This window comes from Lampris incognitus, chromosome 8 (genome assembly GCF_029633865.1).
Source record: "Lampris incognitus isolate fLamInc1 chromosome 8, fLamInc1.hap2, whole genome shotgun sequence".
Taxonomy (NCBI): domain Eukaryota; kingdom Metazoa; phylum Chordata; class Actinopteri; order Lampriformes; family Lampridae; genus Lampris; species Lampris incognitus.
The window spans coordinates 43,693,191-43,966,112 of record NC_079218.1 but is presented as its reverse complement, the minus strand read 5'-3'; the positions used below and the strand labels follow the sequence as shown (position 1 = coordinate 43,966,112).

The 272,922-nt window shown below is 44.6% G+C and overlaps 9 protein-coding genes, 1 long non-coding RNA gene and 5 other non-coding genes across 19 annotated transcripts in view; 4 read left to right on the top strand and 11 right to left on the bottom strand.

The window, feature by feature from the left end:
* Nucleotides 1-713, bottom strand: part of zgc:136872 (uncharacterized protein LOC678524 homolog) — a 14,241-nt gene extending 13,528 nt beyond the window's left edge. The window contains exon 1 of the mRNA XM_056285361.1: nt 474-713. Coding sequence (XP_056141336.1) covers nt 474-713 — 240 coding nt within the window. The remainder of the gene's footprint in view (nt 1-473) is intronic.
* A 40,844-nt stretch (nt 714-41,557) lies between these two features.
* Nucleotides 41,558-45,548, top strand: nsrp1 (nuclear speckle splicing regulatory protein 1). Its single transcript, XM_056285096.1, has 7 exons — nt 41,558-41,589; nt 42,544-42,631; nt 42,833-42,889; nt 43,001-43,129; nt 43,828-44,035; nt 44,123-44,225; nt 44,349-45,548. Exons 1-7 carry the CDS (start codon nt 41,570-41,572, stop codon nt 45,100-45,102), a joined length of 1,359 nt encoding a protein of 452 aa, XP_056141071.1. The 5' UTR covers nt 41,558-41,569; the 3' UTR covers nt 45,103-45,548.
* Nucleotides 45,549-46,768: 1,220 nt separating this feature from the next.
* On the bottom strand, nt 46,769-51,325 carry LOC130117103 (uncharacterized). Of its 2 annotated transcripts, none has more exons than XR_008810620.1 (9): nt 51,271-51,325; nt 50,701-50,850; nt 50,453-50,488; nt 50,177-50,236; nt 49,937-49,982; nt 49,649-49,739; nt 47,369-47,422; nt 47,121-47,182; nt 46,769-46,941 (listed from the first exon to the last, which is right to left on the bottom strand). It is a non-coding gene; the product is annotated as an uncharacterized LOC130117103 (long non-coding RNA). The 2 variants fall into 2 exon arrangements; XR_008810619.1 differs by having other exon boundaries at nt 51,245-51,316.
* On the bottom strand, nt 47,252-47,322 carry LOC130117388 (small nucleolar RNA SNORD65). Its single transcript, XR_008810669.1, has one exon. It is a non-coding gene; the product is annotated as a small nucleolar RNA SNORD65 (small nucleolar RNA).
* Nucleotides 49,826-49,899, bottom strand: LOC130117386 (small nucleolar RNA SNORD65). Its single transcript, XR_008810667.1, has one exon. It is a non-coding gene; the product is annotated as a small nucleolar RNA SNORD65 (small nucleolar RNA).
* On the bottom strand, nt 50,058-50,134 carry LOC130117382 (small nucleolar RNA SNORD49). Its single transcript, XR_008810663.1, has one exon. It is a non-coding gene; the product is annotated as a small nucleolar RNA SNORD49 (small nucleolar RNA).
* Nucleotides 50,319-50,392, bottom strand: LOC130117387 (small nucleolar RNA SNORD65). The gene has a single exon (XR_008810668.1). It is a non-coding gene; the product is annotated as a small nucleolar RNA SNORD65 (small nucleolar RNA).
* LOC130117381 (small nucleolar RNA SNORD49) lies at nt 50,569-50,642 on the bottom strand. The gene has a single exon (XR_008810662.1). It is a non-coding gene; the product is annotated as a small nucleolar RNA SNORD49 (small nucleolar RNA).
* A 1,222-nt stretch (nt 51,326-52,547) lies between the features above and the next one.
* On the top strand, nt 52,548-59,655 carry rab34b (RAB34, member RAS oncogene family b). Its single transcript, XM_056285059.1, has 10 exons — nt 52,548-52,675; nt 54,117-54,208; nt 54,360-54,425; nt 57,262-57,363; nt 58,190-58,254; nt 58,405-58,456; nt 58,558-58,639; nt 58,771-58,861; nt 59,068-59,175; nt 59,416-59,655. Exons 1-10 carry the CDS (start codon nt 52,628-52,630, stop codon nt 59,475-59,477), a joined length of 768 nt encoding a protein of 255 aa, XP_056141034.1. The 5' UTR covers nt 52,548-52,627; the 3' UTR covers nt 59,478-59,655.
* A 4,727-nt stretch (nt 59,656-64,382) lies between these two features.
* Nucleotides 64,383-108,906, bottom strand: supt6h (SPT6 homolog, histone chaperone and transcription elongation factor). Of its 2 annotated transcripts, none has more exons than XM_056284620.1 (38): nt 108,841-108,906; nt 107,749-107,859; nt 107,499-107,663; nt 100,547-100,620; nt 100,211-100,394; nt 99,965-100,046; nt 98,191-98,446; nt 95,866-95,967; nt 95,168-95,281; nt 94,847-94,936; nt 94,515-94,657; nt 93,461-93,606; nt 93,190-93,303; nt 92,851-92,980; nt 92,546-92,696; nt 92,213-92,367; nt 91,186-91,381; nt 90,647-90,786; nt 85,798-85,915; nt 85,517-85,593; nt 85,243-85,378; nt 83,889-84,026; nt 81,379-81,546; nt 81,143-81,270; nt 80,233-80,440; nt 77,691-77,838; nt 76,854-76,996; nt 76,559-76,699; nt 75,940-76,135; nt 75,401-75,546; nt 74,024-74,116; nt 73,793-73,906; nt 73,266-73,390; nt 72,579-72,691; nt 72,388-72,465; nt 72,057-72,235; nt 70,496-70,749; nt 64,383-65,447 (listed from the first exon to the last, which is right to left on the bottom strand). In XM_056284620.1, exons 2-38 carry the CDS (start codon nt 107,846-107,848, stop codon nt 65,258-65,260), a joined length of 5,235 nt encoding a protein of 1,744 aa, XP_056140595.1. In that variant the 5' UTR covers nt 107,849-107,859; nt 108,841-108,906; the 3' UTR covers nt 64,383-65,257. The 2 variants fall into 2 exon arrangements, with proteins under 2 accessions (XP_056140595.1, XP_056140596.1); XM_056284621.1 differs by lacking the exon at nt 108,841-108,906 and adding an exon at nt 108,531-108,554.
* Nucleotides 108,907-109,277: 371 nt separating this feature from the next.
* Nucleotides 109,278-113,942, top strand: sdf2 (stromal cell-derived factor 2). Its single transcript, XM_056284623.1, has 3 exons — nt 109,278-109,488; nt 113,314-113,510; nt 113,623-113,942. The coding sequence occupies exons 1-3, from the start codon at nt 109,314-109,316 to the stop codon at nt 113,920-113,922; spliced, it is 672 nt and encodes a 223-aa protein (XP_056140598.1). The 5' UTR covers nt 109,278-109,313; the 3' UTR covers nt 113,923-113,942.
* A 2,109-nt stretch (nt 113,943-116,051) lies between these two features.
* On the bottom strand, nt 116,052-117,915 carry LOC130116647 (legumain-like). The gene is made up of 4 exons (XM_056284624.1): nt 117,867-117,915; nt 116,509-116,682; nt 116,347-116,414; nt 116,052-116,134 (listed from the first exon to the last, which is right to left on the bottom strand). Exons 1-4 carry the CDS (start codon nt 117,903-117,905, stop codon nt 116,113-116,115), a joined length of 303 nt encoding a protein of 100 aa, XP_056140599.1. The 5' UTR covers nt 117,906-117,915; the 3' UTR covers nt 116,052-116,112.
* Nucleotides 117,916-121,194: 3,279 nt separating this feature from the next.
* On the bottom strand, nt 121,195-163,968 carry caln2 (calneuron 2). The gene is made up of 5 exons (XM_056285274.1): nt 163,851-163,968; nt 158,462-158,605; nt 151,644-151,756; nt 122,649-122,802; nt 121,195-121,322 (listed from the first exon to the last, which is right to left on the bottom strand). Exons 1-5 carry the CDS (start codon nt 163,966-163,968, stop codon nt 121,195-121,197), a joined length of 657 nt encoding a protein of 218 aa, XP_056141249.1.
* Nucleotides 163,969-239,209: 75,241 nt separating this feature from the next.
* nf2b (NF2, moesin-ezrin-radixin like (MERLIN) tumor suppressor b) lies at nt 239,210-254,678 on the bottom strand. The gene is made up of 17 exons (XM_056284196.1): nt 254,557-254,678; nt 254,122-254,237; nt 253,617-253,742; nt 252,829-252,951; nt 252,479-252,562; nt 252,217-252,285; nt 252,012-252,094; nt 251,706-251,781; nt 251,412-251,549; nt 251,061-251,135; nt 250,852-250,965; nt 250,555-250,677; nt 249,561-249,778; nt 248,470-248,572; nt 243,821-243,951; nt 243,419-243,587; nt 239,210-242,155 (listed from the first exon to the last, which is right to left on the bottom strand). Exons 2-17 carry the CDS (start codon nt 254,209-254,211, stop codon nt 242,108-242,110), a joined length of 1,770 nt encoding a protein of 589 aa, XP_056140171.1. The 5' UTR covers nt 254,212-254,237; nt 254,557-254,678; the 3' UTR covers nt 239,210-242,107.
* Nucleotides 254,477-269,777, top strand: mettl27 (methyltransferase like 27). 3 transcript variants are annotated; one of them, XM_056284194.1, is made up of 7 exons: nt 254,477-254,653; nt 257,050-257,129; nt 257,231-257,366; nt 258,802-258,930; nt 262,404-262,539; nt 268,929-269,021; nt 269,208-269,777. In XM_056284194.1, the coding sequence occupies exons 3-7, from the start codon at nt 257,247-257,249 to the stop codon at nt 269,417-269,419; spliced, it is 690 nt and encodes a 229-aa protein (XP_056140169.1). In that variant the 5' UTR covers nt 254,477-254,653; nt 257,050-257,129; nt 257,231-257,246; the 3' UTR covers nt 269,420-269,777. The 3 variants fall into 3 exon arrangements, with proteins under 3 accessions (XP_056140169.1, XP_056140168.1, XP_056140170.1); XM_056284193.1 differs by having other exon boundaries at nt 254,477-255,133; XM_056284195.1 differs by lacking the exon at nt 257,050-257,129 and having other exon boundaries at nt 254,477-255,133.
* The last annotated feature ends 3,145 nt before the right edge of the window (nt 269,778-272,922 follow it).

The following is a 272,922-nucleotide window of genomic DNA, read 5'->3' as shown; positions in this document are numbered from 1 at the left end:
TAATTGTCTTTGGAGAGCAACAATTAACATAAGAAGGTACCACTAGATAAAGGGTTTAATAATACAGGGGGGAAAAAAAGTAATCTAGTATTCATAAAAATGATAAAAGACGTTACCTCAGAACAAGTTTGTGCAAATCACATCTAAATCTAACTGGTAACAACTGACAGTGCCTGAATTGTACTGATGTGATTTTTTTTCTTTTTCTTTTTTAGCACCAGGTAACATCACGGCTGCTGCTTGCCTATATGATTTATTAATTTTAGAAAACCAACGTTTAGTCTAATCAATCTATGGGGCATTAGACAAAAACAAAAGCCTGTTACATATTAATGTAACAGACACAATTTGATATTTACTTACAATTGTATATCTGTCATTTCCCTCTTATACTGTATAGATGGTACTCTATCCCTGGTAACATAAAAACTTATTTGACAATAAAAGCAATTCAGATTCAGATTATATTTTACCACAGGTCTGAGCCATTCCACCTCTTCTTCCTGCCATTGGGTCAGATCAGGCAGGTCACCCAGGGAGCTCCTGTTTGGTGGGAAAGTGTTGTCCACAAAAAGCCTCCTCCTTCTCTGGTTGTAATATTTCAGCTGGTCATAATCTTGGTTGTTGAACTTTGCGGGATTGGAGGGGCTTCCCACGCTGCCATCTTGGTAGCGCAAGTTGATGATGCCGGTGCAAGTGCCAGATTCGGTCATGCTGGAATGTTTCCCTAAGACTGAGGGAAGACACTCAATGACAAGGACAGATTTAAACTGAGCTCCATTTAGATTTGAAAAGCGAGCAAAACACGTTATGTGAGCATGAGGTGTGTGTGCATAAGTTAAACTGAGGTAATTACCTGTGAGAAGGTAGCAATCAACTGCTGCTCTTTAAGAGAAGCCTTGGAAGTGCTGGATGCTTGTGTGGCAGTCTTCCCCTTATTTATACCCCTGATCTGTTATACAAGCACAACAGAATTAGACCCTCCTCCCATCAGAGAAAAAAACAACTAACTTAGCTAGGGTGTGGGGGTGTGTGTGTGGGGGGGAGGGGGTTGATAGCAGTTTGGTGGAGTAAATCATACTGAAATTTCAAAGGTTAATTTGATGTGGCATTAGCAGAAATATATTTCATTTGTTGCTTTCCCTTCATTATGTATTATGCAAGGCTTATTTTTGTGCATGGTGGTTATATTTGACCCATGAAAGCAACAACAAACAAAAAAACCCCCAAAAAGTTCGCTCTCTCCCTTTCTCTCTCTCTTGTGTGTGTGTGTGTGTGTGTGTGTGTGTGTGTGTGTGTGTGTGTATATGGGGGAAAAAAATCTCACCCTTTCTCAAGTTTCTTTTTCTAAGATCTTATCTGCATACTGTGAAGGGAAAAGTCAAGTCAAGTCTAGTCAAGTAAATTTTATTTATATAGCCCAATATCACAAATTACAAATTCACAGCAACACTACATCCTGTCCTTAGACCCTCTCATCAGATAAGAAACAACTCCCTAAAAAAAAAAACCTTATCAGGGAGAAAAAATAGGAAGCAACCTCAGGGAGAGCAACAGAGGAGGGATCTCTCTCCCAAGACAGACAACATGCAATGGATGTTGTGTTTACACAATTTACACAATACAACACTGAACGAGGATAACAGAATTACAACGGAATTATAGAAATAGTCATTGTATTTCTAGAAATACTCATCGTAAAACGAAAAGAAAGGTATCTTTGGAATCAGCACTTTCCAAGGATTGCACAGTTTGGAAAATATTTCAAAAAACAAGTTAAAAAATTTGGTTTATTTGCGAAAGAGGCATTCCAAAGATGCTTTGTGGAGACTTCCGGCAAATCCTTCCAGTGGTCAAGGGAAGCATGATACCTAACATTGTCAATGCTAGCTCTTATTACCACTGGGACAACTGTGGATTTCACCTTCCACATCCGATCTAGTTCTTCCCTTGGCACTTGGTATTTCTCTAGCTTCTCGTGCTCTTTCTTCCTGATGTTGCCGTCGCTCGGGATTGCTACATCAATCACTTCTGCTCTTCTTCTGTTCCTTATCAACCACCACAATGTCTGGTTGGTTAGCCAGCACCTGCTTGTCAGTCTGGAACTTGAAGTCCCACAGGATCTCAGCTTTGCCACTCTCAACTACCTTTGGTGGTGTCTCCCATTTGGGCTTGGGGACTTTTGCATTGTGAGGAGTTTCCGTGTCCTGATATCTGTGGCCTTTACCTCCTCCTTTGGCCAGCTTATTATTCCAGCTGGGTATCTGATCAGAACCAGAATCAGAATCATGTTTATTGTGCATGTAAGTTTGCACATATATGGAATTTGACTCTGGTTTCATGGCTCTCTCATTGTACTTAACATAGAATAACAACACTACTACAATCTTCAGATACATCCACAAGGATTGTCTTTAAACAGGTGAAATAAGAGGCAAAAACATGCAATGGTGCAGAGAATATATCAGTGATGACTGGTAGGTCATATGTGTTGATGGCTTGGTTCTTATTCTTCCCACTGAGCTGGCTCCTCAGAACTTGCCTCACTCTCTAGAGGAATTTGGCTGGAGCTGACATGTTTGCTGGCTCTTCATTGTTTCGATTAGCCTCCGAAATACACAGTGACTTGTAACAGTCCTGTAAGTCTGTTATCCTGCCATCTGGTAATTCAACCCCTTCATTCCTCACCATCTTTCCTCTTTTTGTCACCATTCGACCACACTTGAGTCCAAACAACGTCCCAATGTCATCGCTGTAGATCCTGCTGAGGTGGATCAGTGAGTCAACATTTCGCTCATCCCTGGCATACAGCTTGATGTCATCCATGTATAGGAGGTGGCTGATGGTAACTCCACTTCTGAACCTGTATCCATTTCCATTCTTTGTGATGATCTGACTGAAGAGGTTCAGGCCTATGCAGAACAGCAGCAGGGATAGTGCATCACCTTTGTTATGCAACATTTGATGGTTACCTGTGTTATTGTCTTTGAGTTGGCTTCTAGTGTCGTTTTTCAACTGCCACATTGAGTTCTTGATGAAGACTATTAGAGTCCTGTTTGCTTTGTGTAGTGTCAACAACTCCAGTAACCATATGAGGGCAATGAATCATAAACTTTCTTGTAGTTAATCCAGGCTGTGCTCAGGTTGGTCTGTCTGGTCTTAAGAGCCTTGGGTGACTGCTCTATCAACAAGTAGCTGAAGCTTTGACCTTCTGGTGTTATTCCCAATTCCTTTCTGTGTTTTACTCATGTATTGACTCATTTGCCCTTTTAACTTAGCTGCTATGATGTCTGACAGGATCTTCCATGTTGCGGAGAGGCAGGTTATTGGCTGGTAGTTTTAAGGTGTTTGTACCCTTGTGGGGATCCTTCATGATCAGTATTGTTCTCCCCTGTTTTAGCCAGTCAGGGTGAAACCCTGATGTTAACAGCAGGTTCATCTGTGTTTCCAGGCATTTATGGAGTGCCATTAGCTTCTTCAACCAGTAGGCATGAATTATGTCAGGGCCTGGTGCAGTCTAGCTCTTCATGTTTGAGACTCATTGTTGGATGCTGGCCACTGTGATGGTAGGTGGTTCTTGTTCTGGGATATACCCGCGGTCTCCTCTTCAGTCCACCAGCATGTGAGCATTGATGTTGTGTGATGTCTCCTTTTCCCATCTGTCCTTCCAGTATCGCTCAGTCTCTGGTTTGGGTGGATCTAATGTTGTCCCCTTGTTACTATGTGTTGCAACCTGGAATCAGGAACTATCCCAAAGCAACAAAGAAAGAGAATATTTAGATTTATTTACATTTTTGTATATTTATGTTTTTATATTTATGTGTTCTTGTCTTGTGTTGTATTTCTTTGTTGTTGTCTTTAAAATTGACCTACATTTGTATCTGAATAAAGTAAGATTTTTTTATACAAACATATTGACATTCGTTTGTATTAATCTGCTATGGAGACTGCATTGTATTTGTAAAGGGAAAGGATCTTGTTTCTTTAAAACGTTATGACACAGTAGGTCAGAGGAATATGAAAAGGAAGATGTGGTTAGATAGCGAAAAAAGAAACTGTACAGCAAGGTCATGTACTGTGCTGAGTCCTGAATTTTGTCAATGCAAAAACAAGAAAAACGATTTATATCAGGGAAGAAAATAAAGTTGCCAGAACTAGAGTGGAGTGTGTGGTGCATTCATTTGATGGGTGCAACATCTGCAGCTGGGAGTAAACTTTGGATGGTTCTTTGAGGAACAGGCCAGTTACTTTTTTGGCTTCTGCCTCTCTAGTGTTTCTCTCTCTCTCTCTCTCTCTCTCTCTCTCTCTCTCTCTCTCGCCATATGTATCATCTCATCTTCAGCTGCTTTTCCGGGGTTGGGTCGCGGTGGCAGCAAGCTAAGTAGGGCACTCCAGGTGTCCCTCTCCCCAGCAATGCCCTCCAGCTCCTCCTGGGGGATCCCAAGGCATTCCTTCTTTGCCACAACGGTCCGGTACAACGTCCGCATTACTGCTGATGCTGCACCAATCCGCCTGTCAATCTCCCACTCCATCCTACCCTCACTCGTGAACAAGACCCTGAGATACTTGAACTTCTTCACTTGAAGCAACAACTCATCCCCAACCCGGAGGGAACAAACCACCATTTTCCGGTAGAAAACCATGGCCTCAGACTTGGAGGTGCTGACTCTCATCCCCGCCATTTCACACTCAGCTGCAAACCACCCCAGTGCACGCCGGAGGTCGCATTCTGATGAAGCCAACAAAACCACATCATCTGCGAAGAGCAGAGATGCAATTCTGAGGTTCCCAAAACAGACACACTCCTCACTTTGGCTGCGCCTTGAGATCCTGTCCATGAGTATCACAAACAGAATCGGAGACAAGGGACAACCTTGGCAGAGTCCGACACCCACCGAAAATGTGTTTGACTTTGTGCCAAGAATGCGGACACAGCTCTCACTTTGGTTATACACCGGATGGCTTGTAGTAACTGCCCTGGTACCCCATGCTCCCGCAGAACTCCCCACAGAGTGCCCCGGGGTACACGGTCGTAAGCTTTCTCCAAGTCCACAAAACACATGTAGACTGGCTGGCCAAACTCCCATGCCCCATATATATATATAACTTTTTTTAAAAGAAACAATGTTAGGGAAAGTGCTCAGCAAATAAGAAGCAAAATAATTATATATATAAGTAAATTTTGTCAATGTTATAGCCCAATATCACAAATTACAAATTTGCCTCAAGGGGCTTTACTGCAACACAACATCCTGTCCTATGTCCTACTATTATTAATTTTCTATTAGTCAGTTACATATTATTAATTTTCCATTAGTCTTTTTTTTTAGAATATTCCCCACTTGTTGAAAGCACACTCCATGTGTTTGGACAGAGACTGCATGAACGTCCTTGAATTAAGGAATGTATTTCTTTGCTGCCAACAAATTGTGCAACAAACCAAACTGCCCAGTAACAATAGAGTGGTTCAGCATTTGTGGCCTTGACCAGCCACGATGAAATTTGAATCACCAACTATTACTACACACAACCTTATTGGTGATTTACCTATTGCGCACTTACAATTACATGCTACACACTCTTGGCTATGATCCAAGGTTTGTAAAGTATGCAAGCTCTTTCCTTCTTTCCTACATAAATACATATACTATACACACGCACACACACACACACACACACACACACACACACACACACATATATATATATATATATATATATATATATATAATAATGTTATATATGCTTTCCTGTGTAGCTTTATTGACAGCTGATGATTGCTTATGGCATGAAACAGGCTTGTACTCTCTCATAAAGAATTTACTTGACTCGCTGGATTATATACAGATGTAGGAAAAAAACTGAATGCACTGCAGGACAAGCTTGTTTCATGCACCGCGCACTCATCAGCTGCTAATGCATTAATGCTAATGTATTTGCAGCTGATGAGTGCGCAACGCACAAAACAAGCTTGTCCTGCAATGTATCAAAAGTTTTTTCCTACATATATATTGATATTCCGTTCCTCATTTGTTCAGCCCTTTAATCAACACCATTGACGGTTTCTGGAAAAAAACCTGCTATATATATATATATATATATATATATATATATATATATATATATATATATGTGTGTGTGTGTGTGTGTGTGTGTCTAAATATATAACAAAATATGTATATTTCTCATTTAACCAGATATGCATACACAATAATAGAATGTCATTACATTATAACACAGTGGCAGCAAACAAATACAGCCCTTAATTCAAATACTTTCACACAGTCTCTGTCCAAACACTGCAACCACAGAACACACGGCAGTTTGGCTCACGTTATCCCAATACTAGCATTAGCATTATCTAAGACAAAAATAAGGGATAAACCTGATAAAAATATACATCTGAAAGTTACTACATATTCATACACAAAATGTACCATGTGCTATGATCATGACATATCACTTGAACCTCAGTACATCATGTTTAATAGCTTTAGCACATAATATTTACAGGACAGAAAACTTGACTACCCACCCCCGAGCGTGGTACCACCTCTTTTAACAAGTGGGACGAATTGAAAACACGCTGTGTCCCACCTAAAGTAAATACTCCCATCCACCAGGAGAGGATGGTATTTACACTGTGAATGTAGGCAGACAAAAAAAAGTAGAGCCATTTATTACGCTGGTGGAATTCCTTTAACTGCCTGGAAGATCAACAGCAAGTTTTTCAATTTGAGATCGGCAGCAACAGAGAGCCCGTGTAAGGATCCAAAGAAACGTGAAACATATACATGTATTGGTTGGCCTGAAAACCAGACATGCAGCATCATTATGAATGTGCCAAGTCTAGCTGACATGTCTCTGGGGCTTTAGGATTTGGAAGGGAAGACCAGCATAATCAGTTTGAGCAATTCAGTTAAGGTGCCACTCCCTTATGTGGGCAGTTATGTCTGTGAGGCAAGTTCCAACCACTCAGAAACCTCAGTGTTGTCTGACAGAAAAGAAAGGTAGGGTTGCGTGTTGCTGGTGTAACAACGGTGAGAAAAATAATGTGCTCAGATGACTGGGCCAAGAGTTGTTAGAGTGTGAAAAGGAGGGGGCCGAGTTCTAGGCCTTGATGCCCGTTTGACGTGACCTGTTGGGGGCGGCAGACACCTCCCTGATAATTGGTATGACCTTTGAAGGAAAACACACATAAAGATCAATAATGAAAACGTGAACTCTAGCAACAATGTGAAGGTGAAGGTTTAAGTCTGGTGATTTAGTGAAAGTTGGCCTATGGCAGTGAAATATGAAATGAACATCATTTCAATGAGTGAATTTTATAAACCTCAAGATAATTCAAAATGCAGTGTATGTCACAAGGTGTGAAAAATATTCTTACAAATTTTCCGTTCTTAATCAGTAAAAATCATGAAAGATGTTACATGTCCTGTTGTGAGAACAGAGAAAGCAGACACAATGGAGGCTCTTATTTATGCGAGACAATCCATATGTTGTCATCCTTCCTTTTAGCCTTTTTTATTCTTTAGAAAGGGGGTTTTATGAGGATTAATGGGGTGCGTGTCGGTGTACAACTCATGACCTGGAAGTCATGTGGTTTTGTGAGATATCTGAGACACTGCAGGTGGCTAAATTTGTTCGTAAGAACTGCATATCACTTTGGACAACTCAGTTATGGTGCCACTCCCTTATGCAGGCAGCGATGTCTGTGAAGCAAGTTCTACCCTCTCAGAAACCTCAGTGTTGTCTGACAGAAAGGAAAAGCAGTGTTTGGTGTTTCATGCAGATCGGATTTACAGCATAGGAGGAGTTTGAAAAAGCAGGTTTTGCATATTTTGCAATTGTGCAAAAAAAACTTTTTTCGGCAGAAATGGGTGTGGCCTATGTCTCGAGATGCAGCTCAATTCAAGGAATGTGTGCATGCAACATTTTTGAATGTGCAATTTACAATATGGGAGTTACAGGCCAAAACGCACTTACCTTGATTATAGCGCTACCCCGCGGTGGACATGTGTCATATTTGATGTCTGACATTTGTGCACCATTCTAAATCTGCCCTGAATATTTCACCTACATAACTTTTACAGTGTATGCAGTGCCACATTTACCGATGGAATAATAATAATAACTAGACCTGCAGGCAGGTATTAACGGGGTCAATACATAAAGTGCAAGGTTAACTTTAGAAAGAGCAGAGCTGTAATTAAAAAAAAAAAATTCTCGGCTGGCCAAGCACATGTCACCAGAAGTCGAGTGACATCTTCAGAAGACCTTATTATTCAAGATTTTAAAGCCACTGCCATATATTCAATAAATTATATTGCCCTTTATGTACAGAAAATGGAAAATATATATTGAGGTTCCATTAGCAAAATCAAATTTTTCTCTAAAGGTCTGTCTACATAACGTTCACAGTCTAGATGTACACATAACAGACCTAAAACATGATCACAAGATATTGGACGCCAACGTCATTTGTATTACAGAAATGTGGTTGCAATACAATGCACCGAATAATAATATTGCAATGCCAGGATGGATATTTCATTATAAAGTCATGTCTCAATCATACAGCAATACGGCAATTCTCTCTGGTGTACAGAAAGAACAACATGGTGGTGTTGGCTTCTGTCACAAAATCACATCATTTGTATCAGAATCAGAATCAAGTTTATTGGCCATGCAGGTTTGCACATACATGGAATTTGATTCTGGTTTTGTGGCTCCCTCAGTGTACTTAACATAGAATAACAACATGACAACACAACAATAATATTACAATGCCAGGATGGATATTTCATTATAAAGTCAGGTATCACTCTAGATGTGCGATGTAGTGACTTGGAAGCCATAATGTGTAATGTTCAGCCTATGAGCCACAATTTCAAAGTGCTGTATAGACCGCCATCACACAAAATTGGCCTATTCAAAAAAACCTGACTACTGTAGTTTGTCATTTTAATCAACTTTCAGGAGGCAAAACAATAATGGGCGATTTTAATGACAATGTACTTGTTTTGAAATCAGTAGCATACTTCATGCAACAACAAGGTTACCATCAAATTGAAAACAAACCAACAACAGAAAATAGGCCAGTAATTGATCACATTTATATAAAGGTTATTGATCCTAAAATTTTTGAAGTGCAAAAAATGTCCACATGCTACAGCTAAAATTAATGTATTTCTTACTTATAATAATAATAATAATAACAATAATAATAATAAATCAAACTTATATAGCGCTTTTCTAACACTCAAAGTCACTTTACAATAAACGGCAGTGAAACAAGACAACAGATTAACATAACACAGACACACGGGGTGGATGGGAAGGGGAAGGGCTACGTAAGGGAGAAGCGGCAGTCACACACGACGCCAGCCGTACTCTCCGACTTAAACAGATACAAAAGGGCAACAAAAAACAATAGGTATCCACTAGGCAGTGGATACCTGGGGCCTGCAACATTCATCACAAAAGTAGCAACCTATTGGCCGATTGGTGCCAAAATTTTCCCAGAGCTTCAGTGAGATATGGGAAACTACTGAGCTGAGTTTCGTGTTAATTAATAGAACTGATTGCTGCTGAGGTATGTAACAGTCACTGTTTTGATTCCAACCTAGAAGAAATTGTTCCTTTATAACTTTCACCTTTTTTTTGTATTTGTGTATATTTTGTTTTGGCCCCCAGCCCCCTCATTCTGGACCCATCCATCCATCCATCCATTCCATCCATTATCTGAACTGCTTATCCTGCTCTTAGGGTCGCGGGGATGCTGGAGCCTATCCCAGTAGTCATTGGGCGGCAGGCGGGGAGACACCCTGGACAGGCTGCCAGGCCATCACACAGGGCTGACGCACACACACACACACACACACACACACACATACCTAGGGGCAATTAAGTATGGCCGATTCACCTGACCTACATGTCTTTGGACTGTGGGAGGAAACCGGAGCACCCGGAGGAAACCCACGCAGACACAGGGAGAACATGCAAACTCCACACAGAGGACAACCCGGGACGACCCCCAAGGTTGGACTACCCCGGGGGTCAAACCCATATCCTTCTTGTTGTGAGGCGACCGCGCTAACCACTGTGCCACCGTGCCGCCCCGTTCTGGACCCCTGATGATGATAATAATAATAATAATAATAATAATAATAATAATAAAAGTGGGCAGCGCAGTGGTTAGTGTTTCACTGTGAAGTCCTTAGATGGCACGACAAAGGTGAAACTGCCAACTCTGATCGAATGCTAAAATATGCCAGATGACATGGCTGAAATACCAACTTCAGAGGCAGCGCAATGGCATGCTCACCTCAGGTCCATTCATTCTTCCACTGGATCCGGATGCACAGATTCTTCTTCTCCTGGGTTGTGACATACTACAGGGCCACAAAGTGTGGGAGCAATGGAATGGACCTAACAACCCCCCCTATGCACAGAGACTCGACCTGGGGTGGGTCATGGTAGGAGATGTCGGTCTAGGATCAGTAAACAAGCCTGCAGCTGCAAGTACTTAATGCACCCATGTTCTCGACAACGGACATCCTTCCCTTATTTCTCAATGTAAAAACCAATTCTGCATCAGAGTTCAGCTGTAAGCCTCCATCTGAAGTTTCTCTAGCACATGAAACCCTTATCTTCGACAACTGTGCCATAGGAAGCACCATCTTTGAAATTTCAGATTACAACGTTGGACTGTCTATCGAAGACAGACACTTTTTGGAGATTATGGATAGAGAGATGTTCATAGATGACAGCAACAGCTGGGTGGCACCATTACCATTCAGAACACAATGCCAATGGCTCCCCAACAATAGAAACCAGGCATTAACATAACAAACTTCTGTCACAACTGCTCGCAACTGCTGGAGCCATCGACCTGTCAGCACGGACACAGGAGAAGCTCACACCTTGAATCTGAGACTTCACAAGTTTGCCTCTCACAGCAAGGAAGTAATGGACATGTTCCCCATTGAAGATCATGCGAAAGGACTCAAGGACCTTGAGTTGGATGTTGATCCTATTCTAATCCAATGTAGTCTTGGACTTAGCTGGGATCTGAAGAAGGACATATTTACCTTCCATGTAGCTGACACCAAGTAGCCTTTTACACACAGAGGGATACTTGCTACTGTCAACAGTCTCTTTGACCCACTCAGGTTCATCGCACCCATCACCCATCCAGGGAAAGTTCATGCTATGAGAATTACCAAGTGAGGCTCTTGACTGGAATTCTCCCCTTCCTGAAGATAAGGAAGAAGAACTGAGCCCCGGATGAAATCACAGCAAGATTTCAAGCAGCCAGAGATTCCCAGACCCACCACCACCCTCTCTACAGCTCTGACAAAGGAACCTCACATTTTCTCAGATGCTTCTGTCAAAGCGGTTGCAGCAGTAGCATATCTTTGGGTCACTGACAGAGAAGCAGCATGTCACACTGGAGTTTTCCTCGGTAAGGCAACGCTAGCTCCAAAAAATGCTCATACCATTCCCAGGCTGGAACTGAGAACTGCTGTTTTAGCTGCAGAGATAGCGGAGATGGTCACAAGTGAACTAGACTTCAGTCCAGATGCCATGGAGTTCTACATAGACAGCAGAGTCGTCCTGGGATATATCTATAACCAGACAAGACATTTCTATGTGTATGTCAGTAACAGAGTGTAGTGTATCAGAAAGGTCTCAATCCCAGCACAATGGCATTATGTCTCTACAAGGCATAACCCAGCAGACCACACCACTCACTCCATACCAGCAGTTCTGTTGAGCTCTACCAGCTAACTCACATGATCTGCTTTCCTGTAACAAACCGAAAAGGAACATCTCTGGAAGAGGAAAGGTTCGACCTCATCGATCCAAACATAGATGTGGAAGTTCGTTCTCTCGCCACCACTCTACCTAGTGAGAGCTCCTATCTTGGTTCCTAATGCCTCGAGCGATTTTCTTCATGGAGGTCACTAGTGAGAGCCACAGCTTCTCTCATACACATTGCCCAGTCTTATAAGACAACAGGTGGTCAGGACAGAACCTGCAGATCGGGGCACCACTGCACAAGGCCTTGCACAGTGGAGGAACTGTTGCAAGCGGAAGCAATCATAATCAAGAGTGTGCAGAGAACAGCTTACAAAGAAGTGTTTGCCTGCATTGCCAATGGAAAAGCTATTCCAAGGAGCAGGGCTCTGAAAAAACTGAACCCTTATCTGGACAATGGAGGCCTTTTCAGGATAGAAGGCCAGCTAAAGTATGCTGCTCTGGACTTCATAGAGAAATTCCATGCGATTGTTCCAGGCTGCAGCCACGCCACAAAACTGTTTGTGGAACATTACCACGATTAAGACAAGCATCAGGGTCATGTATTCACTGAAGCCATTGTTTGCACTGCAGTGTATTGGATTGTTCGTGTTAGGAAGTGTATCAACAGTATTCTTCGTGTGTGACATGCAACAAGCTTCATGAAAAATTAACTGAGCAGAACATGGCGAACTTACCTGAGCACTGAACCACCATTCATGTATGTTGGGCTGGATGTGCTTGGCCCTTGCACAGTCGTCACAGGACTTAAGCAAGGAGGGCAGGCACAAAACAAGAGATGGTCTGTTCTCTTCACCTGTATGAGCACTCGTGCCATAAATCGAGCTGATTGTCTGCATGGATTCATCCACCTTTATAAATGCCTTGAGAAAGTTTTTTGCTCCGCAAGGGCCTGCCGAGAAGATTCGCTCAGATTGTGGGACCAACTTCATAGAGGCCTGTAAAGAGCTGGAAATCCTGCTGAATGATCCCTGTGAACCCAGAGTAAGGAAGTACCTTAGTGAAGAGGACTGTTTATGGGTCTTCAATCCACCTCATGCTTGGGAAGAGCCTGGGAGCAAATAGGTGTCTCCAGACGCATACTGGATTCCATGATGCAGCAGACCAGCTGCATGTGTCTCACTTGGCACATGATGTGCTGTCTACCCTGATGGCAGAGGTCACAGGAATCATCAATTCAAGGCCTCATACTCCTGTCTCAACAGACCCAGACTCACCTTTCTTGTTGACACCAGCAATGCACCTTACTCAAAAAGTCTGCACCCTCCTTTGCTCTCCAGGCGACTTCAAGGAATCTGACCTCCATGGACAACAATAGAGGCAGGTGCAGCATCTTGCCAACACCTTCTGGAACAGATGGAGTTGTGAATACCTGGCAACACTTCAGAGCTGAAGCAAATGGCAAGAAGACCGACAAAACCTGAAGGAGGTTGATGTGGTCCTTCTTAAAGATGCTCAAGCCAAGTGAAACGAATGGCCTATGGCCCTTGTGACCAAGGCTTGTAATGTCTGCTTGTAATGATGGAAGTGTCAGAAAAGTCAAGCTCAGGGTCGTGAGACATGGGACAATCAAGATGTTCCTTAGACCTGTTTCAGAAACAGTTCTTATGTCAACTAATGACATTCCCTATAATCTCAGTTAGTTACATAGTGGTATCTAATTAATACCGAGGAGGTGAGTGTCATTGCACACATTCTGTGTCCCTAAACCCTATTCTTTAGCACCCCTTGTGGCGATTTGTTGTAAAAAAACGTTGATAGCTTAAGTGTTTTCTCAGTGGTCAGTTCAGATCATGTGAGTCAATAGGTTAAAAGTCAACCAGGAAAGAGGGTGTGATGGTGGCGTGGCGGTCTATTGTGTTGCCTACCAGCATGGGGATTGCTGGTTCGGGTCCCCGTGTTGCCTCCGGCATGGTCGGACGTCTCTACAGACACGATTGGCCGTGTCTGCGGGTGGGAAGCCGGATGTGGGTATGTGTCCCAGTCACTGCACTAGTGCCTCATCTGGTCGGTCAGGGCACCTGTTCGAGGGGACTGGGGGGAATAGCCCAATCCTCCCATACACTATGTCCCTCTGGCGAAACTCTTCACTGTCAGGTGAAAAGAAGCAGCTGGTGACTCCAAATGTATCGGAGGAAGCATGTGGTAGTTACTGCAGCCCTCCCCGGATCAGCAGAGGGGTGGAGCAGCAACTGGGATGACTCGGAAGAGTGGGGTAATTGGCCAAGTACAATTGGGGAGAAAAAGGGGGGAAAATCCCCCCCCCAAAAAAGTCAACCAGGGAGAGGCTGTAGTGTGCAAGAATTTCTCGATGTGGCCAGACAGAAAGCTTCTCTCACTTTTTCCTTTGCATTTGTGCCTTGGAGAGCCTTTGCTCTAAAAAAAAAGAAAAAAAAGGAAAAGAAGAGAAAAGAGGACTCAGTAAAACAGCTTAACTTTACTCCCATGTTTGACTTTCTCTGAATCCTATTTGTTCAGGTTAATTTTCTTTTAGACCAAATGTTTATTCATATTAAAGGAGCCTTTAAATTATCTCTCATTTACGGTTGACCGAGATGTATTTTGTTCGTGCTGTTCGTTTTAATTGAGTGGTGTTATAAATTCTGTTGTGCCAAAGGGCAATTCTCAGTTAAATATTTTGCTTTGATTCTGTGCCTCACCCTGTGCTATGGTGAGAGGTGTGTGTGTGTGTGTGTTAGACGTTTGTCCTTAGGGGCCCATTGTCTCATAAATATGTTTACGTGGTTGGATGCTGGTGATGTTGTTGGCCGCCTTGCCTGTACTTTTTGTTAATCCTTGTTAAACCACAAATGTGATGTCAAATAAAGAAACTGATCCCTTCACTTTATTTCTTTTATTGTCAACCGAATCATTTCAAACGTGCCGACCGTTCTCCCTAGTTCTCTCATATCCATAGCCTCGTGTTATTTTAATGATACTACATTTTCCTCCCTTTGTGGATTTGAAAACATCTCTTCAAAGGTACACTTGTTCCAACCTAGTTCTAACACAGCAGGAATAACATTTTAAGCTTCAGTCTTCAAATTAAATCATTCTTTTCTCTTTTTTTTCCAACCTATATATTCACTTCAATAAAACATAAAAATATTTCTTTTCTAGTCTGAGACAACTTGACATTTTTTTTGTTGACAGAATCATGCACCTGAAGTGTGCGGGTTTCCTAACAACCCTCCCTGATCTGGTGGTTATTTGACCTGGTGGTTGAGGTTGAGGTTTGGTTAATCCTTGAGGCCATGTGACTTGCTAAGGGCTTGCCTCACATTTAGAATGGATAAAAATGTGAAGAAATGTACCTGCAGAAAATGGCCTGTTAAGTATGAGAGGTGAAAAATATGCCTGATAAATCAAATTTGAAAATTTGGAGTTAGATTTCCTATCTATGTAAAACTTATATGAAGACCACTAGGAATTTTGTATAAAATTCCTGAAAACTGGGAAAATAAAAGACCCTCAAGTCTTGGTGGCAGTGAGCCATGGAGAAAGATAGGTACAGTATTACATGATGTGTAACATTGCATGATAGTTCAGATACTGTGTGGGTGAGAAAAGAAATTGTTAGTTTGGTTGGTACACATATTATAAATAATGTTTTTATTGCATGAAAATTCAATGACTGATGAATAAAAGGTTATCAACACTATTTACCCCTGTCAGTCAGGGCCCTTACATTCATCCAACTCATTGCAGTTACTGTTGGATTTAGGAGAACTTTCTAAAGGGATGTTGATAATATACTGTCATCTGTATTTGGGTCCAATTTCCTACTGTGCTTAGATTGTTTAAATAAACTCGCAGTACAGTACATCGTTTATGTCTCTGATTTCTATAATAGCAAAACATTTCTTTGAGAAATACTTTATAACATAATACTTTGAATGTTTTGATATTTATTTGAATATGTTTTAAAAATATCTATCCTTTTTAGCTGCATATTAGTCAATAATTACTTTCAGTAAATCCAGTTTAAATGGGTTAATGTTTAGATCAAAATTTGGAGTTCCATTCAGCCTTTTCCCATTCAAAACATCAACACTGAGATCGCTAACCTGCTGACCTTTTCTGGAGAGGCTGGCCGGGCCGTGGCCAGGACTCATCTTTTCAGGAAATGGGACGGTAATAAGTGATCTCAACTTTTCAAAACCATTTTGTGGGTTATAGGAAGTTAATTGGCACATGATTACTTGTGTGGAAATTGCATTTACTCTTTCAAATTCTAAAAGTGGGTTTAGCTTTAAGACACTGTTTTGTTGTGCGTGTGATGACGTCATATATACTCTAAGTTTAGAGGAGGAATTTCCTACCTCTTGGAGACAAGAGTGGAGGAAATTTGCCTATAGGAAGGGAATTATGTTCTCTTGCCTCTAAGTGCACAAAAACAGGAAAGGGCAGTATTCCCTTTGCCTTAGGGTCCCTTCCAGTAAAGTCTTGATAAAATAAAGACGGGTTGGTATTCCCCGATAGAAGGAAGGGGCAACACTCCCTTGGATAAAAGAACAGGAGCCGTATTCCCCTAGCTAAAAGTAGTTTGGAACTCACTGTTTTCTTTGTCCAAGTCATTTCTTGAAAGAAAAAAATGTTAAAACATTTTCAATAGAGAATGGGATAGAATCTATGTAAGAGCATTAAAATAATCCTATTCTGTGAGAGATCTAAATGTGAACAATACAGTGATCCTATTTATTGACTTTCATCTTGATTACACAAGTTTTAATCTCTGTTTGGTTTGGTATTTTTCCCTCCTCCTATAGGGCCTGTCTCTGTCTGTGTGACTGGGGGGGCAGGCTGTTGCATCTGTGCGTGAAAAGCTTCCCCCTCCTCTTCCTGTTCCCTTGAGTCCTGTTCCCTCTGTGTCTATGTGAGAGAGAACAAGACTAAAACAGAACATTACAGTGATCAAGTCTGGACGAAACAAATGCATGTATTAGAGTCTGCGTCAGCCATGGAATGGAAAGACCGAATTTTAGCTATGTTACCTAAGTGAAAAAAAGCAGTCTTGGTGATTTCTTTTAATGCGCTTATCAAAGGAAAGGCTGGGATCAAACGTAATACCAAGATTTTGGGCTGCCACACTTTGTGAAATCACAGAGTTGTCGATTGTTATTGTCACTTTATCAAATTGGTGTCTGTCTAGCAGTGCCAATGACCATTATCTCAGTTTTATCCAAATTCTAGAGCAGGAAATTTAGTGACATCCAATTTTTCACAGCAGCCAAGGAGGCCTCTAAGTTACTCATTTGAATACAATCATCAGCCCTTGTAGGCACATACAGTTGAGTATCATCCGCATAGCAATGGAAATTTATTCTATGACTGCGTATAGTTTGGCCAAGAGGTGAAATCAGAATCAGAATCAGAAATACTTTATTCAAACCCGAGGGGAAATTGGGTCCTATTACAGACACTCACGCTTTAGTAAAAAAAAAAAAAACAACTAAAAACTAACAAGATACAAGAGAACAAGAAAATAGAAATAGAAGATAAAATAAGAATAAAATATTTAAACATACAGTGAATCCGGAAAGTATTCACACCCCTTCACTTTCCCTACATTTTGTTATGTTACAGTCTTATTCCAAAATGGATTAAATTCCTTTTTTTTCCCTCTCATCAATGTACATACAATACCCCATAATGACAAAGCGAAAAAGGTTTTGTATAAATCTTTGCAAATTTATTAAAAATAAAAAACTGAAATATTGCATGTACATAAATATTCATACCCTTTACTCAGTACTTGGTTGAGGCACCCTTGGCAGTGATTACAGCCTCAAGTCTTCTTGGGTATGAAGCTACAAGCTTGGCACACCTATATTTGGGGTATTTCTCCCATTCTTCTCTGCAGATCCTCTCGAGCTCTGTAAGGTTAGATGGGGAGTGTCGCTGCACAGCTATTTTCAGGTCTTTCCAGAGATGTTCAGTGGGGTTCAAGTCTGGGCTCTGGCTGGGCCACTCAAGGACATTCACAGACTTGTCCCGAAGCCACTCCTTTGTTGTCTTGGCTGTGTGCTTAGGGTCGTTGTCATGTTGAAAGGTAAACCTTCGCCCCAGTCTGAGGTCCTGAGCGCTTTGGAGCAGGTTACATCAAGTATCTCTCTGTACTTTGCTCCATTCATCTTTCCCTCGATCCTGACTAGTCTCCCAGTTCCTGCCGCTCAAAAACATCCCCACAGCATGATGCTGCCACCACCATGCTTCACTGTAGAGATGGTATTAGCAAGGTGATGAGAGGTGCCTGGTTTCCTCCAGACGTGACGTTTGGCATTCAGGCCAAAGAGTTCAATCTTGGTTTCATCAGACCAGAGAATCTTGTTTCTCATGGTCCGAGAGTCCTTTAGGTGCTTTCTGGCAAACTCCAAGCGGGCTGTCATGTGCCTTTTACTGAGCAGAGGCTTCCGTCTGGCCACTCTACCATAAAGGCCTGATTGGTGGAGTGCTGCAGAGATGTTTGTCCTTCTGGAAGGTTCTCCCATCTCCACAGAGGAATGCTGGAGCTCTGTCAGAGTGACCATCGGGTTCTTGGTCACCTCCCTGACCAAGGCCCTTCTCCCCCGATTGCTCAGTTTGGCTGGGCGGCCAGCTCTAGGAGAGTCCTGGTGGATCTAAACTTCTTCCATTTACGAATGATGGAGACCACTGTGCTTTTCGGGACCTTCAAAGCTGTAGAAATTATTTTGTACCCTTCCCCAGGTCTGTGCCTAGGTACAATCCTGTCTCGGAGGTCCACATACAATTCCTTTGACTTCATTGCTTGGTTTCTGCTCTGACATGCACTGTCAACAGTGGGACCTTATATAGACAGGTGTGTGCCTTTCCAAATCATGTCCAATCAATTGAATTTACTACGAGTGGACTCCAATCAAGATGTAGAAACATAACACTAGTTACTTTGCTAAACAGAAAGAACAAAATAGAATATTTATTTAAAAAGAGCAAGAGCAACTGCAACAAGTAGCCATCCTGATAAATATAAAGAGGGAAAAGCAGAGGGCCAAGAACCAAGCCCTGAAGTACAACATATTTGACATCAGAGAATTTCGATGTAATATTATTATAGCAGACACAATGTGTTCTTCCAGATAAGTAGGATTTAAGCCAAGAGAGAGCTAAGCCAGAGACACCGAAATTACAATGTATTTTCTGTCTAAAAGTACACAGTGAGCAATGGTGTCAAAGGCTGCACTGAGATGTAAAAGTAGAGGCACAGAAGTGGAATCAGTGTCCATAGCTAGTAGAAGATCATTCACCACTCTGGTCAGAGGTCTGACCTGTGTTTCTCCGTATGGTATAGTAGGGGAATGCAGGGAGATGTTCTCCGTATACTATTTGTGTTGTCTTGTATTGTACAATACTAAAAGTTTTTTTTATCATCAACCATCATTGCTTTGTGTAATTATTTCTGAGTCCAGAGTATTTGCAGATAAATGTCCATGACACTAAGTCCTGTTAAGAAGGATTCTGCAGAACACCTTGTTAGGAATAGAAAAAAGAGTGATTTCTTCCCAGTTGTCATAGTTCTTAGTGTCATCTTTCTTGGGGATTTTGACAATAAGACCTTGGACCAGTCTTAAGGAAAGATGTCACTGTTCAAGATGTTTTGGAAGAGGTAGGCCAGAACTCTTGTTGCTGTGGGGATGTTGGCCATCAGCATCTCTACATGGATGGTATCAATTCTGGATGCCTTGCCATCTTTTAGGGTCAGGGTGGCTGTTCTAACCTCATGAAAGTCTGGGGGGCTTTTTTTTTTCATTTCCAGGACATCGTCAATTGATATGAAGTTGGCAGGTTGTTCCGGTTCAGGGAGATTGAGTATTTAATGGAAGTGTTGGACCTATCTGGGTGCTTTCTCATGCTCTGATGTACAGATGTTGCCATTTTTTCTTAACAGCGGTAGTTTGGCTTTTACATTTTCCTCTGTTGCTTGTTAATCTTGTACACTGTGCCTAGGTTTCCACTGGCTGCAGCTTTTTCGGCTTCACTAGCCAGGTTTTCGACAAAGACCCTCTTGTCTCTTCCGCTGGTGCTGCTCTTCAACTCTGTCCTTGTAGGATTGTCTTGGCCTTCTCAAGGAGTCAGAGAGACTGGGTGTTAAATAGCTTTGCCTTCAGTTGTTCCCTCTCTTCAATTTTCTGCCAGGTGTTGCCTGATATCCATTCTTTAGCACATTTCTGTTTGAAACCCAGGATTATTTGTGTTGTTTCAGAGTATGTGATCTTGATAGAGTCCCATTTGCTGTTTATGGTAGGTTCTTCTATTTCAGAGGCAGTATCCAGTATGATAAAGTGGTTTCTAAGTTCCACAAAAAACTCCTTGTTTTTCCTTGGATACTGGAATTTCACAATATCCAGTTTCCTCTAATGTTGACCTTGTGGGACTGCCTGTTTCAACTTGAGATTGATGGTGGCAGCAATTAGATAGTGGCCACTAGAGACATCTGCACCCCGGTATTCTCTCACATCTTGTATTGATCTGAGGCATTACCTCAGCGTGATCGCCTCCCCTGGAGAAACTCCTCATTGTCAGGTGAAAAGAAGCAGCTGGCGAGTATCGCAGGAGGCATGTGGAAGTCTGCAGCCCTCCCCAGATCGGCACAGGGGGTGGAGCAGCGACCGGGACGGCTCGGAAGAGTCAAGTAATTGGTCGAATACAAACTAAGGAAAAAGGGGTAGGAGGGGGGCGGGGGTAAAATAAAGTCAGCCAAGAAGAGAGCGTAGTGTGTAAGAATTTCTCCGTGCGGTCAGACAGAAGGCTCCCCTCCGATTTTCCTATGCGTTTGTGCCTTGGGGAGCCTTTGCTTTAAAAAAAAAAAAGAAGGAAAAGAAGAAAAACGAGGACTCAGTGAAAATCTTTAACTTAAATCCCTTGTTCAACTTTAATTGCTTACAACAGAATTAAATGACTCCGGCATTTGTGTAAACAACGGCTTCCTGTAACAGGTTAATTTTCTTTTAGACTAAGTGTTTATTCATATTAAAGGAGCCTTTAAATTACCTCTCATTTATGGTTGACTGGGGTGTATTTTGTTTGTGCTGTTGGTTTTAATTGAGTGAGAGGGTACTATACATTCTATTGTGGTAAAGGGGAATTCTCAGTTAAATATTTTGCTTTAATTCCGTGCCTCAACCTGTGCTAGGGTGAGAGGTGTGCGTGTGTTAGACGTTTGTCCTGAGGGGCCCATTGTCTCATAATATCTATATAATATCTTTATGCGGTTAGATGCTTGTGATGTAGTTGGCTGCCATGCCTGTACTTTTTGTTTATCTTTGTGACTGTCAGTGGCAATCGTCTGTCACTTGCTGAGGGCTTGCCTGTTGTACCTGCAGAAAATGGCATGTTAAGTATGAGAGAAGAAAAATGTGCTGGATAAATCAAATTTGGATTTATATTTCCTATTTATGGAGCCAAGGAGATAGATAAGCACCGTATAATACTGTACAGTATTACATTATGTGTAACATTGCATTATAGTTCAGATGCTGTGTGGGTGTTTACTTTTTAACAAAAGAGAAAATACTGTTAGTTTGGTTGGTACACATATTCTTAGTAATGTTTTTATCATATGCAATTTCAATGACTGATGAATAAAAAGTTATCAACCCTATTTATCACTTGGTATGGAACTTCCAGGTCAGGAAATCCCTATTTGTCAAAAAATGTATGTGAGGGAATGATTCGACTCATGGCAAAAAAAAAGAAAGAGTTAAGGACGCAATTTTGGCTGACGTGCAAAAGGCTTGTTATTTCAGCTTGTAAGTAGATTCCACCCCTGACATTTCACATACTGATTAGTTAACTTTAATTATCAGATATACATCATCTGAAGACGGTTTACCAAGTGAGAGATTTTTAACTTTCCTTGAGCTAAAAGACCACACAGGAGAAAGCACGGCTGACTTAGTGTTTAACTATCTCACTACTGAGCTTGAAATTGACTTTAGAAAATGGCGAGGGCAGTCTTACGACAAAGCTACCAACATGGCTGGCAGGTCCAATGGTATGCAGCAAAAAAATCATCAAAAAAAAACAAACAAAAACAAAACAAATTTGCAAGATTTGACTAGAAATGTAAAGCGCTTTGAGTGGCTGTTGCAGCTAGAAAAGCGCTATATAAAATGCAACTTGATTGATTGATTGATTGATTTAATCCATGCGCTGGTCACTCTTTAAATTTGGTGGGCCATTCGGCGGTTTATTGCTGCCTTGATGCAGTGAACTGTTTTGGCATTATCAATGAAATTTATACCTTCTTTTCATCCTCCACAAAGAGATGGGCAATTCTAAAATCAGTTTTGCAACCTCAGTCAAAAGTGCCTAAATATTTGTCAGACACTAGGTGGGAAGAGCCACAGAAGCTATTTTGGATAGTTACAGTGATGCCCTCAGTCATTTGTACTCTGATGTTAATTGGAAGGGGGATACCAAGCTTCAGCTAACAATCTTTTGCAGAAAATGGAAGAACTGGAATTTGTGTTTATGCTGCATTTTTGGTCATTTCACAAGGTCATTTTAAAAAGATCAGCAAAGCCATTCAGAAATCAGGACTGTTATTGAGTATTTGTGCAAGTTTGTACAGCTCACTTCAAGATTTTTAAGCAAAATTAGAGAAGATTTTGATGCGCTTGAGCAACAAGCAAAAGCCACCGTGCCAAATTTTAACTACAGAACTATCACAAGGAGACAAAGAGTAAGGAAACAGCAAGGAAATAATGGAAGTGCCCCTGGTTCTGATGCCTTATATGAACTCTCTTCAAGAGACAAGTTTAGGATAAAATCCTTTATTCCTATACTAGATGCACTTGAAGCCAAATTAAGAAGAGCTATTGTGTACAGTGATGTTGCACAATTTTTTTCCCTTTCTTGCTAATCTGACAGCGTCTAAGCAAGAAATTCAGCAAGGTGTTGAACTGTTGATGGAAGCATACCCAGAAGATGTTGACCTGAAACTTACTGATGAACTTTTGCACTTTCATTTGTACGTGAGACAAAGCCACAGGCCTACAGAAGAGCACTCTCTGTCTCATACAGACCTTTATCAAATTATATACAAGGAAACAATTCAGATGGCCTTCCCTAATGTGGAAACAATATTGCAGCTATTTCTTAGCTTAATGGTCGCTAACTGCTCAGGAGAGAGGTCTTTTTCAAGACTCAAAAGAATTAAAAATGAATTAAGGGTCACTATGTGTCAAGAGAGGTTGTCTGCACTGAGCATTGTGTGCATTGAAAGTGACAAAATTAGATGAACAAATTTTGCTGAACTTTTGGATGATGTTGCTATGAGGAAGGCTAGAACATTTTTTTTTCAGTCTTAGTGTATTTGATAATTGTAGTTTTTTATTTCTTAATATGTATTTTAAAACCGACTGTTTAATGGCAACATAAAGTAGGATCTAAAAGTGTCACATTGTCACTGTCAGGTAGTCCCAGGCAATAAAAAATTTAAGCTCAAGGGTTTTTTTTAAGAATATAACAGTAAACTTACAATTTCATTTTCCTAAAAATTCCTGTTTATTCCACAAAATTTTTACAAAGTTCAGTTATTGTAAGTTTTTCATGGTGTTAATTTTAACATTTATGCATTTTTTTCAATCACTATGGTATTTAAAAATAAATAACATCTTATGTCCTTTCGAGGAGGAATGGTGAATTGCGGAATTTTAAACAGCCGTCATCATCCTCAGCTTAACTCAATGTTGTTTAAAACACTCTTGCATCTTCCTCTAGTCGTGAGGGTGGGGGATTGGGAGGGGCCTCACAAGTGAAATAGCCTAGGGCCTCCCTTCATCTAAATCCGGCACTGGCTGCAGCTCGCAAATACCCACTTCACACATTACCATTTAGAATAGTTCTGGACAGTTTCATGAACTAACACATTTGAGAACCTTTTCATATATAATTTTACCCCTCTCCTCACTCGAGTACAGCAGGACTTTGAGAGATGGTAATTTTAAGGTACTACAACTATCGTTTAGCCTCAGCCTACAATTTGCCTTTAAGTTCAGTGCTTCACAACCTGTATTGCATGGTGGGTCAGTTTCTGTCTCAATGAATTTATCAAGCATTGTTCTGCTGACGAGATTATAGCGTATAGATTATTGACTATTGCAAACTGTTTTCTTCTCTCACATGTCTTTTCTCTCTCTCTGAATGATGTCTTGTCCTTTCTCTTCTTCTGTGTGACTGGTGGGATGTGAGCAAGGCTGGATTAGTACCCCCAGAGGCCCCTGGGCACTGAAGCTCATACCCCCCCCCACAAACACACAAGCACACACTACGCCCCCCCACGCCCCAGCCATTAATCCTGACCTTGAACTTCCAGTCAAGCTGGCACGTCAAATCCACCAAACCATTATCACACACCTATTGGTCAAAGGCTGAATAACCAGTCAAGCTGAGCAGGTATGCTTATACAGTTCAACAGACCAAGTACTGCCATTTCACTCACAAATCACAAGGCAAGGAAACAATGGATTAAATCACCCCAATGCAGTGTATGGCTAGACTATGGCAATATTGGTGTTCATGGAAAACCACCCAAGCAGACAGCACACCGGTTATCACTGATACATAATAATGTGACTGACTAGGAATAGGCTTACAACAACGCCATTCTAAGGTAATCACACTGCACAGCTGAATGCAGGTTTCAAAATAAGGCTCACGAAGTGAGCTAGGCAACGTCACACAGAACTGCAAAAACCAACAATTAATGAACTTGACAAACTGACTCCAATACGACGATATAGCAGCATCACACCACAGCGATGCAAGACACGTTATGCAAACAGCATATAATAATAATAATGATAATAATAATTTCATTTATATAGCACTTTTCTAAAACAATGTTATCAGATAAACTCATCCACAAAACATACAGCAACACACAATCACAACAGATAACACTGCTCAATGTACAGACAGCATAATCAAATGGTTCTTACCTTTAGAAGCTCTTCTTTCTTGCCCTTTTCTTTGCAAACTCTGTGATCAAGTCCTCAAAATCCAGCTCCCTCAAAAGCTTAGACTCGACAGCCATCAAAGGCAACGCTGAAAGCCTTTTCTGACCCATGGTTGTTCTGAGTTCTTTTATAAAAATCTGTTTCAGTTGTGAAAATGTCCTCTCTCCCTCGCAGTTGGATACAGGCAGTGTGAGGGGGAAAGCCTGAGCGCAACAAAAGCGTTGGGGAAGGTTGTCTGGGGTCCATTCCTCTGCACAACTTGCAAGAGGTTTGCAGCAGTCTTATCTTGCTCGGTGCTAACAAAAGACCTAAACTGGCTCAGCTCATCAGCTAAGGCCTTGTCCAAGTCAGCTGGATATGAAGAAGACAGAACATCAAAGCGACCATTTACACTCACAGGCCACTCTATTAGGCACACCTGTCCAACTGCTCGTTAACACACATTTCTAATCAGCCAATCACATGGCAGCAACTCAATGCATTTAGGCATGTAGACATGGTCAAGACGATCTGCTGCAGTTCAAACCGAGCATCAGAATGGGGAAGAAAGGTGATTTAAGTGACTTTGAACGTGGCATGGTTGTTGGTGCCAGATGGGCTGGTCTGAGTATTTCAGAAACTGCTGATCTACTGGGATTTTCACACACAACCATCTCTAGGGTTTACAGAGAATGGTCCGAAAAAGAGAAAATATCCAGTGAGCGGCAGTTCTGTGGGCGAAAATGCCTTGTTGATGCCAGAGGTCAGAGGAGAATGGCCAGACTGGTTCGAGCTGATAGAAAGGCAACAGTAACTCAAATAACCACTCATTACAACCGAGGTATGCAGAAGAGCATCTCTGAACGCACAACACGTCGAACCTTGAGGCAGATGGGCTACAGCAGCAGAAGACCACACCGGGTGCCACTCCTGTCAGCTAAGAACAGGAAACTGAGGCTACAATTCGCACAGGCTCACCAAAATTGGACAACAGAAGATTGGAAAAACATTGCCTGGTCTGATGAGTCTTGATTTCTGCTGCAACATTCGGATGGTAGGGTCAGAATTTGGCGTCAACAACATGAAAGCATGGATCCATCCTGCCTTTTATCAACGGTTCAGGCTGCTGGTGGTGGTGTAATGGTGTGGGGGATATTTTCTTGGCACACTTTGGGCCCCTTAGTACCAATTGAGCATCGTGTCAACACCACAGCCTACCTGAGTATTGTTGCTGACCATGTCCATCCCTTTATGACCACAGTGTCCCAATCTTCTGATGGCTACTTCCAGCAGGATAACGCACCATGTCATAAAGCTCGAATCATCTCAGACTGGTTTCTTGAACATGACAATGAGTTCACTGTACTCAAATGGCCTCCACAGTCACCAGATCTCAATCCAATAGAGCACCTTTGGGATGTGGTGGACCTGGAGATTCGCATCATGGATGTGCAGCCGACAAATCTGCAGCAACTGCGTGATGCTATCATGTCAATATGGACCAAACTCTCTGAGGAATGTTTCCAGTACCTTGTTGAATCTATGCCACGAAGGATTAAGGCAGTTCTGAAGGCAAAAGGGGGTCCAACCCGGTACTAGCAAGGTGTACCTAATAAAGTGGCCAGTGAGTGTATGTCTCTGTATGCATCCAGCCGTTTGTTCAGTCCTGAGAGCAAACTGTCAACAGTCACACTGAATATATCCCAACTTGGGAACTTCTTACTCCCAGTGAGAACGGCTTCGTTGTCGACTGCCTCGTCCCCGAAGGCTCTTCCTTTACTCACGCGGCGAGTCTCGTGCTGGCGGGTCTGTGTCACACTCGTGACAGCCCGGGCAGAAGTCTCGAAGTCACTGCTAATGAGCATGAAGTAACGTTACTTTCCACTGTTTGGTCACCCCCCCCCCCGTCTTTGTCCGTTTCTTCTCCTGTTTTTCAGTCATTTTCCCCTACCTTGTTGTACCGCTAGCAGAGGCAGTGTGTCGCTGCGGGAGCTAAAGACTTCCCGGCTAACGTTTTCGTTGCTAGCTAGCTGAGGCTGTGCGTTGCTGCGACCGATGGTAGACGCTTCCAGGCTATCGTTACTACTTGCTAGCTCGACATCCTCCACCGGAATGCCCTCTTCTTCACTTGGTTTAGCTTTTTTTGTGGTAGTCTCTAGGTGTGTGAGTCTCCCTTGTGTGCACGTGCCGTCTGTCCTCCTCACAGGTCTTCATGGTGACAGGGCCGGCCGTCTTAACGCATGGGCACGCTGGGCAGTTGCCCAGGGGCCCACGAGCATATGGGCCACATGCTAATCTATGTATGTTGTGACTTGCTGTCAGTAAATAAATAAATACTATACTGTAGCGAATTCGGGGGGGGGGCAACCACAGGAACTGCCGCAGCCGGGACGCGAACCCGCGTCTCCCGCACCACATCGCTGACCGCTATAATAAAGGGTCTGACCAGTTAGCCAAGGGCCAACGTGGCTACTTATCCATGCACGTTGCGTCCCCGCGTTTAAGCATATCAGCACCTTCACGCCTCTGGGCGCCTACGCTTCTGATGGCCTTACGGTCTCACCATCCCACTTCTGACACCAATGTAGCGAATTCGGGGGGCAACCGCAGGAACCGCCGCAGCCGGTTCGCGTCCCGGCTGCGGCGGTTCCCCGAATTGCCCCCCGAATTCGCTTCATCGCGAACCCGAATTTCGGTTCGCGTCCCGGCTGCGGCGGTTGCCCCCCGAATTCGCTACAATACTAAACTATAAATATTGGAAATGCATATTTAGTGTGTTTTTTACTAAAGATAATTGTAATATTCAAAGGGTTGCCTCCTAACGGTCACTCTACAGTCTACAGTGTCTCGAATGAAGCAATGTCCACACATTAAATATTTGGTGTTCCGTGTTTACTGTGGTCTACCATGCATACACAATCCCTTCCGTTTGGTGCATTTCCTGAATCTCCAGGATAGATCAGTGACGTCATCACCTAGCGTCACGCTGGACTAGACCATTACTGGTTCATACCATTATATCCTGACCTAGGGACATTACATCCCCTTTCTTTTAAAAAAAAATACTTGATGGTATGGAAGTTCAGTAAGCTATAATGTCAACATAAATCTATCAATAACAAAATAGATATTTTCAATTGTTGCACCAATGAAATAAATCTGCAAATGAATCTTCAATGGCCCTGAGTAGCTCAATTAACATTCCGGAACATCATGAACAATAATACACATATTTCAGTGCAACATCAATTCACATTTTCAACAACATTTTTTTTTGCAACACAATATCAACCTTTCTGCTTTTTTATAGGTTGATTTCAAACAGTCACAGGTTAAAGATAACTTTTGGCTTAACCACACGTCCTGACCTGGTAGTGACGTGTTCCGGCGACACTCTTGGGGAACCTAATACACTTTGTTGTACAGTCTTAGACTCAGTGGTCTGGGGCTCCACCTGTTGGTCGTGTGTTTTAACTTCCTGACCTGCATCACATTCGTTGGTCTGTAGAAGTGTCGTCGATTGCGTCGAAGCGCTTGACCTTCATCTGTGATGATGTTGTAAGATCTCTGGGTCTCAGCTGGTCCCACAACTGTAGCGGGTTCCCACGTTCCAGTTGGCTGTTGGACTCGGACTGTGGCTCCTGTCGGCAGTGCAGGTAGCATTTTGGCATTTCTGTCATAGTACTGTTTTGTCGTTTTTGGCACAGTTCTCTCCTGCCATGGACTGCGCTGCGACAAGCGAGTTCTGGTTGTAGCTGTTTTGCAGTGGTTGGAAGGACTGAGCGTAAGGCTCTGCTCATTAACAGCTGTGCTGGGGAGTTGAGTCCATCCACTGGTGTGTTCCTGTATTCCAATAAGCTGAGGTACGGGTCTGACCTCTGTGTGTGTGTGCTTTGTCGATGAGGGCTTTGGCTGTTTGCACTGTCTTCTCAGCCAACCCGTTGCTCTGTGGGTACAGGGGCTGCTTGTGACATGCTCAAAGTCCAATGCCTGTGCAAAGCTCTTGAAATCCTGTGAGCTGTAGCAAGGGCCATTATCACTCACTACAGACTGGGGTATTCCAAATCTTGCAAACATGGCCTTCAGCTTCTGGATGACAGTTGGGGAAGTGAGGTTTGCGATTTTCTCTACCTCAAAGTACCTGCTATAATAGTCAATTGCAACTATATAGACAGTGTTGTTCCATTTGAACAGGTTGGTGGCTATGACCTGCCAAGGTCGTTCAGGAATGGGGTGTGGCAGCATTGGCTCTTTGGGGACAGAGTGGTGTCGCTCTAGGCAAATGCTACAAGATCCAACTAGTGTCTCTATTTGTTTACCCATCCCTGGCCAGAATAGAATCTCTCTCGCACGCTGCTTACACTTCTCCATGCCAAGATGGCCTGTGTGTATGTGCGCAAGTATGCTGCTCTGAGTGATTTTGGCACAATGATTTTTTCTCCTTTTAACAGAATGCCATCTGTCTCGGATATTTCATCCCTGTGATTCCAATATTCAGCGACAGCAGAACATTGTCTCACTGCCTCAGGCCACCCTGATTGGATAACCTGTCTCAAGGCTGTGAGTTGCTCATCCTTGGCTGTAGCAGACCTGATTTCTGCCATTTTCTGGTCGCTCACTGGAGCACTGCTGATCACTGTGTATTTGGGAATCCATGCCTTCACTCAGGGACTTGTCACTGTACTCAATCGGCTTCCTAGACAGTGTCCGCGACTGGTATTTGCTTTCTGGGCTTGTGAACAATGTTGATGCTGTATCTTTGTAACTGTAGTATCATGCGCTGGAGCCATGACGGTGCAGATGCCAAGGGCTTTCGCATGATTGACTCAAGCGGCTTGTGATCTGACTCCATGGTCACCTGACGTCCATACAGGTATTGGTGGAATCGTTTGCATCAAAAGAGAACGGCGTACAGCTCCTATTCGATCTGAGCATAGTTGACTTCCGTCTCATTCAGTGCCTTTGATGCATATGCAATTGGTTTCTCATCCTGCAGCCGGACTGCTCCTAAACCATGTTTTGAGGCATCCACCTGCAGCTTCACATCCTTAGTGGGGTCAAAGTAGGCTAGTACGGGACCGGGCTCTTGTGTTAAGAGGCTTTTCAGTTGCTGGAATGCAGCATCCTGGTTCGAGTCCCATACAAACTCACTGCTCTCTTTCAACAGTTCTCGGAGCAGGGCTGTTGCCTCCGAGAGTCTGGGGGCAAACTTAGACAGGTAAGTGATCATGCCCAATATTGTGTCTAGCTCCGCCTTGCTCTGCAGTGGGGGCATGTCTTTGATTGCTTTGACTTTGTTGGGGTCAGGCCGGACGCCCTCTCGTGTCAGTATGTGTCCAAAATAGCTCACCTTGGGCACACAGATGATGCTCTTGTCTTTGTTAAATTTTATTCCTTTCTCTTTGGTTCTCTGCAGCATGGCACGCAGGCTGGCATCATGCTCCTCTCTGGTGCGTCCATATACAATGATGTCGTCGATAATGGCAGCGACATTGTGGAGTCCTTCATAAGCCTCGTCCACCTGTCTCTGGAACTCATCTTGTGCAGATATGATTCCGAATGGGAGTCTCTTGAACCTGTATCTGCCATAGATAGTGTTAAATGTGGTTAGCATGGATGACTCTTTGCTGAGTTTTATGTTCCAGTAACCAGACCTGGCGTCTAATACGCTAAAGTACTGTGCCCCTGCCAGTCTTGCCGTAATGTCATCTAGAGTAGGGAGTGGATAGTGGGGGTCTCTGGATGGCTTTGTTTAGGGGCGGGGATCTAAACAAATCCTGAGCTTTCCTGTTTTGGGCTTTTCCACTACCACCAGTGCGTTAACCCATTCTGTTGGTTCACGCTGGGATTATGTCCATTTTCTCCATTTCATCTAACTCGTCTTTGAGTCGGCTGCGCAAAGCGTATGGGATGCGGCAAGGCCGGCACACTACTGGTGTTACTTCAGGTTTCAGGCGAAGACTACACTCTCCAGGAAACAGTCCAATGACCTGAAAAACATCCGCATACTCATCCATCGGGCTCATGTGTGGCTCTGGCTGCGCATTGACCATATGCACTATTTTGACAATGTTCAGGTCTAGACATGCTCTCACGCCTAGGACGGGGGGAGAGCTTTCTGCACAGACTATGTCAAAATCTAGCATTACTGTTTTCTTTTTGTACCTGCAGGTTAACTTACAGGCACCTTTCACACTGAGTGTGTTCCCACCATATCCTGAAAGCCTGGATGGTTGGCCTAGCACTACATTTACAAACAGTTGGTGGAATGTGTTTGCTGATATGTTGGCCTGGGCACCTGCGTCTATTTTAAACTTTAATTTGTGCCTCTGTTTGCCTATTTCCAATTCTACAAAGGCCTGTTCCTTATTTGTGTTTTCATGCTGTTTAGTTATAGTGTCAATATACAGTTCATCTTCTGATTGCTGTTCAGCACTCTCTGCAACAGCATGCACTTTCTTTGCTTTATATTGTGCTTGACGGCGCTGTGGTGGTGTCCTACACACCCTAGCATAGTGATGAATTTTTTTGCATTTGTTACACTGGTGGCCCTTTGCTGGACATTCCTCAGTGCGGCTGTGCTCTCCTCCGCACGCACCACATCCTTTGTTTTGCATGGCACTGTTAGCGTCAGTTTTGTTTACAGTTTTGCGGTCGTGACGTGCCTGTCCTCTTCTGAACAGCTTCTTGCTAACTGCATCTACAGACTGGTTGATGACGCCTGCTGTGGGGGATCCATTGTTTTTAATCGCTGCTGGGATAGTTCGTGTGATCGTGCTATGTCAACAGCCCTTTCCAGTGTTAGCTCTGGACCCACACAGAGAAGCTTTTCTCTCACTCTTGTTGAGTTTGTGGCGAACACACTTCTGTCCCTGACCATCTCGTCACTGTTAGGATAATCACAGTCCTTCACTAGCAGTCTTAATTCAGTCACAAACTGGTCGAGATTTTCACCTTCGCCTTGCATCTTTTCGTGGAACTTATAACGTGCAAAGATGAGGTTAGCTTTGGGCATTACGTAGGCTTCAAAGCCGTCACAATGGGTTTTCAATACCTTTTTCTGGTCTGCAGTGAGAGTCCATGTATTGAAGACGTCTCTGCCCTTCTATCCAATCCATAACAGCAAGTAGCTGCATTTTTCCTCCTCCTCCTTTTTTGCACTTAGTGGTCCGGCAAACATGAGCTCCACATGCTGGCGAAACTTCCTCCACGCATCTGGAAGGTTGGACGAGTCCCAATCCATCCGCGGCATCGGAACACCGCTAGCCTCCATCTCTCGTCGTCAGGTCGATGTGAGCACGAGCGAGTTGATTCTGACACCATGTAATATTTAAAGGGGTTTTCTCCTAACGGTCACTCGACACGGTCTCGGATGAAGCAATGTCCACACATTAACTAACGTTTGGTGTTCCGTGTTTACTGTGGTCTACCAAGCATACACAATGTAACTTCCGTCCGGCGCATTTCCGGAATCCCCAGGATAGGTCAGTGACGTCATCACCCAGCGTCGCGCTGGACTAGACGATTACTGGATCATACCATTATATCCTGACCTATGGATATTACAATAATGAACAATATTGTAGCCGAGGGTTTGTAGATGTCGCCTATACTGTATGAAACTATAAAAAAACAAATACGGAGGCTCCACTTTCACACGAAGACCACTTTATTTGGACTCCTCCCCAACAGTAAACGCCACCGCCACCACACTGCGTACAGCACTTCCGCTCTCTCTTCAGCCTTCAAAATAAGAGCTCAAGGCATATACTGTGGCGACAGCTTATGACAGGAACTAAAAATCACTAACGGCAAGTCCAGAAAAATAGGTTACAATATTAATTTTAATTTTTAAGATAAGACGTGGACATTGGCATTCGCCTCTGATTTAGTATCACGGTCACCTCTGCAACCACCCGTGCATGTATGTGTACGCTTCTCACGCACTACATAACATAAAAGCGTATATGTTAACGTCACTTCAACTCACTTGACAGTTAATAGCAATGATATTGGTTATATTTATGTGCCATTGGTTATTAGAGATTGAATCTGAGATTCATTAGGAGCACTTGTAGGGTAAGCATGTAGTAGTTATTCAAGATTATGAATTTATGATGCAGTACTAGTAACCAGGTATTGATAGTTTGTGATATGTGAATGGACAAGCTGTTTATATAAGATGTGAAACTTGTAGAATGTAGACCTAGACAGGGCTGAGGCTAGGCCTTGCCTCACCTCACCATGTTGTGAATCAGCACACAGTAGAGATTAAGACTTGGATTAAGAATAAATACTGAAGTATAATGTAAGAAAGAACTTGTTCATTATGGAAGCAGAATGTTTAAATATTTAGGCCTTGCCGCAAGCAGACTGATATTCTGTAACCCTAGGCCCTGACGAGGGACTAAACACAAAATATTTTTAATGTAAAAAATTTTTCCAGGTGAATAACCCTTTGAGCAGAAATGAAACGTAATGTGTTGAGCGGACCATTGACTTCAAGCCAATTATAAAGCAATTCTCTGCAAAGAAATTTAGCAAATTCTTGTGTTGAACACTTCATTGATAATAAATAATTCATAGTAATTTCCTACTGTGCCGTCTCCATCTGTATGGTTGACTATCATTTATATGTTGAAATTTTTGTGTTTTTCAAGGCTCGTGTTATATTGTTCAAACGTTTGTGTTGATTAATCTTTGCTGTACAGCATGCTTTTTAATGTTTAAACACTGAGTTTGTTGGACGTACCAATAAATACATGTTTAATTTCATCGACCATTTACATTTTTATTCCTGTGAGTGGTTATGTAGGTAGGGGCCCCAGTGCACTGCTTTGCCTGGGGGCCTATAATGCTGTTAAGACGGCCCTGCATGGTGATGGTGGTTGCCACCTGGACACTGCTTGGCATCCCCCTCATCATATTTTCTTTTTAAATATCTCATAAATCCACATAATTGTGTTATCCTGTTTTAATGTTATATCTTTCTCTCACTAACATGTGTGACTAATTTTTTTCTTTTTTCTTTTTACATGGTGATGCTGGTCGCGTGGCTCGGGTCCCGGGCTGTTCTGGTGGCATCTGGACATTGCTTGGCATCCTCCTCCTCATCCATCCATCCATTATCCAAACTGCTTATCCTGCTCCTAGGGGCGTGGGGATGCTGGAGCCTATCCCAGCAGTCATTGGACGGCAAGCGAGGAGACACCCTGGACAGGCCGCCAGGCCATCACAGGGCTGACACACACTGGGATTATGTTTATTATGAAATTATTGTAGACACTACTCAATGTAATAAGATAGTAAAGATGACATTCAGTAAGCAACCTGTATTGCCTGAAAAGATCTATCTGATTTGTGATGATCAGGCTTATAGCTGTTTCCTCGTTATGGTATCCATGCAGCTCAGGGAGAGATAAGTCACTATATCAGGCTTATAGCTGTTTCCTCGTATGGTATCCATGCAGCTCAGGGAGAGATCAAGTCACTCTCTACTGTGTTAGAACGTCACATGAACATCCTACTGCTGCCATCATGGCCACGGCGAGACGCTTAGATGATATTGGACACGTAGCAACTGAAAATAGAATGGCGTTGGCTCTTGTTAGACTCACATGGTGGTGTATGTGAGGTGATCTCCACTGAATGCTGTGCTAGCAATGATGCTGAAATATCAGAAACCTCACAGAACATCACCTGGAGCGACCGCCACTATGTGGGGCTCAACAGCCGGGAGGTTTTCAGCTCCACCGGACAGCCCGTCCGGCCCGTCTACATCAGCGCCGACCCCCCCGGACATCAACATCCTCTCGGCCTACGACAAGGACCCACGTGTGGTTGCCAACCTGATAGATGGGATCAACTGCACCCAGAATGACATACACCCATGGCTGGCGCCCTTCACGCCAGGGCGAACCCACATGGTGTACCTGGACTTCGGAGCACCCTGCCAGGTGGCCATGATCCATGTGTGGAACTACAGCCATTCCTCCAGAGGGGTGGAGGATATATCTTATAAGTCCATTATAATTCTGTTTATCCTCTTTCAATGTTGTATTGTGTAAATTGTGTAAACACAGCATCTATTGCACGCTGTCCGTCTTGGGAGAGAGATCTCTCCTCTGTTGCTCTCCCTGAGGTTTCTTCCTGTTTTTTCTAAAGTTTTTTTTTTTTAATTTTAGGGAGCTGTTCCTTATCCGATGCGAGGGTCTAAGGACAGGATGTTGTGTTGCGTAAAGCCCCCTGAGGCAAATTTGTGTTTTGTGATATTGGGCTATACAAATAACATTGACTTGATTTGACTTATGTGTTGAATTTGCTTCACAGATGTGTTGCGTTGGGTAGGTGTGTGTTCGTTTGTGTCGCTCGTGAATACAGAAGAGACCTGTTGATGTCTGGTCTTGATTCTAGACTCTGCAATCGCCTTTGGAGATTGCTGTTGGGGTGTGACAGCATGAGGAAGACAGCGTCGATGCATATTAAACTGACCTCATAAGGTTCAGAGGTTCAGAAATTAAAACCAGTCAGTCAGGAACATTACAAAAACCCTGGGTGTGCCCAGTTTGGCTTATCATTAACGAGAAAAAAAACAACAACTGGTGAACTCAAAAGAGGAAGACCACTGTAGTGGATGACCGGAGAATACTCTCTATGGTGAAGAACCCCCCCCCCCCCGACAACAGCCCAGCAGATCAAAAACACTCTCCTGGATGCAGGTGTAGGTGTGTCAAAGTCTACCATACGTAGAAGACTACACCAGCAGGACTACAGAGGGTACACTACCAGATGCAAACCGCTGATAAGCCTGAAGAACAGGAAGGCCAGAGTGCAGTCTGCTAAAAAGCACCTAAAAGAGCCCCAAGAGTTCTAGAATAAAGTCTTGTGGACAGATGAGACGAAGATTAACATGTACCAGAGTGATGGAAAGAGGAAAGCGTGGAGAAGAAAAAAAAGGAAGTGCCCATGAAATGTGTTTTAGTGGGAAACGGCACTGATTTGCCGATGGTGATGCATTCAGCTAATGGAGAGGTTTTGCATAGAAGGGTGTGACTGACACCACAGAAAACGTTTCAGTATCTTGGCTGTGTTAAGTCGCTGTTGCCCAAATGATACAATGGTATTATTCAAAGGCATGAACAGAAATTTGCCTACTGGACAGAGGAAGCATCCCATCTCCTCCCGGGAACCCTTGAGCCTCTCTTCCGGTTGTCAAAATCCACCTCTGCCAAACTGTCGCTCAGCAGGAAAGTTGCAATTGACAGGGTTGAAGAGGACATCCATCCATCCATTCATCCATCCATCCATCCATCCATCCATCCATCCATCCATCCATCCATCCATTCATCCATCCATCCATTATCCGAACCGCTTATCCTGCTCTCAGGGTGGGTAGGGATGGTGGAGCCTATCCCAGCAGTCATAGGGTGGCAGGCGGGGAGACACCCTGGCCATCACAGGGCACACACACACACACACACACACACACACACACACACACACACACACACACACACACACACACACACATTCATACCTAGGGGCAATTTAGTACAGCCGATTCACCTGACCTACATGTCTTTGGGCTGTGGACGGAGCACCAGGAGCACCAGGAGGGAACCTGTGCAGACACGGGGAGAACATGCAAACTCCACACAGAGGATGACCCGGGACGACCCCCAAGGTTGGACTACCCTGGGGTTCAAACCCAGAACCTTCTTGCTGTGAGGCAACCGCGCTAACCACTGGGCCACCGTGCCGCCAAGAGGGCAACCATGAGGTAAACATTGTTTAGTGGACACATATCATGAAATGTCTTGCATGCTTATGGATAAGTAGCGTTAGTTCGTGTGTTAGAACTGACTCTGTTGTGAGCCGGACTAAAACCAAGTAGGATTAAATTTAAAAAAATGGATCCAGATTTTTGTTGTTGTTAGTTTTGACTTAGTCCAGTTTAGGTTTTTCTCCTTAAAGCAAATAAAGCTATGGTTAGAAGTTATCCTGTGATTGTACAGCTGTAGTTGTGACTGCAGGTAGGATCATTTTTTCCTGATTCAAACTGGGGTCTTTACTGGTGACGTGGTGCAACAGCTGAACATCATGAGGGACCCTCCGACAGCGCTGAGCTGGGTACACAGTCACCCAGCGTTATGCCGTGTGGGGGGGGGGGTGTCAGAGCCTGCTGTTCTGCAAGGGGGACGGCGAGGATCAGCAGAACGCCTTAAGAGACCTCATGGAGGGAGGATCTATCGAAGCAGAGGATGACTTTTTATTCATCTTTCAGTATCGGGAGGACACGGAGACATGCTTTACAAGTTGTGTTGATGAACAAGGCCTTCGAGTTAATGCCATGTTCCTTCATTTCCGATCGGCAGGGTCATAAATGAACTTGTGTATGTTTACTGGTTTCTTGCCAGTCTTGCATTAGCATTACTGTTACCTGACATAATATTTACATCAATAGCTGTGTATACAACTTATGAATACCTCTCTCCATCGCTCTCTTTTTGCTTGTTTCTGTATGTATTCACGGTGCAGCTTAAATGCTGTATTTCTATTCTTGTCAACAGCTTGTGTAAATATCCAGATCCTGGTGATTTCTATTGTTGTCCTGTTTTATTCAAAGGGTCCCTGTATGTTCTTTCATTCTGGACACATGCGCGTAACAGACAAGTCCCCATCGGCCAGGCATCTAGAAATTAGCCAAAAATCTATCCTCGACTGTCGCAAGAGGTCTTTTTTTTACACCAGGTGTATTGACAGTCTTGAGGAAATGTTTCTCTCCAAATATCTACTGTGTCACATTTTTCCTTAAAACCCTTCAAATATGAGTTAGAAGATTCAGAATCCCTAGGTGGCCTGTCCACCGTATTGTCCATAGTTACATTAGAATCCATCCATCCATCCATCCATCCATCCATCCATCCATTATCCAAACCACTATCCTAGGGTACTTTTTTTTTCCTCCACTAAAGGCTTTATCACAAGTCAGTGAAATTATAAACAATACATTTTCCTATTCTTTCCATAGCCATAATACCATAATAACAACAAGGCTTTTCAGTAACCCTGAAACATATTTCCATTCCCAATCCATATAAACAGCTGTTCACATTCAGCTTCAGTTTGGATGAAATAATTGCGACTAAAGCTTTGACTCTTTTTGCATGTTAGCTCTTTTACAAAATATATATTCTTTTTATAAATGCTCGAAACAACACACACACACACAAAAAACCATTGTGCAAACGTTGTGCTGACAACCAATGAATACAGTCTGTGCTGGCAGCGTGGGCGCCATTATGAGTGAGCAACGCCACGTGCACCTCTAGTGCACCTGCGTAGCGTATAACTAGATGACTAGACAGAACCCGTAGCATTTCCCTGTCACCTGTAACAGGCCAAAACTCAGCAAAAGCACTCAAGTTACTCTCCTGATGATGATAACATGTATACACAGAGTCGACAGCTATTCTCGCATCAATAGAAGCGACACATATGTACCTGGAAAGGGGGAGAAATATGACAAGCGACTCAACGTGGTGTTTCTCCACTAAAGAAAGGCCTCATCACAAGGCCCCAGGGTACTTTTTTAACCAAAGATTACATTTCTCTTCCAGATTTTCAGAAAACATGTTATTTTCTATGTTATTTATTTTGTAATCGCTATGTTAACATGTTTATGTTATAAACATGTGATGGCCTGGCGGCCTGTCCAGGGTATCTCCCCACCTGCCGCCCTATGACTGCTGGGATAGACGCCAGCATCCCTGCGACCCTGAGAGCAGGATAGGCGGTTTGGATAATGAATGAATGAATGTTATTTTCTCTAGATGAGTTGTATCCATACATGTTGATTATGAAGACTGTCATCTGGTTTAGAGAGATTACCATTAAGCAAAAGTGATCCAAAGTGTCCTTTTCACAACTTAAAATATCTCCAACATCTACTGCTACTTTCAGCTGCTCCCGTTAGGGGGCGCCACAGCGGATCATCCGTTACCATCTCTTCCTGTCCTCTTCATCTTCCTCTGTCACACCAGCCACCTGCATGTCCTCCCTCACCACATCCATAAACCTCCTCTTTGGCCTTCCTCTTTTCCTCTCCCCTGGCAGCTCCATATTCAGCATCCTTCTCCCAATATACCCAGTATCTCTCCTCCACACATGTCCAAGCCATCTCAATCTTGCCTCTCTTGCTTTGTCTCCAAACCGTCCAACCTGAGCAGTCCCTCTAATATACTCGTTCCTAATCCTGTCCTTCTTCGTCACTCCCAGTGAAAATCTTAGCATCTTCAGCTCTGCCACCTCCAGCTCCTCCTCCTGTCTTTTCATCAGTGCCACTGTCTCCAAACCATATAACATAGCTGGTCTCACTACCATCTTGTAAACCTTCCCTTTAACACTTAACTTAACCTAACCTAGCCTAAAATAACCCTAGCATATCTATTCTTTAATATAGCTACCCCAGCTGAATGCTCTGATCCATGGGCTAACCATACATCATTACAAAAGTTAGTATCTTTATCAGTTGAGTGGCATTCTTGAAAAAAAGCAAAAATCAGATTTGTGAGTTTTTCTTTTTTTTTCTTTTTGGCCAACAGGAACAGAGCTTTGCGTTTTGACATTTTTTAAGACCCCTGGCAATGACGGACAGACGGACACAGAGCAAAACCCTATACTAGACAAAATAGGAAACTAGTTATTCTCTTAACTAGAATAAAACGGTAAACACGGTGCATAACTCAGCAACAAGAATGCAAGTGCAAAAATAGTCTGATTAGGTCAAGCTATATATTTTCAGCAGTTATTTAACAACCATTTAAGTATCACACACAATCTGTTATCTTTCTTACATTATTGACATAACTATACTTTAGACTGTGGAAAAAGGTCAACAATACTTAAGACTGACTAAAGGCGTCAAGAATACAAGTCCAAAAGAACAAACTAAAAAGTTGTAAAAGCGTAACTCACCGCCATCTAGTGGAGGAACAGTGTATCAGCCATTTGATCGTGAAGGCGCAATTTAAATGGACAAAATCTAAGATTCCCAATCCTCCTTCAGCTCTCTCCAATCTGAGTATTTCTTTTTTAGGGTAATGGTGTCTGTTTTTCCATACAAATTATTAACTTCTTTACAGAGCACATCATTAATGCAGAGTGACAAGGTGGGATAAACCAATCTTGATACTCCTTCAGCTCTGTCAAGAACACGCTTCCGAAAATGGAAAGATCCCTCTGAAGCCACATATTAAGAACTGACTTGGTTTTCTTAATTTTAGGAAGAAAATGTAGCTGCTGTCTGAGAGCCGTACCCTTTGAAACGTGAATACCAAGGTATTTTACACATTGTTTAACAGGGACATTAAACACACGTTTCTCTTCAGTCTCATATAAACATACAATTTCACTTTTGTTTATGTAAACTACTAATGAGACACGTTAGCCCCTAGCTAACGGGTCTAACCCTTCAGCCGAACGGTTAGCGATGTCGCCTTGTGGTGCAGTACATCCCATATCGAATCCCGCACCGGGCAAGAAAATAACCGGCTACATTGGTGGCAGCGGTGGGATCCGGAAGTGTGCAGATCCTCAGAAGTCTCTTCGGAGCGCGGAATGAAAAAAGCGCGAGGGCGCGCTTCCGGGAGGGTGACGACTGTAAACTACTAATAAGACACGTTAGCCCCTACCTAACGGGTCTGATCCTTCAGCTAACGGGTCTGACCCTTTAGCCGAGCGGTTAGTGATGTCGCCTTGTGGTGCAGTAGAAGCCATATCGAATCCCGCACCGAGCAAGAAAACGACCAGTTACATTTATATTGAGCTTAAGACCTGAAGCTTCTGAAAATTAACCAGTTACATGTAATGCACTCTGTATTTGCCATTTATCCTTAAGAAATAATACCGTGTCATCAGCTAGCTGTGTAATTTTTATCTCTCTATCAAAAATAGTTAAGCCTTGTATATCTGGACTATGTGAAATGTTTAAAGACAAAAGTTCAGCAACAATCAAAAACAAAAAAACAAGAAATAGGACATCCTTGGCGTACACCTCTTGAAATGGGAAACCTTTTTGAAACGTTGGGATACAAAATGACAGAGCTGTTTATGTCCTTATAGAACATGGCAATATTATTGAGAAAGTTACTTCCAAAACCAAAAATTTGCAGGGCTTGTATAATTAAAGAATTTTCTAATTGAATCAAATGCCTTATAAAAATCAAGGAATACAAATAATGCATTTGTAGTGGTTATGGGGATACATAATTCCCCTTATTGATCTAGTAGGAACGTTAGTTTACAGCTGCTTGAGCTCCTCTACACATTTGGATTTAATTAGTTCGAATAGTCAATTAAGTCTAATACTAATCTGATGTTAGAGCTAATGTGACGCTTGGCCATAAAACCATTTTTGGTTTTCACGTATTATCTCTTCTAGATTATTTTTTAAACGTTTAGCATGAACCTGCGATAACGTTTTATAGTCTACAACACACGTTTCGTTTGAGAAGTCGTCAAGAGAAACTGTACTGAGCTATCTGGCGATTCATGTTAGCCCTTTCACGGCAATGTTGATCGACCTGTCAAATCAAAGAGGATGAGAACATTTCTAAACGTAAAGTCTTCGTAACCAATTATGCATTCAAATCACGATTTAAGTGGAAAGCGATTTAGATTTTTTTTATTTCGGAATTAATTTTTTGAAAATCGATCCCGATACATGCGCTTCTGGGTTAAAATGTCTTATCGAATCTGTCGTGTATGGTATCAGTCAGCCAAACAAGATGGCGGCCCCCGGTAAACAGTAAGTTGTAAATATGCTAACGCTGTGGTAGCGGGGTTGGATGAATCACGTTTGTAGTTGTTTTTCTTTAACCAGTTGCTCTTTCTAACGTTGCAGAAGCTGGGATTAATTACTGATCATTCAGTATTTTTTTTCTACTGTAATAATGGACAACATTCGCTGATTGCTGCTTAGCTAGTTCGAGCTGGCTAACGTTGTAGGACACTGAAGTCATATAAATCTCAAATGACAAAGGAGAAGTCGTTTTAACTTTGGGTTGCCGTCTGGGTCTGGCATCCCTCCCAGATCGCACGTTGTTCCGTCATTTTTTTTTTTGTCTAGCAAGAATTTTATTTTATTTTTTATTCTTCCGCTCTTGCTCCATCAGCAGCCAAAGCTAGGCTAGTGTAGTCTTCCGTAATGCTTTGGGTTGCTATTTTAAGGCGATAAGGTTGGGATAATCAGCAGATTTGTTGTTAGATTTGCTTGATTCGTCATGTCTTGGGAGTATGACCAGTCAGGAAGTCGTGTTCATTTAAAAGGTGATAACTTGGATATGCGTTAGAAATAAGCGATGGTCAATTGGCCGCAGGTGTCACACAGATACTTTCTACTTCCACACACGTTGAACCTTGACAGCGAGGGATGAAAGTCATTTGTAGTGGCTAACCTGATAGTGTTTCTCTAGAGGACTTTTGATGGAGTCTGCCAAGACACATTTGGCCGTTCAGCAGAAGTAAAATCAGGATTCGTATATTATAAATGTTCCTAAATGCTGCAGGCTCGAGTCTTAATATCTTAGCTAAAGAGCTTGCAATCTTTTGCATTTCCTTTGGACATTGCCTTACAGTCCGAATAACCTGGGCTGCATAGAAATTACAAGATGCATTGGTTATGTTAGGATAGGATGGGTTTGTGATTTGCGGAATTCTTTAACTGAGATAGATTTTTCCTGACTTGTTCCTGACATCATAGGTACGGGCTGATCTTGCCCCAGAAGAAAGGAGCAAAGACAACCACCTTGCAGAGACCCTCAGTGTTTGGGGATGACTCTGATGATGAGGTAGTCATAGTTTTTAAGTTCTTGTGACGAAGACAGCAAGCTGTCATTGATTTCAGTGAATGATTACCTCTAAAATGTGTCTGTAATTTCACTGATGTTTTCAAAGATGAAAGAGATCTTCCAGATTGTATGTCAGCAAACTAACACCCAGTAATGCTAAAGTTGTGAGGCAAATTATGATTTGTTATTGTCTGTCCTCAGACCACAGTCGGAGAGAGTCTGCAAAAGGAAGCAGTGAAGAAGAGGATGATGAAGCAGGTGAGGGGAAAAAAAAGGTTCTTGTGGAGATCCTTTTACATTTCAGTTAATATATTTCCAGAAACTCAATCACTTCTCTGTGACAGACATTTTCAATCACTCTATCAAAAGACTCACCTGGAGATGCAGAAGGCACTGGAGCAGGACAGTACTGTGTATGACTATGATGCGGTGTATGATGACATTCAAAAACAGAGGCTGGAGGACAACAAGAAAATTCTTGGAGGAACAGACAGAAAGGTAACCTTATTTAACCTAAGTACCTAGATGTTAGCCACTAACATCCACTAACGTTATATGCTAGATGTTAGCCACTAACACTCAAGTCATTCATAATTCACCTACATTCTCCTACACTGTAGTATACCAAAAAGCATTCTGGCATCAATGACTTGTATTTAAACTTTGTTTGGCTTTCACACAAACTGTACTATTACTATACTAGCCCCTTGAGGCACATTTGTGATATTGGGCTATACAAATAACATTGACTTGACTATTTCCACCATCGCTCCTTGGGTTAAATTTAAGGTTTTATTGATTTACATATTGAGCTTTGCATGGTCAGGCACCCTCCTACATCAGCAGTCTAATTTGCCCGTACACAACATCAAGATCACTGAGGTCCTCTGATAAATTTTTATTGTTTGTACCTCATACCAGTGTCAGAACCAAGGGTGTGCTTTCACAGTAGTTGCCCCTAAAGGGTGGAACACTGTCCCCTTGACTTTGCGGTGTGTTGACTCTGTAGATAGTTTTAAAAAGTAGCTTAAAAACTCACCTGTTTAGCCTGGCTTTCATTTAGTCTTTGTTTAATTTGTGCATTCCTTGTTATTGTTTGTCTTTTAAAACATTATTTGTTTATTCATTGTGAAGCACTTTGTGACTTTCAGTGAAAGGTGCTATATAAATAAACTTTATTTACTTACTCCTTGAAGCCAAAGTATATCAACCAGTTGCTGAAAGCGGTAGAGGAGCGAAAGAAAGAACAAGAACGGAGGGATGAAAGGAAGATCCAGAAAGAAAGGGAAGAAGAGGGCGAGCAATTTGCTGATAAGGAGGCTTACGTCACCTCCGCCTACAGGAAAAAGCTGCAGGAGAGGAAGGAGGAGGAGGAACGAGAGAGGAGGGAGGCCGAGATGGAAGGTTAGACTGATGTTGTTTGGTTGTCATGGAAATCAGATGCTCTGTGTGATACCGTCCAACATTTCCTTTGTATTCTCACTTGGTCAGCTGCCCTGGATGTAAGGAAGCAGAAGGACCTGAGTGGCTTTTACAGGCACCTGCTGAATCAGACTGTAGGAGAGGAGGCGATACCAGACCGCTGTTTAGACAAGTCAGTCGTACTCCTGCTGTTACAATCACCTGCCTGTTAACATATCCACACTTTTTTTTGTTGTTGTTTAGTTCCTTGTGTATTCTACATCTTTTAACAAAATCCCCATCTCTGCTTCCACAGAGATCCAAGCACAAAGCCTGCAAAAGCGCCAGAGAGAATCTCACCCCCTCCCTCACCGGCCTCCCACGACAATGCCCCCAGTTCAAACAGCGAGAATGAGGAAGGGCACGACCAGAAGTCTGGCTTCAACAAGCCAGGGCTTGGCTCCACCCATTCTAAACGCCACTACAGACAAAGGTCGCCTTCATCAGGGAGTGGAGATGACAAGGAGAGGGAGAGGGAGAGGAACAAACAAAAGAAAAGTCACAGAGATAGAGACCGAGGGAGGGAGAGAGACAGAGAGAGGGATGATAGACGCAATGAAAGGAGAGATGACAAGGATAGAAGGAGGGACAGAGAGCGAGACAGAGAGGATGACAGAGGCAGAGGCAGACGGGACACGGACAGGGAGGACAAGCATGCAAAGAGAGAAAGGAGCCTCGAAGAAAAGGAAAGGGACAAGAATGGGGAGAGGGAGAAAAGAGGGAATCATGATGAGGACAAAGGGAAAGAGAAGCATCGGGAAAAAGTGAAGGAGAAAAGAAAGGACTCTGAGAAGGAGAAAGTGGTAAAGACAGAAGAAAAAGATGCTGAGGAGAAGGAGGAGGGAGCAGACGACAGAGCAGAGAACCAAGGCGAAGAGAAAGAGGAGAAAGTGAATAAGTTTGCCAAGCGTAGCAGCGACCACACTGTGACCTCGGCGAGAGATAGGTACCTGGCCAGGCAGATGGCGCGCTCAGCCTGCAAGACCTACATTGAGAAAGAAGAGGACTGAGTACAGAAGCTACTGTCATACTGCTGTGTCTCAGCTCACCACCCCAGAAAAATCTGCATCAGGTATCATGTGCCCGCCATGTCTGCGTGGTGTATCAAACCCCATTTTCTTTAATGCACTGCAGCGGACAGACACAAACAGCAGAGTGTGCTCCTGGTAAATCTCTGGCAAGAGTCGGAAGATGAGGGAGGGGTTTTCTCAGGTGAATACTTGTTTTCTGACAGATGTGAAACGAGAGCGTGAACATGGGAATGTGTTTTGAGAGACTTGTGGCATTTAAATCGATGAGCAAGTGTTTCTTTAACATGTAATACTGCTTCATTGGGACGATGAATGAATGAGAACCTGTCGAGTTATGAACCAAGGGTCTTGTTTGATTTGTGAAAGTTTTCGTATTTTTCAGGAGTGCTGTTGTTGCTGAGTCAATAAAAAAATTCTTGTTCACTGTTCTCTTGAATCCTTGTTACTCATGTTTAATTGCACACCGACTTTTCAGTGTATACACAACAGAGATGTGACAGAATGAAAGCTTTACTTGTGATCTGATTATTTTACAGTAACATATAAATCACATTTGTTCCAGACTGGCTAACTGGTTACACAAATGGAAAACTAAGGCTGAAAAGGTAGTTTTGGATAGGAAGAGAGCTGTTTTAAATCAGGTTCAGTGTTTGATTGCAGGCATTGTTTCTGTCTTCGTTTTTCCTGCGACCTGCATGTCTACATGTGCATTAAAAAGAGACCTCTGCCTCTCAACTCCCTCCACGCCAACTCGCCACAATACGTTACTTAATATGTAATACTTGAAAGAAAATCAAAAATTTCTCCAATGTATAATTTTGGGGGAAATGTTTGCAAATCTCTTTTCTACTGGCACACTAATGCAGATAAATAAACCAACATCTAAAACAAAATTAATATAAAAATGCTTTAAAAATTCACTCGTAAATAGGATTAGATGCACTGAAGTTGAGGTAAATTTAACCTGTATGTAGTATGCCGTTGTGAAGACTGCGTCTGACCTCATCTCCAAGAGCTCCCAGTGAGGCAGGGACCGATCAACAGAAATTATGAAAAAATATGAAGACGCAGATTAAAAAAGTGGAGTTTTCCTTTGAGTTTACGAACGCTTGCCGATTCAATCAAGGCAGGTTTTGAGCCGAGATTCTCAAAAGATCCGTCTCATCGTTCACATGACATTTCTATGTTGTGAGACGGGCTATGCAGAGAGGAACTAGCTCATGGGCAACCCTTCAGCGTAACTCTCATGTTATTTTGTGACATTCATCCCCTTGCGAGAGGGTCAAAATACTGACTGGCTGCAACTCAAGAGAGCACAACCAATAACCAATGGTCACTCAGATGCACGACGCGGAGACAGAAAAAATGCTGGACAGCGTATTTCATCATCACTACCACCAGTGACAGAGGGGTTATATGAAGGAGACTACAGCCAACAGCCCGTTGAATTAGAATCAAAGTTTGAATTTTCAAGAGTCCCAAAAGGTGTGTGGACAGGCCAGTTCTTGTAGTATGCTGACTGGAGAATGCCTATGAAGGGCATTCTCCAGTGTGAAGGGAAATTCTCCTTCACATTCCTTTTCAAATTATACATCTTTTTTTTCCTTCTATATGTGCAAATAAAGAAAGCCAACCAAACGGGGGTCTTCAGGAGTAAACTTTATTTTCATGTTGCCACTCAGTCTAACAATTGTCTTTGTGGGCACAGGCAACTTGACAGTATTTTGGTCAACGTCTTTTAAAAAGCTTGAAAGATGAACGTGTTGACCATCCAAAAAGTCATCCGCCTTCAGATAGGAAAACGTCCCTTTTTGCCATCTGTAGAAATGGAGGGGAAAGCACATTAAGTCGTGAAATATTGCAGGCAAAGAAAAGCAATCCAAACAAATTCCTGAGTATGGCCATGTTCATCTCACAAGTTCAATCTCTGACTTGGGTACAACGCTGCTCTGCTTACAAGTTAGCAATCAATATATGCCAACAAGTGGACTTCTTACCACTCAAGTATAGTGGGAGTACTGGGGTAGGGGGTCGCATTTCTCCATGCCATCTGCACAACCTGTGGGAAAACAGGAAGAGTTCAGGGAAGCTTCTTTAAAGAGGTTAACGGTAGGCGTTACTGGCTTGTGTTCAGAAAACAAAGCATCAGCACTGGACAATCTGACGGTAATTCCAGCATTAGTTTAAGTTTCATCACAACACCAGCGGACAGCCGCCATTAAAACACATCTCAGCTCGAATTTACCTCAGCAGACAGTCCTCTTCAGTAGATGTCAAGCAGGATGAAGATGGAGCACATCTTTAAGGAAAACCAAAATACAAATACGTCAGAAAACGGCTTTTTACCTGAGCCTTATTTCAAGTTTTTACCATTTGCATATCAGTTATATTTTACTCACTGGCTTCATTTTGGAGCCTGAACACTAGAACGACCGGGATTTCACTCCTACCTAAAACGACCATGGGCAGTCAAAATGACGGCCGGTTTTTAAACTCTATATTCTGTCAAGATAAATACCCAACTGAGATATTAATGCACTGCATATGTTAGTATGTCTGTTAGGAAATGACTGACACCAAAATCAACATTCTAACAACTTCAACACTATTTTTCAAACAATTTAAAATGGCCGCTGTCCAACGCCTGTAAATACTGCACGCCTCGGTAGTAGTCATGGTGCGTCTGAAACGGCGTCTGTAACCAGACATGTTGGCAATAATCAAATTTAGACTGTTACTCTGCACTGGAGAACGGTAGTTTTTTTTTTTGAGGACCGAGCAGTGAACTTTGCAAGGGAAATGATGCAACCAACAGACGTAAATATTGACGTGACGCGCACGATCACGCACAAATTACATGTGGTCATTTTGACCGGTCATGGTCGTTTTAGGTAGAACTTATAGCAACCTTTTTTGTGTGCAATTGCTCTAAAACCCATTTTAATGCAAATATATGCAATTTTAAGAGCATTCAGGGAACAGCAGGTCTATATCTTTTTTTTTCTCTCACCAAGTTATTAAACTTTGAAAATCCAAAACGGTCATATGACCGTCTTTGGTCGTTCTAGTGTTAAACCTATCCTTTCAAAAACAATAATGTGTATGTACATACGCACATGCACATTATTGGTCCATCTATCCCTCAGTAACAAAGAGCTTGTTGGCAGGACCTCGCAAATATGTTGTGCTGGTTAAACAAGGCACAGATCGAGCACCAAGAGGGCACTTCATCGCCTTCATTGAACGCAAGTAGGTCTATAAACCCTGGGTCTAAGGTAAGAACAAATTTAAATGAATGTATATTTTATTAGTCATTGGATTGAAATAGTCTAGCTCAGGGGTTTTCAAAATGTGAGGCGCGCCTCCCCTGGGGGCACCAGAGAGCTTCAGGGGAGGCGCAGCGTCAGAAAGAAAAAAAAAACGTGAAGAAAAAGTAACTGTAAACGTCTAGCTAAATTTAGTTAACTTCAGCAATGTTTGGAGCAAAACGGATCGATTTTTTAGTAACATTACCTACAGTGAGGAAGGAGACAGCGTCTGGGGCAAGCAGAAAATGGAGGAAGTATGACCATGATTATTTAAAGTTTGGATTTTCATGGATTGGTCCTGATGACGCCCCACTGCCGCAGTGTACTGCTAGCGAACGACAGTGTGAGACCATGTAAACTCCGGTGTCATATTGATGTGAAACACCTAAGTTTGGTGACCAAGCCACGGGCGTTTTTTGATAGGAAGCTAAAGGAATTGCGGTCACAGGAAAGTCATTGACACATTTAGCATTGTAAATACCAAGGCAACCGAAGCATCATACCGAGTGGTGTTGTGCATAGCTAAGGCAGGTAAACCCCACTTTATAAAGATGTTTAAAAATGTTTAAAACGTTTAAAACAAAGATGTTTAAAAATGTTTGAAGAAGATGTTTAAAAAATAAAAGATCTTCAAAGATATATCATTTATTGTTGAACCCTGTTTTTATACCCGAGTGGAACATACATTATAGCAATAACAATAATAGCAATAATAATTGGGAGGGGGGGGCGCGCAGCTGTTTTTATGTTCTCTGAGGGGAGGCTCACTTTCCTACACTTTGAAAACCCCTGGTCTAGCTAGCTGTTTGCTATTAGCTAGTCAATTTTAGCCAGGCGCCCTGACTAATATTAATAGCGGATGGGTCATGAGTGGTGAAAAAAAAATACATCATTAATGAGGAAAATATTAATTACATTCTCTAAAATGTAAGCATAGCTGCGGCCTGCAGCGGGTTGTCCCCACCCACCACATTTGATACATCTTAAATTTTATAACACTACATTTTAAGAAGAAAACACTTTGGCAAACAAGTCTCAATCCACTTGAGCTGTTTTTGTATTCAGTATTAAAATACATGGTATTAAAGAAAATATAGTTTCAAACTCCTCAAACATAGTGGGCTTTAGTGTTTGCAGTAGCACTGGTTAAAGTCCTGCCAATTTCCCCATTGCGTATAGGTGAGCTTAACTTAAACCTCGTCTCCTCTGCAACTTACCAGGCTGTTAAGCGCCAGCTTTTCAAGTTATGCATTTCCAAACTCATCCTGAATACTGTGCCACCGGAGATATCCCAGTGGGTTACTCGACCTTAAGAAACAACGAAGAAAACAGTGCAAGTTTACCAACTCCATCCATTTCACTGGGGAACACAAGTGTTTGAGGGGATTTCTCATTTTCAGAAAACTAAAAGTCACCACTGAAAAATCTGCCGGTAATTCCAGCTATTTCAGTTTAGATTTCATCATAAAAAAAATTATTGAGATATGAGAAACTACACCGCTCACCTGCACACATCCTGCAGTTTACTTCATAACAGGGGCAAAGGTGACCCTAAAAATAATCAAAAGAGCAGCACGTTAAAAGGTTACAACCAAAGTGACATAAAATCAAAGTACAGCTTTGAAGACTCAGAAAAATGAATCATGAACATCGGCAGTTGTCGCATAAGACGGCACTTCCTATTCAACATTTTCATCACTGACAAAGCTCAATAAAAATGTGGGGTAAATAATGAATGATCTTACATGTCATGAAAGCACTGGGTTGCTTAGACTCATACTGGGTCAGTGGCCATCATAGGTTGCCTTTACCAAGAGAGATGGTCAAGTGAGCACTGTGGCACATTTCACTTCAGAGTACAGAGCATATCACTGTTCAACTAAAGATGTTCAGAAAACCAAAAATCACCACTGAGCAATCTGCCGGTAATTCCAGCTAATTCAGTTTAGGATTCATCATCACTATACTTGATGGATACAACTCTCAAGAACTTTGGGGGTTTAATTGAACATTTGACCCACCTTGATATCAAGTCACCCTCATATGCATGTTCATCCCTACAAGGGGGAAAACAATTCAAAGAATGTCAAGACAAGGTGTTAAAATCTGAGGCACAAAATCAAGTGCAGCACTGATGACTCAGAAAGTATGGGAAAAGTCGTCAGTTGTCGAATCAGACGGCACTTCCTATTCCAGGTTTTCATCTTTGACATAACCGTGTAAGCAACTGGGGCAACAGTATAGCTTCTGTCCCGTTTTCCCAACTCACTTTCTATGGAGACGACTTCCACCTCGTGGTCGAACCGTGCTTCCATTTGAAAGAAGAGTGGGCTTCCTCACAAAACGTTACGAGAGGGAAAGCCGCTCCATCCGATGAAGGATAGAACATTCCCAATAACACGGTCAGCTGACCAGTTAACTGCAAAAAGAAACAGATGTTAACGGAGAGGCTCCAGCATCCCCGCTGCCCCCACTGGGAGAAGCGGCTTGGATAATGGATGGGTGGAGGCAGTCACAGAAATTGGAAGTCGTCGTTGCCGAGAGAAGAAAACTGGGCGTACAGTTACATCTTAGCTGATATCGACCTCAAGCGTTTACTCTAATTAACCTGAATTAAAAGACAAAGAAACAGCTTATTTTAGCACCCCAACGCGTGAACTCCACGTGGTGGCTAACCGCATGCAAGGAGCTGTTAGCTAAGACCATAACTCACTAACAGCATTTGTAATAGCGTCATATCATAAACAAAACACTGTTTTACAGCAAAACTACCACATTAAAAGTAGTTATTGTGGAATATCAATATGTTGTACCTCGCAAAACCTGGGAACAGCCTCACCTAGCGCTTCTCCGCGAAGGAGGAAGTGGAAAGGCCGATATCGCGCGCAGGCCCGTATATAAACCCCAGCGTCGCAAGAATATGACGCAATGACTCGTTTGTATGACGTCGCCGATCTACAACGAATGGCCGCGCTATGATACATCTTTTTAATAAACCCTGAAATATCTGGGCGCAAGCTGAGAGATCTGCAAACATCATAAAAGAATATAACATGTTCAAGCACTTCGCTCACACTTTGGACCATGTTAGGAAACTTGGCGCAAATATGAGAGGAGGCAAACTCCACGCAGGTGGCGCTTTTATTTCGGATTTATGTTTTGATCGAGCGGCCACGGGGAGGCGTTATTCGACGTTTTATCGCCGCTTCGCGCAGTTTGACGAATATGTCACAAATTGGCTGACCAGCTGGCTTGCTCAGCTTGTCGCCATGAGCCATTTGATCTGGATTTGCTTCTGTAGTCTTCCCTCGCCGAGGGAAAGACTCCGTAAGGGCTGGATTATTTCTTGAAAGTTTCCTGTCAAATTTCCACTTCATATTGTTTTTTCCCCCCGAAGTGTCAGGTAAAGTTGTTCCGACTACATTTCGCTATTTTGATGACGTTCATTCAGAGGCTTTGAGTCGACTGCATCTTATCTTTCGTAGTCTGTCTTGTGTTGATCACAGAGAGCCGAATCAGTTCATCTGGACGTAACGTTTAATGGGGGGGGGGACGGTTCCCCACTCATCTAAGTGACCTCTTCAGTCTCAGCTGGATACCTGCAGCCAGCTGAGACTGAAGGAGTCACTTAGATGAGTGATGAAACCTTTCTCCCAATAAACGTTGTGAACTGATTCAGCTCTCTGAGATTTCCTCACCTGGATTGTTGAGCATGCATAGAGACGTTTAGTGTTGATGTTTCTCCTACTTGGACGGGACACTTTTTGCCCACCACACCTCTCTCGGCTGTGGACATTATTAATCCCTGGTCTATTTTATGTCACTTGCTAAGACATGAGAAGTGGCGCCGTCATGTGACTCGGCAAATGTTGTGCGTCAGTTGTCTCACCTATTAGACACATTACGCCTGCGCTTTCCAAGGTCGCTTATCAGAGACTGAATCTGACAGGAGGCTAGTCCCGCTAGATACAACAGTAAAACAAACATTTGAAAGGGGATGTGATTTGGTTTATCGGTTTGTGACATTATGTCCCCCTCTAGTCGGAAATCTTCACCATAACATTTCTTCTCTTTCAGGTCCAGAATTAACATTCGGTTGTCAGACCTGAACCGTTTATTTGGAGGTGTGGCAGTTTGCAGGTGTATAGTAGTGTACCCGTTCCTGTGCAACCTGAAACCCCGTTAAAGCCAGAAATATGCTGCCACCTGTGAAAAAAGATCGAGTCATTACTGAGCTCCCAAAGGTAGAGTGCACGCACGCACGCGCGCGCGGTTTGTGTAAAAATACCCAAAATTAACACTGATGGGAAGGTCGTGATTAGATTGATATATTATCTGCACCACTGCACCTTAGCACCTCTTATTTCGCCTGTATATAGTCAACCCTTGTGTATATATCTGAAGATTGTTGTGTTGTTATTCTATGTTAAGTACACTGAGGTACTCGTTATTTACCTGAGGTACTGAGGTAGTCTATGTTAAGCCACGAAACCGGTGTCAAATTCCATGTGCAAACCTACATGACCAATAAACACGATCCTGATTCTAAGGTTTACTGGTCACGTACAGTACAACTTCAATAAGCAGTGAAATTATTTTTATTAAACTCAAAAACTGCAACAAAAGAGAAATGACACAACAATGATAATAAAGTGAGAATGAAATGAAAAAGAAAATGCAATAAAATTAAAAAATATATATATTGGGGAGTATGCAGAACGTATATCCCAGTAAATCTACTCATATATTTTCGTAATGTGTGTGTGTGTGGTGTTTAGTGTGTGTGTGTGTGTGTGTGTGTGTGTGTGTGTGTGTGTGTGTGTGTGTGTGTGTGTGTTAGTTAGTGTAGACAGCGGGACCGAAAACTAAAGCATTTATGATCCTAATTCTTTTTGGAGGTGGTAGGTATTGTCTCAGAGAGTAAGGGAAAAGTCCCAGAAAATTAAAATTATGCATAAATATGCAAAATATGCATTTTTCTAAAAATGGCTAAAAAACCACTTTTCTCGGCATTTCAGATGATTCTGAGCATCTTTGATTTTTTCACCTATATAAAAAAAATGTTCTGGGACAGAAATATTTTGGCATTATGCAAAATATATGCATTTTTGCAAAAATGCACTTATGATCCTAATTTTTTGGAGGTGGTAGGTATTGTTCCAGAGAGGACCAGAAAAATAGCAGAAAATTAAAATATAATTATGCATAATTATGCAAAATTGCATTTTCTAAAAATTTGCTAAAAACCGCTTTTCTTGGCATTTCAGATGAGTCTGAGCATTTGGGGGGAGGGAGTTGGAGTGGGGGGGGTTTAGGGGCAGGGGGAAGGCGGTTAGCTGTCAGGATGAAGAGGAGGGAGATTTAGACGGGTGGAGAACCAAACCGCTACTTTGTAGCGGGGTTCTTCTAGTATATATATATAATGTGCAGTTACAACACAATACACGCACACGTACAGGTGTGCATGTAGACAGAGTAAAGTGTGAAGTGATCACTGTCCACAAGTCACTTTGTTATAACTAAAATGTTATAACAGTTCAAATACCCGCTGTACATAGGGTGATACAGTCCATACCCCTGGCGAGACTTTTACCCCACCCAAAAGCCCCGTATCATGGTATTTTTCAATTTTGTTGTCGTTTCTTTCCCCTCAGTGCCTGACAGTCCCCCTGTTTCTCTTTCCAGTGTTTCAGCCCGTACGCCGCACTACACACGAATGATGGCTTCCATCCGGAGGTGAAGGCGGTCTGCCAAGCGCACAAAACTGGCACAGTGGAGTAAGAGACCCCCCCCCCCACCAGCACACATCTACAATACTCTGTTCCTCTGTGTCACACACACACACACACACACACACACACACACACACACACACACTATAGCTGTTCAGTCCAGTGTTTATTCAAACGCTAGACTTTTTGTTCCCAGCCTCAACATTGCCAAGGTGATCGTGGTGGGTGATGTTGCAGTTGGGAAGACATGTCTGATCAGTAGGTAAGTAGACCATTGTGATTTATAGATTCTGTTTGTTTTTTAAAAAAAATGTTTTTTTATTGTTTTGTCGTTGGACTTGATCTACAAACTCGGACTCTATTCTATCTACTCTCTATCAAGTCCAAATAGATTTAATCTTTTAATAACTGCCCAGCCATCCATCCTACCATGACCAAATGCCTTGATGGTTAGCTGGACATTGATGGGTTGAGCATTCAGACTTGGACCATGTTATAATGAGTGCAGTACAGCAGGTGCACCTGTCCACTGAACGTATTGCGCAATTAACTGTTGTCTACAAGGCTGGATTACAGACCAGGCATGCTGGGCGAGTGCCCCGGGGCCCCGGACCACAAGGGGCCCCAAAAAGTGAGGGGTATCGTGTTCGCGTATAGTAGGGATCCCTAATTATACCCTACAAGGGACGTTTGTTCCAACCCTGCATCGCGATGCAGGGCCCAAGCTAGTCTCTGTTGATGTGGGGCCCCAAGCCACAGTCTCTACTGATGCAGGGCCCCAAGCTACAAAGTCTCAATTGATGCGGGGGCCCCAAGTTACAGTGACAGTCTCTACTGATGTAGAGCCCAGAGATACAAAGTCTCTATTGATGCAGGGCCCCAAGCTACAGTCTCTACTGATGCAGGGCCCCAAGCTACAAAGTCTCTATTGATGCGGGGCCCCCAAGCTACAGTTCCTATTGATGCGGGGTCCAAGCTACCAAGTCTCTATTGATGTGGAGCACCAAGCTACAGTCTCTACTGATGCAGGACCCCAAGCTACAAAGTCTCTATTGATACGGGGGCACCAAGCTACAGTCTCATACAGACAGTATGTTTACATTGTAGCAATTAAGAGGGCAACATGTGCCTCGTGTTTACATTGTAGCGTTGAGAGTGCAACAAAGTCTGACATAGCGCAAACTCGATGCTTATGATCAAATTCATTGTGTTATAGTATAGTGCTAGCTAGAATGCCCATACTGAAAAATAATAAAACAGATAATTAGACCGCTACGCCACCGCGGACGTGAGTTTTAAACAATTTAAACCTCAGAGACATGGTCAGACTTGAATAGCAAAATTGTAAAAGTGAAAATATTACCTGAAAAACAAAACGGGAAACACATACTGTTAATCTAGTGTAACCGGTTAAATTCTTGCCCGGTGCGGGATTCGATACGGGGTGTATTGCACCACAAGGCGACATCACTAACCGCTCGGCTAAAGGGTCAGACCCGTTAGCTAGGGGCTAATGTGTCTTATTACTAGTTTACACTAGTAAACGTAACAAGGCCTATAAAACGTGAAATGTAAGAACTGAAAATAAAGATTGAAACAGTCCCAAACTTAATGTGGAGACTAAGCCCGCACTTAAAGCCCCTGAGGGGTTGCTAGACAGGCACCTAACTGGCGCGTTTGTAGCCACTTCGCGTTCCGTGTGTCTATGGACTAGTGTTCAGGCTTGTTGAAGTTGAAACAATGTATTCATTATTATTATTCATCACAAACAGTCCAATATTCCAAACTCACACTTGTGTCGTTAGCCAGCCTGGCGTGGCCTGCAGCGGCGAAGCGGTCAAAAAACGGTGTGCTGCCCTCCGTCAAGCAACACCGGTCACCTGACTGAACGTTCCCACCTATATTGCCGCGAGCCCATAGCAATTAGAGTGACACGTGTGGACCGATTAAGTGCTTACGAGATGAGACCAAATGGCTCCTACACTTAACTTAAAAACTAACAGAACGGGTTTAAACTCTATATTCTGTCACGATAAAATACCCAGTTGAGATATTAATGCGTTGCATATGTCTGTTAAGAAACGACTGACACAAAAATTAACGTTTTAACAACTTCTAATACTATTTTTCAAAGAATTTAAAATGGCCGCCGCCCAACGCCTGTAAATACTGCAGCGCGTCGGTGGTAGTCATGGTAACGGCGTCTGTATCCAGACATGTTGGAAATAATCAAAAATCAGGTTTCTGCGCACTGGAGGACGCTCGTGTGTCTCTAGGACAGCGCAGTGAACTTCGCGAAGGAAATGACGCAACCAGCGCGCGTCACAAATAGTGACGGGAGTGCACGATGACGCGGCAAGTTACACGCCGTCCTTTTGACCGCCTGTGGTCGTTTTAGGTAGATCTTATTCTTTTTTGTAGAATTGAATTAAAACACATGTTAATGCAAATATATACACTTTTAGGAGCATTCAGGGAGCGGCAGGTCTGCACCCCCCCCCCCCAAAGTTATCAAACTTTGAAAATCCAAACTGCCAAATTGTAGGCCTTGGTCCCTTTATCCAGCTTCATCAACAACTTTTGCTTCTGTTAAGTGCAACTTTTAGATAAAGTAGTAATATAACAGAAAATAGTAGGCTTAAATGAAAGTGATGGCTTATGCTAATGCCCCAAAACGTATTAATCTTTGAAAACTACTAACAAATTGCATCCACACACACACAGTTAACTGCAGTTAACTAAGTTACCAGTATTAAGTTAGTCACACCTTTTTGAAATGAACGGCCCACCCCTCCTGCGGTTAAACCATCCCTGCTTTACAATTCAGTTCAGTCTGACAATAATGGCTGACCATCTGTGGGTGCCTCATGCAGACCTCCTGGTTGAAACCATGTTGAGACGAGAAAACTGAAGTCCGTTTCTCACACAGTCAGACTCACAATAGGGTCTCTAAAAAGACAGGAACACAACTCTGCACATATATATATATATATATATATATATATATATATATATATATATATATATATTTATGCATGTATATATATTGTCTGTAAATGTATGCCAGTGTTTGTGTGTGTGTCTCGGGTTCCTTCGAGGTTCTGCAAAGATGCATTTGAGAAAAACTACAAGGCAACCATTGGGGTGGATTTTGAGATGGAGCGCTTTGAGGTCCTTGGAGTCCCGTTCAGTTTACAGCTGTGAGTACCCTCAGACCTCACACTCGCTTACTCTCCACACCTACTACCATTCAAAAATTCATTCGCTAACCTTTTCCAGGAGATGGGCTTTACTTGCGTTTCTCAAGGGCTAGAACCCATTATGACAAAATGATCAAATCATTTGATTGGGCATCTGGGTACGTAGCGGTCTATTCCGTTACCCACCAACACAGGTTCGAATCCCCGTGTTACCTCTGGCTTGGTCGGGCATCCCTACAGACACAGCTGGCCGTGTCTGCGGGTGGGAAGCCGGACGTGGGTATGTGTCCTGGTCGCTGTACTAGTGCCTCCTCTGGTGGGTTGGGGTGCCTGTTTGGAGGGGGGGGGGATAGCGTGATCCTCCCATGTGCTACGTCCCCCCGGTGAAACTCCTCACTGTCAGGTGAAAAGAAGCGGCTGGTGACTCCACATGTATCGGGGGAGGCATGTGGTGGTCTGCAGGCCTCCCCGGATCGGCAGAGTGGGTGGAGCAGCGACCGGGACGGCTCGGAAGAGTGGGGTAATTGGCCAGATACAGTTGGGGAGAAAAAAAAAGAAAGGGGGGGGGGGTCCAAAAAAGAAAAAAAATCCCTCATGATTGCATTTTTCACCATAATTAAGATGAAGTACTATTGGAGATTTTCACAATAATTGTTGTCATGCTTGCTTTTTGGATTGCCCTCTGTTCCCTTTCTTTCTTCTGCAGATCAGTTATGGATGACATGACACACCCTAAAGTTTTACTTCTTTCTTCCTTTCATTCTGCACATTCTCCATTAGGATCACGTTTTATTTCATCTCATCTCATCTCACCAATTCGTTTTAGGTGGGACACGGCAGGCCAGGAGCGGTTCAAATGCATCGCCTCTACATATTACAGAGGAGCACAAGGTAGATTTCCTTACATCTCCATTTCAGTACAGAAGACTGGGCTAATGTTATCTCCCTGAAGGCGGGAAAAGTACACGATTGCGCACAAGCACAAAGTCGAGATTTTGAATTTTCATCCATGATTTATAGTTGTGTTCGTCCATTTCCTAGCCATCATCGTGGTGTTTGACCTGAGCAGCGCTGAGTCCCTCACACATGCCAGGTAAGAAATGTAATGTAATCAGACTAGCCACTATATTACAGACTGAAATGCTATGGATGTCAACTTTCTCTCTCTCTCTCTCTCTCTCTCTCTGTTTGAAGGCAGTGGCTGGAGGATGCCATGAAAGAGAATGACCCGTCCAGTGTGTTACTGTTCCTTGTTGGAACCAAGAGGGACCTCAGTGTGGGTGACGATTTAAGTGAAATAATTACAGCAGTAATTATCAGCCAGAGTCATCTCATGAGCTGTGGCTTGTCCCTCATATGTCCGTTCTAACGTCCACACCGTCTCCCATCTCACATCCTCCTCCTCAGTCTCCTGACCAGCTGGCGCACACAGAGTGGGAAGCCATCAGACTGTCTGAGGAGATCAGGGCCGAATACTGGGCTGTTTCTGCCAAGTCAGGTCAGTCTCTCTCTCTCTCTCTCTCTCTCTCTCTCTCTCTCTCTCTCTCTCTCTCTCTCTCTCTCTCTCTCACACACACACACACACACACACACAAGACACATACATTTGCTGAACATTCATGGTCAGTTATCTGCTCCTTTACTCCGCTGCCCTTCTTTTGGCCTCTTTTTCCACTTTTGCGTTTATGTTCGTTCCTTGGCCAGGTCACGGTATCAGGGACTTCTTTTTCCGTGTGGCCTCTCTCACCTTTGAGGCTAACATTCTGGCGGAGCTCGAGAAAACCGGCTCGAAGCAAGTCAGTGACATCATCAGTGAGTCAACACCCCCCCACCCCCCACCCCACCACTGAAAAATGTCCCATTAACCATGTGATGCACGGGTCGCATCAGATTTCCAGTATTTCATTAACTTGTTTGGTCATCCCGTTAAACTCAGTTTCTCTGTGTTTGATGAAAACGGCAACAGTTGCCTTTGTTTATCGCGCTTGTCTGTTTGTTTGATGCCAAAAATGGGAACCTGTGATAATTTTGTCCATATTTGCTCTGACGCAGGGCTCACTGAGAGCATAGAGGAGAAGCAGAAACCGGCGAAGAAGAAAAACAACTGTTGTTGACGGGAGGGGACGGGCTGGGTGGATGTGGGGTTGTCTCGTCGAGCACAGTGAACTGACAGCTTGGCCAGAACACACCGAGAGGAGAACCAAACCGACTCCACAAAGTGCACCCAAACACAGTGACGGGCTGTTAACACTAGGGTTGTTTTTGTGCTTGTTTTATAGGGGGTGCTGCATAACGAAGAGCTAATAATGAAGAAACAAGGAAGAAATGGTCTAATGATGACGTTACACCTAGTCTAATTTTTCATTCCCATTAAAGAAACCCAATGCTGACCCCAAGAACACAACGAAAAGAGCAGTAATAATAAATACACACGCTATTTATCATTGCTGCTCTTTTTTGGGTCATTTTATTGCTGTTGCTGCGGCGGTGCTGAGGAGCCGAGACACGATACTTGCACCCCCCGGTGCTTGTCTAATGACACGTCACAAATGAAGGATCTGGAAATCTGGAAAAAGGACCGATCAGCGCCGCCAAAACCAGAGGCCTTCGTCGGCTCCACCGAGCGACCCCGGGGCCATGGCTCGGCTTAAGCGAGTTAGCCTCCTCTGTGGGAGCGCTTGTTCTGCGGGTCAGGCGGTGCCTTGAGCTATGTTGGTCCACCGACAATGCGTCCGACCGGGATTCTTGCGGGGGGGGGGGCGGGGGGGCGCTCAATATTTCGGTTTTTGGCGCACTGGCAGGAAACCGCTAATAAGCTTCGCCTGATACTGTCCAGCACGTGCCTGTTTCTAATGACTTTTCCCCTCCGTGGATGTCGGCAAACAGCCCTAATAACACCCCCTCCCTCCCTCTCTCGTCCGGTTTATATCTTCCTGCGTCTCCCTGTCATGTGTCTCCGCCGTTAATATGATGCGTACGCCAGCTCCCATGACCGCTCTCCCGCCCCCGCCCCCGCCCCCCCCGCGTCTCTCCGGGGACGACATCGAGATTCTCACCGTCTTCAAAATGGAGGGATTGTTCAGCGGGACCAGACTGAGCCGCATCTGCAATGTATGGCCGATTGATTTACTCCCCCCCCCCCTCCCGAGTGAGGAGGAGGCACATTCTTGTCCGGTGCCCTCTTCTGGTTGTCCATTGTGCGCTTTATAGTTTTAACTTTGTTTTGATAAAACAAAACAAAAAACCCCAGTAAAACAATCAAGGCTTGTCGTAAAGATACTTTTACTGAGCTTGAACGTTATGGTTTACGGTGCAGAGTTCTGTAAAATATGATTAAATTAGTGGAAATCTTTTGTGTGTCGTCATGAACCTTATTAGGATGAATGAGGGAACAGTTCTCCACTTTCTGTGCCAAGCTCATCCTGCTTTAAACACACACACACACACACACACACACACACACACACACACACACCCTAATTTATATGGCACTTGGGTAGAAGCTCTTCGAAAGTCTGCAAGTACGCGTCTTGAAAGACCTATAGCGCCCCCAGAGGGCAGCAGGGTGAAAAGGCGGTTACCCCGGGTGAGACGAGTCCTTGATTACGTAACGAACTATCTAACCTAAACAAACCATCCAACCCAGATGGATCGTCTGAACGGAACTATTTCTAACCGAGGCGAAAGAGCTCAGAAAGGGGGAGAGCGATTTATCCCTCCCTTGTTGTTACCTGCAGGATTATTCGTTGGTTGAATGACTATGGGGGGCGGCACGGTGGCGCAGTGGGTAGCGCGGTCGCCTCACAGCAAGGAGGTCCTGGGTTCGAGCCCCGGGGTAGTCCAACCTTGGGGGTCGTCCTCTGTGTGGAGTTTGCATGTTCTCCCCGTGTCTGCGTGGGTTTCCTCCGGATGCCCCGGTTTCCTCCCACAGTCCAAAGACACGTAGGTCAAGTGAATTTGCCATACCAAATAGTCTGTGTGTGTGTGTGTGGGGTGGTGGTCGTCTAGCGCAACCCGGTATCACGCCAACGAGTGTAATACACCTGCTGGTCCAGCTTGTCAGTGTCACGGTTTGCCTCGCTCAGGCGTGAAAAGTACACGCGTGTATGAAGGTGCAGCGCCAGCAGGGGGCGATGATTAAGAGGTGAAGGCAGGTTAGGGCTACGGTTAGGCTTGGGATTTTGAAAAATGCTGTATGCTTCTTTTCCTCCGTGGGGAGTTGCTGGCAGTTACTCATCGCCCCCTGCTGGCAATACACCGTCATACACGCGTGTACTTTTCACGCCTGAGCGAGGCAAACTGTGACACTGACACGCTGGTCCAGGGTGTCTCCCCGCCTGCCGCCCAATGACTGCTGGCATAGGCTCCAGCATCCCCGCGACCCTGTGAGCAGGATAAGCGGTTGGGATAATGGATGGATGGATGGATGGATGGATGGATGGATGGATGGGTCTCAGGATGCCCATGTCTACGTCCCCGAGGAACACAAACAAGACCGTGGTGTTCAATATGAAGACTTTTATTAAAGGGATCACAGGTAGAAAAGGTCGTCAGCAGTGTAACCCCACCTCTCCTAACGACTGCCGCCAACAACCCATCACAGGATTCACCGTCTACATCCCATAGACGTGAAACATTAAAAGATTCAAAAACTCTTAATTATGAAAAAATATGTAAATTACTAAACCCTGTGGTACTTTGCTCCCTGCTAAATAAGCACACCATTGTATTGCAGTGCCATTGTTCTGAGTCGTGTCAGAGGCAAATCAGAAACGTCACAGCTGAAAACACGACCCGGAATTAACAACAGTCGCAGCGCCGCCATAGACAAACGGTCACAGCGCATACCACACGGCCACGTGGCCGCAACTGCAGCCGGTTCGAGTCCGGCAGGCGACCTTTGTTGCATGTCACCCCCCCCACTCTCTCTCCCACATTTCCTGTCCGACTACACCGTCTCTGTTTGACAAAGGTAAAAACGATCTTAAAAGAAAAGAAAAGAATGCGTGGCGGCCTCGAGGCATGCCGCATGGAGGACAGAGCACAATCAAGACCTTCTCAGCCGCATGACGTCATTCGGATCAACACCGTTTGCCTGCATGAATATTCTGCAAGAGCCACGACTGTAGGCCGGGTGGACTGGGACCTGGTGTTCATAACATGCTGTGTAAATAGTTTACAATATGAAAAACAGCGTCAACGCACTTCACGGAATTTATCGTCTTTTTTCCCATTTCATCTTTTCGAAGGGCGGCTGCAAAAAAAAAAAATACTTTTTTTGAAAAGCACAGCTATCGTCTCCATGTCCAGACTGAAAACCAGTTCCCTAGTTTGAATCTCACAGCCACACAGAGCTTGGTCTTGGGGGGGGGGGGGATTTGGGAGCCAAAATACAGCAAATGGTATGCTTTGGGGCTGATCCGCTGTGGCGACCCCTAACGGGAGTAGCCGGAAGTACTAATAGTCTGCTTTGGGGCTCACACCTGTAGCGTAACATAATTACGATTGGCCCCAGTGCAAACCCCCCCCCCAACCGCACACTCGTGCGTACGCACACATGCACGGACACACAAACACGCCACACAATTGCAACGTCACCCCGGAGAGGCTCATCGTGCGGCTCCCATCCCGCGAACCAGCCTTTGGATCAGCACCACGAGGAGCCGCCGAAGCACCAAATTCACCAAAGCTAAATCGAACAGCCTGCCTCGGACCCAAACCACCACAGCCTGAGTTGTCCAACGATCAAACATCCCGCCACGTCCCGATAACTCGTTAGAACACAGTTGTCTATCACAGGGGACTCGCACACGGCAAGGACCCATCTCTCGTCCCTTTGGTGGGGGGGGGGGCACTCCGCATAGCGTAGGAAAAGAGCTCGAGACAAGTAAAACCAGCTGCGGGGCGGGCGCGTGTGAGACCGGCACGGTTCGGGGTCATGGAGGCCGCGACATGCGCCGCCTGGCGGATAGTCCGCGCCGCCTCGCTCCCCGTCTGAAAGAGAGCAATAGGCCGCAAGAAACCCTCCCCGCCTTCCTCAAGGGGCAGCGCTCCGGTCGCCCCATCCACAGTTCCGCCAGGAGGCCTCTCACGTTAGATACTGGCAAACATGACAAGAACCCCACGTCATCGGTAAAACATTCACAGAATTGCAAACTTGAAAACAAAAAAACAATACATGAAATCAAAACTGGAGTAAAGAGAACGACGCCCTGGCGATCCACCACGGGTATCTGATGCATTATGGTGCTTCTGCCCAGAGAACATGCCCACAAAATACTGCCACTGCAAGCAGTGTTTCCAGATACGTTTACTCCCCAGTATCCCGCCGTTAAACTGTCCCGGCAGCGACTGAGCCGCGGTTCTCCACAGCACCGCAGCTTCTACGGTGCTGATCAGGAACAGCTCATGAAAAGCCAGCTTGTGGAGTCAGTGTAAGAGTTCAGTGAAGACTACGAGCCCCGAAGAGACCGGAGGCCCCTCTAATAAAAACAACACGTTTCTTGGTGGTGACTATTGGTAGCCTTTAGAGTATGCCACACCAAGTTATGGTGACATGAAGATTTCTGCTCACTGCACTTTCTCCTTCATGTTGTTTTGCCTCAGTATTCCAGCCGGTTGCTATTCGGCGTGTGCCAAACGCCAACCTGCACATCACAGATTTGGCACAGGTCTGCGTTTACGATCCAAAACTGATGTTCCTACTTTGACAGATGTGAAGAGTGCAGGCTTAAAGGGTTTTTTTTGGGGGGATGTTTTCCCCTCTTTTTCCATTTGTCAATTGTACCAGTCCAATTACTACACTCTTCCAAGCCGTCCTGGTCGCTGCTCCACCCCCTAAGCCATGCCAGGGAGGGCTGTACACTACCACATGCCTCCTCTGGTACATGTGGAGTCGCCAGCTGCTTCCTTTCACCTGACAGTGGGGCGTTTCGCCACGGGGACGTAGCGCGCAGGAGGATCACACTATTCCCCCAGTTCCCCCTCCCCCCCGAACAGGCACCCCGACCGACCAGAGGAGGCGCTAGTGCAGTGACCAAGACGCATACCCACATCTGGCTTCCCACCCGCAGACACGGCCAGTTGTGTCTGTAGGGACGCCCGACTAAGCCGGAGGTAACACGGGGACTCGAACCGGTGATCCCCGTGTTGGTAGGCGATGGAACGGACCGCTATGCTACCCGGACGCCCAGGCTTGAAGTTTGAACTGGGCGTTGGCTACCAACATAGGAATCGCCCGTGTCTGGCAACATGTTTGGCAACCATTCGGAAGAAAATCCATCAATCATCATTTGGGGGAAAAGTGAGGTCTTAGACACTCTTGAAGAGGCTGCATGAGTCAATCTGCTCTGGCAAAACTGGCCAGCAAACAAAATCCAAAAAAAAAAAAAAAAGATAGGTCATGTCAAGTCAATTTTATTTGTAAGATAACAGGATACAAACTGACAGTCTATAGGTCCATGTCCTATTTGTAATTGTCATCAGCCATTTCAAGTTTTTTGTCATTATGGTGACCTTCTGAGTGACAATACAGTGTTATCATGACTATATAAAACACTTAGTGGCCAGATGAGAAGACCGGAGGTGATGAAGAAAGAAATATGGGGAAAAACTAAAAGCACAGAGGGGGAAACATAACAAGAAGGAAAGGGTTAGGTTGGTCCAGGCAGATACACAGGGCTGAAAGTTGTGAGCACACTCTGACGGCAGGCTGGATGGAATGGGAGTCTCCGGTGACGAAACAGTTGGATGAAAGTGCTGATGAGGTGTGATGGGAGATAACGACGGAGGGGGTTAAAGGGGGTATCCAGATAAAAATGCGAAGGTGGTAAAACAAGTAGATGTGGGTAAGGGGGGGGTGTAGTGAGGCCCTCCCCCCCCTCCCCCCCGTGTCCTATCGGTCCATTTCGTCCAAGAGGGGTGTGGCGTCTCCGGCGATGGACATGGGCGTGCTCTCGATCATGGGGCTAGGCGATGGCCGCGGGGTCATCCTTGGTGTCTTCTTGCGCCCCTCTGCTTCTTTCTCCTTAAGCCACTGCTCTGCCATCTTTCCCCAATCCACTGCAGAGCTGCTGCTGCTGGGCCTGTGGAAGTTGAGGGTGGGCAAATATTTTAGTCAAACAGGCGGCATGAGTATGGTTCACACTCATAAGCGCCATCTAGTGGTATGGAAAGAGTTCTTTCAAAGACGGAAAGATGTTTTTTTTTTTTAACATATATTAGACATGGTGGACTCCAAAATAAATCTTTATTTTAAATAATTCTAAGAAATACATGAGAATGCTGGCCAAAGTTTATTTGAAATTATTCATGTGTTGCCATTTGCCATTTCATTTACAGTAGATATTAAAGTCTACACACCCCTATTAAAATGGCGGGCTTTTGTGATGTAAAAAAATGAAACCAAGACAAATCACGTCAGAACTTTTTTCACCATTATGAATCAATCTTATAGGATGCAAAGTGAAACTGAAACCTATAAAAATAAAGTGAAAAGCAATCGGAAACATTTTAGGAAAAAAAAATACAAAACTTAAAATAACCTGGTTGCATAGGTGTGCACACCCTTTTATAATTGGGAACGTGGCTGTGTTCAGAATTAACCAATCACATTCAAACTCATGTTAAATAGTAGTTAGTACACACCAGCCATCAATTAAAGCAACTGTGATTAAGCCCAAGTTCAGCTGTGCTTGTAGGATTTTCCTGACATCTTGGTTGCATCCAACTTCAAATGTCATGGTCTACAAAAAGCTTACAAAGCATGAACGGATCTCATTGTGAAAGGTAGTGATCAGGAGAGGGGTACCAAAGAATTTCCAAGCATTAGATATGGAACACATCGCCAACAAGTGGAGAATCATCAGAAACGTCCAGCACGGGGCTGGGTCCTTGCCGAAGCGGCCTGGGTTCGAATTCGGCCCGGACCCCTTTGCTGCATGTCATCCCTTCTCTCTCCCCTGCCTTTCCGGTCTCTCTCTACTATCACTATCAAATAAAGGCGGAAAATGTCAACAAAAAAAAAGAAGCCCAGTAGAGAATGTATTTCTCCAACAGCTCAGGAAGTTCAACCTGCCTCAGGAACTGTTGATTCAGTTCTACACTGTAATAATCCAGTCTGTTCTCTGCACGTCCATCCCTGTCTGGTCTGGTTCGGATACCAAACAGGAAAGGGACAGACTACAACGGACAGTTAGGTCTGCAGAGAAAATCACTGGTGCCAACCTGCCCTCCATTCAGGACTTGTACACCTCCAGACTCAGGAAACGGGCAGGCTGCATTACTGCAGACTCATCACACCCTGGTCACAACCTGTTCCAACTCCTCCCCTCTGGTAGGCGCTACAGAGCACTGTGCCCCAAAACAACCAGACATAAAACCAGTTTCTTTCTGCGGGCTGTCATACAAATGAATGCTTAACACTGTCAAATAAATCCAACCATGTTGTATATACTGTATTGTACATGGTACGTATACTGGTACACTCTGTCATGTCCATCTACCTCAGGCATGTATGTAAGTAACCTGCGAACATTGTTTTCAGCATCTGGTATATTCTCTGCACCACTGCACTTTATCACCTCTTATTTCGCCTATATATAGTCAACCCATGTGTATATATCTGAAGACTGCTGTCAAAGAAGGTTGAATCAGTTCATCTGGATGCAGCGTTTATTGACAGAAACATTTCATCCCTCAACTAAGCGACCTCTTCAGTCTAAAGTGGCTGCAGGTGTCCCCACCCTTATAAACAATACAGTGGTATAACAACCGAAACCAACGACCAGTTTCATATGCAAATATGGGCGTGACCATAAACCAGAGTTTCAATGGCCATGTGTATTCTAGTTAATGGTCACACTTGCATATGAAACTGGTCGTTGGTTTCGGTTGTTATACCACTGTATTGTTTATAAGGGTGGGGACACCTGCAGTCACTTTAGACCGAAGAGGTCGCTTAGTTGAGGGATGAAATGTTTCTGTCAATAAACGCTGCATCCAGATGAACTGATTCAACTTTATTTGATTTTCTTATCTGGATTATTGAGCATGGATCAAGACATGAAGCTTGTTGTGTTGTTATTCTTTGTTAAGTACACTGTACCATGAAACTGGAGTCAAATTCCATGTATGTGCAAACCTACATGGCCTATAAACATGACTGTGATTCTGAGAAAACATTGGTACCACAGTGACATTACCAAGAACAGGATGTGCCTCCAACATTTATGAGAAGACGCGGAGAAAACTGGTCAGGGAGGCTGTCAAAAGGCCGACGGCAACATTAAAGGAGCTGCAGGAATTTCTGGCAAGTACTGGTTGTTCCCTACATGTGACAACCATCTCCTGTATTCTTCATATGTTTAGGCTATGGGGTAGAATGGCAAGACGTACGCCTCTTCACAAGAAAAAAATAAAAAAATAAAACATCCAAGCCCGGCTATATTCTGCAAAAAGATGCGTCCAGTCTCCCAAAAGCATGTGGAATAATGTGTTATGGTCTGATGAGACCACGATTGAACTTTTTGGCCATAATTCCAAAAGGTATGTTTGGATAAAAACAACACAGCACATCACCAAAAGAAGACCACATGCACAGTGCAGCATGGTGGTGGTACCATCATGCTTGGGGGCTGCTTTTCTTCAGCCTGAACCGGGGCTTTAGTGTGAGGGAATTGTAAATAGCTCCAAACACCAGTCGGTTTTGGTGCAAAACCTTCAGGCGTCTCCTAGAAAACTGAATGTGAACAGGAATTTCCCCTTTCAGCACAACGACAGCCCAAAGCATACATTCATATCAACACGAAAAGAAGATCAGTGTTTTGGAAAGGCCCAGACCTGAATCCAACTGAAAATCTGTGGGTGACCTGAAGAGGGGTGTGCACAGGGGATGCCCTTGCAATCTGACAGATCTAGAACGTTTTTGCCCTGTGATGGTCTGGCGGCCTGTCCAGGGTGTCTCCCCGCCTGCCGCCCAATGACTGCTGGGATAGGCTCCAGCATCCCCGCGACCCTGAGAGCAGGATAAGCGGTTTGGATATTGGATGGATGAATGAATGGATAGAACGTTTTTGCAAGGAAGAGCGGGAAAATGTTGCCAAGTCAAGACGTATTGATAGGACTCTTATCCACAAAAACTGAGTTCTGTAATAAAATCAACAGGTGCTTCAACAAAGTATTAGTTTAAGAGCATGCACTCTTATGCAGCTTATTCTAAGTTTTTTTTCCCCTAAAAGTTTTGTTTGTTTTTCACTTTACTTTTATAGGTTGCAGTTTCACATTATTGGTGGAAAAAGTTCTGACATGAATCATCTTGGTTTAATTTCTTTACACCACAGAAACCTGCCATTTTATTATGGGTGTGTAGACTTTTTATATCTACGGTATGTTAGTTATTATAGTAGACTGTTGTAACTTGGTGTTTGTCTGTTGCTGCCTACCTTGGCCAGGGTACTCTTGTAAAAGAGATTTTTATTCTCAATGAGTTTATTCCCTGGTTAAAAGAAGGTTGAATAAAAAATGTAAAGTAGCTGTTAAGCCATAAGAGAATTCATGGCTTGTTTTCATCATCATTCACTAGTTCGTGAATTTGTTGGGGATCCTAGGTTGGTATGGTTGTCATTCGATCATACTGTAAAAAACTCTAATGTGCCATGCTCAAACTGAAAATTAAAGTAAAACGATAAGTCTGCACATTGTCATGCTTCCATTTAGTATTTTAATCTTACCTTTGTTACCTTCAACCTACATGCTCTTCGTCAAACATTATGTCAGACATTAGGGCATTTTACATAGCCTTTTCGTTGTGTCATTGATCCACCTTGCCACTCTGTGTAAAAAGTATGAACCCATAATGGGGGGGCATTGTTGTTAAGCCAGCAGTGGAGGTAGTCACAGCGCCGAATCTGTGTAAAAGGGACTGCCGGCAAGATGGGACTGCTGACACTGCTGTGTTACACAGCATGACACCTATGCTTCTGGAATACCGGCATGCTATGTAAAATCACACACTGCAGTGCCTCTGAGCCGCTTTTGCTTGGTTCAGTGTAAAAAACAAAAACAAAAAACAAAGACAGCGTAAAGACAGTTCTTCATAACGGTAGTATTGTGGGATCTTTGTGTAAAAATGCCTATTGTTAATATCTAGGTTCAAACTATATGCTCTTTTTGTCAGACATTAACAATGTCTGACGGAAAGATGTCTTGATGCATGCTCAATAATCCAGGTAAGAAGATCAAAGAAGGTTGAATCAGTTCATCTGGATACAATGTTCACTGACAGATACGTTTCATCACTCACCAGTGATGAAACTGAGAGAGGGCAATTTAACATATGTAGGTCGCTTGCTTGTAATCGTTGACAACAGATCAGCTATACTATGTTTACATTGTCTGAATGGATGCCTGAGGGCTCATGTTTAGCATGTGAAAGCCCTTTGAGTGTCATGGGAGGTGGTCCTGGAGGGTCCTAGCAGAAGACAGGATGAGGGAGAGACTCTTAAGTACGCACCACTGTGGTAGAAGCTACCTCCGCGTCATGACTTAAGAGTCTGAGTACATATTGTAATCGAAACAATGGGCATTGTTCTACTGCATGGTATAAAGAGGGCGCGCTCTGATCGGGGCACACACAAGCGTCTGAACTTGTGTGTCTGTTCACTGAACATATACTAAAATCAGGTGACAATACTGTAAGAGATTTTTGTCTCGCTCCTCATTTAAGTCGAATTAAATAATTGCCACATCAGAAACGTATCTGTCAATAAACGCTGTATCCAGATGAACTGATTCAACCTTCTTTGATTTGACAAAAAGAACATATAACTTGAATGCAACAAAGGTGAGCATAAGATACTAAATTGAAGTATATAACAACGTGGGCACAATTAAAAAAAATTTTTTTTTAAACTTTTGTCGTATTTTCAGTCTTGCACCTGTGATTGAATTTTTTTCCTGGATGTGTGCACCCTTTGACAACTTTCATACTGAAAATTAAGAGATGGTCATAGAGATACAGACAAAATTAATTTCATTCGGCACAATTTGAATGCCTCGATGTATATCACTGTCTTGGGATCGGTTTTTAGACCACACATCAATGAGATGTCGAACATATTCAATGCCTACGTACTTTGGCTGCTGTGGGGTACGTCCTCGGGACGAGATGGAGGAGGGTGTGCCGGACGAGTGAGCGTTGTGTCCGCTGTGGTGGCCGTGGTGTGACGAGGGTGCTCCGTGCGAGTGGGCGTGTCCATGCGAGTGGGAGGACTGCGGAGTGGAGCCAGGGTACTGCGGTGTGCCCAGGGCCTGCTGGCTGGGTGTGGTGTAGGAGTAGCTGGGCGTCATCATTGGTGTCGCTATGGGCTGCTGGGGCGTGGCAAAAACCTGTGTGGAAAGGAAGCAATCTTAGTGAGGAAACTTGGTCCATTCTTTATATCTAAAATAAAATCTGCTGTTACCTCGGAAAGTGATTTCCCAAATTATAGGAGGTGATGTAATCCTGTACCACTTGTGCTATTTCAGGTGAGAAACATGGCTAGGACATTAAAGGATAAAGCAGGCAGGTCCATTGGGATTATGGAGACAGCATATCCCACGATATTTCAACAGTTCTCACAGCTTTATTTTTTTGCCCTAGTGTTGTGGCAGAAAGCAGTATAAAGTATGGATCGATTTGAGAAATACTACACTGGCGTGGTGTGTGCTTTCAATAGCATTATTCTGCAATGATAATGTTACTGACAAACCAGAAGAGTGCACTCAAAGTGCAGATCCCCGCCAGCTGTATCTCCCCTTCTCCAGTGCTCAGACGTGGCGACAAACCAACCCATTTCTTTGCCTCCTGGGAGAAGGGAAAATACGGAGCCACTGCCTGCTTATCTGCCCTTCTCCGGTGCTCAGACTTAGGCAAAAAAACAGCTAAGGAGGCAGTACTCAATATTAGTATAAAACAGGTTTTTCAAAGGTTTTGAATCACTGAAAACACAAGAGGTCCTTGATCATACAGTCATAACTGTGCACAAAGATTATTAGGCCGACAGGCCCAGTAGTATGCGAGATTAGGTGCGGACAAACATGACCAAAGCTACTGCCTGGCGGGGATATCTCCAGCAATTTTTAAGTCTGCAGATTTATTTTCATAATGAACTGACATGAAGAGAAACCAATAGCTGCCTGAAAGGTAGGAAAAACACATTAAAAAGTAAAAACACATTCAAAATCTAAAAAAAACTATGGTATGCTTTGGAAAATTATCGGCGGCAACGTATGATATTCATAATAAACAGGCTTAAAAGACACAAACTACCGGTCTGGTCTCTGAACAGCAATGGCAGAGGAAAGCAAACCCCACTACGATGTTATAAGCCATAACTTTTATTCCTAATTTTCATTCTGAAGCTGTTATTTTCACCAAGTCCACTTCTGAGAAAATTTGTGGTGAGAAATAAACAATGTAGATTTCCAATATTTGCCCTTTTTAGAAAAACAATGCCAATTTAAACATTTGCTCAACCATTTTGGAGCTAGGAAGCCCCGCCAAAGCAAGTCCCTCTCTTCTCAAACTGTAAACTGGGTTTTCTGTGTGCTGGGATCTGTCTAGTTTTAACTCCCAAATTCAACTTACATAGCACAAACTACTCAAGAAGATGTGCTTGTACTACAATCATCACTGTAATGAGACCACCACTCACATGGTAGGCAGAGGAACTGCCTCCTCCTCCCCCAGTGCTGCCACCGTATCCATACTGGCTTGAGCCCCACTGTGCTGGCGTAGTGTTGGGGTTCTGGCCCTGGCCCGTGACTGCCGCAATGGCGTTGAACATCTGTGAGGTCATGGTGCGTGGGAGAGAATTGACTGCACGTGTCAGATCTGGATTGGAGACAGGAAATCAGACAAGGAAATGGGAACAGCGAGACAGAGTGAGACAGAGCATCTTGGAACACAGGGCTCAAAGAATCGAGTGTTGATGATGCAACGGTGGTAGTAGTGTGTGTGAGTGCAACTGTGGGACCATCACTCACCTGCGATGTTGATGTTGGCCGGGGTGGCGTTGAGAGACGCAGGTGTCCTTGTTCTGCTGCTGTTGGTGGGTGTGACACCTTTGACAGAAAATATGAAAGTTAGACAAATCCACATGGGGTTTGCTTGAAGACAACTCACATCATAAAACTGTCACGAGATTGATCAAGAGAGCACAGCACAGTTTATGTACCAGGTACAGGTTCTTGGTAGTGGTCCTTGAACCAACGGAACAGTCCGTTCACCGTAGGAAATATCTGAGAACGGTAGCGGAAACCATCTGGGGTGATGGTCACATATTCGACCCTATGGAAGACAATTTTAGAAATTGCGTTTACATTAATTATTTTTAAGTGAGTCCATTTGTCAATCTGTCAACAAACCTCTTCCAAGAAAACAGTTAGTGTGGCGGTTATGCAGCAGAATGGTGCATTATGCAAATAAGGTTTTGGCATTGATATAAACTTACATAAGCCAATGGTTTACATAATCTGGCTTTGCTATAACTGTCCTTGGACCATACTTCTTATCTATTCATATAGCCAAATAAATTATGATCCCTCAGTATACGATTATTTTTGCATTGAACATAATAAAGTACCTTTGGTTGAAACATGCTCAGAATTAAAGTAAAAATCACAATATTGGTTTTTACATTTTGTTAAATGAACTTCTTCGATTGGGATAGTACAGCATGTTTTAACTTAGACTGAGGGCATACAATGCAGGTTGACTGTAAAATAGCATGTTGGCCTCAGGATGAATGTGAGTGCAGACAGTGGTATTTATATGAAAATGAATAACACTCCATTTTATTGCAAACTCCACTGTAAAAGGTATGGTCAGCGACCCTTATGAAGTTGAAGACATTTCCACTCACCGTGCTTTTCCACGAGGCTGGTAGCCCAGTATGAACTTCCCTGGTAGATCTTTGCAAGCCGAAATAAAGTAAGGAATGAACGTAGGCTTCTCTCTCTTTGTCCTGACTAACAACTCCTCCATTTTCTATGTGAGTGCAAAAGAGAGAAAGAGTGAGCGAGAGCAACAGACTCATCTTATTTGCAAAGAAAAGTATGCATAATGAATATATTAGGGCTGAAATAATGCGTCAACATCGACAACACAATTTGATCGATTTACACATTCTGCATTGTTACATTGCTTTTTTTTTATAGGTCAGGCTTCCCCACATAATGATGATACACTAGATTTTTATGATGGATCATTTGAGAAAAATATTTGAATGGTCAAAAGTAATTGCATAAGTTGTCTGTATGATTATTACCATTTTTTTGATGAATTCAAATTAAAAAAAAAAAACTCAATAGTTGCAGTCCTAAAATAAATGATATCTCAAGGATACTAAAACACTTTTTTACAAAGGCATTAGACAAAATTTGTGTTTACCTTCCTGTCTCCTCCATTACACTCCTGGAAGTACTTATGTCCAAGTAGGTCCCGGGCAAATGATGCCATGGGCTGAATGTACCGAGCAGAGATCTCGTCCAGATCTTCAAACTCCTGCAGAGAATCAACGTGTCTCTTGACAAATGCAATGGCCGACAGGGTTTTCAAACAACGGTTAAGAGCTTGACAGATTTTGAGTAAAAAGCAAGCAAACACGAAGAAAGAGCTTACTTCGTTGTTGATCCAGAGGGTGTGTCCTAAACTGAAGACATTCTCTTTACCCTCCTCTCTCACATCCACATGCTGGTAAATGCCATCAGCCACCTATAAAACAAAACAGGATTAGTCCGGATTAGACTGGAATACCTGGAGTAGATTGATCAATCTACTTTTCAGTGCATGCATTCATAAACAGACTGACTGATATAACTCACTAATAATCCAAATTCATGCCCAAGTATGTAAATATGTCTATTCCATTATGTCAACACAAGCTTTGAGTGTACTGTATTTATGATTGGTCTACTGTCATAGGGCATGACCTGACCAAACTTAACATGAGGAACTGTTACGTTTAGTCTTGCTTTTAATGTGTAAATCCTGTATTGTCTGTGGTGTCATGTGTGACAGCTAACCAAGTCCAAGGCCTTGAACAGCTGACTGTTTTTCACAGTACTTAAACAACCATCACTCAACAGAAATGAGCAATGAGTGACATTTAGTGCTTATGCTGTGGCGAAGGGTTCTGTCATGTCTGTGGAAATGACACTCTATCCAACACAGTGGCAATTTTGACCTTCCTGTCTGGCTATTACTGACGAGAATATTGTGATGGTGTCTGTGACATCACAAAGTCAGGGGAGACTTGGGGTGCAATGGTACGCAAAAGTCACAGTTCGGTATGTACCTTGGTTTTGAAGTCACGGTTCGGTACGTTTTCGGTACAGTGAAAAAAAAAAAAGCCATGAAAAACACGAAATTTCTTTTCATCTATTATGAATTTAACTTGTAAACATAAAAACTTGTACATAACTGTAAACACTGCCAAACTGCCCATCATTTCCTGAACACATAAGGAATGCACATAAAGGCACATACCTTTTGTTCTTAAAAAAAACATATCTACATCTGGGTATTTAAAAAAAATGAGAGGGACCATTGTAACAGGGCTCAATCACTTTCAGAATGTGTTTAAGACCTGTATTATGTACAACTGAGTATGGTCTCAGAGCCGATGAGATAAAAACACCTATGGTGTTGTTATTGCTTTTGCCTGGTCTGAATTAGCAGGGAGAGGTTGCTTAAATGCCATGGGGGGGCAGTGTTTGCACTCCACTTGGTTTTTTTCTTGTACGTGATATTCACATGCACACTGAACCAAATGTCCTGTACCTAACGGTAAGGTACAAATATGTGTACCGTTACACCCCTAGGGGAGACTGAGGAGTGTTGAGCAACAGCTCAGTGCCAACATATAAATGAACAATTACTTTACTGGGTAAACGTACAGGAGAACTTTTTGATCCACGGAGCTATTCCTTTTACCCCACCTCTCAAGTTCAGTCTCAATTATTATTCTACTTCTTCACGCCTCTGTTAGCATCTGACCTTCCAGGTGACGGTGAGGTGGTTCTCTCCTTTGCTGCTTGGCCTAATGACCAGGTCTCCCTGGTCCAGGGACTCCATCATCTTCTCTGCCTGCTTGAAGCTGATGTTGTGGAAGTTGGGGTGGGCGATGACACGCTTTATATAGGCTGAAGGGAGGGAAGGTGGAAAAAAGAGAGGGGGCATCTTTTCAGTTTTACCTTATTGGGCTTAAAATAATTCCGACGATTAACTCTCTCTCTTGGAAAAATAGAAATGACCTCATGTTTATCAATAAACGTCTCAAAACACATAAAGCATGTCTCATTTTTTTGCAAATGTTGGGGGGATAAATAGTTGAATAATGATTCACTGATCCAATTTGTCTGGTCTGTTGTGGTGATTTATTCTTAGTGTTTAAAAGTTAGGTCGTCATCTTTACCTCTGGTTTGTTTATGTTGGGAGTGGCTGAATCTATTGACCAACTGTTTTCTTTGACTGCTTTATTCCTGAAAAGTCAAAACTCAACAGAGCCATTTAAAAAAGAAGACAGTTATACTGACGTGTTCTCTGCTGTTTCTTTTTGAGCTCCTCCTCTTGTTTTTGGTCCTCCGTCTCTGTGTCAAAGTCATAATAGGTGTCTTTGGGCAACTTCCACTCGTTGCCCTTGTCCATCAAGTCTGAGGTGCGGCAGGTCAAGTCCACGCTGAACTTCTCAATGTCAATCTTCATTATACGACAATGCACTGTCATGCCCACCTGCGTGGGGAGAAAAACAAAACAGACAGAGGAAATCATAGTGGGGAGAGAGACAGAGCGAGAGAGAGAGTTAACTTAGACAAATCCTGGATTAGTATAACTTACAAAGATCATTTACTTTTAAATCAACTAAATGTCAGCCATAAGAATGAGATATTAAATTTCGTCTGTATATCTGCATGTTGATACAGTCTTTAGGTGAACTGATGTATCACACTAGAGAAAGGAATGAAATGAAAATACACATTTTCAAATACATGCAAGTGAGACAAAACCATCCAGAGGCTTATTAAAAAAATCCTGTGCTTTGACAGAATCAAAACATAAAAAGCATACCAGAATTTAACTAAGAACAAATCACAGCAATGAAGAAAGTACAGCAGCAGTGGGCGGTGTGTGTGTGTGTGTGTGCACGTGTCTCACCTTTACCCTCTCTTCAGGGTGCTTGACCACCTTGTCACTGAGGAACTTGGTGGGAATGAATCCTTGGACGCCGTTATCTAACCGGGTCCGTACCCCAATGGCCTGACCTGGACATGAGCCGCTGTCAAAGTGGTTCCACACCTGCAGAAAGGGACGCGGCAGAGGTTGGGGGTGTGGATAAACAAGAGGGCAGAATGCAATGGGGGAGACGGTTTGCAAACGTCGTTCTGTCCACTGTAGCCTTGTGATAACATCGGTGGCAAGTTTATAGAAAGAAATGTCGGGCATCTTGTACCTCGCTGAGCTCAGGAAAATTGTCCTGCTGGCAGAAGGGGCACTGCCACAGCCCCGTGGTGTCGTTGCGGATAGCCTGGTCATAGCTCTCACCCTGGGGCCGCCGGTGGGCAATGCCCGTTACTGCGCTGGTGATTAACTTACCTATAGGCAAGTGGTGGGGGGGAAAAAAATAAAGCAAAACAAAACCACAGTGAGCGTTGCTGGAACAGCAGAAAAGGACTGAAACTCTACACGGTCACCTTCTTTCATATGTGGTGTTCATATTAGATGGGGTCTTCGCTGACAACCTGCTGAGGACTGTAGCCTGAAATAACTTCAGGCGCTGCTGCGCTAAACACTATTACTAAAGCAGGGCTTTGCCAAGTGGAAAATCCCTAATAATGGCAGTAATTTTACATCCTGAATCATGATCAAAAATGTCTGTTGCAGGCCAATTTACAGTGGAAATGTAACTAATTTTATGACTATCATGTTGATTTGTGGCACTGTCCAGCTAAAGTATTTTGAATTGTGCACATATGCTACTTACACTTGACATGACATGCACACATGGTATATGATTACTAATCAGGGCTGTAAGACACCTTTAAGTTGATATACACATACATCAGTGAATTGCTGACTCTGTTGTGAGTTGCACTGTATAAAAGCACTTGCTAAACAAGAAAATCCTGTTTCCTTGCATCAGTAGGGAGTCTCAATTTTGCAAAATCAATAAGTACATCACTGTGACAACTGGATTCCCTGGTGGCTGGGTGTCAGAAATTTGATTGCCGCTGTATTATTCCTAACTTAAATTCGCATATTTTAAATGTGTGCATATGGTTGAAAGTACCGATGTAGAAGGTCTCCGGTGTCTCCTTCGTGAGCAGGTTGAAGACCTCCTCAGTGTTGGGGACTCTGTAGGGCACTCTCAGGTCTTTGTACCTGCAGCTCAGCTCAGCACGGATATCATATAAAGTGATACCCTTGTTACCATAACCCTAAAGGGACAGACGTGGATGAAGCATTGGTTAGTGACGAGAAACGATCTTTGGCTTCAAGGCTCTTTTTAAAACTTCAGTGGAAGAAAATGTGAAAACACACTGCAGCAACTCAGATGCCTGGTTGTCGGTGACATAAAGAGAGCCTGTTCCAAACAACAAAAAACAACCACATCCCAAATCTACACTACTTTCGCTGGATGCAGTCACGATCTAAAGCGTATGATGTGTTTTCTGCTGCCAAGGTATACTAACTTAACACCCAAGAAAGTACAGTTAATCAGACCGATTGTAGTGCAGAAGGTGGTTCCCAATTCCGGTACGCAGATGCCACCGGTACTTGCTGGTTTTCTATTTTGTCAAGTAGCTATTTACATGAATCACCTTTTGTCAAGTCTAAAAATGTCCTGGATATATCCAGATGCATTAAAAAATGCAGCCATTGCCCTTTCCTTGACCTCACTTGAAAACTTCACACAGGCCAGAACATCATTTTCTATGCAGTGTCATGAAGACGATGGATGATGCTGTTCAACAGGAAAAACTACAAATTCACAAAGCTCTTCAACACGGAGCACTCACACTCCGTATTACTGCCTATTTAGTCTTGAAGCAATCAAAAGCAGTCTCTCCAGTTTTTTGGCAATCCTGATACTGCTGAACTGAATGAAGTGACTCGAAGATACATCCTAGGATGCACTGGGACACATCATCAGTGATGTTTCCTGAGGTCCTCGGGTGTTTCAGGTCTTTCAACATCATACACCCTCTCTCAGGCGACCCAGCCAGGGGTGTATCAGGCCCTTGCTTGTGTCCCAGCAGCATTGGCTGACAGACCACTCCTTCTGATCCAAAGCCATATGGAGGCCCTCTCTGCAGCCTCCATGGAGGACTAGATGGCTTTCCTTTTAGCAGCCTCAGTGATGCCAAGTAGAGTGTAGACCTTGTACAGTGAGTGGCCAGCAAAGCCTCTACACCCCACTTCAATGGGCTCACAACGCGCCTTCCTGCCTCTCCTCCGGCACTGATCCACCAGCTTCTGGTACTTGGTTTGCTTCTGCTCATTTGCCTCCTCCATCCAGTCCTCCCAGGGAACCGTCAGCTCTACAAGGAGCACCTGTTTTGAAGAGGCTGATGATAGCACAATGTCTGGCCTCAACGAAGTTGTCGTAACGTGGTCTGGGAACCTGAGTTGCCCCCCAAGTTGACTCGCAGCTCCCAGTCTGACGCAGAGGTGAGGAGACCGGCTGCTGATCTGGGCTGTGACTGAGGCTGCTCACCATCAGACACGTCTTAGGGAAATTAGACATCCTTTTCTATGCGGTGTCATGAAGACAATGGATGATGCTGTGACATGATGATACTGTGACAATGAACAATAAATCGGTTTTACCATCTTATATAAAAGACTCAGTGAAGCAATGTCCTCCCATTTCACAATGAAGGAGGAGGTAAATTGTTTTTACCACCATTGTCAGACATAATTACCACATAAACACAACATAGACAGTGGTCTTATGGAAAGGGAGAAGGTCCGTTCTTGTTTGATTAAAATAAAAAAACGTATTCTATGCATGATGTATGTATTCGTTTGTATTTAAAACCCTATTCCAATTGGATCATGAGAGATTGACACTGTTTTAGTGTATTTTGTCCTGATTGGTCGTTTGGACTTATTTGCCTATGAAGCCGCATCTTGAGGTTTAGATGCATAGCCTATTTATTTATCAATGTGAAATACGTTCCAAATGTGTACTACGCCCCCAGGCATATATCTTCATAGATAGCTCAGTTAACCCAACACTTCACTGTCCAATACAACCTTTTTTTTCCCACATTTTGTGACTATGTTAAACAATTAAAGATGGTGACAAATGGGAAGAAAATAGCAAAATCCACTGCACAATTATGTACATTTCTAGTGCATGATTCTCAGATATCCTAAAGTCATCACTATAAAGCCTACGACAGCAGCAAATCAGCCAAAACAGCATATCCTTTCCTTCCTCATTGTGTATCAGCGCCATCAGTTGCCCATTAACAACCAATACTTGTGTCCTTTCTCTGCTACACCAGTGTTTGAACTTTCCTTTCCTGACGATTATCCTTCGCAATTTATCAGAAACCTTAAACAAACGTTGAAATTCCAATGGACTGTGGCCTAGAAATCAAATCTTTCCTTCTGCGAACATTGGTCCCATGTTTCCTTGCGAGAAGGAAGTCGGAAAGGTGCTATGAGACTCTTTCATGGATGGCTGGAATAACTGACACAAGATTTGTTCATAATGAACTACATGACACAGTAGAAAACCAGCAGTACTGGTAGTCCCTGAGGAGCAGAACATGATGTAAGGGGAACCAGTGTTACTGTCGGTGCACGGCAGGCACACTGACCTGTCTCTCCAGCTCTTCGGCAAAAGCATCCAAATCCAGATCTTTGAGGCGCTCCGGGTTTTCCAGGATCTCTTCAAGCGCTCCGGCTGGATTGGCGTCTTCTGCCGACTCGTCATACTCCAGGGCATCCACCGCCATTTTCCGGGCCCATTCGTATGTCTCAGGGTGCACACGGGACCCATCCAGGACCTCGATGTAGGAGTCTGTGCTGTGGAGAGAACGTGTAGAGGAGAGTTAAATGACTGGTGATGATTTGGTATAACCTCATGATGGATCAGAGGAGAAAACACAAACAAATGTTCACACAGGGGAAAAAAATGTTAACATTACAAAGAAGAAAAGCAAAGGAGAGAGAAAAACCCACACCAGGTGGATACACTTTTCCCCTGCTTACTGATTCCAATCAAAACCTTGATGCATTACCAGCCAAAAAAAGTTAATATCCATTCTTTTATCTGAGAAAAAAAGAAAAAGAAAAAAGAAAAAAAGAGTATTTGCGCAATACAAAGACCAGGAATGAGCCTCTAGGTAGAACTTTGAAGTCCCAGACATTCATTCACAGACCAGGGGTGGGCAATAATTCAATATTATCGTTTATTGTCTAATGTGGTAATGTGTTTGGATGAAATTCAGATACTGTCATATCATGAATTTTGTTGTCTAAATTATTGATAATGAGAATCACATAACATTTTTAACAAAAGGAGGTTTGAAATACTTGAAGGGAGTTTTCTTTGATACAGCTTTGGTTTGATATTGTACTTTATATCACGAAACAGTCCAATGTGATTAACTTCAATTGGATTATTAAACATGATATTTTTGCAGATGTAAGCAGATACGATATGATATTGTGAAAAGTCCTGAATATCATGGTTATTGTTCCATATCACCCATATCTATCACAAACCTGTCACCCAGCGAGGTGGTATCAATCTTGATGAAACCAGCACAGTTGATGAAGACCTTGGGCCCCATGTGGCACATGGTGACCAGCTGGGTCCTGTTTTCCAGACGGGTATTGTTCTGCTTCAGGATCTTTAGAAATACAAGAAAAAAAATGCATTTGATTCTAATTGTGAAATTGCTACAATATCAGATTTAAGCAGGTACCACCCACACACCCACAGACACACACACACACACCTTGAGAAGGTGGGAGCCCTTCCTGGGGCCCAGACCGCAGACATATTGGACCAGGCTCTGGGTATATGGGTGGGCGATGGCCCTGTTCACATCCACTCCAACTTCATTGACCCGATTGATGAATTCACAGTACAGAGCATTGAGCAGGTCCTCCTTTACTACTTGCTCCTGAGAAGTCATATGTTTAGATGGTTACAGTAAGTTACAGAAGAAGAAAGAAGAAAGCCACTTTATTTTGTCATTGTACCTTACGATGAAATTTGTTTTCTGCATATAACCCATCCTATTGTATAGGAGCAGTGGGCAGCTGCAGTAACCGGGGACCAACTCCTGTTCTTCTTTCCATTGCCTTGCTCAGGGGCACAGACAGGAGTATTATTAACCCTAACATGCATGTCTTTTTGAGGATGGGAGGAAATCGGAGCACCCGCAGGAAACCCACACAGACACAGGGAGAACATGCAAACGCCACACAGTAAGGAACTGGGACGGCCAGGGGTTCAAACCCAGGACCTTCTTGCTGTGAGGCAACAGTGCTAACCGCTGGGCCACTGTACCGCCCCTAGAAGGCTATTCAGTGACATAACGACCTCTGTCAGGGCCTCCAAAATGAGTGATTGTGACAGCCTCTCTCTACCCTATTTAGAAGAACATCATTTCTCATAAAAAAGAAAAAGAAAATTATCAACATCACATAATACCAATTTTTTAATATGGGCTAATTTGGGAGGAAAAAAAACATAGCGAGTGATCAGGATCACAAACAGTAAGGAAATGATTATATTTCATCAGAATTGAAATAGGTGAACAAAAAAAGAAAAAAATTGATATCTTGCGGGGGAAAAAAAACATAACTATGGGCATTAGAGAAAGTTGAATCAGTTCATCGTATTTTTATTGACAGATATGTTTCATCACTCGTCAAAATTACCTCTTCAGTCTAAACTGACTGCAGGTATCCCCACCCTTATAAACAATACAGCGGCATAATGACCGAAACCAATCATCAGTTTCTTATGCAAATAGGCGTGACCATTAATTAGAGTTACAGTGGCCATGTGCACTATTCACAGAGAATATGGGAATGTTTGCAATCACAGCATTGTAAGATGGTGACAGATGTACTCTTAGCACCCCCCCCACCCCCTGCTTCAGAGATGGTCGTTCCCTCTTCATATAGATGGCCTCTTGGACTCCCCGTTCAAACCAGTGTTCCTCCCTATCAAGGATGTGCACATCCTCATCCTTGAAAGAGTGGCCACTGGCCTGTAGATGGTGTAGACTGTAGAGTCCTGGCCTGACTTGTTAGCTCTCCTGTGTTGTGCCATCCTCTTGGCCAGCGTCTGTTTAGTTTCCCCAATGTACAAGTCACAGCAATTCTTACACATGGCCATTGTAACTCTAGTGAATGGTCATGCCTATTTGCATATGAAACTAACCGTTGGTTTCGGTCATTACGCTTTTTTTTTGTTTTTTTTGATATACTTTAATGATCCCCGTAGGAAAATTACGCTCTGCATTTAACCCATCCTAGCTGTGTAGCTAGGAGCAGTGGGCAGCCACCATGCAGCACCCGGGGACCAACTCCAGTTCATCTTGCCATGTCTCAGTCAAGGGCACAGACAGGAGTATTAACTCTAACATGCATGTCTTTTGGATTGTTTATAAGGGTGGGATACCTGGAGTCAGTTTAGACTGAAGAGGTCACTTAGACGAGTGATGAAACGAATCTGTCAATAAAAGTTGTATCCAGATGAACTGATTCAACTTTCTTTGATTTTCTTACCTGGATGACTGAGCATGCATCAAGACAAAACTATGTGCAGTTATGACACTTTAGAGCAAAATATGTCAAACTGGTTTTAAGTTCTGTCACACAACAAATACTCTCATGTTTTTGTTTTGGATTTCCCGCCCCCTTTTCTCCCCAGTTGTATCCATCCGGCCAATTACCCCACTCTTCCAAGCCGTGTCAGTCGCTGCTCCACTCCGATCCGGGGGGGGGGGGGGCTGCAGACTACCACAAGCCTCCTCCCATACATGTGGAGTCACCAACTGTTTCTTTTCACATGACAGTGAGGAGTTTCGCCAGGGGGATGCAGCGTGTGTGAGGATCACGCTAATCCCCCCACTTCCCCCTTCCCCCTGAAGAGGCGCCCAAACCAACCAGAGGAGGCGCTAGTGCAGCAACCAGGACACATACCCACATCCGGCTTCCCACCCGCAGAAACAGCCAATTGTGTCTGTAGGGACCCCGACCAAGCCGGAGGTAACATGGGGATTCGAAATGGTGAGCTCCGTGTTGGTATGCAATGGAATAGACTGCTATGCTACCTAGACGCCCCATACTCGCATATTTACTTGTTTTGAATAATCTGTACATTTAACAACAGGCACACACATAAACACGCACACGCACACAGACACACACACACACACAAATAAAAAAATACTGTGTGTCAACACCTATATCCACTTACTTTTTTCTTAAAGTTTCTTCCATATCTTACCTGTAGTGGATGCAGTTTGAGGCAGAGGATGTCGTCATCACTGCTGCAGACCTGAGCATACTCCACCAGAGGGTCCTGGATCTTCCTGGCTACTGACACAGCCTGTCGCAGCAGGGGTGGGTAGTCCCTAAAATCAGCCTGAACACAGGGAGAAGAAGACATGGGGTGGGGGTGGGTGTGTTAAAGAGGACAATGGCCAGACAGAAATGCAAACTTTTCAATTATAAATACTATAAATATTATGGGTATACTAATGCAGGGGATACAGGTACAGATCATTTTTCTGGGGCAACGACCACGTGGGCCACCATGGTTTAGGGCTGTCAAAATTGGCCAAAAATTATGTTCGTTTATTCTAAAAAAAAACAAACAAACAAAACAGGATCAAACCTATTCGAATATATTTTTACGCATTATATCCATAAATGGGCAAACCAATACAACGAGAGAGAGAACTATATATAGGTATATTTATTTCAACATAAACATGTCTTTTAAAAGATCTACATACCTACACATCATAAAATAAAATAATGTCCTATACTGTAACATGTGATCTAAAGACCTCGCTCTCTCTCTCTCTGCACCATGATTGGTGCTAGAGGGAGAATTGAGAAGGCGCTGTCTCTCGGAGCGAGATGAATGATTCGTAACTGATGTTACGTGTGCCCTCAGGTTACTAGTGGTGGAATGGTAATCCAACTGCAGCTTACATAGCCTGCATACGACTTTATCTCGAGGTTCCGCAATATTTCTGTTTCCTGACCAAAATCTTAAGTATTTCCAAACTGGACTTTTTAGATTGTTCAGATGGAAAAAAAAATCACTCTCTCTGCTGCCGAGTTGAGTTATGAACTCTCCGCCATCTTTACCACATAGTTGTTGTGGAATTATTCGCTCGTTTCAGCTTGACCTTAATTTCCTTTTCAACCAATGAAAGTGATGTTTTGTGATTCCTGTCCGTCACGCAGCGTATTCAGTGAAGCGGCCGAGGCTCTCGCGAGAATTCGCGAGGCAGACAGCTGTGGTAGTGCTGCCCCCCCCCCAAACGAATATGAATTTTCATACGAATATTAATTTTCATACTCGAATGTTTGTTTTTTTTTGTTTTTTTTTACAACTTGGTTGATATATTCGAATTTGGAATATTCACTGACAGCCCTACCATGGTTAAAGAACAGTGGAAACATTGATGAGGTTATGATATTGATGTGTCGTATATTGCACTGATTGTAAAACCCTTTGGGACTATCTTGTGAATTTGGGGTATACAAATAAACCTGACTTGACTATTTGTGGGTGTGTATATGGACAATACATAGGAGCAGATACCCTGCTGAGAAAGTTATTATACCTCAGACTTCTTGCTGTTCATATAGAGAGTTGCTAATTCGTTGTCAACTAGCTCCACTCCCACTGCTGGCAGAGACGACTCCTGTTCCAGTTCACTGATGGTCCTCTTGATGTCCTCCATTATCATATGGGCATCTCTGCATACACACGAGAGACATTTCACTCACATCAAGCCACAACTTGAAGGTGCTCCAAAGGTGAATAAATTACAGAAACACTTATCTAAGGAGGAGACTGCCACAGACAACCCTAGACAGAAGAATCAAAATATTCACCTATTCTCCCCAGCAACAGCGACCACATGAGGTTTTTTGCTAATCAAAAATTTCTTCAGGTTCTCGATGTCATTTGCCTGAGGATGACATGCACACATGCACATGCGCGCGCGCGCACACACACACACACACACACACACACACACACACACACACAATATTAATATCATGAAATAAAATTTGACGCATCTTCAAAGACTGGAAACATCTCACATCATATCAAATCACACAATCTGACAGGTCACACTTCATCTCATCAGATGGCGTCATGAAGGGCATACCTTCCTCTCCCTCTCCTCCTCCCTGAAGGCGTTCCTCCGCTTCATGAAGTAGGGCAGACGCAAGAAGTCCACCACCTCTCCCTCTCCGTTGATCAGAGCACAGAACACAGGTGTGTCTCTATGTGGAGGAAATCGGGAAGCGTCAAGTTTGCTCTGGCTAAGAGGGCGACTTTTGTGATACACACTTTTCATTTACATATTTCATATGAGCTGCCCTTATGACAGTCTAAATTATAATAATTTAAGGACGAACACATTTCAGCTGGGCACTTTAGGTGTTTATGTATATACATTCTTGGTCCATGCTTGTGTCTTCCGATGATGCCTTCATGTTATCCAACAGCCAGGGAATCTTTTTTTTTTCCCCAGGAGTCCCCCCCCCCCCCACCTGTACCTTGGCCAACTCCGGAAAAGTAATGAGTCCAGAGCCCATGCTATGTGTGGAGGTGAGCCCAACTATATCTAGTTTGTACCGCTCCATCTCCCGCACCAGCTCAGGCTCCTTCTCTGCCAGAGAGGTGACATTCCACGCCCCGAGGACCAATCTGCGATGCCGGAAGTCGGCACATCCCGGTCCCTGCCTTTGCCTGCTGCCTGGCCTGCATTGCAACCTACCCCAATGCTCTTCCCAGCATTTGGCGAGTCCATGGGGTGGGGGCTCCATGTTGTTTTTTCGGGCTGGGCCCAACCGGGCCCCATGGGCCAAGGCCCGGCCACCAGACACTCGCTGGCAAGCTCCCCTCCCAGGTCTGACTCCAGGAGGGGGCCCCAGTTTTCCTTTTCGGGGCGAGGCGCTGTAACTTTGCTGGTGTAAATTCATTGGTTTTTTTGGGAATCGCTCTTAGTCTGGCCCCTGCCCTGGGACCAATTTGCCTTGGGAGACCCTATCAGGGGCTATTGCCCCCGACAACACAGCACCCAGGATCACCGGGACACACAAACCCCTCCACCACGTTAAGGTGACGATTCTCGGGGGAGCCTATAGGAGTCTACAGTCCATTTTCATAAAGGTGAGAATGGCTGATAAATGATTATTTCTGCCAATGCAATCATCAGGATTCCGACTTTTCAAAAATAATTTTTTTGGACTTTTCAAGGACATTTTCCACCACTTTTGCTTGGCATGACAGTCGTTGCTCATGGAAGGTCATATCATTCAATACTAACTATCAATGGAAGCCTCAACAGCCTCTTAATGGACTGTTACTTTTAGTTGGTCACTGAACATCAACGTAAATGTCAAACACTATTATATCTCAGCAGCTAAAAATATGTGATCTCAGCTAAAAATTACATTAGAAATATGCAACCTAAAAAGGTAAAAATACAAATATATAACCAGAGAAGGTTGAATCAGTTCATCGGGATACAACGTTTATTGACAGATACGTTTCATCACTCAACTAAGTGACATCTTCAGTCTAAGGGCCCTGAAACACCAAGCCCACGGTCAGCCGTCGGTCAATATCGAGCCATCGGTGAGCGTCAGTGGCCCTAGTTTTTGCGGAGTGTCCCGCACTGTATGCACTAGTCGGACCCCTGTTGGCAGCTTTTCAGCCTATTGAGCATGTTAAATCGGCGAAGCCCATCGGTGGCAGAGATCACTGTGATTGGCTGTTCAGTTTAGTGAATCAGTGCTAAGCTAGCGAATCAGGGCTGTTGGCTGTAGTCTTTGCCGTGTGTTCAGGTGCTACTTTTTGGCCCAGACGGCAGGCGACGCAATAGTTGGCCTTCGTCACCTCACCACCAGTCGGTCTGGTGTGTCTGGGCCCTAAACTGACTGCAGGTATCTCCATCCCTTATAAACAATATAGATGCATAACGACAGAAACCAATGACCAGTTTCATATGCAAATATGGGTGTGACAAGTAACTAGACTTCCACGGCCATGTGTACGACTCAGAGGATTTGGGAATGTTTACAATTACAGCATTGTAAGATGGCGACAGATGTACTCTTAGCCCCCCCCCCCCCTCGGTTCAGGGGTGGCCATTCCCTCTTAACATAGATGGCCTCTTTGACTCCCCATTCAAACCAGCGTTCCTCCTTATCAAGGACGTGCACATCCTCATCCTTAAAAGAGTGGCCACTGGCCCGTAGATGGGTGAAGACTGCGGCATCCTGGCCTGACGTGTTAGCTCTCCTGTGTTGTGCCATCCTCTTGGCCAGTGTCTATTTACTTTCTCCAATGTATAAGTCATGGCAATCCTCCTGGCACTTAACCGCATACACTATATTGCTCTGTTCATGCAAGGGGACCCGATCCTTGGGGTGGACCAACTTCTGGCGCAGCATGTTTTGGACTTTGAAAGCAACTGAGACGCAGTGTTTGGAAAATATGCATCTCAGCTTTTCCAATACTCCCGCCACATACGGAATCACCTCTCGTTTACAGTTAAGCAGCTGTTGCCCTTCTCTCTTCAATTGGCTGGTGCACTGTTTGGGCATCTTCCTGGCTTTGACAAACGCCCAGTTAGGATAACCACACCTTTTTTTTCCCCTTGGATTCCCCCTCCCCTTTTTTTCTCCCAAATTGTACCTGGCCAATTACTCCACTTTTCTGAGCTGTCCCAGTCGCTGCTCCACCCCCTCTGCCAATCCAGGGAGACTACCACATGCCTCTTCCAATACATGTGGAGTCGCCAGCTGCTTTTTTTCCATCTGACAGTGAGGAGTTTTGCCAGGGGATGTAGCGCGTGGGAGGATCATGTTATTCCCCCTAGTTCCCTCTCCCCCCCTTAACAGGCGCCTCAACTGACCAGAGGGGGTGCTAATAGAGCCACCAGGACACATACCCACATCTGGCTGTCCTCCCACAGACACAGCCAATTGTGTCTGTAGGGACACCCAACCAAGCCGGAGGTAACACGGGGATTCGAACCGGAGATCCCCGTGTTGGTAGGCAACGGAATAGACTGCTACACTACCCAGATGCACCAGGATAACCACACTTAACCAAGGCCATTTTAATGTGGGATTTCTCCCCTTCCTCGGCCGCTGTGTCAGAGGGGACGTTGTCATCTCAGTGGTATAGCATCCTGATGACTCCTAGTTTGTGCTCCAGTGGATGATGAGAATCAGACCTTAAGTACTGATCAGTATGTGTTGGTTTACGGTAAGCATCAACAATCAAATGTACCCCAACACCAATTTCGCAGTCTAAAAAGGCTAACCTGTCATTTTTCAAATCCTCCCTGGTGAACTTGATGTGTTTGTCCAGAGTTAATGTGGTTGGTGAAATGTGGTACATCCTGAGATTTAATCTTAACCCAGGTGTCATCCAAAAATCTGAACCAATGGCTAGGTGATGTCCCTGGATAGGCCATCAGAGCCCTCTTTTCCACTTCCTCCATATACAAGTTGGCCACTACAGGTGAGACTGGGGAACCCATAGCACACCCATGCCTCTGCCTATAGTACTGCCCCCTGTATGTGAAGTACGTGGACTGAAGACAGTTTCAGGAGCAGACACACTTGGTCAGTGTTAAGGGTGGTCCTATTGCTAAGGGTGGGGTTATTTTGTAATTTCATACAAACTACCTCCACTGCTTCATCAAAAGGAACGCATGTGAAGAGAGACTTAACGTAGGAGACCATGGTTTCATCTGCCTCCATAATGATGTCCCTCACCTTATCCACAAAATCCATAGTGCTCTGAATGTGATGTTCATTACTGCCTACTAACGGCTTTAAGAATAGATGCCAGAAACATAAGAGATGTTATAAGTCACTGAGTTAGTCATTCAAACAATAGGCCATAATGGCACATCCTGTTCATGTATCTTAGGTAACCCATACAGACTAGGTGTAGCTTTGCCTGGGTATAATCTGTGGTACAAAATTCTGTCAATAGCATTGTCCTGTTCTAACAGCTTCAGACAATCTATCCCCTTTTCCTTGTAACCACTGCCTGGAATTCGTTCCAAGGGCTCATAAGTATTTATGTCGCTAAGTAACGTCATAACTTTCTCATGATAGTCTGTCTGGTTTAATACAACAGTGCATCTGCTTTTGTCCGCTGGAAGGATGATGTTATTGTCCTTGAGAGTTGTGAGAGCATTCCTCTCACCTCTACTGATGTTGGATGGCAGCGCCTTCGCATTGCTGAGACAGGCTGAAACTTTTGTTCACAGTTGCTCCGCTTCCGGGTCTGTGATATTGTTTTTTCAGATTGCCGATTCCATGGCTGTGATCAGCCTTCTGTCACCATCTTTCAATGCTGTGATTACAAACATTCCCAAATCCTCTGTGAATAGTACACATGGCCATTGAAAGTCTAGTTAATGGTCACACCCATATTTGAAACCGGTCGTTGGTTTCAGTCGTTATGTAACTGTATTGTTTATAAGGGTGGGGATACCTGCAGTCAGTTTAGACCGAGGATGTCACTTAGTTGAGTGATGAAACGTATCTGTCAATAAACGTTGTATCCCGATGAACTGATTCAACCTTCTTTGATTTTCTTACCTCATTTCATTTTTAACATGTGCCTGCACATTGTTTTTGATGACAATAAACTGAATTGAACTGAATGGATTATTGAGCATGCATCAAGACAAATATATCCTAACTTTACCATTTTCCATAACCTCAACAATATTTAGAGGGCATTTGACATCAGAGGACATTTGACATTGGACATTTTCAAGGCATTGTCCATGACTGGAAAACTAGTCTACAAATTTTCAGGTTTTCCAGGATTCAGTGCATTAAAACAAATTTTTTTGTGTTGACTGCCTTTTAAAACAAATTCTACCCAGATAGGCTTGGCAGAATATTCTCCCCGAGGATGATGGCATTGATTTTCAAAACTCTCGGTATTGACTGGTAAGCCTTTGGGACACCTACCTGCTGGGAGCATAGGCTACTCCCATTACACGGATGCCTTTGCCCTGACTTTCATCCATCAGGTCGTCGTCCTCCTCAACTTGCTGATCTGGTCTGTATGGAGCCACCTTCAGCCAGTTGTAAAAGCGCCTGCAGCATGACTGGAGGGAAAAATGGACACATATAAGGGCAGTGTATTTATGAAATCCACAAGGTTAAACAAATGGGGGGGAAAAAAAAGAAATAAAATACAAAACAGACATAACCCGACAAGATTTTTTTTCTCCCCAATTAAGATATCACACCAAATCGCCTGGTACTTGCACCAAGAATTTTGTCAGTTTGTGCACATTACATTAACACAATAAAGTAAAACTGACATCTTGTATGTAGCAAGAGAGAGGGCATTTTACTCATCAAACACAAGGCAATAAAATTATATCATACAACACTACAAATGCACGAACTGAATGGAAATATTTCATAGTGCACTAACTGTGCACAGGCATAAAAATTTAAATGTGGACATTAAGTCAGTTTGGGACGTCAGTCTTAATTACCCTGACAATGTTCTCTTTGGCCTCAGCGAGGAGTTTGCTCTTGAGCTCCTTGGCCATCTGAGGGTAGAGGAACTGGTTGAGGGATCTCTCTATGGCTAAGGTCCGCTGTCTGTTCCACTCTTGCACCTGGTGACTGAACTCATCCCTGTAGTAGAACTGCTTGATCTCATCGAAGTACGTCTGGTCACCAGCATACCTGAGTAGAGAAAGAGAGACACATGTAATACACCGCACATATCTCGATGTCATCTGTCCCATGCTGCTGCAGTGGGGGATAAGGACAGTGAAGAAAGCTAAGAAACTGAATAATTTTAAAAGTTGCAATTTAAAATTGCCAAGAAATCAACATAAATCAGCGATAAATCAGCTTGCACAGACTTATTTCCTGAAAGTTAGAAGGTTTATAGCTGATCCTGTGATTTATTAAATGTCTTCAGTTTACGGGCTTACACAAGTAGGCGATCAGACAAGATTCAGGAGCTTTGGAATATTATGTAGGCCTGGGTAGTTAATATAGGACTCCAACTAACATTTTTTTCCATAACTGATTAATCTATTACTTACATTTTTTTTAACTGATTAGTCTATAAATGTCAAAATACAAATATGCTCATCAAGTTTCCAGATTCTTAAAATTGCTTTAAGTATTAATTTTACAATATGTATGAGAGAAGGGCAAGCAAACCTCAGCATTTATGTTGCTGTAACCAGCAATGTTTGATATATATACTTGATAAATAACTAAAATTATTGACTACCAAAATTAAAATCAATTGGTTTTCTTTTGACCGACTGATCAGGGAATTGTTTCAGCATAAATTTCAACTCATTAATGACTTTATTTGCTTGACGTTTGTATATGCCACAATATTTTGGTCAGACAGCTGATTCGATGAACTTTTCACATCATGTGTATGATTGATCAAGGACTCATTATGTTAAAACCTGGCTAATGTCTCCAATAAGTATTAGTTCACATATTTTCCTTTGAGATGTTAGCCATGGCTCCCTGGTGTGTCTCTCTTACCCTTTGACCGCCATGAGGTCAATACAGATGTCAATGTTTAGCAGCCCCTCATCCTCGGCCAGGCACATCTTTAGGAACAGATCCCCATTCAGTTCCTTCACAGGCTTATTTTTGAGATACTTGAATGAGTAGGCAAAATGAGCTTCGTCTATCTCCTATAGATGGCAGGGAAAGAGCAAAAAACGGAAAAGGGTAAAAAAAACCCCCCAAAAAAACAACTAATTTAGCATGACAACACATAATACTTTTAGAGAGCTTTTTTCTTATACTGGTTTAAGTTTCTTTGGCTGACATCTAAATTTCCCCTAATAGGTGAACATAATCTGTCAATACCTTTTTGCCCTTTTTGGTGGGCTTGATGTTAACCTTGGCCCTTTCCTGAAAGGTCTGTCTGAGGACGTGCCTAACCAGAGGTTCACGAGCAATCTGCATAGCCACCATGTACCTGGTTCCCTCGAGCACTGCCTCAGGACTGGTGAACTGACTAGATGAGAGAAGAAGCCAGAACAAAGGAGAGTCAATCAATGAGTGGGACATGAGCATGAATGCTTTTCTTTAACGTTGAACTCAAGTCAATGAGTTCAGAGAGGAAGTCCATGGTGCTAATTGTCCACATAGAATATGAATGAGAATCCTGCCTGCACACATAATCTTTGGCCAGCTCCACAGGTTCGGCAGGAAACTGCTCAGTCTCGTGACGCTGGTAGCTGTCTCTCAGATTTTCTCCAAACTGTTCTGGAGTCAACCCAAACTTTTTAGCCAAGCCATCTGCAGAAGGGAAAAAGAAAGACGATGGGCAAGTGTTGAACAAAGTAACAGGATCTGGCTAGAGCCAGAACAGCCTGTCCTGTGTCATTCCTCAGTGTTTAGGGCTAAGTGCACATAGCTTTGTTTTGGTCATGCTGAAATATCTGACAGACCAACTAGTGATATCTAAGCCTCGAGATTCTAGGGGCAGGAGTTGAAATGGGACTAACCAAGGCCTACACTCTGGCAAATGCTGTACATGTCCCTGCGAGAAGCCAGCTTGAGATCAGGTCCTTTGCGTTGCTCTTCTTCCTCCTCCTCTACCTCCAACTCCTCTTCCTCACCTAAAAAGTGCAATTTGCATTAATTAGAAAGGTGTCATCTGTTTCAACAGATGGAAAACAGTTTCTATAATAGCTGAGTGATTCTGTCATAAATTTATAAACGTCAGTATATCCCATCTACTCTTAAATGTGGCCCACCCATTCTTCTGAATCTTACCATCCTCTGACACTTCTTTAATCTTCTTAAGTTTCTTTTTGCTGGACTTGGATGCATTTTGCATCTTGGGGATGTCTCGGCCATAGTAGAGCAAAAAGTGGTTGTACACGTCACTCAGCTCATCGAGAGACTGGACATCTTTCAGCCTACAGCAAAGACAAGCCAAAGAAGAAAGAACAACAGGTGTAAGTAAGGGTATGCCGATGCGTAATATGTCGACACAAACACACACATTACACATCCCTCCTTTATTTATGTCCAACATGCTTATGTCTGAAGTCATCCAACAATTACATCGAATGTAAAACTTTCAAAAACGTGCAAAATGAACAGTCCATAAACCTAGTCCTTGGTGTGGACTATAATCTGCCCTTTTCATGTTATAAAAATATTATAACAACACTGCAGCATATTAAGATAAAATAGTCAAAAAGGTGACAAATATGACTGAGTCTGTGCAGGGATTAGCATTAGTAGCCAATTTTGCATTATGCAGAATTTGCAGACTAGCAGTTCTTTACGTCAGCTAACCTAACAATGAATAGATATGACAAAAGGCTGTAGTACAAATTATTTTGTTCAATTAGTTTTTAAACTCATGTCAAATTTAAGTTTGAGAAGAGAGCAGTCAAGTCTGGGCGAGTTTGATCAAATGCAGTACCAAATGCACCACTAGTTATGATATCAGGTTGAGAAGAATGTACTTCTGTGTCATAGATTTTAAAGGAAAGGGCAAGAGTTGGCTTAACAGCAGCAAATCCACAGTAAAAGACACAGAGCCTCATTACATTAAGTGCCAAAATAAAAACAAACACAAACTTTAAAAAGAAACAAGTGTGTGCTTTAGAAACAATTGTTTCAAGTTTCCAATTAACACTGTGTTCTCTTCTCTGTGCACTTGTTTCCCCGTTTTACGTGTAAAATACATACAACAAAATCTGTGCAACCAAAATGTGTATCTGTGTGACTAGAATGGGGAAGCTGGTTGCCGTCAACCACATGTATTTTTCATTAGTCCACTCCTGTTCTATGCATCAGCATAACCCAATCATACCTCTCCATGTCAGCGGTGTCCAGGGGACGAATGCCATCAGCCAAAGGTTTGTCAGGATCGGCAGAGATCTGCTCAAACTGATAGGACTGCATCCTCCGGAACAGACGGGTCAGGTTCTGCTTGCGGGTCTTTAGCTGAGTCCACTGAGGGTCAGAGTTCAAGAAAGAAGTGGAATTCAGAAACAGAAGACAGCTTAGCAAGTAAATTTAGAATTCGCTGACACAGTCAATTCCCAGGTTTCAGCAGTTTGCATTCATGTATAATCTATAGCTAATGTGATCCTTAATTTAAAGTATAATAATAATAATAATAATAATAATACTGCACCATACCTTCTCATCCCACTGCCACACCTTCCATAAGTCATTTATGTTTAGCTCTGGCTCTACATACTCTTTCCTGTAAAATGCGATGAATGGAACCTGAGAGGAACATCGGTGAGAGGGAGCAAATGTTAAACATCCAAACAACTACAACTGTCTCCATAAGAAGGTTATTCTGCAAACCCTTCTTAATGTTACACTGACGAGGTAGAACAAGTGCACTGTTCTAGATATATTGCTTAAGGAATAGGTGCACATCAATAAAAATGAACCAATCGGTGAAATCTGGCATTTGGTTGGAGGGAGGTTAGGTCAGGAAGGTTCTATTACCTCAAAGTGTTGGTTCCTCATGAAGTTGAGGGCCTCCTTGATCTTGGCGATTGTGCTCGGTCCTTTCCTGCTGAAGTTTGTGGTTGTCCCTCTGTCCAGGTAATCTGTGTTCTCCTAATTGGGGCAAAGAAATATAGAGATGTGGTTTGATGAATTTAAATGGGGCTCAAACGAGTGTGTGTATACACAAATGCCTATGAGCTTATTGCTGGTAGAAGCATGAGTGAGTAGGATGTTGTGTCAAATTCCTCTATAGATAAAACTTACAGGACAAATAAAGACTGATTCTAATTTTGATTAATCTATATAAACCAAGTGATGGCAAATTCTAGCATGTGGCATGTTAAGTTAGCCTACCCTGTAGCTACTTTTAAAGGTAAACAACCAGGCTTTTGTATATTCTTGATATCATTATTGGCCTGGCTTCCAAGCTTGGGATTCATCGATAAATAAAAAGGCAATTTCCTGTCCTGAAAAGAAATCCGAAATGAATCTGTATGTACAGTAAAGGACATGTCCATAAATGCATGGATTGAATAATGCTCAATAGATCAGGAGGATGTAAGTACTGGCAGCTCTATGTCCCCTTAATGATGCAATGACATTAGTTAAAAAAAAAAGAAGACTTCAAATACAATGTGGCATTTGTGTTTGTTTATCATGTCAGGCTGTTGGAGTTAGTCTGGCTGAGGTCATACCTGCATGGAGATGGTAAGGGTGGAGAAACCATGTCTGAAGATCCACTCCGCCTCTTCTTCCAGCTCATCATCCTCAGCTGGTTTCACAGGGATGGACCTTAACTACAGGACAGAGAACAGAGACGTGTCAGACAGATAGGCCCTGATGCCAAGACAATGATATACAACCAGAAATAAAAATAAATGGGTTCACACAAACTGTAGTATCACCTACAGGGAAGAAAATGTAGACACAGGGTGCATTCTGGGATTCAAGTCAACATTCAAATAACAAAAACTTATTGCTGTAAAAAATTATGTGCATGGGGGAAAATTAGGTTATAATATGATCAGAAAGATTAAGAATGAAAAGCATTCAGAGGAAGAGAACATACATATACTACATATATAAAAAAAACAGGAAAAAAAATCCCATGTTTGGGTTTTCTAATGCCACATTTATGTACTGTGCTAACATATCTAAGAATTGAAAGAAAAATAGGCACCAGAGTTCGCCAATATGACTAATATTGCAATATAACAGTGCAATTGCATGTCTCAGAATTTTCTTCAATTAAACAAAGATAAAACTGAAGTAATTGTCTTTGGAGCTAAGAAAGAACGACTAAAAGTCAGCTCTTGGCTACAATCAGAAATCTTGGTATAGTCATGGACTCAGACCTGAATTTAGATAGCCACATTAAGACAATTTCCAAGTCTGCCTATTATCACTTGAAGAATATATCAAGAATTAAAGGATTTATGTCTAAGCAGGATTTGAAAAAACTCGTCCATGCATTTTTCTTCAGTTGACTCGACTGCTGTAACGGTGTCCTTTGTAGGTCTTTCTAGAAAAAAAATATATAAAGAAGATCAAACAGCTGCAGCTGATTCAGAACGATGCTGCTCGAGTCCTTACTAAGACCAAAAGAGTGGCTCACATCACTCCAGCCCCCCCCTTTTTTTTCTCCCCAATTGTATGCAGCCAATTATCCCACTCTTCTGAGCTGTCCTGGTCGCTGCTCCACCCCCTCTGCCGATCAGGGGAGGGCTGCAGACTACCACATGCCTCCTCTGATACATGTGGAGTTGCCAGCCACTTCTTTCCACCTGACAGTGGGGAGTTTCACCAGGGGGACATAGTGCATGGGAGGATCATGCTATTCCCCCCAGTTCCCCCTCCCCCCTGAACAGGCACCCCCACCAACCAGAGGAGGCGCTAGTGCAGCGAGCAGGACACATACCCACATCCGGCGTCCCCCCCGCAGACAATTGTGTCTGTAATGACACCCGACCAAGCCGGAGGTAACACAGGGATTTGATCCAGCGATCCCCATGTTGTTGGCAACGGAACAGACCGCTACGCTATCTGGACGCCCCCATCACTCCAGTACTGAGGCTGCTTCATTGGCTCCCGGTCTGTCAAAGAATTGATTTTAAAACTCTGCTCTTGGTTTATAAAGCACTGGGGCCTGGGGCCAAAATACATTTCTGATCTACTGCTACACTATGAACCATCCAGACCGCTCAGATGGTCTGGGACAGGTCTGCTTTCTGTCCCCAGAGTCAAAACACCACATGGGGAGGTAGCTTTCAGTTTTTATGCACTACATATATCTGGAACAAACTCCTTGAAAACTGCAGGTCTACTACAACTCTCAGTTCTTTTAAATCTAGGCTGAAGACTTTCCTGTTTGCCGCTGCCTTTTGTTGAATAAGGCTTGAAGCTTTTGATTTTCATCTTGCACTGCACTGTAACCTTTACTCTCTTTTTATTGGTTTTTTGAGTTTTTTTTATTTGTTGCCTTATGTTGCTTCTCATGATGCCTTTTGTGTGGAGCATCTTGAATCGCCTTGTTGCAGAGATGTGCTATATTGATAAATTTGCCTTGCACTGCCTTGTCTTGGTCAGGGGCACAGATGGGAGTGTTGGCCCTAACATGGATGTCTTTTTAGCCATTATACAACAAATAGCTAGAATAAACTTCCAGAAGATTTGACACTTACTCCAACACTGGCTACTTATAAATCCATATTAAAAACGTTTATGTCTTCCATTGGTTTCTGCTAAACTGCAAACCTTGCACTTTGACTTTTGCAATGTTGTAGAAGTAAAACTTGCATTACAGTTTGATTTTATTCCTTTATTCTGTAATTTAAATGTCTTTTAATTAGCTGTCAAACCTTTTCGTTGTATACATTTTTTTATTTCTATTTTTTTTATGTGAAGCACACTGAGTCTGCCTTGTGTATGAGATGTGCTATATAAATAAAGTTGCCTTGCCTCGCAAGAGAGCGAAGAAAACCACATGCCATCAAACATGTATAAAATATAGACCAACACACCTGGAACCTCTCAGGCATGTCTGTGGAGCGGATCTCGTTGTCCTGATCCGTCATGTGGCTGCTTTCCAGCTCGCTAGGCTCATATATCTCAAATATACTCTTCCTCCCCTGCCTTCTCTTTGTCTGCTTCTTGGGCCGGTCCCAACTCTCTTCATCTTGGTCCTCCTCCTCCTCCTCACCCTGGTCATAGGCCAATGTGTCAAAGTCAGCAAAGTCAAAGTCTCCTCCAAAAATCTCCTGGGCCTCCTGGAGGGCTCTGAAGGGGGAGAAATAAAGTATGGACATCAGGGAATAGAGGCAAACTGAATCGTTAATTTATTATTTTCACAGCATGTCACAGTAGTTTTTTTGCTTTTTTGCCCACTGTCTACTAGTTAGGGGTCCAAGCAGCGAAGCTGGTCGAACCCTATTGTATTTGTTAGGATTATTATTATTTTTCTCCGCTAAAAGTGTGTGAGGCTCAGCAACCGTAAGTCCTAGACCAACCAACTTTGGTACGTGGATTCCTATGGCCCCCCACTACTCAGGCACCACAAATCATCTATGTCAGCCAGATGGTGGCGCTATAACAAAGGGTCATGCGTAATTCCCACACCATAAGTCAGATCAACACAAAACTGTACAGACCTATGCATCTGAATGTGCTCTACAACTTTGTTATCGGGACCACATATGTCAGCCATATATTTTGCCCGCCATTTTGACTTGTATTAGTTTGGGTGCGGTTTCTCAGCTAAAAGTGTCTGAGGCTCAGCAACCATAAGTCCTAGACCAACCAAATTTGGTAGGTGGATTCATACGGCCCCCCACTACTCTGGCACTACAAATCACCCATGTCAGCCAGATGGTGGCGCTATAACAAAGGGTCATGCTTAAAAGGCCATAACTCCCACAGCATAAGTCAGATCAACACAAAACTTAATCGACCCATGCATCTCAATGTGCTCAACAACTTTACTATTGGGACCACCTATGTCAGTCATATAGTTTGCCCGCTATTTTGACTTATTTGGTGTGGAAGCGCTGCAGCTCTACATACCGCACGCCAGGACACCTGGGTATAACGACATACTTTTTCTTTTTACGGCAGTCGGCTAGGACGCAAGAAATCAGACACCGTCTGGTCCAGTTTTGGAAACTCTGGCACATGTTTCTGAAGCAATGGAAGTGTTACGACATTTTAAAAAACTACGGTAATCGTCTAGGACACAGGCGACCCAAGAAATCCGACATTGTCATATCTAGTTGGAAACTCGGGTAGGCTACTGTTTCTGAAGCAAGATTCTTCAATCTTCATTACATTACCAACAGCGGTTTAGTTTCATGTAGAAACGGTAGTCTATTACAGGCTAGGTGTATAAAAGGCCCCTACGTATCACAGCATTAATTATTTACGTTGGGTGAAGGTATATGATCATGAGGACAAAACCATTCAAATTGCTCCATAGGGGGCGCAACAGTGCCAATGCTTGGACCCCTCCCAACACCACTTGCGGCTTTAATATTGTTTTTATGTTTTAATGTACTGACCAGGGGTGAGGTTGGGTGGAGGTGTCATAACAGGGCACATCATTGGCTAAAATGGCCTCTTTGGGACTACTTCCTTCTCTTCAAGTCCGGCTGAATTAGTTTTACTGTCACCTCATTTCAAACTAAACCACTCAGAGGGAATATGAGGGGGCGCAAAGAAGGGTTCTAAAAAATATATTCCTATGCCGTTTCCTCTTTTCCTATGCATGACTGACCTTCAATGCACTGAAAACATGACACTCACGCATCTGTGTATGCTGAGAACTTCTTGCCTCTCTTCTTGGTGATGGGTTGGCCATCATCATCCACGATGAAATCATCAATGTCTAAGAGGGGAAAAAAAGCACTTTTCCTGAGAATTACTCAAGAATATGGCACATGATCTTACAATTGAGTGTGGAAATGGGGTTAAACCATATTGTATTGTGTCATTGTGTCCCTTTTTTGCATACTCCTATAAAAGCTAGAAAAATCTATAATGTTTTTCCACCTGACTCATCATCCTCTCCTTCATCATCAGCTGTCTGCCGGAGGGGCACATCGACCGTCTCTCCTTCCTCCAGCTCTCCCTCACCATCCCCGTCTCCAGTGAAGATCTCGTCTGCGATCAAGTCCTTCTCATCATCATCCTCTTCATCATCGTCCATCGTCTTCACACGGTCGTATTTCTTTTTCTGTCAAGGAGGTAAAGTGCAGTGGTCAAAACTGCTTAGAGGTTTTTAAGAGCGTTGCAACCACAGCGTGGGCTTTTTGACACACATTGCGTGGTGCTGAATCCATAACTGCCCAATTGACAGGAATAACAGAAAGGGCAAACATCCCTTACCCTTCTTTTCACTTTAACTCCCAGGTTCTCCTCGATGAGGTCAAGGTCATCGTCATCCAGGTAATCATCATAGTCTGCAAGGAAAGAAAAGTCAGTCTGACTAAACTGCTTAGAGACATGACAGAGACAGACCTTAGTTTATTAGACCACACTTTAATAGAATTCATATTTATATTATGGACTTTTGCTTATACCTTTTTTTCTGGCTGCCACTGAATACATCAAGTTATTACCCTTACTTACTGATGGCCTGTGGTTCAAACACCAAGAGCATTGATGCTCGAAGGCTTTTATCTTCCAGAGATCCATTTAAAATCAAACAAACAACAGTGGTTAACAAAGAAAATGTTTGAATCTTGGTTTCAGTTATTGATGTTGCATTATCTGTTGACAAAGGTCTTCTACGAGCTTCCTCTGCCATATCTGCTTTCTAGCCAGAACAACTCTGCTTCTTCTCAAAACTCAATGCTACCTGCCTTCTTCTGGATTTGGCTGCTATAGAGGAGACATAAAACATTTTGCTCCACATAATTTTTAATGGGAAAATCCTTATTCACAGAAACTATTAAAAAGAGGAACTACCAAAGCATTGTTTGGATATCAATGGATAAGCTATCATCCAGTAACAGAATGTTTAAAAAAGAACATTTGTTTAGATATGATTCTTCAAAATTGTAACTTCACTATAAATCAATCAATCGACTTTCAATGCCAACATGGATGAAACAATCTTAAACACTACAATTTCTGTCACTGTAACAAAAACGTTGTTGCTGGGTAGGAGTACTCTTTTACAAATCTTTTCAAGATTTAGAATTTTGGGCGTCCGGGTAGCGTAGCAGTCTATTCGATTGCCTACCAACATGGGGATCGCCAGTTCGAATCCCCGTGTTACCTCCGGCTTTGTTGGGCATCCCTACAGATGCAATTGACCGTGTCTGTGGGTGGGAAGCCGGATGTGGGTCTGTGTCTTGGTTGCTGCACTAGCGCCTCCTCTGGTCGGTCGGGGTGCCAGTTTGGGGGGGAGGGGGAACTGGGAGGAATAGCGTGATCCTCCCATGTGCTACATCCCCCTGGTGAAACTCCTAACTGTCAGGTGAAAAGAAGCAGCTGGCGACTCCACATGTATCGGAGGAGGCATGTGGTAGTCTGCTGCCCTCCCCGGATTGGCAGAGGGGGTGGAGCAGTGACCGGGACAGCTGAGAGCAGGGTAATTGGCCAGGTACAATTGGGGAGAAAAAAGAAAAAATACTTATGCTGGTAAAGGGTCAAGTAGGAAAGTACTCCTACTACTACTACTGCTACTACCCCCGGAAAAGGGGGTGGGCAAGGACCAAAAAGATTTTGAATTTTGCATAGACCATGATGTCAAAAAAATGTTTTGAGGTGCAAGAGCATGGACAAATTATATGTGTGTCCGCCCCGTGATGGCCTGGCGGCCTGTCCAGGGTGTCTTCCCGCCTGCTGCCCAATTACTGCTGGGATAGGCTCCAGCACCCCTGTGACCCTGAGAGCAGGATAAGCAGTTTGGATAATGGATTGATATATACAGTGGTGCTTGAAAGTTTGTGAACCCTTTAGAATTTTCTATATTTCTGCATAAATATGACCTAAAACATCATCAGATTTTCACACAAGTCCTAAAAGTAGATAAAGAGAACCCAATTAAACAAATGAGACAAAAATATTATACTTGGTCATTTATTTATAGAGGAAAATGATCCAATATTACATATTTGTGAGTGGCAAAATTTTGTGAACCTCTAGGTTTCGCAGTTAATTTGAAGGTGAAATTAGAGTCAGGTGTTTTCAATCAATGGGATGACAATCAGGTGTGAGTGGGCACCCTGTTTTATTTAAAGAACAGGGATCTACCAAAGTCTGATCTTCACAACAAGTTTGTGGAAGTGTATCATGGCAAGAACAGAGGAGATTTCTGAGGACCTCAGAAAAAGTGTTGATGCTCATCAGGCTGGAAAAGGTTTCAAAACCATCTCTAAAGAATTTGGACTCCACCAATCCAGTCAAACAGATTGTGTACAAATGGAGGAAATTAAAGACCATTGTTACCCTCCCCAGGAGTGGTCGACCATCAAAGATCACTCCAAGAGCAAGGCGTGTAATAGTCAGCCAGGTCACAAAGGAACCAAGGGTAACATCTAAGCAACTAAAGGCCTCTCTCACACTGGCTAATGTTCATGAGTCCACCATCAGGTGAATAACAATGGTGAACAACACACAGTCAATACACAATTGACTGTGTTTTTCTTTGTTGTGTACCACATTGGCAGCTGCTAAGTGTGTGACGCACAAAACAAGCTTGTACTACAATGTTTTAAAGTTTTTTTCCCCTACATCTATCTTAATATTCCAATCCTTATTTGTTGAGCACTTTTATCAACAGCACCACTGATGGTTTCTGAAAAAAAAAAAAAGTAAAACCAACCAGACATTGTGGTGGTCAATAAGGAACAGAAGACAGTAGTAGTGATCGATGCAGCAATCCCGAGCAATGGCAACATCAGGATCAAGAAAGAGCATGAGAAGCTAGAGAAATACCAAGGGCTGAGAGAAGAACTGGATTGGATGTGGAAGGTGAAATCCACAGTAGTCCCAGTGGTAATAAGACCACTAGGGGCTGTGACCCCCAAACTGGGAGAGTGGCTCCAGCAGATTCCAGGAACAACATCTGAGGTCTTTGTCCATAAGGGTCCTAGGAACAGCTAAGATACTACGCAGAATCCTTTAACTCTCAGGCCTCTAGTAGAGGACCCGAGCTTGAGGAAGACAAACACCACCCGAAAAAGGGTGAGAGGGAGATTTTTATATCTGTGTGTATAATATGTGGACAAGTGCAATGCTGAGCAATAAATCCAAGCGAGGGATTTTTCAATAAATTATTTGGATGAAACTGTCCAGCCACCAGGAGCGTTGCAACAAATTCTCCAAATGCGAGCCACTACTTATTAGAAATCAGAAACACTTTGTCGTTTCATTTCATGCACTTGCGCACATGGAATGAAACGAAACACTGTTTCCCCCAGCCCACGGCAGTGCAACACAAAGACAAAAACACATCCAATACCTACAAGAACTAGAGATGTTCCGATACCATTTTTCCCATCCCGATACCAATTCCGATAACTGAACTTGCGTATCTGCCGATACAGAGTACCGATCCGATACCAGTGTGTATATATTTTTTTTTAACAGCTGTGTACTACTAACCCTGTATGAATGTGGTGCTTACTATCATTGTTGTATGGCCTGGCTCAGGTTAAACCCTTTGTAAAACATGAACAAATACATACATACAGAGAATGAATGCCATAGAACTTTCTTTTATTATCTAGTTTGACAGTCATAACCGAAAAAGACCACAAATAAATAAATCTAGGAATAAATAATTCCTTTAAGAAAAACTTTAAAAGTGCAGCCACAATTTACTAAAATAAAGAAATAAAATTTTAAATCATGAAGTAACAATAAACAGTACATCAACTTAAAAAAACTAAACAGTTAAAAATAAACAACAAAGACATATCTGTCTTTGAAACGCGGGTCCAAGAGTGGCAACTGCATACAATGGCTCATCCTCGATGGTTCTGAATCTTGATGGCCTCTAGAAGGGTAGTTTTCATCGTTTTTATACCCGTGTCCTCCTGGTTCTCCTGAGCAAGCAGCCTTTTTAGCACTGTGACCGAGGGGATAACTTCAGCTGCGCAGGAAGTGGAGGAGCTAATCTGTCTGGTCAGGTCTTCAAATGGGGCCAGAACAGCGATGATTTCCAGCAAAGCCAACTGGTTTGCTGTCGGGGTCAATGGCAGGTCGTCGTCAGCTCCATATTGTCTCGCGATACCAGACAATCGGCGATCTCTGCCTACCAATCTAGTTGAGCGAAGCGTTTAGAGACTGGCTCGTGAGTCTAGCTCCATATGACGAAATCGATCACTTCTGCTCCAGTAGACTCTCGACCATATAAAACGTGCTGTTCCACCTCGTCGCCACGTCTTGGTGCAGAAGTTTGCTGGGCATTTGGAAATCTTTCTGGATCTCCTCCAGTCATGTAGTAGCCAGTGGCAAGTGTTTAAAGTGCCCAATTATCTTTCTAGCATTTGCCAGCGCGTCGCTCACACGTCCCTGTGATAGTAGCCTTTCGTGCACCACCAGCTGGATTGAGTGGGCGAAGCATCCCAAACTCGACACGACCATCTGTTCCCGTTTTCCGGGAACTCTGCCTTTGATTGGCTAGTACTCGTTGAGAGAGCGTTCACCTGGATTCCGGGAAGACCCGCCCCTACTCTATCTCTGATTGGCTAACCCTATCCCTAACCCCCCCCTAACCCTAACCTTAACCAACCTAATCAACGGAGGCAACGAGTACTAGCCAATCAGAGGCAGAGTTCCTGGAAAACGGGAAATCACGCCTTGGGAATGTTTAATTTTACTAGCATCCCTTCAACTGTTTCGGCAGTTGACGTGCCAGTATGTGACCCATGGAATTCTTTTGCTTTCAGCGCCGCACTTTGAAGAGCAAATGTCGAAGCCGTGTCCACCCAATGTGCGGTTAAACTGAGCAAAGACACTGAGCATACGTCGGCGCTCCAGATGTCAGTTGTAAAGCTAATCGCCTGCACGTCTTTTAGCCTATATGAAATGTGCTCCCTCCCTGTCTCGTATAGTTTGGGGAGGGCAGTTTCGGAGATGTATTTGCGACTTGGCAAACTGTACCATGGCCCCAAATGATCCATTAAGCGGCGAAATCCCAGGTTTTCGATGACCAACAGGGGTTGATCGTCCAGAACAATGAATTTGACAAGTTTGTCGGTTATCTTTGTCGCTTTTGGGCAGTCTTTGTGGAATTTATTGTGTTGTTGAAATGCGGTTTCCAATGTTTGCTGCTGCAGTTCGTGCCCCCCCCCTTTTGCCCTGTTGAACTCATCGTGCTCTTTCTTTTGATGCGTCTTCAATTGCTTTATAAGATTGCTGGTGTTGAAATTGGCAACACTAGTGCCACCCCTCGAAACTAAAGCCTTGCATACTGTACACGTTGCCGTTTTACTGGTAGCATTTTGCAGTGTAAAATATTCCCAAATTGCTGACATTTTGCTAGCGTTACACTGAATTATACGTAACCAACTCTTCTTTGCCACTCTGAAACAGTAGCTACCAGTGGCAACACAGCGCAACCTGGCGCATAGGCTACCGTTTAAGAGCGGCGAAGAATAATTGATTTCCGGGAAAACAGCCGTTTTAGCTGGGCGAAACTATTTTAAAGTTTATCCCGTTTCGGGGCTAACGTGATATCGGATCGATGCATAGATTCGCGTACTCGCCGATACCAGATCCAGCATTCTAGGCAGTTTCGGAGGCATTTCCGATACTGGTATCGGAACAACTAACAAGAACTAAAAGAAAACGTATATCCAAACTAACACATATCTAAACTACACACACACACGCACACACACACACACACACACAGACACACAAAATCACTTTCCAGGAGAACGAACACTACCCAGGATGACTGTCGGAACTGCCGGTCTGCATGGGCTAGCAGTTAGATTAGCCTGCTCCGATTCCGCGTCCTGTCAGACCACCCTCAGTGTTTCCTCTTCAGGCGCAGCTCCGGTCAGGGTTGTGGTCCTTGGGCTCACAGGATGCTGCAGACCAAGCTCCCTCAGCTGATCTACCGCTAGCTCTCCCTGCCAAACACCTTCGACATACCTCTCCGCACTTGACACGATGACACTAAAAACACAGTCAAGACTAGGCGAGGCCGCCCCCAGACCACCCTCGGTGTTATCAGAACTCCCGCTCTGCATGGGCTAGCAGTTAGGTTAGCCTGCCCCGCTTCCGCGTCCTGTCCGACCGCCCTCAGTGTTACCTCTTCGAGCACAGCGCCAGGCAGGGCCGTGGTCCCTGGCCCACAGTATGCAGCAGACCAAGCTCTCCCAGCCATCAAATGAAGACAAACTTAGACACAGACGTGGACAAAGACACTGCATTGACGGTACTGGGTATGGCTGCCACAAAAGTGAATTCACGCCGCCATCTTCCCGCACCGGTCCTGGATGAGGCTGCTGCAAATGTGAATTTGCGCCACCAAAATACTATGAAATTGTTCATTTAAACAGTAGGAACATTACCCAATGTATAAAAATGGCTATCGAATAACACATCAATTACAAATAATTCATCTCGCGCCGAGACAGCGCATTCTCATTTCTCACTCTAGTACCAGCCACAGTGCACACTGACACAGAGAGAGAGAGAGAGAGAGAGAGAGAGAGAGAGAGAGAGAGACAGACAGACAGACAGACAGACAGACAGAGATAAAGAGGTCTATGGTCTATGAACTTTTACAGTATAGGACATTAATTTATTTTTTTATTTTGTAATGTGTAGGTATGTAGATCTTTTAGAAGACATGTTTAAATAAATATACCTATATAAGTAGCTGTGTCTCTCGTATTGGTTTGCCCTCTTATGGACATAATGCGCAAAAACATATTTGAATGGGTTCAAACCTATGTCTTTTTTTAGAAGGAATAATCAAATGTCATTTTTGGCCAATTCTGAAAGCCCTACTACATAACGCAAGCATGAAACCATTCTGAAAATATCAATGACAAATGTTTTGCACATACTGGTCAGTTTTTTTCTTCCTATTCACCTTGTGCCACTTGGTGTTGTACTGGAGCTACAGCTAGTTGAGTGGCAAATATAACCTAATACTAAAAAGCTAGAAATTTTTAAACCAAGTTAAGAGGTATCAGAGTATTTTCAAAATGTTTGTGAATATGGCTCCAGGGGTAAATAAAGAAAAATAACAAAGGTGAACACAACATCATTTTTATAAGGCCATGGCATGTCCTGAAAACATTGACACACATTATTTCAGCCTCATATAGCAGTTACAATCCTCTAAGACAGCAGATAAACTTACTGCGTTTCTTGCGTCGATGTCTAACTTCATCCTCCGAGTCACTGCCGGCTCCACTAGCGCTCCCTTCTTCCTCCTCTTCTTCGTCCTCCTCTTCTCCATCATCAATGAGTCCTCTTAAATTCCCTTGCTCATCCTGGTCTTCTGTATTCTCTTCTTCTTCCTCATCTGTTGAGGAATGACAGACAGCGTCTCTAACAAGTAAATAAACCATTCAGGTAATCATTCACCAAAAACATTCTGGTAATCTTACCATCATCCTCCATGAACCTCTGGGTCTTGGCTGGCTTTAGTTGTTTCTCATCAAACTCCTCCTCTGACTCCTCAGCCTCACTCTCAATAAAGTCAGACATGCTTGCCAGTCCTAGGTAATAAGGGCACAAAGTTATGTTATTACCAAAGGGTGTTACTTTCACATAGGCTAGATCCAAATAGCTGTCAAACGAACTTTAGATCACACATATCTGATCTATAACTTTATCTTATCAGATATCAGTTTCTCTCCGGTAGCTGATGATGTCATACCATTTATAAATAACCACTTCAACTTTTTGTAACCTCTCAGTATTACACCACAGTAGGTTTATCATCGTCTTGCCAATGCTTACATTAGCAAGCGTTGATAGCTGAGTGCCGAATATATTGTCATTTTAGAATGGTTAAACAAGTAACGATGACATTTTTGGTCAAAGATGGAGACAGAAAACTCGTGGATCCTATATCTATCTGGCAAGATGCTAGAAAACGCTCAGCAGTCTGTATAACGTTATCACATCAGACCCAGCGGTGACTTTTAACCACAGCTCTGACTTAACGTTAGAACTAAGAATATAATTCAAACTACATATAGCTCTTCGTGGTGCAGGTTATTAAGGAGATGGAAAACAAGACACCAGAGCAAAATCGATGTTGCTGTGATCCATGCTAAGGCAGATCAACGGTAGCTTAACAATAGCTCGGTATACTACTATGCTATCAGTGTTCTGCAACCACTGGGCTGCTACTAGCTAGCAGTGTTAGCAAGCAACGTTTTACCGTTACACGCTGTTTCTAACGCCCAATCCACTAGCTGGAGTCAGCGAAACGAACGGGGAGCAAATACAAATAACCATTACGGCATCTGACCGTCCCAGCGCAACAAATCCTTAAAGCTTTTTGTGGGAAAACGAGGCCTCGGAGCCAACTTGGCAGGTTAAAGCAAATGGCATAACGGCATGTTAGCCTAGCCCCGGGACGACAACAACAACTGACTTTACTGTTGTCCAGGACATTCCCAAGATGGCAGACGCCCTCCGCCAAATCGGACTTACTTCTTTTTGTCACGGTTTACTCCGCAAATACTTACAATCCAACCCTTCGCCGGCGCGTTGCGAGTTTCGGGGAGCTTTTTACCTACGAAGAAATGGCTGAGAATAAGCGGCGTGATGACAATTCCGGGGGGCAGTGAGGAAATTGTCATCGCTTTTTAAAGGCAACGCCCTCTATCGGCGAATCTTGGTCCTACAACTGTTTCGTCTTAGCCGAGGCTCTGGTTTAGTTAAATACAATATCGTAATGGATGCATATGGACATCTTAAAAAAAACAATAAAAACTTTTAGCCACTGCTTGGATTTTATGAAGATTTCGTGGCGGCTGTGTAAGAATATACCGTTCGCGAGCACAAACGACGCAGTGACCATTCCGTATCAGAGAGGGCGCTATTGGCTTGATGCGTTCACTACTGCACATTTTTCATCTTCTTCTTCCTCGTTTGTTTTTTTTTTACTGACGTAGCAAAATCTGAGAGGCAGCGGCGTCCGTCGGTGTTTTTAGAAGGAATGGAGAACCGTCCTGGCTTCCCAGGCTTCTTATTGAGCTTCGCGGTTCTATCCTGCTTATCCGGGCTGTCATTCGGCTCGGAGCTGAGTTTCGTAACATGCGGGTCCGTGGTTAAGTTATTAAACGTGAAACACAACGTGAGACTACATTCACACGACGTACGCTACGGCTCCGGTGAGTGAAGCGTCAATGAAAGCGTCCAGAAAATCGGGAAATTCTGGTTTTCTCCTAACTCGTCTTCTCCTGTTATCTTATTAGGTGCTCTTTGGTAGAAACGTCCCTCCTGGATCAAGTTGTACACCTCGAAATGGGACAATTGATACAGTATTTGTGTAACGCCAACTGGGTTTAAATCTTCTGCTTGGTTGTTTTAAGCTGCATTTCATGTATGAGAGCTGCAAGTGTTAATAAAGTTTATTGTAAGCACCGTTATTATTAGTGCCGGGTGACGTGGAAAATATTATCACAGTAATCGTGGGAAATTTGACGCGATGTTTACACGTCACAATGTCGGCTTACATGTGCGAGAATGCTTTAAGAATCCAACTGAGGTTCAATCACACCCAACTGTTTGGTGATACGAAGTATAATGTCAAACCGGAGCTAGTTTTCCAATCATCCTCCCGTCCAATATTTCAGACCTCATTTTGTGAGGCATTTTAGGTGACAGATTATCATTGCGATCAATTTAAGACTACAGAACGGTGTATCAGTGTATGACGGTTAGGGATGCTCCGATCAGTTTCGGGGCCGATCACCGGAAATGAGAATCTATCGCCGATCACGGGAGAGGAATCTTCCATTTAAAGTGTTCGATCTATTGTGTAGCGTCATTTATTTATCCACCGTTTCCAGCGATAACAGTAACTATTTTCCCACAGCATTGCAGAAATATAACCAAGAGCTGAGAAAGTGTCATAAATCGACAACTGTTTATTCTCTCGTTAGGTCTTGTAGATAATGAAGAAGCCGAAACCAATATAATAGCCTATGCTCGGCTAAGGAGCAGTTTAGCAAATATGTCAGCTCACCTATGGAATAAAAGCTCAATGTGCTCAAAACTATGCACTATGTTTCAAAGCATAAGAAACCAGTATAGCCTATAATAGGCAATGAAAATCATTTCCCAATAGATGGAACTAAATACAGGGCCTTTCTAAATTTAGGCCTACTACAAATTTAGACAACATAAAATGACAACAAAGAAAGGCTATAGATAAATCTGTATAAAGCATTCCTCAACATTTACATGTTTTTACAACCTGCCATAGCTACTGTAAACTACTAATAAGACACGTTAGTCCCTAGCTAACGGGTTTGACCCTTTAGCCGAGCGGTTAGTGATGTCGCCTTGTGGTGCAGTACACCTCGTATCGAATCCCGCACCGGGCAAGAACATAACCGGTTACACTACCATTCTTTAGCTTAGCCTATTTCTTAAGCACGACGGCAAGTTTTTCCTTATAAATATAAGCATCTCCTACATTTTTGGAAGTCAGCCTGTTCCCCTTCTCATCTACAACAATCGCCACTGTGCTGAAAAGTCGCTTGCTGTCTACACTTGTGCACAGCGTGCACAGGTAGGCTCGTGCTGCTTCTGCGAGTGTGGGGGAAGCAGCTTTTACTGCCCTGCCAGAAAGCCAGCGGCTGTCCGCTTCATGGGATAAGTGGCTCTGACAAGTAGAGGTTCACCTGCGATGCGGTTTGGTTGCTGATGTCTCCGCCATGTTCCACATCTTCCTCCAGCAATTCAGCATACATAGCCTGCAGAGAGCCAGCTTGTGATACTTTGTCTGGGGACTCGGAGCCGCTCGCCTCTGAACTGTTCTCATCATATTGCCGTCCCTGGCCGGGGCCTGAACAGGCAGCCAGGATACCTGAAAGCCGAACACATATAGCTGTGGCTTGAGTGCATCTGGGAAATATCAGTCTTTATACCTTTTTCCATCCATCCGTTATCTGAACCGCTTATCCTGCTCTCAGGGTCGCAGGGATGCTGGAGCCTATCCCAGCAGTCATTAGGCAGCAGGTGGGGAGACACCCTGGACAGGCCGCCAGGCCATCACAGGGCCAACACACACACAGGCACACACGCAAACACACACCTTATACCTTTTTATTAACAAAAAAAAAACAAACATTAGTAGGTCCATTTTATGCATTTTCGTAGGTTAGGCTATATGCGTCGTTATAGCCTATCTTATTAAATTGCACAACTCTTACAAGTGTTTCTGCTATTTTTAAAGCAAAGTTAGATAAATTTTAAGAAAAAGACATAGCATTCCTTTTACTAATAGCCTACTTATTTTTTTATTAGTCATTTGGCCTACAGAGCAGATATATTTACATAGTAGGTCTATTCGTTTTCTCACCTCGGATCGAGAATCGTAGCAACTGCATACAGGCGCTCGGATCCAATGTCACTGGATCACTTCTGGATCGCTTCCAACAAAGCGGCTTTTGACATTTTCACGCCTTGATCCGTCTTTGCTGTTTTCTCAAGGAGACGCGTAAGAGCTGTAATGAATGGTATAACATCTGCAGCTGATGCAGTTGATGAGCTGATCCGTTGTGTGAGCTCTTCGAGCGGTGCAAGCAGGGAAATCATATTTTCGATTAATTTCCACTGATTGCCGAAGAACATTGAAGGCAAGTCATAGTTGGCTGCATAAGTAGATAGTGCCCGTTTCTGTTCTAGTAGATTCTGCAGCATATACAAAGTACTAGTCCACCTAGTAGATACATATTGCTGTTGTCTTTTTGTAGGCTGGTCCAGTTGTTGCTGAATACTTTGGAGTCAGGAGGTTGCTAACGGGGAATGTTGTAAATGACCGACGATCCATCTCCCTGCAGCTGTTATATCAGAGATGCTTTGCTGTGACAATACTTCCTCGGCCACAAGGAGCTGGAGTGTATGCGCCATACAGGGTAGGCTGGGCAAATCCGCATCCTTCTTGGCCTTTGCCATGTTCTTAGCGTTATCCCTTAGAATAGCATTTACCTTTTCTCTCGGGATTCCCCAGGATCGGAACATGTCACTGAATGCAGCAGCCAGAGCCCCCGCTGTGTGTGACCCTGTGAGTTCTTGACAATGAAGAACAACGTTGTGTAGTTTGAAGTTTTGATCAATAAAGTGCGCGGTTAAGCTTAACAGGGATATGGGACATGCACTCGAACTCCAGATGTCACTTGTAAAACTAATTGATGTGACGCCCTTTAAAATGCTGTCAATATACTATGTATACGCCGTTTGATATAACTGCGGCAGGCATACGTCCATGAAATATGTATGCCCTGGAAGGATATAGCGTGGATCCAAGTAGGTAATAAGTCGTCGGAACCCTTCATCTTCCACTTCAGAAAGAGGCTGCTGATCAAGGCCAATAAATTCCTTCATCTTGGCTGATACTTCTTTTGACTTCTTACCGTTGCTGCTGTAGGGTTCCTCTGTTTAAACGTCCCCCTAACTGACAACGGAGTGATGGAAGACTGAGTTGCAAAAGGGTTAACTCATTTTACTGACTTTGTGCTGGCTTGCCTTTCATACTCGCCTTATTCTTTTATGTGACAAATTCTCAAATGTCTAGTGAGCTTTGTGGTATTAAAATGTCGATGCTGCGTTCCACCACGAGGGGTTTCTGCTTCACACACATTGCAAATAGCGATTTTATTGTCTTTTTCGGACATCTTGAAGAACTGCCAGACCAGCAAAGCCATTTTAGCGAGCTTCTTTTGCCACGCACAGAGAAATGTCTTGCGTATTTTGTGTCATCTGATCGGCCTTTATAGAGAGCACCGATCAAAAAAAAAAAAATCGGCCGATCGGTTGGAGCATCCCTAATGACAATATCCGAATTTCTTCCGGAAACAAGACCACTGGAAGACGATAAATGATAACACTGAATTATTGCCCAGCTCTAATTATTATTATGAGTATTATTATTATTACTCACATGTCAATGTTCTTTCACTCAGCGGCTGTGTGTGTTTCTGCGGCAGGTAGCGGCCAGCAGTCTGTGACAGGGGTCACCTCCGTGGAGGACAGTAACAGCTACTGGAGTGTGCGTGGAACAAGTGATGCCGTGTGCCACCGTGGGACCCCAGTGAAGTGCGGGCAGACCATTCGACTGACTCACGTCAATACGGGCCGCAACCTGCACAGCCACTACTTTGCCTCTCCGTTGTCTTCTAACCAGGTTGGCTGACAGACCAACAGCAAGTTGGAAGAGAAGAGAATAACTAGGCAATATGTGTGGTCGTACTCTCATCTCTTCCTTTTCTCTCAATCTGTCACTTGTTTTTCCACAGGAAGTGAGTGCGTTTGGTGAGGAAGGGGAAGGGGACCACCTGGACGAGTGGACAGTTCAGTGTGGGGGTTCAATGTGGAAGCGTGAGGAGGCCGTTCGCTTCCTTCACAAGGACACTGATGCACTGTTGTCAGTGACGGGCGAGCAGTACGGACGGCCCATCCACGGTCAGAGAGAAGTGCACGCCATGTTGGGTCCCAGCCAGCACAGCCTGTGGAAGGCCATGGAGGGCATCTTCATGAAACCCAGTGACAGCCTGGCAAGAGACTGGGACAACAGTCACTCTCACACAGAGTTCTAAGCGTTACTCAACTGCCCCCTCTCTCATTTTCTGCTCTACCTCTGTTTGCCACTTGCCTGACATCAGACAGAATTGTCAACTCGTTACACTTCATTTCCATCCTCAGTCTGACATTGCCTCCACTCTTGCCGATTTCCGTGGGGGACGGGGATTCGATTTGCCCATGCCAGCATACTGGTTTTGCCGGGGTTTTAAGAGTGGAGTGGAGCGAAGATAAACCCACTACGATGTTAGTGATACTTTTGTCTTTTTGCGTGCTCAATAATCCAGGTAAGAAAATCAAAGAAAGTTTAGTTCAATCAGTTCATCTGGACACAATGTTTATTGAGAGAAACATTTTATCACTCATCTAAGTGACCTCTTCAGTCTAAACTGACTGCAGGTGTCCCCACCCTTCTAAACAATACAGTGGCATAATGACCCAAAACAATCAGTTTCATATGCAAATTGCCATGACCGTCGACTAGAGTTTTAATGGCCATGTGTACTATTGACAGAGGACTGGGGAATAGTTGCACTCACAGCATTGTAAGATAGTCACGTCAAGTCAATTTTATTTGTATAGCCTAATCTTAACAAATTACAAATTTGCCTCAAGGGGCTTTACAGCAGCACAATATAACGACAGATGTACTCTTAGCCCCCCGCTCGGTTCAAGGATGGTCGTTCCCTATTCCCATAGATGGCCTCTTTGACTCCCTGTTCAACAAGCTGTGCTATTACTCCTCCTTGGAGTAATAGCACTGCTTGACAATGGCATTAGTCTCATCTGTGGTGCTGATGAGCTAATTGTTACCCCCCACCCCGCTGCGCTAATCGCTTTTTCAGTTAAGAAACCACTGTTTCATGTCATGCCAGACCAGAAGAATCGGTCTACTCGGTGGAGTGGGTGGGTTCAAAGGTCTGGACCCAGGCAAGTTTGTCACAGCTCCCAAATGCCCGTCTTTGCCCTCCTTTATTGTCGTCCTTGTTATCTTTTATCTCTCCTCTGACAATGATGCGCACAAATGTGCTACAACAGATCAGGATGCAGTGGCTTTATATCAATGAACAAATGTAACACAAACATCCACTAGTCCTTGGACCCATACATATAGTATTTAAAGCAAGAGCTCTACCATACTGCCTTTCCCATTGCCTCACTTATGAAATATCTCCTAGCACCCCCCCCCCAAATTATATTTGAATTGGGATAGCACTATATTTTGCTTCCACCAGTTCATGAAGGCATTGATGTCCAAGGTGCTACGTTACGAGGACTAATCTCTGTTGCACTTCAAGAGGCTTACCTCTCGGGCCTATTTAATGTGAAAATGCAGAGTACCATTGCAGGACTTGGTTTACGAACACAGAGAACACTGAAGGAGAATGAATTGAGTTCGTTTATTTTAACAGGGAACATTAGGTCTTGTTGGGCTTAGTGCCACAGCATTGCTACACGAGTTCCTTGAAGCGGATTTTGTGAAGGTGTTCGGTGTTTGCACCGACAAGCCTTTTAAAGTTTGTGAAACCTTGGAATTTCATTGCCACTCTGGTAAATGTTACCCATCCGGTTTATGCGGTGAACAAGCAGTGTTTCTTTTGATTTATCCCTGGAGTCAGCCCAGTTCAGATTCTGTAAAGCACCTGCACAGACTGACTTTTAAGCATCAGCAGCTTTTATTTTCCACGTGATAGCTCGGGTATCGCTCTCAGATGGTTTTAGATCAACACCTTGTCACCTGGCACAGTTTCCTCATCACAAATAAAGTGACATCAACAGGCTTTATTTTGATTTACACAGTTTAATGGAATTCAGTCTTTGTTACCGTCAGTGTTTATGCTCTTTCCAAATCTTGGGGTGGGGTGGGAGGGGGGGTGTAGGTTTTTGCAATAAAGCTGTCTTTTTAAGTCGGCTCTTTGTTCTGTCTCATTTATATGGGCAACGGACTTGCAGCGAATACCCCAGATTGTGTTGCGCATACCAGCGCCTTCCACCACTTTTCCTCTGTTGAATTCACTGCATTGCACACTGTTGCCATGACAACCAAAACCAATTTTGACGATTTCCAACAGGCGAAAGGTTTTTGGGTCTATGTCACGTGTCTGACGGTTCTTCGCCCCTTAGAGTCCTTCCGACGTCGTTGATAGCCGTCAGGATTCTGCGGTCAAAATGACAAGCGTGTGTGTGTGATGAAGTGCGCTCTGTCGCTACATATAGATAATAGTACTCCTGTGTGGGAGGAGAAACAACATCACACTGTCAAATAAGGCAAAGTGTAAATCAAGACAGGCCATAACCGGGGCATTTAGTGAGCCTGCCACGGCTAATCCCTTTTTAAAGAGGCAACTTGGATTGATGAAGCCTCAGCACTATTCCGTCCTACCTTCCCTGTAGAGTGAAGTGATGAATTTGGTGATGAAGAGGGGCTATGAATCACTTACCGGTCCAGAGGAATTCCCTCCTCACACAGGCTGACAAACAGGTACAAGTAGTCCTTAGCCGCCTGATACTGCATTAAGAAAAACAAAGTAAACCACGATTCTGATAGGACGTCTATGCATGCATGTCCCTCAGTGTGTGCACATGTGCATTTTGACACCGACCTTGGGGTCGGTCCAGTCAAAGCAGTTCCGTTGGTAGCGCTCTAGGACTTGGATGTAGCTTGCATAGCAGGTGAGGTCAGAGCGATGCGCCCTCTGCACACGAAGAGCCTGTGCTTCAGAGTCACAGCTCCTCTCTATGATCTCGACCACCGAGGCCAGGATGCGCTCCGCCACCTGGGTGGAGCAGGATAGAGAAGGCCGGTCAGTGAAACCATCACCCCTGCAGTATAGTGTGTAGGCTTAGGATTTCAAACTACACCCACGGTTGTTCATAAAAAGAGGGATGCAACACTTGCTCTTAGTATCGAGTGTAGTTTTTCTTTGTGAAATGTCATTACTGAGCTGTACAGATTTTTTTTTTGTTTTTTTGCATTAACCGGGGAAGGGTTTAATAAACAGCACAGTGAGTCTTAATAGTTCCACATGTGCACAAAATCATAAATATCCCCAAAACAAGTGTCACCATCCTTCCTTAAATTGGATTCTTCAAGCAGGGTTTTCATTTCAGGGGGGATATAAACCACATAAACAACAAATTACAGATCCATTTTAACTTTAACTGAACAATCTAGCTACAGCATGACGGTGATGATGTTAAGCCAGTTATTCTGTACAGTCAAAACCAAGTCGTTCTTTTATATTACCCCTTTATATGTCTATATATAAAAGAAACCCCACTCGATCGGACATGCTATTTACACGTCTTGTCTTCTAAAACTGTTTTGCACTATACTTTGTAAAAAATAACCTGAACCTGGACTAGAAACCTACATCAATTTGGCAAAAGGAAAAACTTTTGCCATCTCCCCAAAGAGGGGAGATGACTTCTCATCACCAACAAAATAATTAAAATTCATTGAAAATTGTGTGTGCATGTGGATATATATATAAAACATATCATATAAATATATTTTATAATATACATAAAATATATTAAAAAAATTAAGTATAAAATAAATTATATCTAAAACATATAAATAAAATAAGTATATAAAATATTATTTTATGATAATATAAAATACTTTTTATTGAAAAAAAATGTTTTCAAGGGCAGAAACTAGTTTGGAGTCTTGATGACATTTATTCGCTCTTTTGATATCAATGCAGTGTTACTCAAATTCATCACGATGGAGCATCTCAAATGTAGGTCTTTTTGTTATCTTCTGAATACGTTTTGAAGCTTATGTAAAAGGGACGCATTTCGACAACTGTCACTTTTTTGCACCAACTTTTAAAATACAGTAATTTAACAATATATTTCACTTCAATTTCATTCCTCTTCAATTCTATTACAACAGTATTGCTTATTGCCATACTGACAGATGGCAGACAGATTGATGAAGATTGAATTTGGTTACCGTCACATCCGGGCCTTTCGTCAGATCTCTGGGCTCCATTATTCAACGCTGCACCTGTAAGATACCTGCAAGGAGTTGAAAAGCCCAAAGGTGTGGGACAAGCCTAGGCAGGTGATCCATCAGAGGACCTCTAGAGAAAAACACCGTGCCGTGACTATCAGCCCTTCCCCCTCAGTCTAGCCAGTGTCAATAAACAGCCAGCACGAGGAAGTCAAGATGAATGTTTAAAGTTAAAACACACATTGCATTAAACAAACCAACAAACAAAGCAACCTTAACTTACTTTCTGCTGCAAGACTCACTCCAGTGGTTTTTATTTTGCCTGCAATGAAGTCAGAGTGCTGTGTTGGCGTGTCCAAAAAAAATGAGCCCAAACCTGCTCGGTCAGGAGGAGTGCGTGTTAATGGAGCAAGATGGGAGGCCGCCAAGCGTGCACCACCAGGTCAGAGCGACACCACTGACTTATGTTTGTATCAAAACAAGTTTCCTTTTTTTTATTGCATAAACATACGTGGTTATATTTTCATACAGATTAAATTTGTTATTTGCATTTTTAAACATCCATTCAGTTGATAAATATTGCTGTTTTCTTCCTCCCCTTGCCTAAGCAGCATGCCAAGGTTATATTACATCTCTCCGTTTAGATTTACAATCAACAAGGTAAAAACATTGTGTTTTAGTAGAAACGAAACTCGGGCAAGTCTCAAAACCATGGAAACCATAAACCCATTATCTCCTGTTCGGGATGTATAATAATGTAAACTTTGAAATTGTAGATAAAAGGTCTTTCAAACCACTTTTTTTCCCTCCCCCTTACATAATCATGCAAGGCTGTTAAAATGGCACAATTATTAAAGAGAATTGGTAAGATAAAGGAGTATGCTGGTTTCAAAGGACCGGTGTGGTGAACAACAGACAGATGAAAACATGGCCTGTCAGTCCAGTGCCAATGTGCTGAGAGTATCCCAAGACTTGAACTCACAAATAGCATACATTATACAGCGGTGAATACGAGACTATGAGCCAGTGAATACATTCCATAAAAATAAGAAAAAACAAACCAGAATGTGACTAAAACACACTAATATGCTGCACTCGGTGTCAGTTTTAAACGTTCACAGTGAACCTCACAGTCACTACTAGAGACTACATGAGACTGAGGGAATGATGATGTGCCCTTGTATTTGCATATTTATAAAAAAAGAGACTCTCTTGCATTCTAATTTGATTAATAGCTGGTGGAAACTAGGGGGGGAAAAAGGCTATTACAGTATGAATCGGAAGGTCAAATCTGTCAGTAGTTTCGTACGTAGTTACATTTAAATCAAGGCTGTGCCACCACAGGGAAATGTTAAATGGGGTCTGCTCATTCAGAGGACGTGGAGAGCTAACGATCAACATGCATACTGATTTACAGCATTATACATATTTGCTATGACGCTGGATTTTAGTGTTACTTTCTGTTTTAAAATCAAGTTTTTCCTCTCCCCTCCTGCCTCGTCTTTTCATTTACCTTGAACAATGTTTAATGGAAATGATGCAATGTGGTAGAAAGCTATTTTTTTTGTTTATTTGTTTTTACTCATACTAAAAAAAAAACCAAAAAAAACCCCAGCAGAGTTAATGACATTTTAGTAATTCAAGGAAAGCATTCTCCGCTCCAGTCATTTTCAATGGACGGACCATACAGTAAGGGAAACCAAGTGTACTGACCTTAACATCCAAATGATGATCACATGACTGTAGTGGTACCAGCATTAAGAAAACAGTTTGTCCCCAGAAGCCCACCTTACATTCAGCAACAGTCGCCTCCCTCGTCGTCTGCTGATCTGTACGTTGGTGGGATGTCACAGGGTAAGGGTCGGCTAACTCTTGTTTCATGGTCTTAGCTATAGGGAAGAGTGGCAATGTTCACCAGTACAGACCAAACTGTCCTTATGATATTGGAATAACACATCACAGATCACATTCAGTAGTATTCTTCACTTCCCAAGTGCCTCGTAGACTTGGTTGTCCCAGTGTTTTTAGGTGCTGTTCTGACTTTAACCACTAGAGGGCAATGTTGTATAAACATACACAGCTTTACGTACAATTAATTCACAGCTACTTTAGATCCCTGATAATCTCACCACCACGTCCCAGCTCTCATACATTTCGCTGTTGTGATTACATAACGTGAAATGTGATTTCTATACAGTGAAATCTATGGCCAAATGGGCCTGGAATAATGTCTGGTATGGCAGTGAAGCTATTAGATACAGTAAATATACTCGGATGCTTACTTTTGGAGGATTGTGTTGAGCAAGGTTGGGCAGTATTACAGGTGAGGTGCTGAGTTGTCACCTTTTCTGCAGACGTTAGCCCGAAATACTACAGTTCATCTCAGCCTGGCCCTGATTTGAAACCATACCTTCACTAATCTCACTAGTAAGGTTTGGTGTCTATTATTTTACACCCCCCCCCCGCCTTCGTAGTACTGGACAGACAGCCTGAGCTTGCATTATGTGTCAGACAATACTGTCTTTCAGACACACAAGGGCAAAGACAAGAGTATGTAATCACTCATTTTTAGACTACATACAGCTCCTGTGAATGTGCACTCGCCTCGGTGCAGTACACTGAATCACAGACAGAAGAGGACAGACTGCAGAAGGTACAGTGATATTTCTGATGTGTTGCCCCCGTTGACTCCCCCACTGTGGATACACGTGAGGAGTTGGACAGACCCCAGTTCAGATGACTGAGCAAACTGTGGAGGTTTCACAAAATGGGAAATGTTTATCCATGACAATAATAAGAGGGAAGTGAGGAGTTTTACACATGTTTTTAACGCTGTATTGAACATTCACGGCCCACAGTCAATTCATGTGACTTTCCAAGGGTAAATATGTACATGTCCGTAATAATCGTTGCTCAAAGCACCTGATACACGTTGGAGACATTTCAATTCATAAAGAAATTGACTTTAAAGGGTAGTCTCGGCTTTCAAAACAGCAAACGAATACCCTTTGGCATCAAACGATTCAAAAACAAATACAAAAAAAAAAAACCATTCCTGGTCCAGTTTTGAGTTATAGTCCAGTATCAGTATGTGGTGACATCATCAAGAAAGAGAAAATCCCTCATGTATGTCATCTTCTAGTCACTTACATTGTCTGCTTCTGCTCAAATCAAAGTCACAAAAAAAAAGAAGGAAAAAGAGGAAAAGTAAAACACGGCTTATTTTTCAGAGGAGTGCTTGGGTTGTGGCTCATCCGGCTTTGGCTGCAAAGACAAGATGCGAGGTCATGGCTGTTCGGTCCTCTCCACGGGGTCACAGTGCAGATGTCTACTCCATGCCGTTTCGTAGCATCTGATTCGCCGCGATGAGCATGACGCTGATGATGAAAGCCATGGCGAAGGCGCAGATCAGACTTTTCCGCACACACGTCTGCCGATTCTTCTTTTTAGGGTGGACTGCGGCAAGAGGAGAGATGAGGAAAGAGAGGAAAGGGAAAATGAACAGAGAAGAAAGGTAAGCCAAGACGGCCATTATGACCGTTTTGGATTTTCAAAGTTTAATAACTTTGGGGGAGGGGGTACAGACCTGGCGCTCCCTGAATTCCCCTAAAACTGCATATATTTGCATTTAAAATGAGCTTTAGATCAATTGCGCACACACAAAAATAAAGTTATGATAAAATCTACCTAAAACGACCATGAGCGGTCAAAATGACCGTCTCGTATTTTGCGCGTGATCGTATGCGCCATGTCACTATCTATGAAGTGTGTTGGTCGCGTCATTTCCTTCACGAAGTTCACTGCTCTGTCCCAGAAACACACTAGCGTCCTCCAGTGCAGAGAAATAGTCTAAACTTGATTTTTGATTATTGCCAACATGTCTGGGTACAGACGCCGTTACAGACGCACCATGACTACCACCGACGCGTTGCAGCATCTACAGGTGTTGGACGGTGGCCATTTTGAATTGTTTGAAAAATAGCATTAAAAGTTGTTAAAATGTTAATTTTGGGGTCAGTCGTTTCCTAAGGGACATACTGACATATGCAATGCATTAATATCTCAACTGGGTATTTATCTTGACAGAATATAGAGTTTAAAAACCGTGCATGGTCGTTTTAATAGCTAGGAGTGAAATCCCGGTCGTTCTAGTGTTAACACGTGGCATTGGCCCTGCTCCTTCCAAATCAAAGAGTAGAAGGTACGAAGCGGGGCTCTCTGGACTGCGAGGCCTTTTTAGTTCGCACCAAACCCTTTATCTCCAGAAGAGGAGCTGAACCCTTTATCTCCAGAAGAGGAGCTGAGACAGACACGTCCTCCAACGCGCCTTGCAGCAGCAGCAACAACAGAAAAGTTTCCAGTCTGTTAGCCCTCTTGTCTCAGTTTGTTAGAGTCACACACGCCATCAATAAATCAACTCGGAGGTCTGAGTCGCGGATGTGAGAGGCACAGGAGTCCCAGTAGGAGGGAGATGGCAAGGAAGCAGGGAAGGGAGGAGGAGGGGGTGAAAGAAGGGAGATGAAGATGCCAGATTGGGATAAAAGGAAGGAGAGAGGGGAAGGAGAGGACATTGAAGCATGCAGATGTTCTTACTGCCTCCCTTGTTATCAGTGAAAATGACCTGCTTCTTCTCCTTCTGCTGTCTTCTCCCTCCTACTCTTCTTGCTACTCCTCTATCTTTGTGTCCTTCTCCTTTTTCTGTATTCTCCTTCCCCCCTCCTTGTATTCTGTCTGTCTGTCTCTCTGTCTGTCTCTCTCTCTCACACCCTGAGTGTCTCTCACCTCCTTCGTACTCAGGGCAGTTCCCCGAGGTTTCATTGAGGCTCTCCTCCTCGGTGATGATGATGTTCTCAATGTCCTTCATCGTCAGGTGGTCCCGGAAGGCGTGGAACAACACCTGCTTCAGCTCATCCAGCGACAGCTGCTGCATGTCAAACTGCAGGAGGGGGGAGATCAAGAGTCATCTACAGACTGCGTTCACCGGACATGTGGGCGTAACATAGACCCAAAATGTGGGTACGTATCACACACGTGTGCAATAAATAATTGCACAGCTATGCATGGTTCTACAATCAAGATTGCCCGGGGTGAGTAAAATGCCATTTAAATACATCTCTTTAGGTTTTTAGACAAATGTTGTTTACTTAACTTAACCTTGTGTAATGCGCAGTTAGATTGTTCAGTGCCATTCCTTCGCTGGAAAATGACAACATCTCAGGCGTTTGGTTAAGAAATGGCGTGGGCAGTTAAAGGAGTAAACATTATTGCTACTAACGACCAAATGAACTAAATTAAGCGATCAAATCTTAATTTTCTGTTGCTTATTTCTATGTGAGACCATTAGAGTTGTGTTCATTAGATGTCGACGGTATGTGTGGCTGTGGCGGCTCACCTGTCTTGTATTTTAGAATTTTAAGTAATATTCATAACTTCGCTTCAACTTTGATGTCACACTCTACCATGTAACCCCAACAAAAATCAAATAACAGAAACAAATAAAAAAATAGATACATTGTGTTACAACTCATTTCGGAAACGTGGAAATTGGACGTGATCTATTTCCAGAGACACAGCAACCAAGAAATTAGATGAGGAGACTGTCCTCACTGCTGTTCTTAAGACGGACTCTGTTTCATGTTACTTATGAAGCGTCTCTGTTCACATTATGCTGGTACGGCATCATCAGTTAGTTTATAGGAAGTGCAATACGCTACTGATTTCAATCCATATGAAGGTGTGTAAGGGCGGCACGGTGGCACAGTGGTTAGCGCGGTCGCCTCACAGCAAAAAGTTCATGGGTTTCGAGCCCCGGGTCCGAGCCCCCGGTCGTCCTCTGTGTGGAGTTTGCATGCTTTCCCCGTGTCTGCGTGGGTTTCCTCCAGGTGCTCCGGTTTCCTCCCACAGTCCAAAGACATGTAGGTCAGGTGAATCGGCCATACTAAATTGCTCCCTAGTATGAATGTGTGGGTGTATGTTGGCCCTGTGTGATGGCCTGGCGGCCTGTCCAGTGTGTCCCCCCGCCTAACGCCCAATGCCTGCTGGGATAGGCTCCCGCATCCCCGCGACCCCGAGAGCAAGATAAGCGGTTTGGATAATGGATGGATGGAAGGTGTGTAAGTTTGGTCCGTTCAGGCCCTCTGGTCTGCTGGGTACCACAGGGGACAGTATGACGTCACCAACTACATCGTTTGCTTCTAAAACTCGGCAAAATGTTGGACACTTTCTGTCACAGTTGTGTGGTCTGGGCCATCAAGGCTCACCTGTTCCCCATTCCCTGATTTGGCTTGTCATTGCGGCCCCAGCTTTGATCATCTCTCCTCCATTACATGATTGGCTTGCCACGTCTGTTCCTGCACCTGCGTTGCACTCGTGTTCCACGTTCCATTATTTGGCTTGCCATTTCTGTTGCTGCCCCTGCTTTACTCACCTGTTCCCCACCCTGTGATTGGCATGCCTGTTCCTGCTCACCTGCGCTCAATTTCCCTGATGGGCTCCCCAGCAGTTATACCCTCCGGGTTGCCCCGACTCTCTGTCAGATCGTCATATTAACTTCTGGTAACCGGATGCGTCACGTCTTGTCTCCAGCCTTTCTTGCTGTCTGTAAGTTGTTTTGTTTCATTATAACACTGTTCTAGCCCAGTCTGTCTCCGCTGTCTGCATTTGGGTCCACAGTTCCTGCTCCCGGCGTGACGCTTCCTGATATCGGGGTATAATAACACAGACTGTCGACGGAAGCACGCGTTTTAGGATAATTGCATATATTTTGGCTAGAAAGACTGCTTTTTTTTTTAAACCACTGATTCCAGAGCCTGAAAAAATCTCCAGTGTATGGTAAGATTAGAATACGAGAAAACTTTCAATGGAAAACCCGTTTTTTTTGGGGGGGGTGGCGTCCGAGTAGCATAGCATAGCAAAGCGTACCTCCGGCTTGGTCGGGCAGATACAATTGGCCGTGTCTGAGGATGGGAAGCCGGATGTGGGTATGTGTCCTGGTCGCTGCACAAGCTCCTCTTCTGGTCGGTCGGGGCGCCTGTTCGAGGGGGAACTGGGGGATGGCGTGAGGCATGTGGTAGTCTGCAGCCCTCCCCGGATTGACAGAGGGGATGGAGCAGCGACTGGGACGGCTCGGAAAATGGGGTAATTGGCCAAGTACAATTGACTTTTCGCAAAGTACCGCCCCAGAACGGTGCTTGTCCAATCCTACCTTAGCAACGGTCCGTCAAGCTTTCAAACACACAGCAAAATGCTGAAACGCTGTGCCTATGGGATCTGCAGATCTAGCTATCTGAAAAGTTTGGAGGGGGTGTAATTTTCTTTCCCTTCCCGAAACCCAGAACGCAAGAAGGCAATGTCGGCAATAGATTTGGCAGTATAGCAGACCCCATGGCCAGCTTAATCCATCCAAAATCAACAAAAATACCTGTCTGCTCCAAGCTAAGCTTGCTACTAGCTATTATTGATAGCTAATACAGCTAACGTATTATTACTGTTACTTTTACCCACACAATGCGCTGATTTCTTCCTTCATGTGTTGGTGTTTTCCGGCTACTTCCTGGATAGTTCTGAAATGCTTGACGGGCATAGCAACAGTAACTAAGGGGGGCGGGACTTTGCGAAAGGTCAATTGGGGAGAAAAAAGGGGAACCCCCCCCACACAAAAAAAACACAACCATGATTTGCGGAACTGAAATTCAGGTGTTTCTTAAACACTGAAGTAGGTGTCTCGGGTTTTTGCGGCCTCCTAATAGAAATTTAAATCCTTCTCATCCGATTTCTTTCCTAGTTTGACATAAAGGCTCCGTCTTGTCTTTGAGGAGTGATCATCAGATATGGAGGTGAGCAAGACTACACCTCCCGATGGCTTGGAGAGCTCTGAGTATGCTCAGCAGTGGCTAATACCTTCACCTCCTCCTGTGAGGCATCCTTCTCCACGAGTCTCCAGCTCAGACACTGAGGATGAGTAAGAAGAGAGGAGAGGGCCTTGCTCCCTGCCAGTCCCACTCCTGAGCCCAGCTGGGGCTTTTGCTTTCCATTTTCATGGAGCTCCCTACAGAGGCTCAGGGAGGAAGAGCAGCAGTTGTGGTGGTCCAGGTCCGGACCAAGTCCCAGTAGGTGTCCTTCTCCAATTACGACTAGTTCAGACAATGAGGAGGAAGAAGTAGACAACTGGACTCGTCTACTGGAAACTGAGGAGGAAGAAGGGGAGGAATTGAGCTCCCTAAAGAGGCGCAGGGAGTGGGAGGAGGAAGACGAGCAGTTGTGGTGCTCCAGGTACAGACTAAGACCCAGCAGGAGGTCTCCTTAGCCACCAATTAGTCCAGACAGCGAGGAGGAAGAAGAGATGTGGTGCTCCTGCTGTAGGGCATTGGCCAGCAAGAGGCACAGAGTCTGAACAGAAATAAAAATGAGGAATACTGCGATGTGGAGTTTTTTTTTCTTCTGATATTATGCTTGTCTCGCTTGTTCAATAAATTATTGTACACCGTATTCATTTATGAGCTACTGTGAGGTGGTATGGGGTAACACAAAACCAACCATGATGTATACTACAAAAAAGAGCCATAAGGATGGTTAATAATGTAGGATATCGTCAACACACCAACAAGCTAATTTTAAAGTCGAGTGCCTTGAAGTTCAGGGATTTAGTAGAATTTAACACCGCACAAAATGTTCAAAGCAAGAAACGATCTACTACTGAGTAATATACAAAAAATATCCTGAGAAGGGGAATATAATGTGAGAGAAATTAAACTTCAAGAAATTGTGTGTTCGTACACCTTTGAAGCGCATAGGCATTTCAATCTGTGGGGTAAAACTGGAACAGTCTGAGCATTGAACTTGGAGTACAAACATTACACAGTTCAAGAAAAAGTAAAAAGGACTGATTATCAAGAGATGAAGAGTTGTGTTAGGTTTGTTTTATTTCTCTCTAAACATTTATTACATTTTTTTCCCATTTTTCACTCTGACACTGAGTGGATATTTGGGTTGTACGTAGCATTGAGATCTGTTGTATCCAGATGAACTGACTCTGTTTTCTAAAGTGTTCCCCCCCTCATTTTTAAAATAATTTAGAGCTGATTGAAACGAGTCTAGTATAAATTTAGCTCCTATAGTCTTAGATTATTTCGTAAATAGAGTATGGCACACCGTGATGAGATTAACCAGCTCTTTAACCTTAACTCAAATATCTTGTTCCTTCTACAGCCGCTGACTGATAGATGAAGGAACTTCATGTCAAACGCCATCTTTTATGTATCGTGTATCTTCTGACACTTCTTCACAATCAAGCTGCGGACCAAAGCTGCCCACAGAAGGTAGAACATTAATATAGCAGCAAACAATCATGTAACGAGGTGGTGGCGCAATGGCGTCCTGAGCGGAGAATGACGTCACACACCCTCTGTGTGTTGTAAATCCGACTTTCTCTGTTCTTTGTTTTGGAAACCGGTCCAGCCACACGTGCATGTTGGTGCAGATGAGGTTGCTAGCGTTAGCAGGATAGCTAGCAGGCTAATAAGTACGTTACGTGGATTTGTGTCACTTGGGTCATATTGGTCACTCGTCAGATCGAAGAAACAACTCATTGCCAAGCTGAATACGTTACTAATGTTAATAAAACTATACTGTAAAAATCAATATTCCGAATCCGACCGAACCGAATCGAACAAAATTACAGCCATGAATGTGTGTGTGCGTGTTCGTGCGTGTGTGTGCGGCGTGCACGCGCGCGGCGGGGGTTGTTTTGGTCTGAGATGCTGGTGCTGAATATCGTCATATAGTAAGTAAACTTTAGAGGGCACTTTTCAAAACAGCAGTTACAAAGCGCTTCACAGTTGATGATAAAATGCATGACAACCTGAAAACAGCATGTAAAAATACTGCAGCGACCGGAGAGGGCGGTCGCTCTGACTGTTGCAGTTCTGCGCTGGGGGAGCGCAAGGGATATTGGGACTGTTAGTGCTCATGTTCAAATTGTTGTTTTAGTGATGTGGTGTCTGTTAAAGTGTGTTGTTACCTTCTACTAATGAGACGTTACAACTCGTTTCAACCCCACGGGGCTATAAACTTTAATAATAACTTCGGCACGTAAGGTTATGCATCATGCTCGGTCCGTTATTCCAGGTGCAACAACCTAAACGACCCCTGTGTAAACAAGGAATTAAATAATGGTTCCTAACAATAGTTCCTATTGTTACAGTGTCCATGTTTTGGTTATTGTGGTTGTGTTTGTTTCGGGTTCAACTCGTACCAGTAGATGACCATTTTATAGACTGACTGACTGTAGTACCGTGACTAAACTCATGTTTCTGATCGTGCCACGTGTGTGTGTGTGTGTGTGTGTGTGTGTGTGGTAGGGCGGGGGGGGGGTATCGTTATACAGCCATTTTGGGTGCAAATAAAAAAACACTCCCAGAGTCGTGCTGTGGGTGGGACACGGGAGCTGCCATTAAAAAGAGATCTCTGACTCTCGACTCCATCTTCCACGCCAGCTCGCCAAATTGGTGCCAGAAGTGGGATTTCTCTGAAGAATGGAGAGGGAGATCCAGAGACCGGAGCGGAACATTGAGCAGACACATTGGCATTTGGAAAAGCTGGCGTGGCAAAAGACAGAGCCCGCCAGAGAAGTTTTCCAGCCCATGGCTCTACCGCCCTCTAGAGGCCAGGAGGGCCAATACAGGGGAAGGCCTATTGCGTGCGGCCACCGACCTTACCCTAGGCCAGGAGGGTCAGCACCAGGAAACGCCTACCACCGATAGCACCCTAGTGAGCGGGAGCGATGCTGTGCATAGAACACCAGCCAACTTGCCCAAGTACGACAGGATGACACAGCTAGAGCTGTACCTCTCATAAGTCCAATTAGCGGCATGGCACAGCGGATGGAGCAATGAAATAGCTGCCATCCACCTGGCTCTAGCATTGGATGGAAAGGCTTCGCAGATGCTCCTTGACCTGCCCATGGCACTGGTAGAGAGGCAATTTGAGCAATGACCCTTCTCTGACCAGAGCAGGGAGTAGCTAGCCAGCCACCGCCGCTAAGAGGGACAGAGCCTGTGTACCTTGGATGCAGATGTGCAGCTATATGCCCAACACCGCATGTACCGCAGTTCAACACAGCTGCCCAACAGAAGCTGGCCCTCCACGCTTTCCTGCGGGGGCTCATGCCGGAGCGGTTGCGCCAGCATGTTCACCTCGCCGTGCCACAGTCCCTCAGCGGGGCTCTCTGCGAAGCTGATCAGGCCGAGGTGGTACGCTCCACACGGCCTACCCAACAGAAGACCCCCTCCATCCACACATCAGGGAGGCCGATTACAAGACTGCTCTGGTGGAAGCCAGAACAGTCTTGGTGATGGCCTCCAACATCCAGGCGACGCCCACCCCGGCCAACTGACCACTGCTACTGGTGTGATGAGCCTGGTCACATAGTCTGCGACTGCCCAGCTATCAGCACCGAAGGCCAGAGACACCTGGCTGGCGGGAAATGATGGGGGAGTGGTCTAGTGAGGGGACCGCCACTTCAGTCTCCAGCCCCTCTTCAAGGCCGATGCATGCTAGTTGGCCGCCTAGGTCACACCGAAGGACTGTATCTGGACTGCCAACTTGACAGTCGATCCTGCCGGGCTGTGGTAGATATGGGGTCTACCATTTCTCTGGTGACCTGGCATCCTCCCGGGCACTACCGGCCCACTCTCAGTGGTATGGTCACCAACCAACACCCAGCTGATGACGGTGACAGGGGAAAAGCCTGGCATGAGAGGGAAGAAGTCACTGAGAGTCCAGGCTCGACACCAGGAGCTGGCACATGAGTTCTGGCTCACCAACATCCAGGACTCGTGCATCATCAGCTTAGACCTGCTGACCCGCTGGGCAGCCCGTGTTAACGTGTCAGGGGAAACCATCACCCTCGGCATGAAGACCGTGACGCTCCAGTATGGTAGGCAAAGACCAACAAGACAGCTGCCGCCAGGCAGCAAGAGACCCCCTTTGCTTCTTCGCCCCAGTGGCCCAGACCACCATCCAAGCCACCCGCCAGCACACCCACCACCAGTAGCCCAGCACCACCCCAACCTGCCTCAGCCCAGACCACTGAGCCTGCCGTCCTACCCTCCGCTGATACAACTGAGGCCGTACGCGACTTACGGCAGCATGGCAGTAATGGCTTTGACCCACAGTAGTGCCACCAGTTAAAACGCCTCCTCAATGACTTTGCGGACATCTTCACTGCTAGAGAGAAGGACTGCAGGCAGACTGGGCTGGTCCAGCATGCCATCGGGACTGGCCCTGCTCAGCCCATCTGTCTGCGGCCCCATCAACTGGCCTTCGCTAAGCGACAGGTGGCAGAGGACAGGTGGTCACGTGACCAGCATCACCATGTAGACTAAATAAATAAACAACATTAGTCACACATCTGAGTGAGAACGATAAAACATTGAAATAGGATAACAAAATCATATGAATTTATAAGATATATAAAAAGAAAATGTGATGAGGGGGATGCCAAGCAGTGTCCAGGTGGCGACCACCATCACCATGGAGACCTGGGAGGAAGACAGACTGCACGTGCACACAGGGAGTGGTGTGCACGTGCAGAAAGAAAAAGAAAGGAGAAGACATCATTCAGAGAGAAAAGATGTGAGAGAAGAGAACCGTTTGCAATAGTTCGCTATAATCTCGTCGGCAGAACAACGCTTGGCAAATTCACTGAGACAGAAACCTACCCGCCATGCCATGGTTCAGTAATAAGGATTGCCCGATTGCCCTGGGCAAGTAAAATGCCACATTGGCCTAGTAAATCTAGCAATTCACTTGCCCGATCAGGCAAAATGACCGAGCAAGAGGTAAAAAACAAAAAACCCCAAAAAACCCCAAACAAAACAAGTGGAAAAAGTTAATAAAAAATGTTGCCATCATTTTTTTTCCAATCATCATCGTATGATAAATTATGTTCTCGTTTCTGGCACACAGTATAGCCCCTCCCCTTGCACGTGCCCATGGCCAATAAAGGCCAATATTAGAATAGGCTGGTCATGTGATGTGTGGCTGTCAGACTTGTCACTCACGAGAAAATGGCAGCGGATAAAGACAAAATTTAGGAACTGAAGCGCAAGAGAGTATTTCAGTTATCCTGGAAACAGGAGTTTAGATGTGGGCGAAACTCCCAACTATGTATTGCAGTGTGCCGAAAGTTTGAGAGCAAGAGGGATAAAACAGGGTCGTTTTTCAAAGGCACGTGAATCCTAGCATCTGTATGCTACGCAGGGCGTGTCTTGCCAAGAAAAGCAGTGGGATCCATAATAACGCTTCCGAAAAACATCGCTTGGGTGCCATAACAACAACCGACAACTTCTGGCCTGCATGGCAGCTGAGAGGGCTGCCCTCAACACCTCCGGGGCCTTGCCAGTGCTTGTACGAAACCCGAACGCTGAGTCAAGCCAGGTAATGCACTAGACACACATCAAAAACAACCTAGATGTACACTCTCTTCCGCATTCCGACTCCGCAGCTCGATCATTTCCGGGCAGCAACGGAAGTGATACGGACAACTGACAACAACAGCGAAGCAATGACGTTTTTCACTCGGTCTCTTCAAGATCTACCCAAACTCACAGTTAACGACGTTAGTCACAGTATCCAAGAAGCATTACATACGTGTCAGTCAGTTACCAAAACGGAGAGGGGCATCAAACTTTATGTTTCACGCTACATCCACAATTACGAAGGTAAGATCCGGACGTGTAATGTTAGCACCTAGCATGTTTTTGTACTAGCCAATGCTAGCGTAGTGATAAGTTACTGCCAATGTTAGGTTTCGGTGTCAATCACTGTCACAATTTTCCGAACGTCATTGTCAATCTCAGTTTCGAACAAGGATTCAACAGCAGAACTATCCATTACGGCCGAGTAATGACAAACAAAGTCTTCCTGATCCTGAGTGCTATAGATCTATGAGGAAAAGCCAAAAGCCTCACAGTTTGAGTGTAAGGGAATGTTATCCTGCAGGTTCAGTGCAGACTGGTTCATGAGACAGGTTCCTGTTCGTCAAACCAATAAAGTTTCTGTGAATCATATCACTGATATGAATCCAATACTGTCAAAGACTACGTTAAACATATATTTCGTATGATACCCCCCCATACATAACTCTAGTGTGTAAAAAATGTGTAAAAGTAATGGGATTCACAAAACTATTGCGTTCGGAGTTCTGTCACTTATTTTACACACGTTCTGTGTTCTGTGTTATTGGAAATGAGTAAAGTGAGATTAGTAATGATTTGGCTACAAGTTTTGATTCACACATTACTGCATATCAGCTGGTTTTTGATTCATTTTTTTTCTCATTCGTATACTCAATTCGTACATCATTCATATTTTTCTCACCATACTCATTTACTCTCCTCTGTAACAAAAGTTCACTAATGTATTGTTTATAAAAATAATGTTTTAATGTTTAACTGCATTTGCTGCAAGTACAGGATGTATTGTAACAGATGTGCATTTTCACAGATTGTACTTTGGGATTCCTGTCCTGTGCAGCTACAAAGCTGCCAGTGTACCTGTGTGGAAGGTACAGTGTTATGCAACCACGTGGCAACACTACCAGACTGCAGATTATTCCCAGCTGAAGATCACCTCTGTTCCCCCAACACACAGCGGCACGGAAACTGAACACAAGTGGCATAAACCAAGAGCCATGGGAACTAACTTTCTTAACATGGTACATTTATTTTATTTATGGATATTTGTGTATGTTCATTGAAAACTTGTTGAAATTAAATGCCCAAATATTTCGAGTTATGTGGACTGCCCATACTTTAAGATCAGTGAGGGCACACACACACTAAGGAAATCCCATCCGAACTTTTGGCAGATCCAGGGTCAGCTGTTAATTTCTGGAGTTGAATGGTTTGACTTTGTTGTCTACACACAGGAAGACATGTTCATTCAGAGGATTCCCAAAGACAAAGAAATCACAGCCACAATCAAAGAAAAAAATAGACTATTTCTTTTTTTTTTGTGCCTCCGTTTCCCTAAATAGAGAGCTGCTCTGCACACTGCCTTACTCAGCTCAGTTTGTTACAGGGATAGTCAGTGGTAGTGTGTATAAAGTAATACTGTGTGTTTAAATGTTTATCTGTAATTTTCTGTAGTGCACTAATAGTTGTTTTTAAAGTGTACTGAAGTGGCAGATCACATAACATGGTTAAATTAAGTTTGAGGTAAAAAAAAAAGTTACAAATGCAGTTGCAAGAGCAATACTTTCCTCATATTTTCGGGCGTTTGATTAGAAAGATAGATAACTTATTTTAACTGTAATTATAACTACTCTAATGATCTGTTAACCGCCTCTGCTCCTTCATCTGTTTTGCTCTGCGGATGTTTGTTTTTCTCTCTGTTTTGAGTGTTTTGACAGTGATTGTTGTTATTTGGAGTGCTTTAACTCAGTGTAATAAGGATAAATTATTAGCATTGGAACGTTGTGTCTTGTATTAACTACAGTAATTGTTATAGAACGATAAATGAGCAGAACTGACAGGTGGGTGACCAAAAAAATCCGAGTACCAGTTAAATTGAACAAAGTGACTGTATATCAGTAAACCAATATTCAATAACTTGAACAATATAAAAGAGATTTCATGTAAGTATACAGATAATTGCTATTTACAGGATTGACATTTTGTCCTCAAGACAATACACATCCTCTGCTAGGCTTTTTTGGGGATGGAGGCGGTGGCATCTTCAATAAAGCTTCTCAGGCTTCTTTGCCCGTGCCTTTACAAAAGACACGTTTTCATCGAGAGCTAAATCGACAACTGCAGGATCCGGAGCTGAAGCGTCGTCATGGTCCCCCGGGGATTGTTTCAGTCTCCTCATCCGGTGTGTCATCCTCCGCCGCTGGTCGCTCTCTCCTCTCCCAAACCCCCGGTCTTGGAAGTGGGACAGAGAAATTGTTCCACTCAAACAACGCCGGAACCGCTCCCCTCTCTTACACTTGCCGACCTGTCTCGGACCCTGGCTCACGAACATCCTCTTTTTTTAAAGTGCCGGCTACAAATGCGGGTATGGTGGCTAATGGTGAAGTTCTCCCTCTGGATAGTGACAATCCATTTTCACCTGGTTTCCGCATCGGAGGGAAACGTATGAAAACTAAGTACTTTGTTGTACTTACTGGAGGCTTGGCACAAAGGCACAGGGCAATGTTCAGCTGTCGTGCTATCGGTACATTGAAACTTAAACTCATTTTTCTGAGACGGCGTGGCCATTTGACAAAAATCATATGAACAGTATGGATAGCGGAAGTAGAGTGGAAGTGAACAAGCTGGCAGAGATTTTTCCAGAACTACGTCAGCACCACTGTGTGCATATAGGCCTCATGTTTTAAGAAAACAGGCAGCCATTCACTGCGTACTCCAGTGTGATTGCTCTTCAACAGAAGAATGGGACTGAGCTAGGTGCGCAGTACCACACAGACATGGCTTGTCGAAGGCAAGTATCTATCTAATGTTACACTATTTGTCATTCTGTCAGTCAAACCTCGCACTCACAGTTCATTTTCTATGGGTTTAGCATTTTGTGTTTTCCAGAAAAATATTTGTTAATGATCAAACTGATTATTGTACAACTGGTAGTATAGATAGCTTATCATTCGACCACATCACAACCATTAAAAGGTAATGAGCAATTAACAACACCATGTATACATGGCACTCACATAAATCATTAAAACACAGAAAAAGTTGGTTTTGTTTTTTATCCATAGAAAATGAATTGTGAGTGTAAGGTTTATGAAATGTGTGTTTGGGGGGGGGGGCTTAGGTCTGGTCAACTTCTGTACTATTCTACAAATGTTGTATGGCTATGATTTAAAAACAGGTGGCTGATGAATTTTGATTAGATGTAAGTGACAGACTGGGAATTCTATTAGGGTTCATGAACGCTATCCATTTGTCTCTCTTAAGGTTTGCCATGGTCATATTTGACGTCCTTTGGGAACCATTCTTGGAGGACCTAAGAGCTGCCAAGTTCCTCAGTGTGCTGGCAAATTCCGCCACTGATGTGAGCATCCGTGACCTTGAGGGAGTTTATGTCAGGATCCTGAAAGATGGGGAGCCAAAGAATGTGTTCTTGGCAGTAGAAGAACTCCACCATGCCACTGCTGTCGGACACTCTGCAGCTGTTAATGCTGGTAAGTTAAGTTTTAAACTCATTTGAAGAAACATTTCCATCCATCCTTCCATTATCTGAATCGCTTATCCTGCTCTCAGGCTCGCGGGGATGCTGGAGCCTATTCCAGCAGTTATTGGGCGGCAGGCAGGGAGACACCCTGGACGGGCCGCCAGGCCATCACAGGGCCTGAAGAAACAGTTGTTGATGAAATTTTGTTATGTTTGATAAATAGATGTTTGATGGTAGTTAAAAAAAATGGACATAATTAACTTGTCACTCTGTAAACAGTATTTCATAAAGTTGGCCCCTAAGAGTGGAAGCAGAAGTTAGTCGGCTTTGGATCTGATGGAGCCTCAGTGATGGCCAGGAGGTGTGTGTGTGTGTGTGTGTGTGTGTGGGGGGGGGTCTCTACTCTACTCTGGGAAGAAGTCCTCCACCTCATTAACATCCAGTGCTTTGCCCATGGACTAGAACTGGTAGCCATAAACAGGGATGACAGAAGAAAAGAAAGTGTTACTGCATGAATTAATTTGAAATTAATGTATGTTTAACCCAGTAATGTTTTATTGCCTATACTAATTTATCCTTCTCTTCATACAGGTGACTGAGCTCCTCAAAGGCCTCTACAAACAGTACCACTATTCGCCCAAAGCCTGGAGAGAGCTCAAAGCGTTAAGTGGGGTCCTCCAGCATAAGATCTGGAAACTGACCAATCTGGGGGCAACAAGGTGGCTCCCAAATATGGAGAGAGCTCTTCAGACCCTCATGAAGGACTGTGCTGTGGTGTTGGCACATATGGAGAACACCATTGAAACCAAGCAAGTCATTGTTTTGGCAAAGTCACCTATTTTCCAATTTGCATTTGCATTACTGGGTTGCATTCTCATTATTAAACAACTGCGATGATCTGCCAGTGCAGACAGGATTGGGAGAGCCAAGCAGTGTGTCCAGATCTTGAAGGACTACAGCCACCGCCTGTTTATGGTGCTGGTACAGGATATCCTAAAAGTTTTGAGCTGGTCAGGGGTTTTTTGTGTTTTTTTTTCCCCCTCTGTATTGTTTTGAGTGATTAATATAGTGTAGTATTAGTATTAGTGACATTGTTGTTCTTTGGAATCTAAGTATGAAGCTTCAGAAGGATAATATTACACTCCCCAAGGCCTTACAGGCCGTTGAGACTTCACTGCACATGCTCACAAGAATGCACTCAGCAGCTGGCGAGAACCTTGAATGCTTTCTTCAGGACTCCAGAGGGCCACTTCCATACAGTGCAGCTCCAGAGCTTTAGCCAGGGGAGCAGGGATAGATTCAACAGGTAGCAAATGAAAAAAGGAAGAGCCTTCGTTGATATAGTTCAATTAGCCTGTTGTTCATAAAAGAGCTCACTCACTCGTGTTCACTGCATGACCTGTTTTAATTGCACGTTGTCCCTGCCTTTAAAACAACCTATTTGAAATTAAATTTTATGTTGATAGATTGAAGAGCCAACTCCTTGATGCAGTCATCAAAAGCACGAGGAGCCATTTCAAGGAGTGACAAGATTCTTCAGGCAGCAGTGAGTTTGTTGGACCCGAGGGAGTGGCTCGCAGAGGAGGCAGACCTGGCCAGTTACAGAGCAGACCATCTCCGTGTCATCACCAGACCACTTGGCTGAAATACTGGATAGGGTGGGCTGTGACAGGGGTCAGGCAAGGCACCAGGAGTGGCCAAGTGCACAAGTGCTGATCAAAGTGCTGCCCCAGGTCCAACAAAACAAGGTATGGGCAGATTTTTTAACAGACCCAGATAGGCTGCAGAGCTTCTCCAACCTGCTGATGGTGGTTGAGCTGATCCTCATGCTCCCACTATTCACCGCTGCCTGTGAGCGTGGCTTCAGTGCCATGAAGCGCATTAAAACAGATTGGCGGAGCAACCTTTCACGGGAAATATTGTGAAAACTGCTATACGTTAGCATTGAGGGGCCAGCGGTTAACAACTTCGATGCGGCGCGTGTTGTACAAAGATGGCTGTCAGTAGGGCAGAGAGAACGTTGGTGTAATTAAGATTTGTATTTGTATGGTTTCATTAGGTTTCTAGATGCTAAGCATCTGCTATAGCCTGTTCTTTCATTCACTCGATCACTCGCTCACTCAAAGTTAATGAGTCCATCTCTGGGGAGGACGGACGGACGCATGGACGGGGGATGGGTCATACCATTTTTGGTATGCAAGAATGTTTGTTGCTACGCATCTATGACACACTGTGTCCTCGTTATGTTTCATTTACTTAAACGAAGATTAAACATGACAATTAACTATAGTCTTTGTTGTTATCTGATAACCGCTAATAAATAAAACAATTTGTATAGGGGCAAGTAAAAATTGACTTCAGGCAAGTAGATTTCTTGATCCACTTGCCCGACCAGGCAAGTGAAAAAGAACATTAACGTTGAACCCTGATATGTAATGCGTAACTCGTGCTAGGAATACTTTGTTGTGTATGCTGCATGATGCTCATACTACTCTCAGTTTTACTCTGCTGTTTTCAGGCTGACGCTTGAAGTGTACACACACTTCAAGTACGGTATGATGCAAATTCATTTCACACAGAGACTTTTGATTAAGAAAAGCATTGATTTTTCCCTGAGGTGCTGATTGAATACGGTGGCTCTGAAATGCAAATCACAACGTCACAACAACAAATAAAACAAAACAAAACAAAGGCATGTAAGAAAACGCAACAACTCACAAAACACAACGGCAAATAGGAAAACAACGGCAAATAACAAACCACAACGACAAATTGCAAATCAAATAAAAGAGAAAACACAACGGCAAATCAGAAAACACAACGACAAATACGACAAATCGGAAATCACAATGGTAAAACAGAAACTACCACGACAAAACAAAACACAACCAGAAATCGGAAAACACAACGGCATTGAAGAGGTACTAAACACTTAAATGCTTTTTTTTTTGAGCTGTAAACTGAATGATACGACTGTACGGTAATGAAACACAGCAATGCTGGTGTTAATATTGACATTCCCTACCAAATTTATAAAAATCGGTATTTCATGGGTTGAAAATGGCTTAACACACCATTTACTGTTTTAAATCAGCCCTAAACCTTCCAAGGCCAATGCTGATGTAGAGTCGACTGGTTGGGACTTATCTACGTCATTGGTTCTCAACCTGGGGGTCAGGACCCCCAAGGGGGTCTCGAGACAATTTCCGCTGGTCGCCAGATGATTGTAGAAAAAACAAGCACAAAACCGTTCAGACCAACGGCACACTTGATGCGAAAAATAGGTGTGCTGTCTCTTTAATTGCTGTGCCGTCACAGTATGCAGGAGGTGCGGGTAGGTGTCAAGGAGGAAAGGACCAGCAGAATGGTGGGCATGTGGCAGCAGGGAGCACGGAAAAGGTGGGAGGGTGCGCTGGAGAGGAAGATACCCTGGGCAGATATCTGGAAGGCAGAACTGCAGCGGATCAAGTTCATGGTACAAGCTGTGTATGAAGTTCTGCCTAGCCCAGCAAATCTCCATCTCTGGGGCAAGATTGATTCTCCATCAAGTCCTCTGTGCCCTGGAAAATGTAGATTGGAGCACATCCTCAGCAGCTACCCATCAGCCCCGGGGGAGGGCTGTTACCGCTGGCGACATGACCAGGTGCTGAATACAGTTGCAGAGGCCATCTCCAAAGCTGTGGCCAACAACAAGCAAGCCCGCGGACACAGGAACATTGCCTTTGTCAGGCCTGGTGAGCAGCCTCAGTCAAAGCCCAGATCAGCAGCCGGTCTCCTCACCTCTGCATCAGACTGGGAACTGCGAGTTGACTTGGGGGGGGGGGGCAGCTCAGGTTTCTGGCCCACGTTATGACAACTTCATTGAGGCAAGACATGGTGCTATTATCAGCCTCTTCAAAACAGGTGCTCCTTATAGAGTGGACGGTTCCCTGGGAAGACCAGATGGAGGAGGCAAATGAACATAAGCGGTCCAAGTACCAGGAGCTGGTGGATCAGTGCCAGAGGAGATGCTGGAAGGCGTGTTGTGAGCCCATTGAAGTGGGATGTAGAGGCTTTGCTGGCTGCTCACTGTGCAAGGTCTACACTCTGCTTGGCATCACTGGGGCTGCTAAAAGGAAGGCCATCTAGTCCTCTATGGAGGCTGCAGAGAGGGCCTCCAGATGGATTTGGATCAGAAGGAGGGATCTGTGGGCCAATGCTGCTGGCACACAAGCCAGGGCCTGATCAATCCTGGCTGGCTCGCCTGAGCGAGGGTGATGTTGAAAGACCCGAAACACCCCAGGACCTTAGGAAACATCACTGATGATGTGTCCCAGTGCATCCTAGGATGTATCTTCCGAGTCGCTATGTTTCATTTACTTAAAGATTAAATATGACAATTAACTGTAGTGTTTGTTGTTCTTTGATAACCGCTAATAAATAAAACATTTTGTATAGGGGCAAGTAAAAATTGACTTTGGGCAAGTAGATTTCTGGCCCAAATGAAAAAAAAACCCATTAACATAGTACCCTGTACTGCATGGCGGGTCGGTTTCTGTCTCAGTGAATTTACCAAGCACTGTTCTGCTGACGAGATTACAGAGTATAGATTGACTATTGCAAACTGTTCTCTTCTCTCACATGTCTTTTCTCTCTCTACAAATGCCGCCTCTTTTCTCTTCTTCTGTGTGTGTGAATGGTGTGATGTGAGTCTCCCTTGTGTGCACGTGCAGTCTGTCCTCCTCCCAGGGCTCCATGGTGATGGTGGTCACCACCTGAACACCGTTTGGCATCCCCCTGATCACATTGTCTTTTTATATATCTTATAAATCCATATAATTTTGTTATCCTATTTCAATGTTACGTCCTTCTCTCACTCAGACGTGACTAATGTTTTGTTTTTTTCTTGTTTCTTCTCCAGCGCATGTGAATGGTGTGATGTGAGTCTCTTGTGTGCATGTGTAGTCTGTCCTGTCAGGTCTATATGGTGATGGTGGTCACGTGGCTCAGGTCCTGGCGTGTTCCAGTGGCATCTGGACACTGCTTGGCATCCTCCTCATCATAGTCTTTGTATATTTTATAATTCTGTTATCCTCTTTCAATGTTGTATTCTGTAAATTGTGTACACACAACATCCACTGCACGTCTGTCCGTCTTGGGAGAGAGATCCCTCTTCTGTTGCTCTCCCTGAGGTTTCTTCTTATTTTTTCTCCCTGTTAAAGGTTTTTGTTTTGTTTTGTTTTTTTTGGCATTTTCCACCTTTATTGGATAGTGATAGTAGAGTGAGAGAGACAGGAAAGGCAGGGGACAGAGAGGGGATGACATGCAGCAAAGGGCCGGGCCGGGCCGGATTCGGACCCAGGCCGCTGTGGAAAGGACTCAGCCTTATGTGGTATGTGCTCTACCAGGTGAGCTACTGGGGCGCCCCCAAAAGGTTTTTTTTAGGGAGTTGTTCCTTATCTGATGTGAGGGTCTGAGGACAGGATGTTGTATCGCTATAAAGTCCACTGGGGCAGATTTGTATTTTGTGATAATGGGCAATATAAATAAAATCGACTTGACTTTATTACATTTTCTACCAACCTTTGGACTTCCTCTCAGTTTACAGTTAGCTACAGTTATAGTATCTCATCATTTTCAATTTTGGCATAATGGTACGGACTTGGCCTTTTGACGGTTGTAGTAGCATCACATAACTGGGTCGGTTGGACTGGGCTGGGGGAGATGTCGCCCTATCCCCTGCCTCTCACCGCCGCCAGAAAGCCGCGGCCCGGCTCGCGGGACTGCCTTCCAGTTGGGGCATCTTCACGAGGCGGTGGCTGACGCCGTGCCGGAAGGCGGGCCGGTGGAGGGGACTGGGTACAGCAGTGTGCGGTGGCGAGCCGGCAACTCGCGCCGGGCCCTCCTCGTGGATCTCTCCAGCTAGTCCTGCCCATGCTCCTGCTTCACACACATAGCCCCTCCCCTTTTAGCCCCTTGCCAACTTTTTACCATTTTTCAACATGATGCAGTGGGTGGAGTTAGGCTGACACCTGGAGGAGAAGCTAAACTTGAACTTCTATCAGAAAAGGTGGGTGCTTATCGGCAAGGATCTTCGCTGATTGGACGCACTATCCGCTTCTTTAAGAGGCATGAAAGCATCGTTCATGTGCCCACATGAAGGAATACACCAAAGGAACCAGACAGGGGAATAAAAAAGATGAAGATGTGTCGCCCTCATTGTCTTCATACATGCTCAATAATCCAGGTATAAGAAAATCAAAGAAGGTTGAATCAGTTCTTCTGGACACAACGTTTGTTGACAGATCCGTTTCATCACTCACCTAAGTGACCTCTTCACTCTAAAAGTCTTTAGACTCCAAGATGCCTTTGTATTTTTTGATTTGTTGTTGAGATTTGCACTTCAGGGCCACTGCAGATCGAGTGATGGTTTACATCAGGGTTTCACAAACATTTTCATGCCATGGCCCATCTGCTGAGCTACTCCGTGGCTGAGGACCCATCAAATGGGCTATGTAGTAAAATAAGCAATACATTACATAACCTGTCAAAAAGCGAGATAATCGACAATCCTTTCGATATTGTTCATCATTTTCGGTGTTCAATAATAGCCCACTAATGATCAAATCAAAAAGATTAGCGATGTGAAATTAAATATTATTTCAGTGGTATTTTGGAATAGGGTTAAATAATTGCGTTGTTTACTCTGAGTCAAAAGTATTTTTCATACAATACGGTTCCTTAATGTTTTCCCCCCTCTATCGCCAAACAAAATGTATTTATGTTAACATCCCATGACCCACCCCTAGTTTGCAAACCACTGGTTTACATTACAATGATCCCTGGCTGGAGGTCATTGTTTATTTTTTTGCCGATACATTAACATAGATATGTTTCACACACTTTTCCCTGTTCCCCCCCCCTTTTTTTGCCCCAATTGTACTTGATCAATTACCCCACTCTTCCGAGCTGTCCCGGTTGCTGCTCCACCCCCTTTTCCCGATCCGGGGAGGGCTGCAAACTACCACATGCCTCCTCCGATACATGTGGAGTCAACAGCTGCTTCTTTTCACCTGACAGTGAGGAGTTTCTCCAGGGGGACGTAGCGCGTGGGAGGATCACGCTATTCCCCCCCGCCCCCCCCCCCGAACAGGCGCCCCGATCGACCAAAGGAGGCGCTAGCTAGTGCAGCGACCGGGACACACACCCACATCCGGCTTCCCCCCCGCCCCCGCACAGGCACCCCAATCGACCAGAAGAGGCGCTAGCTAGTGCAGCGACCAGGACACATACCCACATCCGGCTTCCCACCTGCAGACACGGCCCTGTAGGGACGCCCGACCAGGCCGGAGGTAACACAGGGATTCGAACCAGTGATCCCTGTGTCGGTAGGCAACGGAATAGCCCACCACGCCACCCAGATGCCCTTTCCCTCAGTTTTTTTTTAATCTCAATTCACTAACTGATATGTGTCTGTGAGGGTCCACAGTGTCACTAACTGATATGTGTCTGTGAGGGTCCACAGTGTCGTGAGCAGACGGCTTTATGAAACAGGGTCCTCACTTCCAGTAAGCGAGTCTAAGCGTTCCATTCGTTTTACATTTCAAATCAGGGCTGCGTTCCCCGTCTGCCCTCACAGAGACACGCGCCCTTCACCTGCCCTCTCGTCACACACACACACACTAGCTCCAAAACCCCAAGTGTCTCGTCCATTTACCCAACAAATGGCCTCCAACACAATCAGTCACTTAGTTTAGCACAACAGATGGGCAGAAAGAGAGGGAGAGTAAAGCGGAAAAAAGGAAAAATCTGAAAGAGAGAGAGAGAGAGAGGATGAGATAGCAGATGAGGGAATAGGAACTGGACAAACCAGGAAAACGTGAAGAAAGTAGAAGGGGACAGATGGAAGAAGGAGAGCTGGCAGACAGTGGAGGGGACGCCAAAGGACCGTAATGGTGTAATGCACCAATTAAACTGTAGTATTGTCCACTCGCTAAACTGAGCAGCGAGTGGACGATACTACAGTTTCATCCTAAACCAGCACATTATCTATAAATGGCATTTTTCATACTGACCCGTTACATCTGAAATATGTCTTGTCCACCTGCAGGAACACACGTGATGTTACCCTTCTGCATACACACACGATGTGACAAACACACAAGCACGCACACACACACACACACACACACACATTTATTTATGTCCGAATTTATGGAAATTTATGGAATTTATGTCTTAATTTATTTATTTGCGTCTTGATCATGGAAACATGCATATGCATGTAAACACACACACACATGTAGCACACACACACACACACACACACACACACACACACACTCACTAGGTTGGATTATTACAAAACTAGGACATCACAGTAAGCTAAGTAAGCAGTGAGTAGACTTGATTTATAAAGCACCTCTCGACATGAGCTACAAGGTGCCGCACAAGTGAAAACATTAAAGAACATAGAGATGAAATGGAAAGTAACAGAAAAAGAAAATAATAATATAAGGACATTAAAACCGCACAAAAGCCAAACACACACTACAAAACAAAGCCCGTATGAAACAATTGAGTTTTGAACAGCATCTTCAAACTGACCCTGCGTTTTGTGTAACTACGGGAAGACGGTTCCAGAGAGCGGCAGCTACAACTGCAAAAGCTCGGTCGCCCTTATGCCCAATTTATACTCTAAAAGTCGGCTAGCAGACTAGCCGACATTTGGAGCATAAATTGGGCTTTAGTTTTTAGGCTAGATTCCAGGACAGCCAGAAGGCCTTGGTCAGAAGACCTGAGAGATCTCAGTGATCCGTCTCACTGTGGCCAGGGGAGACACCATAATTCAGATGTTTAAAATGGGACCAGCCCGTGTACTGCTTTATAGGTGATCAAAATAATTTGAAAATCAATTCTGCAGCCAATGGCTAACCGATGTAGCGGGGCCAACACTGGTGTAATGTGTGACCAACGTCGTGTCTCGGTTAAAAGTCTAGCAGCCGGGCATCCTGGCAAGCGTAGCAGTCTATTCCGTTGTCTACCAACATGGGGATTGCTGGTTCGAATCCCTGTGTTACCTCCGGCTTGGTCGGGCATCCCTACTGACACAATTGGTCGCGTCTGCGGGTGGGAAGCCGGATGTGGGTATCTGTCCTGGTTGCTGCACTAGCGCCTACTCTGGTCGGTCAGGGAGCCTGTTCAGGGGGAGGGGGAACTGGGGGGAATAGCGTGATCCTCCCATGCGTCCCCCTGGTGAAACTCCTCCCTGTCAGGTGAAAAGAAGTGGCTGGCGACTCCACATGTATCGGCGGAGGCATGTGGTAGTCTGCAGCCCTCCCCAGATTGGCAGAGGGGGTGGAGCAGTGACCAGGATGGCTCGGAAGACTGGGGTAATTGGCCGGATACAACTGGGGAGAAAAAGGGTGAAACCCCCCCACCCTCAAAAAAAAAAAGAGTCTAGCAGCCACATTTTGCACCAACTGGAGGGTGGCGGACAGTGCATTGCAAAAATCAGGACGGTAGGAGACAAAAACATGAATACATTTTTTCCAGATCATGAAAGAAGGACAATACAGATTTGATTTTGGCAGTTTCTCAGTTTAAAGAAACGGGATTGGACCACTTTCTTCACATGTAACTCAAACTGTACGTGTTGGCCAAAGAAAACTCCTAGGTTTTTTTAGGCTCGCTTAAAGGACCAATGCACGGCAGCATTTGATCAGAAATGGTCTCGGGCCTGTAATAATAACAACAACAACAACAACAACAACGACAACACTGTTTGGTCAGGGATCAGCTGCAGGAAGTTATATGACCCCCAGTCCTTGCTAAATAGACGAATAATTTCACACATATTTATCCACACATATCATTCTGGTACCCCCCCCCCCTCGGTCTGTCTGTCTCTCTCTCCGTCTCTGCCTCTCTCTCCGTCTCTATCTGTCTCTCTCTCCCTCTCTATCTGTCTCTGCCTCTCTCTCCGTCTGTCTCTGCCTCTCTCTCTCTCCATCTCTATCGCTGCCTCTCTCTCGCTCTCTCCGTCTCTATCTCTGCTTCGCTCTCTATCTCTGCTTCGTTCTCTCTCTCCGTCTGTCTCTGCTTCGTTCTCTCTCTCCCCGTCTCTATCTCTGCCTCTCTCTCTCCCCATCTCTATCTGTCTCTGCCTGTCCCTGTCTCTATCTGTCTGCCTCTCTCTCCCTCTCTCCGTCTGTCTGCTTCGTTCTCTCTCCGTCTCTGTCTCTGCTTTGTTCTCTCTCTCCCCGTCTCTATCTCTGCCTCTCTCTCTCCCCATCTCTATCTGTCTCTGCCTCTCTCTCTCTCCCCCTTTCTCTATCTGTCGGCCTCTCTCTCCATGTCTCTGCCTCTCTCCGTCTCTGTCTCTATCTCGCTCTCCCTGTCTCCATCTCTGTCTCTGCCTCGCTCTCTCTCTCTCTCCCCCCGTCTCTATCTCCATCTGTCTCTCTCTGAATCGATCTTGGGTCGCTGATGGAAGTTGAACTCTTTGTGCATGTTAATTTAAAGTAGTGGCTATGTCTGATGATGTCATTATTCATTGTTAAAGTTTTTCTTGTTAAATAAAGAGCCGTTGTAAATCCAGTTCTCTCTCTGTCTCTCTCTCATACCCACACAGAGACACACACACTTGAAACCTGAGGGCAACGGGGGCAAACCAAACACAAACAGGGCGTGAACTGGGTCTTTAAAGTGACAGCCTGATCGATATTTGTGAAAGCTGCACGAAATCAAAGCCCACCACACTCGCTGATGTAGAAGAAGGTTTAACAGCTGACTGAAGTTTTAGAGCCGGACTCAATGTCACAGTTTCTCACTAAGTTAAACGCACTTGACGGAGCTAAAACATGTTTTTACCACCCCCGCCACCCCCCCGCCGCCTTTTTAGGCAACTCCAAATCTCCAAATAATGGCAACCTTGCGTGAAGTTTCCAGACAGAGTCAATGAAAGACGGTGAGTGGCAGCAGAAGGCGGAGGCCCTGCAGCTGGTGCACAATACCGGGCCTGCCAGGACTGTCTCCCGAGAGTTCTCTGCTGAATGGATGCAGGTAAACGGGGGTCTAATCCTTTGGACCGGAGCTCACGGTTAGACAAGGTGACGGGGGCTCACGTTAGAAGACGGAGAAAATCCCCGGCGTCCCTGTCTTGTCTGTCTCTCTCCGAGTCTGTGGGGAATCTATCCGCAGTGGAGACCCCGCTTGTTACCAGCCACTGAGTGAGTTCTCTTGTCTCTTGCCCTTAGAAAGTGTATAGACGCACCGACAAACACACACACTTACGCACAGACACAGTCGCACACAGTCACTTGTGCTTTATGTAACAAGACAAGCAGCCGCACTGCATAGTCAGACACAGACAAACACACACACACACACACACACATATAAATCACTTTTTTGTGGTTTGTGGGAGACAGACTCGCAGGAGTTTTAATTAAAGCACAATTAAATTACTTTTAATTCATGATATGGTAATTTCGCTGGCATCGCTGCTGTTTACAAACCCACACACAATGATAAACAAGGCATTTGGAGAGTTGACTTAACACGTCATTGCATCTTGGCTCTCGCCGAACGAGCTATGCGATATGAGCTGATATTTAGTTGTTGTTCTTTTCGCGCGTTTGTCTATGTCTGTTATGTGAAGGTGTGTGTCTGTGTGTGAGGAACAGCAGGGCGTCCTGAGGGGCGACCGGCGACATACTGTAGGAGCCATCATGGATCAATCAAAGGAGCAGGTGCTCGGGCTCACCGCCCTTCCCATTAAATACCACCTGCCCTTGCCGAGCTCCGGCTTGTTTTCTCGGCAGTCTGTCCGCTTTCTCTTCTAACCCTTCTCTCTTACAGACACTCGGAGCGAGGGCTCGAAATCGACCTTTTACCCTAGCTCCTCCTTCTAGTTTTTCATCTGCCGGGTGGAGCCGGGTCAGTGAACGCTCAGTGGATACAGCTCCACTGCAACACCGTCAAGGGTAAGGGTGTTAAACGGGCTTTTCTATATACCCCTTTTTCTCCCAGTTGTATCCGGCCAATTACCCCGCTCTTCCGAGCCGTCCCGGTCGCTGCTCCACCCCCTCTGCCGATCTGCAGACTACCACACGCCTCCTCCGATACACGTGGAGTCGCCGGCCGCTTCTTTTCACCTGACAGTGAGGAGTTTCGCCGGGGGGGACGTAGCGTGTGGGAGGATCACGCTACCCCCCCCCAGTTCCCTCTCCCTCCCTGAACAGGCGCCCCGACCGACCAGAGGAGGCGCTAGTGCAGCGACCAGGACACATACCCACACCCTGCTTCCCGCCCGCAGACGCGGCCAATTGTGTCTGTAGGGACGCCCGACCAAGCTGTAGGTAACACAGGGATTCGAACCGGCGATCACCGTGTTAGTAGGCAGCGGAATAGACCGCCACGCTGGGCTTTTTTTTTTGTGGCAGTGTGACAACCGTGAATGCAAACCTGTTTGTTTGTTTTGTTTTTCTAATTGTGCAAAAAAACAAAAGCGCCCCCAAGAAACATAATGACTATGCAAATATTCAGTATGTACATGAAAATATGAATATGCAAGGACACATCAATGAGACGTATCACTGAGAAGAACATCTGCTGGCTCACTGTTGAAAACGCATTCATCTAATGCGGCTCTTTTACAGCTCATGGTTTGTTTCCTCAGTAGTCCGTCTGCTTTGTCTTCCTGTCCCTTCACAGAGAGTCATCTGAAGTGAGTAGTCCGCCGTAACGATCTTTTCTATTCTCCACGTCTAACCCGTATTTCCGAAAGGAGTGTCTTTTTGCAGCTTTTGCAAGCCGGGGACTTGGTTCCCTCAAGGGCCCTTCCCTGACGAAATAAATATGTGTACAGGAAGTCCCGGGATTACGAACGAGTTCCGTTTCCGAGTCTGTTCGTAAGTTGAATTTGTGTGTAAGAGCAGTGATGTACAGTTCACATCTGGCGTCACTTAGTCACATGTTTGTCTTAGTATATAGTATATCCATCCATTATCCAAACCGCTTATCCTGCTGTCAGGGTGGCGGGGATGCTGGAGCCTATCCCAGCTGTCACTGGGCGGCAGGCAGGGAGACACCCTGGACAGGCCGCTAGGCCGTCACAGGGCCGACACACACACACACACACACACACACACACACACACACACACACACACACACACACACACACACACACACACACACACACACACCTAGGGACAATTTAGTACGGCTGACTCGCCTGACCTACATGTCTTTGGACTGTGGGTGGAAACCGGAGCACCCGGAGGAAACCCACGCAGACACGGGGAGAACATGCAAACTCCACACAGAGGACGACCCGGGACGACCCCCCAAGGTTGGACTACCCTGTCATTTGGCAGAGCCAGGGTACATGTTGGTATGGCTGCCGGCAATATTGGCTTGACTCTTGGTTCAATCCACTTTAAATTTAATCCATTGAAATACCCGGCTCATAGGCCAGGGTGGCACGGTGGTTAGCGCGGTCGCCTCACAGCGAGAAGGTCCTGGGCTCGAGCCCCTGGGTAGTGTGTAACTCAGTTTTTCTTTTTAAGTAATAGGCTTTATGGAGGTCGGTTCATAAGTACAGGCGTTCGTAACCCGGGGACTTCCTGTATTCATATTATTTTAGGGCATATCGGAGATGACAAATGACAAAAAGTACACCACACACACACCATACACACATTTCTTGTGTTACTGTACACGGGAGTAATCATGACGTAAGTTCAAGAGCTGGTTGTTACTAACAAAAGGGCAGTTTTAATGACATCACCTTTCCACACTAACTGTATTCACACTGTGTTGTCAAACGCCGTCTGGGTGGCTCAGATCGACAGGGACGACCGCGTGCTTCCTTTTTCAGATCCGGTTCCTTCACTGCCAGGAGAAGTCCTGGGAACCTGGGGCGGTAACATTTCAAAAGAAGATATCTGGCCGACCCGGTCAAGTACTCAGCCTCAGGTGGCCTTTTTCACTGAGGGGAACCAAACAGGAGCACAGATGAAGTTGAGCAGAAGCAATGTCCTGCAGAGGTTTCAGAGGCACGCCGAATCGAACGTTACCAGGACGCAAGCGCTCGCGGATGCATCCAGGAGCAACTTCAAACATGGCGTCTGAAGACGTGGAGGCGAGAGAGTAAACTCGCTCCGCTCAGTGAAAACAATCAGGTGACATGTCACAGTGGGGTGATTGTTATCCCCACACCGTGGAATGAGTCATTATGGCCCACCAAAGGGAGCTTCTTCCTCTTTGGCTCCCGCTCCCTCTTTCTTTTTTTCAATCTTCCTGCCTCTCTCAATCTCTCTGATAGGAGTCTCTCTCTCACACACACAAACAAACACACACACACACACACAACCCTGACACAGTCCTCAGAGGTGTACTTTCCATCCAATCGACCCCCCCCCCTTCTCTCCCCCTCTTGGTCTCTATTCTCATTTCTTCTTTCTTTCTTCTCCCATTTCTCTCCTTCTCCGTCTCCTGTCTTTCTGTCCCCTTTCTGTTTTTGTTATCCTCCCTCTCCCCCTCTCGCTCTCTCTCTTCCCCCTCTCATCTCTTTCTCGCTCTCTTCCCCCTCTCTCTTCCCTCCTTCTCCCCCTCTTCTTCCCCCTCTCTCCCTCTTCCCCCTCTCGTCTCTTTCTCGCTCCCCCCCCCTCTTCTTCTTCCCCCTTTTCCCCCTCTTCCCCCTCTCTCTTTGAGGTGAGCGTTTTAAATCACCCAAGAGACACACGCTGTCTGTGACCTTCAAGAATCAGTCTCTCATTCCAGTTCTTTCATTCGCTTCCATAGTTCCCCCACCATGTTTGTTCTTCTTTGTATTCCTGTATCTTAAAGTGGCACATCTCTTTCTTCTTCCACCTCTCATGTTGTCCAGCGCACCCCCCACCCCGACCCCACTTCCCCTGCACACTCTCCATCCTTCTCTAATTCTCCTGGCTATGAACTCACCTCCATATTGCTCCATTTCCCCTGCACAGACACCAAAGCACCTAAAACAGCCCTGCATGGTGGATTTTCTTTTTTTTCTCCTGCCGACCACCAAGTCAAAGCCGAGGTTGGGACGCGGGGCGGGTGGGATCACGTTGACGAGATAATCAACAGGTTCAGCTGACTTGCCAAAGCAGAATGACTTGACTGCGGGATGGGATGTGTCTTAAAAGAACGATTACTTTATGGCGGCACCGACTGTGTGTGTGTGTCTCTAACCTGAGTCGTGCCCACTTTCCTCTTTTCAGTGAGTCACCCCCTTGAACTTCCTCCTCTCATCTGACTCAAGGAAATTATTCAGGAGCCTTCAGAGAGCTGTCGCCTTACTCGCAGAGTCCTTGTAAAACCGAACCGTGCACAGCAATTAAAACCGGAGACTCTGCATGATTCCGAGTCTGATTATTGCCCCCAACAGCCCGCGTCCTGGTCTCGGAGGCAAAAACACTTTAGGAAACGTTATTTTCTCCATGCTTTATTTTCTTTGTCTTGTATACAAACTATTAAAAAAAAAAACAGTGAGATAAGTACACAGGCAAGCTTCAAGCTTAGTCTTCACTGAACCTTGAAAGCAGATTTAAAATCAAAGGTTCAAATATGTTCCCGAATGGGGGACAGTAGAAATCTTTGAAATCTTAATTGTAATGAGGTCCTGTCCATGTGTTATGTGCACGCGCACGCACAATTGTCAGCATCCTCCCCTTCAAAGCCCTGAGCAAAGAAATAAAATCAATTTTTGCCCTGAAGAAGGCCCAAGCCGCTACGCGTGGGCATTTTTAGGTCCTTTTTGGATATGTCTAAGTTTCAATAAAGACATTTTTAATTACACGGAGTGCCTTGGTTAGAGAGATTTGTTCTTTTTCTCATCTAAAATCAATTTTTTGTTTGTTTTTTTTTCTCTTTTGGATTTTTCTTCCCAATTGTACTTAGCCAATTACCCAACTCTTCTGAGCCTTTCTGGTCGCTGCTCCACCTCCTCTGCCGATCCAGGGAGGGCTGCAGACTACCACATGCCTCCTCTGATACATGTGCAGTCGCCAGCCGCTTCTTTTCATCGGACAGTGAGGTGTTTCGCCAGGGCACGTGGGAGGATCACGCTGTTCCCCCCAGTCCCCCCCCCCCCAAACAGGCTCCCCGACTGACCAGAGGAGGCGCTAGTGCAGCGACTAGGACACATACACATCTGGCTGCACACGGCCAAATGTGTCTGTAGGGACACCCGACCAAGCCGGAGGTAACGCGGGGTTTCGAACTGCCGATCCCTGTGTTAGTAGGCAACAGAATAGACCGCCACGCCACCTGAATGCCCTCAATTTTTTGTTTTGGTCATGGAACAGAAGATGTAGGTCGGGGGGCTGAGTGTGTGTGCGTGTGTATGTGAGAGAAAGAGAGGGTGAGAGAGAGAGAGACTGTAGAGCATACTGAGTGGGTATGTGATTTGTAAATATCTTTTGAAAGCAGGTTCTTCTGTGAAGCTCCAGACTGGCTGCGAATGCTTTATGTTTACCCAGAGGGGGAGTCATACCGAGTCGAGACTGAAAGGATGCGACACATGAGGCACGGGGGAGTTCGATGGCAGAAGAGAGGAGCGGAGACAGGAGGCGACTTTATCTCTCACCTGCCAGAAGATGTTGTCAATGGTGTTGCCCAGGAACCCTTCTCGATTGTCAGAGGACAGGAGCTTGGGACCCAGTATTGTCATGAATTCCTCAAAGTCCACCTGGCCGTCGCCTGCGGACAGTGAGACAGATAAGACAGATGGACCAACAGATAGGGAGACAGGCGTCAGGTAATGATGTAAAACCAAACACATACTCACACACACACACACACACACACACACACACACACACACAAGAGGAAGAAAGGCAGGGAACCAGATTGGAGCTCATAAGTGCAGTTTATGTTGATTTTGTTTGTTTCTCTAAACAAAGAAAGGTACCCCAGGGCAGACCAATAGAGAGATGTGCCCTCATCCATAGCAAACAACTGTGCATTATCAGCACTCATCTGCCTCGGTCGGTCTCTCTGTCTGTCTGTCTCCACAGCTTCTCTCTCCCTCTCTTCAATAAAGTATGTGTGTGTGCGTGCACGCGTGGTCATATAATAGTGGCACGCTGTGCAAGAATGCATGTTTGTGTATGCTATATCCTGAGTTTAAGGAACATTTGGCACAGTTACACTCTAAACATTTAAACGTCTGATTCCGTATTCTGCAGCTAAACACTGCTGTTAACAAAGACGTGGCTCTAAAATCAATTACTGTGGGGTAATGGGCAGTGTCTCGTTGAATGAAAACATTGCAGAATTCTAAAACTGTCTCTCTCGGCGGACCTGCAAGACTTAAGACTGTCGTGCCAAGAAATTCACTGCACTGTTGGATAACACTATTAAATTGTCTGTAGCTTTCATGATACATGGTTGTTTTCTTTGAGATACAGTAAAGCACAATTCAAAATTATGTCATTACCTAAATGAGGACAATGTGTATATTTACAAGTGCTTCTAGAGAGCTCTACCGCTGGGAGAAACGCTTGTTTGAACACGAACACGTCTCAAACTGAAGGTCTGTTTTCCTCCTCCGTTTACCGACACGGGCGTAAACAAATGTTTTATACCCAAAAATCCACAAACAGCTGATTTAAGTTTGTCACACGCTGTTAGGTCCATGTAGCCAGCAGAAGCCCTGACAACACGTTCCTGAGGCGAGGCTACCCAGTCGAGACCAAACAGACCCTCTGTGAATAATGATAGCGGCCGTGCTATCACGGTGCTCCAACGGGAGGCCCCCCTGCAAAAGTAATTGGAAGTCGGGTCTTTGAATGAAAAGCCACGAAGGTCTGCAGTAAAAAAAAAACCAAAACAAATGTAGCCGGTTACTTTCTTACCCGGTGCGGGATTCGATACGGAGTGTACTGTACCACAAGGCGACATCACTAACCGCTCGGCTAAAGGGTCAGACTTATTAGCTAGGGACTAACGTGTCTTATTAGTAGTTTACACAAACAAACAAACAGGGTTTTAAACAAAGTCCAGGGACGTACCGGAACAGCTACTGGGCTCATTGTCTTTTCCCGGCTGCCGTCACATAAAACACCGCGCTCTGTTTTTCAGTCTGTGCTTTGACTTCTCGTCCTTTTTTAAAGGTCTTGTCTGGCAACTCAGAACACGATAAACCCTATGAAACGCCGACGCAGCGACTTTCCTAACCGCATCTCACCTGCTTTCACTCAACGTCAGTATGAATTCGTTAAAATAGAAACGTTATACATATCCGGTTTTCACGGAAGTACCAAAACCGCCATTTTGAGCAGTGGGCGAGTTCAAAGTGATAAGACCCGCCCATTCAAATTTTGATTGACAGGCGAAGTGAAAACGCATCAAACATAGGCGGAGTGGCGTATTAACATCCGTTAGCTCGTTTTTTTTCTTTTTCGAAATACGGCGGTGTAAAGTTATTGACTCCAATTCCAGGGCAGTAATATAATGTTTAAATTCCTTTATTAATTTATTCAGCTTCCATGCTTGGCAATCGTAATTATCTAAAAACGATTCTACAGTTCCGGGGTTTTTCTTCGTCTTCCTTTCAGCCCACAACCACTTACAGTAAAATGAACCATGAGCGCCCCCCCAAGGAATAAAATAAAACCACACCAAATTACAACACAAGAAGCGCCACGTGCATTATAAACCATAAACATTACAGGCAGCTATTCAGCTGTATCAAGATAAGCCAGAATCAAACCCAGAATACAACCCTTAAGTTGATCAGGCTCCAATTAGAGGATGGCATGTTATGGTAAATTTACGCAATTTCTGTATCTCTTAGCCAACTGGCTAGTGCTACAAGTTCTCATGCTGGTTGTGGCTACTGCAGCCAACGCCGGCTTCCAACACAACGTGAGCGAGTTGAATGCCTGGTGATTTCACTTGTCATTTCCATTGGAACAAGTCTGCAAAACTTTGCTCAAATAAGGACAAAGCAGCAGAAGTAATGCACCTGCCAGCTGGTCGCCAACGGGGCTAGGGCGGGAGGAGCCATGTCGAGCTCATGGAGGTTTTCGTCAGAGCGGGATTGAAAATAACGAGGACACGAGAGGGTTTAAAAATAAGAAAAGGAGGTAGAATACATTGAATTGAACATCATTGCCATCTTGTAGGGATGATGGCCGTGACAAAAGACTGGATTTTCAAAGACCCACAAAAAGGTGGAAGGTTTGTAGGGAGAGAACTTGGAGATGTACGATCGATCAGGATGACTAGAAGTGAGATGGTTATCACTGATTGTATCTCAAAGCGTCAGATAGATAGAGCCATTAAGATCGAGACATTTAGAAGTTATCTCTGTGTGACTTGCTTCCCCCTCAGATTAGAAGCATTGAAGAAGGGAATGATAAGTGGCGTGCCACTGTCAGTAGAGGCTGAGTCATTTCGGGACGTTGCAGGTGAGTGTGAGGCCAGTAGAATGACTAGATTCCGATAAGGGAAGAAAGGGGACAGCAATTCTGTGTGTTTGACCTTTGAAGGGAAATTGCCGTAAAGAGTGTATCTTGATTATCTGAGATACAGGGTAAGGCCATATGAGAGAGCTCCTCTCAGATGCTTTTGCTGTCAAACATATGGACATGTTGCTGCAGTATGTAATGGAGTCAGAAGGTGTGGGAGTTGTGGGGAGGACAACTGCAATGTGGAAAATTGTGAAGTGGAGAAAGCGCTAGCAAAGTGCCTGCACTGCAAGGGAAATTGTGATACGGGGTCAGCACAGTGTCCAAAAAGAGTTAAGGAAGAGAAAGTGAATAAAATGAGCTCAGAAACTGGATTGTCATATGCTGAACCAGCTAAAAGAATGGACAGAAACAACGAGAATGATGTGAGACACGAAGCTAAAGAGGACAAGTCAAAAAATCATGCTGAGTTTTGCGTTTGTAAGGACCAGGTGAAGTTTTTGGCCTTTTTGGCAATGTTAATTAATTAACTGTACTACTGGGGTAGAAAGAAAATCTGAGAGAACTGGCATAATTGTAGGTGCAGCAAGGACATTTCTGGGTGTTGTAGGAGTTTCTGGAGAAGGTGTGCAGCTGCTACTGAGAGAGGCCTTTAGTCCCTCTCAGAAACCTGTGAAATAAGTAATTTGATTCAGAAGACATGAGTTTTTTTTTTAAGTGGGTAGACATTTTGAGCCACTCTCCATTCCAGTCGGTGACCGTAATGCACCAAATCATTGTTTGCCCAAACAAAAGTAAGCCTAAAAAAGAAGGAGAAGCCAAAGCAACTGAAGCAGAACAATGGGTGGAAGAAACGAAGACAGCTAACACTGAGATAAGGGATGCTCTGCTTTATTCTCTCAGACAACAGAGAGCCCTTCAAGCCAAAGTATCAGACCTAGAAGAAAGATTGCGTCGTAATAATATCCATACATAACGGCATTAAGGAAGGCACAGAGGGAAGCTCAATGCTAACATTCACTGACAACTTTCTGAAGACGGAGCTGGCACTCGACAGGGATGCTGATCTGCAAATACAGTGAGCCCACTGGTCAACAGGCCCTAAACCTCAACATGAAGCCATGTCCAGATCCATTCTGATTACTTTTCAGAGATATGCCATCAAAGACAAAATGCTGAGAACAGCCTGGGCAAAGAAGATCATCTGTGAGGGGGGAAAGTGGTCACGCAGATCTTCTACCGAGGTGAACGATAGACTCAGGAGTACAAAGACAGAAAGTAGAAGTCTTACAATGGCAGGAAAAACACTGGGGTTTCTGTCCATGTGTGCGTGTATTTCCCTTCTCCTGGTAGGCCAAAAAAAGGGTTTGTCACCAAGTCCGAACGCCGGCTGGTGGAGATCTGCACTCCACTGAGGGCACTCCTCTACTTCTTAAAAGAAATTGGGAGAAATGAGGAACCTAATGAAATAATACAAAAAAATGGAACAGGCCTACACTAAATAAGTAGTTTCAAAACTTTACCAGGGAATTGCAAAGGGCAGGGGACCTCCCACAAACTGTATCAAGGAGAGAGGGGAGAAAGAATTAAATGATAAAATAACGAGTCAACAATGGGAGAACATACGTATGGGAAACTATTTTTCCCACTTCTTGTTTTATGCATTGGCATTACTCCTACAATGAAAACACATCTAGTATCGATAGACCGTACATGTTGGAGAAATTTGGGGCGATGAGGCAAATCACCGCCACATGTTTTGGAGCCGCCCAGCTAATCTGGGGGGAATTATTTGCAGAATCATGCAGCATATTCTTGGGCGGCAGATCCCTTTGACATGCGTGTCTCTTTATTTGGGCAATCTGCCAGAAGGAATAACAGGAAATGACAGATGGCTCCCTGAAAATACTGACTGTAGCGGCAAGAAAAGCAATCAGTCCTAAATGGTTACAGACTGATCCACCTACAGTAGATAATTGGCTTGAAATCATCAAAGAGATTCATGAGCAGGAAAGACTGGCTTACTAAGACTGAGAAATGATTTCTACATCACAAGATAGACGAAGTGGATAATACATTTGTTGGAATAAGGAACGTATTTGGTGGTCCCCCCCCCCGCCTCCTCATCCTCACTGCTTAAAATGCCATTTACCTCCCTTCTGCTGTATGCTTTGCCAATCAAGGAAACCTATGTGCAAATGATGTAGTGCTGCATAAAGACCCCCTGTCCACAATCCATAATGTGCGTTGGATGTTGTGGATGTCATGGTGCCTCGCAATGAGTTTGTCATACTGTTCTGTTGTTTTTGGTAAAAAATAAATAAATAAAAAAAATCTAATAAAATCTAAGTGCTTTCCCTGTTCGCTGTTAGGCTGTGGGTAGGACAGAAATAATTAAAAGCCCTGAAAGCGATAAAAAAAATTATATGCTCCCATCCCGTCAAGTTATGATGGGCTGTTGTAGATTCCTTTTTGGGGGGGGGGGTTTCCTCCCTTTTTCTCCCCAATTGTGCTTGGCCAATTGCCCCACTCTTCCGAGCCGTCCCGGTCACTGCTCCAACCCTTCTGCCGATCCGGGGAGGGCTGCAGACTACCACATGCCCATGCCTCCTCTGATACATGTGGAGTCGCCAGCTGCTTCTTTTCACCTGACAGTGAGCAGTTTTGCCAGGGGGACGTAGCGCGTGAGAGGATCACGCTACCCCCCCCCCAGTTCCCCCTCCCCTCTGAACAGGCACCCTGACCGACCAGAGGAGGCGTTAAGTCAGCGACCAGGACACATACCCCCATCCGGCTCCCCATCCGCAGACACGGCCAGTTGTGTCTGTAGGGGACGCCCGACCAAGCTGGAGGTAACACAGGGATTCGAACCGGCGATCCCCGTGTTGGTAGTCAACGGAATAGACCACTATGCTACCCGGATGCCCGGACTGTAGTAGAGTGTAGCAGTACCTAGCAAGGGATGTTCAAATTCAATTCAATTCAAATGGCTTTATTGGCATGACGGGGCAATGTACCTCTTGCACGCATGGTGATATAGTACTGCTGTGGGCAGTACTTTATCACCATGTACTCGTCTCCATGGTATCACTACTTCTGGAAAATTCAGCCAATTCCAATCCAAATGACCTTTCTTATCTAACCAAGGTACCCGCAAGCTCCAGTTTTCGAATCTGAAAATTTCAGGAGCCTTTGCTCACGGGGCTGGAATGAAGATCTGCATTATATACATGAGCCCGGTGTACTATCCTCCTCCCCAAATTACCATAAGACAGTACCAGTGGCAGTAAGAAGCCTTTTGACTAGACCAGAGCATAAACTCAAACCTGCGAGGGCTCAGACACAATTATTTGCATCTTGGATGTTTTTGGAAGCAACCCCACCCCCACCACCACCCCCCCCACCTCCCAGTATGTGTCACAGGAGAGGCAGAGAAGCTGCCGTGTTTGCACAGAGCTCAGCTGAGGAATCGGAGTTCCTGGTGCTTCAGTTGCAGTTTAAAAATGATGCGTCATCTCAAGGGGGGTCCGCTCGCTGGTTAAACGAGTGCACCGACATCCATCACATAATAATTTAGAGACATCTTCGCAGAGAGCGCCTACTGAAAAATTAAGGCCGGCGATGTTATAATGACTGTGTTTAAGGTCAATTATGTAACACCTCAGAGGGGGTTGAAGTTGATGCCCCCTTCTCAAACTAATAGAAGATCGCGAGGGTAAAAGACTGCAGAGTGATGCTTGATAACATTAGTTTACGCGTGAGACGGGGGCCATCTGATCAGGAGCAGCAGAACAGTGCAGCCTTACACCATCTTTTGCTTTCACCCACCTACCTATATATTTAGAGCCAAGTGGACCCCCACTTTCTATTTTTTTGAAGGTCCACGTGATGTGTGCGGGTGTGCAAGAATGCCTTCATGCTTGCAAGTGTGTGTGTGTGTGTGTGTGTGTGTGTGTGTGTGTGTGTGTGTGCTAATAGACTTGTGTCTCACCGTCCATGTCAAGTCTCTGCATGATGATGGCAAGCTCCACTTCGCTGGGCATGTAACCCAGGGAGCGCATGGCCATGCCAAGCTCCTGTTTGGAGATGAACCCGTTCCCATCACGGTCCAGAACACGGAACGCCTCGCGGATCTCTGCAAGGCAAACGCAAAATACGTTACTCTGGATTTGTTTGCATCGTCTTCTTTTTTTGTTCTTTCTGTCTTTTCAGAGGAAACATCAGACATGAAATAAAACAAAACAAAATGCTGGCTTAGTAAGAAGTGACTGTGATGTAACTGGGTTGCAGTGATTTTTTTTATTTATTTATTTTAAAGGAGACTGTCATCCATTGCAGCTACCTAGACTGCCAAGAAAAGGCAGTTTGTCTGTTGCATTTTGAGGAATCTTTTATCCCCCCCCCACCCCACCCCACCTTTTTCTCCCCAATTGTACTTGGTCAATTACGCCGCTCTACTGAGTCGTCCCGGTTGCTGCTCCACCCCCTCTGCCGATCCAGGGAGGGCTGCAGACTACCACATGCCTCCTCCGATACACGTAGAGTCGCCAGCCAGTGAGGAGTTTCATCAGGGGGACATAGCGCGTGGGAGGATCACGCTATTCCCCCCAGTTCCCGAACAGGCGTCCCAACTGACCAGAGGAGGCGCTAGTACAGCAACCAGGACACATACCCCCCCCCCACCGGCACGGCCAATTGTGTCTGTTGGGATGCCCAACCAAGCCGGAGGTAACACGGGGACTCGAACTGGCGATCCCCGTGTTGGTAGGTAATGGAATAGACCGCTACGCTACCCAGATGCCCCCCTCTTCTTCTTCTTCTTTTTTTTTCCGAAGGAGGCTATCATCCATTGCAGCTACGCAGACCGTCGAGAAAAGACAATTTATTTGTTGGATTTTGGGGAATCATATTTAAAGGTGTGCACAAGCATCGTTTACACAGTTTGATAATGGGGATTTCATGATATACGAAATGGGTTAGGGTTAGGGGTTAGGGGTTAGAATTGGGTTAATGTTGAGGTACGGCCTTCATCACTGTGCTTTGCGCCTTCGTTATGAGATGTGTGATGGGTGTGACAGGTGTTACTGAGGGGTGTTGCTGGGCAGCCTGAGGCCGGCCGGGCTCCAGCAGCGGGTGAGGCAAGGAGGTGTCTCTCTTTTTCATTCCTGTATTATTTATCATGCCTTTTATGTACCAGCCTCACTCTTAAAGATTACAAACTCATCTCATTAAAACACAGGCCACAGTGTTAATTAAATGAAGCAAGCTTGAATATAATCACTTGAGCCCTTTGGAATAAAGTGGGTATTCATGGACAACCATTAATAAATTCATATCTACTCCGACTCCGTCCAACATTTATTTCCCTTTTCGGGTAAGCCAGCCGTCTATAACCCGTCACCGAAGATGTTTGCATGCAGTCAATAATCTGATTAAGGTGAATAATGGAATCAAGTTTAACACTATGACGTCATTGTTTCGTTTGTAAGGCGTATGTGTAGCAGAGTTGGAATGGAGCGTTTACTCAGTTTATTATTCAAAATGTACATCCCACGCAGACCCGCCCACTGTTTAAAATAAAGATGTGTTCTGTTTTATTCTATTTTTTTGCGTTTTTATGTTGGTAAAAGTTAGGCATACTGTTGGGTCTTAAGATGTTACACAGCCACCTGCCACTACTGGGAGGGCTGCGCCCACCACTAGGGGGCGCTGCAGCCCCCCCTCCCGCGCTAACGGCTGCGTGCGACCCTGCTTCCCAACGCTGTGTTCCAGACTTCATGGGAAACTTTTGAGGTATCAATCGCTTTCATGTTAATGAGCACGAACATTCGGGGTTTCTTTTTTCCAGTGTCACGCGTCATGACGTTCTTCGTCATTTCCGGGTCCGGTGCCGGTACAGCGGGGCCTTCGTGGTGCGCGCGCTCGACCAATTCTCTTGTAAGAGCTCTGATTAAGATTTATCGACCAAGCGGAGCAAATCAAATGATTGATGAAAAATTCAGCTGTGCTCCACATCACACCGCGCTTGATCGATTTAGATGTTAATTTGATTAAAGCTGGTTCAGGTAAGGTGTTTACACGGCGGCTGCAATAATCTCATTACTGCTTCAATCTGATCGAAACCGAATTTACGACTCGCGGGTAAACACGCTGACTGGCACTGCAGACAACGGTCCATTCTTCCCAGGTTGCCATGGCTGGTTACTAACACACACACACACACACACACACACACACACACACACACACACACACACACACACACACACACACACACACACGCACACACACTACATATATATATATACTTAAGAGCTGAACTGGATGCAGAGGTTGTTCAGTGAGTAGATTAAATTAACGATTCCCCCTTTTCATATTGTGCAGATATGAAGATAGAGGAGAAGTCATCCCAGACGACACTCCGGGTAATAAGACTGCGCCGCGCGGCGGGGCCGTTCCGGCGGATTATGCTGCCGATTCCCACTTACAAGTAGGTCAGCAATTAGTAGGTGTTGAAAGGAATTTTCACGGTGCTTGACAGCAATCGTCAGGAAACATTACAGCCTCTCTCTTGAGACGAATCAAGGTGGAGAAGGCGGGGGCTCTCCCCCTCCCTCTCTCTTACACCCACGCGTGTGTGTGTGGGGGGGAGGGGGGGGGCTGTTCCAAGCCTTTCACACAGATGCATCACCTGCAGCCTTTCTGACAGACTCTTCTCACATACAACGCCTTCCCGCCTGCCTGAGATTGTAGACGCACACACACACACACACACACACACACACACACACACACACACACACACACACACACACACACACACACACACACACACACGCCATCTATTCTGGCGGCAATGGTGAGTCAAGCCTCAAAGGCCCCTCTTACAAAACACCCGGTCAATCTCCGCCTAATTACCTGTCAATCATCCGCCATTATCTGAGGGGAGCCGGACAGGGAGGTGGGGGTTTAACGGTAGGATGACTCTCTTGGCGAATTTATTGACTTGATAAAGAGAGGAGGGCTTTGTAATTCTCTCTTCACCCCACTTCCATGGGGTTAAACACTTTATTCTGCCCTGGTGGAACAGTGGGGGGACGGGGGACGGGGGGGGGGTACTCTCAGAAAGAGAGTAGTGTTCAAATCACAAATTCCCCCAAGTCGAATTCCTTCAGTAAAACTTTATCAATGAATTTTGCATGGGGTCCTCATTACTCCCTCCCTCCCTCCCTCCCTCACTCACTCACTCTGTCTCGTCTCTCTCTTCATCCGTTTCTCTCGCTTCTCTCGTTTCTCTCTCTGTCTCTGTCTCTCTGTCTGTCTCTGTCTCTCTGTCTCTGTCTTTCTGTCTGTCTCTCTCTCTCTGTCTCTGTCTCTCTCTGTCTCTGTCTCTCTGTCTCTCTCTCTGTCTCTGTCTGTCTCTCTGTCTCTGTCTCTGTCTCTCTCTCGCTCTCTTTCAGTCTGGATGCAGTTAATACTCCCATTCTGACATGGTATGTTGCTGCCTCCTCCGTGTCTATGTAATAAGTCTGTCGCATATCTGTGTCCTCTGCCTGTCTTTGTTCTGTCATTTGGGTGCAAGCTGCAGTTCATTCTGCTGGTAACTAGTTCAGAGTGCCCCCCCCTCCCTCTCTCTCACAAAACAAAACAAAGTGAGAATCAGAGGACGGGGACTGGGCTCACGAGCGAGCAAGAATTTGCCCCCCCCCCCTTGAACGAGCTGGTCCCTGACGTATCACTGTGAGACGCCTGCAGTGAATGCGTGTTTGTGAGTGTGGGGGTGCGTGGGCATGCATGCATGTGTATGTCTGTGCTTGTGTGTGTGTGTGTGTGTGTGTGTGTGTGTGTGTGTGTGTGTGTGTGTGTGTGTGTGTGTGTGTGTGTGGTTGTCTGCAAATATGTATTTTGTGTCGCATGTGCGTCTGAACAGGCATGCTTCCCTGCTTGCAGGTGGTGGTAGTGTGCGTATCTCCGCCAGGTGAATGGGCAGGTCCTCCTCGCAGAGGGTCGTTACCGCGGGGGATAAAAGCAGCTACAGAGCAGAGAAGCGGCGGCCCGGCGCCGGAGTGATGAGCTCGCCGTCTATCTGCACTCACACACACAGATGAAAAACTAGAAGACCCCTCAGCATCTCTCTGAAGTGAGATTACGAATTATTCATGGCCAGTCAATAGCACGGCAGCGAAAATCCCCATCGGATTTTGATCAGTGATGGACAGGCCCGGGATGAAACCCCGGCCTATCATGATGTCTGCAGACATTTATTTCCGCGTCCAGCCAACCGATGTTTAAACCCCTCCACCCGTCGATCGAACACACGGGACTGTCGATAGCGAGGCGCAAAACTCAAGATGTGGCGTAGCTGAGCCCCCCCTTTTTTTGCTTTTCAAAAGCAAGGGTCTCGCAGAACTGATCGGTGAGCTCCCACCGGGGACGTTGGATTAGAAGATTTGAGGAGGAGACAAAAGGATTTCATTGCAAAGATTTCTCAAGCAGCAACTCGGAGGCCCACATGCATGCCCACATTGGTAAACAAGCGGGTTTGTACCACACCAAGATTCATGCTCTCGCTTCTGTGTGGGTCAGGACAGACAGTTCAATCCCCACAGGGACAGACCATGTTGGGTCAATCTATTAGTCCACTCGCATCGCTGTTAACGTCTTTTGGTTGAGGACGACGCCGCGAAATGAAATATGTCATGTCACGGTGTATCACCCTCTCTATGTCTGTCTGTCTGTCTGTCTGTCTCTGTCTCTCTGTCTCTCTGTCTCTCTGTCTCTCTCTCTCTGTCTCTCTCTCTCTCTGTCTGTCTGTCTCTCTCTCTCTGTCTCTCTCTCGCTGTCCCTCTCTGTCTGTCTGTCTGTCTGTCTGTCTCTCTCTCTGTCTCTCTCTCTCTGTCTGTCTCTCTGTCTGTCTCTCCCTCTGTCTCTCTCTCTCTCGCTCTGTCTCTCTCGCTCTCTCTCTCTCTCTGTCTGTCTGTCTCTCTGTGTCTGTCTGTGTATGTCTGTCTGTCTGTCTGTCTGTCTGTCTGTCTGTCTGTCTCTTTGTGTCTGTCTGTCTGTCTGTCTGTCTGTCTGTCTGTCTGTCTGTCTGTCTGTCTGTCTGTCTCTCTGTCTGTCTCACACACACACACACACACACACACACACACACACACACACACACACACACACACACACACACACACACACACATCATTTGAAGTGTTGCGACTGATGTCGTTTGCTTATCATCTCAACTGGAAATCAATACGTCCAGTCAAGCACTGTAAGAAACACGGGCAGATAAAACGCCAGCCTGTCTCTGTCTCCATCTCTCCCTCTCTCTCTTTCCTTTCACTCCTCCATTTCTTCCCCCATCCCTAAACCAGAGCACTCACCTCCGAGCTCCTCTGTGGAGATGCTGGTGAGCTGGAAGGCTTCACTGCCCTCCGTCAGGGAGCTGCTCAGGTAGTTGTCAGGATAGAGCAGGCCCGCCCGCACATGGTGGAACGGCATCTTCTCCCTGCACAGCATGCAGACAAAGACGCACACACACACAAAATCAGGAATCAGGGACAATTTGTTGTCATTTCTTCCACGTACCTGCGTACACAAAAGAAACCAAATTCCATTTTCCCCATCCCGCAGCAGTGCGACACAAAAGACCAAAAAATGTTTTCCCAAAAACGACACCACCAAAAACGTACAAAAACAGAGAGAACAAAGCGACAAAACAAAAAACAAAACCACCACAAACAGTTAACAACACAGTCCACTCAGTGCAACACAGTCCAAAAAATCCTACTGTCCAGAGGACGAACGAGCCAGGATGACTGCCGGAACTGACGGTCCGCATGGGCTAGCGGTTAGCTTAGCCTGCCCTGCTTCCGCGTCCTGCAAGACCGCCCTCGGTGTTTCCTCCTCGGGCGCGGCTCCAGGCAGGGCCGTGGTCCCTGGGCCCACATGACGCTGCAGACCTGGCTCCCCGAGCCGATCCAGCGCCAGCTCTCCCAGCCATCAAACGAAGACAAAACAACCGGAGACTCAGATGTGGACAAACATCCCTCATGGACGGCACTGGGTGAGGCCGCCGCAAACGTAAGTTCGCGCCGCCATCTTCCCACACCAGCACTGGGTGAGGCCGCACAAATAGTAGCTCGTGGTGTGTTATCAACAATTAAAAACAACACCACAGTCTGAATAAGCCTTGAAAGTGTGTTTGCATGGATGTTTTGGAGTGTGACAGACAGAAGAGAGAGAGAGAGAGCGAGAGAGAGAGAGAGAGAGAGAGAGAGAGAGAGAGAGAGAGAGAGAGAGAGAGAGAGAGAGAGAGAGAGAGAGAGAGAGAGAGAGAGAGAGAGAGAGAGAGAGAGTGTGAGTGTGAATGTGAATCCTATAGTAGCCAGCTCAGTCATAAGCTCCCTTTTTAAAAACGGAAGCTCTTGCATTGTTCCATCTCCTGGGCTAATGATAATTTATGTAAAAAAAAAAGTTTGAAAATAAATAAAAGAGCCGTCTCCTCACAGACAGAATCACAATGACAAATTATGTAATCACATTATGATTCGATAGCGACGCCAAAACAGAAATAAATCTACTGTCATTACACACATACACGCTGTCGGGATATAATCAGCAAGCCCAGTATCATCCGTCACTTCTCCCTGTTATTTTTGTGGTTTCCCCCCCCATCTTGTCAGCTCAGGGTTTTCAGTATGCAGAAGACGTGAAGTGCTCGCGCTCTGCTGTCAGCCGTCATCTCCCCTAACTTCTCTGTCAGAGCCTTTGGCTCCTGGTTCCTCCAGGTGCTCCCCCTCCTCCCCCCTCCCCGGCCACCCAGAGAGCCACTGGGAGACCTCAGGGGCCTGACAGAAGCATCAGTCATCCATGCAGCCTGCTGCTGCTTGCTGCCGGACCACGGTGCTTGCCTCTGCCGGGCCCACCGGGGTCATCCCTGTGAACGGTGTTTCTGTCGAAACGTTTAGACACTTTGGCAATGGAGAGCGCGTCATATTCTTGCCAAGAGAACATACCGAACTGAATATTACAGGAATTAGATTGAAAGAGGCAGATTGGCGAGAGAGAGCGAGAGAGAGAGAGGGAGAGAGAGGGAGACACACACACACACACACACACACACACACACACACACAGACCACACACAGAGACAGACAGACAGGCAGACAGACAGACAGACAGAGACAGACAGCAAGTGAGTGAGACACACACACACACACAGAGGGACAGAGAGACAGACAGACAGAGACAGAGAGCGAGCGAGCGAGAGATAGAGCAAGACAGACAGACAGACAGAGAGAGAGGGACAGAGAGACAGACAGAGACAGAGAGCGAGCGAGACAGACAGACAAACAGAGAGAGACAGAGAGAGAGAGGTCAGTGGTGTAGTCCATAACCAGGCGTCGGCCAAATAAGAGAGAGACATGGATAGAGGTGTGTACAGCCTCTGGGGACGCACAAACCAGTACATTCTTAATGCCGGGGGGTGGGTGGGGGGGTGCGTCAGGAAGGACATCCGGCGTAAAATCTTTGCCAAATCAAATATGCGGCTCATAAATAAGATTTCCATACCGGATCGGTCAAGGCCCGGGTTACCAACGACCGCCACTGGTACTGTTAACCAGCAGGGTGCCGGTGGAAACTATGCTACTGTTGGGCGAAGGAGAAGGAGAGGGGGGAAGGCATGTCAAGAGGCAGCGGGAGAGGAGGAAGGAAGGGTAGGAGTGTGGAGGTGAGAGAGTCGGAACCTTGAATGTTGGCACTAGGGAGAGAGCTGGCTGATGTGATGGAGAGAAGAAAGGTGGGTATGCTGTGTGTGCAAGAGACCAGGTGGAAGGGGAGTAAGGCCAGGAGCATCGGAGGAGGGCTCAAACTCGTCTGCCAGCATGTATAGAGGTGTGCATGTCTCCAGTGGGCAGACGCCGTGGCCAAAGTTTAAAACAAATCAGTCGCCGCTCTCCTTCCCCCTATTCCACTACCTCCTCCTCTATGTCTTCCCTTTCCTTTGCTCGTCTCCCTTTCCCTCCCTCCTCTCTGCTCATCTGCTGCATAAAAATGCAATGCTGTTTCGCAACTCGATTTTGGGTCTCGGAAAGACCGAGAGCATAGGCAAAGGCAGTGCGAAAGAGTAGGAGCTGTCACAAAAGGACAAGCACAGACTTGCTCCAATGATCTGTACTGGAACCTGGGTGTAAAAATGGAGAGAGAGAGAGAGAGAGAGAGAGAGAGAGAGAGAGAGAGAGAGAGAGAGAGAGAGAGAGAGAGAGAGAGAGAGAGAGAGAGTGTAAACATACACTGAATGTAAGATTTTGCACTCAGAGGAAACACTCTTCAGTCCATCTGCCCCTGCTTCTACTTGTGGTCCCCCTGCACAATCAGGTCACCATGGTAATATGTATCTACCCCAGATACTACACCGTCATCCCGTGAACCTGCTCCATAAATACACAGTAAGCTTACATTACTTGGTCAAAGCATAAATACCCCTGCCACTTCGAAAGGGCAAAGTACCTTATACAGTTCATCCTCTGATTTATAATCATCTCATCTCATCTCATCTCATCTCATCTCATCTCATCTCATCTCATCTCATCTCATCTCATCATCAGCTGCTTGTCCGGGGTCGGGTTGCGGTGGCAGCAAGCTAAGTAGGGCACTCCAGACGTCCCTCTCTCCAGCAACACCCTCCAGCTCCTCATGGAGAGCCCCAAGGCGTTCCCAGGTCAGATTGGACATGTAGTCCCTCCAGCGAGTTTTGGATCTACCCTGGGGTCTCCTCCCAGTTGGACGTGCCCGGAAAACCTCCAAAGTAAAGCGCCCAGGAGGCATCCTGATCACATGCCCGAACCACCTCAACTGGCTCCTTTCGACGCGAAGGAGCAGATGCTCTACTCCGAGCTCCCTCCGGATGTCCGAGCTCCTCACCCTATCTCTAAGGTTGAGCCCAGACACCCTACGGAGGAAACTAATTTCAGCCGCTTGTATCCGCGATCTCACCCTTTCGGTCACTACCCAAAGCTCATGACCATAGGTGAGGGTTGGAACGAAGATCGACTGGTAAATTGAGAGCTTTGCCTTCCGGCTCAGCTCCCTCTTCACCACAACGGTCCGGTACCACGTCCGCATTACTGCTGATGCTGCACCAATCCACCTGTCAATCTCCCGCTCCATCCTACCCTCACTCTCGAACAAGACCCCGTGATACTTGAACTCCTTCACTTGAGGCAGCAACTCCTCCCCAACCCGGAGGGAGCAATCCACCATTTTCCGGTAGAGAACCACGGCCTCAGACTTGGAGGTGCGGACTCTCATCCCGGCCATTTCACACTCAGCTGCAAACCGCCCCAGTGCGTGCCGGAGGTCATGTTCTGATGAAGCCAACAAAACCACATCATCTGTGAAGAGCAGAGATGCAATTCTGAGGTTCCCAAAACGGACACACTCCTCACCTTGGCTGCACCTTGAGATCCTCTCCATGAATATCACAAACAGAACTGGAGACAAGGGACAACCTTGGCGGAGTCCAACACCCACCGAAAACGCGTTTGACTTTGAGCCGAGAATGCGGGCACAGCTCTCACTTATGTTGTACAAGGAGCGGATGGCTTACAATCACATCCTAGTATGTTGTTTCTTCTTCTGTAATATTATTCTCGTTACAATCACAATAATCCCAATTAATAACCTTGTTCAAATTGGCGGCAGCTTACCAGAAAGGAGAAAAAAAAAACGCACAAAAATCTTTAAGTAAACGAGGAGCGCAAATGCGTAATCGGTTTTTTAAAATGAGGAAGACATATGATATGAGATTCACAAGAGAACGGATCTTACCAGTCCATCTGCCTGCACAATTGTTCACAAGACAGGCCCATCCACCCACCTATACACTGCCAGCTTCAGCAACGCAAGCAGACACAAGCAGTACACGCAGAGAAGACACGGTATCACACACACACACACACACACACACACACACACACACACACACACACACACACCTGTCCCATGACCTTATAAGGGAGGGATGCTGATCCATTGTGTGCCCCTTATACAGGCACCTACACCCCCCCCCCCCACATCTCCATCTCAGAGACAGACAGGACAGTTGACGGAGACAAGCTTTAGCAGGAAACCTCAATCTCATAATCTCTTTTTAGCTGGCGCAGAGCAGACACTGGGCGGCAGGGAGACACACAAAGTAGACAGATGAGATAGAAGGGGTTTGTGTCAGAAAGAGAGAGCGGCGAGAAATACACGGAGTGTGTGTGTGTGTGTGTGTGTGTGTGTGTGTGTGTGTGAAGAGGGTGGCTGAGGGATTGAAAGGAGCAAAATAAGCCAGGCTGACTGGCAGTGTGTGACCCGTGGGGTCATCTGCATCCCGGGGGTGGGGGGGTGGGGGGTAGAAGGGTTTTACACAGTGAGGTTAGTGATCAGAGCAGCCTCCGCTTAAGTCAGAGAGGCTACAGAACACAATGAAATAATGTAGCGAGAGAATTCAGGTGGGGGGGGGGGGCAGGCGGGATCGAACCTGCGTTCGCCCGCACCACGGGCGTCCACGCGAACCAGTCGACTAAAGGGTCCGACCCGTTAGCCAACGGTCTAAGCGAGTCTACACATCCGTGGTCGTACACTGTTACAATAACAACAGAAATAACCAGCAAAAATAACTAGTACAATTGTAACAATAACAGTTATAACAACGGTAATAACATATGAAATGTTAACAATAACAACATATCATAATTTGTAACTGTAAACAGGTAATACATCCATTTTTATTTCATTTATATGTTTATCTATTTATTATCTTAAGTGGTGTAACTATGCCTTGGGCTTTTCTGAGAAGTGCACCTGAGTAGAAACCAAGCATGGGTACTTGAGCAAAGAAGAAGAAGAAGAAGAAGAAGAAGGTGAGCAGCGGTCATTTCTTTGAGATTATCAAGTGGTCACCCCCCTTGTATCACATGTGTCCTTCAGTCAGGTCCTCAGATACCACTGGTACTACTGGATTTCCACTCTACCGTTACATTCGCCTATACTGGAATACCGGACACATCAGCAGGTGAATGTATCTGACTACCTGGTAAGAGTAGAAAACCAGTAGCACTGGTGGTCCTGGACCAGTTTGAGAACCACTGATTTAAAAGACCGAGGGGGAAAAAGGAGTTACGGGAAATAATTGGAAGCATAATACCAATCTAGCCAGTCTAGATGGATTGTTCCATGTGTCTGGGTGAGAAGGCCTGATCCACTCGTTTTCAGTTTTCAGCACCACCCCCGGCCAAGGACCTCGAGCTGCAGAATGGACTCCACTGGGCTTAAACAGTGTGAGGTTATAGCTTGGTGCTTGACCCATCTGTGCCATAATGTAAAAATGATTGGTCTAATCTCGAACTGAATGAATTCCAAAAATTAACAGAAGGCTCACCCTACTGCAAAGGTGCCATGTTCGGAGTGATGGGATTTTAACCACTATCTCTGCAGAGTAAACGACGAGACAGAAAGAGCCAAAGACAATGAATGGCGGAAAGTGGAGAACAGCGTGTCTCCAACAGCGATATGTGATGCCTGCCTCTTCCGTCACTCCCCACAGACAGAGATAAATAAGCAGAGTAACAGGGAAAAGCTGAGCTCAATGCAACATTTCTACCAGCGTAACTCGTCTGATTCACACAATAGACTCTCTTTCTCTCTCTCTCTCTCTCTCTCTCTCTCCTCTCTCTCTCTCTCTCCTCTCTCTCTCTCTCTCTCTCTCTCTCTCTCTCACACACACACACACCACACACACACACACACACACCACTGCGATATAACAAGCCATCCCTTGCAGGACAACAACATTAACCAAGTCAAATGTCACCTACACTGTGTGTGTAAAGACAAGAGGTGAATAGTACCATAGCCACCAAGAGTCCTCCAAAACATCTCCATTCCGCTTCGGTGTGGGAAGATGGCTGCGCGAATTCACCCAGTACCGTCCATGCGGTGTCTTTGTCCACGTCTGCGTTTACGTTTTGTCTTCGTTTGATGGCTGGGAGAGCTGGCGCTGGATCGACTGGGACAGCTTGGTCTGCTGCATCCTGTGTGCCCAGGGACCACGGGCCTTCTGGTGCTGCGACCGAGGAGGTAACCCCGAAGGCGGTCTGACAGGACGCGGAAGCGGGGCAGGCTAAGCTAACTGCTAGCCCACGCAGACCGGCAGTTCCGATAACACCGAGGGCGGGCTGGCGGCGGCCTCGCCTGGCGTCGACCTCGCCTGGCGTCGACTGTGGTGCTTTTGGTGTCGCCCGCGAGGAGTGCGGGGAGGTGTGTCGAGGGTTTCTGGCTGGGAGAGCTGGCGTTGGATCGGCTGGGGGAGCCTGGTCTGCTGCGTCCGGTGGGCCCAAGGACCACGGCCCCCCTGCGTGGAGCTGCGCCTGAGGAGGAAGCACCGAGGACGGTCTGACAGGACGCGGAAGTGGGGCAGGCTAAGCTAACTGCTGGCCCATGCAGACCGGCAGTTGCGACAGTCATCCTGGCTGGCCTTCTTTCTCCTGGACAGTGATTTTTGTTAAGTTTTAGTTTGGATATATGTGTTAGTTCCGATATATGTGTTAGTTTGGATATATGTGTTAGTTAGTATGTGTTTTCTTGAAGTTCTTGTAGTTTTGGATGTGTGTTTTTGTCTTTGTGTTGCACTGCTGTGGGCTCGGGGAAACGATAGTCCGTTTCATTTCGTGTGCGGAAATACAAATAAGGAGTTCCTGGTTCCTGAAACAACCCGGTTTAACATTATCCGCAGGCGCTGACTTCTCCACGCCTGTGTGTGCGCTGAGATCAATTTTTTGGTCGGGCTTTCCTAAAGGTCAACCCACACACTATTCTCTTTTCATGCTAAACTGCAAAACAAACACCAGTTAGCTCTGCACCCCCCATCTAGCAAGAGAAAGCCCGAAAAGACCACAGTTTAAATATCTAAGTCACTTGTTCGGCTATCACCCATTTCTGAAACACTTAAAACAGCTAAATGGCACAAGATCCATCTTCCAGTACCAGATGAGTGACATGATCTTGTCAATTACATGTTAAAAAATAGATTTAGATGCAATTTTCTTGATGTATTAATAGCAATAATAATGTTTGTAACGTATCCTATAGTAAGCTGTGGCCATTTTTCATCCTTGCGCTCGCAGTGCCGTATTATCAAACCACATAGCTCATCATGTCATGCTGAAGTCACCTTGAGACCACAAGAGGCCACATACAGCCGTTCCCTTTGTTGTGGATGACTGTATTATACAGACGTCTCTTCTCAAAGCACACACCCTCGCCCCCCTCTCTTCTCCGCCACTCCTCACGGGGGTCAACCCAGGTCATCCACCTGTTCAACATCAGCTACTGCAGAACACGCCTGTCTGCTCCCACTATCTGATCCCGCACCGCTGCGATACGGGACCAGCCTGCACAACAGGGCAAGACCACACCGTCCTCTCCGGCTTCGGGTTTTGGAAATGTTATGCTCATGCAGACAGAAAGAGACACCCTCAACAGCCCGACCGGCCGCTGAAGCCGGGAGGTTGTAATGGGACTCGATGCGCCCGGTGCTCCAAGTCGCCAACGCAGAGCCGAGTGTCAAAGAAGACAACACGCAAATACCCGAATGAATAAGTGAAGAAGTGTATGAACAGATAACCCACACACACACACACACACACACCGTTCTGTGAGGTGCTTGTACCCCGACAGCCCATTATGCCTCACTGCCGTGCTGCACGCGCATGCCCTTGCTACAGCGGAGTCTCCATAATGATGAATGACTGCAAGGCAGCAGACAGATTTAGCGATCAGCGCTTATGGCTGTGGACTTTACAACATCTGGCAACGGCAACTTAACACAACTGGGTACCTAGGGCTTCCCATTCATCAGGCTTATGGTCCCGCCTACATAGCCTGTATAAGAAGGACAATAGTTGATTAAAAAAACTTGATATATTGAGTGCTTTACATCATGGTCTGGCATCGGTACAACAACTGCCCATTGTCCTCACACCCTGCCGCCTGTTACAGCCGCCCACACACCCACCCCCCACCCCCCCCAGGCCCCTCCACACACAAACAAACACAACGACGGTCTCTCTCTCTCTCTCTCTCTCTCTCTCTTCTCTCTCTCTCTCTCTCTCTCTCTCTCTCTCTCTCTCTCCTCTCTCTCTCTCTCCCTCTCTCTCTCTCTCTCTCTCTCTCTCTCTCTCTCTCACACACACACACACACACACACACACACACTTGTGAAAACAGACTTGGAAAGCCAAAAGAAACGATTCAAATAAGCTAAAATACAGAAAAATAGTAGCTCACAGTGTTCTCAACAATTAAAAAACAACACTGCGCAAACCAATCGCTGAAGTAAGCCTCATATATACACACACACACACACACACACACACACACACACATATATATATATATATATGTATATGAGGCTGATCTCACACACAAACACACACACGCACGCACACAAATATATATATATATATATATATATATATATATATATATATACTATATATATATATATATACGCGCGCGCGCGCACGGGCGGTTTACCCTAATTTACACCCAATTACAACAGGTGTAATGGACTGGCTCCCGCGGTCCAGCGTGGCGGAGCGGCGGCCGCCTATAATCACCTATCTCTCCTCTAACATGTGAAATGAGCCGGCACCGAGGGGAGCCGTGGGCGGCGGGCGACACGGAACCGCCCGGGATCGCCTACCTTCCTGTTGAGCGGTGGTCCCGGAATACGATGCGACGTCCTCGCCTGCGATACGCCGCTCAGAGGAGCAGAAGGTAATTTTGAATCGCCAAGCTCTGTTTGGTCTCTTTGCCCTCCGTCCAAAGATGGACTCATTCAGTCACTCGGTCCCTTTGCACCTCCGTCCTACGATTCGCCAACATGTCAAAGACGTCCACCTGCGCTCTCCAGCTCGCACTTTTAACAGTTATTCAAAAAATTCAACTGGTTATGCGGAGGTAACAATGTTCCAACACCTATATGACAGGTCTCCCATCCGTCTGTAGACCTCACATCGTCATATTATCTGGGAAGAAGGAGGAGGAAGAGGAGGAGGAGGAGGAGGAGGAGGAGGAAGAGGAGGGAGGGGGGGGGTGTTGATAAGCGGTGCCCGCTCCCGGTTGATGCACGGCCGCGGCGCCAGACCGACGACACCCCCGCTATCCACCAGTCTGACGACGAGAGCCGGCCGTGCCGTAGCGCTGTAGCTTCTCTGCGAAATAAACAAACAAACAAACACATGAATAAATCTCACACCCAAATGTTTGTCACTAACTACAGAGCGCGAATTAAAACCAGGGCGGAGATGCGACGTCCGCGGAGCTCCAAATCGATCCACACAACAGTTTGAGAGCCGTCGGTCAGTGATGGGGGGGGGGGGGGGGGGAGGGAGGGGACATCAGGGATCTCCCGTCGCGCCCGGTGCATCTGTTCCCGGTGACGGGAGGGAGGGAGGGGGAGGGGGGGGGCGTGCAGAGGGTGTAGGTGCCTATATAAGAGGCTCTCAATGGGATCGGCGCCCCTCCCTTATAAGGTCATGGGACAATGGGGCAGCTGTGTTGTGTGCGCGTGTGCGTGTGCGTGTGCGTGACAGGGAGAGGGGACAGTGGGGGGGGGAGAGAGAGAGAGAGAGAGAGAGAGAGATGAGAGAGAGAGAGAGAGAGGAGAGAGAGAGAGAGAGAGAGAGAGAGAGAGAGAGAGAGAGAGAGAGAGCCTTTAGGTCAGTGATATCCAACTCTGCTACCGTCTACCGTCCCGTCTGTTTCCACTGCAACCCTAATCTAACACCCCCGGATTCGAGTGATTACCTGCTCACCCCTGATGAACTGAACCAGGGGTGTTAAATTACGTCCGGAGTGAGAGCCGGCGGGGCGGGTAGCTGTCCAGGACCTGAAATTGGGGGAGACTAGAGGGCTTTAGGTAAAGTCCTCCAATGTTTGGTTAAAGGACGCGTTAAACTGCTGTTGCAGTCTTGGTTTAGGCTACAGTGTCTGAAACCCACTCCCTGAACACCGGACTCCAGGAAAGTTCGTGGGTCCGAACCGTTCGTACTATTCCACCACGTGAGGGTCAGATAGGAGCGTCCTCGCCTTGGAGATAGTTCCTCCCCCTATCTCCCAGTCGGACGCATACTGTCCTCTCCGCGTCTGTGATTAGAAGACGTCACTGTGTCTCCGTTCCATTTACATTCCCAGATAATTACATAATATCAGAGGCTTGCGCTCTCCTCCTCCTCCTCCCTCCTCTCCTCCTCCACCCGTGGGGACCGCGGCTCCATCCCTGTCTCGTAGCCACGGGCTTGAAACACTGTGTCTTCTGCGCTGCTGCCGCTCCTTAATTAAAAGTGGTTACCGCAACTAGTTTAGCAGATTCATCTCTTCTAGTTCTTCCGTGCAGGGCCGGCTAACATGGCGCGTTGGGCCTCGGGACGCTCGATTAACACGACAGGCCATTATAATTGAGCTGTTCATGAAAAGCAGGCGACGCGTGGGGAAAAGCGGCGACCGTCGGCGTTTTGACCTATAGCACTGCTGCAGGCGTACACCCGAACCGCCTTGTTCCGGTTCACCTGGAACGACTCGAGCTGGCGTATCGATCCGTGGTCGAGATGTTGCAGGACTCCCGCAGAAACCACGCAGGGAGGTTCTGGCGCTGGCCGTGGTGCTGAAAGCGTCTCCATTCATGAGAAGGAGCGCAGAGTAAGCCTGACGGACGCGTCCAGGGCGTGACGTCATGCGCCACCCGTGTCCACCGTAGCTGAATACAGTGATGCCGTAGACACGCGGTGTCTGCAGAGAGCAATCACACTCTTTCCCGCCACACACTCCCTTCCTGTGACAACAACAAATCCAACACAATTTCAGGAAGCATGTTTATTGGCCATATGTAGGTTTGCACATACGTGGAATTGGACTCCGGTTTCGTGGCTCTCTCGGTGTATAAAACATAGAATAACAACACTGCAACACAACGATCTTCAGATATATACACAAGGATCGACTACACACAGGCGATATAAGAGGTGATAAAGTGCAGTGGTGCAGAGAATATATATCAGAGATGTTAGCAGGCTACTTACATATAGATGGACATGACAGGATGTTATTAGAATGACTTCCTGTTAAAGAACAATTGTTTTTCCAAAAACGAGAGATTCACTTTTCTCATGTACAAAAGTTCTCACCCCCGGGGCATCCGGGTGGCGTGGCGGTCTATTCCGTTGCCTACCAACACAGGGATCGCCGGTTCAAATCCCCGTGTTACCTCCCGGCTTGGTCGGGCGTCCCTACAGACACAACTGGCCGGGTCTCCGGGTGGGAAACCGGACGTGGGTGTGTATCCTGGTCTCTGCACTAGCGCCTCCTCTGGTCGGTCGGGGCGCCTGTTCGGGGGGGACTGGGGGGAATAGCGTGATCCTCCCACGCGCTACGTCCCCCTGGCGAAACTCCTCGCTGTCAGGTGACAAGAAGCGACTGGCGACTCCACATGTATCGGAGGAGGCATGTGGTAGTCTGCAATTCGTATGTAACCCTAACCCCTGGGGGGGGGCTGTTCTCCCCCCTCCACCCCCACCCCCCACACTCTCCCCTTAGGGTTAGGGTTACATACGTGGGCTACGTACGAATTTGTGTGCACAACTTTTCGTACGACGTCACAGGAACCGTTTCGTGACAGCACGTGGCACTGTGACGCCAGCGATCACACGCGGGTGACTTCTGTGATCTGATGTGGTCTCTGTAGAAAACCCATGCTACCTGGTCATCTTCAAAACGTACTCCTGGAGCTGTCTAAATACTGACACCATAGAGAATAACACAGAGATTCTCCTTTAATCTCAGTGCAGAGATTAAAATACTGTTTAAATTATGTCAATATTTCATGTCACTGTGGAACACGGCGAGACAAAATAAATGATCAGCGGGGTGAAAAGCGTCTTAAGGGGCTACGCACTACAGCACAAGACGAGCTTCGTCAGGATGGGCTGCAGACACCCCGTCATATCCTTCCGCTACACAGATCCACACACGTGGTGTCTGCGGTAGCTGTGCATCCGGTGGCTTTGGCCTCTTGCACTGCACATCCCATCACAGAGCCGACCAGATGAGTCCAAGGTCGCCACTGTATACCTTCCCGAGGAGTTAATGCAGTTAACTTCGTCCACCTATAGGACTATGTCACACCAGTGCTCGTGAGTGTAAATGCACTTCCGCATCCAGCTCTGCGGTCAGTGTCGGGCGAGGTGACGGCCACAATCTCACGGTGAGCCGGGCACGTTTTCCTCAGGCGTTGGGAAGGAAAACCACATTTTTTTGGCAAATATTTAACATGCCCTGTATGCTAATTTGTTCTCTCTCTAAATTAAAAAAAAATTGAGAGGGGGGGTCGGGGGGGGGTCAAGCTAGCCACATAGGCTATGGCTGAAAACAACAGTGATCAGTTTTCACATTACCAGATCAGGTCGGTTAAAGATGACTTCCTTCTCTACTGGGTTACTCCGCGGTTGTGCAGCACTTTGAAAATAATCCGGCGTTATCTTTACTCTCTGGATCCTTTAAGTCATAGTTGCCTGCTGTCAGTCACTGACACTGGTGCCGCTGACCCCTGCACGTGCCTGTGCACCAGCTCGGCGCAACCTGTCCAACCCCACAGAGGAACAGCCTCCCGTGGAAGAAACGCTTAAAGACCACAAAATGTCACGAATGTATATATAAGAGCAGAGGGGGGGGGAGAAAAGAGGGGGAGAGGGGCTTCTCTAAACCCTCAAATAGGACTACGGGGACGTGCCAACCTGCAGCGGATACTGCTCCCGCACCCGATCAATATAAGAAACCGCCTCTGCAATCTAATATGGCAAATCCTCCCAACTCCCGCGTGCTGGTGCCGCCATTAAACCGCTCATTATCCGGCCGTGCAGCTCATCTGCATGCTTTCTTCACGCACCAAGATCGAAACCCGCAACGGTAAGGCCCTCAAGAAGTTCAGCCTCACACCTCACATCCACTCCCGGGGGGGGGGGGGCAAGGGTGTGAAAACGTGTATTTATACACGCATGGTTCTTATATATATATATATATATATGTGTGTGTGTGTGTGTGTGTATATATATATGTGTGTGTATATATATATATATATATATATATATATGTGTGTGTATATATATATGTGTATATATATATATATATATGTGTGTGTGTATATATATATATGTGTGTGTGTGTATATATATGTGTGTGTGTGTATATATATATGTGTGTGTATATATATATATATATATATATGTGTGTGTGTGTGTGTGTGTGTGTATATATATATGTGTGTGTGTGTATATATATATATATCATTTCCATGAAAGAGAGCTTATCTTCATGGCTGCCAGCGGTTTTTTGTCATTTCAATCGAGTGCTGATGAGGCCTTGTTTTAAGATGGGGGAATGAAATGGAAATCCTTCACTTCAGCCAGCTCCAGTCCAGCGGCTCCGGGCAGAGCTGGGGGGGAAAGCAGCTCGCAATTTATGCCCACCGCGGTGTCCAAATATTTACCATATTCTACGGGACGGGGGCCGCCGAAATAGGAGCCGGAGGAGGACAGGATGCCCCCCCCCCCACTTTTTTTTTTTGGTGTCCCCGTAACTGTTCCGGAGCGCAGCTAACAGGGGCACGAGAGAGGCGATAATGATTTCAGACCTCGGGCCGTCCCTATAATGCATTCGCCATCCTGCCTCTCCTCATTAGCATATAAATATCTCCGCTCGTCCACTCCTGCTCCGCAGCGCTGCTGTGCCTCCCCCGACACCTGCCACGCCGTGACCTCCGCGGAGAAAGACACAACCGAAGGCGAAGTTCAAACTTAAACGCAACCCTCCGTAAACCAGGTTATTAACGCGCAGCTGACACGCGCGAGACCTCAGGGAGGAGGCGACACGGACAAGACAAGAAGGATGCTGCGTGCGGGGGAGTGTGAGTTTGTGCATGCCTACGAGTGTGGGACTCGGTAAGCGTATGAGAGAGTAAAGCCGGGTGAGTAAAAATGAGGGGGGGGGGAGAGGGAGAGAGGGGGGGGGACAAAAACCAGAGATCAAGAGGGACGGTTAAAATGAACTCTTTGTCTGATCAGAAAGAAAAGACGGACTCTCCCCGGACCGCACTGGATGTTTAAATGAATCACAGTAAAGAGGTTGTCTGGCCAAATGACACTCTTGGGTATTCAGGACACTTATTAAGAAATCGCTCTGTGTGCCCCCTCTCTTCCCTTGCACGCACGCACGCGCACACGCACGCGCACACGCACACACCAAATCTAGTTGTCCTGTAAAATATACAGTGCCTGAAAGAGCTTGAGGTAAGAGTTTAAGTGCAAAGTTTAAGTCGACCCAGAAGGTTACGTCCGCTGCTCAGCATGAATTATGGAGCAGGGAGAGACTTTAACATCGAGACCTTTGAGGGAAAAATGGACGTGTGCAGACACACACAGGCCCGAGACCAGGAGAGTGATGAGGGGCGCTACAGACAGAAAGGAGAACACAGGCTTCATCTTCATCATCATCATTATCATCATCCCACCCGGAAGAGGAGGCTTGCAGCCAGAGAGTCTCTGCGTGGCAAAGTGCTCATCTCGCTGGTAGCTGTGTGGAATGCACCACGCTGCACCGGGAGATGAAGAGGGGCCGTTGTAAAGGTGGCCATGTGGAAGCGGAGCTGAGCACCAAAACAGGGAAATAATAAAAAACGAAGCATGGCACACGATAGTCCCACGCCTGGACTTTCCCACTCGACAAAATGTATCATTAAACAAACAGAATCTAAACACCGGCGACGCGTTTGTCGATCAGATTGGACCATCCTGCATCTGGATGGTCAAAGGTTGAAATATCCCAGCGGCTGTGTGGGCTGTTAAAATGTCCCCGAGAGACACATCACAGCCTCGCTGCTGAATGCAAAATGAATTTCACTTTTTTTCCCGTTGGCTGTAATGACAACTTACCCCCTGTCTGGTTAAGACCAAACAATGAAATGACAACTTCAGAAGCAGAATCAGAAACACTTGGTCATGCATGAAATGAAATGAAACATCGTTTCCCCCAGCCCACAGCAGTGCCACACAAAGACCAAAACACATCCAAAAACTACAAGAACTACAAGAACACATATATCCAAACTAACACATATATCCAAACTAACACATATATCCAAACTAACACATATATCTAAACAAGAAATAAATAAATAAACCACTGGACAGGAGAACGACCATCAGCCAGGATGACTGTCGGAACTGCCGGTCTGCATGGGCTAGCAGTTAGCTTAGCCTGCCCCGCTTCCTCGTCCTGTTACACCGCCCTCGGGGTTCCCTCTTCGGGCGCAGCTCCAGGCAGGGCCGTGGTCCCTGGGCCCACAGGACGCAGCAGACCAAGCTCCCTCTGCCGAGCCAACGCTAGCCGGCACAGTCAAGCACAGGCAAGGCTAGGCGAGGCCGCCGCCAGACCACCCTCGGTGTTATCAGAACTGCCGGTCTGCATGGGCTAGCAGTTAGCTTAGCCTGCCCCGCTTCCGCCAACTATCAGACCGCCCTCGGTGTTACCTCTTCGGGCACAGCTCCAGGCAGGGCCGTGGTCCCTGGGCCCATAGGACGCAGCAGACCAAGCTCTCCCAGCCGATCCAGCGCCAGCTCTCCCAGCCATCAAACGAAGACAAACCCAGATGCAGACGTGGACGAAGACACCGCATGGACGGTACCGGGTGAGGCCGTCGCGCAAATGTGAATTCGCGCCGCCATCTTCCCACACCGGAAGCGGAACCTGTGTGTATTTACAGGAGAAATGATGCCTTTGTACTTAAACTGTCATGCTGCTTCGATTTTCTGGCGATGAGAGTTTGATGACTCATTCTCTCCTCACCTAACAACACGCCAATACACTTACGCATACACACACACATCTAAGATACCCCTCGACATAAACGAACACACACACACACACACAGTGCATGGACACACACACACACAAACAGACACAAATAATGCATTCTACACCTCGGTGGGATTAAGCTGCTCTAGTCTGTTTTGTTGTCAGAGCCCAGCAGCTGCCGGTCCATCTTCCCCGCAGACACCAGCAGGCAGCGACGGCAGCTCTTCCACTCATCCGGTCCAGCTTCAAATGGTTGGAGTTGGGCTCAGACTGGATTAATATCCCTGCTTTCGGACTGTGCAAAGGAAGGCTGGGCGACTGTAAACATCCGACAGGACACTGCCAACGTTTTGCATGCACACCCACACGTCTGAGTATCTATGAGTTGTTCTGTAACTGAATGAAAGATAGCGGTCAAGACAACCATCCGCCAAGCCTGATCTAATTTAACCAGCACAGAGCTTTACACACACCCGGCGTAGCAGACCTGGGGCAAAAAGCAAACGAAAAGAAAAAAAAAATCAATGAGTGGAGAAGAAATTGGGAGTGCAGTACATGTCTCACACTAACTGTATTCTGAGCACGTGGGCGAGAGGGAGTTCTTTGAAAAAACAGCATAAAGCTTTGTTCTGGAGTTACTAGAGTACACCACACCCACCCACCCACCCACACACACACACACACACACACACACACTAACTGACAACACCTCGTCCGGGTAAGAGACCCAAATTAGTTTTAATTAAAGCACAATTGAATTACATTTTATTCATGACATGCTAATTTTGCTGGCATCGCTGCCGCTCAGCAAGAAACTCTAAAGGGTCACACTAACAGGATTATTAGTTGGACAGACCTAGAAACTTGACCTACAAAGCACAAAATCATCGGATGGGTATGGGCACCAAAAATCTACTCCGTTCAGCCAGAACATTACGACCACTGGCAGGTAAGTGAATAACACCGATTACCTCGGTACAACGCCCCCTGTCAAGGGGTGGGGATATATTAGGCCGCAGGTGAGCAGTCAGTTCTTGAAGTTCATGTGTTGAGAGCAGGAAAAATGGGCAAGCGTAAGGATCTGAGCGACTTTGACCAGGGCCAAATTCTGATGGCTAGACAATTGGGTCAGAACATCTCCACAACGACGGCTCTTGTGGGGTGTTGTAGACTGGTCTCCATACACCCCGGCATCACGTGAAGCACAAAATATAGCCTCTCCATGATGGATGACCGTCCGTAATCCTGTCAATGTTGTCAGGAGACAACAGAGCAGAACACGGTGGATCTAGAGGAGTAAACCTCGAGAATAAATCCTGCTACTCCTATGTAGCAGTAGTCCTAGGTGCGTTCGTCGATAGACGGATGTTATGGACCGGGGGACATCGTGGCTTTGCAGATGATCAATGCATCTTGACAATGGAAAGGCACAAAATCTCCAGTTAGCGGAGAACCATAGGACGACCTAGGTGATGGACGACCTAGGTGAGGGGAGGTTGTGGGGTGTTCCCGGCATGCAGGGGTCAATACCTATCAAAAGTGGCCCAAGGAAGGACAACCGGTGAACTGGCAACAGGGTCATGGGCGCCCAAGTCTCACTGATGTGTGTGGGGGAGCAAAGGCTAGTGTGTCTGGTCCGATGCTACAGAAGAACTACTGTAGCTCTTATTGCTGAAAAGGTTAATGCTGAGATGACACACAGGTGGCAGAACACAGTGCATCACAGCTTGCTGTGTATGGAGCTGTGTAGCTACAGACCGGTCAGCGTGCCCATGATGAGCCCTGTCCATCGCCGAAAGTGCCTACAATTGACACGTGAGCGTCAGAACTGGACCATGGAGCAGTGGAAGAAGGTAGCCTGGTCTGTTGAATCACGTGTTCTTTACACGATGTGGACGGCCAGCTGTGTGTGTGTTGTTTACCTGGGGAAGAGCTGGCACCAGGATGCACTGTGGGAAGAAGGCAAGATGGTGGAGGTGGTGTGATGCTCTGGGCAATGTTCTGCTGGGAAACCTTGGGTCTTGGCATTCATGTGGATGTCACCTTGACACGTGTCACCTACCGACACACTGTTGCAGAAGCGGTACACCCCTTCATGACAACGGTATTCCCTGATGGCAGTGGCCTCTCTCAGCAGGATAATGCACCCTGCCACACGGCAAACAAATGTCCAGGAATGGTTTGAGGAGCATGATAGATAGTTCAAGGTGTTGCCCTGGCCTCCAAATTCCCCAGATCTCAACCCGATTGAGCGTCTGTGGGATGTGCTGGAAAAAACAAGTCCGATCCATGGAGCCCCACCTCGCAACTTACAGGGCTTAAAGGATCTGCTTCTAATGTTGGTGCCAGATACCGGAGGACACCTTCAGAGGTCTTGTGGAGTCCATGCCTCAGCGGGTCAGAGGAGTTTTTGGCAGCACGAGGAAGACCTACACAGTACTGGGCAGGTGGTTTTAATGTTTTGGCTGATCGGTGTACTTACTTACCAGTACCTGACCATAGTACTGCAGAGTCAGTATCAATATGAAAGCATCCAAAGGTATGAAATTGGATTGAAACGCTTCAAAATATTGAATTACCGTAGTGGTGGGGTTTATGTTATGCCATCACTGTATGGGCACCTAAATTGAAAAAAAAAATCAATAAAGATTAGATTCTGCTTCAAAAAACAGGTGACATGCAGCTGAGAGTCATTGACTAGAGAGGGTTCAGGGCACGAGAGGACACATGCAAAGACCTTTTGGCCCTTTATTTAGGAAAGCGAGGTGGTAGGAGGGGATAATATTGTTAAAGAATCATGCTGAATTAGGAGCATTAGATGAGGTATTAAATCAAATAAAATTTCAATGACATCCTGTGACTTACCCATGCACATTTTGTTGAACTGCATAATGCAGCATAACATGTGCACAGTCCCTCATTTTAAGACAACCGAGTGTTGCAAGAGGATGGAGAGAGGCGTTAAATCCCCGCCTTGCCCAAATCCCATGCAGGCTTTTCTTGCGGAGAACTTTTTCTAACTTCCAAAGCCTCTTACTTCCAGGAGGAAGTACGCCACTATGGTATATCACCCCGGTAAAAGGTGTTCTTCACTTTTTATTGGCTCTCATCAAGGTCAGATCTGACAACAGGTGAGATAAATAATAAAAAAGAATAAAATCCTCCAACCCTGAAAAACCGAGTTACACAAATTTCAGAGGATAGACATCAAATGTAAAAAAAAAAAAAATCATTGACACATTTTATACTCTTATCTCTTCCTTTCACATCTGCTGGCTCTGCCCCCAGGTGGGCCCGTTGGGTCGCATTCAAATGGGCTGTGACCCTTTTTCCTCCTTACAGCCACTATCTACAGCAGCATATCAGATTACCTGAACCAGGGATCATTCTCGGCATCTAATAACACCATCATCAATAATTCATAGCGTCACATAAATCATAGTATATCTTCCTTATCTAGCACCCCCCACCCCCAGATCATTCCTCCTCTTCTCACTTTACTCTTCTCCTCCTCCTCCTCCCACCATCATTTATTCCCAATTTTTTTTCGTTGTGGGAGCAGCTTGTTCCTCCCTGTTATTGCCCCTCATCATACTCTCACTCCAGATCCTCCCGCTGTCTCTCTCCCTTTCCTTCGTCCATGTAAATAAGTGATGACCAGCTTGCCGGGATTGTCGGTGACTGTTTGCTTTTCTGCAAAATAAATTTAAACATTTCTGCACGGCCGAAGGGCATGTGTATGCATGGTGAGAGCTCACAAACGCACGTGCGCGTGCACACACGCACACGCACACACGTGCGCGCGCGCGCACACACACACACACACACACACAGCTTTGCAGCCACACCCCAAAATCCCTGCTGAGCCATCACAAGTCATGGCTCCCTAAATCAAATAACATCAAATTAGATTAAAGTAAATGAAACATTACAGGGAGCAGGGGGAGATGGTGGGATGAGGGGATGGAGAGGTTGAACAGGGACAGTTAGAATGGGGACGGGGCGGGGGTTGGTGGGCAAGGGCGCAAATCTCATTACAACTTGGGGGGGGGGGGGCCCACAAACATGGAATTTTTCAAGAGTATTTTCTGAGGGGCATCCAGGTAGTGTGGCGGTCTATTCCGTTGCCTACCAACATGGGGATCGCCGGTTCGAATCCCCGTGTTACCTCCGGCTTGGTCGGGCATCCCTATACAATTGGCCATGCCTGCGGGTGGGTATGTGTCCTTGTTGCTGCACTAGCGCCTCCTCTGCTCGGTCGGGGCGCCTGTTCGGGGTGTGGGGGGGGGGCTGGGGGGAATAGCGTGATCCTCCCATGCGCTACGCCCCCCTGGCAAAACTCCTCACTGTCAGTGAAAAGAAGCAGCTGGCGACTCCAGATGTATCGGAGGAGGCATGTGGTAGTCTGCAGCCCTCCTCGGCTTGGCAGAGGGGCGGAGCAACGGCCGGGGATGGCTCGGAAGAGTGGGGTAATTGTACAATTGGGGAGAAAAAAGGGGGCGCTTTCTGTTTTTAAGTATTTTCTGCAGGGGACATCAATTATATCACCAACATACACTACCGTTCAAAAGTTTGGGATCACCCAAACAATTTTGTGTTTTCCATGAAAAGTCACACTTATTCACCACCATATGTTGTGAAATGAATAGAAAATAGAGTCAAGACATTGACAAGGTTAGAAATAATGATTTGTATTTGAAATAAGATTTTTTTTACATCAAACTTTGCTTTCGTCAAAGAATCCTCCATTTGCAGCAATTACAGCATTGCAGACCTTTGGCATTCTAGCTGTTAATTTGTTGAGGTAATCTGGAGAAATTGCACCCCACGCTTCCAGAAGCAGCTCCCACAAGTTGGATTGGTTGGATGGGCACTTCTTGCGTACCATACGGTCAAGCTGCTCCCACAACAGCTCAATGGGGTTCAGATCTGGTGACTGCGCTGGCCACTCCATTACCGATAGAATACCAGCTGCCTGCTTCTGCTCTAAATAGTTCTTGCACAATTTGGAGGTGTGTTTAGGGTCATTGTCCTGTTGTAGGATGAAATTGGCTCCAATCAAGCGCTGTCCACTGGGTATGGCATGGCGTTGCAAAATGGAGTGATAGCCTTCCTTATTCAGAATCCCTTTTACCCTGTACAAATCTCCCACCTTACCAGCACCAAAGCAACCCCAGACCATCACATTACCTCCACCATGCTTAACAGATGGCGTCAGGCATTCTTCCAGCATCTTTTCATTTGTTCTGCGTCTCACAAACGTTCTTCTTTGTGATCCAAACACCTCAAACTTGGATTCATCCGTCCACAACACTTTTTTCCAGTCTTCCTCTGTCCAATGTCTGTGTTCTTTTGCCCATCTTAATCTTTTTCTTTTATTGGTCAGTCTCAGATATGGCTTTTTCTTTGCCACTCTGCCCTGAAGCCCAGAATCCCGCAGCCGCCTCTTCACTGTAGATGTTGACACTGGTGTTTTGCGGGTACTATTTAATGAAGATGCCAGTTGGGGACCTGTGAGGCGTCTGTTTCTCAAACTAGAGACTCTAATGTACTTATCTTCTTGCTCAGTTGTGCAACGCGGCCTCCCACTTCTTTTTCTACTCTGGTTAGAGCCTGTTTGTGCTGTCCTCTGAAGGGAGTAGTACACACCGGTGTAGGAAATCTTCAATTTCTTAGCAATTTCTCACATGGAATAGCCTTCATTTCTAAGAACAAGAATAGACTGTTGAGTTTCAGATGAAAGTTCTCTTTTTCTGGCCATTTTGAGCGTTTAATTGACCCCACAAATGTGATGCTCCAGAAACTCAATCTGCTCAAAGGAAGGTCAGTTTTGTAGCTTCTGTAACGAGCTAAACTGTTTTCAGATGTGTGAACATGATTGCACAAGGGTTTTCTAATCATCAATTAGCCTTCTGAGCCAATGAGCAAACACATTGTACCATTAGAACACTGGAGTGATAGTTGCTTGAAATGGGCCTCTATACACCTATGTAGATATTGCACCAAAAACCAGACATTTGCAGCTAGAATAGTCATTTACCACATTAGCAATGTATAGAGTGTATTTCTTTAAAGTTAAGACTAGTTTAAAGTTATCTTCATTGAACAGTACAGTGCTTTTCCTTCAAAAATATGGACATTTCAATGTGATCCCAAACTTTTGAACGGTAGTGTATATAAAATTATCTGCTGTAACACGCACAGCTATTAACAGTAGCTTAAAATATACATAAATGAATCACATTTAGGCCATCATTATACATAATTTGCTTATTATACAAAGCCACACATCCACAAATGCAGCACCTCCATTCTGCAGCCTGTTCACTCAAAATGACAGGGCCTCTCATACACGTGTCTTACTACAACTGGTGAAACCTTACCTGAGACTCCCCGTCCCTGTCCCTCTGTGTTGCTGCTGCTAAACTTACCTGAGACTCCCTGTCTCTGTCCCTCTGTGTGTTGCTGCTAAACTTACCTGAGACTCCCCGTCTCTGTCCCTCTGTGTGTTGCTGCTAAACTTACCTGAGACTCCCCATCTCTGTCCCTCTGTGTGTTGCTGCTGTTAAACGTACCTGAGACTCCCCATCTCTGTCCCTCTGTGTTACTGCTTTACCTGGGACTCCCCATCTCTGTCCCTCTGTGTTACTGCTTTACCTGGGACTCCCCGTCTCTGTCCCTCTGTGTGTTGCTGCTGCTGGCCTCCACGGACTCTTTTACTGTTGCTATCTAACAGCACAATTATTTAACAATTGTATTAGTGGCACAATTATTTAACGTTTGTATTAGTGGCACAATTATTTAACGTTTGTATTAGTGGCACAATTATTTAACGGTAGTATTAGTGGCACAATTATTTAACGGTAGTATTAGTGGCACAATTATTTAAAATTTGTATGAGTGGCACAATTATTTAACATTTGTATGAGCCCTTCGTCATTTTCTATGAGGACTTCATCAGCTAGTATTTGTAATATTACAGGCGTCTTCCTACATATACAGTGAAAATTTGAGTGACACGTCCTGATGTCCACCCTTTTTCTTTTCTCTGCCATGGTAAACGCTAACCTGGCTGACACACACACACACACACACACACACACACACACACACACACACACACACACACACACACACACACACACACACACACATACAGTAGTTTTGGTTTAGTTGAGCTACTACTGGAAGTTTTATAGGTATGATCAATGTAACATAAGCTAGCTAGCAAGCTAGCTTAAATATAGAGCTGGCTGGGGGTAAGTTCGCTTGAGCTGCTAAACACACTGTGGTTACACTTTTAAACATTTTACTCTGTTGATGGGTAGACTTGATCTGTGTTTAAATAAAATTACTTACAAGGCATCTGTCCCAGGATTAGTTTACAGCCCTGTCAGTCCACCAGCCATTAGACGAGACTCACTTGCTAAAGCTACAACTCGCTACAGAGATGGAGTCTGGGAATCGTAGTCCGATAGCAAGCGAAGCTATTGCAGCGAATTCGGGGGGGGGGGGCAGTCAGTAACCGCCACAGCCGGGACGCGAACCCGTATTCTCCCACACCATGGGCGACTACGTTAACCGGGCGAGTACAGGGTACGACCCGTTAGCCAAGGGCTAGCGAGTCTAGTTACCTGTGGTCGCTACACTACCCCCGTCCTGCTTCAGCATACATGCTTCCGACGGCCTCACGGACCCACCGTTCCACTTCTGACACCAATGTAGCGAATTCGGGGGGGGGGCAGCCAGGAACCGCCATATCCGGGACGCGAACCCGGATCTCCCGCACCACGGGCGACAACGTTAACCAGTCGACTAGCCAAGGGCCAGCGAGTCTAGTTATCTATGGTCGTTACACTACCAAGGTTAAGTAAGCCGTTAACGTCATTTCTCTAATTCCCACTTCCTTTAGTATTTACGCACTGCTTCGAGCAGAATACCTTGGGGGGGGGGACTTAAAACCTTCAAAAAGTGCTGTGTTTATGTGTGAATTATTTCAAAAGCGGAGTCGGATTCTATTAAATACACATTTTCAATTACATAATTAATTTAGAAATAATTTATTGGGGGAGGGGCACAACATTTTTTCAGACGTTGGGGGGCACACGTCTGCTCAGACCCCCCTGGGATCTGCACCAAAGGTGATGGTGGTGGTGGTTGTGGTGGTGGAGGGGGGGGGTAGGCAAGGAGGAGAGGGAGCCAAGAGCTTACATAGATTTGAGATGCAGGGTGTTTGGGGGGGGGTGTAGAACAAAAAATAATGGCACGGCTATAATATTTGCAAGATGGCTGCGGTAGAATTTCTATACTTGTTTATTTTTTCCTTCAAATGAGCACAGTTGAACTGACAGAAGATGTCCGAGGGGGGGGGGGCAAAAGGTGGCAATATTCAACCGCCAACTCTCCTGAGTGTCTGCATAATGGCTGAGTCATACGTTCAGCGGTCCAAACACAAGGCCACATTAAACGTTAATTTCTTTGACGTCTCAAATGTACAAGTCAAACAACTATTTCAATCATTCACCTGTTTTTTTTTTTTTGTTTTTTTGTTTGTTTTCATTTAAATTTACCACAGAAATGTCTGCATCGCTGAACGATAGAGCAGAACTGGCGTGCTGTCACAAAACCAGGAATATGCTGCTCCAACCAAAGCCTCCAACTTCCTTTCTGCTATTTTGTGAGTCAAGTTTGGGCTCGCCGTCAGCTGAGTCTCCCCAAAAAAAAGCAGCTCCTGCTGCAGGTCTGTGGAGCGGCCGTGTTCACTTGGGTCGTGTGACGTGGCCCCTGGGAAGAAGAGCTAAATTGGAGATGGGGGCGAAGAGGCAGAGAAGGGGAGCTTCACGCCACGGTAGGTTGTAAATCAACTCCTGCTGGGGGGCACAGGCGGAGACCTGCACCCGTGAGGATGATGGCGCCTCACCTGTACCCCCCACCCCTTCGCTCTCCTCTCCTCCTCCTCACACCTATTCTGTCCGTCTAAACCACCCACCACCCATTCCTCTCTCTCTCTCTCTCTCTCTCTCTCTCTCTCTCTCTCTCTCTCTCTCTCTCTCTCTCTCTCTCTCTCTCTCTCTCTCTCTCTCTTTCTCTCTCTGTCCTTCTCGGCCTCCTCTCGGCCCCTGCTCAGTGGGTTTTCCCTCCGCACATCTCGTCTGTCCCCTAGGATGAAGAAAGGAGGCCAGCTCTGTACCAACATAGGTTCGGGCTTCATGGTCGCGGCAATGGTGCTGTCACAGAGTGTGGGATTGATGGTTTGGAGGATTCCCCAATCGCCCCAAAGAGTAAAACATTCCTCATGTGTAGGAGAAATGGAGAAACAGAGAGAGAGAGAGAGAGAGAGAGAGAGAGAGAGAGAGAGAGAGAGAGAGAGAGAGAGAGAGAGAGAGAGAGAGAGAGAGAAAGAGAAAGAGAGGGAGTGAAGAAGGTAGAAATTTAGATGGTAAAATTAGAGGTTAGGTGGAGAATCCATGAAAGGCTTGGGCCAGAGAGCGAGAGAGAGAGAGAGAGAGAGAGAGAGAGAGAGAGAGAGAGAGAGAGAGAGAGAGAGAGAGAGAGAGAGAGAGAGAGAGAGAGAGAGACACACGTTGTTATTCATGGTGCAACATTATGACTACAATAATTAAAGAGTAGTTAAACAGCACCAAGACAGCTGGCAGCTTTGCGTACAATATTTCTCATCACAAACATACACACACACATGAATAGAGAGCAAAGGGCCAAGCAGAGGACAAGAAACATCTGCGGGAGGGTAGAGGATATATGCCCTTGTTTGAACTAGAACAGGGTGCAAAGGTCCCCATCTGTTACCAGTCTAATGTGCTGCAATAACATCACCATCTGATCTGTCAATACCCTCATAGCACGGCTTTTATTGGCCTCTGTCCCAGTAAACAAGACCCTCCCATGACTACCGTCTCAATAATATACCTAATCAGGGACAGCAGGTAGCTAGATAGATAGATGGAGAGATCGAGAGAGAGATAGTGATTCATACCACAAAAAAAAAAATGTAATCATTGTTCCCAGGGGATTGCTCTATCTTCCGAACTTGTAAAAATCACAACGGTGGAAGATTTATGATGTCCTGCAGATGCTGCTGGCGGCGACAACCTTTACACAACCTCCCCCTGGCAAAAATAATCCCGCTTGGATAAGAAGTCTCTTCCGCAACTTTATTTATCTAGGTTTATCCCGCCACTGATTATTGTTTATGGAGAGCAGATGTTGTATGAAGGCAAGGGTGTAACTTTGGTTTGAGAAGTGGGGGGCACAATAAAACGAACCTCTACTCTCTAAAAACCGCCAGTTCCAACTGGATTCCTCCGAGAACCCAGAGGTTGCTCGAAGAACCTTTTGTCCTCAGTTTTGGTCCCTTCCTAATATCCATAGGGGTGGGTGGAGGCACCCTCACTGTTGAAAGGGTTCTTAGAGTCACTGTACTTTACACCACATGGTCCCTCCAGGGGCCCCGGTCATTGTGAGGTTCCTCAAGGAACCTCCTGTAGTTAACAGGGCTCTTGAAGGAACTTTAAATTCTCTTATAAGGTTGCTTTCATGCGAGGGGTATGCCTTGGAGGCCGCACATCACAGACTGACAGGCAAAATGTTTTTATTAGGTATATTTTTTTAGCTCGAGGCTGCACATTAGTAACTTTTTTTTTCATATTTCCTGTCCAGTCGACTTGGGCACTGTGCAAAAGTCTTATAATGGCAGGAAAAACACGAGCATTTCTGCCTATGTGTACACATATCGCCCTTCTCCCGGTAGGCGGAAACAGGGGCGGCTTGTCGCCAAGTTCGAGCACCGGGGAGGGAGAGATATGCACGCCTGGTGCAGATCTGCACTCTGAGTGCCCTCCTCTAGTAATTATCTTTCCTCTCTATTTACAGAGGTCATTACAATTCAGCCATGAAGGGGACGCACCAGTGGTCAGTTGAAGAAGTCGGTGCACGGTTGAGCACCAATGGCCTATATGATCTTATTCCATCATTTGAAGGTTATTAGTTTTAGAAATCGCCAGATTGCTTAACTGTCCCTCATGTAGTTATACACAGCTTTTCAGTAAACACACTTCTCAAACACATCAGCCTTCATCAACAACAACAACAACCACATTTTCAAAACAACTTGTGGATTGGGTGGTTGTGGAAAAACAAGCAGATGTCACAGCTCGTGTCGTCCTCACCTATACAGAAAACACAGAGAAATTTTAGCCAATGATGTGGAAACTGATGCACCGGACAAGAATCCTGAGACTAATAATGTGGATGACCATGACAATTATGACGATGATGATGATGATGATGCAGTTTTCAGCTTAGACCCTGAAAAAGGTGTTACTCCATAAGATCTAGGTGTTGAGCCATTATTGGGCGGCCTCAAACAGAATCTTTGTCTTTTCATATTGAAAATATGAGTGACGGGGCATCCGGGTAGCGTAGCTGTCTAGTCCATCGCCGGTTCGAATCCCAGCTTGGTCGGGCGTCCCTACAGACACAATTGGCCGTGTCGGCGCGTGGGAAGCTGGATGTGGGTGTGTGTCCTGGTCGCCGCACTAGCATCTCCTCTGGTCGGTCGGGGTGCCTGTTCAGGGGGGGAGGGGGAACTGGGAGGAATAGAGTGGTCCTCCCACACGCTATGTCCCCCTGGTGAAACTCTTCGCTGTCAGGTGAAAAGAAGCGGCTGGCAACTTCACATGTATCGAAGGAGGCATGTGGTAGTCTGCAACCCTCCCCGGATCGGCAGGGGGGGGAGCAACGACCGGGATGGCTCGGAAGAGTGGGGTAATTGGTCAAGCACAACTGGGGAGAAAAAGGGGGGAAATCCATCCATCCATCCATTATCCAAACCGCTTATCCAACTTAGGGTCACGGGATGCTGGAGCCTATCCCAGCAGTCAATGGGCGGCAGGTGGGGTGAAAATAAGAGAAGCACTGCATACCTGTGGTAGTACAGAGCAGTACTGTGGGGGATAGCTGTATAATTTTCAACACATTTATGACAAACTATGGGGAAGCACTCAAGTTTCATCTGTCTAGAAAGGCTGTAAATATAGATGAGGAAGATGATCTGAGGAAGCTTTTGAACACACAACAGTCATTGAAGAACGCATCAGGGAAATCAGCTCAGAATGGTTACCTGAGAACTACTGTGCAGATGAGTTAGGGATGGTCGAGCCAGTTGAAGTAACTCTAACCAACAAAGAAGGGGATGAGACCAGAACTTTTCAATACATTCCCCTGATCCATGCTCTGCAGAAAGCTGCTATAACAATGAAGAGGTCTGGGCCACTAAATAGAGAACAAAGGTCACTCCAGGATGACATTCTTGTAATTTTCATAGATGGCAAGTTGTTCAGCACCAATCCACGTGTACCAAGTGAAAGCCTCCAGCTTCAGTTTTATGTTGATGAATTTGAAGTTGTTAATCCATTGGGATGAAAAAAAAAGCAGACACAAACTAACACCAGTGTATATCAAACTAGGAAATCTGGATTTCTATGATACATCAAAGCTTCAGAATATACATACACACACACACACACACACATATATATATATACATACATATATATATATATATACGTGTATATATATATATGTGTGTGTGTATGTATGTGTATATAGTATATATATATATATGTATATATATATGTATATATATATGTATATATACCTGTCAACTCTAGTTCATCATCGCCTAATTCAAAAGGATGTGACTAACTATGAAGAGCTCTTTATACCACTTATACAAGAAGTAAATGAGTTAGAAATACACGGAGTTAATTTATAATGTGGCACAGAAGAAAAAAAATATTCCGTGGCACTATAACCTCAATTTCTGCAGATAATATATCTCCCATGCTGTGCCAGGATCATTCAAAAACTTCTCCTCCGGTTGGATTTGTCATCTCTGCCAGGCAGCTAAAGCTGAAATCGATGAGAAACACTCAGAGGGTGAATTTGTTATGTGAGACTCACAAAACCACAACTATCATCTGCGGTCCATTGAGGACAATCCTGAAAATGCAAGTGTGGTTTGATGAACCCATGCTGTTTCTCAAAACTAGATCATGTCCCAAGTCCCATAACTTACTTGTTCCCACCCAATGTCATGCATGACCTACATGAGGGCATAATCCCAACAGTGACGAAACTCACGGTGGAACACCTAGTTAAAGATGTGAAGATAACACTCACTCAGCTCAACTACAGAAAATATTCCCTATGGAAAACATGACAGATCATCAAAGCCTGTGCCCCTACCTGAGGAAGCACACAGAGGAAATGGCCCTCTACCTGGAAGTAGTGCAGAAAAAATGAAATCTCTTCCATCTACTCCCATTAATGATTGGGGACCAAGTTGAAGTGGCTCACAAAGCGTGGACTCTGTTGCTTCTGCTGAGAAATCGCAGACATAATCTTGGCCCCATGATACACAAGTCTTGGGTTCCATACCTAGCAGAAAGAATCGGAGTTTCTTGTGCTGTTCCAACAGCTTTATCCAGGGATGACTACACCAAAGATGCATTGCATTACACTGCACACTACCCTCGCTTGTTGCTGACATATGGCCCATTGATACACTTGTCATGCCTGCGCATCGAAGCAAAACCTCAGTTTTTCAAGAAAATGAACAACTATAGAAATATAGCAAAGACAAAGGCCATGAGACACCAGTTTCATCAACTGTGGGAGCAAACCAAATACATCATGCCTCAGCAACATGGTCATTAACACAACAGACAAGGGACGTTGCACTGCATGCACCACCCAAAGATGTCCAGGCTGCATTATGCTCAAGGCTGACTTCAAGAAACACACCTGGCTGTGCCACAAAAACAAAATGTATTACTATAAACAGCGTATTATACAGTGATGAAGACAACCTTATCATCGATTCGGCCCACTCAGAGGAAATTCCAGTTTTTATGGAGGTGCAGGGGATCTACTGTGTCTTTGGATGCTGGTAAATAAGTTGCAAAATAATGGCACTATCCACTTTTCACAGTCGTAAACACACTTACATGGTTAAGGACATGCAACACTGGACTGCTCTGAAGCCTGGAGAAGAATGTGGGCACCATGCCCTTGATGGATACAGACAGCCAGACGAGAGCATGTCAACTCCACTTCGTCACTGAATTGCTGCTAGTTAAGTTTGATTTTTCTGAAGTCTAATTAGCCTAAGTTGTGATATGTCTGTACATTATACTCTTACACAGCCAATGTAACCGTTTTATCAACATCATTGTCTTTTGATTGAAATGTATAAAGGGGCAATACCATGTAGGGTGTTCGTGATAAGCAGTATCTTGAAGTCTATTCTATAATTTACTGGGAACCAGTGAAGGGATGCAAGGATTAATGTGATGTGGGATCTAAGATTGGCCAGGTTCACAATCAATTTTAAAAGAAAGTAATTCAAAGCTATTGAAAGTATGCCATGTAATCTGATTACAAATGAAATTATTCTTAAAAACAACTGCAATACCCCCCCCCCCCCCTATGACCAGTAAGCCTAGGGAGATTGAGGGTCTGGTAACTGGGTGGACAGAGCTAGGCCAGAGGACATCTTAGAGGGCGGCAGTCCCAGGTTTTAAGCCAGGTCTCAGTTAAAAGTACGGAATCCAGATTGTGAGATAAAATGAGATTATTAAGAATAAAAGTCTTGCTTAATAGAGCTCTTATGTTACACAACACAAACGTTGTTGGAGTGAAAGGCTTGACTGAGAGGGAATTCTGAGAAATGTTGTTTGTATTAAGAACAGACTGGCAGTGTTTGATACGTTTTGGTGGTCTATTGTTAATTATGACCGAGATAGGATGGACTGGGAGAGCACCAGGCTCAGCCAGAGAAATACAGGACTGTATCCTGTCAGAGGGAGAGCTAGAGGGACACTTGATAGATAGAGAGTTTGACGCATGATCTCTGCACGCAGCCAAATATCAGGCTGAAAAAGCTAAACAATGGATGAGGTTATATGTCAGTTGCTTAACCCCCTCTCCGTTTGGGTGAATACCGTCTTTTTTGTAAAAGTCCCTCCAAGGCCAGAATGAGTTAAAGTTGTTAATAAAAACATGGCCTGTAGCAGTGCAGAAATTCATTAACCAGCATTGTAGACTGAAGAGGTGGCTAAAGCACTCTCACCCTTTACCTAGGGATGGAATGGAGCCAGACAGGATACCGTTGTTGCCCACGCTATCTAAAGTTAGAGTGAGGTACCTGACATAACGTCATTGGTTCCAACGTACATGATAACAGTGTGGACAGTTGGATGGCAATCAAGTATTGCTGGAATGTGTATAGAGACATCGTAAACTTTACATTCAGAGAAACAGTGAGTTATGCTACCAGGGAGCTTAACAAACCTGGAGATGGAATTGCCAATCACAAGGATCTCAGGTTGACCATTGAGGAATCCTCCATCGTAAATCGTCAGTTTTCCAATACGAAGGTCATCAGTGTCAGCCGCCAAAACTCACCGTGGTAGGGACCTCGGTGGTAGTGGTGGAGGGAGAGGGTAGTTGGAGAGCTGAAGGCCGAAGGGACGCCAGTGTGGAGTTGGTGAGCTCGATTTGTGAATGCTTGGTCTTAGGGATGTAAAGTGGAGAGCATGCCAAGCTGGGTGTTGCAGGACATTTCCTAGTCAGTGGTGTAAATCTGTTGCTAACATCAGCCATTGGGGTAACCAGCTAGGATATACTGTCAGCAAGCTCTCAACCCAAGGGAACGAGTTTGCCAGGGGGAAATGAAAGTCAGGATCAAACAGGGATAGAGGTCTGTCTCTTTACCCTTTACCACAGAGAACCGGCCACAAGAGCGATCCAGACTTTCAACCAGACCTCCGAGCTCCTCTGGGTTGGACTGGATGGCAGCTAAATGAGAGCATAGTTGAGACTGGTGATGTAGGAGATCTTCGATCAAAGTCTCCATGGATTGAAGCGCGATTTTAATGCAAGTGAGTTCAGTGGCTGATGCCATTATAGTTAGTTTAGCTTAAACGCCAGGCTAAAGGCGAGCCTGGCTAAGCCGGTAGCCGGGACAGGTAGTCCAAAGCAATCTCACAAGTCATACAACAATACAAGCGAGGGGGAAAGTGCAATCAATCAGGAATCAGGAACATTTTATTTTTCATTTCACCTCATGCACTTGTGTTCATGAAATGAAATGCAATGGCATTTCCTCCAGCCCACAGCAGTACAACACAAAGAAAAACACACATACAAAAACTACAAGAATACACATATCCAAACTAACATATACTAAACAAAAAATAAATGAATAAATAAATAAATTCACTGTCCAAGGGAACGAACGTCAGCCAGGATGACAGTCGGGACCGCCGGTCTGCATGGGTTAGTAGTTAGCCTAGCCCCCGGGTTTTCAAAGTGGGGGCCGCGGCCCCCTGGGGGGCCGCCAGGAGGCGCTAGGGGGTCCAGGAGAGGAAAATGAAAAATGCAGTTAAAAAAAAAACTAATAATAAAAATGAAATTCAATATATATCAAAAAATAATAAGAATAATAAGAAAAAATACTAAAAGAAAGGACTGTTGATGAATAGTGTAAAGCACAAATGACAATGAATGTTTGGTTAATAAAAGAAAGAACACTGAATATAATATAACTGAAAAATTATTTGAAATGTAAATTAAATTAATATTGCATTCATAAAAATAAGGAAATATTAAGACGCTGTATGTTTGATTTTTTTTATATTTGCCAGTGTAATTAAAATTTTTTTAAGCGATGTTGCAATAGGGGGGCCTCAGCCAGAGGCTACGGCTATTAAGGGGTCCTTGGCATTGAAAAGTTTGGGAACCCCTTGCCTAGCCCACCCCGCTTCTGCGTCCTGTAAGACCACCCTTGGCGTTTCCTCCTTAGGCGCAGCTCCAGGCAGGGGCTGTGGTCCCCAGGCACGAAGCAGACCCACTGGACGAAGCAGACCAAGCTCTCCCAGCCGATCCATCAGCAACTCTCCCAGCCAGACACCCTCAACACACTTCCCCCGCACTCCTCACGACGACATCGAAAACACCACAGCCAATGCCAGGTGGGGCCGTTGCCAGACCGCCCTCGGTGTTATCGGAACTGCCGGTCTGCATGGACTAGCAGTTAGCTTAGCCTGCCCCGCGTTCCCAGCCGATCCAGCACCAGCTCTCCCAGCCATCAAACGAAAACAAAACTTAGACGCAGACGTGGACAACGACACTGCAAAGGACGGTACTGGGTGAGGCCGCCGCAAAAGTGAATTTGCGCCGCCATCTTCCCACACCCGAAGCCGTGAATAGAATTCGCATAAAAAGTCCATAAAAGCACTAAAAGCTTAAAATCTTCAATAAAAGCGACTGGCTAGCCCAGCCACCAGGTTAAAAACAAACCTGGCTAAGCTAGTAGCTACTTTCTCCAGTGTGTTGGTCTGCATGTACAGCTGGCTGTGAGACAAGTGCACTCGTGTTATTGCTTAAAACTAGAAAAAAAGTACGCAACTTAAAGCTTTGATCGTGTTACATTTTTGCTTTCAGGAGTCCTGGCACAGGAAGTTGAGAAACAAATTCACAAAAGAACTGTGGCCACTTGTTGGTCTTAACCAGCACATGCAGGAAAGGTATGGCAAGGAAGGTGTGTAAATAACTCACAGTGATGGAAACAGAACGGTGTTCAGCGAGTAAACCAGCCAAGGTAAGGCTTGTGATTATCGTTTAAATACAAGTGGGGTTTATTTTTCATTCATGTTTTGTCTAATTTAGCAATGGCTTGACTGAATACAAAACATTATTTGGTGGAGTAAGTTTCAGAAGAAGAGATCGTCCACGTATAACTTACATTGTTGTGTTTGGTTTACAATAACTTTAACTTCAGGTGGAATCGGGTGAGGATGCATTGAGTCAGACTGCACACATAACCAGCATGCAGGCAGAATGTAAAAAGAAGCACCCAAAAACAAAGAAGAGCCTACTGACCGATAAGATGAAGATGACAGAGAAGGAGAGAAACACATTTATAAAACAGAACAGCAGCAAGGATACTTTGGCCAGGTTTCCAACGCTTTGTCTGCCACAAATCATAAATTGACAAGAAAACAGAGGGTCTTGAAAACTCATAAAAGGGAAACCAAACACAAAGGCTGTTGGGCCATTTCCTTCTAATAGTGAACACTAAACTTTTTACCACCCTACCTCAGCATATGATAATGACTGCTATCCAAAACAAGCTTCTAAAGCTTCCTGCACTGTGCCCACCAGCGTGGCATATGATCACCAAAAAGTGATCAACCAGAGGTGATCAAAATTCAGTTTTCTTTTCAGATTTTCTCTGCAATGAAGAGGAGCCACCACACTGATATGGACCGGAAAATGCTAACAGGTTTTGGATCCGTGTCTGACAAAATAATTGATGATGCAGGAAGAAGGGGAGTAGCCAAGGAGTGGATGGACATGTTGAACAAAGCCCTCCCCACACATGCAGAGGAGACCTACAGAGGTCATTCATTTTGTCAGAACATCTTTAAGTATACAACAGTGTAAATCAATCAGTGTATTTGCTTGGAATATCAATCGCTAATTACTCTCGTTCAAATACCTTTCAAGGCCTCAAAGTTACTGCAGCCATTCTCATACTCCCATGCTTAATGAAGACCCAAGTGGAATCTATGTGGTTGACGATGTAAGGAAATTTTAAGTCTCACATAGCTCCCGCCAGTTATGCAAGAACAGGTGTGTGTGTGTGTGTGGAAGTGTGAAGGGCTGTGCCTGTAATCTTTGTGTCTCCCTATAGCCTCCAAAGTACCCAACTCCAACAATCAGAATCCAGGTTAATCCCTTTGAAGACACTACAGCCATGGAGGTTATGCTTAACAACGAGCAGATCTCCACAGAGGAACAACGAGATTTGTCGGTGGCATTAGGGCTGGCCATGGGGACCTACTTTGTGTTAGATGTAAGATACGAAAAGTCTGTAAATGCTGATCTTCATTCAGAATGTGTCCCAGGGCTTGATGAGGGTGGGAAATTGCCAACTAGTGTTGTTCATTTAGCAAATTACTTAGGCTAAGATCCAGTCAACAAACGTGTTAGTTTTCAGTTCCTGCCCATTTTCATTTAAAATGTTTATCTATTTATTTGTGTTTGTTTATTTACTAGCACTCAAGAATTTATTTATTGTTAACCAATTTACACGCAAGTACTCTTTATTGCTACAGTGAAGTGATGTTCTTGCGTACTAAATATGTACTGACATGACTGAAAACTGTTTATTATAACATTTATTACCACACAAGGAAGTGGGGCTGTTGTTCAATGTGCTGGTGAAATTGAAACTCATCCGTTTTATTGTTGCATGATTTTATTTACTGGCATTCAGATAATTATTTATTTACAACCAGTGCACCTCCAATTATTTACTACCACAGCAAATTGATGCTCTTGCACACGAAATAAAAAAAATGTACTGATTGAACTGAAAACGGTTTGTGATAGTATTTATTACTACACAAGGAAGTGAGGCAGTTGTATATAGACAAATGTCTTGAAAGTGAGAAGAGTTTTTGATTGTGAGCTGTTGCTGCTGTTAATTGAAAAAATGTCCTGATTAATTCAACTGTTGTCATTGTAGCTGTAAGGATGCAAAACATGTCAACTATATTTCTATATTATTATTATTATACAAATGTCCTTTAGCTTCATGCCATAACACAACATAATAAGCGGGCCCATTCCTTGGGCCTAGGGGTAGAAGGAGGTAGAAGTCTATTTGATGGATAGTGCCTTTCTTAGGATATGAGATGTTCCAAGTAGTGCGATCTTCTGTAGTTCTTGTATTCTGATGTTACCTGGGACCAGTTGGGTGTATTTCTCCATCCCTTTTTTTAAAAGTTCCAGGGCTCCTGTCACTACTGGTATTGTTGTGGTTTTCATTCCCCACATTCGTTCAATCTCTATTTCAAGGTCTTTATATTTCGCCAGTTTTTCAGTTACTTTTACTAAGGTGCTCCTTTCAGTTTTGATGGACATGTCGATGAGTAGGCAGCTTTTTTCTTTTTTGTTCTTGATGATGATGTCTGGTCTGTTGGCCTTTATCTCACGATCTGTCTGTATTGGCATGTCCCGTAAGATTGTGGTGTGGTGTTTTTCTGTTACTGTTTGGGGCTCGTGCTCATACCGTTTTTCTTTTGTGTTGATGTTGAATTCTTTGCAAATGTTCCAGTGCAGGTATGTGGCGGCCTTGTTGTGTCTTTGTAGGTATTCAGTTTTGGCCAGTTCAGGGCACCCTGCCACCATATGGTCAATGGTTTCCTGGAATTGACCACATATCCTGCACGCTGGGTCTGTGACATCTTTGAGGATTTTGCTCCGGTAGTAACTGGTCTTGATGGCCTGGTCTTGGGCAGCGATGATAAAGCACTCTGTTTCGGATTTCAGCCCAGCTGTTTTGAGCCATTGGTTGGTCATATGTTGGTTTACATCTTTCTCATCTAGTCTTTTTGGGTATTGCCCGTGCATTTGTTTCCCTCTCCATTTTTGTTTCATTTGTTCTTGGGCGTGACACTTTGCATTTTGCTTGACTTTTCGGGCATGGATGGGTGGAGCTTCATTTTCAGGTTGCGGTGTTTCAGGGAGGTGGAGCTCTCTTCTGAACATTGCGACTTGGTTAGCTACGGAGTACTTTTTGTTTTGTTTTTCATGCTCTCTAGCAATCATGAGAAGGGGGTCATTTTTGGTGTTAAGGTAAGTATCTAGGCCCATTGTTGCTGTTTTGTAGGCAGTTTCCAGTTGGATGAGACCCCTGCCACCCTTGTTTCTGGGGAGGTACAATCTATCCACATCTGATTTTGGGTGGTGCATCCTCTCTAAGGTGAGTATTTTTCTTGTTTTTCTATCCAGTTTCCTGATCTCTTCTAGTTTCCAGTCGACGATGTTGAAGCTGTAAGTTGAAGGGTGTTGATGGCTTCCATTCGGTTGGATGCATTGAGTTCGGATTTTGTTACCATTCATATTCTTCAGTAGTTCTGATCTTTTCTTTCATTTTGGCATGTTGTATCCCGTCCCCTTCATTCACTCCCAGGTATTTGTATGTGCCTTCTTGTTCTAGGTCTTGGATGGTGGTGTCTAGGTCAATTTGGATGTTTTCGGTGGTGGTAAATTTTCCTTTTTTTAATGTAGCTTTGGCACATTTGTCTAGTCCGAACTCCATTTTGATGTCGTCACTGAAGCCTTTTACGATGGTCAAAAGGCCAGTTTGTTCTTGGTCATTCTTGGTAAAGGTTTTCAGGTCATCCATGTAGACTAGATGGTTAATAGTGCACGAACCTGTGGTATAACCTTAGCTGGTGTTGTTCAGGAGGGAGGATAGTGGAGTAAGAACTATGCAAAAAAGGAGAGGAGAAAGAGAGTCGCCTTGAAATATGCCACTATTGATGTTGATCTGCCTTGAATGTAGCATCCTGTCTGTGTATTTTAGAACAAGGGTTGTTTTCCACTGGTAAATATTTGCTGTTAGGAACTGGATAAGGACTGGTGATATTTTGTAGATGTCAAGACATTTTAGTATCCAGTCATGGGGTACAGAGTCGAATGCCTTCTTATAGTCTATCCAGGCTGTTGTCACATTTTTCTTCCTCGTTTACTTTCTTAATGATGGCCTCGTTTATTAAAAGCTGGGCTTTGCAGCCATAGCTCCCTTTTTGACACCCTTTTTGTTCTATGGGAAGTAGGTTGTTTTCTTCCAGGTGTTTGTAAACTCTCCCGGTGATGATGGATGTTAAGATCTTGTAGGCTGTAGGGAGACATGTGATGGGACGACAGTTTTTAGAGTTTTTGGTGTCTTCTGTTTTGGAAAGTAGGTAGGTGGTACCAGTTGTGAGCCATTCAGGGCAGGTTTCTGGGTTGCTGATGCATCCATTGTAGGCGTTTGTCAGATCTTGGTGTAAGGATGGTAAGTTCTTGATCCAGAAGTTCCCTATCCCGTCATTACCAGGGGCTTTCCAGTTACTGGACTTCTGTATTGCTGTTTTTGTTTCTTCTGGGGTTATTTGTGGCCATTCTTGTTGATTGGTTCGGATGTTCTCTGTTTCTATTTGGCCGATCCATTCAGCGTTTTTTTTTTGTAATTCTTTTGTTTTTCCCATTTGTTGCTCCAGAAGTTCTCTACTTCTCTACTTCCAAGTTCTCGTTGGGCTTTTGCTTGTAGTTGTTGTTTCAATTTTTCAATGACTGTTCGTATTTGCTCTTTCTGTTTAACGTTGTGTTTCCCGATTAGTGCGCTTTTTCGTTTTCGTTTCGTTTTTCTTTGACTGGTTTCTCGTTTTTAATCTCATTTAGTGTAGATATGTCTCCCCTAATTTTGCGTGTTTCACTTTCAATTTTCTTTTTCCATTTTGGTTGGTTATCTTTTCTTGGTCTGTTCTTCCTCTTTTGTTTGATGCCGAGTGATTCAGTGACGGCAGAGGCAGTTGCATAGACAAGGTGGTTATGTTTGTGAGGGACAGCACTTCTGGGAGTTTGTCTTTTATCTGGTTGATGGCTTTGTTTGCTGTTTATATTGCTGATTTTGAGTGCTGATCACTTTTTATCTTTGGAATTGGTGGTCTCTGGCCTGTTGGGGTTTCTTTGGCTATTTCGTATTTTCTAAGGATGCGTTCTTTCATTGCGCTCACTTTCTCATCTTGTTCATCTTTGTTCAGTGGTTTTTGGTCACCTGGCTTATCAGTTCTCTAATTTTTGTGATTCTTATCTTCATTTTGCTCCTCTGGATCTGCGTTTGTATCCCTCTCATCGGGTTTTACATTCTCATCTCTCTGCTTTACTCCTGCTTGGATGGCTTGCAGCTCCATTAGTCTTTTCTTATTGATGATATCACGGCAGACATTTGCAAGTTTGTTGGCATCTAGATTTAGCCTGTTTGTGGGGTTATTGGCACGCCAGATGTCATAGGTGCTTTGAATGACCGATGTTTTTGGGTTGAAGGAAACAGTGTAGAAGGCTTCCATGACTTCTTTGTACTCTTCCCTAGACCATTTCTGTCGACTGGCTTTAGTGGGATTTTGAGATGGTGCAACATGAGGGCCTCTTTGAGGAATGTCTTCGGTGTGGTGATCTTCAGGTACATTTTGGGTAGAGTTTGTTCCAGTAGCACACTTTTTGATCTCAGCCTGGTTCCTCACTGAAGATCGCGGTCCCTGGTAACCCACGCGACGACCGATGCGGTATGAATATCTGGTCATACGAGTTTCCATAATAAATGTTTTAGTGAATTTTAGGTTGCACAACCACCAGTATTTTTTCAAGATACCAGCTCTAGGAGAGTTACCGACCAAGGTTAAAGAGCCTCTCCTGTCCATGAGGCAGACTAACCCCCGCTGGATGCCAACCCGGTACTTTAGAGTCTCAGGGCTTTTGTTTTTTCAGAGCACCTTTGGCCGCTTGTATTGCTGGCTTGCCATACTTCTTGTGTTGCCTGGTCCGTGCCATGTGGAGGAGGGGTTGAACTTCTACGGAGGAGTTGAACTTCACGGATGACATTATTATTATTATTATTATTGCTTTTATATGAGCCTCCATGGGCCAACAAAAAATGGTGGGTTCCCCCAGGAACCTGCCATTTCTAATGAAGCTTCAGGGAAACACCTTTTGACATCTTCAGAGTAGTACAAATAAAAGGTTCCTCCAGTCCAGGGCCCTTTTTAATTTGACTGGTTCCTCTAAGAACCCGGTGTTTTTCAGCGGGTTCTCGCAAGCCACTCAAAAGGTTCCGTGGTGTTCCATTTTAATGAACCCCTGAAGGAGCATCCAGGAAACTTTTATTTTTAGAGTGTACGGTAACCAATAGGGGTCAACTGATCAGCCTGGCGAGTAGAGAGAGAGTGAATGATTCGTATAGCCCGAGACCTTCAGCTCCGGGCTGGGAGAGCGAGTACTGGCTTGAAACAAATGCCAAAGTGGTTGCTTTTCTCACAGGGCTAGATTAATACAGTAGTTAACTTGATTTCCACAATTAATATGAGTTGAGCAATCGTGACATGGCGGCACGGTGGCGCAGTGGTTTGCACGGTCGCCTCACAGCAAGAAGGTCCTGGGTTCGAGCCCGAGGATAGTCCAACATTGGTGGGTCGTCCCGGGTCGTCCTCTGTGTGGAGTTTGCATGCCCTGTGTCTACGTGGGTTTCCTCCCGGTTTCCTCCCGCAGTCCAAAGACATGTAGGTCAGGTGAATTGGCCATACTAAAAATTGTCCCTAGGTATGAATGAAAGTGTGTGTGTGTGTGTGTGCGTGCGTGTGGGAGGGGGGGCTGTGATAGCCTGGGGGCCCTGTGATAGCATGGCGGCCTGTCCAGGGTGTCTCCCTGCCTGCCGCCCAATGACTGCTGAAATAGGCTCCAGCATCCCACCGAGCTTGAGAGCAGGATAGGCGGTTCAGATAATGGATGGATGGATGGACAATCGTGAAATGTCTCACCTCGTCTTCGCAGTTCGCACCAGCTAGCCGGATGGGCGGGTAAGTGAACGAGTTAATGGAGACGAGGAGTTGTCGCTCCTGACTCAGTAAAAACAGTGGTTCGTTTCAAACGATGACTCGCTCATCACTACAGCTTTCGGGAACCGCTCATCCAAACAATTTCACACTTGGCAGACACCGCACTTCCTTGGGTCCTCCTCAATACACCTGCCTAGTGTGAAGTCGTTTTGGATGAACGGTTATCGAGAAAATCCCATCCCTTATAATCATCCTGCATTGGAGAATAAAATGCTACATTTTGTATTTTTGTACACGTTGTCTAGATCTTCAAAGTGCTGAGAATAACACGTCAAATCAAACCAGTTATACAAGCCGAGTGGAGAAGTCTAATTTCGGTTGTGAGTTACAGACCAACAAGCTTTGTGTGCTGTGTGAGACTGCACGTCAGGGTCATGCCGGCATAGTCGCCATTAGGCCTGTGGTTGCCTTGTACGGTTAAAAATAGCACCCTCAGTTGCTTGCAGTTAGTGATGGTTTCCATTTGTTTGGGATGGACACAATGTTTTGGACATGATGTCCCTCCCCGTGTCTTGTTTTGTCAAACCAATCAGGATTACAAGGCCAAAGTATAATACAAATGTTTTTGTTACACTTGTAATTCTAAGTGCTTTTATTTTGTCTTGCACTACAGCACTTCAAACTGTGTGTATCAGTATATTGGATTCCCAGTAAACCATTACATCATCAGGGGGGAGAATGTAGGACTTGCAGCGGGGGGCAGGGAGCTTGGGGGGCATCCCTTATTTCTCCACATAGAAGGTGGCAGCCCAAGGACAGACATACATACAGACGGAGACTCCTTCCATTTTAGTTAGATAGGCAGCCAATGGTCATAATAACGTAAGCCAATGTTGAGTCTCGTAGAGCTAACTTGATAGTGATAGCGAGCATCAACAAGTTCATTTGCTGTTCCATAATTTAGCCAGCTGACTAGCAAAAAAATATGATGGGTTACAACGTTATTTCCTGCTGCCGGGAACTGTCTGTACTTTCTTTTTTAAGAGAATGAAATGTTCGCTTTTAATTTAACATATGCTTAAAAGGGGCAGCACAGTGGCGCAGTGGTTAGTGCAGTCGCCTCAGCGCAAGAAGGTTCTGGGTTTGAGCCCAGGGGTAGTCCAACCTTGGGGGTTATCCTCTGTGTGGAGTTTGCATGTTCTCCCCGTGTCTGTGTGGGTTTCCTCCGGGGGCTGTGGTTTCCTCCCACCGTCTAAAGACATGTAGGTCAGTAGAACCAGCCGTACTAAATTGTCCCTAGGTATGAATGTGTATGTTGGCCCTGCGTGATGGCCTGGTGGCCTGTCCAGGGTGTCTCCCCGCCTGCAGCCCAATGACTGCTGGGATAGGCTCCAGCATCCCCGCGACCCTGAGAGCAGGATAAGCGGTTGGGATAATGGATGGATGGATATGCTTAAAAGGATTTCAATGAAGTTTTGTGTTGGACTTTGTGTTATTCTAAATTTGGACTCCAAGAGTTTCATTTTTACTGCAAATGTATATTGGTTCCAAATATTGGTTATCGGTCTCTTTGATTACTAATAATCAGTATCGGCCATGAAAAAAAAAACCCCACATCGGTCGACCCCTAGAAACCAATACAAAATCTGGGAAATAATTAAGTTGGCCATTACACTAAATTCTAACCCAGTCACTGGGGATGCACAAGCCAGTGAATTCTTAGTGCCGGTCCCAAGCCGGGATAAATTAGAAGGGTTGCATCAGGGAGGGCATCTGGCATAAAACCTTTGTCAAATCAAATGTGCAGATCATAATTCAGATTACCAGATCGGTCGAGGCCCTGGTTACCAATGACAGCCGCCGGTACTGTTGGCCAGCAGGGTGCCGATGGAAACTATGCTACTGATGGCCAAAGGAAAAGGAGAGGGGGAAGGCATCTCCAGAGCCAGCAGGAGAGGAGGAAGGGTAGGAGTGTGAATGTTGTGTGAATGTCGGCACTATGACTGGTAAAGGGAGAGAGAGCTGGCTGATGGGATGGAGGGAGAGAAGGAAGGTAGATATGATGTATGTGCAAGAGACCAGGTGGAAGGGGAGTGAAGCCAGGAGCATCAAAGTTAGGTTCAAACTATTCTGCCATGGTGTGTATGGGAGAAGAAATAGGTAGGGGTAATTCTGAAGGAAGAGTATATCAAGAGTGTGTTGGAGGTAAGAGAGTGTCAGACAGAGTGATGAAGCTGGAAATGGAAGGTGTGATGATGAATGTTGTCAGTGCATATGCCCCGCAAGTTTCTTGTGAGATGGAAGAGAAAGAAGAGTTCTGGAGTGGGTAGGATGAAGGGATGGAACGTGTACCCAAGGAGGAGAGTGGTCATTGGAGCGGACTTGAATGGGCATGTTGGTGAAGGGAACGGAGGTCATGAGGAGGTGATGGGTAGGTATGGTGTCAAGGAGAGGAATGTGGAAGGAGAGATGGTGGTGGATTTTGCAAAAAGGATGGAAGTGACTGTGGGGAATATATATTTCAAGAAGAGGGCGGAACACGGGGTGATGTATGAGTGGAGGAAGGGGTACACAGGTGGACTATATCTTATGTAGGAGGTGCAATCTGAAAGAGATTGGAGACTGCAAGATGGTGACGGGGGAGAACGTAGCTAGGCAGCATCAGATGGTGGTCTGTAGGATGACTTTGGAGATCAAGAAAAGGAAGAGAGTGAAGGCGGAGCCAAGGATCAAATGGTGGAAATTGAAGAAGGAAGACTGTTGTGTGGAGTTCAGGCAGGAGTTAAGACAGGCACTGGGTGGTAGTGAAGAGTTGCCGGACGGATGGGCAACTACTGCAGAAATAGTGAGGGAGACAGCTAGGAAGGTACTTGGTGTGTCATCAGGACATAAGAAGGAAGACAAGGAGACTTGGTGGTGGAATGAGGAAGTACAGGAAAGTATAAAGAGGAAGAGGTTGGAAAAGAAGAATTGGGCTAGTCAGAGAGATGAAGAAAGTAGACAGGAGTACAAGGAAATGCAGCATAAGGCAAAGAGAGGTAGTGAAGGCACAGCAAAGGCATATGGTGCATTGTATATGAGAAGTTGAACACTAACGAAGGAGAAAAGGACTACCGATTGGCTAGACAGAAGAGAGCGAGCTGGGAAGGGTGTGCAGCAGGTTAGGGCGATGAACGATAGAGATGGAAATGTGCTGACAAGCGAGGAGAGTGTGTTGAGAAGGTGGAAGGAGTACTTTGAGGGGCTTATGAATAAAGTAAATGAGAGAGAGAGAGAGAGAGAGAGAGAGAGAGAGAGAGAGAGAGAGAGAGAGAGAGAAGGTTGGATGATGTAGGGATAGTGAATCAGGAAGTGCGATGGATTAGCGAGGATGAAGTGAGGGCAGCTATGAAGAAGATGGAGAGTGGAAAAGCAGTTGGTCCAGATGACATACCTGTGGAGGCATGGAGATGTTTAGGAGAGATGGCAGTGGAGTTTTTAACTAGATTGTTTAACACAATCCTGGAAAGTGAGAGTATGCCTGAGGAGTGGAGAGGAAGTATACTGGTACCGATTTTCAAGAACAAGGGCAATGTGCAGAACTGTAGCAACTACAGAGGTATAAAGTTGATCAGCCACAGCATGAAGATGTGGGAAAGAGTAATAGAAGCTAGGTTAAGAGGAGAGGTGATGATAAGCGAGCAGCAGTATGGTTTCATGCCACGAAAGAGCACCACAGATGCGATGTTTGCCTTGGGATGTTGATGGAGAAGTTTAGAGAAGGCCAGAAGGAGTTACATTGTGTCTTTGTAGATTTAGAGAAAGCATATGACAGGGTGCCGAGAGAGGAGGTGTGGTATTGTATGAGGGAGTGGCAGAGAAGTATGTAGGAGTGATGCAGGATATGTATGAGTGCAGTGTGACAGTGTTGAGGTGTGTGGTAGGAATGATGGATAGGTGCAAGCTGGAGGAGGTGGGATTACATCAAGGATCGGCTCTGAGACCTTTCTTTTTTCCAATGGTGATGGACAGGTTGACAGATGAGATCAGGCAGGAGTCTCCATGGACGATGATGTTTGCGGATGACATTGTGATCTGTAGCGACAGTAGGAAGCAGGTTGAGGAGAGCCTGGAGAGGTGGAGGTATGCACTGGAGAGAAGAGGAATGAAAGTCAGTAGGAGCAAGACGGAATATATATGCATGAATGAGGGGGAGGACAGCAGAATGGTGAGGATGCAAGGAGTAGAGGTGACGAAGGTGGATGAGTTTAAATACTTGGGGTCAACTGTTCAAAATAATTAACGGAAAGTGCAGGAGAGAGTTGAGGAAGAGAGTGCAGGCAGGGTGGAGTGGGTGGAGAAGAGTGTCAGGAGTGATTTGCGACAGAAGGGTACCAGCAAGATGTCAATTAGATGAGTGATGAAGCCTATTTGTCAGTAAACGTTGTATCCAGGTGAACTGATTCAACCTTCTTTGATTTTCTTGCCAGGATTATTGAGCGTGCATCAAGACATCCTGGGCTAAATTACTGAATATCCTTCTAATCAACCAGCTCCTTTGTTTCACTTTCCTTTGTTTCTTTCATCCCCTTTCCAAAGAAGGTGTTTCATTTTTAGGAACTTCCACGTCCACGTCACGTGACTGTCTCTTTGCAGCAAAAACACGCTAACGTTAAATGGCTGACATGTCTTTAGGGTTCGGGTTAGTTGTTAATTATCATAATAATTACCAAACTAGACATTCACTCAACGAAGATTATGAAAATAAAATGCACATTTCTCGAACGCATTTTAACGCAGAAACCATCTTAAAATATTGCATTTTCAACTGAGAATAAACGATATGTCAGCCATTTAATGTTAGTCCCCCCTCCTTTTTTTCCTCCCCAATTGTACTTGGCCAATTACCCTCACTCTTCACATCCGGCTTCCCACCCGCAGACACGGCCAATGGTGTCTGCAGAGACGCCCGGCCAAGCCAGGAGTACCGCGGGGATTCAAACTGCTGACCCCCGTGTTGGCAGGCAATGGAATAGACCGCTACGCCACCCGGGCCCCGCCATTTGTTTTCACTGCAAAGAAACAGTGACGTGGACGCACGTGCCGTGATCAGAGGCTTGGCCGTGATCAAACGAACGACTCGATGATAACGGCCTACTGAGCCAATGACGAGGCAGAGTAATTTTTTATTTTTATTTTTGGAGTATATCAGGGCCTTACAGTCAGCAAGGCCCTGATATACTTATATATTGTAGTGAATTCGGGGGGCAGTCCCGGACCGCCATCCCACTCCGCAAGTGACAACGTTAACCAGTCGACTAAAGGGTCCGACCCGTTAGACAAGGACCACGTGTCTACTTATCCATGCACGTTACAATATTGTTTTATTTTATTTCATATTGGAGTATATCAGGGCCTTACAGTCAGCAACTCAATTCACATTCTCAGCCAGAATCTGATAGCTGGCCACACAGTAGCATATTAAGCAAAATTTTAAGGTTAAGTGGGGAGGGGGGGCATAAACAGGGTTTTGAAAAGAGGGGAAGAGCAGGTACCCTCCCTGTCCCCAGTTGAAATTACATCCCAGCATAAAGGATAAAGCAGAGACAAAATCAAGACAAAACACGAGTGCATTGGGAACATGCACATCCACTCAGCCCAATCAGCCCAATGTCTCCCACACACACACACACACACACACACACACACTCATTCGCAATCACAGCATCTACAAGACCTTTGTAGACGGGAAGAGAGACGGGCCCCAGAGAAGAAGGAAGATGTGGCACTCTGGGACATGCTCACCTTGACATGGGACAGCCAATCAGAAGGCAGGATGTCCGTCTCATGTGACAGCTCTATAAAAAGAACGCCAAACGTGCTGTGGGCACAGGAGCTGACCAAGCAAAACAACGGGCAGGAGGAGCAAGATGGCAGGGAGATATCTGTTCGCTACAACAATGCACCTAACAAAGTGAACACACACAGATCCCAAGTACACACCAGTCCAACACAGTCCCAGCGCCATCCTTCTATTATGGTTCAGAAACCATAGAAAGTCCAACCCAGCCTTTATGCATGCTCAATAACCCAGCCCACTGAGTCAGATTTATAATTAGTGATGACGGACTATACAAATAACATAGCCTTGACTTGACTGGATTGATAAGAAAAAAGTATGTGTGTGTGGGGGTGGAGGTGGAGGGGGGTCTGCAAGCACGTGTTCACAAATATTCATGCATATTCATGTGTCTGTTCACAAAGTATTAATTCGGAGACAAGGAATCAGACTCTGGGGGGGAAAGTGATTTACTTTGTTTGGCGGAGGTTTACTTTGTTTAACTTAATGCGCTGGCTGTCATGCGGTTCTGCGCGGTACACATCCTTCACCTAAGATTTGTCTGATGTTTGCCTGTGTGTGTGTGTGGGGGGGGAGATGTGAGCGCATGGAAGATAGAGAGAGTCGATGAAAAAGAAAGAGGGGCCGAAAGTGGGTGGGGGCAGAGCACGAGACAGATCAGAAGAGAGACATACTGATATGGAGAAAGGGAAACGCAGAGAGAGAGAGAGGGGGGGGGGGAGGGAGAGTGAGAGAGGGAGAGGGAGAGGGAGAGGGAGGTGTTGGCAATGGAAATAATGAGGGTTATGTCTAAACTCATTTTCCTCCGTCTGCGCAGCCTGGTAGTTTTGTCATGAACGGGGGGGGGGGGGGGGGCAGCTGAAACAGGGGCGCCTGGGAAGTGATGAGCCCAGCCGGGATCGAACTTGAGAGGAGGAGGGTTTAAAGAATCTGAAAGATCTCCACCAAGGCGGGGTAAGCGCGTGCGCACGCACCTCTGCGTGTTCCGTGTGCACGCGCCGGCGTTTGTGCGTGTGTGTTTGTCAGAGGGTGTAATGTGATTCAGGACCACAGCGGCGGAAGGAGAAAAGGATCAAGGGCACACTTAATATGGAGGGGTGCTTCCCATTAACATGACAGCTAACCGTGAGCTAACAAAACAAGAGCGCCTCCACCCCCCCCCTCTCTCTCTCTCGCTTTCCCCGTGTCATTACCATATTGCGGTACCCTTTCACGAAAAGAAGAAAGCGTGTGAGAGATTTCAGATGGTTTGGGCCAATCGGATCAGAGTTTGTCTTTTCAGCGTATTTACACAGATCTCTTAGTTTATAGTGGGCTCCCTCAGCGATGACTTGGAAGCAGAGGTGTAAAAACCAGGTCCAGAAAGTAAAAGTCCAAACCATGGATTTGCTCCACTCATGCGCTACACCAGCAGATTCTAGTCAACACCACTCCTCAACTAGGTGGGGGAAACTAGTTAATGAAACCAGCTGGTTTAGTAACATGGTTGGAGCAAATACACGGTTTGGAAATTTACTTTCTGGACCTGGTTTTTACACCTCTGCCCAGAAGCCTCCGTTTGTGAGCTTCAGCTCCTACAGGAGAGCAGTGGCGGTTCCAGGAATGTTTAACTGAGGTGGTCCAGGGGCGGCAAAGGAACGTGCAGAGGTGGCCAAAATGTGGCAAAAAATGTGTGCACATAGCGTGCGGGGTTGTTTTATGTGTGTTCTACTAATAATGGCACGGTGATAATAAAATAATTGGCGGCACAGTGGTTAGCGCTGTTGTCTCACAGCAAAAGGTCCTGGGTTTGAGCCCTGGGGTTGTCCAACCTCGGGGGTCATCCCAGGTCGTCCTCTGTGTGGAGTTTGCATGTTCTCCCCGTGTCTGCGGTGGGTTTCCTCCGGGTGCTCCGGTTTCCTCCCACCATCAAAAAAGACATGCATGTTGGGGTTTATACTCCTGCATGGCATGGTGGCTGCCCACTGCTCCTAGCTACACAGCTAGGATGGGTTAAACGCAGAGTGTAATTTCCCCAATAAAGTGTCTCAAAATTAATAAATAAATAAAATTAAATAAATAACGATAGCCTAAAAACAAATTAATAGGCTACATGCATACACATAACTGTTGACGGCCAGTCTCCTATTTAGCAGAATTGTTATTGTCAAGTAGGATAACATTAACAATGACAAATAAATTGGACATTTTTCTGAGCTCATTTACAAAAGTTTAGGCAATTAAGTAGTCAAATGCTCTAAACAATCCTAAAAACAAAAAAATGTATTATGCAAACCCTGGGTTCTAGCTTCCTCTAAATGAACTCGAAATGACTAATCTCAATTATACGGTATACCATACATTATAGCATATACTAATATAATAAGACAGTACACCTGGATGTTTTTGGATCAAGAATGAAAAACAGGTTCTGGCCATTTTTAAGGCTGTTGAAGTCATGGACTTTGTTCTGCAGAACAAGCTGCGAGGTGTTTGGCAATCCCTGCCATGGTACACCAACATAACACCACTTTACAGGCTTGTTTTAATCTGAGGAGACTAGCATGAAGTAACTGGACAAGTAACATGCATCATTACAGAGTTAGTGTGAATGAGGTTTGGACAAAGCAACAATATGTATTACCACCTCACAATAATATGTATTACCATCTTCAGGTTCCTGAGCTTTATTATAATAAATAATGCTCTGACCTGCAACTAAACCTGTGCAAGTATTTGTGGTCATGGATCTATAACAAGACATTCAAAGAGCTGATGAGGCTTTTACCAAAAGGTTGGCTACTTTGAAATAATAACAATAACAACAATAATAAATAAACAATAATCCGAAAGCGGATGTCGACAGGCTGTACTTACCAACAGCTTCAGGAGGACGATGCCTAGTCCAACTCGAACTGACCTTCAAGACCACCACTATCGGGCTGGATGCATACCTGACAAAAACAGATGACCCACTCCTCTGAGTAGTAACACATCAGATCTACTCCATCAATAAAGAAGCTGCGCAATTCAAGAAAGAGCTTGATGTCCCAGAAACCCCACCAACAGAAAATGAGGCAACTACCATCCACGCCAAACGAGTGAAGCAGAAGGCAAAACACCATGGCCAGCGGCAACTGCAAAAAAACCTGGAAGGACGAAGCAATGCACGGGAAGTACCCAAAAAAGAATGAAAGGTGCAGACGTGGACCAACAAAAGACACACCAGTGGCTGAGGAGCACCGGGCTGAAAGCAGAGACGGCGGGAGGGCCTGATAATCGCTGCACAAGACCAGAGCCTGGCAACCAGATCCTATCCCCATCGCATCATCAAAGATGGAAAAGACCCAGAATGCAGAATCTGTGGAATGTACGAAGAAACCATCGACCACATTGTCTCAGAGGCTGCCCGGAACTGGCAAAGACCGAGTACATATACAGGCACAACAAGGCAGCAGCATACCTGCACTGGAAGATCTGCAGGAGTTACAAGGTCAACACGACTGAGATGTAGTACAAACATCAGCCAAAAACAGTCACTGAGAACAATGATGTCACCATCCTCTGGGACATGCCCATCCACACTGACACAGAGATAAAAGCCAACAAGCCTGACATCGTTATCAAGTACAGGAAGCAAAAGAGGTGCATTCTGATCGACATGGCAACACCATCCAAAAAAAACACCTCAGTGAAAGTCACAGAGAAGCTGACCAAGTACAAAGACCTGGAGATTGAAACCAACAGAATGTGGGGAATGAAGACCGAAACAACACCAGTGGTCATCGGAGCTCTAGGACTCATGAAGAAGGGAATGGAAAAGTTCACCAACCGTATCCCAGGCAACATCAACATCCGTGCAGTCCAGAAGATCGCCCTACTCGAAACAGCCCACATATTACGACGAGTACTGTCAATCAAGTGACATCTGCCCTATAGTGCCTCAGGTCCATAGTTTGGACCCGGCTCTACAGGATGTAAAACAAGAAACACGAAGAAATAATAATAATAATAATAATAATAATAAAGCTTGGGCGGCACGGTGGCGCAGTGGTTAATTTACTTAATTGACATCAACTGGGGGCGACACGGTGGCACAGTGGTTAGTGCGGTTGCCTCACAACAAGAAGGTCTTGGGTTCGAGCCCCGGGTAGTCCAACCTTGGGGGTCGTCCTGGGTCGTCCTCTGTGTGGAGTTTGCATGTTCTCCCTGTGTCTGCGTGGGTTTCCTCCGGGGGCTGCCTAGGTATGAATATGTGTGTGTGTGTGTGTGTGTCAGCCCTGTGTGATGGCCTGGCGGCCTGTCCAGGGTGTCTCCCCGCCTGCCGCCCAATGACTGCTGGGATAGGCTCCAGCATTCCCACGACCCTGAGAGCAGGATAAGCGGTTGGGATAATGGATGGATGGATAATAAAGCTGACTTCATGATAACAATACTTGTTATAATGAAATAAGCTTGCAAGAGACTATTAATTACAATCACAAAATGTCATTTTTATGGTCGTTCCGAACAAAACTAGGACATGAAATTAAAGCATTCCAGAGAAGACTGACTGTAAATTACAGAGCTGACATCACCCTTCACATTGCCATGCTTTCCAGTGTGATGAATATCAATGTTTTTAATAAGCCGTTTTGCACACCTACGCAAATGTGATATAATTGTGCAATTGTTTTCCACATCACCCAACCCTATATGTCCTTCATAAGGTGACTTGGGCCTTTTCTTTACTATACTGTTGCAGCTGAGTCTGTTCTATAAGCAGCAGCTTAGCTCGCATCCATCAAATACTGGCACTACTGGTGCATTTCTCACAGGGAGCGACATCGTTTGGTATCCTGATAAAGGAAAAATTTGCCGGTTTGCATGTCAACTGGCAAGACGTTTGACAAATTTGTCCATATGAAGAGCCATATGGCAGAGCCGACGAGAGCCGAACAGTTCAGAGGCCTGACAAACTGCATTTACCCTTTATAAACTGTACTGTAACTTTCCACTGCTTGCACGTTTGTGTGGTTGCAGAGTGGATGTTCATTTGCTTTATGTTCCACCGATAGTAAAACAAGCGGGTCAGACCTGACGTACAGGGTACAGCCTCACGTGGTCTCTCAACACCCAATTGCATCCTCAAGAAGGAACAGCAGAGACTGGATTTCCTGACGCGTCTCAAGAGTTTTGGTATGTGTACCAAAACTCTTATGAACTTTTGTGGCAGTACCATAGAGTGTCTTGACAGGCTGTATCACAGTGTGGTTTGGCAACCCGACTGCTCAGGACTGCAGACTGCTTCAGAGGACTGTAAAGACAGCAACAAAAATCATTGGTATGGAACTACGACCATCAATGGTATGGACATGGAGAGAGTCAGCAGTGTTAAGTTCCTGGGAGTTCACATCACAGAGGACCTCTCCTGGTCCTCACATGTCACTGCGCTCTCCAAGAAGGCCCAGCGGCGTCTTCACTTCCTGCGGCGTCTGAAGAGGGAGAGTCTCCCCCCACCCATCCTCATCACATTCTACAGAGGCACCATAGAGAGCATTCTGACCAGCTGCATCACTGTCTGGCATGGCAACTGCAAGGCCTCCGACCGCAAATCCCTCCAGCAGATAGTGAAGACAGCTGGAAAGATCACAGGAACTGCTCTCCCATCCATCCAGGCCATCTTTGATGCACGGTGCACCCGGAAGGCTCTTAGCATTGTGAAGGACCCCACCCACCCTTCCCACATCCACTTCACCCTCCTACCCTCTGGCAGGAGGTACCGGAGCATCCGTGTTGCCTCCACCAGACTATGCAACAGTTTCATTCCTCAGGCTGTGAGGTTCTTCAACAGCCTTTTATGTGGCACTGAAGTCCGTGTGAAATGTAATTTCGTTCCCTTGTATGCATGACACATGCATATGAGGCAATGACAACAAAAGCAGTCTAATCTCTTTCTTGCGCTTTTACTTTAGCACTGGTTTTGCTCTTAGATGCTTGTTTAGATGCACTTATGACCTCTGATAGCTAGTAGTTCTGATTTCCTACGTTAAATGCACTTATTGGAAGTCGCCTTGGATAAAAGCGTCGGCTAAATGACTGTAATGTAATGTAATGTAAGTGTACCACAACTTTATAATATTTACACCACTTGTTGCAAAAGGAAAGCCCAAGACATCATTAAGGAAACCAGCCACCCTGCTCATGTTCTGTTCTGACTCCTTCCAGCTAAAAAACGCTACCGGAGCATCAATTCACACACCATCCATCTCAGTAATAGTTTCTTTCCACAGGCAGTCAGGTTGCTGAACAGCTGACACACCCATATGTACCTTACATTGTTGTGGTATCGTATACTGTATATTGTGTATATAATTGTTATTTTATTTTATTGGGCCACGCAGAAGGCCTGGGTTCGACTTCCAGCCAATGCAACCTCCCTGGGGTGCCCGGGTAGTGTAGTGGTCTATTCCATTGCCTACCAGCACGTGGCTCACCGGATCCAATCCCCATGTTACCGCCGGCTTGGTTGGCCATTCCTACAGACTTGGGGCGGCATGGTGGCCCAGTGGTTAGCACTGTTGCCTCACAGCAAGAAGGTCCTGGGTTCGAACCCCAGGCCGTCTCGGGTCGTCCTCTGTGTGGGGTTTGCATGTTCTCCCCGTATCTGCGTGGGTTTCCTCTGGACACTCCAGTTTCCTCGCACCGTCAAAAAAGACATGCATGTTAGGGTTAATACTCCTGTGTGTGCCCCTGACCAGGGCAGTAGGAAAAAATAACTGGAGCTGGTCCCCGGGTGCTGCACGGCAGCTGCCCACTGTTCCTAGCTACACAGCTAGGATGGGTTCAATGCAGGGAGTAAATTTCCTTTTTATGCATTTACAAAATGACTAATAAAGAGTATTCTATTCTATTCTGTAAGATAGGGAGGGCTTAGCCCTGTCAGCCCATTTATGCCAGCCGTCCCTGGTTATATTTGAACAAAGGTGAGCAAGAAAGAGACCACCAGGTAACCCAAAAATTACTGTTTTGGTCCATGCAACAGCTCCAACATGTGTCCCTAGATAACCACGTAGCCTGTCTAAGTGTTCTTGAGTCACACACCAAGCCCTAAATGTAAGTTGCCCTGGATAAGTGCGCATCAGTGAAATGATGTAATTGCCAATAGGAAGATGAGTTTGTAGCGAGGGATGTGAGGTGATGCAGATGAGATTTGTCGTCTTGTTAGCGGACATACAGAGTTTAACATATTCAGATTTAACAGTACTCAGACTCATGCTGAAAGTGTGGTATAGCTTGCCAAGGAATTTACTCTTCTCACACTCTCCTGTGCACGCGTGCGTGTGCGCACGCACGCGCGCGCACACACACACACACACACACACACACACACACACACACACACACAACCAGAGGCAGGACTGGGTAATTACTGACAGAAGGATTCTCAGAGGGCTAAAACAGAGAGGTGCACCTCAGCAGTCTGGGACCTGTAGTGCCCTCCACCGACGTGGGACCTGTGGTTCTCCCATCTAATCGCAGTCATTTCCAGCTGGTCTCATGACGGAGGAGGACGTTAATCATAGCAGAGGACTAAGAAACACTGCTCTCAGATTGCTTTTTATTTGTGTCAGTGTTTGTGAGAGGGAGAAAAGTAGAAAGAGGGAAAAGGAGGGAAAAAGACAATGTCGTCATTTCTCATTTAGATGACACTTTTATCACAAGACATTCTTATCATGACAAGAGAGTCAGTCACTTGCAAGTATATTTGTGTGCCAACCCACAGATACGTATCTTGACAGCCAACAGGGCACGTTGTATTGTTGGAGCCATTTTTGAGTTATATGAAAGGCTATTTATTTGCTACGTTACACTAAAATAATGTGCAGGTTTCTTTTGGATTTCTAAATCAATTCTGAATTTTATTTTCTATGACATTTGCCAAGATATATGTAGATGCTCACCTTCACCTGCTGTCCATAGAGAGAAGGGAATGGGGTGTTTAGTTCTATCGGTCATTCACGAAGCTCACGATGGTAACGTCATACAGCTATATCAGTGTTTTTCGTTGGTTGACGTAATTGTAAATTAAATGTATGTTAAATAACACACGGCTTTGGCGCGGTAGTACGAGATGTGTGGGTCAGAAAGTTCCCCGTACAAGCGAGTTCCGTTTTTGAGTCTATTCGTAAATCGATTTTGTATGTAAAATAAAAACGCCACACAAACATGCGCGACTTGCACAAGAAAGCGCCGAAGACTTCCGGTGTCGTCATGATTGCGTAGGCGGAAGGATTATAGAGCTGCCTTCCAATCGTCCGATAATACGATAAAACGGTGCTTTTGTGTCTACATCGCCCGTTTTGTTCAGTTGTGTACCAATAATCGTTCTGGCAGTATATTTGTTTACTACCGCGTCTTTCTGAGTACTACATTATGACTACGAACTATGCCTACTACAGTGTAACGTGCGTGGATAAGTAGACACGCTGGCCGCTGGCTGGCGGGTCTGACCCTCTAGTCGAGCGGTTAGTGATGTCTCCTGCGGTGCGGGCGATACGGGTTCGCTTCCCGGCCGCGGCAGTTCCTGTGGTTGCGTTGTCCCCCGGATTCGCTACAACACGCTAAGGGTGCTAACACGATGGCTAACACCGGCCAAGTTTACTCCACCGCCTCGGGCAATGCTGTTCTCAGTGCTACTGAATCACTTCGACCTGATATAACAACCGAGCTAGCGGCGCTGAAAGAGGACAGTTGTGCTTCCATGGACGCTAAAATAGACACGTTAGCGACGTATCTGAGGTCCGAAATTGCATCGATACGGACCGAACTGCACGGCTAGCAGACAAATGTCTCCCGGCAGACAAAAAAGTGTCTCTCGAGTTGTCGCATTTATGCTTGTCGCAATGTCGCTGACTGTCTTCTGGTATCTATGGAAACGTTTCGCGTCACGCGCTGTGTTGTAAACAGTAGCGAGTGTTCTTTTTATGAATGAGCGCGCGTAATGTAAACAACGCTCTCAAGCAAAACCATGGCAACGCTCGAACGCCTCGTCCCTTCAATCCAACAATCCAATCACGCACGTCCATTGCCCCCCCCCCGCCCCGTCAGATAGGCTACGCAAACAATACTAAACATTGTTAATGCAAATACCCAACATGGTAGTCGACGCTATGTCAATCTGCATGGGATTCGGATGGCGACTACAAAGTACAACACAATGTTGAATCACAAAACGAAAAGGGGTGAGAATAGCGGCTCACAGCATCGCAAACATATTGCGAAGCCTTCTTCCCACTTACAACGGCTTACCAACAGGGAATAAATGTTTGTTCCTGAGCAAACAATTTAGTGAAATATGGGCATGTTTTAGTAAAACTATTTGTTTAATTATTTTTCAGTATGGGCGTTCTAGCTAGCACATTTGTTTAACTATACACAATGAAACAATGAATTTGATCATAAGCATCGAGTTTGTGCTATGTCAGATGTAACCCTGTGGTTAAATTATAGGCCTTAGATATATTATATTGCACTATTAGATAAGAGTTTGGCCTATGTTTGTTATTTTGTATGCCTTTTGAATATGAATATATTATATTGTTGATATTGTTCTGCAAAACAGTTGTTTACCTTGAATGTGATTGGTTGAGAGGGCAGCGGAAAAACGTCAGCACGAGCAGACTGGACGGGGAGAAAGAGGTCACTCGTCCCTTGTCTGAGCAAACGGAGCAGTTTGATGTCGAGTCGTTTTATGCTATTTTGCGGTGAGAGAAATGTAATTGAAGTTTAGTGAACAGTGATGTGTGCGGGTGTCTGACCGAGACCCATCCCGGGAACTGTTTGTGTGGATTGGGGAGACAAACTGACTACTCATCAGTCCCATATGTGGACCCAGCGACGTTACGGAGCGAGCTAGCCAGTCGGTGTTCGTTGCTAGCACAGCAAGACGGGCGAATGGACTGGATGCGGTAAGGGGCTCTCCCCACAGTGAGTCGGGCCGTCTTCTAGTTTAGCGAAGTAACGTTATCAGTTACAGTGTAGTGTTGTGTTCATGCGACCATCGAGGAACGCAGAAGGAGTCGTCTGTTGCCGTGCTGTGCTGCCGAGGCGAGCGCATGGTTCGACCGTGAGATGGTGCTAACGGCTAACTAGCCAGTTAGCTAGGATGGCTGCCTGCCTGACGTTCGCTGCTGCACTGAGACGAAGAGGGGCATTCATTGTGAGTACAAGCCGGATGTGCGGGCTTCCAAGGGGAGCGAAGAGGGCTGTTTAGGGTCCCAACGTACCCGATAAAGAAACAGGCCTGCAACTGGGGGTTGACTTTCTTTTATTTTTATTGCCGGCTTAGTTATAGGGTTGTTGAGCTGTATGCTAATGTGTTGGTCTGATTCATTTGTGTGTATATGAATGCAGATGCTTGTTAGCCATTGAGGCTTATTACTTTCATTCATTCTAATAATTATTACTCATAATACATTTGTATATATAATTCTATGTACCTGTGTGAGAGTGGATTATTCATGTGTGTTTATTCCTGTGTTGTCTAGGCTATGGTAAGTGACATGTTGAGACAACCTTAAAGGGCTAGTCCACCTTTTTACTGGAAGTGACCTAGTGACACCCAGAGATGTGTAGACCATAGTATATAACCTTAAAGGGCTAATACACCACATTTTAGAACCTTAAAGGGCTAGTCCACCGTTTTAATATAAGTTACTCGGTGACACATTGAGGTGTCTAGACCATGTTAGATTGCCTTAAAGGGGTCATATGCCATATTTAAGCGCCTTAAAGGGGTGGTCAACCTTTTTAGTTGGAGTTACCAGATGACACTGTAAGACATTTAGAGCCTTTAGAACATACTTTAAACACATAAAAAGCGAAGTTACCATACTTCAATAGTTTATTGGATACCGAGTTGTATAGAGAACTCAGGAGCGTTGTCCTTGACAGTTAAAAGGGATAGATAGCGCTACACAGACTTTGTTGCACTCTCAACGCTACAATATAAACACGAGGCACATGTTGCCCTCTTAATTGCTACAATGTAAACATAAGGCGCAAACTCTTCAAACCGGCATTGTGATATATTTAGAAACCACCCCGACATATTTAGTATGTTTATATTTGTAATATCTATGGCTCCGATTCAAACAAGGCCCTAGCAACTGAAAAAGGCTTCTACTTCGACTCCAGGTTTCTTATACCGTCTATGTCGCAGACTGTGAAAATATGATGATGTTATGGTGATACTACACAAAGTTAAGTCACTCGTATAATGCGAATTGCTTGAGTCCGATTATTTCAGGTCACTTGCATCAATGGAGAAATACTGTGCGTTTATCATTCTGACTTTATGCAGTTGGCTTCTTTCTTGATTTCCTCCTGGCAAAATCGTCAACAACCTCGTTGAAGTCCCGCTCCCTGACCAAATCAGACTCTATGGCCATCAGTGAAAGATAACTCAGGTGCTGCTGTCCCATTGTCGTCCTCAGTTCATTTTTTATCCTTGCCATCCACGAAAAGGACCACTCTCCCTCGCAGTTTGTGACAGGGAGGGTGAGGAAAAGGCAGAAGGCAACAAATACATTGGGAAAGGTTGATTGAAGACCATTATCCATCAGAATTTGAAGCAGCTTGTAAGGAGACCTGTCCTGTTCCGTTTTGATGAAGTAAAAGAACTGTGTAAGCTCCTCCGGAAAATCTGAATTCAAATCAGCAGGATATGCAGACACAAGCACCCCAGCTCTGTCAGTGACATGATCAAGCGACTTATCTGTTACCTTTGCATCTCAAATCTCAATTCCAAATCTTCCAGGATCAACAAAAACTATAGCTTGGGCCCCGCATCAATAGAGCAGGTAGCTTGGGGCCCTGCATCAATAGAGATTGTAGCTTGGACCCCGCATCAGTAGTGACTGTAGCTAGGGGCCCCGCATCAAAAGCGACTGTAGCTTGGATCCCGCATCAATAGAAACTGTAGCTTGGGGCCCCAAATCAATAGAGACTTTGTAGCTTGGGGCACTGCATCAGTAGAGACTGTAGCTTGGGGCCCCCGCCTCAATTTCTATTATTCAAGAAGGGTAAAAAAAAACCCATTGATTGCGCATTTTACCGACCTATCTCACCACTTAACACTGATGTGAAGATACTGGCTAAAGCCTTAGCTTACTGTTTAGAGACAGTGATTCCAGTAATAATTTCCCAGGACCAGACTGGGTTTGTCAAAACCAGGCACTCTTTTTAATCTTTTTAAAATTCTTTATTCTAAGCCTTTTCAGACCGCAGAGGTGGTATCCGTTGAAGCGGAAAAGGCTTTCGACTGGACGGAGTGGGACTACCTTTTTTACTTTTCGAAAACTTGGTTTAGATGAAATTTTACATTCTTGGTCAGATTATTGTACTCGTCCCCGAAGGCCTCAATACACACAAATGATATAATCTCTTCTTCTTTCCAGTTATGCAGAGGAACTAGACAAGGGTGCAATTTGAGCCCCCTGCTCTTTGCGATAGCAATAGTACATTACAAAATAGCAAAGTTGCTACAAATGTTGTAGTTCTACAACATTTGTGGTATTCATAGAGACCAGGAACATAAATTATATAACTTTTTGCTGGTGACCTGTTGGTTTTTGTATCTGACCCCTTAATCTGCATCCCTAAAATCTTGACGTTATTGAAGGATTTTGGATTTTTTTTCCCTTGCGGATATAAACTCAACTTTCGTAAAAGTGAACTAATCCCAATTAACTCCGCAGCAGAGAAATGTCTGTTTAGCTCTCTTCCATTCAAGATTTTACCTAACAAATTGGCATTGTTGTAACATGGAGATATAATAATCTTCTTAAATGTAACTCTCTAACTCTGCTAGGCCATACTAAACTTGATGGAATGCTGGTTTGGGCTCTCTCTGTCTTTTGCAGGTTGTATTAATGCAGTTAAAAAGAATATCTTACCCAAATTTTTATACCTCTTTCAATCTATACCAGTTAATATTAAAAAGACATTCTTCTCTTCACTAAATTTATTTCATTTATTATTTTACTCGATCTAAATTTAATCGTTTCCCATTTCTGCCTCCAAAGACCCAATTGGACCACATTCTTGAAATTAATCCCGCTGAAAAAGTATACCAGTAAATGTTATTATGCAATTAATACTATTTTCCAAATACCACTTGAACCTCTAAAAAAATCGATGGGAGAGTGATATGGAAATACCTATTCCAGAGGAAACTTGGGATCTAGTAATTAATAGGATACACTCCTCTTTATGCACAAGACAGTGTAATCCAGTTAAAAGTAGTGCACCACCTTTATTGGTGCAAAGAGGAATTGGCTAAAATTAACCCAGATTTAGACCCAACATGTGGCAGGTGCAAACAAGCCACTGCCAGTCTCTTACATATGTCCTAGTCCTGGCTGAAACTAATTCAATTCTGGCATTCCATCTTTGAGACCTTGGCCGCTGGTTGTACGTTTCCCACTTGAACCTTTTACTCTGAGTGCCATCTTTGGGGTCGTTCCAGCTGGTGCACATTTAAAAGCTGCTCAGGCAAACCTGTTGGCCTACACCACTCTATTAGCTAAGAGACTGATGTTGTTCAAATGGAAGGAGGCTTCCCCTCCTACTGTCGCACGTTGGATTGTAGAGGTTATGCAGTCATTGAAATTAGGAAAGATCAGCTATACTATGAGAGGATCTATATCTAAATTCCACTCAACTTGGAAGCTCTTTTTAGAGTAGTTAGATGCTTGGTTGGTGGCTGGGGTTGATAGGCTTGCAGTTCTCAACTCTTTCTCTTCTATTCTCCTTTTCGCTTATTAATTTACTTATTTCTTTAGTTAATTTTCCCTCTTTTCTTTTGTTCACTTAATTTATGCTTGTTACTTGTTTACTTTGTTAGGTTTTGTTATGGTTTAATTTAATTCATGTTATTTCGGGTGGCATGCCAGGTGGGGTGGGAGTGTGGTGGGGGATGTTGTATGGGTCTGTGGGGAGGGTGGGTGGGTGGGCAGTGGGTTGGGGTTTTAGTTGTGGGTGTGTTTTTTTTTTTTGGAGAATTGAAGATAAACCTTGTTCAAAAAAAAGGAGGCACTGAAATACTGAAATACTCCAAACACACACACATTCTCTCTCTCAGCTCTTTCCTCTAGAAGTTGCAACCATTTAAATCATTATTTTAGATTTCAGAGAATTACAGAGGACAATTCTCACATCAAAACGTCTGCTATTAGCCTTCACAATGAAATAAAATGTCAGTGCGGCAGACCACAGAGTTATCAAAATATCAGGAGATCAGGATTTATACAGGGTGTAGTCATACCGCAGTTTCATATCACAAGACTCCCAACCTGCGTCATATATCACTGTCAAAGCAGAAATCTTCCACAGACTGTGTCTTCTGGTGCATTTCATTAAGCCGAGACACTCCGCTGATGATCTCCCACACCTTGTTTTCACTCTTGCATAAGAGCATGATTAAACTTGACTGATCTAAATATGTGTCATCGTGTAAGATCAAGAACTAACGTCCTTGTTTCTTTGATATGTAGCATCAAACACATTTCTGTGGGCAGTGAACGCATCAGACAAAGCCCAGAATTTGTCACAAATGACAAATAACCATTCCAACAAGGGTTTCAATGCAAATTACAAAATGGTGGCAGTAGAAATGTAGCAACTCTATTTTGATGGCGCCAGTTGCACTGGGTGACAGCAAGGAAGAAGTTATGAGACTGAAATCCTCTATGTAATTCCTGTGATTAAAGATAATTCAATCTGTGCCCGAAGAGGGAGCACCGAGGGCGGGCTGCGGAAGCGGGACCGACTAAGCTAACTGCTAGCCCAGGCAAACTGGCAGTTCAGACGGTCATCCTGGTGTTGCACTGCTGTGGGCTGGGGGAAAGGATATTTCGTTTCATTTCATGTGCGCAGGTGCATGAAATGAAACGACAAATAAATGTCCCTGATTCCTGATTCCGGTGTGGGGTTAATCCAGAGTACTGACATTAAGTGTTTTTACATCTCTACAGAGATAAAACACAGGAGCAAAGCCATAAAAAACTGTAAAGAATAGAAAAAAGGGGGGGCTTGTGACATTTAAAACAAAGGCCTTATTAGACTTAAAACTGTGATTAAACCTTGAAATCCCCAGCTAACAGTGAAATGGGAATTGACACTGTAGATTTGAGGAATTAAGCTTTAACATCCAGCTCAGTTTCATTTCTTTGGTAGTGTCTGGTGCTCTAAAACGAGGCTCCCAAAACCCATTCAGCATCCTGGAGCTGAAAGATTAAATATGCAGTATTATTATACTTTTTGCATATGGATGTTACATATTTACACTTCACACTGCACTGTCACAATGGTAGCTACATTTTACAGCCTTCCATATTGTCAACTTTTTCCATATATGTATACTTTTTGCTCATACGGGCTCATATAAACTTTGTTTTTGGGGAATAATCCCCCCCCCCCCGCCTTTTTCTTCCCAATTGTATCTGGCCAATTACCCAATGCTTCTGAGCCGTCCCGGTCACTGCTCCACCCCCTCTGCCGATCCGGGCGGGGCTGCAGACTACTACATGCCTCCTCCGATACATGTGGAGTCGCCAGCCACTTCTTTTCACCTGACAGTGACGAGTTTCACCAGGCGGACGTAGTGCGTGGGAGGATCATGCTATTCCCCCCAGTTCCTCCTCACCCCTGAACAGGTGCCCCGACCAACCAGAGGAGGCGCTAGTGCAGCGACCAGGACACATACCCACATCCGGCTTCCCTCCCGCAGACACGGCCAATTGTGTCTGTAGGGACGCCCGACCAAGCCGGAGGTAACACGGGGATTCGAGCCGGCGGGCCCTGTGCTTCCCGGACGCCCCCGGAGAATATTTTTATTCTTACTCTGTTCCCATTCTGTAACCGCTGACTCTCTCGTGACTGCAGTGACAACCCTATTTCCCCCCAGCTCGCCGAGAAATAAAGGGTTGTCTTACCTTAAATTGGTCCATACATTACGTTTGGCCTATCAGATGAGTTCAGCACGCCCCCCCCCACCCCCTGCTTTGACATCATCAAGTCCACAATGTCCCCTCCTGTTGTGAGACGGGTGGCATGGAAAGCAAATGGCGGACTCTCAGCCTTCACATTCACTCTCTAATTCACACACAAATGAGAATCGATCCCTTGAAGGCCGTGAACATGTGAACACGTCTCCCACACACACACACACACACACACAGTATAAATGAAGACATCAACCCTATAATGAGCCACTGGCTATTTCCCAGCATGACCTGCAGCACATGCTGTCTCTGACTGACCTGCAGTTCAACCAAGTTGTGAAGCTTTCGGGGAAACCAATCAAAAGGAGCCCAGAGAAAGAAGTACTGCACCCTGATCAACACACACACACACACACACACACACACACACACACACACACACAGAGAGAGCCAAGATCAATATCTAATTTGACACAGCTTCCACCTGCATCAGATGTGCCTGGCGAAGCGACGTGGTCTGTGACCCGCAGCTCCGGTCCCCAGGCCCGGTGGCGACGGTGACCCCTTTCCTCTCATTCAACATGTTACAGACATGTTACAGACTTGTTTCCCATCTCGCAAAAAAACAAAACAAAAACAAATAGGTACCCTGAAATATACCCCCCCACCTCCCGCTCATAAAAAAAAAAAACCTAAAAAATGAATAGGTGAAGAGAGAGAGGTAGGAAGGTGCGCTTTTAAGGAGTGGTGGTTACTTACATACCTCTTCGCCTGACAACAGGTCACCGTTTTACACGGCCTACTTTCTATGAGACATGCCGTTTACCTCCTTTAATGGTGCGAGCTCCCATTTTGTTTTTGTTTTTTTTTGGATTTCCCCCCCTTTTTCTCCCCAATTGTACTTGGCCAATTACCCCACTCTTCCGAGCTGTCCCGGTCGCTGCTCCACCCCCCTCTGCCGATCCGGGGAGGGCTGCAGACTACCACACGCCTCCTCTGATACACGTGGAGTCGCCAGCCGCTTCTTTTCACCTGACAGTGAGGGAGTTTCGCCAGGCAGATGTAGCACGTGGGAGGATCACGCTATTCCCCCTAGTTCCCCCCTCGGACAGGCGCCCCGACCGACCAGAGGAGGCGCTAGTGCAGCGACCAGGACCCACATCCGGCTTCCCACCCGCAGACACGGCCAAGGGACGCCCGACCAAGCCGGAGGTAACGGGGATTCGAACCAGGATCATAGGCAACGGAATAGACCCGCCACGCCACCCGGACGCCCTCGTTTTGGTTTTAGTATTTTCATTTAGGCGGTATCGTTTCGTCGTTGTTTTTGTAAATTCTGTACAGCAGTTTTGTCTGACGCTTCTTTTTTTTCTCGTTATGAACAAAGTCACCTTGACCTTGGATCAATCGTATCATTTTCATTACGGTACATAATAATAAAAAAACAACCTTTTTCTTTCTTAAATGCAATTTTTTTCTTTTTCTTCCCTCTTAAATGGATGTATTATATGATGGGAAGTACCCATTCATTCTTTTGAATAAAAACGTTTTGACTGCCGAGGCTCCTTGTGTGCTTTGAGCGCCGCAGCTCATCACTGGGAAGGAGGGACGGTTTTACGCAGCATCTATGTGGATATATTTTGAATCTTCCAAAAAGTAAGCAGGGCAATAACGTGTACTTGTGTGTGCACAAGAGTGTACATCTGCACGTATGTGTCGTATCGGTGGGTCGATGCCTGGGAGCTTCCCTGTGCACGCGCGTGCGTGTTTGTGCTCCTGTGGGAGTGTGCGCGTGCAAATGTGCATGTAGACATACTGCTTTTATGCTTGTACGTGTGTGTGGACATGCATGTGTTTGTATTCATGAGTGTGTCTGTGCTTGTGCTTGTCTGTTGGTTTGTGCGCGTGTGTGTGTGTGATAATACCTGCATAGCATGTGCCTTTGGGTCTGCACGTGTGTCTACGTATGCCTCTGTGCAAGTCAGACTACGTTTGTTTGTGCATGCGCGTGTGTGCTCGTGCTGTTGTACGGACACATGCGCATGTAGATGCGCCCCCTTGTGTGTGTGTGTGTGTGTGTGTGTGTGTGTGTGGTTGCGAATGCGCGTGTGACAGCACGGCTCTGGCATTTCCCCTCTCCAGAGCTGCCTGGATTTGCATCTCAATGACAAAGTTTATCAGTCAAAGAGGGCTGCTCTCTCTCTCTCTCTCTCTCTCTCTCTCCGAACTGCACCATGAAGCTCTACTATAACCACCTCCTCCAGACCGAAATGATGCATTCACCCCCCTTGCGTTCCCTCGCTGCTTTAAGTTAAACGTAAAGGACATACAAAGAGCGGATGAAGCTCAAGCTGCTGGCAGGTCAGTCCCCTCTGAGGTTGCGCACTGGTTAAAACATCGCGGACCACATGTTGGGTGGCTTCCAGAAATAACCTCAGAAATAACCTCTGTGTCACAATGGCAGTGACACAAAAGCGCGAACAGTCTCTCTCTCTCTCTCTCTTTCTCTCTCTCTCTCTCTCTCTCTCTCTCTCTGTCTCTCTCACGCACTCCCACATCCCCAATAGTTCTATCAAATGGTCTGCACATGTCTGTCATGCAGTCAGTGCAGTCAAGCGGTGGAGTTTGGTGACAGAGTAGAGGAGTGCTGTTGGACTGATTTGAGTCATTGACCTTGTCTGCCTCACATTAATGGATGATTCCCCTGCATGTAAGGTCAGAAGGCATGCTCACACGTGAAGCGCGCGCACGCACACGCACACACACAGGTTGCACATACACCTACAAGCATACACCGATCAGCCAAATCATTAAAACCACTGACAGGTAGGTGAATGACATTTATTGTCTCGTTACAATGGCACCTGTCAAGAGGTGGGATATATTAGGCAGCAAGTGAACAGTCAGTTCTTGAACTTGATGTGTTGGAAGCAGGATTAATGGGCAGGCGTACGGATCTGAGTGACTTTGACAAGGGCCAAATTGTGATGGCGAGATGACTGGGTCAGACCATCTCCAAAAAGGCAGGTCTTGTGGGGTGTTCCCGGTATGCAGTGGTCAGTACCTACCAAAGTGGTCCAAGGAAGGACAACCAGTGTGCTGGCAACAAGGTCATGGATGCCCAAGTCTCATTGATGCGCGTGGGGAGCGAAGGCTAGCTCGTCTGGTCCGATCCTACAGAAGAGCTACTCCAGCTCAAATTGCTCAAAGTTAATGCTGGCTATGATAGACAGGTGTCACAACACACAGTGCATCACAGCTTGCTGCGTATGGATTGTGTAGCTGCAGACAAGTCAGAGTGCCCATGATGACCTTTGTCCATCACCGAAAGCGCCTACAATGGGCATGCGAGCATCAGAACTGGACCATGGAGCAGCAGAAGAAGGTGGCCTGGTCTGATGAATCACGTTTTCTTTTACATCACGTGGATGGCCGTGTTAGCGTGTGCGTCATTTACCTGGGGAGGAGATGGCACCAGGATGCACTATGGGGAGAAGGCAAGCCGAATGAGGCAGTGTGATGCTTTGGGCAATGTTCTGCTGGGAAACCCTGAGTCCTGGCATTCATGTGGATGTTACTTTGACATATACCACCTACATTGTTGCATAAGAGGTACACCCCTTCATGGCAACGGTATTCCCTGGTGGCAGCGGCCTCTCTCAGCAGGATAATGCACCCTGCCACACTGCAAAACATGTTCAGGAATGGTTTGAGGAACTTGACAAAGAGTTCAAGGTGTTGCCCCGGCCTCCAACTTCTCCAGATCTCAATTCGAACGAGTATCTGTGGGATGTGCTGGAAAAACAAGTCCGATCCATGGAGGTCCCACCTCGCAACTTACAGGGCTTAAAGGATCTGCTGCTAACGTCTTGGTGCCAGATACCAGAGGACACCTTCAGAGGTCTTGTGGAGTCCATGCTTTGACGAGTCAGAGCTGTTTTGGCGGCTCACAACATTAGGCAGGTGCTTTTAATGTTTTGGCTGATCGGTGTAAGTAGTTATATGAGTAAAAGCGTTCCACTTTTATTCCCATGCTAGATCATGCCTGCAGCACTGCTGTGGCCTTTGTACGCGGTGTGTGGTATCTGTGGCTAGTTGCACTAAACTAGGACAACTGGGAATACAGATCAAGACGGGCAGTCACCTTCACTTCAGTGCTATCAGGAAGCAACAGAGAAAATCATTCAGAGGGCGCCCAAATAAAAATACACACACACACAAAACATCATTTCCCCATCGAACATGGACGAACTGCAATGCAAAGATCTATGTGCACTTCTGCACACAGAAGCAGAAAGCATGCTCCCCATTCTCTTTAGGAGACCATTTCCCGGGACTGTCGCTTGGATACACATGACAACCCACAGTCATTCAGTATCAACTGCAAGTGGACGCCTCAACTAAATGGAATGTGAGCTAGTCACGAAAACGTGTTGTTTCAGCTAAACTGTACAGAGCAAATATGCCATCGAAATGGGTAAAATACGATTTCATAGCCTACCTACAATTTTCCATGGACCGAATATTTCCAAGACATCTGATCATTTTCCAAGTGTTTTCCAGTATGCATGGGAACCCTGTGGAAGGCACCCATACTCAGAAATATACACTATCTATCTATCTATCTATCTATCTATCTATCTATCTACCTGAGAAGAAAAGTTTAAAGGAGGGAAACAGGAAAGACAGATAGATAGATAGACAGATAAACAGATGGAGACAGAGAGAGAGAGTGTTTGGGTTTCATTTTGTGATAAGTAGACATCTTCAAACTTGTGTTAAGGCAATATAATAACATAATAAGCATTAGATGTAGTGGGTTGATTGCGTAATTTTTGAATTTCATGTTACATTTTAATCAATTTTAGCCACTAATTAATTTAATACTAATTATAGCTGATCTCAAGATAAAAAAACCAAAAACATATTGGTGCACATCAAACTGTGGTGCAGTTCATGGGAGTAACTGCACAGTATTTTGCATGGGTATTTCACCTGTATCCCCTTTCACTCGTTCTCGGGTCACGTTTTATTCGTTCTTAGATCGATTCAGTGCATAGAGACCCAGGTTGGGCTTGAGAAACAATCCTTTGGCAAAAGTCTCATTTCTGGAGAAATACTAGATCTGTTTTGAAAGCACATTAAATAATATTTGGATGTTGCAAATATGCTGTGCAACAAGCCCCTGCCCCGAGCCCCCCCCCCCCCCCCCAAGCCCTCTCTTATAACAAACACAAAACACTCGGGAGAGGGAACGGGCTTTTGCATTCTCACTTTTGATGAATGAGGGTTTCACCATCTAGTTATTTCACTCCTGTAAATGCTTCCCCAACCAAGCCCCCTTAAAGGCTTATTCTCTCTCTCTCTCTTGCTCTCTCTCTCTCTCTGTCTCCGCGAGACGTGATTGCAATCCCATATGTCTCTGCGGCCCTTTCCCTCCAGTCAGCCCATCCCAAAATACAATTCGCAGTCTTTAAATTGCCCCTTCTCTTCCACTCCTCTAATCTGTGTTCCAAATGCCCCGAGACAGACCTCAGCCAAGACAAATGGGACAAAAGGACTCGTGGTTTCAGTGCAAAGAAGGTAGTGAAACCCTCACCAGGCCAGACATAGTCACTGAGCCAAACACTGCCTCTGCCCTAAGCTGATATCCCTCTGGCAGGGTGGACGTCTCACCACCACGAGTCTCTCCCTGATCCTCGCCCCCTTCCCTCCTTCTGTCCTCTCTTATCTTCCGTACCCTCCCATTAGATCTTCTCAAATCCTTTTTCATGCATGGTTGTAATCTCATCCAAGTGGATCCCTCTCGACAGCCTGGCCAATTCTTTTGCAGCAAAAGCCCCATTCCTTTACATGGTGTTGTAAAAATAAGTTTCTTTCTTTACCACGGAGCTACTCTCAGCCGACCCTCTCAGCACAGTCCTTTAGCAGCTTGAGGATGGTGTAGTGAAAACAAAAAAAGAGAGGAGAGGAGTGGTGAGGCCATGATGCAAAGGCAGCAGGTTAATGCCAATAGGCATTATAACCCCCCGCCCCCAAACGTCTATAACAACCAGTGTTTTCTTTCACAACCCTTTGGCTGGTTCATTGTGCAGTATAATGGATGCAGCATAGCAGAAACACTGGCAGCTCCACAGGCTTGATTTCCACCATGTCCACCCATAGCCAACACATTCATTTCTGCTATTATATATATTTCCGCTTCCCGTGTGGGAAGATGGCAGCGTGAATTCACGTTTGCAGCGGCCTCACCCAGTACCGTCCATGCAGTGTCTTTGTCCACGTCTAAGTTTTGTCTTCGTTTGATGGCTGGGAGAGCTTGGTCTGCTGCATCATGTAGACCTAGGGACCACAGCCGTGCCCAGAGCTGCGCCCAAGGAGGTAACACTAAGGGTGGTCTGACAGGACGCAGAAGCGGGGCAGGCTAAGCTAACTGCTAGCCCATGCAGACCGGCAGTTCCGATAACACCAAGGGCGGTCTGGCGGCGGCCTCACCTGGCATTGACTGTGGTGTCTCTGATGTCGTCGTGTGGGGTGCGGGGAGGTGTGTCGAGGGTGTCTGGCTAGGAAAGCTGGTGCTGGATTGGCTGGGAGAGCTCGGTTGGCTTCATCCGGTGGGCCCAGAGACCATGGCCCCTGCCTGGAGCTGCACCCGAGGAGGAAACACTGAGGGCGGTCTGACAGGATGCGGAAGCGGGCCGGGCTAGGCTAACTGCTAGCCCATGCAGACCGACAGTTCTGACAGTCATCCTGGCTGGCGTTTGTTCCCTTGGACAGTGATTTTTTTTGTTTTGTTTAGTAGGATCTCTGTGTTAGTTTGGATATGTGTGTTCTTGTAGTTTTTGGATGTGTGTTGGACTGCTGTGGGCTGGTGGAAACGGCATTTCATTTCATTTCATTTCATGTGCGCAGGTACATGAGATGAAATGACAAATAAAGTGTTCCTGATTCCCGATTCCTTCACTGGACTGTAATATATAAGTATTGAGTTAATGATGTCTTCTATCCATGTTAAATTTGTCTATTTCTGACAAATAATGTCATTGCTGAGTGAAATATTTCTATTTCTATAAATAGTTCGATCTGTTTCAACTGACAAATGGGTACTTCACATGACAGAGTTTCTGAAGTATGGCACAAGTAGGACTAATCTGGGACCAATAGAGCTGCGGCACATGGACCGTATTGTTGGCCACTGATCTGCCAGGACACCCTGTATAAATGTGCATTGTGAAACTCTGAAATCAGTCATCATCGGTTGTCAGTCGGGGTCGAGTATAACCGTCCTCCCTCTGGGTCCTCAGGTGGGTGTAGAGGTCGATCCTGGAGCCGCATGGGAGGACGCCTATGCGTGACAGCTTTTTACGTGGAATGGGTGATGCGCCTGCAGCCAGCACACGGTCCTTGGCAGGGGGTGGCCAGAGTCCAATGGCATGGAGAACCAAGACGATTGGGGACCACCCTCTGTTGCAGCCTTCATCCGTCTTCACTGCCATTGTGACCTGGAGACATCTTCCACCAGTTCCACCGTTGAGGTCTTTGTTGGATCGCGCTTCGTCTGGAACCCCCCCCCCCCCCCTTTGACCTATCTGCCTTGGGTGACCCTACCAGGAGCCAAGCTCCGGACAGCATAGCCCTTGGGATCCTTGGTACACGCAAGCTTCTCCACCATTGCAAGGTAGCGATCCAGGAGTAGTCTGAAATCAGTGCTACCGGCCCCAATCGAGAGGGTTTTCCTGGATGTATCAGGCAACAAAGCAATCGTGTAAAAAAATGTATTGAAACTGCAATGAATCACGACTCAGAAGTCTTGTATGAGATACAGTATGGGTTACAGTACTAAAGTCAGGGTCAATACATCTCTCATAAATGGAAAAAGGAAAACGCATCACAGTTACTGAACAGAATAAACCAGTGAAGCAGAGAGAGAGAGAGAGAAAGATCTTTTGATAGCTCTCCTTCACGGTGAGATTGTGCTCAGTTTGCAGTGTACGTACCTGCGGCAGGATAGTGAGCATTGCCGATACTGGTGATGACTTTGCTGTATTTCAGTTGTGATATCAGTGATGAAGGGTCCAACAAATCACGCCTCAGTCAAGGCTGCATAGAATGCAACCGCTGGTCTCTGTAAACAAATTAACAATAAAAATAAAAAACAGTCTGTCGGTTCCAACTACCACTATTAGGCCATGTCATACATGTATGCAGAAGCGGGGCAGGCTAAGCTAACTGCTAGCCCATGCAGACCGGCAGTTACAACAGTCATCCTGGCATTCACTCTCTTGGACAGTGATTTTTTTTTGGTGGATATGTTGGATATATGTGTTTTGTAGTTTTTGTCATTTGGATATATGTGTTCTTGTAGTCTGGATATGTGTTTTTGTCTTTGTGCTGCACTACTGTGGGCTGGGGGAAACGCTATTTCGTTTCATTTCATGTGCACAGGTACATGGAATGAAATGACAAATAAATGTTCCCGATCCCTGGTGTATTCATAGATTTATAACCGGCATTTCGTCTTCCCAGTCATTCAACCCTTAATTTGCTATGCAGGAATTCCCTCTCGCCGACCCCTAGTCTGGTCTGCATGTCTAAAATGCATACAAAGACATCGAAATACTGTAGGTGTTCATTATTGTGCCAAATGAAGCGCTTGACACGTTAAACATAAATATACAGGCGTAGTATACATCTGAGAAACAGTGAAGGAAAATGCAATTTCTGCAATTTCTTTTCTAGGTCGCTTGTCCTGCTCCGGCTCCCAGGGATATCAGTTCTGTAGCTCAGGCTGGAAAATGGAAGGGGCAATTAAAAAAAGTAGTCCGAATGAAAAGATAAACTGAGCAGGTGAATAGTAATAACAATCTTCAGTTTAACAATAAACGGAGTCCCATTCTTTTTTATTTAATCTCAATAATGATGGTTAGTTTTGTATAATTACTTTTTTTCATTTTGTTATATGTATTCCTCACTACACGTATGTGTGTGTGTGTGTGTGTGTGTGTGTGTGTGTGTGTGTTAGTGGTGGGGCAGTTATGCTTTTACAAGGAGCAACCTGCAGACTGCAAACATTATGACTGGACAACATTAAGGACTGGGTTGTCTTTACCAGTATTCTCCCTCTGCAGCTGTGCCATGGTATTGGTGATCGCGATGAGTCAGGTCAAGTCATTTCGCTTTCTGTCGGTCCACCTCACCCTCGCTGTCCTTCAACCTGGCTTCCATGTTTCTCAGCTCCACCTTCTGCTCCACCACCATGTCTCCCAATGACCACAGCTTGTCCCAGATGTCAGGCGTGGTCACGGCCTTCTCAGTCGGTCCCTTACTTTGAACAACGCTGCCGCTACCGCCCTTCACCTGAGAGACCACTCCATCCTCCTCCTGAGCCACCTCAGAGACCTCTCCATCCTCCTCCTGAGCCACCCCAGAGACCACTCCATCCTCCTCCTGAGCCACCTCAGAGACCTCTCCATCCTCTTCCTGAGCCACCTCAGAGACCTCTCCATCCTCCTCCTGAGCCACCTCAGAGAAAACTCCATCCTCCTCCTGAGCCACCTCAGAGACCTCTCCATCCTCCTCCTGAGCCAACACAGAGACCTCTCCATCCTCCTCCTGAGCTCGTGGCCTGCACAGAGAGAGCAGCAGTAGCAGCAGACCAAAACCACCCCTCATCTCGAAATGCAACCTTTTTAGAAAGTGTATTCAGACTCAGCCTTGCTGTATTATATCGCCTCTGCCTTAACTGGTCAAATGCATGGGAAAAGAGCCAAGCGTTTTGGTTTGGCATTTTGAAGAAACCGCATGCCCTCATTTGATTAGCTAGGAGCCCAGTGCCCAGCGGATAGGCTCCACCATCCTGCGACCCTAAGTTGGATAAGCGGCTTGGATAATGGACGGATGGAGCCCAGTGCTAATGGGAAAATGCAAGCTGCTACATGCTGGTGAAATATAATTCTTTTTGTATTCCAATAAATCCCATGTAATTTAGGACAGTTTCAGAGCTAAGCGCATACATTGCATTATGTGCAAAAACACTGATAGACCAAAACACAAATTACCAATGGTAGGTCTTTAAATGAGATCACCGCATATCTGATTCCATTAACCTCGGTTAATTGAGAACTTCCTGTTTCACTTCATCCCCTGCTCTCTCATATGTCAGTGTTAAGCAGATACAACACTGATACTAGCCATTGGTTCCCCCCTCCCTTGGTACACTTGTTAAGAACTATGCGTCCACCCAGTGCATCACAGACCAGGTTGAACTAGAGCCTCTTGTGCCCTCTGCTGGGAACTACAATATCTAACATTTACGTTTACATTTATATTTACGTTTTTTGGTTTCACATCTGTTTTTATCCAAAGCCATTTCCAAGTCAGCAATCAGCAGATATTTGTGTGTCTACCCACAGGCATTTTAAAGCACTAAACAGTAACAATAACATAACTAACAGTGCACGTCATGCCAAGTGCAATTACCTTAAGGGTGCAAAAGGTGGATCACCAACACTGATAAATCATAGTATTTGTGGATTCAAATTACAATTTTAACATTTGTCCACATGCTTTGTTAAGGTCACATGCCATTTTACATAAATTTAGCCCTTTACCAGATCTTTCCAGGAGCATTTGCAGGTTTCTGTTGACTCTCTTATGGACGCTACAACCCAGAGGAATTACACACTAACAAATGTCCTTTTTGATTCTTTCTATCACTGGTACAGTATATTGAAGACAGCAGCTAATTCTAAAAGATCAGAATCATGACTGCTTTTGCAGTTGCTCATTTCAATGATTATAGCACGGTGGCCCACTGTTGCCTCACAGCAAGAAGGTCCTGGGTTCGAATCCCAGGTCCTCTCTGTGTGGAGTTTGCATGTTCTCCCTGTGTCTGAGTGGGCTTTCTCTGGGTGCTCCGGTTTCCTTCCACCATCAAAAAGACATGCATGTTAGGGTTAATACTCCTGTCTGTGCCCCTGAGCAAGGCAATGGAAAGAAGAACTTGAGTTGGTCTCCGGGCGCTGCAGCTGCCCACTGCTCCTGTACAATAGGATGGATTAAATGCAGAACACAAATTCATTGTAACCTGTACAATGTAAAAATAAAGTGGCTTTCTTTTCTATCTTTCTTCTCTTCCTGTCTGCCAGGACTTTCACAGGTGAAATAATACAGTGCATTGCATTTTACTCATTCACCATAGCAGGTGACAGGCATGGCTGCAAGTCCATGAATACTGGGATGGCATCTAGCGCTTTACCTGTGCCCCTGTCCATAGGGTTAGTGGTTGTGTCAGGAAGGGCATCTGATGTAAAATTTTGCCAAATCAGTATGCGGATTGATAAGACCATGCCGGATCGGTCGGGGCTCCATACCGGATTGGTCAAGGCCCGGGTTAACAACGGCCGCCATTGGTGCTGTGCCCTCACAGGGTACCGATGCGAACTGTAAAATCCGCTGTGGTGACCCCTGAGAAACAGGGAACAAGCCGAAAGAAGGAGAAGACCATAGCAGGCAGGTGATAAAAGAGGGAAAAAAAAGAATAAGCAGGTATGGCAGAGTAAGCTTGCAGCAGATCTTAACAGTCACTCCTCCACCCATGCTTCTGTTAGGTAGTGGGGAAGGTGGGAATACAACAGCACTGACGACGCTTTCATTTCAAGTTAGTTAGCTAGCAAACTCATTTTAAACTTAATTTCAAGTTACTTAGCTAGCAAACTTAAACTTTGCTTGATCTAACCCAGGATCATCTGTCTCATGCCAGGAGATCACTTCGCCAAGGATTAAGATGTTTAGAGACATGGTTTGGTTCAATTTTCAGTAAAAGCAAGTCATGCGATAGGTTTTGAGTCGCTGGTGGCCTGCCCAGGGTGTCTCCCCGCCTGCTGCCCAATGACTGCTGGGATAGGCTCCAGCACCCGCCACCCTGAGAGCAGGATAAGCGGTTTGGATAATGGAATGGGGAAAAAATCATTGTATTATACTCTACAAATCTGATTGAACAAGAGTCTAAAAAAAGACTGAGAAGCATCACTGATGAGTCTAAAACTACAGACACGTGATCAGAAGTACAGCTTTAACTAAGAATCGATATTTCCTCAAATATACAGCTCAAATAAATCTTCTTTCCATCCATTATCCAAACCGCTTAACCTGCTTTCAGGGTCGCGGGGATGCTGGAGCCTATCCCAGCAATCATGGGGCAGCAGGCGGGGAGACACCCTGGACAGGCCGCCAGGCCATCACAGGGCCCACACACACACACCCACACATTCACACCTAGGTACAATTTAGTATGGCCGATTCACCTGACCTACATGTCTTTGGACTGTGGGAGGAAACCCGAGCACCCGGAGGAAACTCAGGCAGACACGGGGAGAATATGCAAACTCCACAGAGGATGACCCCCAAGGTTGGACTACACCGGGGCTCAAACCCAGAGCCTTCTTGCTGTGAGGCGACTGCACTAACCACTGCGCCACCCCAAATAAATCATCACAACCAAAAAGCTACAATGGGTTTAAGTGTCTGTTTATTTGCAATAAGTTTCATGTAATGCACAAAAACCATAGAAAAACCATTCAGATAGCATTCATAATGGCAAGCCCAACATCTTGCATCCAAAATAACGGGTCAGCAAGGAGAAGACTCTCCCACAAGTGCCAGAATTGGAGGTCCAACACAACATGACAGCTTTTAAGACATCCTGGCTGATGTGTCTACACAGGCTAAAAGTCAGACGTGATTCAAAATGAACTTGTTTGCTAACACCACTCTCTCTGTGTTTTCCTCAACACACCATAACCAACAAATTCAAACCATGTCGTCCACGCTGAACATCACGCCATCGGGATCCCAGCAGGTACACATGGCTTCAGATAACTTCATGAATAGCGTTTTCAAAACGTGCCGATCTGTGCCGGATTTGAACAGCCGGCAGTTTATAGATCTGGCTTCTGAAATTGTTTGCTGAAATACCAACCACCGCATGGTCGTTATGAAAAATGCATGTTTAAGAACACCGCTTTTGTGAGGATATTGATTATGGTCAGGATGACGAGGACGATGCTCCTCTCATCAGCTTTATGACCTAACTCCCAAAGTCTTGACACAGACTGAAGACAGGATGTTTACTGATCACCCTTCTACTGAAGGGATGCGCAAAATAACTTCTGCGCAACAGTTGCATTGACTTGGTTGTGCTATATGTATGAAATTGTAAAAAAAAAAAAAAAGCCTTTTAAATTTAAGCCTGATGGTAGAAATATATTTCCGGGTATAAAATCTATATACTAACACCAGACTTGGGTTTCTGACAGGGTAATACCACTGAAAGCAAAGTCTCTTTCAACGGAAATCCCTGTATTTAGGTAGAGTTGAGCAAAATATCTTTATATTCAGAGCGCATGAGTGACTGTGTGAGAGGTGGTACTAAAAACACAAGTGTAGGCTTGGATAATAAAGCAAACCAGAACACCGATTTGAAGAAGAAAGCACGCGGCAATTTCAGTATCAACACGTGGCCTTCCAAGCTCCCATTCGCACAACACCAGGGTTAGCTCTGCCAAGTTTTACCACCAGATCTTCACAAAAATGACAGATTCTGATCAGATCTTGAGAGACATTACAGAATCTGAGCTGCAGACATATCATCGAACCCAAACGGTGGTTTCAGTATTCATTTCATAAAGTCAATCTAGTTTCTAGCTCGGTCTTAAGATGAATTAAGAAAATAACAAAAAACATGCAGGATTACCTGGCTTTAATTTTGACATCCAGGCATAACATCCAAGTTTTCCCTTTTAAAAGATGCAAGCAGGGAAGGGGAGGGTGGGGTATCTAGACCCATTTAAACTCCTCTTAGCCGATTCTGTAACCAATGAGTTTAGCTGAGAAATCTTACTAGTCCACCATTATGAGTGAATACTAAATAAATTGACCTAAGTTATTGTCAAAAGTAGTGTTTTACTCGGGCGAACAAGCAATAGCGATTACAGTTCCGCTAGTAACCCACATGGCATTGAACAGCCTGCACGGAAAGGACAAACGAGTTAGGTAAACCAGAAGAGGGTCAACCAGTCCTGATGAGCTCCCATGCAGAGGTACAGAAACAGATCAGTCTGTCACTGATCACCCAATTTGAAATCCAGTCAAGGTACGACGGAGACCTCGACCCCCCCAAGCTTAAATTTCGTCAACTCTCTAAGGCACGTGAGCATAGCAAATATCAAATACATCCTCAGTAATGCATAATATATATAGACAAAATTATTAAAGTGTAAGGCACATCAACAGTCTACAGTGCAAAACTGGAACACTTGAAATGACGGAGCGTGAGCTTGTAGTTATGTCGATAGCTATAACATGATCAGGCGCTAGAAATGGCGGCGGCACACGTCGTTCTCGTTGAAGGCCACAACAAGCACTACATATATATATATATATAAAAATAAAATATCTAACACTGAAAATAACACAATTTTCTATGGAGTGTGACATGTTGACAGGGTTCCTCCACATTTTTTTTTTTTGCTCGTCAAATTCTTCTTCCACAACTTCGACTAAAGCAAACTCTGCTTTTCTGTCGTTTGCTTTTGCTTTTTTTGTTCGAGTGCATTTGAATGTCCAAGGTCCTGTTTTGGCTCACCGCAGCTATTACTTTTGACTTTGGAAACGTTGTCATAATTTTATTCTTCACAAGGTAACTTGACGTCAAGTGGCCGAACTTGATGTTAAACCCCTGTCCGTTTACATTTCAAAAAGGATTACTTAGATATATTTTCCCAAAAAACGTTGATACATAATTTCCATAACGTTCCCAGGCCTGGAAAAAACAAAACAAACACAGTCAGCCATAATTCCATGACTGTCCACCTTTACCAGGATGGTAGAAACCTTCCCTGGATCTTGTGTCAAGACATTTCAGACATTAATCCAAACCCTACAGAGATCTGATCATGTCCTCGGGCAAAAGGCTGTTTGTTAAGGCAACAATATTGGCATCTAGCAAGCTGATGAGAGCAACCCTTAAGGAAAAAAAAAAAAAATCAACTAAAAAAACGTATTTCCAAATCAACTTTCGGCACCATGTCCTGAATCAGTGGTAGATGAACGGCACATGTCACGTACCTACGACACATCATACAAAACCTGTGGAGGAGACTGTAGTGTAGCAGAGGGTACAGGTATGATGACAGCCTCCGCAGGCGGCCTAGTGTGTTAGATGTTTGCACTGGGAAGGGTTGATAAAAAGTCTTAGTGGAGTCACACAACCTTTTCTGTGTGTGTGTGTGTGTGTGTTAATGTTTATCTGTCAGGTAAAAGAAAAAAAAAATATAGGCCTTGCAGGAATATCTTGATCGAGTTAGGAAAAGACAGCCAGAGTCCTTGCTCCTCATCCTGTGGGAGGCTGATCACACTTCCTCAAAGCAGGCCATCTGAGACATGTATGCTGAGTTTCGCTGTGAAACAAGAGAAAATATCAGCCGTCTCAAACAGGGGGGAACACTGATGTGCTGTGTGGAGAGGTGCGTTCACAAACCAAACCAGACGACGGATCATTAGTTAAAATAGCACAGCAAAGAAGCGCAGCGCTGCTCAAAGTAGCTACAGCTGGTAATATCAGAAATGTGTTTAATACTTCATGATCGTAGTGTAAGCTACCGTTTGAATAGGCTTTGTGTAAAAAAACTGACATTAAAGTGACGCGGAAACAAGAGTTGAACAAGACACATGAAAGTCAATAAAATAGCTTGTCTTTACAGTGCAATTGTAAATATATATACAAAAAAAAAACAGGTCAATATTTACCTGACAGAATTGAGATGCATTGCTGAGAGACAAAATAAGTATTGCGAGATCCCAAGCAGTAGCTAACGCTGTCTCTGAGAGTCAGCTGATAACAAATAGGACCGTGGGCTTACTGGGGAATCAAAGCCAATCGTGGCAAAATGGTGGTCAATTTTTACAAGTTGGGTTGGTTGGCAGGTGACGAAGCACCTTTCTGAGGTCTGAAAGGTCCCATGAAATTAAAGCTATACTTTCATTACTTATTTTATCTGCATTTATATATTTAACACTATGTTCTGGAAATTCACAAAAAAGCTTTACTTTTATTTTTCGGTTTATAAAATTCCTTTTCCCGAAAAAATTTTTTTTTTAGCAACATCACCTTGCACTTGCAGTTGTACACAAGTTTTTCCTCCTCCAATGAACAGGGTGCGAGATTGAGAGAAGACAAGTGATCAACCACCAAACTGAAATTACTGAAGTCCACGTTCTTTTAAAAATGTTCCCAGTTATTCTTGGCTGTTAATCGAATCAGACTCCCTCCCCTCACAAAATCCTGCCTGACTGTTCTGTTATGCTTCAATACACGTCAAATTGCGGCAGTTCGCAGTGCTCACGATGCCGTTTCACAGGACCTTTACCACTAGAACGACCAAGGCTGTCATTTTGACGGTTTGGGATTTTCAAAGTTTAATAAGTTTGTGGAAAAGAAAGATGCAGACCTGCCGCTCCCTCAATGCTCCTAAAATTGCATATATTTGCATTAAAATGAGTTTTAGATCAATTGCACGAAAAAAAAAAGTTATAAGATCTACCTCAAACGTCCATGAGCCGTCAAAAATCAAAAATGCTTGAGGAATTTGGCCTTAAACCAGCCTGTGTAAGCAAAGGGCCAAAAATCAGAATTGTCCTATCCCACCTACAAGTGTACCTACATTGCTGTGAGGTATGTAGAGAGGCTCAGGGGCATATCCCCTTGCCTCACTGTGGAGACTGTAGAGGCTGGCTTGCTGCTGCTGCTCCTCCAGCTTCAGAGACTCAATCTCTGACTTAAGCTCCTTCAGCTGATCCTGAAGGTGCTTGCTCTTCTCCATGTATTCCAATCTGGGAGAGGGAGGGAGAGAGAGAGAAAAAGAGGAGAGGGGCCCATTGTATGAACATTGAAAGGGAATAAAGAAAGAAAAGAAAAACGGAGCAGGGGGGGAAAAACCCAGAGAGAGAGAGAATACTCTCTCTCTTATCAGTAGAAATGCATGCAAAGGAGTATTAACAATGGGTGCCCTGTCTTCATAATGTCATTTCCACATGCTGTCAAAGAGCATTAGCCTCCAGCTTACCTCTCCCTCTCTATCTCCATGGACAGCCTTTTCATGTCAGAGTCCTTGAAATCGAGGCGTGTGGATGCTGAGTCGTAGGCCATCTCACTTGCTTCCGGCGGAGGGGGGGGAGTGGAGTAGGCTGCTATGAGCTGTAAATATTATGAAGGCATAGGTCATGGCAACACAGACGCATGGATTCCTGCATCCACATGTTTGGACATTCAAACAAATATACATTTAGTCCCAAGAACCTAAAGTGGGAGGTGGTCTCAACTTCATGTGATTAGGGCTTAAAGTGATATGCTTTCATTGACTACGGTTAGGGCAACTCTGTTGCTACCCCTTCACAGATCTTTATTTTACTCACAGGATAAAATTGAAGCATTGCAATCACAATTGATATGCCACCCATCAGAAAAAGTGACACATAACATAGGCATAGCACAATGTCTAATGGGATCTTCTCAGCACAGATGTTAACTTCAGTTCTTGAGTGTGTAAAAATAATTACAAATTCCCTTTAAATTCCTGAAAAAAGTTATTCTGTTCTGCAGTTATTCTGTTCTTTAGAAATACTGAAAACCTTCCAGTTAAGGTTTACCCACTCCTACCTGGCCTCTCAAGATGAATTAATTGTATTTTGGAAGAGAAAGGTAAGCTTTTTCCATAACTCTCCAAACTATGTTCAGGATATGCACCATACAAGGAGTTAGTCATTCACCCTTGTAACATTTCCGATGGTCCCCTGTCAGAGGCTAACAAGATGGCGCCAGTGTGTGCGGCGAGCCATCTGTCAGGTCTGTTTGGCGTATTGTTTGCTATTATTCTGTTTTACCGCATATGCCCTCATGTCTTTGCTCTACTCGTATATGATCGCCAAGCGCTTCTTGATATCCGAGCGTCTCATGAGTTGCTGTTAAAGCACGATTTGGGAGATCCATTCTCAAACCTTCCTCCATTGCGGTCAGCTATACCGGCATACCTGTGCCGCCCACCTTGAGTCAGTCCCTGTAGGAAGCGCCCTAGAAGACGGGGAAAGCGGGGTGGTGTTCGGGTGAGAATCAAGGCTTACCTAACGTCCTCCTGTGGAAATTATCCTCTCCTCCTTCACAGTGGATGTCACTTTTTTTCCAATTCGACGGCTCCTGCCTGTTGTTCCTGGTGTTGCTGTGGGTCAACTTCACCTGCTGGTGGAGGCTCCTCTTCCCAGGTGGAGAGGTGGTGTGGATTACAGGAACCTTCGCCCGCTGGATCGTGCATCAGCATCGGACAAAGAGCAGCTTACTGTCCGTCCGGCTCTCATTAATGCTACATCGCTAGCTAATAAGACATTCCTGCTTAATAACTTCTTTACCTCTCGGGAATTGGATTTATGTTTCTGACAGAGACCTGGCTTCACACTGGTGAGTTCACCCCATTTTCTGAACGTCTTCCCCCTGACTGTTCATTCATCAGCTTGCCTTGGACCACCAGCAAAGGTGGCGGTCTAGTTTCTGTATTTAAAATCCAGCTTCCACTCCTGACAGACTCCGTCGCACAGCTTCTCCAGCTTCGAGCTGCAACTTTTTGAAATAAAGTGCAATTGTCCCGTGCTGTGCGCAGTGGTCTACCGTCCACCAAAATTCAATAAGGACTTCATTCAGGAATTCACAGACTTGTTGTTGATGATTTTAATATCCATGTCTGTTGTGAATTCAGACCTCTGGTCAAAGACTTGTTGAATCTTATTGACTCTTTTAATCTCACCAACTGGTGACTGGCCCGACGCATGAGAAGGGTCACACACTGGACCTTGTGTTGGCCTTTGGTTTAAGTGTATGCATTAGTGAAATATGTGATACACGTATATCGGACCATTTGCCTGTGTTATTTACTGTGACACTGCCTTGTTCTCAGGTTAAATCGCGTGCCCTGGCACGCTGCCTGCGCATGATTAACCCTTTGACAGCGTCTCAGTTTTCTGTTGCTTTTAAAGACTCTTGTGTTTCACACCCTGGATGACTCTTGTAATCTCAGTGCTGATGACATTACCACTCTTTTTAACTCTACCTGCACTGACATACTGGACTTGGTTGCTCCTGCTGCAACCAAATGCCCGAAACCAATGACCAAGCCACGGCTCAATGACACCACCCGCGCTCTTAGACACGCATGTAGACATGCTGAGAGAAAGTGGATGAAAGACAAACTTCATGTCTCCTTAGGAATTCTAAGAGACTGCTTATCAGAGTACCAGAGAGCTGTTAAATCTGCAAAAACACAGTTTCTATCAAACCTTGTGTCCAACAACTGTCATAGGCCTCAGATTCTTTTTAATACTATTAACTCTCTTATAAATCCACATGATTGTCCTTGCATTGTACCAACACCCATGCTCTGTGAAGAATTTCTTAAAGTTTGTACAGATAAGATCTCTGCTATTAGGGCCTTGCCATCTTCTTCGGCCTCAAAGCCTGCTGTTTATTCCATGTGCCCAGCGGTCTTAGAGCAGTTTGAGCCCGTGTCCCTCCCTCTCTTTTATATCTGAGATAGTTAAACATTTGAGGCCTTCACATTGCCCCCTAGACAGTACTCTACCTAGACTGTTAAAGGATGTTTTTCCACTGTTTGGTCTTGCATTAAAAATTTGATAAAGACCTCTCTTCTCTCAGGCTGTGTTCCAGCTGCTTTCAAACATGCTGTAGTACAGCCCCTCATCAAAAAGAGCTATCTTTATCCCTCTGTTCTTTCTAACTTTAGGCCAATTTCTAAGCTGCCTTTTCTTTCAAAAGTCTTAGAGAAAGTAGTTTATGTACAATTACAAACGCACCTAGAAATTAATGGCATTTCTGTAAAGTTCCCGTCTGGTTTCGAATCACGTCACAGCACTGAAACAGCCCTTTTAAAAGTTTTTTATTTAAAGAGTTTTTAATGGTCTTATTTTAACTGTGGACTCTGGGAACTCTGCTATTCCTGTGCGTTTGGACCTGACTGCTGCCTTCGACATGGTTGACCATAATATTCTTTTATCATGTCTTGAGCTGTGTATAGGCATTAAATGTACTGTCCCAGAATGGTTCAAGTCTTCTCTGTCAAATAGAAGCTTTTCTGTCCATATAGACCAATTCTCTTCACCTGCAGCCCCACTTAACTGTGGGATCCCTCAATGCTCCATTTTGGGCCCCATTCTCTTCTCATTGTATATGCTGCCCTTGGGGTCCATTTAAAACAAACAAACAAACTTAATATGTCTTTTCATTTGTCTGTGAATGTTCTCATTCATCCAGGTCATAGTTATCCAAAGGAATTGAATCAAGTGCAGCTAGACTTGGTTATATATCCATGATGACCTTTTGCCTCTCATCCAAGAGGCTTCATCAGTTCGTGCCTTTCTGACTAGCTTTCAGACTAGCTTGGTCTAGTCAGAAAGGCACGAACTGATGAAGCCTTTTGGATGAGAGGCGAAACGTCTTCATGGATATTTTACTAAGTCCATGTCTTTTCATTGTTTTGCTGAGGATTTGCAAATCTATCTGCCCACAATACAAACAGCAGAGATTTTACACAGGCTTTGCTGAGTTGTTTAAAGGATGTCAAAACATGGATGGAGTTAAACTTCCTGAAACTAAATCAAAATAAGACTGAAATAATTGTATATGGACAACCTGATCTTCTGGGTGGTTATGATAGTGCTCTTGGCCCTTAAGCTTCCTACAGTTGCTCTTCTGTTAGGAATCTTAGTGTGATTTTTGACAGCTCTTTTAACTTTGATAAACAAATAAGCTCAGTCATCAAAACAAGTTTTTTTCAATTACGACTTCTTGGAAAAGTAAAGGTCTATCTCCCTCCAAATGATCTTGAAAGGGTAATTCATGCATTTATTCCCTCTCGTTTGGATTATTGTAATTCATTGTATGTTGGTGTAGCTCAGTCGTCACTTCGTCGCCTGCAGCTTGTACAAAATGCAGCTGCTCGCCTTCTGACAGGAAAGAAACGACGTGATCACATAAAGCCTGTACTGGCCTTCTTTCATTGGCTTCCTGTCTGTTTTAGGATCCAGTTTAAGATTTTATTACTTGTTTTTAAGTCTTTAAATGGGCTGGCACCACCTTATTTATCTGAGCTAATACATCATCATACACCAGTCAGAGCACTCAGGTAAACAAATCAGATGCTCTTACATGTTCTGAGGTCCAGGCTTAAGAATAGGGGCGACAGAGCCTTTGCAGTGGTTGCCCCTGATCTCTGCAACAATCTACCAGTACACATAAGATCGGCTCAGACCCTAGAGACTTTTAAATCTTTATTAAAGATCTACCTCGTCTCGCTGGCATTCAATTCAAGTTGAGCTTGACACCATGATTATATTGTGCAAATATACTTTTACTTTTATGTTTTATTTTCTACATTTTATATTCTTTATTTTATTATGTTTTCTTTACATATATTTTTATATTCATATGTGTCACTTATTTTATATTGCATTTTGAGCTTGTGCAGCACTTTAGTTCAACTGCGGTTGTTTTAAATGTGCTATATAAATAAACTTGGCTTGACCCTCCAAAAATGCATGATGTAGAAGAGGTACAAATTGAGAAGACAAGCTGAAAGTTCACAATGTAAAATGACATCATAAAGAACAGACAAGAGTCATCATCATCTCCACTAAAAGATGTAGCAAAGCTTACTGGGTAAGTGGTTTTGGTGATCTCCAAAAGCTTTTGCTTGGCTCTCCGCTCTGCATCCTTTGCCTCGGTCAGGTCCTGTTTCAGGTGGTCAGCCTCCTTTGACCTAGAACCAGGAGTTTGGTTTGTTTTAAGCCTGACAGAGCTCAGCAATAATGCTTTAACGACACATTACAAAGTATGTTATGAACAGACGACTTTGCTTGAACCAGTCAAAGTATATTGAGTATTTCAATTTTCAGAAGATGGGCAATATCCAGAATACTATGTAATCAAGAAGATGGCTCCATTCAAGAGGTGTCAGTGACTTTGACAAAAAATAAATTTCAACTAAACAATACAATGGTTCTGACTGGCTAAGTGACATTCAAAGTCCTTCTAAAGCATTGGATATACTACGTATGCCTACTGAATGGAGATAATGATGCCATTACCATGGCCATGCCATGACCAAAGATCACCAGTTGTATCACTATTGGTGGTAATCAGATCACTTTCTGGAAGAATAACATGAAGTTATCATTCAATTTTAAGCGACAAATGAAATATTAACTGACCAACGTTCTGTTAAAATTATTTTTGTGTCATGTTTAACACCTCTAAGAAGTGCTAAAAATTCCTGAAAAGCACAGCCTCCGGTGGCCTTCTGCATAACTTGGTGAGTGCATCACAATGTATTGTTAAAGATTACATTTATCACACCTGTCCGTTTTAATTGTGTACAAAATAAGCTGAGCCTGCAAAACCATATGGTTCTGTTCATTAAATATGTGTTGATCATCCTGTTCAATGCAAAGCCAGAACTTAATGGTGAAACTATGACAAATTAACAACTTCAAATCCAAGTTGTTATGGCTGAGAGTGCACTTCAACAGCCACTGAAGACTTTTATGGACTTTTAATTACGACCACTACTGCAACTGAAAACTAACCTAACCGAACTGATTGAAAAACTGAGTTCCATCTTACAAAACTGAGGCAAAGAAAAATCCCAATATGCTTTGTTCAAAAAGCCCAAGCCCTTAAGATAGGAACAGTGTTTATCAGAGTGGAGATGCACTTTAGGGATACATGCAGCCAAGAAAGTTCCAGACCTCCGCTCCGACTGCTCCACCAGCTTGACGGCCAGCTGCTCTGCCTCTCTCATCTTCTGCTCCATCAACCTCTTCTCCTCTTTGGTCTTCATGGCCGTGACCTCTAACCTCTGTCTCTCTTGTTCCGCTTCAGCAGCCTTGTGGGCCAGCAGTTTAGCCTCTTCCTCAGCAATCTGGGCCTTCTCTGCCAAAAGATCTGCTGTCTCTTCAGACCGCAGCTGGGGAGAACAAATCAAAATGTGTTTTTCTTTTCTAGATTAAAATTTTTCATGAGTATTAATTAAAGAGATTTGAACATGTATGTTATAACACTTGTTTTTGAACATATTTTATCCATAGATATGAAAAGATGAAATGCTTAAACATAAAGGACATTTCCTATAAATAAGAGCATGCATGATCAGTAACATTAACTGGATAACCCTTTACAGGATTCCGCTATATTTTTGTCGTTTGCATTACGATGTTTCCTATTTCATGGCACACTCAATTTCATCAACCAGAATTTGCTTGTATTCATATAGCCGGTATGTATCCAAGGTCTTATTTTTTGGATGACTACAATTTTATATGGAACAAATATAAATCGAGAAATATGTTGTTGTTTTTAAAGTAATGGGGAATTCAGACATTTAGACCTTCCAATATCTGAGGTTAGTTTGTATCACTTGGTTAGCGTGGGGAAAACAAAACATAAATCACTTAGCTGGGGAGGACATACCATGTTGAAACAGTTACTTTTCCAAGACGGAAAAATGGTGCTAAACATCTAACAGCTCCAGTGTTGTTGTTGTTATTATTAATGACATTTTAACTGTTTTTTTATGCATACCTCCCAGCTAAGAATGTATGACTGTCAAGTACAATGTGCTTGTTACTGAAAAATAACATGAGCGCTCGTCCTAGGTGAATGGAGATTTTGAAAAGGCTTATTATATTTTCTGCACCATAAAAAAAGGCACCATCTAATGTTACAGAAAGGTCAAGCCCTCACCAGAGCCTCATTGGCCAGTCGTGCCTCATCCTGCAGCTGAAACAGTCTTCGCTCCATCTCCTCTTTGGCTCGCTCGGCTTCCTCCCTCATCTGTTTCTCACGAGCCAAGATTTGACGCTCTACCTGGCAAGGGACAGCCATCACATCCAGGACTATAAATACTCAAGAAAATACCTTAATCAATCAACCAAATAACATGGCATTATAAAAATCATCTTGCTTTCCATGTTTACATAGTAGTTTTATCTATTTTCATTCATCCCCTCATAATAGTGGTAGAACCAATAAGGAGCTGACCTTCTTGCGAGCCTTCTCCTCTTTAGCCTGGGCCTTCATCTGCTGCACTTCAATGGAGTCCACCTTCCTCCTCCTCATGAAAAGGTCATGGTTGCCAATGCACAGCTGCAGGATCTAGCAGGCACAGTCAAATCATACAAATATATATAAAATACTTCCACTTAGAACTTAAAAAGATAAAACTTAAAAACTTCAGATAAGCAACCCACCAGTTTGTTGACTCGGAGTTGGGATGAGTAGAATTTGAAAACATCTTTCTTTTTGTCCAGGGGTTTAATTGTGAACTGTAAAATTATAAGAGTTTAAATTTTTAGTTGGTTTGAAAAAGGTGAAAAAAAAAAAAAAAAAAGACCAAAGTGGTTACATATACATACAATAGGAAAGACAACTGACACACACCATCTATTAAAATGATCTCATATGGAATAAAATACTGTACCTTACGCTCATCTCTTAACTATTAGAAATGGACAGTGGTATAGACAATGGGGCAAATGAGCTGTATACTCTGTAACTTTGAATACAGAGCTCACAGTTCAGCGATTGTTGCCTGTATTTACCTCCTTCTCACTGTAAGAGATGTTGCGGATACCACTCCAAGGGAAGGACTTATTGGGGTTAAGTTTGCTGTTGGGGGAATAGATGTGAAGACCTTGGGCATCCACTCCTAGTAACAGGTCTGTGTCCCTCTTGTTTTGCTGATGTGATTGGAAAAGAAAAAAAACAACAAAAAAAAAAACAACAACAAAAAAACAAAACAGAAATTAAGAAGACTGCAAAGCTTTAAGTCATTTTCTTACACAGCAAAAACATCTAAACACCTAAACAAGAAACTGCATGGTATATTCACTCACAGTAATGGCAAAGTAGCTGACACCATACATTTCAAGGTCCTGGGCAATCTTGAGGTAATCCATCTCTGCCTCATCCCTGTGTGTTTGGAGTAGACACAATAACTGTGAAAACAAGGCACATTTAACACACACTCCAACACATATGCACAAAGACATGGGATCGTGCATTTGTGTAAAAGTGTATACAACCGAAGAAAAAAAACTCCCAAACAGGAATGTTTATTTTCATTGCATGTTGAACTTCAGTAACTCTTTCAGAGCAACATGAGATACATTCTTTATTGATCAGTCTGGGATTAGTTTTACCTGGCGATACCTCTGTGCTCAGCATACCATGCTGTGATCTTCTCTTCCCACATGTCAGGGGTCATTTGGTATTGCATAAGAACCTGAGGTACACAAAAATATAATGCACAAACACATATACTATACACAGTCACCAAATATCTGACACATTACATTTATGCATATTAAGAGCCTGCATATTTGAAGTTTTTGAAATTTTTCTTACACTTTTTGGCAGGAGTTCATCTTGGGCCAAGAACCCAGGCTTGTGAAAGTTTGGATCATAGTCTCCATACTATAAAAATGAGAGCAAGAGGGTGGGGGTAAGAGAGAAACAAGGAACAAGAGCGAGCGACGCAACAGTAACAACAATTGTTGCAGTTTGGTTAAAAAAAATTTTTTTTTTCAATTTCCAAAATTACATTAATGGCTTAAGTGTCATGTCCCAAATATCAGTGTGTGACCACCAACTTAACAAGACTTGTTACCTTAGCTTGAACTGCATATGATGCAAGCAGAACAGATGCTTCAGGGGAGCAGAATATCTCTTCATCTAATATCTGTTTTTTTACCTAAAAAGAGTTTGAAAACATGCCCCAAATGAAGATGTATTATACAACTTGTGATGTGCTTGACTAGCTCGCATCTGACATAGCACTCAGATGAGATAACACAAACTAAGATTTATTTATCCCCTTGAGAAATGGAAAAATGGAAATATACTCATGTGTAAAATAACAACAACACCGACAATATCAAAAACAATGCCCCTCTTACTGAATATCTGGGACAGTTATGGTGGTCTTCAGGTATTTGGATATAACACAAGCTACTTTACCTGAAGAAAAAACAGATGCTGGGTAATCTCCTGCACCAATTCTTCCTCAACCTTCTCTGGGAAAAATTTAGCCAAGAAATGAAATGTTATGGGCGAGTCCTTTGGGACCTCCTGATCCAAAACCTTGAAGATACAAATTAAGAATCGAGACAAAACCACATTACAGCTTATTACAGAAAACCGATCATCTCTTAAAATCAGATTTAGCAATGTAATGCACCAATCAATGTCCTCCAGATATATCTGGAAATACACTATTCCAGCATAGAAATAATAGCACTCTAATTGTACTACTATGTCACTGTGGCTGCCATAGTAGAGGTAGGAAAAAGTGAAACTTCGTTCCTAAGGACATGGTCAGGCTAATCCATTTTTTTCCACTGAATACTTTTTTCTTAAAAATGAATCATGAACAATAATGGAAAGCAGCATGGTGCAACACTTGACTACTTTTTTTCCCCCCCATCCAGACTGAAATAAATTTGAGGGAACATGTACAAGAGCACACATGACATCCACTGCTATATCATTCTGGGTGCAATGATACGGATTGCCCACCTGTGAAAAAGATGTTTTTACTTGCCAAGTAATTCAAATACACTTTGACCATTCTAGTCGGTATGAAAGCACATTAGCTATGTTGTGGGAGTTTCTGGGTTTCAAAAATTAATGCTTACTGATGGTGCCAGCTTGATGCAGCAAGTACTTCTAGACACAAAGTAGTGCACATTGTGCATGTAGTGTGAACGTGGCTTAAATGTGCATCAGCAGTTATCTATTCTACTCACCCGTTTCTCCGGTTTCAGCCATGCGTAAGTGTCCTTTACCGTGTACCTGAGCCCAAAGAACCACGTTTCCCTCAGACCAACGGTACGACAAACCAGATCGAACAGGTCTTTCCCTTTCCACTTGACCTGACAAAAGAGAGCAAGCAAAGTGACTGGTTTGCCTTGTCTCATCATCTTGAAAGGTAGAACAGGCAAGTTCTATTTCCTACGTTTCGTCTTGATATGAGGGTGAGGGTGTTGCAGAACGTTTTTCGCTCATTTTGCAGAGAATTTTTGTATGAGTCACACAGCTCTACCCTTCCCTAATCAACCCAGACCCCCCAATTTAAGAAATGAAACGTGCACACATTGGTTTGATATCAAATTCTCTCCCACACAAAAAAGAGAGACTGGCAGATACAGAAGTATCTTTAAGATGCTAAGATAGTAGACCGTCTCTATCACACAAAAACAGAGACTGGCAGATATTGAACTGTCCTAAGAGGAAGCATAAACAAACGTGTACCTCACAGCTGAATTCCATTTCAGCATCCATTGTAATGACTTTGACTTTGAAAGTCTTTGGCTGTTTCTTCTTTAACCCCAGAATAGACATTTTGAATATCTTGATGTTTCAGAAACCTGGAGGAAAAAAAAGAACCAACGAGGATAAAATGTTTAAAGGGCAAACGAACACTTGGAAGCTGATCCTAAATCAAAACATGACATTTCCCCCCTCGCCGCGATAGAAATACCAGTGAAACCCCAAGTGGCCCTCTAATTCCCCGTCACGCTGAGAATTCACCACATCCAACTTTTAAGATCAACTGGAAGCACGCTGGCAATGAGTTGTTAAAGAGACAGACGTTATCTGTCTGCCATTTGAGCTTTCGAAAGAGACTTCTGCTTAGTCTGCCTGCGTGGAGCAACTCAAACGAAAAAACAAATCTCAAACTGTTACCTCTGTCGGTGGGAGATAGAAGGCAACGTCGCTTTCCTGAGAGGGAATATATCAGCTTCGGACGTCCGACAGATGACTGAGAATGAAGGCTTTCGCTGTGGGTAGACTGGAGCTAAGCTAACTAATTAATGAACGCTAGCAAAGCGCAATGTTTGTTAGCTCCCCCCAGCTATGCCACGAAAACGGACCAGAATAAGTTACGGGACGAGTGGGGCTTTCGACTGTTCTCCATCGCGCAAGTGTGTCAGATTAAAACGGTTCAAGCTGTTATTCAGCCAAACGTGTTAGTTTTCTTGTACAAACGTTGTGTTGCGGAACGATGATGAAGAAGCAACCGCAGGCTAAAGTAGCTTAGCTGTTTGGCTCGCCGTTAGGACTTTCCGGAAGCTTTTGTTTTGACTCTACAGGTGGGGACAGGCCGACGGACGGAGAGAACTGCGCATGTGCGTGGGCTCCAGCAGCACACTTCGCTCGCTTTGATTTGTGTAATCTGTCTGTAGTGAAAAGCAGCAGCAGCTTCTTTTCCTCATCCGCACCGACTGGTCCGGTGTATGTATCTGCAAGACTGCTGGCCCAGGTAAAAGCGTAACGTTATTCTCTCTCGGTGTAGTAATATGGTATACTTTGCCCCTTTGGACTTCCCCACTGTATGTCCACACCGAGAGCTCCATCTAATCTGATATGTCAAGTCGTATACACAGTTTAGTAGTGATGAGAAGGGAAACAAATAATAACGTGGTAGCATCGGACAGATTAAGCTTTTATTACGTGGGTTTCATTCAGCTCCATTTGCTCAAAACTGACTAGTTTGTGAAGAGCGCTACAGATGCGATGTTTGCTTTGGGAATGTTGACGGAGACGTATAGAGAAGGTCGGAAGGAGTTACATTGTGTCTGTGGATTTAGAGAAAGCATATGGCAGGGTGCCGAGAGAGGCGATGTGGTATGACTTGCTCATACAATACACGGTAAAGGACACTTAAGCATGGCTGAAACCGGAGAAACGGGTGAGTAAAATAGATAGCTGCTGATGCACATTTAAGCCACGTTCACACTCTATGCACAATGTGCACTTTGTGTCCAGAGGTTTTTGCTGCGTCAGCCCCTTATACAGAGAGTTATGTAAGAGTGGTGCTGGAGATGTGTGAGGGCAGTGGAACACTGTGAGGTGTGCGGTTGGAATGACAGGTGGGTTCAAGGTGGAGGTGGGATTATATCAAGGATCGGGTTCTGAGACCTTTCTTATTTGCAATGGTGATGGACAGCTTGATGGGCGAGATCAGGCAGGAGTCGCCGTGGACCATGATTTTCGCAGATGACATAGTGATCTATAGTGAGAGTAGGTAGTAGGTTGAGGAGAGCCTGGAGAGGTGGAGGTATGCACTGGAGAGAAGAGGAATAAAGGCAGTAGGAACAAGATGGAATACATATGCGTGAATGAGAGGGAGGACAGTGGAATGGTGAGGATGCGAGGAATAGAAGTGACGAAGGAGTATGAGTTTAAATACTTGGGGTCGACTGCCCAAAGTAACAAGGAGTGTGGAAGAGAGGTGAAAAAGAGAGTGCAGGTAGGGTGGATAAGAGTGTCAGTAGTGATTTGCGACAGAAGGGTACCAGCAAGAGTGAAAGGGAAGGTTTACAAGATGGTAGTGAGACCAGCTATGTTGTATGATTTGGAGATGGTGGCACTGATGAAAAGACAGGAGGCGAAGCTGGAGGTGGCAGAGTTGATTTTCGTTGGGAGTGACGAAGATGGACAGGATTAGGAATAAGTATATTAGAGGGACAGCTCAGGTTGGACGGTTTGGAGACAAAGCAAGAGAGGCAAGATTGAGATGGGTTGGACACGTGTGGAGGAGAGATGCTGGGTATATTGAAAGAAGGATGCGGAATATGGAGCTGCCAGGGAAGAGGAAAAGAGGAAGGCCAAAGAGGAGGCTTATGGATGTGGTGAGGGAGGACATGCAGGTGGCTGGTGTGATAGGAAGATGCAGAAGACAGGAAGAGATGGAAACAGATGATCCGCTGTGGCGACCCCTAAAGAGAGCAGTCAAAAGTAGGAGTAGTAGGAGTAATATGGTATACCTTGCCCCTTTGGACTTCCCCACTGTATGCATAGACATACAGTGGGTAAGTCCAAAGTAGTAGTAGTAGTAGATGCCAATGGAATTAATGCAGCATATCAGATGATATTGTCTATTCTCTTGGTTCTAACTATGAGAGGCTTTGGTTGGGATACATGGCAATACTGGACACACTATAGGCATGTATCCAGTATTGACATGCAATAATCATGAAATAAGATGAATAAAGTCTCTCTCTTAAAGAGTCACTGTTCTAATGCACATTGCATTATTAGTAGAGTAAATATCACTGTATGTTTTTCCAGTTTATTTGGGACGGGATATCAGGAAGTGCCGATCCAGCTTATCAGAGATATGATGGTTAACTTGTAAACTGTATATGGTCTGAAGAAAGAATGATGTTTTTGCAGGAAGGATTCAGAACTATACGTGTGCTGTGCATTCCTTCAGACAGTTTAATAACTCCCAGAGGGTTCATCTCAGTGAAACTGTGCGTACCATTTTCCTCAAAGAAAAGGCTTCTTTGCAGCATTCTTTATCAACCACATATACCAGATAGTTTATGACAGGTGTCATTTCGTCTTTCTACAGGTGATTTTTTTTAGTGATGGCAGCCAGCACCAGAACATTTGAAGACGTTAAAAAAAGTGTCTTATCATGTCACAGTGACAGCTCAGCAGAAGAGAAGGCCACCTTCTACAACAGCTGGGCTAGAAACTATGAGCAGGTGAAGAAGTTAAATTTCAGGTGCATGGTTTGGGAAAAATGTATATTGTGCTATAAACATAGGGAAATGAAATATTTACAGAAGTAAATCATCAGGGAACAGATGCCTTCATGTGGCCTCCTTTGGGCTCAGTTCTAAAGTTAACCTGTATCTGCAACAATTTACTATGGTTTAATGTAATGTGTAATGTGTGCAATAATTTCAGGTTTTAATTTTTTTTTTAAATGATTTGAATGTTTGAGCCTTGATTTGTAAGGCTTGGAGAGATTGAATGAGAGAGAGAGGTAAAAACGGAGTAGAAAAATAAATAAATGGAATAGTCTCTGCAACATTTTCAGTGGCCATGTCTGTCTTGGAAATGTCCAGCAATGCATCCATTCATTATCCCAACCGCTTATCCTGCTCTCAGGGTTGCGGGGATGCTGGAGCCTATCCCAGCAGTCATTGGGTGGCAGGTGGGGGGGGGGGGCACACCATGGACAGGCTGATAGGCCATCACAGGGCATGTCCAGCAATGTCGTTTTGGAAATGTCCAGTAATGTTTTTCTTTGTCATGAGGAAAAAATGGAGGAGATAATAACCTATCTGGTTGATGGTGGAAACTTTTTTTCTTAATGCAATTTAAGTAATTCGGAGGAGCATTAGTTCTGCCTGTTTAAGGCAAATAAAACATATGTGGATTATTTATAGACTTATTGCAAAAATTACTGGAAAAATATTGTATACTTGAGATGAAAAAGGCTTACACGCAGAAGCCTTTTTTAAAAATGTATTTAAATGAAGTGGCTACTGTGGCCAGTTTTAAAGCCCTAGGCTAGCTCCTTCAAAAGACCTGATAATCTCTTAGCTCACCTCGGTAGATAAAAAGAAAGATATTGTAGCGAATTCGGGGGACAACGCAACCACCGGAACTGCCGCGGCCGGGAAGCGAACCCGTGTCGCCCGCACCGCAGGAGGCATCGCGTCGAGCGGTTAGCGCGGCAGTTCCTGTGGTTGCGTTGTCCCTCGAATTCGCTACATTGGTGTCAGAAGTGGGATGGAGCGACCGTAAGGCCATCGGAAGCGTATGCGCCCTGAGGCGTGAAGGAGCTGGTATGCTTAAGCGCGGGGACGCGCTCCCCGAAGAAGGGGGGTAGTGTAACGTGCATGGATAAGAAGACACGCTGGCCGCTGGCTCGCGAGTCTGAGACTTTAGTCGAGCGGTTACCGATGTCTCCTGCGGTGCGGGCGATACGGGTTCGCTTCCCGGCAGCGACAGTTTTGGTGGTTGCGTTGTCCCCCGAATTCACTTCAATATACATTGAATGGCTATATTCCAGTAAAATGAATGGCATGCTTTTTTCTTTCCTCATGAATATACTACTAGATAATTCAGGACTGCCTCTTTTATCTGGATGTAAAGCCTACGGTGTTTTATCACACCTGTGTTGAACAGGATGTGGCTGTCCTGGAGTTCCGGGCACCAAGTCAAGCAGGAGACATGGTCTCCTCCCATTTCCCCGGTGACCGTGAGGCTGCTGTGGTTTTGGATGTGGCCTGTGGTACTGGATTGGTGGCCAAACAGGTAAACTCAAAAGAAAAGGAAAGAAGGAACACGCTAGGGGACTGGCTAAAAGATAACTTGAATAAAAAGCTGTTGACAAGCACAAGTGGGCTTAATGCTTTCATCGAAACTTTATTTAAACCACAATCCCGAAGATTGTCTTTTTTTTGTTTAAAGCGTTACCAGGTAACTGTTTGGATTTGTCAGTCTTTTACGTCAACTGTCGCAAAGACTAAAACAATATATAAAAAAAACTGTCGCAAAGACAATCAGGGGCCTTTTTTTCCCCGTCATATAAGGACGCACATTTATTTACAAGCCGTACCTCAAAAGACTATCGAGATATACAATAAGCTATATTCTCAGGTGAGGTAAAGCTGGAATACTTAGATGTGTGCCGTAAAGCGATCACTATAGTCAAGGCCGCTGTGAACTAATCCGAATGGCGATAGCCATCGTAATGTGACCGAAATGAATTTAAAGGTCCGCTAAGCGATTGCCCAATGGAGTTTCCCCGCGAAGGTTCTTCCTCGCTTCATAAAACAGCCGATATGACACCGATCTTGCACTCTGGTGACACCTGTTAGCTCAGGTGCAGCTGAGCCTCTCTTCCAGATGCTTCAACTCACATATGGTATTTGACCGGAAAAGTAACAACTCACTAAAGACCTTAATGGTAAAGACATGGGGGTGAACAAAAATAATTATAATTGGCTACCTGTCCAACATTTTCTCCCGTTTTGGCCTCCAAGTTTTCTTAATTTACCCCCCCCCCTATTTTTTAGGCCTAGTTTTTTCAGAGTCTCGTGTTGTTTCTAGGTATATATAGGTTTATTGATGACCCTCAATGCTCAACTCAATAGCCACTCACTGCACTAAAACAAGGGACTTTCGTAAACAGCGACAGCTTTAGTCAATGAGCTCAAAGCTCTTTTTCTACTGTGAGTAAGCCCTTCTGTTCACATGGTCTGAACATGGAGGTGAACATGGCGGTCTTCATGACAGCTGGACCTGCACTATATCGCATTAAATAGCTTATTTTTGCAAGGTGGCCAAATGGTAAGCACTGTTGCCTTACAGCAAGAGGGTCCTGGGTTCGAACTCCAGGCCGTCCCAGGTCCTTTCTGTGTGGAGTTTGCATTTTCTCTCGTGTCTGCATGGGTTTCTTCCAGGTGCCCCCATTTCCTCCCACCATAAAAGACCTACATGTTAGGGTTAATACTCCTGTCTGTGCCCCTGACCAAGGTGATGACAGAGAACTAGAGTTGGTCCCCGCTGCACTGTGGCTGCCCACTTATTCTAGTGTGTGTATAGAGAATGGGTTAAATACAGAGAGTGAATTTCATTGTATATGAATTTTATGGTGGGAGGAAACCAGCGACAATCTATCTTCTTTTCTAGCTTATTTTACATTTGCAAAACTTTTTCATTTAAACTACATTTGATATATTCATTTTTACTGTATCTTCTTTTTTTAGCCCAACGGAATGATGTAGTTGTCCTTTAATGGGACGTTAAAGCAAAAAAGTTACCTGGTGCTGCTTCAACAAACTCATATCTATGGAAATGGCAAATTGCATTGACGTTTGACCATTCTGGGTCCCAAAGATTTTTTTCAAATGATGGAGTTGACAGTGCTTCTATGTCAACAAGTACCCCACCGCTGAACAGCAAAACATGGTGAAATCTGAGTTTAAGCTGCTGATGTTGTCTCGTCTTTCATTAAAGGATCGTCTATCTGCTTGGTCTGCCATATCTGCTTGCTAACCACAACAACCTCAGCTCCTCTTCAGACTCACTGCTACCTGCCTTATTGGCTGCTGCGGTGGAAACGTAAAGTGTTATGGGTCATATACACTACCGTTCAAAAGTTTGGGATCACCCAAACAATTTTGTGTTTTCCATGAAAAGTCACACTTATTCACCACCATATGTTGTGAAATGAATAGAAAATAGAGTCAAGACATTGACAAGGTTAGAAATAATGATTTGTATTTGAAATAAGATTTTTTTTACATCAAACTTTGCTTTCGTCAAAGAATCCTCCATTTGCAGCAATTACAGCATTGCAGACCTTTGGCGTTCTAGCTGTTAATTTGTTGAGGTAATCTGGAGAAATTGCACCCCACGCTTCCAGAAGCAGCTCCCACAAGTTGGATTGGTTGGATGGGCACTTCTTTGAGCAGATTGAGTTTCTGGAGCATCACATTTGTGGGGTCAATTAAACGCTCAAAATGGCCAGAAAAAGAGAACTTTCATCTGAAACTCGACAGTCTATTCTTGTTCTTAGAAATGAAGGCTATTCCATGCGAGAAATTGCTAAGAAATTGAAGATTTCCTACACCGGTGTGTACTACTCCCTTCAGAGGACAGCACAAACAGGCTCTAACAGGTACTATTTAATGAAGATGCCAGTTGGGGACCTGTGAGGCGTCTGTTTCTCAAACTAGAGACTCTAATGTACTTATCTTCTTGCTCAGTTGTGCAACGCGGCCTCCCACTTCTTTTTCTACTCTGGTTAGAGCCTGTTTGTGCTGTCCTCTGAAGGGAGTAGTACACACCGGTGTAGGAAATCTTCCATTTCTTAGCAATTTCTCGCATGGAATAGCCTTCATTTCTAAGAACAAGAATAGACTGTCGAGTTTCAGATGAAAGTTCTCTTTTTCTGGCCATTTTGAGCGTTTAATTGACCCCACAAATGTGATGCTCCAGAAACTCAATCTGCTCAAAGAAGTGCCCATCCAACCAATCCAACTTGTGGGAGCTGCTTCTGGAAGCGTGGGGTGCAATTTCTCCAGATTACCTCAACAAATTAACAGCTAGAATGCCAAAGGTCTGCAATGCTGTAATTGCTGCAAATGGAGGATTCTTTGACGAAAGCAAAGTTTGATGTAAAAAAAATCTTATTTCAAATACAAATCATTATTTCTAACCTTGTCAATGTCTTGACTCTATTTTCTATTCATTTCACAACATATGGTGGTGAATAAGTGTGACTTTTCATGGAAAACACGAAATTGTTTGGGTGATCCCAAACTTTTGAACGGTAGTGTAATTTTTTTCCTGTGAAATTCCTCCCTGAAAATTTCTATCAATATACTCAACCACCGGAGTGTTTCATTCATGGATTAGCTAATGTCTTAAACACAGCAGCAATAAAAAGTACTTCAAAGGACATTTATTGCATTTAAATCTCCTGGTCTGTAACTTTATGGCATCGGAAAATCAGTTTCGTAATTGTGTGTGTGCACATATACACATATATTTTTTAAAATATTGTTATATTACATATATTCTTAAGAGTATGACTTCATTTAATGTTGGTGTACAAGAAATTCCTGTAATTCAGTTTAAAATCGTTATAACATTTAGATAAAAACATTTCTTTGCTCCACAAAAATTAGCATTGACCCATTCCAGTTCAAGTTGTAGTATCTCTGTTTGGAATACTTTAACTACGCCTATGCCAAACAAATCATGCTTCTGATGCACAGATGAAAAAGCATGGATTTGCACGTTTTTTTGGCACTGATGGAAGCACTGGTATGTTGGAGCTGGCCAAAGAGACGGGGCTCTACCAGGACCTAAGCCAGTGCATGCTAGGAAAAGAGTCCCTTCCTGTCAAGTGGGGTAAGTTAATGCTCCTCTCACATATGCGTGATGACAAAAAAACATACACAAAAGTTTTACCTTCATCAAAACTGGTCTCAATACTGTGATTATAATGATGCTTTTATGGGTGTCCGGCTGGTGTAGCCATCTATTCCATTGCCTACCAACATGGGGATCGTGGGTTCGAATCCCTGTGTTACCTCTGGCGTCCCTACAGACACAACTGGCTGTGTCTGTGAGTGGGAAGCCGGATGTGGGTATGTGTCCTGGTCGCTGCACTAGCGCCTCGTCTGGTCAGTCGGGGCACCTGTTCAGGGAGGGGAATAGTGTGATCCTCTGATGTGCTACATCCCCCTGGTGAAACTCCTCAGTCAGGTGAAAAGAGGCGGCTGGTGACTCCACATGTATTGGAGGAGGCATGTGGTAGTCTGCAGCCCTCCCCGGATCGGCAGATGGGGTGGAGCAGCAACCGGGACGGCTTGGAAAATAGGGTAATTGGCCAAGTACAATTGGGAAGAAAAAGGGAGACATTTTTAAAAAAAAAAAAAAAGAAGAGTCTGTGAATATGTTGTAAATGTAAAGAGCAAATGACAGGGCACATAAACATGTGTGCAAACGCACATATACGCACAAACACACTTACCCTCACACACTCCCAGGTCAACACATTACCTCTATCATTCAGAAATAAGGAAAACCACAAAAAAGCTGTGGGGGAGTGAGGGGGGGCACATGCTAAACATGTTTGCCTTAGAATGGCACCAGATAACCTTTTTGCTTTACTGTCGGTATTAATTTCATTTCGGTCACATATTGCGATGGCAATGGGAGAATGACACAGTTGCCATTCAGACCAGTTCCCTAGGAGAGGAGCCTTGTTTTCACTATGTATTTAGTCTCCCACCAGGCACGAAAACCTCCCGGGATATATACAGATTGCTTTATGGTACCGATGTAAGTTAAGTATAGCGGTTTTACTTTACCTCATGACTGAATATAGCACCTCTTTGTCTGCAATAGTCTCTTGAGCTCCGGCTTATAAATAAATACATGTGTCTTGTTGCTACGCTATGAAGAAGGGGGGAAAAAAGCCCTTGGTTGTGTTTGTATCAGTGATGTAAAAGACACTGTTGAAATCCCAAAAGTTACCTGGTGCAGCTTTAAATATTAGGTTCAATTTTTTTTTTAACCCCGCACCCCATTAAATTGCTACTGGTCATCATTTAAGATCGTACAAAAACTTCACTGATCACTGGATTATTTAGATACTTGCCGCTTTTGTAGATTTTCCTTGCCGTGGTTCAACAGAATCTTGTGGATCTGTCACGCGAGCCTTCAACAACCATGGTATAGCGCCTTTTTCCCAAAACAGGAAGCTCGCGGTCCCATGACTCTTCACTTATGTTATGTTGATTCTGAACATGTTTCGAATAGAAGAAAAGTCCAGTTTACTGTAATGTCCAGGCGCCAGAGTCCGGTCCTCTTTCCCCTCTTTACTGTGAGGTTTCTCAGCGTTGTTTGGTCTCGGATGTAGACAGTAGTTACATTCTGGAGACTGTGATGGGTGCATCCAGGGAGGAAAAACACAGCAAGGGCTTGGTAACATTCCTGATAACTTCTCTCTGGCCTTGAGAGGAAAGCAACAATGTTCTATGCCGTAGTATGCAAAAGTACACTTAGTGCAGACACAAGGCCTGCTGTATAAACATAGTAATAGCTCCAACTTATCGGACTCCTTCTCTAACCTCAGTTCCTTCAGCTGGTCCTGCAGGTGCTTGCTCTCTGAGAGAGACAGAGAGAGACAGACAGAGAGAGAGATAGAGAGAGAGAATTTGAATTTCAAAGCAAGTCATTATTTAACAAATTTTTTTTTAACAAAAAACAGACTTGAGATCTTGCTAAACATAAACAATACTTGTCAAAGTACAAACACTCAATAAGCATCTTTTAACAATCCCAAAAAACAATCATTCAACAACAACTCAAAAAATGAAAAACAGGTAAGACCCCTTTTATACGAGCTCTGCAGAATAAAACAGCTAATCCTTTATGGTCGAACACAGCACCCCTTTATTACACCACACAGTTGTGAATCTCTCTCTCTCTCTCTCTCTCTCGCTCTCTCTCTCTCAACTTTGTGAGAGAGAGAGAGAGAGAGAGAGAGAGAGAGAGAGAGAGAGAGAGAGAGAGAGAGAGAGAGTACATTTTATATACAAATATTGTGTCTGTATGAATATTTGTGTGTCTATATATATATATATATATAAACTTAGCACAAAAAGTAAGGAAATGTGTGTATGGTAGATTATTTCTTTGTGGTAACAATGCTTCTTGGCAGTAAATCTTATATCAGGCAGCTGATTGTCAGCACCTGGGGTACCAGGAGCTCAAAACAAGAGTCAATAGCAACAGCAAAATAAGCTGTTTGGCATTGGCAGAGAAGATTTGGCAAATTTTTCATGGGTGCAACCCACATACTCAGCTCTGCTGCTCATCCCACAAATGCATGTTCCTTACAAATGTGGCCCCATTCAAAAGGGAAATAAACAGGCTTTCCAACGGTATAAGACTTATTGCCAAGAAGAAATGTTACAACAAAGAAATAATCTACCAAACACACATTTCCTTGCTTTTTGTGCTAAGTGTATATATATATATATATATATATATATATATATATATATATATATATATATATATATATATATATACACTACCGTTCAAAAGTTTGGGATCACCCAAACAATTTTGTGTTTTCCATGAAAAGTCACACTTATTCACCACCATATGTTGTGAAATGAATAGAAAATAGAGTCAAGACATTGACAAGGTTAGAAATAATGATTTGTATTTGAAATAAGATTTTTTTTACATCAAACTTTGCTTTCGTCAAAGAATCCTCCATTTGCAGCAATTACAGCATTGCAGACCTTTGGCATTCTAGCTGTTAATTTGTTGAGGTAATCTGGAGAAATTGCACCCCACGCTTCCAGAAGCAGCTCCCACAAGTTGGATTGGTTGGATGGGCACTTCTTGCGTACCATACGGTCAAGCTGCTCCCACAACAGCTCAATGGGGTTCAGATCTGGTGACTGCGCTGGCCACTCCATTACCGATAGAATACCAGCTGCCTGCTTCTGCTCTAAATAGTTCTTGCACAATTTGGAGGTGTGTTTAGGGTCATTGTCCTGTTGTAGGATGAAATTGGCTCCAATCAAGCGCTGTCCACTGGGTATGGCATGGCGTTGCAAAATGGAGTGATAGCCTTCCTTATTCGGAATCCCTTTTACCCTGTACAAATCTCCCACCTTACCAGCACCAAAGCAACCCCAGACCATCACATTACCTCCACCATGCTTAACAGATGGCGTCAGGCATTCTTCCAGCATCTTTTCATTTGTTCTGCGTCTCACAAACGTTCTTCTTTGTGATCCAAACACCTCAAACTTGGATTCATCCGTCCACAACACTTTTTTCCAGTCTTCCTCTGTCCAATGTCTGTGTTCTTTTGCCCATCTTAATCTTTTTCTTTTATTGGTCAGTCTCAGATATGGCTTTTTCTTTGCCACTCTGCCCTGAAGCCCAGAATCCCGCAGCCGCCTCTTCACTGTAGATGTTGACACTGGTGTTTTGCGGGTACTATTTAATGAAGATGCCAGTTGGGGACCTGTGAGGCGTCTGTTTCTCAAACTAGAGACTCTAATGTACTTATCTTCTTGCTCAGTTGTGCAACGCGGCCTCCCACTTCTTTTTCTACTCTGGTTAGAGCCTGTTTGTGCTGTTCTCTGAAGGGAGTAGTACACACCGGTGTAGGAAATCTTCAATTTCTTAGCAATTTCTCGCATGGAATAGCCTTCATTTCTAAGAACAAGAATAGACTGTCGAGTTTCAGATGAAAGTTCTCTTTTTCTGGCCATTTTGAGCGTTTAATTGACCCCACAAATGTGATGCTCCAGAAACTCAATCTGCTCAAAGGAAGGTCAGTTTTGTAGCTTCTGTACCGAGCTAAACTGTTTTCAGATGTGTGAACATGATTGCACAAGGGTTTTCTAATCATCAATTAGCCTTCTGAGCCAATGAGCAAACACATTGTACCATTAGAACACTGGAGTGATAGTTGCTTGAAATGGGCCTCTATACACCTATGTAGATATTGCACCAAAAACCAGACATTTGCAGCTAGAATAGTCATTTACCACATTAGCAATGTATAGAGTGTATTTCTTTAAAGTTAAGACTAGTTTAAAGTTATCTTCATTGAAAATTACAGTGCTTTTCCTTCAAAAATATGGACATTTCAATGTGATCCCAAACTTTTGAACGGTAGTGTATATATATATATATATATATATATATATATATATATATATATATATATAATCCAGTGATTCAAGTAAATTCTTCATGAGACAGTAGTCAAGTCAAATCAATTTTATTTGTATAGCCCAATATCACAAATTATAAATTTGCCTCAGTGGGCTTAACAGCAACACAACATCCTGTCCTTACACCCTCTCATCGGATAAGGAACAACTCCCTAAAAAAAAAAAACCTTTAACAGGGAGAAAAAATAGGAAGAAGCCTCAGGGAGAGCAACAGAGGAGGGATCTCTCTCCCAAGACGGACAATGTGCAATGGATGTTGTGTTTACACAATTCACACAATACAACACTGAAAGAAGACAAACAGAATTATAATGGACTTATAAAATTACAAGCCTGTTTCGTGCCGTAAGCAATCATCAGCTGTCAGTGAATTCAGAATTTACTTGAATCACTGAATTATTTTTGCTCCTTATTTGTTGAGCACTTTTCCTACCGTTGACTGTTTCTTTTAACGAAGTTACACACACACACACACACACACACACACACACACACGCGCACACACACACACACACACACACACACACACACATATATACACAGCCTTTTTTCCGACCATCGATGGTGTAGATGAAAGTGCTCAACAAATGAGGAGTGGAATATTAAGATAGATGTAGGGAAAAAAAACTTTAATGCATTTCAGTACAAGCTTGTTTCGTGCGTCACGCACTCATCAGCTGCCAATGTGATTAAACAACACAGTCAATAGATATAACATTGCCCCGCATTACGCCCCTAATGTCGGTGGACAGCAACCAATGAGAGGATAGAAAACGTTTGAAATATTACAACCAATGGGGTAGGTAGTTACGATGCACAGCAACCAATGATGGGATAGAAAACATTACAACCAATGGGGTAGGGGTTGGGGCTTGTTTTGAAAAAGCCAGGATTTAAAGGGCCGGGGCACTGTTGAAATAGCATACATTTAAAATATAACAAGATAACGTCAAATGGGGTAATTCACGTATATCATATAGTGGGATGGTGTTGTTGCACAGTTGGAAGGGCAGGCAGTTAAAATATAAAAATATAACATCTAATAAAGGTCATCACATGTGTATCATCTCATGGGGCGGGGGGGGGGATAATAAAGACACTATTTTACTTGCAGTTACAAAGCAGATATTTTTTTCTGTGTCTAAAGCTGGTGGCCATTTCATTTCTACTGTTCTAGGTGGCCACATCAGGCTTGCAGATACTATGAAATATTTCTCTGCCAAGCACAGGTTACATCTTTTGCTGTTAATTGAATATGCATTGCTCTTTGTGAGGATTTTCCATGAAATAAGAGTAATTAATATTCTTGTTTACCAATGACCAAATGTGGCGGCTTAAGGCCGTTGCATTCCTTATATGCTCATTCCTGAAGCTACTCATATGGGCATTAAACCTAATTTTAAAAGGGCCCTCTGTTAGTCCAATGTAAGTGTCCACTTTGCAGTTGTCTTCTTTTGCCACTGATGCCTGGTAGATGCCTAGATAGCTTTACTGACAGCTGATGATGGCTTATGGCATGAAACAGGCTTCTGCTGTCTCATAAAAAACTTTTTACTAGACTCACTGGATTATTTTGCTCCTTATTTGTAGAGCAGTTTCCCTACCATTGCATGTGTGTGTGTGTGTGTGTGTGTGTGTGTGTGTGTGTGTGTGTGTGTGTGTGTATATATATATATGTATATATATATGTATATATATGTATATGTATATATATATATATATATATATATATATATATATATATATATATATATATATGGGGTTGAAAGTTGAATATATGGGGTGGGAATGGGTTTTGTATATGAATATTTCATCACGTGCACCCTCAGTCGGTATTTCAAAAACACTATATTCTACTTTCAATAACTATTTTGTGAGCAAAGATGATGACTTGATATCTAGCCATTTTGTATGAGAATGAATTTTCTTTTGGGTCTAATGGTAAATATGTCAACGTTGAATGAAGACTCTTCCTCCTCTTCTTCTCCTCTTCCTTCGTTGCTGTCTTGGTAACTCCTCCAGGTCAGTTTGATGTGGTTGTTATCTGCGGAGCGCTGAGTGTTGGTCAAGTTCCCGTTCGTGTGGTTAGGGAGCTCTGCAGGGCCACCAAACCAGGTGAGGCCTCACTGTTGCATGTTTTTGCTGCTCTCTGATTAGCGGGGAATGGTCCGAGCGAAGGTTTTTAAAATGGCCGAGTTATAACGAAGGGTGGTGTCTCACATCCCCATCCTCGCTGCATGTGACTAAATAGCTGTAGAGACACTAAGTGACATTGCTGTTCTATCACCTTCTTTCCACCAGGTGGCTACATCTGTATGACAGTCAGGAGCAACCAATCAAATCTGGAATACAAAGCGGCTTTGGATTCAGAGCTCAGGCAGATGGAGGAGGAGGGACTTTGGGAACGTGTCAAAGTCACTGAGGTGGAGAATTGGGAGAGGGGAGTGTCAGCACAGGAGGAGGGGTACATATCTGGTTGTGTTTACCTCTACAGGTCATTGCCACCGGTTTAAAGCTGTGTAGCTTGACAGACATGCAGTGTGCATGTCCAAGTCAAAACAGGAGGCCAAACTTTATCCCAGTTTTAGGACTATCAGAATCGCAGTATGTGTACATCTGTTATGGTAAAATAAGGAATTGGGAGAGGTACTCAGCTTTTTTGGAAATCTGTTTAAAAGTCTGCAGATTTACTGTATAATGTGAGTTTGTAATCACTAGTAGCACTATTTCTGTAGAGCTCAAACAATTTTACAGCATGCTTCGCAATGGAGACAAAAATATATGAAAAAGGCAATAGATTTTACACGTACGACAGTAGCAAAAATTAGTGAAACAAACACATTAATGGATGCCGGCCTGATTTTAATAAATAAAGAGATTTACAAAATGACTGATGTTGCTCATCTTTTTTTCAGGATCTAAGGGAGGGCATTCTAAAGAAAAAGTGAGAGCAAACACCTTAACCTTTTTTAGATATAGACATGTATGTATATAGACATACATACATGCATGTATATAAACATGATATAGAGATGGAAGGACCAGGGGCCCCTGTTTACAGGTCAGTTTGTGTAGATTGTGAGATTATGGGGGGGTAAATCTGTTGTGTCTTTTCCAAAGCAAACTAAACGACAACCCCACAGAAATAAAAACTCATGAAATCCTTTGCAACAGAGGTGTCAGGACCACAGTCCTCTGTATCCTCATTCTGCTGATGCCTGTATATAGATCAATGTGAAAGAGACCAGGGTGCTTAATAAAATAATAATGGATTACATTTATATAGCGCTTCATCTAGACACCCAAAGCGCTTCACATTTAAGGGGTCGAAACTCACCTCAACCACCACCGATGTGTAGCACCACCTGGGTGATGCACGGCAGCCATTTTGTGCCAGAACGCTCACCACACATCAGCTTGAGGTGGAGAGGGAGGAATCGTACAGCGAATTATACGGGGGATGATAAGGTGGCCAGATGGAGACAGCCAGGTTGGGAGCCTCCTACATTTTGTGATAAGTGCCATGGCCCATGGGCATGGGATCTTTTTTCAATGACCACAGTGAGTCAGGACCTCGGTTTAACGTCTCATCCGAAGGACGTCATCTCCTACAGCACAGTGTCCCCGTCACTGCACTGGGGCATTGGGGTTTTTCTTTTTTTTTTTTGTATAGATTACAACATTTTGGCCTTGGACTATGGTAATAGATTAAGAAAAGGATTGGATCATATAATGGCAGGAACTCAAACTGGCTTTAGGAAAAACTGACATATAAGCAATATTAGACTGGCGCTTGACCTGTTGGACTATGCAGATGAAGCACACTCCAAGGCTCTCATTTTGTTTTTGGAATTACAAGGCATTTGACACAATTGAACACAAATTTATTCTTCAAACTCCACAATTGTGGCTTTAGGGATAAATTTGTGTGTATAATTGATATGTTACATAGAAATATACATAGCATTGTATTACTGAATTTGGATACTTCAAAAAGATTTCCAACAGAGGGATGTGCCAAGGTCTTCCACTTTCTCCTTTACTTATTTTGGGTACAGAATTATTATCTTTGAATATCACCAGTGACAAAAGTTTACAGATAACCTTTATATTTGATAAAGAAATCATGATTTCTCCGTCGGCAGATGACACAACCTTATTTTTAAAAGACAAAAGTCAATTGCAACAAGCCATTAACTTAATTAATCAATTCTCAAATGCCTCAGTTCTAAAGTTAAATCTATTGAGTGTGAAATTATGTCCTTAATGAATGTTGTGATTATGTAATATGGAGTATTACAATTAAGGAATCCGTCAAGCAGTGGTGGATCTAGAGATTTTTTCCTGGGGTGGCAAAGGGGTGGCAAGACTGTGTCCCAGAGGTGGCAGCTGCCACCCCTTGCCACCCTGTAGATCCGCGCCTGTGAGGGGGAGGGGGATTCTAAATCGGCGACTTCTGTTTGAGATGAGTTTGGTGCGGGTCTCATTGACCTTCATCATGCATGTACATAAAATATACTTTAAAAACATATTATCTGATTTATAAATGGGGTGGAAACAGGGGTGGCAAGACTGTGTCCCAGAGGTGGCAACTGCCACCCCTTGCCACCCTGTAGATCCGCCCCTGCCGTCAAGTATCTTGGGATACATAGCACTGAACACCTGGTGGCGAGGCAACGCCAGAATTTTGCTAGTAGAATCAAAGAGGTCACATTGTACATCAAAGTTAGTAAGCATAGTCAACAAAGACGTTAGAACAGTATGCCAGCATACATTTGACGTACCGAGAGAAAGGCGGGGAACGTAGAAGATTGAAGCGGACCGAAAAAGGCAAATGGAGACAAAAACCATGAGGTTGTTCCGCTCACAGTCAACTTCCTGACTGAGTCACATGATACAAAGGTCACGTGCTTAAATGCACAAACTGATGTTATACAAGGAACTGCCAGCAGGGGGGGAGATAAACCAATCTAAAAGAAAATAATACCCGATGGGGTCAGAACACTCCCCGCCTGGTATCTATAGATAAAATCCATTCACTTAGCCCTTGGAGAACAGGGCTTGACAGTCTCCACCCGCTCCTCCTCCAGCCGTCTCCACCACTCCTGCACATGTTTGCAGGGAGCAAGACGAGCTGGGGCCCTCCACCCTGAAGAGATCAAAAAAACCCTGGGCGAGACAGTGACCCGCCGCCCTGGTCGTCAAGGACAGATCCCGGAGCAAGACCTGCCACCAAGGACGCTGGTCCACAGGGCCGAAACATCAGCAGGGGTACCCCCCATCCTCTTTAATGGCCCGATGGAGACAGAACAGTGATATGTCAGTGATGACAGGTGAGAAATCCTGACTGCTGGGTTGTGTCCATGCCAAAGGCCCTGTGGATGAGGTGAAGATGTGCATGCACCAATACGAGATATCAGTGGTTTCTAGGGGAGGAGGCAAATAACATGACTGACTTTCTCCGTATCTCTAAACAACAAAAAAGGTTTAATTTTGGACCTCAACAACTTCCTTTACCTGAACGTCAAGGGTCAGTATCAACGATGACTCCTTTTTTCTTTTCTTTTTTTTACAGATGCCCCTGCATAAGCTGGTAGACTGCATAATGCCAAGTTGAACTGAATATATGGCAGTAAATGACCAAACAGCAAGATTTTAATCTGCCATCAAGTTGTTCATAATTCAGGTACATCCAACTTCTTAACCATGCCTAGATTTTAAGGGGTAGTTACAGCTGTGTAATGATATTTTGGAGAACATATGTCTTAGAGAGGCCATGCAAATAGCAAAAAGTTTTTGAAACAAATTTAAGGAAAAAAGCTGCTTAACTTTATGGATAATACAGCTATAACAGGCTAATAAGGTTTGTGATTATTTTGTTGATGGTTATGGGATTGCCATTAAGAATGTTAACCAAAAATGTATTGATTCTCACTGAAAGTAAGCCTAGACTGTTTTCACTGTATAGGCCTCGGCTCAAATATGCAAATGCCATTGTTTGTCGAGTGTTCTGAGT

Bases quoted from the DNA above. Each gene is read 5' to 3' on its own strand.
- sdf2 (XM_056284623.1), top strand. From the start codon at position 109,314: ATGGAGAACCGTCCTGGCTTCCCAGGCTTCTTATTGAGCTTCGCGGTT. The intron at 109,489-113,313 runs GTGAGTGAAGCG...TTTCTGCGGCAG, and splicing joins CGACGTACGCTACGGCTCCG to GTAGCGGCCAGCAGTCTGTG. The intron at 113,511-113,622 runs GTTGGCTGACAG...GTTTTTCCACAG, and splicing joins CTCCGTTGTCTTCTAACCAG to GAAGTGAGTGCGTTTGGTGA.
- caln2 (XM_056285274.1), bottom strand. From the start codon at position 163,968: ATGCCGTTCCACCATGTGCGGGCGGGCCTGCTCTATCCTGACAACTAC. The intron at 158,606-163,850 runs GTGAGTGCTCTG...TTTGCCTTGCAG, and splicing joins CTCCACAGAGGAGCTCGGAG to AGATCCGCGAGGCGTTCCGT. The intron at 121,323-122,648 runs GTGAGAGACACT...CTCTTGCCGCAG, and splicing joins CTGCCCTGAGTACGAAGGAG to TCCACCCTAAAAAGAAGAAT.
- nsrp1 (XM_056285096.1), top strand. From the start codon at position 41,570: ATGGCGGCCCCCGGTAAACA. The intron at 42,632-42,832 runs GTAGTCATAGTT...GTCTGTCCTCAG, and splicing joins GGGATGACTCTGATGATGAG to ACCACAGTCGGAGAGAGTCT. The intron at 44,036-44,122 runs GTTAGACTGATG...TCACTTGGTCAG, and splicing joins GAGGGAGGCCGAGATGGAAG to CTGCCCTGGATGTAAGGAAG.
- supt6h (XM_056284620.1), bottom strand. From the start codon at position 107,848: ATGTCTGACTTTATTGAGAGTGAGGCTGAGGAGTCAGAGGAGGAGTTT. The intron at 92,368-92,545 runs GTATTGACAGAT...TGCCATCTATAG, and splicing joins CCACCAAAAAGGGCAAAAAG to GAGATAGACGAAGCTCATTT. The intron at 85,916-90,646 runs GTAGGTGTCCCA...TCCTCCACATAG, and splicing joins GTAGCCTATGCTCCCAGCAG to AGACACACCTGTGTTCTGTG.
- rab34b (XM_056285059.1), top strand. From the start codon at position 52,628: ATGCTGCCACCTGTGAAAAAAGATCGAGTCATTACTGAGCTCCCAAAG. The intron at 57,364-58,189 runs GTGAGTACCCTC...AATTCGTTTTAG, and splicing joins GTCCCGTTCAGTTTACAGCT to GTGGGACACGGCAGGCCAGG. The intron at 59,176-59,415 runs GTGAGTCAACAC...GCTCTGACGCAG, and splicing joins GCAAGTCAGTGACATCATCA to GGCTCACTGAGAGCATAGAG.
- nf2b (XM_056284196.1), bottom strand. From the start codon at position 254,211: ATGTCTATTCTGGGGTTAAAGAAGAAACAGCCAAAGACTTTCAAAGTC. The intron at 250,966-251,060 runs GTGGGTTGCTTA...TGTGCCTGCTAG, and splicing joins AACTCCGAGTCAACAAACTG to ATCCTGCAGCTGTGCATTGG. The intron at 243,588-243,820 runs GTAAGCTGGAGG...TCCCTCTCCCAG, and splicing joins ATGGAGATAGAGAGGGAGAG to ATTGGAATACATGGAGAAGA.
- mettl27 (XM_056284194.1), top strand. From the start codon at position 257,247: ATGGCAGCCAGCACCAGAACATTTGAAGACGTTAAAAAAAGTGTCTTA. The intron at 262,540-268,928 runs GTAAGTTAATGC...TAACTCCTCCAG, and splicing joins GTCCCTTCCTGTCAAGTGGG to GTCAGTTTGATGTGGTTGTT. The intron at 269,022-269,207 runs GTGAGGCCTCAC...TCTTTCCACCAG, and splicing joins CTGCAGGGCCACCAAACCAG to GTGGCTACATCTGTATGACA.
- LOC130116647 (XM_056284624.1), bottom strand. From the start codon at position 117,905: ATGGAGCCCAGAGATCTGACGAAAGGCCCGGATGTGACG. The intron at 116,415-116,508 runs GTCGGTGTCAAA...TTCTTAATGCAG, and splicing joins TTGACTGGACCGACCCCAAG to TATCAGGCGGCTAAGGACTA. The intron at 116,135-116,346 runs GTAAGTGATTCA...CCTCCCACACAG, and splicing joins GAGGGAATTCCTCTGGACCG to GAGTACTATTATCTATATGT.